This window comes from Plectrocnemia conspersa, unplaced genomic scaffold (assembly GCF_051122295.1).
Source record: "Plectrocnemia conspersa isolate PC_06_02 unplaced genomic scaffold, ASM5112229v1 ptg000010l, whole genome shotgun sequence".
NCBI classification, from domain to species: domain Eukaryota; kingdom Metazoa; phylum Arthropoda; class Insecta; order Trichoptera; family Polycentropodidae; genus Plectrocnemia; species Plectrocnemia conspersa.
The window spans coordinates 11,888,904-12,177,261 of NW_028277174.1; the positions used below are offsets into that span (position 1 = coordinate 11,888,904).

General features: G+C 31.3%; 6 protein-coding genes, 1 long non-coding RNA gene and 1 other non-coding gene across 66 annotated transcripts; 5 read left to right on the top strand and 3 right to left on the bottom strand.

The window, feature by feature from the left end:
- The first annotated feature begins 2,301 nt into the window (after positions 1–2,301).
- On the top strand, positions 2,302–47,522 carry Abcd1 (ATP binding cassette subfamily D). Of its 5 annotated transcripts, XM_088194281.1 has the most exons (16): positions 2,303–2,538; positions 42,249–42,396; positions 42,473–42,626; positions 43,296–43,391; positions 44,145–44,892; positions 44,971–45,069; positions 45,140–45,279; positions 45,440–45,612; positions 45,673–45,847; positions 45,909–46,018; positions 46,079–46,259; positions 46,322–46,475; positions 46,542–46,709; positions 46,859–47,098; positions 47,159–47,284; positions 47,341–47,522. In XM_088194281.1, exons 5-16 carry the CDS (start codon positions 44,219–44,221, stop codon positions 47,450–47,452), a joined length of 2,352 nt encoding a protein of 783 aa, XP_088050407.1. In that variant the 5' UTR covers positions 2,303–2,538; positions 42,249–42,396; positions 42,473–42,626; positions 43,296–43,391; positions 44,145–44,218; the 3' UTR covers positions 47,453–47,522. The 5 variants fall into 5 exon arrangements, with proteins under 5 accessions (XP_088050406.1, XP_088050407.1, XP_088050408.1 ...); XM_088194282.1 differs by lacking the exon at positions 42,473–42,626; XM_088194280.1 differs by lacking the exons at positions 42,473–42,626; positions 43,296–43,391 and having other exon boundaries at positions 2,302–2,538.
- Positions 47,523–50,539: 3,017 nt separating this feature from the next.
- Positions 50,540–148,615, bottom strand: bt (projectin protein bent). 50 transcript variants are annotated; one of them, XM_088194215.1, is made up of 100 exons: positions 148,519–148,615; positions 120,868–121,135; positions 120,656–120,795; positions 116,521–116,542; positions 116,288–116,450; positions 116,009–116,150; positions 114,758–114,893; positions 112,963–113,166; positions 112,590–112,891; positions 111,772–112,398; positions 111,530–111,702; positions 111,285–111,458; positions 110,843–111,097; positions 110,692–110,772; positions 110,323–110,616; positions 110,046–110,150; positions 109,707–109,817; positions 109,433–109,573; positions 109,082–109,189; positions 108,786–108,893; positions 108,619–108,708; positions 108,469–108,561; positions 108,327–108,395; positions 108,128–108,235; positions 107,843–107,941; positions 107,686–107,730; positions 107,088–107,132; positions 106,954–107,016; positions 106,570–106,668; positions 106,187–106,321; positions 105,242–105,325; positions 102,099–102,149; positions 101,462–101,641; positions 98,752–98,946; positions 95,525–95,566; positions 93,940–93,972; positions 86,719–86,866; positions 86,425–86,661; positions 86,206–86,342; positions 85,680–85,808; positions 83,374–83,457; positions 79,741–79,866; positions 79,524–79,668; positions 79,176–79,460; positions 79,008–79,113; positions 78,780–78,940; positions 78,578–78,716; positions 78,292–78,506; positions 78,020–78,226; positions 76,913–77,221; positions 76,257–76,844; positions 75,882–76,187; positions 75,513–75,815; positions 75,335–75,443; positions 75,065–75,261; positions 74,713–75,003; positions 74,341–74,643; positions 74,128–74,267; positions 73,606–74,059; positions 73,369–73,532; positions 73,172–73,307; positions 72,821–73,102; positions 72,236–72,693; positions 72,013–72,163; positions 71,059–71,943; positions 70,406–70,987; positions 69,940–70,242; positions 69,279–69,860; positions 68,915–69,220; positions 68,682–68,834; positions 68,486–68,614; positions 68,113–68,418; positions 67,846–68,041; positions 67,540–67,779; positions 67,088–67,413; positions 66,012–67,022; positions 60,793–65,939; positions 60,556–60,723; positions 60,328–60,480; positions 60,099–60,248; positions 59,256–60,016; positions 59,044–59,180; positions 58,763–58,972; positions 57,925–58,131; positions 57,098–57,850; positions 56,665–56,952; positions 56,106–56,591; positions 55,536–55,743; positions 55,279–55,465; positions 55,048–55,202; positions 54,091–54,243; positions 53,794–54,020; positions 53,428–53,718; positions 52,280–52,909; positions 52,061–52,209; positions 51,841–51,997; positions 51,633–51,750; positions 51,420–51,556; positions 51,174–51,343; positions 50,540–51,108 (listed from the first exon to the last, which is right to left on the bottom strand). In XM_088194215.1, the coding sequence occupies exons 2-100, from the start codon at positions 121,038–121,040 to the stop codon at positions 50,902–50,904; spliced, it is 27,468 nt and encodes a 9,155-aa protein (XP_088050341.1). In that variant the 5' UTR covers positions 121,041–121,135; positions 148,519–148,615; the 3' UTR covers positions 50,540–50,901. The 50 variants fall into 50 exon arrangements, with proteins under 50 accessions (XP_088050341.1, XP_088050342.1, XP_088050344.1 ...); XM_088194216.1 differs by lacking the exon at positions 148,519–148,615 and adding an exon at positions 131,618–131,734; XM_088194218.1 differs by lacking the exon at positions 108,327–108,395.
- Positions 148,616–195,394: 46,779 nt separating this feature from the next.
- On the bottom strand, positions 195,395–206,040 carry p120ctn (adherens junction protein p120). 4 transcript variants are annotated; one of them, XM_088194895.1, is made up of 15 exons: positions 205,906–206,040; positions 205,385–205,517; positions 203,116–203,293; positions 202,922–203,044; positions 202,724–202,852; positions 202,510–202,658; positions 199,470–199,716; positions 199,098–199,392; positions 198,848–199,029; positions 198,609–198,762; positions 198,244–198,537; positions 197,866–198,186; positions 197,458–197,796; positions 197,049–197,311; positions 195,395–196,876 (listed from the first exon to the last, which is right to left on the bottom strand). In XM_088194895.1, exons 2-15 carry the CDS (start codon positions 205,423–205,425, stop codon positions 196,763–196,765), a joined length of 2,829 nt encoding a protein of 942 aa, XP_088051021.1. In that variant the 5' UTR covers positions 205,426–205,517; positions 205,906–206,040; the 3' UTR covers positions 195,395–196,762. The 4 variants fall into 4 exon arrangements, with proteins under 4 accessions (XP_088051021.1, XP_088051020.1, XP_088051018.1 ...); XM_088194894.1 differs by having other exon boundaries at positions 195,842–196,879; XM_088194892.1 differs by having other exon boundaries at positions 195,843–196,879; positions 198,609–198,768.
- Positions 206,041–207,837: 1,797 nt separating this feature from the next.
- Positions 207,838–213,547, top strand: LOC148230633 (mitochondrial import receptor subunit TOM40 homolog 1-like). The gene is made up of 7 exons (XM_088194070.1): positions 207,838–208,070; positions 210,145–210,212; positions 210,280–210,474; positions 210,546–210,789; positions 210,863–210,939; positions 212,683–212,779; positions 212,845–213,547. Exons 1-7 carry the CDS (start codon positions 207,911–207,913, stop codon positions 212,982–212,984), a joined length of 981 nt encoding a protein of 326 aa, XP_088050196.1. The 5' UTR covers positions 207,838–207,910; the 3' UTR covers positions 212,985–213,547.
- Positions 213,548–219,105: 5,558 nt separating this feature from the next.
- On the top strand, positions 219,106–219,177 carry TRNAT-CGU (transfer RNA threonine (anticodon CGU)). Its single transcript has one exon. It is a non-coding gene; the product is annotated as a tRNA-Thr (tRNA).
- A 3,266-nt stretch (positions 219,178–222,443) lies between these two features.
- LOC148230635 (uncharacterized) lies at positions 222,444–285,883 on the top strand. Of its 3 annotated transcripts, none has more exons than XR_015810934.1 (6): positions 222,444–222,562; positions 260,644–260,722; positions 284,245–284,438; positions 284,500–285,025; positions 285,108–285,324; positions 285,383–285,883. XR_015810934.1 is itself a non-coding variant. In XM_088194289.1 (4 exons), the coding sequence occupies exons 1-3, from the start codon at positions 259,468–259,470 to the stop codon at positions 284,388–284,390; spliced, it is 342 nt and encodes a 113-aa protein (XP_088050415.1). In that variant the 5' UTR covers positions 259,332–259,467; the 3' UTR covers positions 284,391–284,438; positions 284,500–285,883. The 3 variants fall into 3 exon arrangements, 1 of the variants encoding a protein (XP_088050415.1); XR_015810933.1 differs by lacking the exon at positions 222,444–222,562 and adding an exon at positions 259,332–259,584; XM_088194289.1 differs by lacking the exon at positions 222,444–222,562 and adding an exon at positions 259,332–259,584 and having other exon boundaries at positions 284,500–285,883.
- On the bottom strand, positions 251,829–256,047 carry LOC148230636 (uncharacterized). Its single transcript, XR_015810936.1, has 2 exons — positions 254,690–256,047; positions 251,829–253,502 (listed from the first exon to the last, which is right to left on the bottom strand). It is a non-coding gene; the product is annotated as an uncharacterized LOC148230636 (long non-coding RNA).
- On the top strand, positions 269,219–273,428 carry LOC148230637 (uncharacterized). The gene is made up of 3 exons (XM_088194288.1): positions 269,219–269,638; positions 269,712–269,858; positions 269,928–273,428. The coding sequence occupies exons 1-3, from the start codon at positions 269,438–269,440 to the stop codon at positions 270,231–270,233; spliced, it is 654 nt and encodes a 217-aa protein (XP_088050414.1). The 5' UTR covers positions 269,219–269,437; the 3' UTR covers positions 270,234–273,428.
- Positions 285,884–288,358: the final 2,475 nt, after the last annotated feature.

A 288,358-nucleotide genomic window follows, 5' to 3' on the forward strand; every position in this document is an offset into this window, starting at 1 on the left:
ATTATCAAAACAATTTGTAACCATTGAATTGAATATTTATATTTGTATATCAGATTTATTTACAATTTGATTTGTAATTATCGAAAGGGATACATTCTAGCGGGATGTGTTTTCTATGACGAAATAATAAGCAATAATATTGATATGTCGTTTTTCATTTCAAACCTGTTCCTTATCGTATAAATTCGGCGCCAGTCGACCACACGCTGGAGTTCGCCGTTAACAGTGTGGGAGAGCTTGAAAACCCCCAGGCTCTTAAGAGGAAGTAAACTTTGTGAACACCCAACCGAGGTAGCGTCCTTTGGACTACCAATGACGAGCGAAGCACTGCATTTCAAACCAGCAGGCTAATAAGGGCCCGGCCCATAGGGACCGGGAGTCGAAACTAGAATCACGAAAGTGATGTTCAAGGATGAAGCATAGAAATGCAGGAGCATGCAAAGCTAATGCTATGCAACAGTTTGCAGGTGATCAGGAGAGCGTTTCCTAATAACACTCGGGAGAAACACTACTGAGACTAACAAATAACGTACTACGGGGGGTGGTTCCCGCTCATCTGGCCCTAAAAAGCTGGATGCCACCCATTGGGTTGGACTCGTAGGGCCCTATTACCGGTAACGGCTGTGGTTTAAGTAATGGATCATCTAGTAACACTCTTATCATATAAATTATAATCCTAAATCATATGTATCTTTTTATCTATTGATATCTACAAAAATTCCTATCTTATCCTATTTTATGATTAGATATTAAATTATGATTAATTCGAATTAAACATTTTATCAAGATAATGTGATTTTTATATTAGTAATAAAATATATTTTAATATCTGCTTATTGTCAACTTTAACATAAAAGTATAAAATGGACAAAAAAATATTTCGAGAACTATGATTACTACACATTTCCTTCTTTTATAGAACATTTTTCTTTACGAAATGTGTTAGCAGCAGTTACGATTTTTTGTTAATAGCCGTCATTTTTAAACAAGATAGTGAATCAAGCTAAACTACAGAGCTGAAGAAACTGCAAGAAACACTAGAATACGGCGATAATTGTGTTTCTCAGAACCACTTTAAAGAGAAATTGTAATAAGAGTTAGCTAATAATATAGGAATCGTCTCGTCACATGTTTCAGAGTGCTTCCTCTTCTTTCGTCAGGCATCAGGGATAGTAACAGTTGTGAGCCATGCTGAACAGTTGATCTTGAATAGTCAACGGAAACGCATTTCATTTTTCTTGGCCTAACTCTAAGGTTTTTTTACACCCTTAGCTTGTCGGGCTATCATCGCAGACCTCATAGCAAAGATCTCAACTTTTAAGGCCCCAAACGGCGCCTTTCACCAAGATGGTTGCTATGTAAAAGCTACCGGTATATAGTCAATTGTATTTAGTGATAGTAAATGGTACATTAAGAAATAAGTTTTTTCTGGGTAGTCATTAAAAGTAAATAGATATTTTTAATGACTACCGTATTCATTACAGCGTTACTTTAATGTTGAAATCATACATTGAATATAATTTTTTTTTTTTTTTTTTATATCTTTCTATAAAATACAGATTATGAGACACAGTACTAATAAAATACTTGATTTTTGCCAACCTATGTAAAATGTAAGTATAAATAATGTGTAGATGTTATAAACTATGTTTTAGTTTTGAATATATTTTACAGCTATGAAGCAATCCATTCATTTTCGATACAATACTTTTAGTCGCTTGTAAATTTGATTGATTTATATGACAGTGTACGAACATTTTCGAGAATAATATTCAATATAATGGATTTTGAGAGTCTCTATCTAAAATATTAGGCTTTTTATATTCGAATATGAAAAAACAGACCTTTATATCTTGTAAAGAAAATAAAAATCTCATTTTTTCTATTGGGTCATTATTTATATTTGACTATTTAAAATTCCAATAAGAATTTTTAAAAAGTGTTTTACCTAGTTCTAAACATCTTTACAGATACATACAAATACAATATGCTTATTGTTATCTTTTACTTTGTAATATAAGTGATAGGCAGTATAATATAAAATGTAGTAAAATAATTACATTATCAAAAACCATACAAATCTTAATCTTCAACTATATTTACTAACTTCATGCGGCAAATTTGAGCTACAATAGTTTTACCTCATTCTAATCGAATTATAAGAATATTAAAACGTCTTTCATTTCTTAAAAAATAGAAAAGTATATAATTTCAAATGTATTATGTAAAAGGACATGGACGATTTATCACGTTTTATGATATTAAAAAAACAATACTGCGCTGACAGCAAAGGATCGCTGTCAGTCGTATCGGTGCCGCCGATTCGCATGGTCGTTTTTATACCGCGTCGTAATTGTGCAAATAAACATATATAAACAAACGCATTTATGCGGATTGTTTGTTTATTACAAAAGTTGAAGTAGCAGTTTCGATAAATATATCGAGACGTGTGAACAGACGTGTCGCGTGTGTGTTCTCTTACGTCTTTTTTCACGTTCGATCGCCAAGGACATGTTATTTTCGCCTCGTTCTAAATAGGTAAGGCATTGTCTCACACTGAATCTATTGTTTGCCCTACGACTCTTATCCTTGTGATTGACAATTTGTCTAGTAAGCATACATTTTGGTTTCGTCTGATATGGTAGTGTCATTTGTGCGTTAAATAATGATGAATGCAATGATTAACTGTGTCGTTTCTATAATAAAATACGTACACACAATCACAAGGTTATGGTTGTTACGATTTACATGATTTAATTGAACGGAATTGTGCAGTATATGCTGTGTATAAAATTTATTTATTATTTGTTGCTCTTATTTATTATGAACGTACAATTACAATTACACGTATATTTTTATAATACAAATATAACCATTTTATGGGAAATGATAAAATATATATTAAAGTTGTATGGATATTCATTTTATGATAATTGATTATAAATTAATGTATATTCTAAGAAATTTGTTGTATTCAATACATCCAATTACAATTGCTGAAAACGATAAATTATGTAAATTAGTATCACTGTTTATTTATTATAATAATGTGTCATTTTTTATTAACAAATCAAGATTAAAAATCACGTTTAAAATTTTCAACATGATTTTTATTTTAATTTTTCAGTTAGACAAACGAAGACATTATTATATATTGTATAATTATTTCAAACATAAATAAAGTAGGATTTTTATAAATTAAATTCTTGTTTTTGTACATTTTATTTAGTTTCGCAATAACTTTCAATAAAATAATGTTACCATATTTAGTTTATTTATTGATGTTAAAATTTCTAAACATTTATTTACTTATTTGAGAATAATTCTGTAAAATGGAGATATTTAAACAATTTATCAATGATAACACATTATAACACATATGAGATTTTAACCCAGGTATTTCAGGTTATATCACTAATGTACTATTATGGGTTTTCCCTAGTTCTTTTCTAGTTTCATAATTCTGCTTATTGTATCTACTTTGTCTCAATATGTATTCATTATATATATTGCTCAGTTATAATGTACAATATATTTATGTACTTATACAATTTTTATATTTATTATATATTCCAACAACAACCTCGGGCTACTTTTAAATGCACCATGAATAAATTACACATATTCGCACGACTTTGGCATAATAATTCAATGCAAATATGCACCGAAATATTTGAACAATTTTTTTTACATCCAATCACGAGGTCAAGCGATGAGGTCGCGTTTCATGATTCCGCAAAAGTCTCACGTTAACATTAGATAATAGAGGTCTAAATAATACGATTATGTTCTCGGACATCATCGTGCTTAAGCATATATTATTCGACTTGGATTTGTTTGTATATATGTATCATAATAATGATAATCTTCTCAATCAATCTAATCAAATAATGTCGGCTTGTCAAAAGTCTAAGAATAGAGGAACGATGATGTATAATATAATACTCCTATATTATATTAGTTAGTCACGAACGTCTCCACTCACAATTACCGAGCTATCGTTAGGGACGTCATTTGCCTCCCCAGAAAAATGTAATTTAATGAAATATTGCGAATCTTAATGAAATCGAAATATTAAAAAAAAAAACGACCACTGACTGATCAACTTTTGCAGTCCCCCCCACTAGAAAACTCGGATTCAAAACCAGAAATTCTTGAGTTATCCCTCATCCCTCAATTTTACCCTGATTTTTTTTTTAATATGTCATATCAGTGAAATTATATCGGAATACATTTTCACCGGTAGATATTTATTTTTACCAGTGAAAATATAATTTATCTGGCAGGTGCTAATAAAATTATATGATTTCAACTTTTTTATATGTAGTAATATATACATTTACAAATTTGTCATTATTTATTTACATGCGATTTATAAATGTTACTGTGAGTGTGTATTTGTCAGTGCAGTTATATTTTATCTTGTGAAGTCCAAATAAATTTTCACCAGTAGATATATATTTCTACTAGCGAAAATATAATTTAACTGATAGATGGTAGTGAAATTATATTTTGAAACTCATTTTAGCAGTTGTGAAACGTTTTCTGAAGTTCTAAAATTATAATTAGTCTTAGAACTTTCATGTGTCCAGTCCAAAATACAAACTAAGCCTACTCATATTTCTAGGGACAATAAGCGGAAGAAGAAATACAAACAGACAATAGCTATCATTACCGATATATAAAAGTGTTGGTCCAAGTATATTCAAACCGAATTTTGGTCAATAGGAGTGCGCAAAAACAATTTTCATTTCTCAGAAGTCAAAAATTCACGTCAAAGGCAATAAAATCGTGTCGGCGCCGTCGTAGTGGGAACGTTCGGCAACGAGCGTTCCCACTGCGACGTCGCCGACCAATTTTATTACTTTTGATGTGGATTTTTGACTGCTGAGAAATGATAATTGTTTTTGCGCACTCCTATTGGTCAAAATTCGGTTTATATATGCTTCATTCGATTTTCACTTATTATAAGTTGTAATATTGTTATTAAAAGTCCCAATATGCACACTACATATAGTTTTATAATTAAACTCTTACTTCATTTAATGTTTATATTATAATATTTATTTTAGTGTGATTTTAATTAAGCCTCGAGCGCATTAAAAATTGTTGGCATGAGTTTGCATCGCTATAGTCAAGTATCCGTGTTATTGTTTCGTTTCTCACAACACTTCCTCTCTCTTCCTCTTTTCGAAATGCCACAATGGTTGATGCAGAGTTCATCAAACTTTCGCATTGTCACTTATAAAACGTAATACACGTTCCGTTCATAAACAGAAAAAATATTATAGTCAAGGTGTTCGCCACTTGATGAGAGAAAGCTGTTGCATTTGCCTTTTCATCTGTCGTTACATATTAAATGCTTTGTGGTAATATAATAACATAATAATATATGCAATCACGAATGAGAGACGTCGTTAGAAATGAAATTTAATCGACTGAAATAAACCCTTTCTACTCTTATTTTAAGGTTGCCAGATTTATGTTGTGACAATGGAAGACCAGGGGCTTGGAAGGTACTCTATTATTAGTTGTATCCTAATAACAAAATACTTTTCAACCTAGTTCTTTCACATTCAGATTCGTTGAATCAAAGAAACTTTATTTTTAATCGACTCAATGATCCTGTTTATCTCTGAAAAGCATTTTACATATTTTTATAGAATATTTTTTTTTAAATTATAATTTATTTTAAATTCACAAGAGTTGATATTTGCTGTATACTTTGCGCAATTTTATCTAAAGTAGACCCCAAATAGCACGGTAAATTTTAAGCGTGCTATTTGGGTGCGTGTAGTTTGGGGATTGGAAAATACTCATACATTTTCTGCAATACGTACGTATAAATCAGTATACGCATGGTGAGATATCCTCTCTTTGGCTCATTCACAAATATAGCGGGCCCCAATTTACCGTGTTATTTGGGGGGGGGGGTTTACTGTATATTAACGTTGTTTCTTTCTCTGTAGTTTGTGTCACAAAGTCTCCAAATTATATATATTCTAGTTGAATTCTTGTGATTCCAGTGGCCGCTTAACTGGAAGTGGCTGCTTTCTCGGTCATTTTTGTCGATACTCAGCCTGGCTTCCTTTTTATTTGGCATCGACTAAGAGCTTTTAAACCGTATATAACGCCGACGAAAATAAACTTCAGTATTATAGTCCATGTGAAAAATTTCTCGCAACTGTCATGAGTAGACTCGGCGTAATCTGCAAGATACTGGAATGATAATTCTAAGCAGTGAATTTTAAATAATTGTAAATTATAATATCAAACAGTTAAAAAATATATTTAAAATAGAATTAGAACAACCTGAACGTAATCCTAACCTAAAAGTTTTGCTTGATTATAAAGTTGAAAGGCGCGTTCTTATGAATTAAGTTTTATTGCTCGACTATTCTTGATCAATAAAAGTTGAATGAAATCTAGTAAAAACCTTTGTATTTGGATCAAGAAAAGTTTGACCCAGTCAAACTTTATTGTTCAAGTGATGAGTCATCCGTCATTTGCTTTCAAGTTGAAACCTACCTTGAAATGCGTGAACTTCAGTTGATTGTCACGTCACTCAAAAAATGAGCCCCAAGTGGTCTGAAAGTGTGATGCTAAAATTCTTAGAACTGTATCATAAACACGATTATCTTTGAAATCACAGACTGAATAAACATGCAAGAGAAAATGCTTTTGGTTATATTGTCAAAGAAATAGAAATTGCTGGTCTAAAGAACAAATTTAAAATGATTAGAACCATGTATAAAAAATAACATTTATTTAAACTGAAACTGTTGATCAGTTTCTATTTAAATGTGTGAAGAAAAACTGATTCAAATTATATGCAACTTTTGTTGATCAACTACAATCGGTCAATTAAACTTGATTCGTGAGAATGCGCCTTTACTGATCCAAGATATATGCAAGCATATGCTTACCAGATGTCTTAAAGTAATATATAACATACTCACATACAATTTGTGATTTTCGGTTGAGTGAGTTTGGTAGTGTGTCAGTGATTATTGTGTCTGGATTATCAATTGCACTACTCCTCTATTCACGACTTAATTCTTAAACTTATACTGTTAAATCATAAAAAGACTAGTTTGACTTGTGATAAAGTATTTTAACTGTTTGAGAAAAAATGTATTTTTTCGTTTAAATTAAACACCGTAGGAACATAAACGCCATAAACTAGAAATGATTAAATATCCGCCTTGATAAGAGATAACCCCTGCATTCGGGATTATCCGCAAAACGACCGTTTCCGACCTGCCTTAGCCACCAATGGCAATTAGTTAAAAAAAAAAACGTACCACTGTATGAAAAGTTGTCTTACCATAAAATCTGACATGGATATTCATACTAGAACGCGAGAAACCAGGATTAACTTCCACTCAGACATTTCATCTGAGGATTACCTCTCAAAGATTTTATCTAACACTACTTCGGAATTCAAGGCATTTAAATTTAAATGCCCTTCAACTAACAAGACTAAAACCGAGAGCATACTGACTCAGTTTCATATCAGTAAAGTTCGCAGAAGCTGCCGCTTCTCCCTTTGCATCTACTGGTCCTGTTCGACGTCCGGAATCCAGAGCAAACTCACTTCGGAGACGCTTGCAACATACGGACACATTCACGGACAACACTTCTCAACCGCTACGCAACAAATTAAATAAGTAATATCTTTGTCTTAACAAAAATAAATCCCCAGACACAAGATCAGGAAATTTGTTTCAATAATATGTACCGTGGTCGTCGAATAATTGCCAGTGGTCCTTTGAATAAGTTTGGACGAATATAAGACTATAAGGCCGTCCGATAATTACAAAGCTTATTTAAAGCGAGACCATTGGTATTTTTTCTTATACGAGTTTAAGCAGTTTTTGTAGTAATTTATCGCTATTGATGACTTTCAAAAGTCTGTGCAATTCTGGTTGCTCTGTAGATGTTTAATGTCGGTTAGAATTAGTGCTGTGATATTTATAAAGATTGGTTTAGAAAATTTGTTTCTTATATAAACGTTTTATATTTGTAGAGCATGTAAGAATCGCATGTGTTATTCGAGTTAATATAAGCAAAATAAATAATAGTAAAATGTATTAAAAATGTAATTAATTTGATTTTTCTTGTACTTACATAACAATATTTTTGTGGTATTATAAAGTAACTATCAATATGCTAATTTGTGCAAAAAATATAATAAAAAACACATTTTTGTGTATAAAAGCGACACTGGATCATTTTCACACGATTTTTTTAGCGATAAAACCAACCTTGTTTCCCTACAGACACATATAATCGTAATTTACGACCGGATATATGTCACGGCGATCGTTTTCATTTTGCGACAGTACACTAAAAAAAAAAACGCCGCGTGTGTTATCAAAGCAAACATCGGTTACTCAATAGATCTTTGTGTGCTCTCGGTGACAGTGAAAGTCATTGCGCATTGCCTTTTCATCTCTCGAATGGGTATATTATATCTCTTTCAATACCTCGTCGTTTTCTTTCTGCTCGTTTCGCAATACGTCTGCTCATTTATTTTCTTCTTTTTCACCTCGTAACGTACAACCAACCGCACAGCTTCTCGAAACTGCGGCATTTTCCTTCCGCGTTTCGGCGCGAAAAGTTATCGATCCGCGGTTTACATTTTTTTGCTTTATATCACGCGTCCGTGTTTTTAGTCAAATGCTGAAAGTTATGTATAATATTTATAGCATTTTGGGAATACGTAACCAATCACCCATGCAATACAATTTAGCGGTAATGATTAAAAAGTCATAGACACAAATATATGAGTTTCATTTTTATTTTTGATAGTGAAAAACCGCTGATTTATATAAAAAATCTTTTTAGTATTATTTAATAATAATTAACTACCATTATATTTGAGGAATAATTGTAAAGTAAAGATACTCACCAATAGAACAATAGGGAGAGCAGGAAGGGTCAAAGTGGACTCTGGTCTTAGTGTGCGTGCGTAAGCTATATACAATACATATACGAACACGTGTAGCCATTCGCGTGAATCATCGCTGCGTGCGCATTGATACATATATAACCATTGGATTATGTTATTTGAATAATGTATTTTCAATATTTTATATGTATTTTCACTACTAGATATTATGATGTTAAGGAATCTATATTCTATATTCATTAGGAAAATATGAATAAAAACGAGACATTCTGCATCATTCGTCTCTACTTGCCGTCCGCTAAAGGCGTGTATCCCTGAACTCTGAGTTTACTGCGATACGACAGGAATTACTAGTAAAATAGTAGCTACAATGGAAAATTGTTTAATTAAATGGATTGAAGATTGCAACGGAAAGAGCTTACCGTTGAATAGTCAATGCATAAAACAAAAAGCCATAAAAATATTTGCTCATTTAAAATCAATAAAATGATTTGACGAAAGCTATGATATTCTGTCATTGTAATTAAAGGACGACATCCACGTTTCGCATGAAATATTAGCTGGAATGTACATACAGGCGGCCCTCGACTTTCGCACAATTCGCTATTTCGCACATTTAAAAAAAAACATTTTTTTTTAATTTTTTTTTTAAAAAACGTTTTGATAGTGGTGAATCTTTTGCTTCAATTGGACGTTCGTATGATACAAACAGATCTACGATATGTTCAATTTTGCAAAATAAAAATATAATTAAGGAATACGTTCAAAATTGTGGGAAATAAAGATATATTTCCACAATCTTTGTTGATATATTTCCAAAAAAACACAGCAAAAAAAAACATGGATGAAATGGAAAATCTTTGTCATCGTAGATCGATGACCAACATCAAAAAGATATCCCTCTGAGTATTTCAATTATTCAAGCAAAAGTTCTTAGTTTGCACAAAGATTGGAAGGATAGATTAAAAAAATATTTTAACACGGTTTTTCAACCAAATAACGGTTGGTTTTACAATTTTAAAATGAGATATTCTTTTCATAATATTAAATTTACTGGAGAATCGGCTGATGCGGATAAAGATGCTGCAAAAGAATTTATTTCCTAATTATTCAAAATTATTGCAGATGTAGAATATTCCTGTAGCCAAATATTTAATGTAGATGAGACAGATTTATTTTGGAAAACTCTTTAACAATGAAAAATATGAATGAAGCCTTCACGCATCTTGACAAATTTTTAAATATTATGGAAGATTGTGATCCCAATGGAGAACGCATATCTCAAGTGCGTGGGGCGATCAATAAAAACATAGCATGTTATTAAATACTATATGAAGAAAAAAAAGAATAGTGGAAAACAGTTAACTCTTGATAACTTTTCAAAGGAAACACCCGCAAACCCCACTTAAACGTGTCTCTTAAACGCCTATTAAACATATTATATTTACTTGATAAATAAATATTTTAAAATACACGCAATTTCAATTTTTTTTACTTCCCTCGACTTTCGTACATTCAACATTCGCACACATTTTCAGGAACCAATTATGTACGAAAGTCGAGGGCCGCCTGTATACATATTTCTTTCGATAGTAAAAATGCAACCGTGTCAATGTAATAGTTTGGTAAGCTGGATTCCTAGTGGTTTCTGTGCTCAACGCTGCAATAGTGTCTTTGAATTTTAACGGATCGCAGAACGGTTTTATTATTGTACAATGCGTGAATTGCATCCTCAATTTTTAATTCGGGGTCTAGTACCTGCTTCGAGGAATTGTTGCTTTATATGTTAACTCAAATTCGTACATTATATCTAAGCCGTTCCTTAAAAGCTTTCCAAAACAGTTTGTTTCCGTTATCTCATATTCTTATTCCATCTTTAGGTGGTGAATTGGTTCATACAGGTGCCAGTCTTTAAGTTCTGCATTAAATACAAATAAGCGTATCATGTATGTAGGTGTATACTATTTTTTTTGTATTGTAACTCCGTTATTCTAATGCTTTATGATTTATGTTGTCTGGTTATTGTATCGTCTTTTTAGATGAAATGTTTTTATTGTGTGCACGATGATTATATATTACATCATTTTATTTATTTGATGGTTTCATATGAAGTGGCCGATTTTTTTAATGAGATATAAGCGAAAAGAAATGTCGTTTTTAAGTCAGTTTATTTACTGGTAGAATCAAATCCGCGCATAACCATCAAGTAATTATCAGAAGAGATTGTCTCTGATTGACGGTAAAATAACATTTTAAAAGGCTCAGTAAAAAACACAGGCAAGGAGTTTAGGTTCTATCGTCGTCAGCTTTGGATCAGCGTGTGGCAATTTGTTCTTCTAAGCAGGTATGAAACCGACCCATATCTGAGACAATTTGTTACTGGACACGAAAAATGGACATTTGATAGCAATTCATATAAAAAAATGGTTTTCTCAGTTTTAATACTTCGACCATCTATGACCTTAAAACATGTTTTTTGTGTCTGATGGAATATTTTGGGTGTTATTCATTATCTTTAAATTATCACAGCCGTCAGGGACGTCATTTAGAGGAGAGGGAGAGGCAGGTGGGGGCATTTGCCCCTCTTTGAATTTGATCACAAAAATGTATGCCATATTATGAAATACTATGAATCTTTATGTAATTTACCATTGACTGGCCAACTTTAGCCCCTCCCCTTGGATTTACCCTGATTTTTTTTTGTTTTATCCCTCAAATAAAATATTTTTTTAAATATATCATTTCATTAAAATTATATCGAAATACATTTTCACCGGTAGATGTATATTTTTACTAGTGAATATCACTGTAACATTTGTATATGCATGTAAATATCTAAACGTATGGAATGTAACAATGATATATAAATGTTACAGTGAATGTGTACTTCTTGGTGAAGCTATATTTTCGCTACTGAAATCCAAATACATTTTCACAAGTAGATATATATATTTATTTAAACTAAAATATAATTTAACTGATAGGCGCTAGTGAAATTATATGCTGCTCTAAAATGTTTATGAAACTCAATTTAACAGTTGCGAAACGCACATTTAGTGTTCAAACCCAAAGCTAATCTACACGAATTAACCAAACCCAACTTTCATTAAGTCAAGTCAAAATACAAACTAAGCCAACTTAACTCTCAGGGGAAAATATGCAAAAGCAGAAGTTTAGACAAACGTCGCATCTTGCACATTGCTCCATATCTGCACTGGATATTAACTAATTTGTTTTAAAAATATGATAGCTATTCATATCAATATTACTACGGAATTCTGATATAAGAGTTTTGATCAAAGTATATTCAAACCGAATTTTGGTCAATAGGAGGGCGCAAAAACAATTATCTCTTCTTAGAAGTCAAAAATTTACGTCAAAAGCGTTCCCACTGCGACGGCGACGGCACGATTTTATTGCTTTGGGTAAATTTCTAAACAAGATGATGCAACAAAAAACCCCTTTTAAATAATTTTATAAAACATTTTCGGTTTTACGTATTTCGGTACACCGTATCATTTCTTTTGACCTTAGCCATGAAGCGAGAAATTATATGATATTTTTTCAATGGCTTTATTCAAGAAATGACGTAATACTCAAGGTTTTCTCACTTCTCAGAAGTAAAAAATTCACGCCAAAAGCAATAAAATCGTGTCAAAATTCGGTTTAAATGTGCTTCATTCGATTTTTACTTATTATTACTCGTAATATTGTTACAAAAGTTTTAATATGAACGCTAAATAACCGAGCGTTATAACTGTGACGGCACGATTTTATTTCAAAGATCTGAAAAGATCTGAATGACATCCCTGTCATAACCGAACTTTATTGTACTCAATTGGGCAGATTAAAGGCGGAATTATTAAAAAATGACAAGTCCTAGTCAGTAGTGTAGCTAGACGGTAAGGGGGAGGGGGACCGCCCCGGGCGGCACTTGCCTAGGGTCGGCATTTTTGCGATGAAAAGACCGTTCGTGTAATGTAGTTTTTAAACTGAATGCGCTCAAAAATATATATCCAGAGCTACTTTAAATATATGAAAACAATAAATAAGTTTCACAAATACTGGAATTATGACCCGGCCGGATGTTCCACATTGCTTGTTTGAGTCGAACACGTGCTAAAATAATGAATTGCCAGATAATCATTAACATATTTTATCAAACTTGAATTTTTTTTTGCATTGAAAATTTCAATTCAAAAGATGATGCCCGAAAACATCTAGATTCCTTTTTTAAATCAAGTCATTAAGAATTTTACAAAAGATATCGAAAAAATATTAAAATTGTGGCAAAATATCATAAATAACAGTACAATTATTTTTCGGAATAAATACTGTTTATTAATTAAAATATGTTATATCTACAAAAAAAGTCTTTCTCTAACGATTTAAAAATAAATGAATCCCTTGTTTATAAGAATACTAAATTTTACAGGTTGCGTCCTTTGCCTTCAAAGACTTTTATAATTTCACTTTGATCAAAGAAATAAGTCTAAATGTTAAAAAATGTAATTACCTGTAGGGGAATATGGGGGATGTGACAGAATTTCCAACCCTAATTTGTTTAATTTTACAACCGTAATTAGTGAAGTTTGCGGTCCTGTATTATTTTGGATCAATATCGCTCCAATTCTGTTCGTCCAATATCAGATGTTTTATGATTTCAATTGCCTTATAATATAATCTGCTATATTAGGCTCGCCTGGTTTGAGAAACGACGGATGAATAATTCCCACAGAATACCATCATACTGTCACAAACTTTGCTTCGGAGCTTCTTTGATGTTTCTTGTCTATCTTGATTCATTTATCACCGCAAGTAATGACTCTTCAATTAATGATCCCATATAGTTTCTGTAAACGAACAAAGAACAGACTTTGCTCTTTTTGTCTTTCGGTCAGTTCGTGCGGTACCCAATTGTATATATTTTTTCACCTTTTATATGGCATTTTGATGTCGTGAAACGGTTGCAAGAAAAATTCTAAATCTGCTGCTAGTGTCTAAATCTAAATAGTTGTTTGTGGATTAGCTTCAACAGTGCTTCTCAATCTTTTTTCATCAACAGCAGATGGATGTCTTCCACATGATTCGTTTAATATCACCATTAAAAACAGTTCTCTAACTAACAGTACCTTCGCCAAATTTTAAATTAATATTTCTTATGTTTCAAGTATATTATATTCAATATATAATATTAAAATTTATCAAATTATCAATTTATATTAGGAAGAAGAACTTGATTTAGAGGAAATGATATTAATGTGCATCTTTGCCTTGTAACTATTTAAATTTTGACATTTTATTTTGTATTATATTAAAAATTATTTGCATAATAAATTAAATTCAGGATCGTTAAGTAGTATTTTTTAGAAAATATGTGATCGAGGAAATATTTAAAAAATCTTTTTTCGTTGAGGTATAAATTTTCATTAATTAATTTTTTTGTTCGCTAAATTTAGAGATCTTTTTTTTATATTATTATCTAAATGTTCACACTGTTATGCAAGATTGCAAATATTTTGTCACCTCTCACTTTGAAGATGAGCAAATCCGAACTGTTTACCTAACAAACAAGTTTTTTTAACAAACACTGGAAAGTTAATAGTTTGCATATTTTTTTTATTTTTCCAATTCTCCTTGTAGAATGCGAATCCTTATGCAAAAAGTGAACGCTACTTGTTTATATTTCGCGTATCATTTGCATACGGTGGCATTGGCATTAACAATGAAGTATAAAGTATTGCGATAACGGCTCGCAACTTGACTGAATGCCAGATCAATATGTAGCTGTAGTATTAGATAACGCGACGAAAGCTGGCCGTAAGTTATGTGATCGATATTAGACGTATGTCTAAAAAGCTATTGTACTATAACAATAAAACACGTTTGATTTGATAGCGAGGTAAAAGAAGGTGTTGTATTAGATGTGACTAATCGCGAATGACGCGAATACGGTTTTGTGATGCTTGAAAGAAAGTTGTATAGAAATTTCAGCGGAAGTTGGATCAAAGTTACTGTATGGAACGCGATCAATATAAGAAGAATTTAACGCTACTTTAAGGCTGTATTTTATTTTTATATAACTTTCTGCACAGTTTTTATTATCTTTCGATTGCAAGGCAGTATTTGAAAGGTAGCGTAAATATAATATAATAATAATATCTATATTTTCTTAGAGGGTTATGTATGTGTACGGTCAGAGTCAAAGCTTTCAAACTGTGTATATAATATTTTAACTAAAATAAAATATATTTTTTAACTGAAAGTAGCAACGTCGTGATACGATAAGGATATATTAATAAAAAAAAAGTGGTAAAAAGGCTTTCTTATTTAAATGTACCTCTTTTGGCAATCGGCCAAGATCAATGCCTCCAAGGTCACTGCTTAAGCGCCACTGATGTATACAATAGCACACCTGAAACATATATATCCTATACGATGTTTATTATTTAAGCGTTATTATCGTGCATTTTTACGAAGTAATTTAACTGATAAGATAATGTAATTTTTATAATTTTAATTAGCACCGAAAATTTCATGTTTTCACTCTCACTATTAGGTTCATAGTTTTATTAAAGTGTCACGATTTCCAACATTTAACAACGGTGAAAATTCATCATAATAACACGAGTGTTCCGTCACGTAGTTTACGTACTTAGAGTCGTGATTAACCATGATTATGATTATTCCTTTGAGACAATTTCATTGTTTTTAAAAAACCGAGCCTCCATCATTTAAAACTTTCCATTTTTATTTTTTTATTGCGAATGCTAGAAAGTTTAAGGTCCAGGCGCTTTTTAGGCGCGATGAGGTTTCTGGGGTCAAACTTTAGAGTTTACGAGTTGACCATAAGAGGATTGTTATATAAAACGTTTGAACTAAAAGTGATTATGTAAACGTGTGCAATACCAACGTTGCTTTATCTTCTTCCTGTGGAACGTGATGTTCATACTGCGTGACAGCAAAAACATCAACATTAAATATTATATTATTACTGTATTTCATGGCCCGAAATCAGAATCTTCCTTTCATCCTTAAATTATTTATCATCTTTAATGTTTCAGTATTCGGAGAATTTTTTTTCATCGCTCTTTTGTATGTCTCGTTGATTTACGCAGCGGAACCGATTTTTATAATAAAAATTATGTTATCATTAAAAGCTATAGTTGTCACAATACCTATTTGTAGGTGTTGGTTGTTATCTCGCTGTGACGCATTGATTTGTAATCCATATATAAATAATGATCCATGTCTCCATAAAAAATAAACAATAAAACGAGATTGAATTTTCTGGGTGCCGGTTTATTCTACACTTTTATTTAGTTTACAATTACATTATTATATATTACAGTGTATACGTTAAATTTTGTTAGATATTTTACAATTAACTGCTATTAAATAAAACTAGGTTCACTTATCCGCGTAGCTTGAAATTTTTGAATAATATAGTAGGCACTAAATTTGTACTTGGTATTGCGAATATTTTATACTGGTCATTCGAGGAAGCTTTGTATGAACGGTGTACACGTAAACAAAGAAAATTTATTTAATTATTAATAATAAATAATAATAAAAATAAAAATTGAATTTGCTTCGTTGCTTTCCGAGCCACCGATAATGCGTTCTGTTGTTTCGACCAATGAAAAATAAGCATTCAAATATAAAACAAGATGGCGGACAGTACCGTGACAACCGTTTTAAATAATTATTATTTAATAATAAATTTTGCTACGCGACAATAATTTTCATTAATTCGTCATTTTACTGAGTATAAATAATCGGATTGCAAATTAACTAGGTGTGTTATAACTATGAAAATTAAATATACACATAATGTGTTGAGGATTAGAAGAATACATTGATTAAATTAGATAAACAATATTCGGTAATGAAATCTTCAAATTTTTAATTCCCGTCGCCGGGCTCCGAGGCCGAAAAGTGAGTTTTTCCTTTTATATTACATAAACATTATCATTGCTTCCGATTTAATGCACATATACGTTAGATTTTAAGAATTGCAAATAAACCAGGTACATTTTAAACGTGTACGTGTAATATATCCTTAGTATGTATGAGGATTGAAAGATAATGTCGATCAAATCGGCGCTGTCGCAGTGGGAACGCTATATATATCAGCCAACGGACAGCTTATACATGTGTAGCTTCTTGGATGTTATCTAATAAACGACATTTTACAATGATTATAAATATGTGATTGCATACCTGAAATAATCAATAGCCAAAATATCTAAGAGTAGGTTATTTTTAATTCCGATGTGGCAAAATATGTATACGTCATGGTTTTTATTCAATTTTTGTTCTGTGCCATCATTCCTCCTTCGGAATAGCCAAATTCAAGATATTCAGTTAGCTTAAACTTATGTAGTATGTTCTTTATAAAAAGATAATACTTGCTGACAGTGACTTATACATGAGAAGATTCACTCTTTGTTTATATGTAACAATTCTACGTTGTAGCCATATAGGTCATCAAATTGTTCCATCATTGCTTTTGAAAAATAATTAAAAACAATATGACATTATCTCTAATTATTAATATATCTTCCAATGTATTTTCATTTCAATTATTTCGGTTGTTTCGCAAAATAAACTTTAAGATAGAAACAACCTTTTCAACACTAACTTGTGTTGCTGGACCTCATAAAACCACCATTGGAATTTTGTATAAATGAGGATATGTATTTTTATTTTCTTCCCAAAATTCTAAAATATATTTTTTTCTGTCTAATTTTTTGTACATGGTAAGAGGTATTCAATATGAGTTTAATGTCCACATCTGTAGAAATATGAAATTTATGTGTCTCTATTGGCAATTCTTTACTTCTTAAAAAATCCTCCTAATCGTCTACCTTTTCATCGGTTGTTTCACTAGATGATTTAGCTTCTTCATTTGCGATTGAAATTGATTTCTTAGGAATTATAATTTGTTCTAAATATTTTTCAAATTTCATAGCTTGCATTTTTGTGACTCGTTTTGTCAAGGCGATTTCTGAGAAATTTATTAATTTAATAATGAAGGCAAGGCGAATTGTGATTTTTGGAATACAACGAACATGTTTCACTGCATAGTTTCGGTAGATAATCTTCCACAGCAGCATAATATGACTGCCGATCTTGAGAGATAGTTGTGTAATGCTGTGATAGTCCACTTAGATTCAGAGAATATGACTCATCTGTAAATCATGTCGAATTTTCTTTGTCCATTACCTTGTAAATTGAATAAAATGAACGAGCTGTATCTGTTATCATCTCTTAAGTAGACAAATTGATTTCTAGTGAATATTATTCGCAGCAGATCCTTTTGTATAAAGTTATATCATTAGAACCACAAACTTTGATAATAATAGTGTAAAAATTGTGCCTATTCAATGTGTCTTCCTCACTTCTATAAAAATGTATACAATTTTATTTTTGTTGCTAGGTTTTCAATTCAATTCAATCAGTATATCATTAATATTTTTTTCGCTTTTTGCTAATTCATTTTGCATGACTTGTATAGTTGAATAACCGCTCATAACTTGCTCAATCATTTTTAATTGCATATCCTACATTTATGTGTATATTTATGATATATAACATTTCTAACCGTGCAAATCGTTCGATTTCCTTCATTGCACGCCTCATATGAACGTTATAAACTATTATCTATTCATCAACGCAAAAAAAACATTCGTGTTCACTTTCCGTTTCGGGCTAACGACTGTATATCTGGGCCTCAAATGATTTAACTTTGTTGTGCCAGATTTTCGTGATGTAACGCCAAAATTGCATACGGCTACACGCTCAGATGATCGTTCCGCTTTTTTTGCGTTCTCTGCCGCCATTCAATAGTTGTGTTTTTCGTCTTCCTCTCAGCCGAATCACCATAATGACGCTATTGTGGTTTTTTCCACTATCTTGCGGTTATCGAAACAACGAAGAGCTGGAAGCCGCTGTCAATAGATTTTTGAGTGTTGAGAGAGGTGAACGGCACATGTTTCGCGCAGGTAGATTGAATAGAAGTCCACTTAACCGATTCGAATACAGAAAGGTCATTGGTTTCATTATTGGGTACTTGCTTTTATTATTAAGGCTTGATTGATCACTTACACTATGACGGGCATAGACAAGTTTACGACTTTCATATTGAAAAAAAACTTCGATAAAACTCGCTTCTCGAAAGGCAAGAGTTTTAAATCTATCATAATGGGATGCGCGTATCATTACGCGCCCGATCAATCGGTGCTACTCATGCGCCATAGAAATGAATGCTTTAATATGTTGCTCATATGCCTTTATAAAATTGTAGAGACTTAAATTATTATATTGTATAATAAAAATTAAGGCAATGAAATTTCTAAAAAATAATTATATTATAATAGTATAATACTAGTAATATTACATGAAATATTTATTGAAATTACGAACAATGCAAGAAAATTTAGAATAAATGTATTTTAACTTTCTTGAAAATCTAGTTCAGAAACAAGTAACTAAATGTCCTTTTACAGGATCTGTAATTTCTTTATATAATATTTTACTCTCTAGGTCAAAGAACTTGTACATATGGTTGCTAGACGTTCAGATTAATCTGGACCTTTCACATTTTGTTTATTTTTTTATGGCATCTCCTAATTTGTGTTCCTCTTATGATATGTAGTAATTATTTTCTCTCGATTTTTATTACTATAGTTCAGTAGTTTTTAACTTTCACTACTTCTCTTATGATTCTTATTTTTTGTTTTTTGCATATTTGTTGTGCAATATATGCACATTATATTAGGTTATGAATAAAAACCTAAGTTGCATGGAAACATCAAATGATTAAAGCTATATTTTTAATAAAAATAGCGCATGCTGCATTACAATGAACTGACGTACGAATTAATTGCCGATCGCAGAATCAGCTGTAGCTTCTTCCTTTTTGTGATAGATTTCTTTAGGTAGACGTTGAAGTGGCAGCCTCTCATAAGCTGTAGAAGATACATTAGCATCGATCCCAAAGTCAGGATCGTCCGTGGTCGTCGACCTATCAGTACGTCCTCAGCTTAAATATCACTTATTGAGCGGCGAATGTCAGCTGTTCAAATGAGCAGAGTCGTGGTCTATTTAGTAGAAATCGGATCAGCTGACTGAAGCTGGTCGACAAGAAAATAATTCTCTTGTCAACCGCCTGGTGGTGGATTTATATTTAAGTATATGTGAAATGTTTTCGAGCTCCGAATTTAGTGTAGCTCATATTTCGTAAGCCGCAGAATGAGTTACAATACAAATACAAATATTGCGTAATATCTTTCTATTTTTGTCCCTAAGTAGGTGTTGGATTACAAATTTTATAGTGTTTTTGACTAACGACTTTGACTCCCCTGTGCGTGAAAGATTTTACAGTCGAAATTTTATAGTAAAATAAACTACTATTTCATTTCCATTTTTAGCGTGAGAATTTCGGTTTAATTTGTTTTTTTTAATTTTACTCGGGAATATATTATTTTTTAGTTGCACTCTAGTCAAACATGATTTAGCAGATGCGCGCGTAGACGAAGTGTCAATTTGATATGGAAGTATGTTTTTACGCTTGTTTCAAGAATTATAATGATATTTATAAATAATGGTTGTACTGAAATAGTATATGAATCATAACAAAGTTTTTTAGTTAATAATAATTATAGACACTGAAGATTTATTAAATATCTTAAAATGTGTACTTAATGTATTAAATTAAAATAACAATTTTAATATATCTTAAACTATATTTAAGACCACCACTGACAAGATTGTAAACCGCTGTATTTGATTAATACGTGATATGGTTTGAGTAGCCCGCCGTATAAATTAATTATTCAAAGTAGCTCCTACGCTAGTTTGGAGACTATTGTGTTAGACTAGCTGTCAATTTATATTATTTAGACAAACATAGATAAGTTAGCTATATGTTTATTTTTCAACGGAAACTTTGCTAGTGAAAAAATACATATTTGTCATGTTAGTATAATCGAGTCATATTTAATTTTTGTTAACTTTGGAAAAAATTGGGGATGAATTCAAAACCTTTTTAAAATAAAAATATGTTGTTCGAATTTGCTTTAGGTGGTGAAGTAAATTCTTGCTTTAAATATTAAATATTTACAATAAATTGTTGGCGTAGATAAACGAAATTGCAGTACAAAAAAGGTACGTCCTCGTCTCCCGCTTTTAACCGATGAGCGTCGCGAATAGAATATTTTTGTCCTCCGCGTACGAAGTTTTTATGATAATTATTTATTATTTTTATCTATATTGAATTCGATGTCTCATTTGAAATATTTTATAGATTTATAGTTTTAGTTGATCAAATTAATAAAATACGAATATGTATTTATATTTTATTGCTTATTGCTATTTAAAAGTAGTTCAGTGTTATTTATTATAGGTGCCTATAATCTATCATCAATAAACTTCTAGAGCTTTAATTATGCGACACTTAAACGGTTAACGCCTGTCGCGAGTCGATGGAAAATTCTGCTGTGCAGAGAAAAATATATGACAACATAACAGTTTCAACGTCGTCGACGATGACAAACTGTCATGAAGAGTGTGCGTAAGCATCTCTAAAATGAAAATCAATTGTATGCTTATTTTTTTGTCAAATATTTACAGATTAAGCTTTTTCTTTAACAACACACTTACTGAGTCATCGTTTGAATTGTTTTTTGTACCTATTGAAAAGTGTTACACAACATACATATATAGCTATGTATGTAGTATTTCCAAATAGAAAAATGCATTAAAATTGCATTGCACTTAATAATTATAGATGAACAATAAATTTACATTTATATCAATGTTTTGCATTATATTTTTTATATAAAATTAAAATTACGAAACTTGTCATTCATGCTTTGAAATGTTTTTTTTTCTCAAATAATTACATACACGCATTGTAACGTCATAATGACGTTACACGCCAAGGTCTTTTGTTTGTCTTCCTTTACGTATGATACCGCATTTTTTTCTCCGTATATTATGTATGTATGCAATAGTTATAAATATGTTCATTATATAATCGAAAACGAGCAATTAAATATTATTTTAGGGCTATCTATTAAATATTGCTATTCAGACCTTTGTGTCATTTTTCCTACCCTCAACTTTCTACTCGTTAACCTTTTCGATTCGTTCTGTCTATTTACTTAAATTTCGACCTACTTTTCTTCGGTTGTTGAAATTGTCCAAAAAAACATAGTTGGGTAATATTTAAACTTCCCTTTTAATCATGTTCAATATGAATGACTTTATTAATTTATATATCTTTTTAATTTAAATTTATAATAATATGATTGATGTGTTTTAGTCTGACAACCTGTCTAATTGTCATTCATGAAAAACGAGCTTTCATATTTCCTTCAGACGCATGGAATAGGCTCACGTATTATAATATAATTAGAAATTTAATGACTTTAAAGTTGCAACTAGAGAGCAGTTTTAGCTGCTCTCTAGTGCAAGGTAATTATGTATAAAATTTATTGGAATATATTTACATTATATATCTGTTATATCAAAATAACCAATGCTAGACGCTTATTAAGTATAATCGAATATAATAGTGTCACAGAAATCCAAAATATCATTCTTCACTATTACCTTTTAAATATTCACCTCATAATATTCATCCCAGACATTATAAAAATTTCACGTGAAACTTGAACCAACGATCTTTAATTCATAAGAAATGACTCTCACCAGTATTTATTCTTGCTGGTATTAATAGTAATAATCGATGGTTCATGTTATCGATTCATGTGGCACATTTTCGCTTGAATGCATTGAGTCTTGTTACTTTATTCGCAGTATTCTGCGAAAATATCGTTAACGATACTGTTCTGGTTTAGTAGATTTCTATAGAAATACATCCTACACTTTCCAAGAATATGATCGCAAAACTATTCTTTGTTAGTATATTATATTATATATGGAACATAAATATTTTTGTCTTCATAATATCTATTAGTTATTATAAGGTATTGATTTAACTTTTGATGAATGTCTCAAATAAGCTCGTTAGCTATTATTTTAAATGGTGGCTTTTCTAAACAATTAAAAATTCAAAATTGAAAACATTATAGTGAAATTTACTTCATTTTTAAGTTCAGTTTTAATGTTTTGAAAAATCATAAAAATGGTTTTATAAACATATTTGGACGATTATGTTCCGTGAATACGAATATCTCATTGAGGTTAATTTGTACGTTAAAAATAGATCCCCTCGAAGTCGCATGAGAGTGTGGAAGGCTACTCGGACCTCGGCCGACTTCGTCTCGGGCAACTTCGAGAGAGTGCAGAGGAGGCATTACATTATGCGGTAACCAATTGAGTACAACTGATGCTTAAATCGCTGAATTATTATATCAGTGTTCAACTTCAAAACAAATTGACCATTCATTTACGTTCGCTTCTGCATAATCATTAATGATCCAAGAAATATAAAAATGCCGAATTAATAGAGTTTCATAAAAACAGGAACATATTCTCGAGTAAAATAAATTGAGCCGAGATTCAAATTTACAGCAATACTAAAAAAATTGTACTGTAAAAATGCACAGAACTGCAAAAGCGCTTAATAATAACTAACGAACTATGATGCTCACTTTTTTTGACTCACGATGTGTGATGTTAAATTACATCCAATGTTAAATTCATAAAAAATAAAAAAAAATTAGTCGATCGGTAAATGTTTAATTCCCTCGTTGACCGACCCCAAAAGTCAGCTGATATCCAGTTTTGAACTGCGACAGCACGTTACACATCTACAGCTAATATTCATTTCTCGAAAAATATTCCAAATCGAGAATTCAGAATTTTCAGAAATTTATTGATTTCTTAGTCATTTTTTTGATAAAAATTAAATTTGTATGAATATGTTTTTAGCAGATTGTCAAATGAGAAACGATTTGTACTATAATACAAAGCGGTTAGATGTGTTGAGATTGTGCCCTTAGGATCGTTAATTAGACGTGACACAAGTTTGTGAAACTGTCTAAGTAAGTTTGGGGCTAGTTTAGAGTTTCGTTTGTTAAACTTGAATTGTTAACCAGACCTAGAAATATTATTGTAGTTTAAAAAAAACAAACAATGATAAGCGTCCTCTATTTGTCATGAACCTTAGATTAAAATGCTGACCCACAACAGACCAAAATTCTCTATCTCCGCCACATTTCAAACTGACACTAACTTGGTTCCGAGGGCGTTTTGCAGCAAACTAAGGAAGTTAACTCTCAACAGTCGTTACGTTGTTGCTGCGGTCGAGTAACGGTCGTTTTTTTTACTCAGCAATTACTTCTCGTCCGTAGTTACTAATGCGATCGTCGTTGGCGTTTTTCTTCCTTTACCAATTCTATTTCCGCCGGCTATTGGAAAAAAGGTTCTATTTTTCCACTTGATCTATTTTCAGCCGCTAACTATCGAAAGTCGAGGCGAAGAGGTTGATATACTGTTGCAAGATGCAGTATTTGCAGAATGCAACTGGTTTTATCTGTGTCAGAGAACGTTTTGCGAGCGGAGAAATCCGCAGTGTTTTGATGCTGTTTTTTTTTGCTGCAGATTTTGATTATTATATAATATAATATCGGATGTGTAACGTTTTTTGCAAGAAGCAAATAAAAAATATGGTATTTATAATAATTGCCATGTAGCGGTTTATGTGTTAAATTTGTTATGTCACTGCCAAGTATTTTTTTATCTAATATAAATCATACCTGCCAAGTTATATAGTAATATTTTTGCACTGTATAATGTCTTTTAATTAACGCACATCAAACCTGTTAATCGAGACACTAAATATTTTTTAAACCAGTTTGGAAGATTGTTTTAATTTATTTATATAGTCCGTTGCAGTTAAAGATGTGTATAGTTAAAAATAAGATAACATTACTATTTTATACAGTGGATAAAAAGCGCTATGGTACAATACTAGAGTGCTAGATTCTTAGGACAATTTATATTATTCTTAGCAATATTCTTGACCGAGATCCATTATGTGGCTTTCAGAGCTATCCTCAATTATCCATGGTTATGTCTGAGACTCGCAACTCAGTAATTTTATCAGTTTGTGTGTGGATTCGCCTTAATTTCGCACAGATATAATATAAAGACGGAATAGCGTAGTCCGTAACGTCTCAGACTAGTAACTCTGAGTTTGTGGGTTCGAGCTTCGGCAGAGGCACTCGAATTTTTATTTATAAAAAATGCGCTATTATTTAAAAAAACTGGCCCCAGTTGCAGTGACATCTATTGATATAAGTGTATAATAAAGCACATAATAATTTATAATTAATAATATAGATGTCACCGATTCCCAGACTTTCAGTATGGTGATTAATACTCACTTGTGGGTGATATTATTTATGTCTGATTTACTTACTCAGTTGGTACAGATTTACCCCATTGTAACGCATTGGGCTTACGCCTGTCAGATTACAGCGGAAGATTCAATAATAAAAAAATGTATTTGTTCTTGTCTTGTCGAGAAAAATGAGAGATGAGTAGGTTTTGTTCGTATTTTTGACTTGACCTGATGGAAATTCTAAAACTAATTATAGTTTTAGAGCTTTCATTAGGTTATGTTTGGGTTTTACTAGTGAAAATATAACTTTACAAAAAAATACACATTTAATGTAACATATGATTTATATAAACAATAAGTATGTAAATATATATTACTACATAAAGAAAAGTTAAAATCATATAATTTTATAATACTAGCACCTGCCAGATAATTTATATTTTCACCGGTAAAAATATATCTACTGATGAAAATATATTCTGATATGATTTTACTGAAATGACGTATTTTAAAAGGTATTTTCGGGATAGATTCGAGACTGTTTTTTCTAGATTTTCTTTTAGAAATAACCATATAAAACTGAACGTATTATTTATTTGTTTTGCTGCATTAAATCCAGTTGCCAAATTATCAATAATACAATCTATAAAAACATTAAATTTATATAATTAAGCTGGTCCTGTTGTTGATTTGTCGTTATTTCTTTGCTTCTTCCTTCAGAAAATTCATATCGAATACCTATATTTACTGCTACTAATTTATATTCGTTGAATATTTCCTCTCATGTCTGATATTTTTTAGATGTTCAAAAAACAATGAGGTCAACAATAATTTGCAAACAAATTTTAACACAAACTGAGCCGCGTCCAAAAACTACAATCTGTTCTTTTGAATAATAATGTTTATTGTGAAAGTGAGTGCTTTTGAAGGCAATGTTCCGCTCCTTTCATTTTGTATAAAAAGGGATGAAGGAAACTATACATTAAATACATCAGTACATACATCTCAAACAACTGTAGTTTAGTTTAGATTCATTATTTGAGGTCGGTTTTTATTTTTTTATAAATATATTCTTGCTATGATTTTTTCTAGAGTCGGGTCCCTCAAGAAGAACGGGTCCCAGGAATTTTCCCCATCCTCCCCCTCTTTTCGGGAGGCCTGATTGTACGTCGTAATTTTATATAAATTAAAATAAATGTCACCGATTTACAGACTTTGATTTCAGTCTGGTTTTACACTACTTAGTAGCTTTGGGTTATGTTTACCCCGTTGTAACACATTGGTCTAACGATTAAAGTGATTTTCAATATCTAACGTGTCTGAAAAATTATATTTGAATATTACGATTGTAAAGTCGAACTAGCTTTTGCATTTAAACTATATAATATGATCTAATTTAGCTTACAAAGAATATCAAATGCGTATAAAATATACAACAAAATTCAAGTATCTTATAAATATTTTAATTATGTATTATGAATAATATATATTTTACATGTGTATTAAATACTAAATAATTTATACACTCTCCAATGATTTTACAATATGTACGAGATTTGTTTATACATATTGAGTAATTTTAGTGGTCTAATTAAAAAGTTAATTCTACGAAACTAATTACTGAAATAGTAGATTACATGCGGATTTCCTTCAAAATTTGATGAAACCATCATGCATTAATAACTTTGAAAAATATTGAATACCCCTGTATATTTTTGCTGTACACTTATTTATGTAGATAGTCTTTATCTAATATTTATAAACAAAAAATAAATATTATTTATAATAACGTGACCTCAAAAATATGGCACAAAACAATATTATCCATTCATTTTATGACTTGCGGATTAAGAAAGTTCAATTAGTGCATATGTTGCTGTTTTTTCTAGGATTTTTCACAAGAACATTATTACTTAATTATCTTGCAAGTAAAATTGCTGCGCAACTCGGACGATGTCCATATCACAATTTTAGATTTGGGCTCCTACGTTTCGCCGTAAAATAAATCGTACAGCTTCTAAAAATAAATTGAAGCCAATTTTCTAAATATAACGATTCGGTGCCATATAAGCATTACGTAAAATTGAGTACATATTTTTCCATTGTAAACAATGCGAAAGTGAACATGCGTAGAATTGCGAAAGAAAACATTACGCACGCAATATTGTTCCTAATAGAATTTTGTTGCTATTGGAAATTTTTACCTGTTGATATATGTATAAAATGAAAAAAATACTATTGACTTCATATCAGAGCCATGGCCACTTAAACAATTTTACAACATCTCCGTTATTAGGCTTCATTGTCTCAATCATGCAAAAGTAGCGTCTGACGCGACTATTGTCCAGCGTAGTTGGACTCTTTCGGGCGATCTGTTAAAAATCGGTTTCTATTTCAATTATCCTGTCTGGGAATATTCATGAATTACAAGTTTATTCATTGTTTTGTTCTACCCACTTATACCACTACAGAATTGCTTAAAAACTAGAACCAGACCTACAGATGAAGATCTCGATAATTATTTAGATACATTTGAATTGTCACAAATTAATACCAATATATATTTTTTTGTATTTTTTAATTATTTTTTATGAATGAAAAACCTTGAGTATTACGTCATTTCTTGAACAAAGCTATTAGCCATTGGAAAAAATCATATAATTTCTCGCTTCGCGGCTAAGGTCAAAAGAAATGATACGGTGTACCGAAATATGGAAAACCGAAAATGTTGAAAAGGATTTTTTGCTGCATCATCTTGTTTTGAAATTTGCCCAAAGCAATAAAATCGTGCCGTCGCCGTCGCAGTGGGAACGCTTTTGACGTTAATTTTTGAGTTCTGAGAAGGGATAATTGTTTTTGCTCCCTCATTGACCAAAATCCAGTTTGAATTTACTTTGACCAATACTATTAATATCGATAGGGATAGCTATCATATTTTTAAAACATAGTGTAATTTTTAAGTACAGTCAAACTATGGAGCAATATGCGAGATGCGACGTCTGTTTGTACTTATTCTTCTTTCGTCCGTTATCCCCTAAGAGATGCGTAGGTTTATTCGTATATTGGATTAAATTCTAAAACTACAATTAGTTTTTAAACTTTTATTATGTTAGGTTTGGGTTTGAACAGCAAATGGACGTTTCACAACTGTCAAATTGTGTTTCATAGACATTTTAGAGCAGCATATTAGCGCCTATCATTTTCGCTAGTAGAAATATATATCTACTGGTGAAAATACTATAATTTTTGGTTTAGAATCTGGGACGTCATTTCACCTTTTTTAAATATTTCTATTTCATTAAGATTCATAGTAATTAATTAAATGACATGCATTATTCTGAGCAAAGTCAAATGGGGGGTAAATGCCCTCACCTGCCCCTCTCACTTGACCGAGCGTTCACACTGATGGCACGGTTTTAACGACATCTTCGAAGTAAAAAATTGACAAAACACATTAAAAGCAAATGTCCTCTAAAGAAAAAACATAAAATGCAATTAAATCGTGCCGTCACTGCCGTAGTGTGAACGATCGGTTAGTCTAGTCTAGATCTTTTCATATTATAATATAATAAAACCATTGCAAATATTTTAACGGTTAGTCTATTTTCATAAATACATTTATTAACAAGTGATAAAATTTGTCCAGTATATAAATATGGAGAATATAGAGTGCACATTACGCAGCATTACATATATAATTTTCGTTACATATTATACGATATCCGTCTATATCAGTCATGTCAAACACGATATGTACATGACAAATTTTACACGTAAACAGAAAGTTTCATCAGAAAAATGGCTTATACTAACGTAATTTATAGAACTTATATATTCGTTTACTTTTTTGATTATTTTTTTAACATGTGCTGGTTTCTCTACCGCAACGTATATTTAAATCCTTTTACCTTTTGTGTATTATTTGTGTATTATTACCCATAATGATGTAACACGTTTATCTGATTAATTTAAACGTTACTTATCAAGTTGTCATGTTTCATAAGATCAGATATAATCCCATTGCTAAAATTTCCATGAGGGCGAATCTCAGTCTCTATGTCGCAAAATTCAAAGGTTTTTTACATAACGACTGATGAGCTGTAGAGATACATCAACGTTTCGCCATGCTGCTTTTTCGCAATGATTTTATATTACAATAAATCAACAGAATATGATATATGCAATGTGTGCTTCGTGAGAATTCTTAACTGGGGCCAATCTGTCATCCGTCATTGTGCACGGTTAAAATTGGATTGCGCAACCGTTTCAGTCGGTTAATTAGTGATTTACTGTCTTGTCTAGCGATTTGTAAAGTTATTGCAGATTGGAGTAGAAGTGGCACAAAATAATTGCACATACCATATTGATTGACGTGCCTTTGAAAAGGGCAGATTTTTTCATTAGCGATTTGAAATTGAAGATTTTCTTTTGTACGGTTAATTTTCTAGATTTAAGATAGATATTACGAGAGATATTCGAAAGTTTTTTTAATATATTCGTATACAAATATTTTTTCAAATTTTTGATATGTTCATCAATAAAAATCTATTAAAAAAAATAAGGTGGCAATGAATTTAGCGGAATTTTTTTATCACACAGGACAATTTATACAGCTATTTTAAACATGTTGTTTTGACTGAAACATGTATGAAAAACTCTAGAACGATAGTGTTACCAAATAAAAAAATCCGAATATGTCTCCTATATTTGATATGTTATATTTCACATATTATGAAAAAAAGATGCTTAATATGTATTAATCACAATATTTACACATACATATATCATACATTTAAAAGTAATAAACAATTATATATTTGAGTGTTAAGGGTGACATCATCACGTCAATATATTTTTTATTTAAATTTAAAAAATGTTTTCAATCCGATATCTTTTACACACAGACAATTTTAGTAATACAATGATTTGTAAACGCGATTGTCGCTATAGTAATACGATTCGAGTGCCACGAATTCGTTCTAATTATGATTTAAACTTTACTAATACTTATTTCTACAGATGATGGAGAGATATGGTTATTAAAATTGTGATCTCAAAAATAAACCGGTGTCTTAACCTTTTAGAAAATGATAATTATATTTATGAATGATTAAAAAATAAGTAAGCTTGTAGCTCTTAAATATCATTATGTAAATAACAGCCAATAATATATTTTTTGCGCACATTAATGAAAAAAATATGGTACCACAATAATTATAGGAAAAAAATCACTCAATGATAACCGTCATAAAATGTTCAAGGTCGAACGAATAATTGAGCTGTACAGCGTGTTTAAAAAGTTATTTTTGACAACTGTCAATTAAAACAGTAAACCGATCTAAACCCAATTACCCACAACCGTAATGAATATTTTAAAACACAAATGCCTTAATCCTTATTCCATGAAATATGATCGGTTTTGTTATTCAAAAGTACCTTTCAACTTTCAATTAAACTTTCTCAGGTGTACAAAATTATATTTATTTTCTCTTAAAACGTGTTTTTTTATTAATTGAAGCGGTCGTTTCAAAAACTACATAAGGCATAAAATATTCAGAAATCAATTAAAACTTCATTTCTTTATCTTCAATATCGAAGTTTTTGGTACTTTCTTTAATAAATGTTGGGCCTGTTGACTTTTATTCTGTATACTAGTTACGGTTCTTCTAATCAACAAATAAAACAGAAATATATAAAATATTTAAGCTATGTTATTTTTGTAGCTAATGGTTAATAAATATAACGTTTAAACAAAAATACATATTTAGCATCACTAAATATGTATGGTCTTGACTGATAAGCAAGAGGCCGCTGGTTCGAGCCACGGCAACAGACTTTATTTATTATTTATAATAAATATAAATATATTTATTATTTATAATAAATATAAATATATTTATTATTTATAATAAATAAAGTCTGTTGCCGTGGCTCAAACACTATTATTAAAAACCGCCCCCAGCTGGAAATTTATAATTTATGTATAGATGTTACCGATTCCCAGACTGAAAAATTATTATTATTATTGTTATATATATATATATATATATATATATATATATATATATATATATATATATATATATATATATATATATATATATATATATATATATATATATATATATATATATATATATATATATATATATATATATATATATATATATTTCTTCACATTTAATAAAGTTGTATCGTTTACAAGGCATATTATCCAGGAGCGCAGACCTTCGGCGACGCGCCACCTGCGGGTTTGGGTTATCGAGACGCACTCTTTTGTCGTCATTCTCAATAGGAAGTGACTCAGATTTCTGGCTAATCCTTTGAATAGGAAGTTGCGGTCAGTGGTCGTTCTTTTTAAATATTTCGATTTCATTATATTAATAGTATTTCATTAAATGACATGCATTTTTCTTGCCAAATTCAAAGGGGAAGGGCAAATGCCTCCCCCAAATGATGTCCCTGTGCGGAAGAAGGAATATAACGAAAACTAAAGAGAGTGGAACTTATTTTTTTTAATTATATCAAAATCACATTAGGGAGTAGGTCATCTTTTTTGGGGAAATATAGTAGTACTTAATTTTTCTTGAATAAAAGTCTTATATTTTTGTCAAATACATTTATTTGAATTTTGCGACCCCAAAAAACTTCCTAAAGAGTCGCGATTGCATCCCTAATTATTGAAGATTGCGCCCAGAACGTTAGCGCTCGAGCTTTTCAATAAGCTTGCCAATCAGCGATAGTTACGAGGAATTGGAACAATTTAGATGGAATAGTGATGTATAATTAAAATATATGTGTGTGTTTGAGCTGACGTATAGGTTAATAATGTGTATGAAATATTTTTTTTAAAGCCAAAAAATCTGGTCCAGACCAGATAGTCATATTTGTAGTAAATTAATAAATTATCGACGCAGATTTTGAAATACCTCTGGATAATTACTTGTTTATTCAATTTTTATTTTTGTCGTTTGATATGGTTTAAGGATCGTGGTGACGGAAAGCGCTTTAACTCTTTGAACGCGGAAATCGACTAAAGTAGCCCAATTAATTTTTTAATCTCTTTACGCAAACATCAGTAAAAAAGTGCTTTTCAAGAAAAAACTTTTTTTTGTGAATGAACATAAAATATCATTTTAAATAAATTAAAATTAAAAAACAGAACATTTAAACACAGTATTAAGGTAAAATTTGCATTTAAAAAAAACAATTGAATATTATTTTTGATTAACGCGTCCAAAGGGTTAAAGAAAAGTTCTGAAATGTGTCGATTTGAATTAAGTTTAAAGTCCAAGTGTAGACCAAGGCATTTAACTCTCGATATCCATTTCATACTACTACCTTGTTCACATTGCCACCGTTTCTCAAGACCTGACAAAGACTTTTTAACACTAATCTTAACCCTTTGGCTACCGAAATCCGATATATCGGCTTTGGCTACACTAGCGAGAACTGCCGGATCCGACGGCTCCGAAATCGAAGTATCCAATACATTTTCAACCGTCTGTAGGGTAATTGCTTCAGGGGTATATAACATTTTTTCAAATATATGTTATAAATATATTATAATCATTATTTTTTTTTAATTTCATTATTATTTTTATTTATATATATATATATATATATATATATATATATATATATATATTTATGTATATTTATGTATATATATATATATATATATTTATGTATATATATATATATATATATTTATGTATATATATATATATATATATATATATATATATATATATATATATATATATATATATATATATATATATATATATATTAATATATATATATATATATATATATATATATATATATAAATATATATATATGTATATATATATATAAATATGTATATATATATATATATATATATATATATATATATATATATATATATATATATATATATATATATATATACATATTTATATATATATATATATATGTTTATGCTATATATATATATATATATATATATATATATATATATATATATATATATATATATATGTATATATATATATATATATATATATATATATGTATATATATATATATATAGATGTATATGTATATGTATATGTATATATATATATATATATATATATATATATATATATATATATTTATGTATATATATATATTTATGTGTATATATATATATATATATATATATATATATATATATAGATGTATATATATATATTTATATTTATATATAAATATATATATTTATATATAAATATATATAGATGTATATATATATATATATATATATATATATATAAATATATATATATATATATATATATATATATATATATTTATATATATATATATATATATATATATAAATATATATATATATATATATATATATATATATATATATATATATATATATATATATATATATATATATATATATATATATATATATATATATATATATATATAATTTAACCGGCTGTAGGGTATTTTTACTTGAACCATTATTTAAAAATAACATATTTTATTAATTTACGAAAAGTTTTATTTACATTTTAAAAATAAATAACATATTATATACCATTGTTATCGATTCCTGTCGGAGCGCCGCCGCTCACATCTCGTAATTTTTAATACGTCATGCGATAATGACTCTTATTACAGCGTAAATACGAACTAAAATAACACACAATCGCATATTCATCATTAATTAGGTCAAGTTCGTTGCAGACAGCGTCGCACGTGCGACCGTATGTTTACAAACTAAAATACACATTTTGACTTTTTAATTATTTAATAAAAAGTCCCGGCAGTTCTGGAACATTTTTCCAAAAATGCCCGGCATCCAAAGGGTTAATTCTACCTCTAAATATATGTATGCTTCTTTTCAAAAATATATTTAATATTTCAATATTTTAGATTGCTTGCGTGTAAACTGGACCTCTAAGTTGAGGACTCAATTAAAAAATCAATTGGCCAATCGAAGAATTGCTTTACGACTGCGAAACACGTAACGTCGCATTTCAAAACGCATTTAGAGCAACGTCGATAATTGTTATTATTTTTCTTTTCATTTCATTTCTTTTGTACAAAACACATTTGAAAGGCCTGATTTAACTTTCATAAGCACGCAATGCAAAACGGTCGTGAAGAAAGAGCCATACAAGTACAAGAGTGGCACTGAGAGAGCGCTTTTGAAATATGCACGTACATACCCATACTGTTGTGCAAATAACTGCTTTTCTCGATCGTTAACGACGATATTCCTTCTTTAGTTTATTATTAACTTCAACAAGTTAAATAAGTACTATTCATCAACGCGTTGAAATCGAGCATTGTAAGCCATGATATTATAGTTAAAAGTCATTGTTGCTAACTGCCATTGATTGAATTGTTGCGACACTGTCACGGCCGTGGTTAAGCACTGACTATTTTTTATTTATAATATATATTATATTTTAACTGTTTAATGTTGTAACATATTGATGAAAATATGAACTAAATAATAAATAATCGTTTAGTGGTTTTAAGTGTTAAATTAAATATTATTAGACAGGTTCAATAAAAATGTAATTGATAGTTACAAACGTACAAATAGACTTGTATATATTAAAATATTTATTAATAATCAAAATTACAATAATAAAAATATATGTACATATTACATGTATATTTTTATAAATTCGTAATATAATTGTTTGGAATTGCTATGTAGAAAATCAATGAGGATATGTAAAATTGCCTTTAATAGAAGCGGTAAATCCATTCACATTCTACAAAGGAAATATAATTATGCTCTTTAAGTACAGTATATATATGTATAAACCATATTTTAGAAAATAATTTATGTGAAAATATGTGTTTGCAGACATAAAAACAAAGTAATTTATTATGTACATGTATTTCTGTATATACGTATATTGTATTGTCGTTTGAAATTGCCATGTGAAAAAGTAATGAGCAGTGTCTTTATTATATTTATGAAAGGTTAATTTATTTATTGCAAATCTTCCGATGCAAAAAAAAAACAGGCGTTAGCCCAATGCGTTTCTGCGAGGTAAATACAATCCACAATTACGAAATAAGTAGTGAAATACCAGATTAAAATCATGAGATTAGGAAAATCTAAGAAAACCCAAACTTTAATGATCGATCAGAATTATAAATATACAATAATCTCTCAAACACGAAAAATAGAAATTGAAAAATACAATCGACTATATTTATGCTGTTTTTTATTTATAAAACCGTGCAAAAATAATAATTTATTTTTGTATTGTATATTAATTGCAAATTAAATATGTAATATTTTGGTGATAAACAATATTCATGATAAACCAATTATTTATTGTAACATATGTATATTCATTTTATTTAACATATTGTAATAGCTTAGAGAGTTGCGGACCGCATGCCCTTATCTCTCACTCACTCTAGTCACTTAACGCGCGAGCGAGCGAAAGGGAAAGTATCTCACCGCACGCACCTGCTTCCATATAGGATTCTTAACCAGATTTTTTCAGGTATTAGTCACCGACATTTACCACTAGTCTATCGTGTTGATAGTAGTCCGTAATAATGTTATTCGCTAATATAATATTAAAAATCTATCAGGATATTCATTGTTACATTTAAAAGTAATGTAGGAAATATAAGAATGCTCTTTAAGAACAATTCTTACCATAATCTATTTCTATAAATTATTACACACCTTACATTTTATAAGTAATTTACATTCACAAAGTATTTGAAGACACGCTGTCAGAACGTGAGCACACAAATAAATTATAATTAAAGATACAGAAGGTGATCATGTATATTTTTGTAAATCCATAGTAATTTATCATGTGGAAAATCAATTTAAGGTTGCTTTTAATATAATTAGTAAACCCATTCATGTGCTTTGTAGGAAATACATTTAAGCTCGTTGATATTTCCTATAAATAACAACCTTCCATTTATTTGCTAGTCTGTACCATATTTAAACTCTATTAGGTTTTTTAAATACCTAACCGTCCTTCTGACCTTCTCTCTAGCCTACCGTGACCACTGGAGAAGTCAAGGTTGGAAAACTTTGCTTATTGCATTCTGAATTTCCGATCTGCGGAAGACACGATAAAAATCGAAAGTGGAATTACAGGACTGGCTTTTTAAAAGTGATTGTAGTATCTTAACTGCCGGTTACAGTGAAAACATCTGCAGTAAGTACCCTTTGGATTGCGGAACAATATTCATCCAACATCATCATTTCTTATGTATAATATGTTGCAATTTAAGTTTTTCACATTTCGCATCCTAGCGAATAAGCCAGTTTCGATTTGGCCTTTAGAGATGTGAAGGTCGCGTTATTTATAGCAAAATTTTACAGACTTGAGTGATGCGTCGAGTGAAATGCTTATTCAACATTAATAAATAATTTAATATTGCTGTGAGAAAATATGATCTGAATGAACTTGGGATTCTCTAATGGCACTTACGGCGTCAGGTGTTGTTACTTTTTTCTAAAGTCGCGTGTTCATGAAAAATTCACATCTACTTCATATAGTATATAGGCGGATATCATGTAATATGTAACGAAAAATTATATATGTATGTATGCTGCGTAATATGCACTCTATATTCTCTATATTTATATTTCCTGGACAAGTTTTATCATTGGTTAACAACTGTATTTATAAAAATAGACTTAGCGCCTAAAATATTATATTAAAAATAGTTTTCTATTAAAAAAAATATTCGACTACTTCTTAATATGTATTTTATATACTGCGTTGAATACAATAATGGGTCTATTTACGGATGTTCTTCCGATCTTTTATATCCTTTTGTTTACGTGGTCAAATTACTTCATTTTACGGTGTCTATGAAATATTCAGCATTCGACATTTTAAAAATCCTTGATAAAAGTAAGGCCGCCAAGAAGAAAGGGGGGGGGGGGTTCAAGAGATATGGCCCAAATAAAGCCCGCGTTCGAAGTCCATTTAATATATATTTTAATTCCGTAATTTTTCGTTAATATTTTTTTCCATTCAGATTTTAAGTGCAAGTAAACGGTTCTTCTTAATCTACACCCTTTTTTGTATATTCATGATCACAGTGCTTGTATTTTTTTCTTACATACTCAGCTCGAGCTTACTTATAATTATTTTATTACCTTAAATTATTTGTTAAAGAACGCTTCCACACAATACAAATGAAACTTTCGGAATGATCGGCCATTTACCATTGCTTATCCCTTATATTAAATCAAATATAAAGATGAGAGGCACGAAAAGGTGGTAAATTTATACATATGCCGATTTTTTAAGGGAAGGAGCACGAGCCCGTCATGGTCGGCCCTGTTCATATGTGCATATAACAATACCAACCACATAAAACATTGCAACTATCAGAGGTAGAACAACAATAATATGTGTATACACAATTAGCCTATAGATTATTTATTATTACACAATTTAAATTGAAATGAGCATTAAAATATATTTTAATTATCTTAAATATTTTTTCAGGTAGTTTATTATATATTTTAACATGTTTATACAAAATTACTCTTTTAGTGCCTATTTTTATAAATAGCTTATTATTATTTCTGGTTGTATTTGTGTGAAATTAAATAGTTTTTTTTTATATATTCTCATGATAATTACTTAATATATTTTAATGAGAAAATTGAGATATCTTTCATTACAGTAAACAATTTTAATTCTTCTAGCATTTATATGGATTTATTTAAAATATTTTTCATATTTTTTGGTATTAATATTTGTAGTTTTCTGTATCATTTTTTTTGTTAAAAAACAGACTTCAAAATGTTTATTACTAGTGGAGTTATATTTTCACTAGTGTTATAGTGAAACCATATCCGAATACATTTTCACCGGTAGATATATATTTTTACTAACGAAAATATAATTTAGCTAATAGGCGCTAGTGAAATATGCTGAAAGATGCATATGTCCCCGGGTGCCATACTGGGGGGAGGGGGGGGGGAAATGGGATGTGATTTTTGAGGCATAAGTTAAATTTAAATACAAATAATTCAACAATTTCCGAGATGGATTTTTATCAAAAGTTTCTGAAGTGATTTTTTAGTTCTCTCAGGAATTTGTCCTCCTCAAACAAAAATTACCAACTGGCTTTTTTTAGAGCTTGAATATTCTCAGACCGGCCCTGATACTGCTCTAGTGAAATATAAAATCATATGCTACTTTAAACTGTCGTTGAAACATCTGACAGCTGAGAACCTTCCATTTGCCCTAATGAAAGTTTTAAAACTAAGTATAGTTCTGAACTTTCATTAGGATAATTCTCTTTGGTTTAATTAATTTTAAATATTGCAGTAATTTGTCGGAACAATATGACGCCCCAATTCTGATCTAAATATGAAAATCATGTGAATATACGTGTACCGTATAATTCGTTTGTAAACAAATACAGTTTTACTGATACTGAGCAGTGAAATTGTAAAATAATTGTTTGATATATTTCAACTGGCCTAGTTAGTAAAATTAATACCACTCTATTTATTATTTATAACAACTTTTTACACCTGCTTTAATAATAACACACTTTTGACCGTGGGTACAATTTATAAAAAAAAACATACTACGCGCAATCACTTAACCTTTAGAAGTCCAAAGGCATGTATGTCATACTCAAAATGGTTTTACTATTGCAGTCAATATCAATTCAGCTTACTTACTTAATTTGTTATATTACAACCAACCATTATAATTCAGGACTTTAACTACTTTTTTATATTCTCACCTAAAAAAAGAAATAATATCATCTGCAAATATCATAAATTTGACATTTTTTATTTCATCCATATAATAATGGACCAAATTTAGATCTATGAGGTACTCCATGTTACTTAAATTTCACTGTAAGTATTTTGATAAAAAAATAACGACAATTTTAATTTTTATTTATTAGTTTATATTTATACTAGTTTTTCAATTTTAAATACATCTATGAAATGCTCTACTTGATGTCTTTATTTATTTCATCTCTTCTGTTGTCGTGTAAAACGTTGTTTTTCAATGTTTTTTCAATTATCAGAAGGAGCAGAAAAACTTGGTAGGCATAAGGCGGTGGCTGCGGCATCATGACAGTGTCGTTTTTGTATAAAAAAGTCGGTGTGCTATCGTGGTGCACATTCAAAGAGTTTTTCACCACAATTCTAGTCGTTTTTTTCGGATAGTATCACGAAAACGATTCAAAACTACAAGATAATACTTCTTATTGGCTATATGACTGAGTAAAATATACCGTTATAATAAAATAAATCAGAAGAATCTTGTCATTCGATCAAACTTGACATGCTTTTTTGGTTATTAACAATTTATTTATTTATTGGAACGATTTCGTCATTTGTTTATAATGCGTTGGAGCAATTCTGAGTTGTTAACGAATGCATTCAAAAATTACTCAGTAATTTATTCATTATGCTATATTCATTTATTAACAGTTTTGGGGAGGGAAATGGCTGCTACTTCTTCTATCATGCCCATAATCTGTCAAAATTGCGTTGAATGAGAAAAAAAACTATGCTTCCAATGTGGCTGACAATTGATATACGCTCTTAAATTTCTGCCCTGTGATTGGTCAGTAGCGCTGAGGGGCTGTGCCGGTTTAAAAAAGTATTGGTTTGTTATTCTCTAGGCAGAGTTGTGGAGATTATTATATTATTACCCTTTAACTATTATTGTAGTTTTAAATGTATAATTCATTATTATAATCATAGCCTTGCTCTACATTTTTTAATTCATATTTTTATTTTTTTATTCAGACCTTTTCACATCTATTCGGCGTGTATTAATTTTGTGCTCTGACTTTTGAGAAAAAATACGCATCTTATATTGGATTCTCACTAATATTAAATTATCTGATTTATATTGCTAATAAAATCAAAATCATATATTTATTATGCACTCATAATAATTTATATTATTTATAATTGGAACTTCTAAAAAAGTATTGAAAGCTTTCTCATTGAGTGCTTTAATTATTTTTTAATTGAACATTTATAAATATATCACTGAGGGGAAAATTATTTTTATTGTTTTTTTATGAAAGCGTGGGTTGGATAATTTTAGAATCTTTGTTTTAGTTCGCAGTAAAAAAACGTATAACAGCAATTTCGTTTACATTTTTATTTAATTATGGTACTCAAGTATTATCATAATTATATTAATGGTAGATATAATAAATTAATATATTGCTTATACTTCATTCGCGATCATTAGTGTATGGTCTTGAAAGAGTCCTATATCAAATATTAAACGAATATACAAATAATAGTTATTTTGTTATCATATTAGCATCAATATACGTATATTTGCACTTATGATTATATAAGTTATAGTTAGATGTTTTTATTCATAGCATAATAGAGTCGACATTAACACTAATCAGTGTTTCAGCACATTGATCAACAGTCAGAAAAATTATCTGTGTTGTGATTATGAAAAATCTTATCAATTGTGTTATTTTATACGATCAGCAACTGGCCTTTGTACGACCATGCGTTGGCATGTGAACTCTAAACGTTATCTGCTTTGTTTGACCGTTCTTTGTGTTGTTGTTTGACAATTATATCGCTTTATTTTGTATATGAGCTAATAATTAATATATGGTTAATACCTTCACTAACGAAAAAGTCCTGTAGATGAAATATTTACGACTCACGAGCCGGGGGGGATCGATACGTCTGTAAAGGTTAAGAACCTCGGGCTCATCCGAACATATGGAAGTGTCCTGTTGAAGGTAAAACGGTCGTTACACTCCAACAACTGACTCGAAACTTGTCTTTTGAACTTGAATGATGCTCCTGCATCTCCTGAAGGTCACATCGATCACAATGTTATCTTTCGAATTTATCATAAGTGGATATCCTTGCAAAAATAATTTATCCTTACAAAAATAAACATCGACTATAATCACGTTGCAAAAGTGCACTTCCACTACACAAAGCGGCGATGACAATAAGGATTCGTTAAAAGTTAACGTCATATTCGACAAAAAAAAAAGTTTGACTTGAGACAAACTGTTATTGTATTATATTTTGCACTTAGATTTGTTGGAAACAATGCAACCATTAGTTGATAATTATTTGGCTTTAATGATCGAAGCTCAATAATTAATTGGTTTAAATTATCATAGATCAATTAATCAGTTCGTTTCATCTTTGACTCATTAAAGCCATGATCTTAGTAATCTTTGCTTTGTCTACATAAACACGTTATTACTGTCGCTAATTTGAAGCATAAAAAGAGCAACAATTGTTTTTGTTATGAACTTGTTTTATGCACTATCGGGAAAACTGTCATCCTTGACATACGATGTGCATTGTGCAAAAAACAATTAATAACACGAAGGTGGAAAATGTGACTCGCTGAACAATTTATTTTTATTATTTTAATATCCATGAAATAAAAATACTTGTCGTTAAAATACAAGTAAAATTTAAATATGCAATACATTGACAAAAATGACTTAATATGAATATTTTTATATTTCATTATTATTTTTTTCATCAGACAAATTTCTACTAATTTTATTGTATTACTATTTCACGCTCGTTGATTTTCTCGTACAAGGATACATAGTTTTCTATTACTATTGATAAATTAAGAATTGAATAAGACCATATCACAACAGTTTCACAATCAAAATATGTGTTACCTATTTATCATGTGTTTTTATATCAATAAAAAATAGTAAAATTTTAACTCAGATTAATGAGAAGTATCATACAAGACCTTCAAAAATACAATAATACATTTTAAATATATTAACCTTATCTGCAGTTGAACAGATTTGTTGCGGCTCTAGATAATATCACATTTGTTCCAAAAGATTTGATTACATTCCTAATCTTAGCATTTACTACATTCTTGAATTAAAAAAATAAATATTTTATGCTGCGAAACCGGATTCTTTAAAAGGAAAACTTTGTTTTTTAATCCATTATTTTTTCATCTATCTAAAATTTTTTGTTTGTTTTTTTAGAATGTTCGATCGATGTTTCAAAATCGCAAAAAATCAAGACCTTGGATGCTGATGACTCCGTTGCCAAAATGTAGATGAAGCTAACAAGTTTAAAATGCTACAATTATTCTATAGCTTATCTGCATAATATAGACGATTTTCTGATGAGGTGAGTTTTCTGTCCCTCGTTATTGATGATGCGCCAAAAAATAAGCATGGTGCACTATTTTATATTTTATTCTTAGAAACAATGAATGGTTTTTGAGTATGACGTTATTTACATATTATAACGGCTTTGTCTTAAAACAATACGCTGATTGTGATTTCGATATTGTGATTATGAGCCATGCTGTCGATTAGTGCTTCACAGGCTATCGGCTGGTTACAACGTATCGCTAGGTGAGAAGAAGTTTTATTATCATATAATAATTAATAATTTATAAGGCAATTAAATAAAAAACTTTTTTTGTCAATTTGTAAATTAAATACGTATCTATTAAATAATAATCACGAATATGATATTTATTAATTTTATTAAATAACCATCATCGTGATCATGGCAGGTTCATCACTGCCGAAACGTTGAACAGTACGGGACTACACAGGGACTATGGTTCTCAATTAATCTTAGTTTTCAAGTATTCGAATATTAAATAATAATAAAAAAATCTTGGTTTTTACCAATATTATTTTTTTTAACCAATTAATGCAAAAATCAATTAATTCCATGTGAAATATTATTTAATTAAAACAGTTATTTCTATTAATCATTAATTACTTTCATAACCATAACTTTTTGAATTCTATAAAATATGCATTACACAATGCTGTGCGAATTACTGATCAGTGAGGGGGTCAAAAGGTGATCAGATTTTTCCATGGTGGAGAATAGCTTAGACAGCTTGTAAATTTATATATAATATTATAACCCCTCTTCAAGTTGAAAATGTGTTTTTATTGCTTATTTTTTATATTCTCAGCGAATTTTTTTTATATTAAAATCAAATATGTTTCAATTGAACGTTAAATTTTTGCAGATAATTTTACAATTCGTTTTTTTATTTTTAGCGATCGAATTATTAAACTGTTTGGAATAAAAACTTTTATGACGTCTTAGAGCAACAAATAATTAAATGTAGAACAAAAGTTAAACGATAATAAAAGGTGAACGAATTCTGTGAATTTTGGTCATAGTAGATACTGCTGACATACATACATACACAAATGTTTTTCGAAGGCATAAAAGCATTTTTTTGTTGAGAAGGAGCATTGTTTCGCATTTCGGGTTATGTTGTTTAAGTATACAAATTGTTTTTCGATTTTAATTAATAATTTATATATATAATAATTTATATATATATATAATAAAAATTAGAAAATTATTCGCTGGGTCATTTTACAGTCTCTTTTCAAAATTTTACGAATTTTTGTTATAGAATCTGCATCTGGCAGAAATATATTGTAGTTTATTGTGCAAAAACTTACAGCCGTTCGATTTTTGCTTAAATACGATTATGGCAGCTTTACTTTTGATCTAATTTCACATAGCGTCAAAATGCCAAATTGTATACAAAAATATAATGAAACTATTGGTAAATTTCTACATATTGCTAAACCATTAAAAAAATGTGCAACATTAACTACAACACTAATATATTTCATCGCTTATAATTTTGTAATGATTTGTATTAAATTTTTCAATTCATATATGTACATATATTTTTTTAATATATCATTAAAATTATTACTATCAAATTACTCACATTGGCCATGAAGTATATTCCCATACAAAATTGAATTATATGATCCATTAGAACATTCTCTTTGTAACATATTATTATTTAATAAAACTATTTTGTGTATGCGATTTCATAAAAAATAATATAATACTTATTAATTCTTTTTATCTCTTTCCAGATTGTTCGAATTAGAAGATGATATGCTTGAACTGTAGAATTTGAGAACTGATAAGTGTTTGAATCATAATCAAAATGCCGGCTGTATTATCGAAGGTCCGCGAGGACATTGCAGCAACATGCGCCAAGATACCTGTTCCAGCAGCTTACGGATGCGCATTTGGCGCTGTGGCCGTTGCGGGTTTCATGAGCTACAAATTTCTCTCTCATAAGTCTCAGAAGGCTCCGAAGATCACGCTGACCAACGGAAACCGCCACATCAACAACAACTATGAGAAAGTCTTGCTTGAAAAGTGTAAGACGCCCACGACGTGCAGTGCCAAAGTCGAAAATGAAAAGTGCATTTTATGCAAAAGCCTCTCAGACTGCGAGAACAACCAGAATCCTAGCGATTCAGAAGACGATGACTCTGTGGCGAAGAACAAAATCCTGAGAACGCTGCAAGCTCGCGTTCCCGGACTGAACAGACAGTTCATCAAGGAGATTCTAGTTTTGTTAAGGATAATGGTGCCCAAGTTGTATTGCAGGGAGACCGCTTTGCTTAGTGTTCACACGTTGTGCCTGTTCACAAGGACCTTCCTGTCGATATACGTGGCGGGGCTGGAAGGATCCATAGTTAAATACATTGTGAAGAGAGACGTCCATAAGTTTGTGATGATGTTACTTAAATGGTTCGGCATAGCGATACCCGCCACTTTTATCAATTCCATGATCAGATATTTAGAAAATAAATTAGCTGTAGCATTCAGGTATTATAATAGACAATATATGTATAATACTTGATAGTTATTTATTTAATAATATTAATCATCTATATTAATTTACAGATCCAGATTAGTGGATCATGCATACAGAATGTACTTTAAAAACCAAACCTATTATAGAATATCAAATTTAGACAATAGAATAGAAAATGCCGATCATAGGTGACGTATTTTTTTATATCATATGCATTGTATAGTTTAAGAAGATGTTTAACCAATGATTTATTTATAGATTGACGGAAGACGTTAGTGTTTTTGCATCTTCTTGTGCACATCTTTACAGTCATCTCACAAAGCCATGTTTTGATCTGTTTCTTATAGCTCTTACAATGGCTAGCTTTACGCATAAAATGAAAGCAAATATTGTTGCGGGTTAGTAAAAAATTTTAAAATAGTTGATACTATAATTAAAGGCAATTTGGGATAGAAAATTATATTCTAATGCTTATAATCTTCTCAGAATGTCCGTAGTTGAGTCATGTCAACTTTGAGATCTGCCTTACTTATCTTTGTATTTGTATGTGAATTGTAGGTCCAGCTCTGGCTGTAGCTGTAGTAGCCGTCACTGGCAATATCATGAGAGTACTGAGTCCTAAATTCGGTGTATTGGCAAGCGAGGAAGCTCAAAGGCATGGCTATCTTAGACACATTCATTCTAGAATAATTGCTCATGCCGAAGAGATTGCTTTCTATGGAGGTCATAAGGTATGTTTATTATAAAATTGACTTTTAAAATGCAGTAACTAATACATATTCAAATCAAAGGTGGAACTACAGCAACTATTCAACGCTTACGATGGTTTAGTGTTACAAATGGACACTATATTCGGTCAAAAGTTATGGTTTGTGATGTTGGAACAGTTCTTCATGAAGTACGTGTGGAGTGGAACCGGTATGGTCATGGTTTCCTTACCTATACTCACAGGACGTACGAAATCAGGTATACTAATATAAAATATCCACGGCTATATGATATGATTTCAAAATATTTATTATATCAGGTCAAAACCAAGATGCGGCTATTAGTGAAAGGTCGCAATACTTAACGACATCAAGAAATTTGTTATCGTCGGCTGCCGATGCAGTCGAAAGACTCATGTCCAGTTATAAGGTAAATTTATAATCATAATTCTAATGCTTATCGTATTGATTATTATATATTATTTTATAGGAAATCGTGACCCTTGCTGGATACACTCATCGCGTCGCTAACATGTTTCAAGTTTTTGAAGAAACTGCTAGAGGAAAATATATCAAAACTTCTGTTGAACAATCTCCTAAGTTAAACACAATCAGCAATAAAGATGATGGATTACGACTCGATTTTATCAATGGTCAACCGATCGCTAAAGGTAGATTTAATAAATTATTTGTAAATAACCATTACTTTTTTATTTATTAAACATTTTTTTAGGTATCATTACTTACACAGAAGACTTATCAATTGATCTCATAGACGTCCCGATAGTGACACCAAATTTGGATGTTATGGTTACTCATATGAATATACATATTGAACCTGGAGAACATCTTATTATAACCGGTCCTAATGGATGTGGTAAATCTAGGTAAGTGATTTTAGAATGACTATAAATAATTTTATTGCCAATAATCATATTTTATTTACGTTCTAGTCTGTTCCGAATCGTTTCTGGTTTGTGGCCAGTTTACGCTGGCGAACTTAAAATACCGAAATACTGCGAATGTGATTGGTGCACTAGCGAAAGTAGTGGTACATCTAAAAATGCTGCACTGCGAGTCAAGTGTCAGAAGAGGCCGACTTTGTTTTACATACCGCAAAGGTTTGTATCATAACGCTATTTGCTTTCAGAACCATTTTTTATATCTACTTTATAAACACATCTCCATACTATTTTTGATGAATTTATTTTAGCTACATAATATTGCAGTAAAGATAAATTTTAAAGCAATAATACATATTTATTTTTAGGCCTTATATGTCTATTGGAACTTTATTGGATCAAGTGATTTACCCAGAAACTCCCGAAGAGTTTGTCGCTCAGCTCGGTGGACCTCAAGAAGGTGAAGTACGCGTCCGTAATATACTTCAACTAGTATCATTAGGACATGTGGTTGCTCGTGAAGGCTTACACGCTGTTCGCGATTGGCGTAATACGTTAAGCGGTGGAGAGAAGCAACGTATGGCTATGGCTCGACTGTTTTATCACAGGTAAATATAAATAAAATAATATGCAACAATTGGATTACTAATGATATTTTTATTTTATAGACCCGTGTATGCCTTATTGGACGAATGCACTAGTGCCGTATCGATGGATACTGAGATAGCTTTATACGAATCTGCTATTAAAGAGGGAATCACTTTATTATCAATCACTCATAGGCCTAGTTTAAGGTATTTATTTTTAAATTATCATAATCGTAAAAAATATAATTTGTACGTATTTGTAGGAAATATCACAAGCATATTTTGGAATTTGATGGAGTAGGAAATTGGTCTTATAAACCATTGGTTCAAGCGGAAATAACTGCACCTCTACCAGAAGAAAAAGAAACTTCATAGTGAAATTATAAATTTATTATTATATCTTATACCTGGACCATTTATTAATTATAAATGTATACAAAATAAATTTTATGAATTTATTAATTGTAAAAATTGGTTGCATGTACATTATATGAATGTATCAAATTATTAATTGAATCATTATGTAGATATTTTACTATTAAATATAATATATAAATATATTTCTATATCATAAATGTGTTTATCTTTAAATATACCGAACACCAAAGCTAAGGCCAGTTTCACACGTGCCGGATGGATTTGCCCGGCACCGGGACGGCGCCGGCCCGACGCTGCCTATACAACACCACCCCTACTACACGCCGCCAGCCCGGTGTCAGGCAAATCCATCCGGCATGTGTGAAAGCAGCCTATGGGTGTCAGTAAATAAAACACTAGTTCTTTTGTAGACTGTTTTTATATATAAAAATAAGATTTTTAAAGTTGTGATTAATATGGCTATAATCAAGGATAAAGAGCGAATATCGAACGACACATAAACGCCATGGACTTGTTATTATATGAAGATTAAGAATTACCCTGTAAAAAATATTCTATATATATATATAATATTATACAATTAAGCTAAGATATTTTTTCAAAGACAAGGAATCTGGTGTGGCGGCGTTCTGACAGTTCCCAGTGCTGCCACACCACCGCTCAACTTGAGAAGCGGTTGTTTTTAACAATTTGCAATATATACTCTCTCTTTCGCCATGGACAAGAATAAGAACGCAGCGTCCGCGCCAGCTCTCCGAAAGGTCGTTTAATTAAATTGCTATCAGAACATACATGCGCTACACTGGAAACACTGAAAAAGTATGATTATCATTTTTAAGTTTTATGAATAGGTATGTTCTGGGAAAGATGTATAAAAGAACGTTTACAGCACATGAGAATACATTTTTTTCTGCATTTAAAGCAGCAAAAGGTCGGTTTACTGTGATGCTTTGAGCAAATGCTATCGATATTTACAAGTTTAAGCCAATTCTCATATATTGATTCGAAAATTTTAGATCTGAAGAATAAGACCTTTGATAAGATAGACGGCACGATTTTGTTGCTTTTAACGTGGATTTTCAGGGACTGAACTTAAACTTGATCAGAAACATACACATCATTTAATGAAAAATACTATGATGAATCTTCATGAAATCGAAATATTCACAGGTAAAGAAAAAATAATCCCAGGTTTCACATTAATTGAAATCTTTATTTAATAAATTAACTATATTATCCTTACATTCTATTGAACTTCAATAACTTTAGCCCAGTAGAAAGTTACAATTTAATAAATGTGTTTTGCCAAACAAGAACATAAAAGAATTCGTCGTTTTAGAATTACCAAGAATTTGAAGAGGGACTAAGCTCACAATAGGCATACAAACATAGCGTTAATTACTGTAACAAACACTGTTTTACCGCACTAACTACCTTTATTTATTTGTGATATTCAGCACATGACTAGAAAACATATATTGTTTTACATATATTGTCATCATCGAAAACGACCACAATGGTCGCTTTCAAATGGCCACCCGGAAAACAACGCTTGCGTCATTAGCATAAAATGTATTTAACACTTACTCACACACAACACTCGGAGAGCACCAACTAACTCCGACTTGCATTACAAGAAACCAGAGACCAGAGAATTTTTTAAATTGACGAACCAGTAAAACTTAATCATAGACGGCACAAATGCTTTTGCTTGCTGTGGTTGGCTATTTTTTTTGTGAAATTCATACAGCATACAAGTGCGTAAAAACAACTCGGAACGAAATCTTCCATTAAAATTTGAGGTGTTTTATTGTTGTTGTTATGTTCGTAACGCACTCTCCAGATGTTAATCTAAACACTACCAAAAGAAAGACATGCGACCCGTACAACAAATAAGATAAAAACGTCTTTTTTTTGGTACCCCTAATATTTTAAGCAATAATGTTAAAGCAAAAAAGGTTGATAATGCCTGAATTTAAGTATACCAACACCACGAAAATATTATTAAACTAATTAAAACGACGGAAAATTGATTGCTTTAGTTACATAAAACATGATCTTTGACTTTGTAATGGAAAGAAAAACAGAACAGAAATGGTTGACGTGTTTAAGAATTCGCCTTAATCATAATAATAATATCAAATATATAATATATCCATTTATTTAATTCATATAATTATAATAATATTTACATAATATTAAGTTATTCGTTTAAACATATACAAAAATATTATTACATATAAATAGCAGTTATCATTGATGATATCATAGAAATGTTAAATTCTCCATCGCTACATTCCCACAAAACAATTCAAAATCACAACTCCCAGAGTGTAATCCTTATGGGTGGCTGATGGTAAAATAAAAACTATACTTTGAAAATTGTGATACGAGCGTCAGATGATGACATTGAGGATTTTATTTGACGTTCGCTCAACGAACTGAATTCTGCTAACGTCGCGATCGATAGTAAAACATTTCTAATTAAATGACTTTTATCTTAAATGTGTTTTAATGTAAATAAATACTTAATTACGTATGTATGAATTTTTAATAAATCATCATATATATATTATGAAAAATAATCTCCTCGACATGACATTGTTTAAGACTTACGTTCGCTTTCATACACTTACACTCTTGCATACTTAAAATTTATTATACAACAACGGATTTTTTTATTGCTTTTTTTAAATTAAAATGTCATGTTATGGAAAATTATTAAATCAACGACCATTGAACCTTTCACAGTGAACCATTCATTAATGAGCTTAGTTATGTTAAAAGTATAAAAGTGAATCTGCTCTATAAATGTTGGTCAGTCATATCATCAATGATACGGCCATTAAATAAATAAATAAATAAATAATGCTGGTGAATATCAGGTTTTGTCAGAATGAAGCTGAAGCTCTGTTAAATCATCAAAATTATATAACGTATTAAACAAATTATGAGTCAAAAAATAAATAATTACTCTAGCTCTTTTTTTGTTGAAAAAAGCATATTCTTTGCTAGTCGAAATAAAAATCGAAACAAAAGTAAAATAATAAAGCAGTATCTTATGGGTTTTATTTTTATGTTATAATACCACAAAGAGATTTTGAAATAAATAAAATTTCAAAGTGGCCCAAAAGATGATTGTAAAAAAATAACAGTTACAAACAACGTATGACTAGAATTTAATAGAACTAAATAATTTAATTCGTTTTGGTGGTTTTTTTCAATATAAATTTAATTATTCGATTTTTTATTATATTAAATTTTCGTTTTAAGTTTTATTGATAGTAAACAATTCATTCTTATAATATCCCCACCTATTGATAGTAATAAAGTTTAGTGTATTTGTGTTATGATGTGTGTTAAATGTTAATTGTACGGTTTGATACGGGAACGTTTGATATGTAAAATAGCAAAATTTAACAACCGGTTATTATGTGTGTATGTTTTCAAACATCACAGACGTTAAGGGAGAAGGCAGCTAAGTTATCGCCCTTTTTGCCTACGGCTCGTGCCTGGTATTGTCCGGCGTCGTGCAAGTCGCAAGCGACGATCTCTAGTCGGTATTTGGATTCACCTTCCATTGTGAACTTATATCTTACAGACGTCTCGTCGATGGGCTTGCCGTCTTTGAGCCATTGGAGTTGAATCGGGGGCTAAAACGCAATATATTACAATGTAATTTATCAATAATAATAATAATTTGGGTTATAGAAAATACCTTATCGGTCTCTGCTGTGAATACAGCGCCTTCTCCGGGAGCAACTGTAGCTGAGCATGGATACAAAGTGAAGAATGGACTGCGGGCTTCTTCTCCTGGCACTACAACGTTCAAAGTACCGGACGAGAACGATTCACCGCTATCGTTGAAAGCTTCACATGTATAAACACCTATAATACAAGCAAACAATGTCATAATAACCAATCTATTAACATAAAAATGTATATCAAATACTTCAATACTAACCGGCATCTTCAGGGAATATTTCAGCTATTTGCAGCTTATGAATATTTGCTTCGCTCGAGTACATGAAATCCTTAGATGGTTTGATTTCTTTGTTATTGTGTAACCAAATTACGTCAAATCGATCAGCTCCAACGATTCTATGTAACATATCAAAATGTTAAATATAAAATGTTCATTTTATTGATGTGTTTTGATTATAATTTATTTATTTACCTGCATGACAATGTAATAGATTCACCATCTTTTACTGCTTGTGATACTACATGTGAAACTATTCTCGGTGGACGATCCATCATCATTCCTCCTTTGCCTAATGTTCCGTTATCCATCGCTAAAAACACAAGTTTAACAAAGAAAATTAATATTTACAAAACACTAAGATATTATGACAGCACTCCGTTCCAGTCCGCAGGCGACTTACGTTTAATTGTAACTTTGCATACTGAGTCAGATACGCCGACACTGTTCTTTGCTCGACAAATATATTCTCCTTCGTCTTCGGGGAAGACTTCGTTAATCGCTAAGCTTGCCACGCCGTTTTTGTATTTAAGATCCATAATTTCAGAAGACGTCAAAACCTATCAAAAGAATATAAGCATTAATCGAACACTTTTAATGAATAATTTGATGTTTCAATTTACCTTTCCGCCTTTGAGCCATGATACTTGAGGTTCGGGGTCTCCTCTTACCGAGCAACTGAGTAATAATGGAGTTCCGTCCCTCACGCCCATCGCTGGTGGAAGAGATCTTGCGAATTCGGGTTTACACATTGAAGAATCGGAGGGTGGCACTGAAACGATATTATTATTATAAGCAATCATACTTTAAACAAATTGAATGATAATAGTGAGGATAATTACATATCAGTTCTTTTGTGGTACTTCTCGACCGTGAACTGATCGAATCAGCGTCTAGTTTTCCGCCATATTTCTTTGTCTTGTCCTGCGATATTTGCGGGGACAGCTTCGGCCTTGGCTTAGGGCCTGGTGGGTCAATCGTGACCTTCGTCTTTGTGACGATCGGCGGTGGAGTGGGCTTCAACGGTGATTCAATGTATTTACGGTCGCCAGAGTATAAGAAATTGTGTGCTAGTTGTGCTTGTTCTTGAGATACGACCTCTCCTTCTACAATCACAACGCAGCTCGTCTCATCAGTTCCATGCCTGTTAGTCGCTACGCAGCTGTACTTTCCGCTTTCTTCAGGTTTGCAATCAATGATCTCCAAAGTGACGACGCCGTCCGAATGAGTGATGGAGTATTCGTACTTAGACAGCTCTCGCCTATCTTTGAACCATTTGACTGTGGGTGCTGGTTTGCCGGAGACGCAGCAAAGCAATTTGCAGGTGTCTCGTGCTTGCATGACACGCGGCCGAAGCAGGAATGTAAAGCTTGGAGCTGCCTCGCTCTCCTCTTGCCAGAACGTATAAGGCAATGCTTCTCTACGGCGTACTTCTGTTTCTAATCTAGGAATGGTAGGCATCTTGGGCAGTGCTGGAAATATATATGAACATTGTATGAGATACCATCATATAAAATATATAATATATCATGTCTGAGAGATTGGAATCTATACAACAATTCTCAAAGCTAGTCACTAAAAACTCGTGATGGAAAACTAGCGATATGATTTTTTAAGGAACGTTTTACTGCAAGTACGTTTTACTTGCAATGTCGTAGATAGATTGATTTAGTAACTTTTAAAAAGTTTATTTTCAATCGAAGTAAAAATTTGATGAATTTAATTTCTGAATTCAATATTTAAATGACAAGATAATAGACAAAGAAGAAGCTACCATCAGTTGAGGTCTTAAATTCCCCAAGCCAAGTGGATTACCACAGCACAAACAAACCCTCATGTTGTAGCCCTATTATATTGCTAAAAAAATTGGATCAATAGAATGTGTCCAATGTGACAAGAATTGACTTGAGAATGAAGAATTGATTCTCTCATCGGCAATTTTGTGTTGCAAAGTCACAAGTGAAGCATCCAAAAAAGCCATAATACATACGTTGAACGTTAATGAAGACAACTTCTTCTCTGAAGCCGTAGTGATTCTCAGCACGGATTATATATTCTCCTCTGTCTTCCAATTTAGCTCTGTTGATAATGAAGTAATAGTCATCACCGACGTATCTCTTCATGAACTTGACGCTCTGTCTCAACTCTTGGTTGTTACGAGACCAGATCACAGTAGGTGTAGCGATGGCTATGATACGGCAATAAATCTTAACGGACTGTCCTTCGTAACAGAAGGCTGATTGTGGTTTGATCACAAATCTTGGCGCTGCTTGTCTACGATCTACAAACAACATCAATCAATACATAACATTACACATAAGATAAAAATATACCTAGTAATAAACACAAAACATACCGAACGATCCGTCATAGATCTTCCATTTATCAACCAATAACTTCCTGAGGGATGAATATTCGCTCAATCTACCGATTGGCAGAGCATACTCTGACCATCTTTCATATTTAGCCCTGAATCTGTCGCGCATAGCTTCATAGCGGCTCGAGTCCATCAATTTGGTGCGGCTAGATGGATCGCCGGTCAACCAAGCGTGCATCAGGCACTCGTGGGCAGTCATACGTTTCCTGAAATTATATACCATTAATATTATATCATTCTAAGCAGTTAAAAATGAAAATATGACTGAATACTCACTCCTTGTTCTTCACCAAGAGACGTTTGATGAAATCTCTGCCGTCTTCAGACACGCTCGAGAAAGCTTCTTCATCGAATTCCCAATCGCAAGCCTTGACGTTCTTGAGAGTTTCGATATCATTGTTACCGGCGAACGGTGAAAGACCAGATAATCTGAAGAAAATAGTTTTTTTCTTATAATGTATTTAACTTTCTACTTCTTACTGAATAATTTTCGGAAAAAAACTTAAAAATTTAGTTTTTCTCTAGACATGTCATTTTTACTTACTTTTGAGTATTATGCATAAAAGCATTGTTCATTATTGGATATTAAATGTATATATTTTTAATTACATTATATAATAAAATAAGATTGAAACAATAGGAAATAACAAAGGAATAAAAACAAAAATACTTTTTCGTTTGAATTGAAAGAAAATACTGTGTTTCTTCCACAATATGGTGCTCTCATTTAAGGTAAGGATATTTGCAAAATTTGACCAAGAAAGGGAGGTCTTATATTTCCCTTAGCGTCCTAAAGTTCAACTACTTTCATAATAGGGAGATAGGGTAAAAAGTCTGGAGGAGGGGGGAAGGGTCTGCTGAACTGACTATGTATTATCACAGTGTAACTGTCAAAAAATATATCAGTTAAAAAGGTAAATAAATATATCAGTTAAGAAGGTGCCTATCTGTGGTGTAGTAAGGTGCTACATTTTTTTATGGCAGGACTAAGAACAAATTTTTACCACATTTAGAAGTACGCCGAAACACTAGGTTTGATATTATTTTCTTGTCTTCATTCAATAATTTGAACCTTTCTATAAATGTTTTTTAATGTAATTTGTATTTGTATTTTAAAGACTATTCGTAAATATGTAGATTTTCACTACATATCTGTATACATAAATGTCTGATCTGATTAATTTACTCTTACTATTGCTAAAAATTATATATTTTTGAATAATGTATACTTACAAAACGTATGCTAATACACCAACGGCCCACATATCAGTGTAGAAACCGACTGGTTCTCTTTCGACAATCTCCGGTGCTGCAAACTCTGCCGTACCAGTAGATATCTTGACGATTTCATTAGGATCAAGTTTAGTGGCCAAACCGAAGTCGATCAACTATAAATGATAAACAGATTAGTGTTATGTTTCCCTTTACTCAATACTTTATACACATATGTATTCAAATACATACTTTAACATTGCTGCTAGTTCTAGTCTGGCACATAATATTCTCAGGCTTGATATCGAGATGTATAATATTTTGTTCGTGCATATGCTTAACGCCTTCGCATATTTGCCTCATGTAGTTGATAACTTCAGCCTCGGACATTTGATAGCCCGGAGCTGTGATCCTCTCGAAGAGTTCTCCGCCAGATAAGCTGTTAATTTAATAAATATGTATTATTAAATATATTAGAATTGAAATAATCATATGGAGCGGAAGCTTACAATTCGAAGATGAGCACCATTTCGTCATCGTCTTCGAACGCGTCGTGTAAGTTGATCAATTTACGGTGGTGCAAGTGGTTCATGATGTCGATTTCTTTACGGATCAGTTCTTTCTCCATGGCGTGGCCGACGGGTATGAATTTAGCAGCGAATATGTTGCCAGTCTTGCGTTCTCGGCAACGGTGAACGACGCCGAAAGCTCCGGTTCCTGCATTTGGTACGTGGACCACATTTCTCGCTGAGTTACATTACACAACAACTTTTGCCACACTTTTATTGTATTAATATATTATATTTGAAAAACTCATATATTACTTTCGATAACAATAGATGAAATAATATACATTTTCACAACAAATCTTTCATATATTTAGAGTTTTTCAAACTCTCGGGTATATTAGTGGTATTTAAATGGTTAAATCGGTATATGACATAAAATAATTTAACAAATTAATTACAAAAGGGTGATACGTACATTAACAATTGCTTTAAAATGATCCAAATCAACTTAATGTTTATATTTCATCATATTCAACAAGCAATTTTGATAAAAAAAAGAGGCACACTTACCGATTTCTTCCAAGATGTCATATCTATCATAGACAGAATCCAGTGAAATATCAACTGGCTGTGGAACATATTTGGAGTAGATATCAAAGACGTAGCTATCGTAGTCCTTAATTGGTCCATGATCGGCGTTCGTTCTTATCCTCTTGCCTTGAGCGTCAACCGGATATTCTTTCTTCTTCAATTCCTTCTTGATGACCTTCTTTGTTTCGATCAATCCGGTCGTTGCTGAAGAATCAGATCTTCCATAAATGTTTTCAGCGTATACTCTGAATTCATATTGATGACCCGGAGCTAATCCAGTAACGGCCATTGTCATAAATCTGGTGTTTCCTACACGTATCCAGCTGGACATTGGATGTTCTCTCTTTTCTACTAAATAATTGGTAATGTTTGAACCGCCGTCCCATACAGGAGGTTTCCATGTGAGAGCCAAGGAATCGATAGCAATACTGTCAACAGACGGGAATCGTGGAGGATCAGGACGATCTATAAAATAAATAAATTTAAATTATATATTGATATTCGTAAGATATATTATAATAAAGAAAAATATACTGACCGCTGATTTCAATGCTGATAGTAGCTGAATCTTGTCCCAGTTCATTTTCAGCTGTGATTCTGTACGGTCCTGAATCAATCTTGCTGGCATCACGAATCGTCAAGATGGCATGACGTTCTTTCCTTTCAATGTGATAGTGACTTCCGCTCTCAATGTTTTCACCTTCGCGGACCCATGTGATCTTGGGCTTGGGGTGACCAGTGAAAGGAATCTTGATGATGACATTTTCACCCTTGTCGAAGAATGCTGTGTCACGGAATCTTGGTGGAACGCATATCTTCGGTGCGGCTGTAAAGAAAGTTTTTACAATATATGAGCATGTAAAAGTGTAGATTATACTATAGCAGTACTCCATTTCAAGCAACAAATGAGTGACCACACAAATATATTATAACTAATTTGTACGTCTAATTATCAAATAGAAGGTACATACTCATGATAAGCAATTCAGCTCTGGTGCTCTTGATGCCTCCTTTGTTGATGGCTCTGCACACATATTCATCAGCATCTTCACCATAGACGTCGAATACTGTTAAATTATGTACATCTCCATCGCTCCAAATGCGATATCTTGGTCCACTTGTAATTTCTCGTGCACCCTTGTACCAGGTAATGACCGGTTTAGGTTGTCCGGAGATTGTGCATGTGAATTGAGCATTATGATTCTGAATGCAACTAGCGTTCTTCAGCGGCTTAACAATTTCTGGTGGTGTGGCGGCTCTAGGGTCGACGACCTTGATCTGAGTGCTGTTGGAGCTTGCTTCAGATAGACCGGCCTCATTTTGAGCAAAGATTCTGAATTCATATTGACGTCCTTCGATCAAGTTCGAGCACGTGATTTGTGTCGCCACGCAGAGAGCAGCGTTGATTCTCTGCCAGCTGGTAGATCCAACTTCCCGTTTGTCGACCCAGTAGCCTTGGATTCTGGCACCACCGTCACTCTCGGGTTTGTCCCATTGAATGTGAACAAAGTCTCCGCCGATTTCGGTGATGTTCGGAGTTCCAGGCTTGGATGGTGGATCGTATGGTGCTCTGGCTTTAATCGGATTGGCTCCCTCGAGAGCAGGACCCGTACCGTTTTCATTGCAAGCGTGAACACGGAACAGATATTCTTGTCCTTGAGTCAAACCTTGCACGGTGTATTGAGTATCTTTGCAAGTTGATGATACTGTGATCCAAGTGTTGACTATAAAATAAACACAGAAATAGTAATTAATATTTTAAAATCTATTATATAGCATTGTTTTAAAGAATATTCACTTGAAATATCACTCCTTTCAATGACGTAATGAGTGATTGGCATTCCTCCGTTGTGCTTGGGTGGTTTCCAGGCCAACGAGCAAGAGTGCTTGGAAATCTGTGGAATCTCCAAAGGTCCTTCTGGTGGTCCAGGCAATCCAGTGATGTATACTTGGAAGCTATCGGATATTTCGCCAGATTTGTTCTTGATCGTCAATTTGTACGTTCCTTTAAAATAACAAATAAATTTATGTTAAAAAAGCACCCAGATCCATGTGTGATGCATGAAGTTAGTCGCGAGTTAAAAAATAAATAGTTTATTTTACAATTATTCTAATATTTTCAATGTTCATATAATAAAAGTAATAATACACTGTTTAATTATATAATATACAACATAATTTTGATTGATTAAGCCAGGAGTGGCCAACCCGTGGCCAACAGTTTTGAACATTTTTTCAGCCCGCGAGATTCATCACAATTTTACAATTTAATTTTTAGTGTTACATATTTCTTTACAATGTACGTTTAGTATAATTATTATTATATTAAATATATATGTTTACATGTAAGAATAATAGTAAACAAAATAATAATAACTCATTATGTTTCAATTTTTCACTCCAAAAAATTGTCTATAGTGTATCTAAATCTAATATGGGGATATATAATTTTATATGTGGCCCGCAGAGCTATGATGTATTTCCAAAGTGGCCCACAAGAGCATTTGGGTTGGCTACCCCTGGATTAAGCGGATTATAAATTCTGCTTTAAAACACACATATTTGTGTAAATATACTATTAGATTAAATCTTTCAGTTAATAAAGTGGTTTGGACTATATCATAACAATATCTTACCAGCATCTTCCTTCTCAATATCCTTGATAAATATCATAATGTATTCATCGAAGATTGTATATTTGATATGCGGAGATTCAGTAATCTTCTTTCCATCCTTCAATAGAGTAACATCCATAGGTTGATCTCCTGTGTAATAGATCTTGATCTTTGTGTTGTCGTGCTCCGGTAAGTTCAAATTGCCTGGCATGCGAGTGATTCTCGGTGGTGCTGGTGAATAATTAATATGTTAATATAAAAATATATAATGCGAATCATATGTTTACAAATAAAGCACTAACTTCCAATCTTGACATGTCCAGTGCTGTAAACGAAGCCCATGGTGTTAACGGCTTCACAAGTATAATCTCCTTCGTCTTGTTCACGCGCTTCCGTGATGTTCAATCGGAGAATGCCATTCTTTGATTCAGCAATAAATCTATAAGATAATTATATTTATTTAATACAAATTCATATATGTATAAAATAGTTTATTATTTAGTTAGAAAAGTACCTGTTGCCCATGACAATTTCTCTTCCGTTCTTCAACCAGCGACCGGTCGGAACTGGGTTTCCTGACGCTTCACATTCAATAGAGTGCGATTTACCAAGAGCAATAGTCAAGTTAGACATGGGCCTGATCCATTCTGGTTTAGATCCTCCCAACACTTCGCAGATCTTGATCGGCATTGTGCAAGATGATGGATCAGATTTACCGGCGGCGTTAACAGCAATAATTCTGAACTCATAATCAGCCTTTTCAATCAAGCTAATAACGGAGTATTCCGTATCCATAACGTTGTAGTCATTGCATTTGACCCAGAGAGCTCCTCCAACGTCTCTCTTCTCAATAATGTATCCAGTGATACGAGAGCCTCCGTCAGACGCCGGCGGTTCCCATTTGAGATCAATATAATTGCGACCGACTTTGAGTACTTTAGGCGTTCCGGGTGGTGAAGGTACGTTGAATTTGGATTTAACATGGAATTTGGATGAGTTGAGGGAGTATTTGGAGAATCCAGCAGCGTTCTTAGCCCGCACTCTGAACTCGTACTCGTGACCAGCCTCCAAACCGTACGCTTGGTATGTGGTGTCTTTGACCAGGTAATCGCTAGAGCGCCACGCTCCATCTTGAACATCTCTGAACTCCACACGGTAACCTTGGATTCTCGAACCACCGTCGTGACGAGGACGATCCCATACAACAGTTGCGTTTCCACTCTCCCAGTCGGAGACACGTGGTGTACCAGGTGCATCCGGAACGGTGAATGGGAACTGAAATAATATATAAAATATTTAGATTCTTCAATAAACTGCAAAAACGATAAAGTACAGTGTTATTATAGAAAATAAGAACCTTAGCGACTATAGGATCATCCAAAGTCAATGGTTCAGACGCTCCGTATTGATTTTCTGCCCGTACTCTGAATTGATATTTCTTATTTGGCTCCAATCCCATTACATTGTAATGGCAATTGCGTACGAATGATGAGATCTTGATCCAAATCTAAATTAAAAAAATAATTAGTTATATTAACAACATATTTTATATATATATATAACTAAATATTCAAAATAAAACGTACTCCGTTGTTATCCATCTTCTCAATCACATAGTTAGTGATTGGTGAACCACCATCATCCATAGGCGGTTTCCAGCTCAATGTGCATGTATCTGGAGTGATGTCAGATACATCCAATGGACCTACAGGCGGTGCTGGTTTATCAACGACAAGGACCTAAATAATAAGATCACATGATATAATAATTTTATTAAATACAAAATAAATATTCATTGAAGAAACCATACTAACTTTGCAACTAGCACTATCAGATCCCTCAGTGTTAACCAACTGAATAGTGTAAAGACCAGTATCAGATCGTTTCACACATTTGTTTATGTATACAGTATCAATATCAGTTGTAGTAAACTTGATCCTGTCTCCAGAGTAGACATCTTCATTATTTACATTCCATCCAACCTAAATAAATTAAAAATATTAATACTTCTCTATTGTAATATATATTATTTGAGTTAAATAATAAAATACCTTTGGTCTCGGGTTTGCAGAGAACGGCACGATGATCCTCAGTTCTTCACCAGCAATGACAGTGATATCTCTAATGCTTAGATCGCTTGTTATCTTTGGCGCATTGGCTGGTGCTCTGCATACGATTGTATCGGAACTCTGAGAGTATGGTCCTTGTCCGGCAGCGTTAACTGCAGCAACTCTGAATTCATACTCGTGGTTCTCAATCAGTCCCATTATTTTGTATGTGGTGTCAGGAATATGCGCGTGAGATGCTTTAGTCCATTTGTCTTCGCTGATCAATCTCTTTTCAATGACATAACCGGTGATAGGTGAACCACCATCACTTCTCGGCTTCGTCCAGGTGATGGTAATGGAAGACTCTGAAGTCTCCACAGAGCGAGGTTCTCCAGGCGCGCCAGGAGGATCGAATGGATGTCTAGCTCTGATCGGATTAGATGTTTGTACAGGATCGGATTGACCGTATTGATTTTCAGCCATGACCCTGAAATCGTATTCTTTGCCTACCGACAAGTTCTTGACGCGGAGGAATGGAGTGGTAACGTATCCAGAAACCTTGGTCCAGTTGGGTGTTCTCACCTCCTTCTTTTCAACGACATAATTTGTAATATCACCGCCTCCGTTGTCCTTTGGTGGATTCCAATATAAAGTAAGTGCTTCGCCTTCGAATTCTTCACCTCTAAGATTCTCCGGTTTGGCTGGTCTATCTAATACGCGTACGTTGATTGTTGCAGTATCGTATCCAGATGGATTACGCAGTTGCAACCTGTATTGTCCAGCATCTGTCCTCTTCGAGTTTTGAACGACCAGAGAAGCAGATTCTTGAGTGATTTTCTGGAATATGCGTTTATCAGCATCGACATCAAGGGTCTTATCCTCTGCAAACCAAGTTGCTGTGGGTTGAGGGAACCCTGTGTATGGAACATGAATCGAGAAGTCTTCGCCAGCTCTGACTGTAATATCGCGCACTCCTCCAAGATCCATGCAAGGTTTGTTCGGTTGTTCTTCAATAATGATTCCAGCTGTTGGTTTGCTAGGTTCTGATTTACCAATATCATTAACGGCAATAACCCTGAATTGATATTCTTCGCCCTCTTTCAAGTTCGGCACAGTGTAAATAAGGCTACCGACTGGAGTATCGTTGCAATCTGACCAATCCTTGTCGTTCTTGTGCTTCTTTTGAACGATGTATCCCTTGATTTTAGCTCCACCGTCACTGCGCGGAGGACGCCAAGATAGTGTGACAGAATCTTTAGTGACCCTATCTGGCTTAGGTGCTTCGGGAGCATCTGGACGGAGTCTTTGAGTTTGAGCAACGATTGGTTCGGAAGGCTTGCTAGGTTTGCCTGGTCCAGCTTCGTTAACAGCCAATACTCTGAATTCATATCGCGATCCTTCGTGGAGATCTTGAGCAGTGTAGCAAGTATTTGGCGTCGGGTAATTGTTCATTCTTATCCATTCTCCACCACGCTCTCGTTTCTCTACATAGTAACCAGTAATAGGTTTGCCACCACAATTCGTAGGTGGTTTCCATTCCATGTTACAAGCTGTCGAGCTGTATGATGTAATTTCAGGCTGGCTAGGTGCATCTGGTGGATCGAATGGCGATTTAACAATCACCGGCTTACCGTCCAAAGGCTCTGATAGTCCATAAATATTTTCAGCGCGTACTCTGAAGTTATATTTCTTTCCTTCGATAAGATTTTTGACTGTAAACGCACACTTAGGACAAAATCCGCCGACTGCGTGCCAATTATCAGAACCATAATCACACATTTCAATAACGTATCCAGTAACTTCACTGCCACCATCATCAAGTGGCGGTGACCACGCGAGACTAACAGTATCTTGAGTGATTGAGCTGTACGTGAGCGGTCCCTTGGGAATGCCAGGTTTGTCAACAACGATGACTTCAATATCAGCAGAATCTTTTCCATGATCGTTAACTGCTGTAATGGTATACTTTCCAGAATCGTCTCTGACCGATTTTTCAATGGATAATTTAGTTTGATCACTGTGTGTTTCAGAGCTGCATCTGTGCGACTGTAGCAAAGGAATAGAGCCCTTGGTCCAAGATATCTTCGGCGTGGGTGCTCCTGTAATCGGAATCACAACATTGATTGGTTCTCCAGCGCGTACCTTGACCTTCTTGCCGATAAGTCCATCGAGATATAATTTTGGTTTTTCTTTCATCGGTTTAGCTGTAATCATGTTAGATGGATCAGATGGTCTACCAGGACCAGCAGCGTTAACTGCCGAAACTCTGTATTCATATTGGTGGCCTTCTTGGACACGCTCATCGGTATATTCGTTGTTTCTTATCGGATCCTTATTAACCTTGATCCATCTACCAGTTGCCTTATCTCTCCTTTCAATATCGTAACCAGTAATGTTAGATCCACCGTTGGAAATCGGAGGAGACCATTTGATTTTAATATGGTCTTTATCTGAGGACAGAAGTTCTGGCTTTCCTGGTTTGCCAGGTACGTCATATTGGTTCTTAGCAACCACTGGCTTATCGGTGCTCAATGGATCTGACCTGCCTTGCAAGTTTTCAGCCATAACTCTGAATTCATACTTCGTTCCTTCGAGTAATCTTGGAACTGTGGCGTGATTGTATTTGGGATTGATGTAAGCAACAGCTGGTACCCATCCACCACCATGAGTGAGATCACGCTTCTCAATAACGTATCCAGTAATTTCACTACCTCCATTGTCTTTCGGTGGTTTCCACGATACAGTAACAGATTGAGAAGTGATTTCTTCATATTCAAGAGGTCCTTCTGGAGGACAAGGTTTATCCAATACAATCACATCAAAGCTACCTTCGTCAATTCCTGAGCTATTTCTTAACAATAAATGATATAATCCACCATCACTCCTCTTACAGTTAACAGTATGTACGATTGTATGATGGCCGATTGATGTAATTGTGGTCCTTTCATCTGTAACAAGCGTTTTGCCAGTGTTCGTCCAGATCACTTCAGGAGTTGGTTCTCCAATAAAATCAATATCCACATGGAAGATAAGTCCAGCCTTAATTCTGATTTCTCGCAATGGAGACTTAATCTTAGGAGCGAGATATCTTTCCTTGCATGTGACGGTGTCTGATGGTTCACTGGGTTCGCTCTGTCCTGCTGTGTTTACAGCAATGACACGGAATTCATAATCTTGTCCCTCTGTCAGATCTGGAACGGTGGCATTGGTCATCTTTGGTGGTACGTGTACGGCATTAACCCAATAAGGATTTCCCTTCTCTTTCTTTTGGATAATGTAACCGGTGATTGGTGAACCACCATCAGATTTGGGTGCGGCCCATTGTAAATCAACGTGGTCTTTACCCCAGTCCATAATATCAGGTTTACCAGGTGTAGTCGGTTCATCAAATTCATTCTTAGCACAGATGCTCTTATCTAATTCTAACGGTTCAGATTGGCCAATAGAATTAACTGCGCTTACTCTGAAGAGGTAATCCTTCATATGAATCAATCTGGTCACTTGGTGATTTAGTGAGTTGCTCATACCGGCATCAGACCAAATTCCTCTCGTAAGGTCCATCTTTTCAATTACATAATGGAGGATCGGAGAGCCGCCATCGTCCAATGGAAGACGCCATGTGAGTACGCAACTTTCTTTGGTAATTTCAGAAACGATCAATGGTTTTTCTGGCTTAGATGGTTTGTCTAATACTGTGACAACGGCAGTGGCACTGAAGCTTCCTATGTCGTTCTTTAATGTAAGTTTGTAGGTACCTCCATCAGCTCTAATAGAGAATGGAATGTCGAATGTAACTCTGTTCATGAACACTTGCATATCGACTCTGTCAGAATGTTGAACAACCTTTCCGTCGATTTGCCATTCTGCAATTGGTTTTGGCGAAGCTTCAATTGGAATTTCATAAGCAATGCGTTGTCCCGCTCTGACAGTCAGATCTTTAAGAAGCATCTTATCAAAGTGAGGAGCGCAGAATCTTGCCTTGGCAATTTGTGGAGTGGAACCATCGCTCGGTTCTCCAGGTCCGGCTTTATTAACAGCAATTACTCTGAATTCGTATTCTTCTCCTTCAGTCAATCCAGGTACTGTTGCGGAACAATGAGGGCCTACAGTAGCTGCTTTTTCCCATGATCCATATTTAGTCTTAGCCTCAATAATGTAGCCACTAATCGGCGATCCTCCGTCTTTCTTTGGTGGTACCCATTCAAGATCCATATGATCTTTGTCCCAGTCTTTGACAACTGGAGTTCCAGGCTTATCGGGTGTGCTATAAGGATCTTTAGCAGTGACTGGTTCATGGCCAACAAGAGGCAGAGATTCTCCTTGTTTGTTAACAGCCTTTACTCTGAAGTTGTAATCGTGGCCTTCAATCAAATGATCAGCCCTGATGGTACAACCTTGAACTTCCCCAACAGGTACCCACCTCATATTCTCAGTATCCATTTTTTCGACAACGTATCCGCTAATGTCGCTTCCGCCGTCGTCTCTCGGTGGTCTCCAATAAAGATTGCATCCGGATCTGGTAATATTGTCAGCTTTAAGAGGACCTTCAGGCGGTAGTGGAATATCTAAGATGACTACAGTCAAAGTAGCTGTATCTGTACCGTTAATATTCTTAGCCTTAAGTTTGTATACACCAGAATCGGTTCTCTTTGAGTCGACGAGTTTAAATCTGGTCGAGTATTGCTCGTTTGTAATTTTGATTCTATCAGTGTTGATAATGATGTTTTCATTTACGGTCCATTCTTTGGATGGTGTTGGTTCTCCAGCGACTGGAATATCAAAGTCAAAGTTTTGGCCTGCGCGAATCTTAACATCAAACATAAAGTTCCTGTCAATCTTTGGCGGTTGGTTCTTAGCTCTAGCCAAATGGCTCTTTGATGCATCACTAGGTTCGCCTTTTCCAGCTTTGTTCACTGCGCGAACTCTGAATTCGTAATTGGTTCCTTCTATCAAATCGTTCACCTTTCCTGTGGTGACATCGCCTTCAACTTGAGCACACTCCTCCCAATCTGGAGAGAATTTGTCTTTCTTCTCAATGACGTATCCAGTGATTGGAGCGCCACCGTCAGATTCTGGTCTGGTCCATTTCAATTCAACAAAGTCTTTGTCAAAGTCTGATACAACAGGAGTACCTGGTTTACCAGCAGCATCTATAAAACAATACCACAGTTATATAATGAGTTTTAATACATTAAAAAGCGAATCTATAATAATTTGCTTACCGAATGGATTTTTAGCTTCGATTGCTTGTTGGGTAGTGAGTGGTTCAGATTTGCCTTGGCGATTAACAGCGCGCACTCTGAATTTGTACTTATGACCTGGTTGAAGGCCATCCACAGCCAAGCTGGTAACGGGTCCATCGGTCTCACCGGCTGGCACCCATCTTCCAGTTGCTTCGTCCATTTTTTCAACAACGTATTTCTCAACCGGCTGACCACCATCGTCACCAGGTGGATTCCAGGAAAGCTTAGCTCCGTTAGCATGAACGTCGCTAACTTTGAGAGGACCTCCCGGTGGACTTGGTACGCTGAGTACAATAACTTCAACTTCAGCGATATCTTTACCGTTTGTATTTTCAGCCGTGATTGTGTATCTGCCACTGTCGGCTCTGGACGCCACTTTGCAGTTCAGCTTCGTATTGTAATCGCTGTGCTGTACTTTGATTTCACCACCAGACTTGACTTCTTTCTTTCCGAGGAACCATTTCGTTTCAGGGATCGGTTCACCGGACACCTTAACGTCGAATCCGAACTTCTGACCGGCTCTAATCTTGATTGGATCAAGAGTCGTGCGATCGATCTTGGGTGCTTGGTTCCTTGGTTTGCAAGTGACTGGATGAGTGCATTCGCTTGGATCACCAGGTCCAGCCTTATTAACAGCGCGAACTCTGAATTCATATGTTTGACCTTCAGTCAGATCAGGAACAGTACATGCCAATTTATCTCCAGGAACTTCCAATGCCTTCTCCCATTGTCCAAATTTATCTTTCTTCTCGACAATGTATCCAGTGATTGGGGAGCCGCCGTCGCTAGTTGGCGGAGTCCATTTAAGGTCAACATGATCCTTATCCCAATCGGTAACAGATGGTAATCCAGGTGCACCAGGTTCATCGAATGGATTCTTGGCAACGATAGGCTCTACTGTTACTAACGGTTCTGATTCACCTTCAGCGTTCACTGCCGATACTCTGAACATGTACTCCTTGCCCGGCGTGAGTCCAGTCAGATCGCATTCTATAGATAAAAATTTGTTTCAAACTCATTTTTCTTATATTTTAATTCATTATTGCAACACTTACTTGGTTCAGCAGCTCTGGCACACGGTACCCAACATCCGGTTTCAGTATCCAACTTATCAACTTGGTAGTATTCAATGGGAGTGCCACCATCATCGATAGGACGCTTCCATTTCAATGTGCAACCATCCTTATGAACATCAGACACAGCCAATGGTCCTTCTGGTTTCATCGGTTTATCAGTAACAGTGACCAACACGGTGACTTGATCGCGTCCACTCGAATTGGTAGCCGTAACTTGATACTCTCCAGAATCACCACGCTGCGCTGGTCGAATCGTCAATTTTGTATTGTAATCTACATTATCAATTTGAATAGCCTTTGAAGACCTAAAACAATATTCAAACATCAATAATCATAATTCTGCAACAATTTGCTTAGTTTTTAAACGATTTGTTAAACATATAAATCGAGATCTATTTTTTGTGACTAAAAATATATGAGATGATACGAACCTCAAAGGCATATTCTGGTATCTCCATTCTACAGATGGTGGAGGTTCACCGATAATGGCAACGTCGTATTTGAGTGTCGAACCAGCTGAAATTGTCACATCACGAAGATTGCGTCTATCAATCTTGGGTGCCAAGAAGCGTGGCTTGGCCACAAAGTTTTTGCTGGGCTCGGAAGGTTTGCTGTGTCCAGCTTTGTTCACGGCGATTACGCGGAATTGGTATTCGTTGCCTTCGATCAGTCTAAAATACATATTAAAAAATATAATCTCGCTCATTAAACAATAATATTATTACATATATAATTACCCATTAACAGTGGCAGTAGGCTTATCGGATTGAGTTTCACAAGCCTTCTCCCACATTGGACTGTATTTATCCTTCTTCTCGATGATGTATCCGGTGATTGGCGATCCACCGTCAGATAGTGGTGGCTCCCATTTCAAGTCAATGTGATTAGCAGACCAGTCTTCAGGTGCAGGCTGTCCAGGCGTATCAGGGTTGGCTGTTGATTTAATCACACGTTTACAATACACCATCCTTAGATAAACACATTTTAATAAATCAACAACATACTGAATGGATCCTTAGCGATGATCGATCCCAGAGTTTCCAATGGTTCAGATTCTCCTTCTTTGTTGATAGCTTTAACTCTGAATTTGTATTCGTGTCCAGGAATCAAACCATCGACCTTCATTTCAGGAGTGTTTCCAATAGTTTTGCCAACTGGAATCCACGAGCCAGTGTCTGGATCGAACTTCTCGACGGAGTAAGCTTCGATGGGTTCACCGCCGTCATCTTTAGGCTTGTTCCATTTGAGCGTGCATCCTTCTTTATGAATGTCAGATACTTCCAATGGTCCTTCTGGTTTATCAGGTTTAGCTAAAATATATATTTTTATTAATATATTGCTTTCATTTAGATATTGCATGACAAAGCAAAGACTTACATATAATGATAATTTCTACTTCAGCAGTATCTTGACCATACTTGTTCGAAGCTGTAATCTTATACATTCCTGATTCCTTCCTCTTGGGATTGTCATTGTGATACTTAGTCATGTGTGGTATATTAATGACTGAAATTGCAATTAGTCATTAGTTACATCTACATGATATCATTTTTGCACTTTTTATCATACTTACTATTAAGGCTCGATGAAGTCGAAACGCTCTTATTGTTTAACATCCAAGTGCAATCAGGTTCCGGTTCACCACTAACTTTAACATCAAGCATGATTGGTTCTCCTTCTTTAACTTTGATGGTGTACAAGCAACGCCTATCGATCTTAGGAGCCACTATAATTTTATAAAAAAAATAAGGATCAAATATCAATCAATAATGTCATATCAAAGTAAAAGTAAAAACAAATATATACTTCTTCTTGATTTGGTGACAACTCCTTTAGATGCTTCACTTGGTTCACCAGGTCCAGCTGCATTGACAGCTTTAACTCTGAACTCATATTCAATACCCTCGTCCAAATTTGGAACGGTAGCTTTGTCATTATCGTCTGGACCGACTTCAGCAGCCTTGATCCATTTTCCTGTACCCTTCTCTCTCTTTTCAATAACGTATCCAGTAATAGGAGATCCGCCATCCTTGAGTGGCTTAGCCCATTTGAGATCAACGCGATCCTTGTCCCAGTCCAATATATCAGGAACTCCAGGCGCACCAGGTTCATCTGAAAAATTATTATTAGAAATATTCCAATTTTATTGATATATATTTCATTTAATTACCGAATGGATTTTTAGCAATGATGGAATGATCAGCGTCCAACGGCTCCGATACGCCTTCATTGTTGACGGCAGATACCCTGAATTTATATTCTTGTCCAGGTACAAGATTTGCAATTTCGGCTTTGGGATCTTTGACTTTAGCAGCTGGCAACCAGCGGCCGGTCTCAGTGTCCATCTTTTCAACCAAATAGTGATCCAATGGAGCACCGCCATCGTCTAGTGGCGGGTTCCATTTCAATGTGCAACCTTCCTTATGCACGTCGCTTATCTTAAGAGGACCTTCAGGTTTTCCAGGTACATCGAGCACGTTGATATCAAGCTGTGCTTCGTCTCTACCAGAGTTGTTCTCAGCCTTAAGTACGAATGTACCTGAATGCTTGCGTGAGCAAACCGACACAGACAACTTGATGCGATAGTCTTCTATATCGATGTTGAAGTCATCGCCAGATTCGAGGCGAGCTTTGTTTTGGAACCAGGTCTTGCTTGGTGGAGGTTCACCGCTAACTTTGATGTCCAATCGGATGAGATTTCCAGCTTTGATAGTGATATCACGCATATTTGTGCGATCGATCTTAGGTGCGGCTAAAATAATCACAAGTAAGTTTAATAAAATATTATATCACCATACTTAGTTCTGTTAAGTATCATATAATACAATTACCATATCTATCTTTAGCAAGATGGGGTTCAGTAGGAGCTGACGGCTTAGATTGACCAGCCTTATTGACAGCCTTGACTCTGAATTGGTAAGTTTTTCCTTCCACTAAATCAGGTACTTTTCCTTCACATTTGGGACCGGTTACTTCAGCAGCCTTGATCCATTTGCCGGAGTCTCTATCCTTCTTTTCAATAATGTAACCAGTGATTGGTGCTCCGCCATCATTAGCAGGCTTCTCCCATTTAAGATCAACATGATTCTTAGACCAATCTTTAAGATCTGGCTTACCAGGTGCTTCTGGTTCATCTGTAAAATTAATAGAAACATATAATAATAATTACTTTGGCCATAACAGTTAGGCATCAACAATTACAAATCTCAAACTGATCTGATGAATATTTAAACTTAGATCTTAGATTTTATTCATTTATTTAAATATCTAGTTTCAATATATGTAAGATATATTTACCGAATGGATTCTTGGCTGTTGTGGCGGACTCAGTCACTAATGGATCTGATTCTCCTTCAGCATTCACAGCCTTGACTCTAAACATGTAGTCTTTTCCTTCATTGAGACCAGTGACATCGCATTCAGGTTCTTTGGTAGTGCAAACTGGTACCCAGCGACCAGTTTCAGTGTCCATGCGTTCTACGACGTAGTTTTCAACTGGTTCACCACCGTCATCTTCAGGTTTCTCCCACTTAAGTTTGCAACCATCAGCATTAACGTCTGATACTTTGAGCGGTCCTTTAGGTTTGGACGGTTTGCTCACAACGACAATTTCCACCTCGACGGTATCAGTTCCCGAGTCGTTCTTAGCTGTAACAATGTAAGTACCAGAGTCTGCCCTTTTCATCTTTTGGTAGGAGAACTCTGTTTTGTAGTTTTCATTAAGGATCTTCAATCTTTCGTTGTTCTTCAGCACTTCGCCCTTGAGTGTCCATGTGATTGTCGGTTCAGGCTCACCCTTTACATCGGCCTCAATCTTCAAATTTTGACCAGAACGTACTGTCTTCTTCTGCAAATTCTTGCGGTCAATCTTGGGAGCAACTGTAAAGAATTTCATAAATGTATTAAACATTCGTTAATTAGTGTAAATATATATAAATAGTAATACTCACGGAATCTTGGTTTGCAAATGACGGATTTAGAATGATCGCTAGGCTCACTAGGACCAGCCTTGTTCAAAGCAATGACACGGAATTCATACTCATGGCCTTCTTCAACATCTGTAACTTTACCGACGGGTCTATCGCCCGCAGTCTTAGCGCAATCTTGCCAAGATCTTCCGCCCTTCTCTCGTTTCTGGATGATATATCCCGTAATTGGAGCTCCACCGTCGCTCTTGGGTGGTGACCATTCCAAATCCACGAAATCTTTGTCCCAGTTTCTGGGCTCTGGACGGCCAGGCTTATCGGGCTCATCAAACGGATTTTTGGCTGTGATCGGCTTTTCGGTTTCCAATTCTTCAGATTCTCCTTCCTTGTTAACAGCCTTGACTCTGAACTTGTATTGTTTGCCTTCTTGCAATCCACCAATTTGTGCTTTTGGTTCCTTGCTAGTTCCGCAAGGTACCCATTGTCCGGTGGCTGGGTCCATTTTTTCAATTTCATAATACTCAATAGGGCTGCCTCCATCGTCTTCCGGTTTCTTCCACGACAATGTGCAGCCGTTCTTTGTGACATCTGCTACGTCCAACGGTCCCTTTGGCTTCGAAGGTTTGCCAATGATAACAATCTCAACTTCGGCTTCATCTTCACCGACTTCATTCTTAGCCTTGATGGTGTATTTTCCGGTATAGGCACGCTTGCTCCTCATGATCAAGAATTTAGTATTGTAATCGACATTATCAATACGAATTTGTTCATCAGTTTGCAGTTCTGCGCCATTAAAGAACCATGTGACCTTTGGTGGAGGTTCACCGATAATTTTGATATCCAACGACACTGGCAATCCAGCCTTAACTGTCATCTGTACCAAATTGGTGCGATCGATACGTGGTTTCACTATAAAATAAATTAAAATATTAAAACATATTTTATAAGGATATAATAAAAATAAAATAATATGCGTACAGTATCTGGCCTTAGCTGTATGCCAGTTGGTTTGTTCTGAAGGTTCAGATGGGCCAGCTTTGTTTACGGCACGCACTCTGAATTGATATTGATTGCCTTCTTCCAATTTCGGTACAGTTCCTTGGCAAATATTGCCTTGAACTTCAGCAGCCTAATTTAAAAAAAAAACGTGAATTAGTATTATGATTATATTATAGAATATTTTTAAAACTAAAATACGCACTTTGACGAATTCGCCTCTGAATTTGTCCATTACTTCAATGATGTATCCAGTGATAGGAGCACCATTATCTCTAATTGGAGGCTCCCACTTCAATTTTGCCATAGTTTCATCCCAATCCACAATATCTGGCAATCCAGGCGCTGTTGGAACATCGTATGGATTCTTGGCAATAACAGCGTTATCAGTATCGAGGGGTTCAGATTCTCCTTCTTCGTTCACAGCCTTCACGCGGAATTGATAAGTGTGCATCGGTTCTAAACCAGTAATGTTAGCTTCCAATTTTTCTGGATCTACTGAGCCAGCTGGTTGCCACTTTCCAGTAGCTGTGTCCATCTTTTCGATGGCGTACATGCTGAGCGGCAGACCTCCCGTATGTTTTGGTTTGTTCCATTTGAGCTTGCATCCTTCTTTGTGTACATCGAATGGTTCGAGTGGACCCTCAGGTTTGCCAGGTTTATCTGTAATTTTAATTGAATATATACATTAGCTGTGATATGACTATAAATACTAGAAGCTGTTTTATTTCATAAAAAATATTTGGTTAAAATTTATTGAATGTTTAAATATATAGAAGCAATCACATACCCAAGACGATAATCTCAATAGTGGCTTCATCAACGCCAGATGTATTCTCAGCTTTGAGAGTATAGATTCCGGTATTTTTCCATGCCGTATCAGTGATTTGAAGCTTAGTGTTGTAATCTTCATTCTCGATCCTCAAGGTTAATGTATTTTCAAGAACCTTGTTAGCAAAGCTCCATACCTTAGTTGGTGGAGGTTCACCCTTGATATCAACATCCAATTTAATTGGCGTTCCAGCGCGTACTCTGAGTTGCTGCATCTTATCGCGATTGATGTGAGGTTTGACTATAGATAAACATTTAAATTATTATAAAATACAACACTGACTATCAAGTTACAAAAGTATAAACTCACGGAATCTTGCTTTAGCCACATGTGGATTTGTAGCATCTCCAGGTTCTCCTGGACCAGCTTTGTTAACAGCACGTACTCTAAATTGATACGTGTTACCTTCTTTCAGATCTGGCACACGAGCTTTTAACTCAGGAGTCTAAAAATATTTGTAATATATAATAATAATAATTTAATGCTAAGCTAATTTAATTTCATACCGTTGTGGTTAGAGCCTCCTGCCATGTGCCAAATTTGTCTTTCTTCTCAATAACATAGCCAGTAATTGGAGCTCCACCGGTGCTCTTTGGAGCTTCCCATACAAGATCCACTCGGTCCACGTCCCAATCTTCGATTGTTGGCACAGATGGTTTACCAGGAATATCTATAACACAATACAAGTTAATTGATTAAAATATGTTCTATCAAAATCATAGTTAGTATTATATTAAATTTACCAAATGGATTCTTGGCGATGATGGATCCGTCTGTCTTCAAAGGTTCAGATTCTCCTTCTTCGTTAATAGCCTTAACTCTGAATTCGTATTCCTCTCCTTCTTGCAAACCTTTCACTTCCATTTCTGGATCGGTCGTCTTACCAACCGGTACCCATCTTCCAGTGGCTTTGTTTAGTTTTTCAACTACATAGCCAGTGACTGGCTTGCCTCCATCGTCTTCAGGTTTCTTCCAAGCCAATTTGCATCCAGATTTAGTAACATCGCTAACTTTAAGAGGACCTTGAGGCCTGCCAGGTGCAGAAAGTACTGTGACTTCAACATCGGCCTCGTCCTTTCCGTGCTCGTTCGTAGCTACGATGCGATAAATGCCAGTATTCGCACGGATGGACACCTTGATGTCTAGCTTTGTGTTGTAATCAACGTTGATAACTTCAACGTTATCCTTAGTAGTGATCTAAACAAAAATATATATTATTGATTCATCCAATACATTATTCAAATGAAGTGATTAAATTAAATAACCTCTTTCTCTTCAGTTTTCCATTTCTGGAACCATTGCACTTTAGGCGCAGGTTCTCCCTTGATGTTGATATCGAAGAATACTTGTTTTCCAGCTCTTACTGTGATGTTCTTCAAGTTAGTTCTATCGATACGCGGTTTGACTAAAATAAATAATACATTATTATTAATAAAATATATATTCAACTCATAAGATATTTTTATAAAAATATTTACGAGATTTATGTCTAATCATTGTCATCTTTGTTGGATCAGACGGAGAGCTTGGGCCGGCTTTGTTCACAGCAATAACGCGGAATTGGAATTCACTTCCTTCCGGTAAATCCGTTACTTTACCAGAAGTAAGTCCACCGGGCACTTCTGCAGCATTTTCCCAATTGGGACTGTCTTTAGCCTTCTTTTGAATGATGTACTTCTCGATAGGTGCTCCTCCGTCGGATGATGGAGGATCCCATTTGATTTCTGCGCTGCAGTTATCATGATCGGCAACAACCACATTTCCAGGCTTTTCAGAGATGTCTAAAAATATTTATATATTATAGTTAAATATGATTTCATTTGTGACAGTATAATAAATAACTAACTAACCATAAGGATTCTTCGCAATAATTCCTTTGTCAGTCTCAAGAGGTTCAGAGTCTCCTTCGTCGTTGATGGCAACGACTCTGAATTTATATTCAGAACCAGGATTGAGTCCGGGTACTTCGAGTTCAAGTCGTGGTCTATCTCCGGGAATCTTGCCAACTCTGACCCATTTACCAGTAGCAACATCCATTTTTTCAACTTCGTATTCTTTAATCGGAGTACCGCCATCGTCGTCTGGTTTCTCCCAGGCAACCTTGCAAGACTTTGCTGTTACGTCCAATACCTTCAAAGGACCTGAAGTAAAAAATATAATTTAATATCAAATTCATTTATTAAAGTATTTAATATAAAATACCTTTAGGTACTGATGGTTTGCTAAGTACTGTCAGCTCTACAGTTTCTGTATCCTTTCCGTTGCAATTTTCGGCCGTTAAAGTGTATTGCCCAGTGTCTCTGCGAACGGCATTGACGATTGTGAATTCAGTGTGATATTCAATGTTTTTAATCTGGATTCTTTCAGTGTTGACCAATTTGATGTTCTCGCGCCATGACCTAAATTGATTATTTAATATTTATCATATAATAACATTCAATATAGATTTCATCTGCTATTTTAAAATCTTACCAGGTCATCTCTGGTGGAGGTTCACCCATCACATCCACAGACCACTTATGTGTCCTACCAGCCTTAATGATGATAGACTTGAATGTGCTTCTATCGATCCTTGGTTTAACTATGATCAAACAATTTGTATCAATATACAATTAAATAATAGTCAAACATTATATAGCTTGATACTTACGATTCCTGTGCTTGCAAAGATGGTTATCGGTTGGCACTGAAGCTTCACCAACACCAGCTTTGTTAACACCTCTCACTCTGAATTGATAGATCATCTTCTCTTTCAAGCCTTCAACCTTATATTCAGTCTTGGTGTCGTTCGTCTTAACGACTTCGGTCCAATCAGCAGCGAATTTGTCCTTCATTTCGACCACATATCCAATCAATGGTCTTCCACCGTTGTTTGACGGTGCTTCCCATGTTAGCGATACGCTCATGTTGTCATAATCGACGATGACAGGTTTGCTTGGTGGACCAGGTGGATCTAAAATTACAATAGTATTATTTAAGATCATATTTTTTAGTTAAACATGAATATGCTTTAATATACCATAAGGATTCTTAGCGCAGATAGCATCAGTAGTCTCCAAAGGATCTGATTCACCCTCCTTATTGACAGCACGCACTCTAAACTTGTATTTCTTGTTAGGCGTGAGACCTTTGATGGTGAAGTCTGTCTTATCAGGCGTAACTTCACCGGCAGACACCCAATTTCCAGTGTCCATGTCCATCTTTTCCAAAGTATATCCTGTGATACCAGAGCCTTCCCAATCGTCTGGTTTCTTCCATTTGACGGTAGCTCTTTCAGCGCGGATTTCTTCAACTTCCATTGGACCATTAGGTCTGTTCGGTTTGTCTGAAATATATAAAACAATGTTAGATTATGCTCACTAAGCATATGTATTTAATTAATAAATATAAATACCTAATACGACAACATCAGCGACGCTCTCGCAGATTCCTGAAGAATTCTTCAGGAGCAATTTGTATTTTCCACTATCAGGACGGAGTGTTCTTCTTACTGTCAATACAGTGTTACCTGCATATTTATCAATGGTGATCCTATCGTTGTCATCCACGAAAACAGTCTCTCCTCGTTGCCATATGACTTCAGGTTCAGGTTCACCAGCATATTTAATATCATAAACGATCACTTGACCCTTTTTGATAATCATAGGCATGAGACCATCGCCAACAATGTACGGTTTGACAAATCTGGCTTTAGCAATGATTGGTTTAGTGACATCACTTGGTTCACCAGGACCAGCTCTGTTGATGGCGCGAATCCTGAACTCGTAGGTATTGCCTTCTTTGAGGCCCTCTTGGGTTGCAGACAATGCTTCCGGTCCGACTTCGATGCCCTTCATCCAATCTTTACCGAACTTCTCCTTGTATTCAATAACATATCCAGTGATGGGCGCACCTCCATCAGTATCAGGCTTGTTCCATTTGAGATCTGCATGATCTTTATCCCAATCAACAACCTCAACATCCTTCGGTTTAGATGGTTCGTCTATAAAATTATTAATTGTAATATATATCTTAAAGTATTAATTATTATAAATTATAAAAATATCTTACCCCAAGGATCTTTAGCCAACACTGGCTTTCCAAATATACCAGGATCACTAGAACCTAATTTATTGGTAGCCCTAATTCTGAACTTGTACGTCTTCTTGGCAATCAAATCTTCTACTTTGTAAATCGGCGGTTGATCAGGTAAAACCTCGCCAATATTATCCCAACCAGATTTAAGTGACAAATCTTGTCTTTCAATGATGTATTTGACGATCGGAGAACCACCATCGTCAGCAGAGTACTTGAATGTTACAGTGCAAGAGTTCTGTCTGACTTCTAGGACATCCAAGTTCTGTGGTGGTGACGGTACGCCTAAAGACGATCATGTATTAATATTTACAAATCTTATATTGTATGATTTATATGTAAAATAGCAAACGATACTGTTGATTTCAGTAGTATTGTATGATAATTTTAAATTATGATTCATGTTATTATTTCAAAACAGTATTTTTGGTACTAGAGACATTTATATAACCTGACAGGCATAAGCCCAATGCGTTACAACGGGGTAAATCTGTACCAACTGAGTAAATCAATCAGATATAATGAATACCTACAAGTAAGTATTAACCACCAGATTGAAAGTCTGGGAATCGATGACATCTATATTAATAATTATAAATTATTATGTATAATATAATTTAAAACCAACAGATGTCACTGCAGCGGGGGCTGGCACATATTTTATGAATAAAATTTCGAGTGCTGGTGCCGGGGCTCGAGCTTGTAACCTCAGAGTTACTAGTCTGGAACGTTACGGACTACGCTATTCTGTCCTTAAATTTTTATATTAGAAAAAGCTATTTTTTTGTATAAAATCAACAAAAAATTTTTTTTTTTTTTGCAAAATTATTAAATAATTCTAATTTTACATGAATCTATCATACGATTTATTTAATTTTATTCAGTATCATTCAGATCGGAATGAATGCTTATATTTAATTATAATTCCCATTGACAACTTTAGATTAGTTATTCATAGATTATCTTAATTATAAGTGATAAAAGTAGCGCATTGAATATGTATGCGAAAAATAATTATCTTGTTATCATGTCTTTAAGGCAAAATCTTTTTGGGCAGCCTAATTGATACAACAAATAGCATACTTTGCATGTTAAGCTTAGCGTTCTTCGTATCTTCTCCTTGACCGTTACTGATCTTGATTTGGTAATGTCCACTTTGATCGCGGCTCGGTTTCTTCAGTTTGAAGATAATCTTTTCTGGTTCGACGACGACTTCAACTTCCTTGATAGGCAATTGTTTACCGTCCTTCAACAATTTAGCTTGAATAGGCGTCTGTCGTGTACCAGTAACTAAAATATACAAGATTAACATAATAAGTTTTATTCAGTATTTGGTTTAAGTCTTTATGTCTTACCAATATAAGGTACTTCCATGACAAACGGACGATCACATGGTGATGCATAGTCTTCGGGGCAATTCAACTTCGGCTTAGATTCGCCTTCCTTGACAGTCAACTTGCAAGAGCTGCTCAAGTTACCAGATTCGCACAAAATTTCGCCTTCGTCTTCCATTTCCAATTTATTGAACACCAGTTGATGTTTACCGCCGCCAAGATTCTTAATCTCAATTCTATATGTTACATAATATGTTTAGATACACATTTTGATGTTAATAAAAATTTTAGTGAAGCAAACTTTTACCTTTCAGAAGGAACGATGGGTTCACCGTTGAACTTCCAAATAGCTTCAGCGGTTTGATCTTGAAGTTCAATATCAAAGACAACCTTCTCACGCTCAACGGCTTCAGTGTCCTTGAGTTTCTTATTGAATCTATTGCGATCTATAATATAATGTAAGACAAATTATACACATGAATAAAACTCTAAAATAAATTAAAACTTACAGTTAACAACAAGTTCGCATTCAGTTTTGTCAGCGTTGCTGACGCAAGAGTATTGGCCAGCATCAGTGACTTTGCAGTCTTTGATGATCATCTTCCTTTTCCTCCCTTCTTTAACGATTGTGATGCGTTTATCTGGTTTGATTTCTTCAGTTCCTCTGAACCTATAAATATATATTAAATGAAATACTGTTTTAACTATCATAATTTTACTTATGATATGATACTAACCATTTAACATCACCGGTTTCGTCATTGAGCTCGCAATGCATTGTAATGGTATCTTTTTCTACCAACGCTTGCGATTTAAGAACTTTGGTGAACTTGTATGGGAATTCTAGAAATACGCATATTATTATTAGCATATGGATACAATTAAATAGTTAATTAATGGTATACCTATGATGGTGAGTTTTGTGTCTGTCTTATCTGGTTGCTTTTCAATTCTGCAAGAGAACATGCCACTATCTTCTAGCTTGGAATTTTTAATGGTACATTTGCAAATGCCTTGCAGATCTTTAGATATTGCGTAGATTTCGTTATCCTCAATCTTTCTGTCATCTTTGAACCAAGATATGACGGCTATGCTGCTGCTGACTGTACACTCCAAAGTAGTTTCGTGCAGAGTGAAACCTTCTGACTTCTTAGACAGAGGTTTGATGAATGTATATACAGGATCAGGTTCTAAAAAGACATTTATTAAGATTTTAATATAAAATAATATTTAATAAAATGAAAAAAGCATACCTTCAACATTCAAGAAGGCCGTGCAAGTAACACCACCGATTTCAATTGTATATTTGCCGGTGTCTTCCACTTTAGGCTGCAGGATAATGAGCTGGTATGAATCTTCTTCATTTTTGAACTTGTATTTAGATCCAGCGAATAATTCCTGAATGTTTGAAAATACTGTAAGTATTCTAGATTTTATTTAATATGTTTTATATGTGAATGGTAATCTTACGTCTTTACGGCAGAACCATTTCGGTTTAGAGTTCGGTTTGCTGAAGTTACAGTCAAACACCACCTTCTTATCTTTACCTTCCTTTGCAAATTGATCCACCAGTGGTTTAAGGAAGCTTTCCACCTTCTATAGCCGCGGAAAACAAAATACAAATGACAGTTTTGTGGATTTATACCTTACCAAAGTGAATTCATAATGTAGATGTAATCTTTATTAAATAATAAGTATTGATATAAAAATGTGCTTTAAGATTTATTCATCTACATTATGGCATATATATTATTAGATTCTAATATATGTTTAATTAGAATCTAATACTATATTACATATATACATTTGTTTTACTCGAGTGGCAGTGAATTGAATATGTTAATGATGAACTAAAAAATCTTAAAATGAGATTTTAATGAATAAAATAATTTTGAATAAAAACTGCCACAAGAATATACTTACTATTTCAATTAAATCTTATTTTCTCTTATAGCTAATTATACTTAATATCATGCCTAGGTTACTAAATGTATTAACATCAAATCATCATAACAATTAGTAAAATTACAAATAATCACATAATGCTGATTGTCGAGCAAAAACCTTGATCAGCCATATAAAACCTAATAAAAATAGAAAATATGTATGTATAAAAAGAAGAAATGTATTGCACTGCGAAGATTTCCTCGAGAATGCCCTTGAAAACAAACATTTTCATAATATAAATAAAAAACGAATTAGTATCCACAAAATACGTAAATATCTCACAAAATGCCATGTGCTGAGATTTTCAAAACAGAAACATGTGTGTGCACAAGCAAAACTTTCCTTGATGATTTTATAGTAAGATAAATGTTGATGACTGGTGACTCATACAATGCCGTATATTATGATGAAGAAAATGGTTTTAATATGCGTATAAGACATTATATAAAAATTATCTACAATAATAAAAAAACTGCATCTTAGATATCTACAGACTGTTTGTTGACATAGTGCTTACAATTCAAGTTTGCAACATAGTTCCAACGTCTTCAATATACATAGTAAAATTAAAGAAAAGCGTGGTGATTCAGCAGAAATTGCATGAACATGCGAAACTTATGTATAAATTCATTTATACTTCAGAATTGATACAACGGGTGCATAGTGATTTGAAATTGTGATACATAACATATTATATGTGTATATGGATCCAGCAACAATATTGATTAATAAATGTATTAAAATACTATTCTTATATGATCAATATTTTTGAAGGATCTTGTCTGAGTATGAATTGCATATTCATCTGCTTTAATGACTAATGAATAGTTATACTAGATAAATATATTTAACTGTATGAATATGCCATTCATATAAATAATATGTATAATACAATATAACTTTCATATCAGAAAGAATAGAAGATAAAACATTCCATTTTGCTTTAAAATCAGTTTCTGATTTGTGTCATTCTAATATTTGTTTATATAACATAAAACACATACCATTTGTCAAATAAATTCTTAATCGCCGTTTCTTATTACATAATCGTGTTTGTTATAAATGGAGGATAATTCGAATGAATGACACACAGATAATTGTAGTTCAGGAACTGATTACATAGATGTACAATTGTTTCATACATACAACAGTGACGTACTTACTTACATCGGAAGACGGTGCAATAATAGATATTTGTGTGACAGAGTGAACATACATGCCTATCAATCAGATTTTAAACATCTAGAAATTGTTACTTTTTGTGTGCCAGTCAATCAGGACAACTTGGGATAAATCTAAAAAGGGAACGTATTTTTGTAATATTTTTAGTGTATATGGCTCATAAATATGATGCTACTCAATTCACTGGTAAAAATAAGATCACAGAGAAAAATCTGTAGAATCGCTATGTTCATATTTTGTCTAATTTTAATATTAAATCTTACAGTAATTATAATTGTGTAATACTTATATTTGAAATCTAGTTTAAATACCATCCCAAATTGTCCTAATTTACGGTATATATATAAGAACGATAGTTCTCGAGAAGATTCGTGAGAAGATTTATCAGAAAACAGAGGTAGAACTCGGAAGATTTTGCGAACGATAGTAGTGCAACTGTGCGCGTTACACTAGTGAAACATCCAAGATGCCATTTTGGTGCAATAATAGTTTCGGCATCCATTTTTATACAATTTTGGATGGAAATCAGACCTCGTCTCGACGGAACGAATGTAGTGTCGGCCAGTCTGGGATTAATTCCGCTAGCGAAGGCCTCCGTGTAACAGACGTTTTCTAAAAAATCGTTCAAGTAATAATGTTAATGAGATTGAAGAGCAAATTGAGATGCTCCATAGCAATACAATATAATAAATCAGCCCCTGAAAACCCGTTTTTTTTTAAATATATACTAAACATTTTGTTCATCTCTCGTTATATACTTATGGTTAAATATCATTAATTTGATAAGTATGCATGTACATAACAGTTGCAGAATGAAATGTTGATTGTATTACACTGTAAATATATCCAAAAATTGGATCTTATGTGTGTTGTTGAATTGTTCTTATCTTATGTCAATATAAACTCAAGGTTCAACCAAAGCCGTAACTGCTGTAAAACCATCATACACTGACGACGTATACACTGAAATGTGAAAACATTATTTTTTCAAAACACTGTAATTTCTGCCAATTGTACCATTCTGCCATACCATATCCAAATGTTTATTAGAATAGCATGTTTACATGTTATATATGAAGTTAGCGTGATAATGAAAGATATGATTCATATTTTTATAAATATATAAATAAAAGAAGTAAAGCTTAATGACAATCACAAAAAAGCGTACTCACACATATCAATAAAACCGATGCACTTCTTTTTCTAGCTTGTAAAAATTTCATTCGATCGTAATACCATAATAAATCCCATTCGATTCAATTTCCTATTGAAAACATAAACAATTTGGCAATGTAATTTCCCCTGTGATATTTAATAAATACGAGAGATAAATAAAAAATATATTATAATAAATACTGTAAATCAGAGGATCGGTTGAAATTGTGTTAATGAAATTTTTGACATGTGTAATAGAGTGTGTTATAGTCTGAAAAATAAAAAGTAAAATAATAAAAAAAAAAAAAAACATTTAAAATCAGCGTAGTTTTAATTGATCAAGTTATTATTTTAATAATAATTCAGAAGCATATTTATTCAATCGTTTTATTCGACCATGTGTCATATACTTGGCCTTTTTTTTGTATCATAGTTAGTTCAATTTTAAAAATTTTAGCAATATGATTTTCAAAGTTTATTAATTTTAATAAAAATAGATTACATATAAAAAAATATAAAAATATCGCTTGAAAATCATAAAGATAAACCAATTTTAGTTTTAGCAGTGTTTTAATTTTTATCAGTTTATTTATTTTTTAACCAAATTCCTTATTTAAATCTCTCCAGAAGTCGACTGTCAATATTATAATCATGATATAAAATATAAGTAATATGAAATAATAAATTATGCACTTAAAAATTGGTGTGTTAAAAGTATTTTATACATATTTTTCTGCAATATATAATATGTTTTTGACACACATAATGACAGAAGATTCTATTGAGACGTTGTAAAGCTTCTTTATTTATAAGTCGAACCTTTATTTTAACAGTCTCGATCAATTTTGGCCAATCCGGGAGCATTTCTCTCAGCGACTTACGTCGTCTGATGTCAAAAATTCCCTAAAACCATTTAACCACTTTGAAAACCCCACATAGATTATTTTATTTAACATATTAAAGCTTTTACATAGCGCTAGTCGTATAACTGTTCATTACACAACAAGCACCATTTTTTATAATAATAATTTTAAAACACATTTTAAAAGCATCCGCCCATTCAAACAACAATAAATATATAATTAACCGTATAACATTTTTCACCAAAATTGGGTAACGAGATCATAAATTATTACCATAAACAATTATTTAACTGTTAATGTTGATGTTTTGTTAATCATGATGATTTTATAACGATAAAACTTTTACGTAAAAGCATGAAATGGAATTCTATGTATGTACGTACATAAAAAAATTCTGTAAATAATCTTTGCATTTTAGTAATTATTATAAAAAAAAATATAAAACTTATTTTTTTATTATTTATAATGTTCTTAACAACACGACTACTACAAAAATTATTTTGTTATCGTTAAAAACAAATACAAAATTAAGTAACCCAAGTATTATTTTCAAAGTTAACTCATTATTGTACAAAGCCAAACAACACAAATAATCTTACCTTTATATATTATATATATATATTCTTCGTAGAATAAAATTATTGTATTATATTAATAATTATTAAAAAAATATCATAAAATATTAAACGAAAATAACACTGAATATAAATATTGTAGATAACTGGCAGAATATTTTTAGTGTTTCTTTGAAAAAATATCACAATAATTATAACAGATTTTTTAAACAGTGCCCAACGTGATATAAAGACATTTCTAAATATTTTAAAAGCTCGCAAAGATTCATTCTGCAAATGACAATTATAACTTTTTATTATAATATTCCGTACAAAATATTTTTATGCATAAAAATGAACAGTGCAGTATGATACTAATATACTAAATAATTGATGAACATCAGTTTTATGCATAGAACAATATTAAATTAATATGATAATATTAGAGCATGTTTAAAATATGAGTCGAATTTTTATAATGAAAATGTTTTATTAATTCATCATCATTAAAATGCATTGTTAATTTCAATGTAGTTTTATTTAAGTGAAAGTGATTGAGGAATAGATTAGTGAACGTGTGAAATTAGTAAGACTAGTAAAATATTATATTAATAATGGTTTAATTAAAAAAATAATTGTATACAATATTCTATTCTGTTTGAATAAGCGGATTTTATGAATATTTTAAAATTCGTTTTAAAAGTGTATTTTATCAACATATATCATTGATCAAATTTATTATTTATTACTAAAATATGTAATGATGAAAACTATTAAAATATAATCTTAAGCTATATTTGTTCAAAGATATATGCTTAAAAAACAATTTAGACAATGCTATATATAATATTATATAAATACAAAATTAAATTCTACTTCTGATATCTTTATGTATTATAGATAAAATTATAACATTGTCCATTCGTTTTAAAGTAACAAAACTACGTTTAAAATATATATTTTTATAAAATTTATGTAACTTTATTTATTAAAAAAAAAATTTAAAGGGAATAGGGGATTCTGTAAACTACATTTATAAGAGCTAACGTAATGTTAAGATCTTTCAATAGGAAATTTAAGTTCAATAATCTACATATACGATACAGTTAAGAGTTATTAAAATAAAATAAAAAATGTACTAATTAATGCTATGTTAAATAATTTTCTTAATATTAAAAAAAAGTAAATTTGGAGGTGAAGAAAAAATAGAAAGCGTTCGAGTGAGGGATTTAAAAGGTGTAGGACTAAAGCAAAAGAACGTGAGTATGATGAATTGTAAAAACATCTAATTGCACATATTTTTATAATATGTATATTTAACAAATTAGATAACAAATGGATTTTAGTGTTATTTAATCGTAATTTTTGTTTTAATCCCTGTTTATGGTCATAGATCATAACGTATTCATAGTGCACGTTTAAATATCAACTTAAACTTGGATTAAGACAAACGTATTTAGTTCAAAGATTTTTTAATATTATTATATATTATATAACGTTTAATTTGAGAGATGACAAATATATATATTTGAAGATAAAGTCTATAGTATATTATTATACATAATACATAGGATCAAACAGTCCATTTCTTATCTGTTCTATTGGCAACTCTTGATGAATTGCATAATATATCTTTAACTTTGTACGATGATATGAAAGATGAAGGGACGATGTGGGAGTGGGTTACGTATCGTTTAATGTATCGGACCTTAATCCATCTCCAATGTTCCTCGAAACGGTCATCTGGCGGTAATTTGCACAGCACAAACCCATCACATAAGACATTAATAGAACCGTTTTCGGGATCTCTGAACCATCCATAATCGTCATCTTCCACCTAGTCGGCAAAAGCTACTTAGTTTAAAACATTTTAGACAAGATATATCCACCTCCATGAACGACATACACATTTATAACAATATAATAAACATTTACATGCATATATAATATATATACATATATTATATAAAAAAATATAATATATAGGACTACCATATTTTATTGAAATTAATTAAACCATATAGTTGTCCTATATTATATAAATACAAAATACATTACATAATGATTTTCCTCCAATAATCTGAAACGATTGACAATAAAAACAACAAACCCATAATATTCTAAAATCAACTATGTGATACTATTATATATTATGTTATTTCCAACACTCAATACTAATAAAAGGAAAAAACGAAAAAAAAACAACTTAATCTAAATGGAACATTAACACATACCTTTTCCACTTTCTTGAGAGCTGGTATTGGTTTTTCAGTCTCCTTCAGATTGCCCCAATCTGGATCGTCCTTGTTCTCATCCCATTGCTTGTACCTCCTCTTTTTCAACATGGCACGGAAGTCCATACCACTCGAATCTGATCGTAAAATAGCATTTTAACATATCGATATTTTTATATGAACATATCAATATTAATATGAAACTCAATTTTAACTAACCAGAGACGTAGAGGGACATTTCAGCTGAGTCTTCTCCATGACAGTTGCTAACCACGACTTTGTATTTTCCTTCATCGTTGGCCTTGGTCTTTCGCATACACAGAGTGATGGTGCCACTGTTGCCGTCAGTCAAGAACTTGAACCTACCACCTTCAATGATCTCTGACACACCCTTGTAGAATTTGAAGGTCGGAGCAGGATTACCCTCGACTTGCACAGTGAGGTAAGCAATAGCATCTGCAAGAGTTCTTCGATATAATATTTATTTTTAAATATAATTTTAATGATATTGACCTTCAACAGCAGAATATGATTCCTGCACGTCGACAATGACAGGAGGTCCTCCGTCGCCCACCGGTTTGAGATCGACACAAGGCATATTGATTCTATCCTCAATTTCTGCGACAGACGGTCTTCGCACATCTGCGCTAGGCCTTCGCCTCTGTTAATATTACAATTCGAGTTTAGAATAGAAAATTTAACGAATAATAAAATATAAAAGCACAGTAAAAATATGTTGAACACGGTAAAAAATGAAAAAATTGCCATGAGAACATTTAATGATACTCACCTCATCGCCTTTGGCTTCTGGCTTTGCTTTTTTCATTTTTTTTATTTATTTTTTTAACATTTGCGAAATGCAACAAGTATCAGGTAAACACTTTTAATATAACACCGATACCAAACCGATACCACAATTACATTTTAAGAAACTGCTATATTCATATTTAATCTTAAACATACATATCTAAACAAACAATGAATATTATAAATTATGGTACAAGACTATCACAACACTTACGAATGCAAACAACACTGAATAAAATTATTTATAGTATGCTATTCGGAAAATATCGACCGTTCAATAATTTTATAATAAATAATAATATTTTATTTCGAGGTTTATATAAAATATTTTAGTATATTGTATTAATGTCGATCAATTCAAAGCTTTTAAGAATGAAATAAATATTATTAGTTTAAATTAAATAATAATTTATTCTATAAGATATTAACCATAAAACACCATAACTATTAATCATAAATTTTATCTATTATTTTATTATAGCACAATTCATATTTTTTATAATGGTCATTATTTTCCGAACAACGTATTATTAAAAATATTTATTTTTATATTAATACTCGCGCACGATACTATTAATTTATTATAAACTTAACACCAACAAACACTGATCGAATAACTAAATAAAAATGAGTTGATAGTTGTGCTCTCGCGAGCACTCGCGATTAATTTATGACAATATGGCCGTCGTGCATATGTGATTGTCCCGTGCCATATTGGCTATGTGTGATGGCGGCAAGGTAGTTATTTTTGCACCGGCCACAAATCAACCAGCTATTTCAATTAATTAGAGAGATTAAGGTGTGCCATTTATGTCACAGTCGCCAGTCGCCAGTCCGTCAGTATAAAAATAGTACGCGGGAATTCAAAAACGATCTATATTCGGACACGCTTTTTAACCGGCGCTCATTAATCCAACAAACCAACCGTGAAAATATTTAACTGTCAAAATCGAGGAAAATGGAAGCACCAGATAAATCTCTGAGTGTCACAATACAACATAAATATACTGACGTAAAACAAATTCTTCGCACATATAATAATAATATACACACACCGTGGTTGACAAAGGTTCTTCGTTTCTCAAGGATGGTGGTTAATGAGGATTATGTGTTTTAATTTAATTCAGGATCAGGATTGAGTGTATTAAATAATTATTAAATAAAAGAGCCGATAGCTTCAAAGTAAAGCGAAAAAACGGATCGTGTTTGAGGAGCGTGTGGCGTTAATAGTGTAATAAAATAGGTTCGAAAACCATTCGATTAAGAAAAAAAGAACGATTAGAAGAAAACGCATTAAAACTTTTGTTAAATAAACACATATGCAAAATTTGCCTCAATAAAACCATAGCAATAAAATAAAAACCAAAAATTTATTTACATAATAAATTTTCATTTTCAAGTAGTCGATTTACAAAAATGTTTATATAAAATACCAATAAATATTGAATCTTCTAATCCTTCAGATTTAGTTCTGGCTCAAATGCATGATTTGATACTCATGAATTATTAGTAAAATAAATATAAAATATGTTTTGTCTGGGTAAGGAGTGGGACATTTAAATAATCAATTAATCCGAACATACAGAGTGTGGTAAAAGAACATGTCGATTTTAAAAAGCATTCAAAATAATAATGAAATAATTTGTCAAGAAAAATTTGATTGTGCTTTAAAAATATATGCATTAAAAAATTGCGTTTTTTGTATTTTATTATAATATAATTTTAGTACCAAAAATAATAAAAATATATTATATAATATATATATAGAAAATTTTATGTAATTAAAACTTTCAGTGCAATGTATATTTTTTAATTTATAGTGTGTTGTAAATATATTTTTAACATATAAAACATTTATTGTTATATAATTTAAAATGCTTTATATATTTAGATTATATATTTTATTTTAACTGATTTATATAAAATATATAAATTTAATAAATTTGCATTTTTGATAAAATACTTTAAGGGCCAAGTATACTGAAAAATATACACATTTTAAGCAAATGTTTCTGAATATTATTTTATTCCATAGCTAAGAAAAAATGCTATATTTTATTTTAATTGATTTAAATATAATATACAATTTTAGGTTACAAATATCCTATAAAAATATACATGTATTTTAATATTATGTAATTTCATAGCTAAGATAAAATGCCTAATATATTTTGATTTAATATTTAATTTTAATTGGTTTATATAGAACATACATATTAAATAAATTGGCATTTTATGATAATATATTTTAGGTTGCAAATATTTTTTTAATTTACGTGTCTATTGAAAAATATACACATTTTAATCAAATGATCTGAATATTATATATTTTCGTAGCTAAGACAAAATGCTTCATATATTTAGGTTATATATTTTATTTTAATCGATTTATATGGAATATAAAAAATTAATACATTTTCATTTTATGATAATATGCTTTAGGTTGTTAAAAATATACACACTTTAATCAAATGTATCTAAATATCATATAATTGCATAGCTATGATGAAATTTTGCATATATATATTTTAATTTATTTATATAGATTTTAGTTTAATAAATTTGAAGATGTAAATTTAATTAATTTGGATCTTACTGAAAAAATACACACACTTATTTCAGTCTATGGGTTAGATGAAATGTTGCTTATAAATATATTATATATTTAATTTTAATTTATTTATATAAAATACACAAATTTGTGTTTTATTTGTTGCAAATATGCTTTAAAAATAATTGTGTATTCTGAAAAATACACACACTCACAATAGCTAATATGAAATTTTATATATAGATACATTGTATGTTTTATTTTGATTTAACTAATTGGAATAAATTACATATTTAGGTTTAATTATTCCATATATGCATATATATATGATAGTGTGTTTTAATTAAATTTATCATAAAACTGTTCTATATAATCGAATTTTATGGTTAATTATGATTATCATATTTATGATATCATATGACTTATGATATTTAAATTATTATAAATGTAATATGATTTATTACTACTGCTTCAAATGCTTTTTAAATTCTAGTGTTCCATTATGAATACACGCTTCAATAAAATATATCTACAACTATTCAATGCTAAGCTGTAACGATTCATATCTTAATTAGGTATGTATGTATCCTTTCAGTTTATCTTTGATTCCGTTTGTAGATAATCTTCATCAAAGTGTTATGCACACGCCCATCGGTCATTCTGCATTTCAGTATGTGGATATAATTATTTGAAGGGTAAAGGGACATGCCAGAGCCACAGTAAACATTGTCGGCCAGGTGGAATGTTAATCGCCGGTGACACATTTATGTCACATCACACTGGCTAGGTGACCACCATTGGCATTTGTCACCTGTCAATAAAGCTTCGGTCGCTTGCCACTTGTAATCGCTAAACTGTAGCCAAATGATACCCACGACCATTCGTGTTTCTCTAGCTAAAATTCTCAGTACCGTTTATAATTTGTTTATTTTTTTAAAATAGAATAATCTAATTAATGTTACCGTTTTGACATTCGACGAGCTTTCTCAAAGCTCGCGCCGACTGCTGCCAAAGCTCTCGTACCTGTCATAATTCAAAATCGGATGACAGCGTTATGACAAATGATCGTTTTCGACGCAGTACATCATGTTGTGTAACTGCTAAAATGTGACGCAGAACGGCGCCACTTTTTCGATTTATTCATATTATTCAGTTCTCGAGCACGCCAAATGAGCTACATTTAACCCTTTATGTGCCATGGATAAAACTATAAACAATTGTGTTAATAAAAGTTTTGAATGAGATTGTATTTATTCATAATTGCATCAAAAGCTGTGCATTTAAGAACATGTGCTATATTAATAGAAAGTTTTTAATTTTAAGCTCCCAATTTTATTTTTAATATTATGATATTTTATTTGGACTCACATAAGTGACTTTAAAAATAGCTTAAAATTGAACATATATTTTTGTATATAATCTGTTGCTAAATTAATTTTTATAAAAAAAAATTATTATATAATTGACTAATTACGTGACTTTTTTATTAAAATGAATTTAACACTAAATTATTTTATTGAGCGTGGGATAAATCCGTATTTTACACTTAAGAGCCGTACACAGTGATTCGGATTAATTCGCACCTAGCACTTAAATGGTTAAAAGGATTGATTTGCGCTTTGTGTTTTTTTAACAATAATATCAGAATTTAAAATATTATTATTTTACTAAAAAAATTTTTTTTTCAGTAAAGAAAGTTTAAATAAAATATTTTATCTGGAATTTAGAATATTTGTGTCAAGCTCAATAAGTTTATATAATATTATTATATAATATTACTTTAACCTCAAGGAGTTACAACGTAAAAAAAAATATTTTTGACACTTTACTGCAGATTATTGACAAAAAATTTAAGTATGTCACAAAATTACTACACTAATAACCAGTTGTTAATTATTATACTAAAATGGTTACCTGGACTTATTATTTAAATTTATAAAAATGTTATGCCTCATATTATATATTCCTACTATTTTATTTTGTTAATTGAGCTATTAAGATTTTTTTAATTATAAGCCCATTTTTTTTCTTTTAAATATTATACTATTCCAACATTTTACTGTGTTTTAGAGATAAAATAATAAATAATCTAAATAAAATTTCTTATATCTTTAACATGATCTAAATTTTAAAATAATTTATTTGAGACACTAAATTTAACATAAGCTAACCTTATCTATCCTAGCATGATAGTCTTTAAATAATACTTATACTTTTTAATATAAAATGGAGATGTATGAAGTTACTATAAATATATATCTTACATTTTCTAATATTATATATAATATATATTCTCTTTTCTAATATATAAATTTTAAATCTAATTTAATCTATCATATTCAGAAAATTAATGAAGCTGTAGAATTATTTTTTAATTTAACTAAATCTAACATGATACATTTTTTAATGAGACCAATACTTTCTAATATAAAATGTAAGATGTAAATAAGTTTATATCGTAGTCAAATATATCATAAAGTTGTTTTTATATATTTCTAATATATTTATCATAACTTTGCCCTTACTATATCAGTATATTAATCCATATACATATTCTAAAGTAGCAATTTATTTTAAAGTACGCGATTTGTATTATTATCATAAAATTGGATTAACACATGGCACATAAAGGGTTATATTAAAGTAACTCATTTTCCACTAATTTACCAATCTCTTCATCGACACCTTTAGTCACTTGGCATGTGAATGATTTGGTTTGGCTTTTGGCCCCCGAATCGAAACTATCGAGTTCCAAATGAGTTATGTCCAATTCTTTGCAGATTTATTGCAGTCTTCGGCCGTCTAGCTCGTGACACACATGCATCAAGCCAATGACACGAATAAATCCAATCGGAATGATGATTCACTGACGGAAAAATGTACTGGTCTATTTGCGGTACGGATATTTATATACAACTATATTATTCTATTTTTTATTACAATAAATTTATTTTTGATGACGCGAACGCGCGACTTGATTTACAAAGTTGATGACGCAAAACGGACTATGCGATTCATCTCTAGAGCGCTTGAAAAATTAATAACTGTGAAATTCAGTATTTTTATGTCAACGCGTGTATATAGCACATTATAAACACAGCAAAATTCCAATCTAACATCACTCATTTTTATTTTATTTAAAGTGTTTATTGAAAATAGCGATTTACAGTCGCGAATTAATATGGCGCACGTTTTAGTTAGGTATTGAAAACATAAATACATTAATAGTGAATGCGCCATATTAATTTTAAAAAATTAACACTAATATTATTTTAGCAGCTTTAAAAGAAAATGTATGTTTTAATATAAAAATTAAGCTTGGAAATACCTGATACTTGTTTCACTAAAATAACAACAAAAAATTGCGCTTATTAAATGTTAATTATGTAATATAGACAATTAAATCGAACTACACATATATAGGGCATGCAACTTTGTACGACTACTCAAAACGACATAAATGTGTAAAATGTGCAGTAGTGTGAAATGAACAAACAAAACAGTATCTGAAAAACGTTCGTGAATTATAATTAAAATTGATAAAAACAATTTGAAGCTCAATCGATTAGCTCATTCCTCATGGTAATCCTTGCAATAAAAATATGAATATTAAATATATTTTAAATAGAATATAAGAGAGGCGCTGAAAAATAAGTTAATATTATTTAAACTAACTTACATTAATATCTGTATATATTATGGATTAAAAAAAGCTTTTTTTAAATAAAAATTTAAGGCTTTCTACAGGTTTGCTTTAATTCTTTTTTTTATGTGATTAATTTGTGTTATTATCAAATAATGTGGAAACACCCCTTCTTTGGAAGCTCCAGAGTTCACAAAGAAATTTGGCTTAGAGAGGATCGTAGCTACAATCTATAATAGGATTACTAAAAATGGCAGCAGGTCACTAACGCAACTAATTTGTATGTAGCTAAATAGCCAATGATTTTTATTTTTAGAAACGCATTAGCATAGAATATGTATTTTTTCTTCATATGAATATTTGACGCTTCATGTATTAATTTTGATTTAATGAATCAAAATATATTCAATTAAACTTTCATTGGATACATTTTGAAGTCATCAATATTTATATGCCAATAATGTGTATTTGTATGTGTATTAAAGCGATATTTTTTTAGAAGATCTACTTCTAATGAAATTTTTTGTTATTTACAAAAAAATAATTCTTAAGCTAGAGCATGTGAAAACGATATTATTTACGATGATAAACATTTGTGTATAAAATTGACTAAACCTATGCTCTACACGATAAAAACAATAAAAATACATACAATTTTAGACACAAGTGTGAGAACTATGAAAGAAATTTTCAACAAGTAGTTTTTCATTTTTGCCATCAAAATTTGTCTAACCTGATCATCCAACTCTCCAGGGCGGACTCGTTTCTTTGTGAAAAATATAATAAAACGTTTCAGTTGTGGGACATAACAATATTAATATAATATAATAATTACAATTAATTATTTTGTTATATAATGTGCTAAACGGATGCTGGAATGTATGAAGAACAGAATATATTAAAAAAAACTAAGCAATGCATATAAATTTGCATTAAACTTCTCTGTATATAGTAGATTTAAATCAAAGACTATTATTATCTGTATATCCAGATCATTAAAATATAGATTTAGCATCCGTATAACACTTGATATAAATATGTATATTATCATACATACATATTTAAAATTGGTTATAATTTAATGTAAAGCTTTCATATGCTATGTACTTATTAAAAAAAAAATTATAAATATATCTAGATTATTTATATAGCATGTGAAAACTTAGGTATTTTTAAATTCGAAGGAAAATATCTTCAGACGCAATCGAAATATATTTTTCTTCGAACGTGACAGTTCATAAAATTAAAATTCATAATTAAAGTATATATAAATAAATAAATATATAAAAGCAGCTTTAGCAACAAATGACAGAAATGCGTGTGAGACGACCGCATTCTGTAAAATAAAAAGAGTAAATAGTATATGAAACAGAAAGAAGAAGTAGTCGTCGAACGACAGCAGTCAGAAAAGCAAGCTGAAATAAGAGAGAGTTATTAATGAGTGTGTTTTTCTGTTTGAGTATTTGTGTAATAATATACTTCATTTACTCTGTGACTACATTAGACCATTTGAGAATGACTTTTGAACATTTTAAGATTAACTATTAAAAATTATTCATTGGTATCTTTAAAATGCTCAAGTGTCAAAATTTCATCGGCTTAATAACAATGAATTAATTGCAATAGATATTGGAAAAAATTGAAAATATTAGTGATAGATTGTAATGGTACATAATATATACAATATTTGATTGTGTAAATATTACATTACGTATAGATATTGTGTTAAACACAAAAATACGACTTCACATAACATTTACTTAGTGAACAATTAACGTTGTTGATATAAATATTTTTAGTTGATCTCAAATGTGCTTTTGATGCATGTTTATGTGTGATTAAGTACATATAATAAAAAAACGAAAACGAAAACGACAAAAATGTGTAAACAATTATATACGTATAATCAATATATAGATTATAAATTAAAAAACATCGATAACATGATTGATTATATTCAGTGAGATTGATATAAATATAAAGTGATGTATAACACGTGATCAAATAGATAGAAAGATAAATAGAAATTAAGAGAAAATTGTGATGAACAACTGTATAGGTTTTTGTCATGAAAACCTTGAGAAAAACGCATACGACCGATCCCTTATTGGTCGTTTCAGGATTTTAACATTGAAGCAAACTTTGGGAGTGATTTGTAAGAAATAAAAATTCAAATGTTGTGCATCACTGGACAAAGAATAATAATATATTAAATATACAAAATGTAAAAGCTTTTGGATGAACATAGAGCGGCACTCTTTGATTCCCTTATCGCCCCCATAAAAGCTTATAACTCCCCCGGGAATTGATCCCCTCACCTTTTTGTCGTCCATCATTTCTCCTGGACGCAACTTGTTCATCTGTGCGTGGATAAAACAAAAAAGAAATAATAAAACAGTGAAAAGAACGTTCGACAATCGCTGGACATATACGACAAGTTCATGCCGCGGATGAGTTATGATGACAAATACGTATATGTAACATGAGTTGGTACTCGGAAACTTAGAGAACATTTATTTTAATTTTTATAAACGCTTAATGGTAAATATGTATTTTTATTTAGCAGATATTTCTCTAAGAGTCAGAGCCCAATAAACGTGACATTGAAGAAATGTTATTTCATCTTGCAAAATCATTCGTTAAATAAACTTATGAGCACAAAAAAAAACAATTTATTAAAAGATCTTCCAAGACAAGAAAATATTAAAATCTAATATTTTTAAGGTATTTTAATTTTCAATAATGATTTAATTGACATGTCAAAATAAGATAAATAAATTTTAAATATAAAATTAAATTCTAAAATATATTTTTTTCAGTTAAAAAAACTTAAATGAAGAATTTGAATAAACTGATTAAGTAGATTTTAATTTTTTTTATTTTAATATTGTAACACATTTTCACTGTAATATTATCAAAAAAATTTTCCATTGAAATAGCAAGATTTTTTCTAATAAAAAAACTATCCTTATTGAAAATAATAAATTATTGCTTAAAAAATCTTATATTAATATAATAATTATTTCAATCAACTAAGTATTTTATTAAAAAATTGTCTAATGATACCTGAGTATGTATTTTTATATTATCGATGTTGGGGCACTTCTAATCTTCACTAAAAATATTGGGCCCTTAAAAAATTTACGATAGCAGATTTTTATAATTTATACAAAATTGCATGTTATATGATTTTTTTTTAAATTCACAATTACAGCCACTAAAGACATTTGTGAATTCATTAGATATCCGCAAATGTCAAACATGGTTTAAAAAGTTTCGAACGATAGCAAAGATAAACGATGATGTCCTGGCTGCAGAAATGGAAGCAAATCCTACTCAAAATATTCATCAGCTGGCTGAGAAACTAAACGAGTTCGATTCAACAGTGCATAGACACATAAAAATAATTGAAAAGGCTTTGAGATAAGGTGTATGTGTATTACACGAATCATGAGCTATTATTTGATAATCAAATATGATAAAAAATATGTGAAGACAGAAGTTAAAAGTGATTTTTTTATTTGCTTTTTTTTTCTAATCGAATACATTAGGATAGTTTAAATTTTTCCTGATCAGTCAATAAAATGAAAGATATGATATGGTAAAATAATATATTCTTGTCTTGGGTTATACTTTTTTTTAATTATACTTTTGTGTTCATTCAAAATCATCTTTTATTGTTAAATAGTCGTGCCATGACACTGGTGAGCTGCATTCTTCCAATTCGGACAAGACGAGACCAATTAAAAAATAAATAAATAAGAAAAACATTTCTGCCATTATCATTCCAAAAAAAGCTTCCTTTCTCAGGCACTGGCTGCAGAGCTGCGGCATCTCAACATTCCCCATCGCAATCGCTTCTCAATCTGTACAATAAATCCACGCTTCGGAAAATGACCACGTTAAAAAAATTAAAATCTCAAGACTATTGCATCTAGGTCATTCCTCCGAAATGCGGATTTCTTTCATATAATAAGATAAAATATAAAGAGATAGATAAGTATGACAAAAATGGTTGCATTGCATTCCGTTTTTGGTGCACAATTCCGCTGTAAAAAATCGTATCAATATTATTAAATTAATATTATTAATGTCATTCCAACAGCCAAACAGGCTTTTTCGTGCTCATGGTGGAATTCGAACCCTCGTCCTCTGCGTTGTGCATATTACCTTTTTCTCTTCGATCACCTCGCCCGGCCTTATTTTCCTATTAGCCTGCGGGGGAAGGGATTGATTTGGTCTTGTGAGAAAAAAACATGTCATTGAGTCGATGCTGACGTGTGCATCGACAAAATTATGTTCAGTGTCAAAATGTAACAAAATATACCTTATAAATAATATAAAATACTAATAATACGACGTCACATACTACTCAATAAAGCGTAATACTAAGATAATCTAAGGGTGGAATGTTTTTACCAATACTACTTCTATAACGGATTTTATGTACATTTTCACTAAAAACGACGGTATACATGGGAAACTCTTCTACCTAAAAAAATATATAATAATCTAGGAAAATCAACACTTTATACATTATGATCAAAAGAGATTTACTCACCGATTTATTATAATTAAAAATATAAATGTCTTACGTATGCTTTTAATTTTATTTTTATATTTAATAGAGATACTAGTGGAATGTAAAAAATGCACACATATAAACAACACAATTGAAGATGACAGCAAATATCATTTTATCGCAATTTCTTACTTTTAATATGAATAAAAAATATGTTAAAACTATATTTTTTATAGTGAAAGATAACAAGTTTTAATATATGTTTTACAATTGAAAATGTGTTAAAATGATTTAAGTCATCAGTGTCATATGCATAATAAAAAAAATTAAAATACTATTATCAGAGTGCGCACCTTAAAAATATATATTATTTTAGGTAAATTATGGTTTTTAATTCATTTATCAAACTCACTTTTAAATTTTTGTAATGTTAACTATTTTTTGAGATATTGTCTTGAATATACAGTAAGACTTTTTTTATGTATGTACATACATACATAAAAAATCATTATTTAATTATTTAATATGTAGAATGCAACACATATTTTGAAGTAAATTATAAATAAAATTTCGATCCAAGTTTAGACATATTTTCTCTTCCATATAACAATTACATTTGGATGAGAAAATACATTTAAAAATCCATAAGCATTTGATAACATTTTAAAATTTATAAATACGTCACTTTTAATTAGTTAAAGATAATAATAAGTCAGTAATAAATATATATTTAAGTTGACTATTTTTTGCAGCACTTACTTATCAACATTTTATTAAGGCAATATCACCAAAATTTTCAACAAAACCAATTAACGATACATTAAAAAAAATAAATGATTTAAAGTTAATTAAATATAGATTATTTGTGATTTGCTTATAAAAATATATTATCACTTTGATGAGCATTTTTTTCATTTCAACCACCAATATCTCATAATCACACAATACTAAAACTATGTATCTAAATTTTATAGCATACGTTGAGTCAATACATTGGTCTATGCTAAATAGTCTGATCCTCACCTCGTCGCTTATAATAAGCGATGGCCTTCGGCCACCTTCTTCCGGAGGAATAAGAGAACCTCTCCTCGAAAGAGGTGGTCCAGGCGCCAAAGAAGTCTTACGAGGCTCAGCAGGAGTCGGAGTCTTCTCTCTGATGACTTCAATCTTGGGCATAGCTGGAGCTTTGATCTCAGGAACCTTTGGCTTCTCAACCTCCTAATTTCAAATCATAAAACATGAGCATTTTCCAAAATGACAACATCTTCCAAAATGATTTTCTACTCAAATCGTCCATCACCAATCATTAAAATATTATTCAAATTTGTTATTGACAAATGTAAGAGCGTAACGTAGTTATTTAATCAGATTAAGACATTGTTAGATTTTTTTTTTCTAAATCTAAGATAGTTTGAGTTAGTTACAAGTGAAAAGGCTAAACTATTGTATCATATGTGTATTTTGTCCCAATGTTTGATACCTCTTCGTAATAATCTCTCCTCCACAACGACGGCAATTTCTTGAATACCTGATCGTCGTCTCCGTCTTGACCCCACACATCGAAATCAGCATCATCCTGTCGCGTTTTTCCCATTAAAAAAAAGAAAAACAGGAACATTGAATTTTTTATCGTTTTTTTAGATCAGCTAAAAAGCCTTTTTCAGCCAAAAGACGCTTCGATGATTCTCTCTTGTGCCACGTGCGAGTGAGTAAGCCTCGTTCAGCATGATTTCTATCGTTGTGAATAAAACTACGCTGCCGCTTTGCTGCTCTAAAAATATTTTAATGAACCAAAATGCTCCATGCTAAACATCAAGACTATATGGACATACAATGGGCTGGGGGTTAATGCGAGGCAAAATTTTATCTTAAATATTTGGGATGAATCTATTGTGGATAAACTGACAACGACAATAATAGTGATTTTGCGTAAATCGGCGTGAATTCAGATCATGACAATTATATCAAATTTTGATGTGCTGGGGTTAATTTCACAGTACAAAATCGTGCAAATACTAAGATCAATAAAAAATGGGGTTTTCAAATTATAATGCATTTTAACAATATTGCTTTAAATGATCTGCTATCTAAAATACTGATGTATAATATAAATAAAATAACACAAATTTGATTCTTAATACAACTATCAATTAATATATAAAAACAGATCATTTTCAACAAATTTCTCATAAAAATGGTAACATTCTAACAACATCATTCCTAACATAGATCTTTTACTTTTAAGTCTAATGAACAACAATTTCATTCAAGGTTCGATCCAAAATGCATTTACAATATCGAAACAACCAATTTTTCTTTCAGAAACAATTCAAAAGATAGCATTCTTCTGCAAAAATGTACCTCTTCCTCTATAGTTTCTGCCGGCGTTATGATCGAAGGGAGCGTGGTTTCGAATTTGGGGGTTTCGAACACAATTTTTGGTATTTCGTCCTATATCATAAAAACAATACATTAAAAACTAGATCGAATCGAAAGAAGTTCAATTTGTCCTTGTGAAATTTTTTTTTTTATACAATATAATTTAATACCTTAACATGGGGTTTTAGATTTGAACCGTTTTCCACTATTTGCGGTATGATGGGTTTATCGGGTATTGGTTTTAAGCTTGGCGTTTCAAGGGTAGCTTTTTCGGGCGGAGGGAGGATTTTTCCTTTTAAGGGTTCTGGCTCAGGAGTCAGTTCTATAGTCGGTTTCGGCGCAGGTTCCAGCTGCTAGATTAAATATTATTTTATATACATATTCACAATTCTCTTTAACGCGATTTCTTTTCAAACTATACCTTCTTGGGAGGCTTTGGTTGTTCAACAACAGGTTCTATATTCAGTTTAGCGTTAGATACCTTTTCAGGACTCTTTTCAACAACTTCAACCTGCTCAGGCTCTTCGACCTCGAACTCCTTGTTGTGTAAGTGAGATAATCAGTGATAAAGATAACATAGAAATGTAAGCACATATAACTAAAACATATATTCTATACACATAAATCATGCATTTTCGGATATAAAAGGGTAAATATATAATTTTAACATAAATACACACAGAAGAAGTTTAATTATTAACACATTGGAATATAGAATGTTATGTAAATTAAAACATATATAAAACATATATCGATCAAACATCCTTCATTCTAATATACAATTCAACGCTGAAATAAATAAAATATAGTATATGCAAAAAATGGAGATTCGAATGCAAGAGATATATAAATAAAAAAGGGTCAATCAGTTCGCAAATTCAGAACAAAATGACAGGTTCTTCTATACCTTTAATTTAATGTCTTTCTCATGTGTTTTAAAAGTCGAAATTGAAACGGATTGACTTGCAGTCTGAGATTCAGTTTTTTTTAGTTTTTCTTTGACTTCAACTCTGACTTTTTCTGGTATTTTTTTCAAAGTTGGCATTTCGAATTCTTCCTGATCTTTCGGCGCTAATCTTTTACCTTTATAATCTTTAATTTCAGGCTCAGGAGATTTTTCTGATTTTGGCTTAGATTTTTTAACCTGTCATCATTGTAAGTATTAATAATTTCTCAAGAAAATCATGGGGTTTTTTTTATAGGGATTCGAGCAATGATACCTTTCTAGTTTTCTGAATTTCCACGCTTGCAACTTCAGCTACGGCCTCTACGCTTTCAACTTCATACTGTGATAATCACTTATTTAACATCCGAAAAGATTGAATTCAATATGACATGGAAATGAAAATCTTACCTTCGGCTCTGGCTTCTCCTTTTTGGCTTTGGTGAGAGGCGAGGGCGACACCTTCTCGTACTTCTCGAGAACCGGCCTTTCATAATCGTCGACAAACTCAGGCTCTGCCTTCAGCTTCAGTTCAGCCTTAGCCTTCTTTTCTTTTTCAGCCGCGACTTCTTTCGGGTCTCTTTCCACTTTCTACATCACGGCATAAAAAAATCATTGAATATTTTGCCATATATAATAAAATAAATATATCATTCAGTTGCTCGTCAACTCAACACGATTTTGAAGATAGTACACATTTAACAGAAAATGAATATATTAAAGAAAATTAAAATAAATAAATAAGCGCGTGTTATAAATGTTAGTTAAGCGTCAATTATTTTTCGATATTCGATACATTACCCTCATTTTTTATAAATAGTATAAATATATTTAATATAAAAGATAGATAAGATAACAGTAGAGTTTACATTCGTATACGTTTTTTTTTTCACTTTAAAACATTTTAGATACAATAGTGTGATAGATGTGAAGACCTGTGAAATGTATATACACAACGATCACATTATAAACAATAGATAGAGACGATAGATTGATAGAAACGGTATTCCAATACCCGCGGGAAGATATTTTTGTGTTTCTTTCTCACCTTCAGTTGAACCTTTGTGAAATCCTGGGCCAATTCTACCTTTGGGGGTGGCTGAAAATCAAACATTTGACCGTTATACTTTATCATCCTTTCTCTTTAAAGAGATTGTTAGCCAAGCGTCGATTTCGACGTCCACAAACGCATTCAGGAAGAAGAGGATACACCGAAGAAGATTCACAGAAGTATATACAGCAGTGGTTCTTAACCGGTGCACCGCGGTGCACCAGTGCACCGCGAGCTTATTGCAAGTGCACCGCGAGAAAATTGGTAAAAACAAAAATTCCGCAAAATAGTAAAATTTTAATGTTTCAATCAATTTATATTTTTTATAGTCGTGATACCCCACAATGGATAAATTTATTACCAAACGAAATTGTGAATCAGAACAAAATATTAATGACACTGGGAGTACAAGTGGAAGAAGTAGTGAAGATGTTACTAGACATCATACGTCTCATACAAAAGAAAATATATCCAGTAAAATAAAAATAAAATAATGGACAGTATTCTGAAGAATATTTACGTTTCAGTTTTACTAGCATCAATGAGGAAGGATATCACATTCCACTGTGTTGTATGTAGAGAAAAACTGTCCAATATCGCGATGTATACTGACAAGTTAAATCGCCACTTCTCTACGAAGCACGCCGATCTTGCATCAAAAAGTAAAGATAACTTCAAAAGATTGTTAAGCATGCAAAATAAACAAGCGAAATATTTTGAAAAAACTGTTAAAATTTCCGATAAGGCACAACTGGCGTCATACAAGATTGCTGAATTGATTGCTGTACAATTAAAACCACATACTATAGCAGAGTCTCTAATTTTATCTGCATATTGTGAAATAGGAAAAATTATGTTTAGTGATGAAGCAAAAAGGAAATTATGAAAATTCCACTTTCAAACGATACAATAAAAAAAATAATTAAATATGTCGGATGATACTGAGAAAACAGTTAACGATAAACTTTCCAAGCGATATTTTGTTTTACAAGTCGACGAATCTACTGACATTAGCGGTAAGGCACAAATACTAGGATTCGTTCGTTTCATAAATGAAAACAAAATAGTGAATCAATATCAATGCTGCAAAAAACTTACCGAGCATACGACAGGACAAGATGTTTTTGATCTTATTTATTCATATTTAGAACAATTTAAAATATCATGGGAGTTATGTGTAGGAATTTGTATGGATGGTGCTCCTTCAATGGTAGGCTCATTTAAAGGATTTGTAACCCTTGCAAAGACAAGAAAACCTAATATTATATTTACGCACTGTTTTTTACATAGAGAATCTTTAGTTTCGAAAACATTACCAGCAACACTAAAACCTGTACTAAATCAAGTTGTAAATATAGTGAATTTCATAAAATCAAGACCTTTAAAAACACGCATGTTTAAAAAACTTTGCATTTTTATGGAAGCTATGTACGAGTGTTTGCTTTTTCACACTGAAGTCAGGTGGTTATCTAAGGGTAAAGTTTTATGCCGATTCATAGAAATTAAGAATGAATTGTTAATCTTTTTTCGAAATGAAGGTATGGATGATTTTGTAAAATGTCTTCAGAATAATGATTGGTATGCTAAAGTGGCATATTTAGCAGATATTTTTAATTACTTAAATAACGTTAGCACAAGCATTCAAGGAAAAAATGAAAAATTCATGACATCCATTGACAAATTGACAGGATTTCGGAAAAAAATAACTCTTTCGAAAAATCGAATAATAGAAAAAAAAGTAGATATGTTTCCTTCACTTAACGAAAACATTCCCAAGGGAGTTATTTCCGCAATAATAGACCATTTAACTTTATTGGAAGAAAAATTGCACATTATTTTCCTTTCTTAAATATAGAAATTTATGACCGGATACGAAATCATCAAATTAGTCTAATTGTCGACTGATCGTACTCTAAAAATTAAATTTTCCGAAATAACTATGAAGAATTTTTGAATTACTGTCCAAGAGGAATATTCAGTTCTTTACATGAAGGCACTGAAAATTTTGTTACAGTTTTCAACATCATATTTGTGTGAGCTTGGTTTCTCAACAACAACTAATATGAAAACTAAAAAACGAGAAAGAGAGAAAAAAATTTAAACGAAGAATTCAGGGTAACTACATAAAATATTCGACGTAATATTTCTGATATCTGCAAAAGCCAACAAGCTCAGGTATCACATTAATTAATTTTTGATTGATCATATACATTTTATTATGTTAAGCAGGAATGTCATTTTGGGTAAACAAAGGGAGGAAAATGCACCACTTAGATTTGCCACCCAAAGAGCACCTTTAAATAATAATACAAATATTTTTAATAAAACACGTAATTAAAAATTGGTTCTAGGGCAAAATTAACTACCTAAATTTATTTTCAATACTAAACTTTTTTATATAATATTTTAAAAAAAAATATGTATGTAATTTTGTATGTAACTATTATTTTTTTTAAATATGTAATAAAAATTATGTCCACATAATATTTTTGACCTCTTAATTCTGGTGCACCGCCACTTTTTCCCATGATCAAAAGTGCACCGTGACTTTGAAAAGGTTAAGAACCACTGATATACAGCATCCCATGTTGCTATTAGTCACTCGAAGATTGGATGATAATACGTATACGTATACAATAAATACATAGAAAGAAATTTTAGAGTAGAAGAAATACAGATAACAGTCAAGTTTTTCATTTTTTATATTGGTAAGATATATTTTTTAACTTGCATTTATATACTAGGGTATTTATTTATTATTAACGGAATGGTTCACATTCTTATTATTTACTTATGGTAACATTTACAAACTTCTAAATAATTTATTTGACTAGCTTTTAAGAATATCTGAGGGTAATTTTTATTTCATTATCGGAATGGTTTACATTCTTATTATTTACTTCATGGTGACATATAAATGTTATTAACATATTAATTACTGTTTTCTTATTTGATATATACGGTTATTTACGAACATTTAATTTATTATAAATATATTGAATTTTGAACAATTTTATACTAAATCATTCAATCGTCTTTCAATTTCACAGACATCACAGTTTTTCATATAATTAGCCAATTGTTGTTAGAATCAATTTATGAAACAGTCCATCAGTTTTTTGCGACATAACCATAATTACCTTTGTAGGTTTAAGTGAAATTTTCTCCATTTCTTGCGTCTCTTCGACGAGCAAGCCTTTTTTAGCTACGCCCTTTCTTTCGATCTGTTAAAATATTAATAAAAAGCGATAAGATTACCGTTTTAATCTAATGTATGAATATCTCCATTTTGTCTGTGCTGTATTGATTGATTGCCTTATTTTTATTATTTCCCGATTAACACTTGACTGTCGTATAAAAAGAAGAAATAGTAAAGAGTTGAAAAGTAGGTAAGATATTGAAAGTTGTTTGAGATTTGTAGAATAGAAATGTATGATATTACATACGTTGTAAATATATACGTATACATATATAATATATAGATGAACGATACTTAACATATACAATAAAATGACGTATTACATAAAAATAGAATCCACACATTAAATAAGAGAAGAAAATAGTACAAATAAGAAAAATAACGTGAAATAAAAGTACATCACTATTATAAAAGTACACGTGTAGTAAGTAATAAGAACAGAGTACATTAATAATTAAATATAAATAGAACACAAAATAATGTATTTACATTTAATTAGATTAAACATATAACATAACCAATAGAAAATATTCTTTAAACAATAGATAGATAACATACATTGTTTGTTAGAGAAAATATAGAAACGAATCAGTTTTGAACATTAAAAAAATGACCAAAGATAAATTCGAGAATAAAGTTAAAAACATTCTGAAAAAAGTAGGTATATAAAAATCAATAAATATGAAATATTTACAAACATTAAGATATTTTAAAATATCTATAAAAAGAATCATGCAATATATTCTAATTAACAGTATTTTTGCAATATATTCTAATTAACAATACTGTTAATTAGAATATATAACATAGATAAACTTTGAAGTACAGAAAAAAACTTCATAGACGTAGAATATACATAAACATTGATGTTTTTCGTTATGTGTACCTTTTTCGGTTTTTCTGCCAACTTTCTTTTCCAAGCTGGAATATTTTCATCGACCAAAGATTTCTTCCTTTCGTCGAGTTTACCATTTTGTGTTCCGTTCTCAACTTCTCCGTTAGTGGTATCTTCCTGAAGAATCTTTACATTTTAGCTACGTTTTTCACAATTACACATAACAATATTTCACATAATATAAAATTTATAATAAACGATTTTTCTCTCTTTACAAAAAAATAATAATTTTGTGGACTCTTATTGTAAACCAATGTTAATAAGTATCTAAACTACTATCAAGCTTATAAAAACCAATTTTTGCCAATAAAATTATATATCATATTAATCTTGTTTAGTAGTAGTAATGTAATGTCTGTATGAATTAGGTGTACCTTTAATGTTTTTGGTTCTGGTTTTGTTTCTTCCTGCTTCTTCAACGAAGGCGTAGAGGGTTTTCCATTTTCTTTGATCTCTGGTTTTTTCGCTTCCGGCTTTGTGTGTATGTATTTGTTGTGTGTTTAGACGCCATTTTTTATATTGAAAAAATCCAAATCATCACATGAAAATGTGTAGTGTTATTTTTAAATGCATTATGTGTTCGTATTATATTTCTGAAGCTAAGCAAGTGGGTTTCTAATATTTATAATCTAATAAAAATCTAACGACATGTTAAAAAATAAGGAAATTCTAATTTAATATTTAACGGCAAATAGCTAACTAAAATTTTCTATGTAATGCTATAATAATGTGTATTTATAAATTGAATAAATATTCACCTGAACAGCTGATTTTTGCGAGATAGACGATTGCTTAATATCAATCTTTGAAGATTCTTGAACCTGGTTTAAATATTTTTTTTTATTTTACCCATATTTTATACATGTATAAAATCAAATATTAATATGTGTACCTTAGTTTCATTATTTGTAGTAATAGATGATCTACGACTTTCAGTCTGAAAATTGTTTAAAACATATTAATAATATTCTTAAAAATGTGTATTACCTAAAACGGATAAAGCATATTTACATAATAGTTATTTAAATCGTTTAGATTATATACATGTTGATATTAAGGGGGTATAAGCATTTTAACACAATATATTTTATCATATTCTGAATACGGTGTAAGATAATTATATTTATTTATATTTGTTAATAATAACTCATTTATGTACATTATAAATAATCTTTCAATAATGATTATTTATTTTTTGTAAAAAACATTCATCCCTCTATCACGCTATATACAATTTAATTAAACCCATTTTTTTTAGTTTAAATGTTGATATTTAATAAATCACTAATGCTTTAAATATAGTTTTAATCTAAAAAATAAAATAACATTAATGTTTTTTTAAATATCGTAAATATATTAAAAAAAAATTGTACTCTTATATTTTTCACAATTATTTTTATTTTAATAAAGCTATTGGATGTTGAATTATATATATATTAGAAAAAAACGAAGATCAAAACCCCAAAACTTCTCTTTTTTTTATAATATACCTTTACTTCTAAACGTTCTGCCGTCATTTTTGATGTCATTTTCATCTAATTTACAAAATAAAATTATATGTGATTTTTATCATTGTACTATTATACATTTTTCTTATTATATAATAAAAAAAATGTTTAAATTAAATAATAAAATATATATTCTCACCTTTTCTTCCTTTGTCTTGACAATTGCAGTTGGAGAAATCTTTTCATATTTTTCCAAAACAGGACGTTCATAATCGTCGATGAATTCTGGTTCAGGTTCCTGTAATTTTTTAAAGTCATTTACATAAAAACGAATAATAAATCATGGTTTTAAACATGCTCTTCTGCTGTGTTTCTTTATATATAATGCATACAATAATTATTATTTACACATGCTTTAAATATAATATTAAAACTTATAATAAAGAATTTTAATTCCTAAAATAAATTTTGATGTACCAATTACCTTAGAGTGAGCAACAACAACAGTTTGTTTTGGCTCATTCTCAACGCCATTTCCAATCTCTTTAACTTCGCTTATCTTTGGAATTTCAACGGATTTTTGTTTTTCAGGCTGATATCAGGTTATACATAAAAAAATGTTAGAAATATTTACACACTGCATATGTTAATCACATTTTTGTGTTTATGTGTATAATATGTACCTCGTATGTATGTGTATGTGTTTGTGTGTAATGTGATTCGTATTCATCAATAATGATTATAGGTTCATCCTAAATATAACAATGTTATTGTATACTATTCGTGTTTATGTATATATGTATGTGATAAATATGAATACCGAACCTTCTTAGTTACAACATTAGCTTTCTTATCGACAACTGCTGGTTTCTCCTCCTGTTTTGTTGGTTTTTCTTCCAATGGTTTCGGAGTCTCCTCCTTTTGAGATAAATATTTTTAAAACCTGTTTTTCTAAAATGTGTTAAGCGATTATACCTTGCCGTTTTTGAGAACTCCCTTTTTCAAAATAGAAGTCGGTTTCTTATCTCCGTTTTTCAAATTGTCTTCTTGTTTAGGTGTATCGTCCTTGTGTGAATAAATATGCTTATGTGATTCATATGCTCGAGAGTAATGTGTGATAAATAAACAGTTTCATATAATACCTTCTTGTCTAAATCGTCTGTTTGCTTTGTAATGGGTGTCGGTGATACTTTATCGTATGTTTCCAGATTTGGTCTTTCGTAGTCATCAACGATTTCGACCTCCTCTTCCTTCGGGGAATTAAAACAATGTAAGCAATAAAAGCACATGGAATTAGCACATATAAACATAAGGGACACACAAATAAGCACAATAAAATGTATGTTTATTAATCACACTTTTGTTGAATGTGTTTTGCATTATTGACTCATTTGGATTTTTTTATTTCATAGAAGATAGAATATACGCTAGTATATACCTTTGTCGTGGATTTAACACCTGCCTTCTTGGTCAAAGGCGTCGGTGAGATTTTCTCGTATTTTTCAAGCTTAGGCCTTTCATAATCATCGACAAACTCTGCCTCCTCCTTTTGTAATAGATTTTATGTTTAATGCACATTGTGTATGTTATAATGTGTGTATTTATTATAAAAACACTATACAACAAAAATTTTACCACCAATAAAACTTAATTTAATATAAACTATTAATTTTCCTCATATATCATAATGAAAAATATAAATGATTTCTAATATATTTTTTTTAACTAAAATTAGTGGAAAAATATTGCAAAATTGTTGTACAGTGTAATCAAGATAACACTAAACTACCTTCTTTGCAACTTTTTTAAGGCCAATTTTCTTTTCGGCTGGCTTATCAGCCTCTGGTTTTGATGTTGGTTTGAGTGTAACTGGTTTTTGTTTCTCTTCCTCGGGTGCAATGAGACCCTTTTTGGCAATGGATAATGCTGGCTGTTGTAGTAATGTTGAAGATAAAAGATAGAAAGAACAAGAATGAAGAAATATAAAAGAATTCAGAAAGATAAAGAATTAAATAAAGTAAGTACAGAAAATGTTTTTTTTTTGTAATTATGTATAAGTGTACCTTTTCAACATTGTTCTCTTTGGCTTTTTTCTCCAAAGGTGTTGGTGTGACCTTCTCGTATTTCTCTAAAACTGGTCTCTCGTAATCGTCGACGAACTCTTCCACCTCGGGCTAGATTTGTTTAAAAGTATAAAAAATGTGTTATGAAGCTCTCTTAGAGTTACAAAATAAAATCATAAAGCAATAATAGGCAATTTTCAAAATAATTTGAAATACATTGCTACGAGCAATATTCCTATTGTTCCAAATAGGTGTAAAGCGATCGGGGAAGCAAAAAAAGCGTTTTTCAAATGAAAATTCAAAAATCGCCTTTGGTATTGTCTCAAAATCGTATTCTACCTTGGCCGGTCCAGATTCTTTGGCCTTCTTAGCCATTGGTGTTGGCGTAACCTTCTCGTATTTCTCGAGAACTGGTCTCTCATAGTCGTCGACGAATTCCACCTCCTGATGGCGATCATTTATCAAATGTGTTAAAATGAACAAGAGACAATGTGTATGTTTTTGGAACATTAAAGTTAGCACATATATATGTACATATAAACACGTTGAACTAAACTATCACAAGATAGAGAAGATATGACAAGAAGGATATAAAAAGACAAGAACAACATCTTACCTCTTCCTTCTTTCCGACGACCTTCTTCTTGACTACCTTCTTTTCAACCTTTTCTTCAGTCTTTTTAAGCGCAACTTCTTTCTTTTCTTCCACCTTAGTTGGCTTCAATTTAGGCAATTCTTCAGCCTTATTATTATTGATCTCAATCTTCTCTTCGACCTTCTTCTCTTCCTTTTTAAGCACCTTTTTAATTTCCTCCTCTTTCTTGATCTCAATCTTTTTCTCTTCAACCTTCACCTCGACCTTCTTTTTCTCTTCAACTTTCACTTCGACCTTCTTCTTCTCTTCAACCTTCTAAAATATTTAGAAATATTATATATATATACATATATATAAAAACCATTAATGTATTCAAACCAATAAACAAACCTTCTCCTCTTCCTTCTTCTTCTCCTCCTTCTTTTTCTCTTCCACCTTTTCTTCTTCTTCCTCCTTTTCTTCTTCCTTCTTCTGCAATAGTTTCACATAATTAATAAAATAAATCATAACATAACGTATACACACATAAACTTTAACGAACCTCCTCTTCGGTTACTAAAAGTTCGCCACTAGACTCATCTTCACCGAATTCGTTTTTAATAACCACCCTGTAGTTAGCCGAATAAGATGTGGTGCAACTAGAAATGGTAAGGCGAGCATTTGTGCCATCGAAGCTCATGCTCGTCTCTGATGTATCTCTGATTACAGTCGAGTTCTTGAACCATGTGACTTTGCAAGTCTTATCAGAAGTTTTGAGCACTGCCAAGAATTCAGCAGCTTCCTTTACTTTCTTTGACTATAAACATACCAAAATATAACTTAAAAACATATAATTAAAAATAATTTCATATAAATCAGAGATCTTCAACCTATTTTGTAAATAAAATACTGTAATTGTCTGCATATTTTTGTAGTAAAATAAAATGCATAAAAAACATCGGTTCCTAGATTGAACACCACTGATAAATATTATTGAAACATACGATATTTCTGAGTCCTCTGATGATCGACGGCTTCTCTCCTTGATCTTCAGGAATATCAGTAATCTCAACAACTTGAGATGTAGCTTCGCCCTTTTCGTTCTTGGCCATCAATTTATATGAGCCCTTATCCGTCTTGGTGATGTTTGAGATTTCTAACTTAACTGTGAACTCTCCCTGTTTAAGAAATGTCAAATATGAATTATCATGTCATTGTTTTAATATTTTTATAATATATAATAGTTTACCTCTCTCAACGGCTCGATAAGAACGGTATGTCTAGAGCCCTCCCTGATCGCAGTAGATTCTTTCATCCATGTGCAATCAGGAGCAAACTTAGACATGACGTGACATTCAATAATGACCGTCTTTTTCTTGACTATCTTGATAACTCTCGGCTTCTCCTTAATGACTGGAATGACTATAAAAAACAACATTTATTAAATACAATGTAATAAGTGCTTTATGTCGATTTAAAAAAAACACGTACTTTCGATATTAAGTGTCAAGTTAGCGTTCAACTCTCCGAGCTCATTCTTGATGTTGCATTTGTAAAGTCCGGAATCTTCCATTCCCGGATCGATCAGTTCCAAAACGATCGTGTAAATATCGTCCTTAACTTCGATTCTCATCTTCAATTTAGACGACTCTTTGACCAATTGCCCGTCGCGATACCAAACAATAGTCGGTTTCGGACTTGCTTTGACTTTGCAACTCATGATGACCAATTTACCCTTGTCTTTGGATGAAATCTGAGGCTTCTCCACGAAGGTTGGACCTTCGCCTTCCGGTTCGGGCTCAGCTTCGATGTTCAAGTTCAAATTGGCGTTGCTCTCACCGAATTCGTTCTTGACATGACATCTGTACGCTCCACCGTCGGCGCCAGTTGGGTTGGACAATAAAAGAACCAATTCGTATACATCTTCTTCGATCGTCTTAGATTTGATGGAGATCTTAGACGACTCTTTAATGAGTGTTGTCCCCCTGTACCACACTACTTCAGGTGCTGGTTTCGCTTTGCACACGCATCTCATCGTGATGAGACTTCCGTCTTCGTTGGGGATGATGCGAGGCTTCTCCGTGAACGATGGAGCAAAACCATCAGCATCGTCTCCACCTATTTAAAAAATAAATAACTCAATGCCAAATAACTAAATCAAAGATTCATAATCATGTTATTCGTTGTGTTGTTAAAAAATAAGCATTAAATGATAACGCATTTTAATCCATATGCAACTGTTTGCGTACCAATCATCTTTTCGTACCTACCCCTGATACTTATTACGTATAATCTTATGTATGAAATACCTTGGAAGTTGAGTGCGATGTTAGCGTTACTTTCTCCGAAGACGTTGACCGCGTTGCACCTGTAATTTCCGCCGTCTTGCCTCGAAGGATTCGTAATCTCCAAAGTCAGCAAGTAAGTGTCCTTAGCTGTGACTTTTCTGGACATTTTGATCCTACTAGAATCAGCGATTTCGCGTTCGCTCTGATACCAAGTGATTTCTGGCGCCGGTTGAGCTTCCAGCAAGCACTCCATAATCAACAATTCTCCCTCTTGTCTGATGGTTGGCTTTTTCGGGAATCGCGGCGCTTTTCCGTCAGGAATTCTTCAAAATAATTAATAATATCAAACATAAATCTTAATTAAAACGATAAGGTTATAATGTGATTTATTTACTTCGGTTTACCGCTCCCTTCGAAGTTTAGATTGATCTTGGCAACACCTTCACCTAATTTGTTCTTAGCTACGGCCCTATACTCTCCCTTGTCTGTATCTTCTACGCCCGTGATTTCTAACTTTGCCATGTGGTATAGCGTTTGATCTTCGTCTAGCGATATTTTATAACGGCCACCCTCTTTGATTAACTTCTTTTCGTGATACCTTCAAGTTTGAAAGTTTTTTTTATGATGTGAATCGATTTTTACTTTATTATATTAGATCGCTGCATAAATCGTAACACTTTTTAAGCTCTAGTCTATATTTTTCAATTATTATAATTCAATATTTTTTGGATTAGATCAGCAACATATACTAACATATTGTCAAGCTTTAGTAATAATGTTTTATAGATCATATGACTGAATAATTTTAGCAATAAGTCTTCAGATGAAGCACAAAATAATTGTAAATAATTATTACATAGTAAAGAGCGACACAATAGGTGACTTTGCTTAGAAAGTTTTTAACAGCCTTTATATAATCTACCTTTTTAATATCAAAAAGCATCTCAATAAATTATTAATTTTCTGAATTTTCGACATTTGGCATTTATTATCTATATAATAATTTTCTTATAAAATAAAAAAGTAAGTAAAAATCAACATATTTATACAGAATATGTCGATAAAATAAACATAATTAAATGTATCTATGGTCAGAAAAATCTTAAAACAAGCTTCTTCTTATATTTTTACATTTTTTTTCTTACAAAGATTTGTATGTTAATTTTGATTATTTTGCTGTTTTCCTACTTTTATATTTCACCGAATCACTTAAAAATCATTATTTATGTATGATAATAAATACAAAGTACATATTTTTTTTTAAAAAAAAGTAATTTGTATTACATCAGGCGCGTACGGTGAGATACATTCCCTTTACGTGACGAGAGTGAGTAAGAGGTAAGGGCGTGCGTTACATGCGTTCCGCACGCTCACTTATTTTCACTCACTCTCGTTACTTAACACGCGAGCGAGCGAAAGGGAATGTAGCTCACCATACGCGCATGTATTACATACTGCTTTAATTAGTTTATGCTACTCTGTATATTTTTATATATTTTTCTTTAATATTTTTAGATACGTTTTTTTCACATTAGGATTAATATTTGTAGTTCTATACTATTTTTTTTCAATTTAAAAAGTTATAGTACTAATTACAGATTTCAAATCAATGCATGATAAATAATATTATTTAATATTTGTGGAGAAAAATATAATCTAATTTAATCTAATCTAATCCAAATAATCTGTATTTATAGAGTCACACATTTGCGTGAAAAATATGATAAAAACGATTTTAAATGTAAACGACATTTTTAGGACAATAGAAAAAATAAGTATTAAATTTATTATTTATTATAAAAAATTATATTTGTAATGTAGAGCCAAATATCTGATACAAATGTACCACGTCGGCTTCTTAAGGTAGCGAAATTAAAGTCAAGAGTGTTGTTTAAACATTTTTAACACGGTCGGAAAAATATTGTGCCGATTCCGACCGCGCGCTTGTTGCCCGTTATTCTCATTCTGGGCCTTGTTGTTAGCAGCTCACTTTGTGGCTGATCTTTTGTTACTATATATTAATCTAACACTATCATTAAATGGAATAAAATTATAGTATTATAGGAATCATATCAATAATACATTTTTTTTCAAGGCAAAACTAAAAAGCCCTATCTTATTTAAGGTATTATCTATGAGTACATAGCGAGACGATTTATGCAGCAAGTTTTATTTTATTTATTCTTTACCAGGTGATGCCAGGTTTCGGTTTTCCAACACATCTACACTCAAACGATATGTTAGAACCGTCGTCTGTCTGCCTGATGACCGGTCTCTCCGTGAAGGTGGGCTTGATGCCATCTTCGGGAACCGGAGCCTCGTCGCCTATGAGGACATGACATGACCGAATCGAATCACAGAACCCACTGACATTCGTCTACTGACACTCCAAAAAAGTTCACACAATCGTACATGGCGACGCATCAAATAACATCTTAATTTAAAAAATACACTACGATAGATAAAAATGTAAAATAATCCCAAGTACGCAATACAGTTGCAATAATCAACGAATCATACACCATTGTATGATTTTCCATGTTATTAATAAAAAGCATTAAAACCTATTAAATATAAAAAATAAAGCAAAAATGGCAAAGTAGGTGCCATTAGCCACATTTTTGTAGAATAAATTTCGATTTTTTTCATAAATAAATATATAAAAATAAGCAATTTAAAATTAAAATAAAAAGCATTATTAGCGATAAAGCAAAAGCATTGGTATATATAGGGATTTACATTTTTATAAGCTAACGCATGATAATGATTATTAATGATAATAATGAAATAATGACATGATATTAAAAAAATAATTTAATTTATATTCATGAGTTGCCATGTACGTATAACATCAGAGGGCCCCAAGATTGATTCAATAAAATAAATTAAAATAATGTAAAATAAATTAAACCTGTTGACGGTGTTTGATAATATGATAAAATAATAATAAAATGATATAAATTGAATATTGATTGATGCTGATGATGATCTGATTTGATGACATGATAAAATGTATAATAAATAATACAGTGTATTGTTATAGCATCGATTGGTAGGTTAATACATTGCACTTAGCTAACTATCTACGACGTATAATTATTATTATAGTGATTAACAATAACATATATGAAATATATTGTCAAAAGTATTTTAAAGATTGAAAGGTGTATAAGCAATGCGCTTGTGTATTGTTTATATATAAAATAAAAATGTAAAATCACTCGTCAACAGGTTAAAAAATGTTACATGCACAAAGTGAAAGACAAAAAATAACAAAGTGTGTAAAACATAATGATTTATACAGTCGAACATAGACGAAAATTTATGGGGGTGGGATAGAATTAGTTAGATTTTATTTATTTTTTTGTACAATCTATTTTTGTTATTAGATTTTGTGTTTTTTTTTGTGTGTTCTTTATGCACAAAAAGATATGACTTACTGTCGAAATTAAGGCTGATCGTAGCGTTGCTCTCTCCGAGTTCATTCTTCGCAGTAACCCTGTACTTTCCGGCATCTTCGACGGTGACGTTGCTAATTTCCAAAGCTGCATAATACGAATGCCCGTCCTTGCTAACAGATAACTGAAATAAACGCATAATAAAAGTTAAGAGCTTGCCTTAAACAATATTAAGAACTTTCGTTACAAAGTTTTTCTGTAAATATTTTATTTTTATATCTCACATAGAAATAAAAATTTCAGTTTCAATACATAAATTACCTTATGCCTGGAGTCAGGATTCACCTGAGCAGCGTTATGCCACCAGTTGACAGTGGGAGTAGGATCAGCTTCAATTCGACATTCGAAAATCAGTCTTTTTCCATCATCTTCCTGCCTAATCGCTGGTTTCTTTTTGAATGTCGGTGCAATGCCATCGATTTGCCTTAAAACATAAATAAAACATTGTATTTTTGTAATGTTAAGTAAATAAAATATATTTTATTAATAATCACCTTTGTTTTTCAGCATCAGCCGCTAAAAATAAAAAATGTTTATAACAAATTAATAGTAAAAATAATATAATTAACCTAATGTGAGGTTAGGTTAATCTTATCTGTTTTTTTCGATATAGATATATTTAAAAAACAATAAAACAATAGATGAATAATTTGCGTTGGGTTATTAATTCAAAATTAATGTCTTACACTTGCTTATGACCAAAAAAATGGTACTCACATAAAGAAATTCTTATGACATTCACTTTGAAAATATCTAACTAACCGAAACCAAAAATTATAATAAAAAATAGACTTGAATAACATTAAAGTATATTTTTATATAAAATTTATTAATAAGAGACGCAACGATGAATTCCTTAAAATTTACAATTTTTACTATGTGAATAAGGTTGATACTTGAAAATCTTTAGTTAATATAAGGAATCTGTAGTTATTCGTAATAAATATAAATAAATATATTAATATAGTTTTAATTTTGACTAATTTTTATTTTATTTTTTGTTTAGAAATGCTCTCAAAATGAATTAATCATAAATTCCTACTTTTTATAATACAAAAATATTATTCAACTAACAATGCGAGTCGAAAATATTCTCTAAAAGCCTTTTTTTATTTTTCGTAGTAATTATAACATTTTGAGTTCACGTAAAAGTCAGGTGCGTACGGTGAGATACTTTTCTTTTCGCTCGCTCGCGTGTTAAGTGACGAGAGTGAGTGAGAGATAAGGGCGTGCCCTTATCTCTTACTCACTCTCGTCACTTAACACGCGAGCGAGCGAAAGGGAAAATATATCACCGTACGCGCCTGCGTTAAACCTTCTAATTTGATACTCCGTTCAAGGATTCTAAATTATTTTGATACAAAATTTCTTTCTTTATATAAAATAATATTCTCTAAAAGCTTATTTATTAAATGTTGATGAATTACATTTTTTTAGTAAGATGACTTTTTCAGGATTTTTAGAACCAAGTATGATTTTCTATAAACTCCGTTCTAGGATTCTAAATAATTCTAAAACTTAATTGTTTTCTATAGAAAACCAGATAAAATTCTCTAAATGCATATTTTCTTAAATTTTAATAAATTTTATTTCTCTTAGTAATTAAACAGCTAAAAATAATTTCATAGCATTTTGAGACAAAATTAAATCCACCATAGGATTCTAAGCTATTTCAAAACGAAATTGCATTCTATATAAAACCAGATAATGCTCTTTAAAAGCTTTATTTTACTTTGTATTTAAACATCTAGATATGATTTACAACATTTTGAAACCACGTGAAATATTCTATAAGCTCCCTTTTAGGATTCTCAATATTTTCAAAACAAAATATTTTTCTTTAGAAAATCAGAAAATAATATTATAATAGATCTTAAAATAACTATAAATAAAAATAAAAATCTCTTATTTAAATGGATAAGAGTACTTAAATAACAACCAAAAAAAAAGCGAAGTAGCAGAATAACTAAATGCTCATTTTTCAAAGCAATTACCTAATGATTAACGTAATATAAATATCGATGAATTACTAAATAGAGATATACAAAGCAAAAAGAAAGAATTTGTGGATATACATCAGAGTAAAAATTGTTTCAGAGCTTTAAAATATCGAGCAACAGAATGGTTTTATATCAAATCATATAATTTACACTACTGTTTATTTGTTGGGCAGGAAAATTATTATACTCCAATCTAAAAAATAATAATTAAGAATAGTTTCATGTTTCAGAAAAGTAAACGAGAAAATAAATGACAAAGATCAAGATAAAGAAGAGCAGCAGACATATGAAAAAACCGGTCGAAGCAATGATTCAGAATTATAAATAAATTTGTTAGAATATAATTAAAAATACATGTAGAGTAACAATCAATTCATGTATACATCAGGCCCGTACCGTGAGATACTTTCCCTTTCGCGTTTTAAGTGAGAGATAAGAGCGTGCGTTACCTGCGTTCCGCACGCCCTTATCTCTCACACACTCTCGTCACTGACCACGCAAGCGAGCGAACAGGAAAGTATCTCACCATACGCGCCTCGTATATGTATACATATATTACATTAAATCAAATTTTAATATATCAGATTTTTTTTTTGTTTAATTCTTAAAAAGGTTGAAAGAAATAATATTTTATGTGTCATCTAAATTGACTCATAGAAGATGTTCCAATATGAAAACAACCCAAATATAACTTAAATGTGACATCATTGCAGCGATGTGTGTACAATAATAGCTCGCGAAAATAACAATCCCATTCACTTTCCTTCTCGGAAAATTGTTGCAACTATCCGGCCATTGTGCCAAATTATATAATTTTGGCCGACGAACAACGGAGACATCTGTTGTCGATTTATTATCCTGTTTGTATTTCTAAAACGCTACATATGTTATATAGGATCAATAAATAATTCAGCAGCGCTTACTAAACAACCTATTCGTCAATGCAACAAAGATGCACTGAAAAGCATCCGATTTATTAGACGTCGAGAATGAAAAACTGAATTAGATTCACTATGCTTGAATTGTCTTGTTAATTGAATTAATTGTTTGATCCAAGAGCCGAGCTATCAGTCGCTGACAGCCTAATTAATTTAATTTAAACTATAAAAAATAAGAACTGCATTTCTTAAAGCGTAAAATTTAGAGTGATGATGGTTCAACACTTTCCTATATCACTTAAATGTTTTCACTTGTCACTATTACATTCTTTCGTGTCATATATTTTTTCACAGATGCGAATTTCTAGAATATTTTTTTGGTAATAAAACTTATGAATTGCTGCAATTACTTTTTATTCATTCACCTAATATATGTTTATTTTGCGTATAATGCTTTAATTTAGATTTAATATATACTTTAAATGTTATAGAAAGTCTCTTATCTTGTAGTTATATTTATAAGATCTAAATATCGCACGTGGGTGAATAATGGGACAATAGCCAAAAGATATTTTTAAATATTTAATTTTAGTTACAAAGATACTAATCTTTACTCAATGCTTGATACAAAATTCATTATATTTAATAAAGATAAAATGTTATTAATATATAAAAATTAGTAATGTTATATTACGTCATCTTGTAGTAGTTTATAATGTTTGTATAAAAATGTCAGGACTTGTACAACATTCTTACTAATAACAAATTATTAATTTTTAATTAACAATAACATTATGAAGATATTTTACTAAAATAAACTAACAACAAACACAATATCAAATAGTATTTTTTAACAGAAGGTTAAAAGATACTAATTTTAGTCTTGCTAAAAATTTTCATGATTTTCATCGTATGAAAAAAATGCATTACGTTTACTTTATATATAATTATGTTATACATGAAGCTAAAGAATAATATGCTATTTTAGATATGCTTTATAGAAATATAACTTGAACTTTTCATTTAAAAAGATTATAGATGAATATTTTTTTCCTCATCAAATGATTAACTACACAAATATTTTAAATGTCGTTTCTTTAAATATAGAAGTAAAAACCCACAATTTATATCATAAATAAAAAAATATATATTTCCCCATCATATTTTTTAAATGCAAATATTTTCCTTTATAGCCAAAGTAAATTCTACGGATAGTTTTTTGTAATCTATTATGTTGATAGAAAAATAGTTGTCAATTTTTTAATATTAGATAATCCCGAAATAAATGTCGTTTATTTTAATTTAATTTTTAACAGTCAGTCTTGCTTTAGCAATTGATACTTTAGTAAAAATTATTATATATCTGTGTTGATGCACTTTTAAAATCCACATTCCAAAATGTAAGATGGCAGAATTTTTACCAAGTAAGAATTGATACAAAACTACGTTTAACGCAAGGCTCATATTTTAAGAATAAATTCCCGGAACGGTTTTAAATCAAAAGCAACACATTTTCACCGCATATCAAACGTTTCTTTATAGTCGCTGTAGTTGCACTACTTCCTTTTATTAATTCATATAACATGTACTAAATTAATTTAATTTTTAACCATTGATTAAATACAATTTGCCGTTGTTACACGACCAAAGACAATCCCTTTTGGGATTACAAAAAACAATAACTTTCGCATCAACCCTATACGATGTTAAAATAATTATTAAATAATAATAAGTAAACAAATTAAACTCACGACTGAAGTTAAGATTGATGGAGGCGGCCACCTCGCCCATCTTGTTCTTAGCTTTAACTTTATACAATCCGGCATCAGTTTCGATCACATCGTCGAGCTCAAGCACCACCAAAAACTTGTTGCTCGCGACGGTTTGTATCCTGAAAATGATTGACAGTATCAAAATATAGTTCAATCATGGAGCATATTATTGATCATGGTTTTCAGCTCACCTAAATTGGGTCCTATTGTCTTCGTGCAGCTGCTCGTCACTGCGATACCAGCAGATGTCAGGTTGCGGCGAGCCCAGCAGCTGGCACTCGAACACCAGCTTGTTGCCGTCATCCTCCTGCCGAAGCTGGGGCTTTTGCGTGAAGCTTGGGGCGAAATCCTCAGTCACACCCATCTTCAACGAACGGTGCCCTTCGGCGATCCGCCCAGACCTATGCTAGGCTAAGAAGTGCGCAGGCGCGCGCCTACCCCTATCATGCAATCGTTTATCTGCAAAAAATAATTAAAATAATCATATTAATTAGGGAAATTCATAATACAATATATGTGTGTATAATTTGTAATGATTTTCAACGACCGTTTCGACGACACAGTATTCAAACACACATCCAGATCCGTGTGTAACGCATGAACATAATCGCATGTGTAATAATAACTTTTAAGTTGCCTGAATTTATTTTTATTTGTTTAGCTTATACTCCACAGGATGCATTTGACGCATAGCTTTTAATAGTATTTGTTATTTTTTTGTCAGTAAATAATATGAGCGATTGAGTTTTTGTCAGTAAATAATATGATCGTTTGTATAAAGACTATAAAACTATTTTGACCTTAACTGGTACAATGTAATTTCAATACAAAGTTTTTTATTGTAAGCTTTATGAGATATATTCTAGAATAAATTTTCCACCTTATTATTATTCGAAATTTAATAAATAATATTATGTTACAATTAAAAATTAATTAAGTAAATATTTAGTAACAATTGTTTCTCAATTTATAATGAATTATAAATTAGTCGAATTCGGTTATAATTATGACATTTAGAATCAGATATTTTATTTTTTATAAGTCAGGAGTTTTAAAAAAGGTCGATTACACACTTTAAAGGGTCGATTGGAGGTCAATGTAAAAGTTGCTACACAGTTATATTAAAATAAAATAATATAAACTGAAATTTTTTCATGTCCATATTTTAAGGTCTAAATATAGGCAACTTAGATTTTTATAATGTTTGTCTTATTTCCTTAAATATTTTTAGTGTAAATAAATATATATTTTGTAAGAACTATTATTTTCTAGGTTTTTAGTATTTTATTACATTTGTGGTAAAATAAATTATTTCTACCCTTTATTTATACAGTTATATGTTTTTTTCACCTGAACAATAAATAAATCATATTTTTTTTAAATTCAGTTCTTTGGCAAATTTACGATACCACCGGTTGTTATATATGTTATTTTTTTAAATAAGACCAGTAAAGTAAGACTCATTATCAGACATCTTTCGTTGTAACCTAATAGCTGTAAACACAATGCGTTACAACGGGGTATCTATACCAACTGGGTAAGTCAATCAGACATAATGAATACCTATAAGTAAGTATTAACCACCAGATTGAAAGTCTGGGAATCGGTGACATCTATATAATTAATTATAAATTATTATTTGTAATATAATTTATAATTAATAAAAGCTGATTTTTAATATTAGCGCATTTTTATAAACAAAAAATCGAGTCTGCTGCTGTGGCTCGAACCTACAGCCTCTGGGTTACCAGTTTGAGACTTTACGGATTACACTCTTAACATCAAATATACATATATGTAAATATGACTAAATTAAAAGTATTTAGAAGTACTATTTTAGTGTAGTGATATATTGTTTCTAGACTTTATAATCAACTTTAAATGTTTGAATATAGTTATTAATTATTTCCTTATTCTATCACAAAAATATCGTTGACAACCCTCAATAATATTTTAAAAGTTACATAAATATTTACCAGCACGATAGACCAGTGGTATAAATCGTCGATTAATACCTTAAAGACCTGGGCTCGTATCCCATATGAACCCTAATGTTTTTAAATTTATATTATTTCTGAAAGATCGAATCGAGATTATTATATAATTATAATTTCAGTCGATTATCACAGATTAGGATTTTTTAGATCAAGATTTTCTTAATCTTACGGATGAATATCGTGATGAATAAGGTAATGCAAAGACTGATTCGCAGCAGATTCCAGTCTAGTATATTACTACTTATTTAATATTTATATTGTTGTAATACAGTTAATGCCTGTCATGCTGCAATGGAAGATGTGCAATAAATAAATATTAAATTCTGCCTTAATATCCCAAAAATATAGTTAATTTGCTTTAAAAGTTTTCATTGATGCGAGATTTAAATATATATAGCACTGCTGGAAAATTTATCAAAATTATTGAATACAAGCAATAGTTTGCCTGCAATTTCTGATTATTTATATTGGAAGCAAACTGTGCTCCGATGCCCTCCAAAATAATCACCAGAAGGAATGCGTTAAAATTATTCTCCAAAATATTCACACATCAAAGTATCTGAATGTTTGAATATAAGATCAAAAGAGCAAAAATCAACAGCGCATCAAAAACAACATTACACTTCAATTACGTACAGTGTTATTTTCAACGCTTAAATGTTATGTTTTGTATTTATTTAATAAGTTATTATACATCTATTTAGCACATGCAGAAATTACTTTGACGTTTAAATGCAATTTACACCTAAGCGCAAATATTTACACTTCAAGTGCTATGTTATGCTCTAAATTCTGAAGCACAACAATTTATAAATAATCCAAATCCAAATATATATATACTTGTACCATCCAAAAATATTTAAATTAAAAAATTACACAATTTTTTAGTCATGATTCACTGATCATATTTTCGACTCTCAATTTGATGTTAATGGTAGTACTTTAAGATTTATGTTGTTCGCTCTTAGCATATTTAATGTTATGTCTTAAACATATCGAAGCCAATTACATGATATATTATATGTATATTACGATAAGTAATGGTTTAATGTATGTGTGGAAAGTGACACTTGCCAAAATGATTTAATGCGCTTTGATTTAAATGCAAATATTATATGCAGCTAATGCAAGGAAACGAAAGTGAGTCATTTTTATTTGGTAGTGAATCATATATATTATACATATATTTAAATGTAAGATATGCTACAAAAAAAATAGTTTAATTGAGGAAAATATGTTGAATTTTCTTTAAAAAAAATTTATATAAGCAAAATAAAATTCCTGATATATTAGTTTCTTAGTATTTTGATGTGAATTTTTTTTTCGTGCTAAAAGTTAATGAGATATTCAACAGATAATTATCCCTCAAATATCCTTAATTTTATTGCTAGAAAATTATATATATTTCTGGTTTTTAAACGCCTCGTCGAGGTCAAAGGAAATTTCAATATATTATTTCAACATGATTGAGTCATTGCCAGAGCTTCTCTGTAAGCTTTTTGGCGAACAATTAATTTCGAGAAATTTCTTTTCGTATTCACGTACGCCAGATTTAATCCTACCTGACTTATCATTGTGATTCACTTACAAGAGCTATTTATATAAGCCAAAAAATAATGTAAGATCTTAAAGATAAATTGTGAAATATTTTATATCATTTCTTTTATGACTCATTTACGATCATTATTAAAATATTATGCTTTAATATATATATATATATTTTTATTTATATTTACAATAAAAAGGTTAATATAATAATTAAATTTATATGTACCATAAATTATGATAAATAATCAATCATACATGATTACGGATGCATTTGTTATTAAACGCACGATCTGGAAAATGTCTAAGCATCGTTGACGTAGCTAATTGATTCGGAAAAATTGAAATTTTGACATACATATAAAATATTATTAGAGTTACAACGCATACTGTTTATATAAAGCTGTTGTGCTCAGTTAATCATAAAATAATTACGTAAATTAAAAGTTGTATATATCTGACAGTTAACGTCACTATTTATTCTCTGCTGCCAGAATGCATGTAATTTTTGGTTTAAAATTAAAAATTTACCTTGATTTGATGGATTTGCGTATAATAGGATCAAAGACGTGGGCGTGTATTTAAAAATATTTTTTACTTTTGATAGATTGTTTGAAAAAACTGTTACAGACAAATTGTCAGCAAAAAAATAGATAAAGCGGCAAATAAATTTTAATATGGCTTTCACTATTATATATTATTAAAATAACGTTGAAATGTTTACAATAAATTTTAACCGTTTATATAACAAGAACATTCCTACATTTAATTATTGTTCCTAAACCAATTATTTATAAAAAAATTTACTGTACAGATTATTTAGATGGCTTTAAACAAATTATACATAAGCTTATTATGTAATAACTTTTTTGTCGTTCTTACTGTTTTACTTATTTTTAGAATGACATCACTTGTCATGAGATGATTAATGATATTCTTTCTAATAACAGCAGTTACAAGATTAGCTTAATTTTTCAGTTTTTGCGCTATTTTAGTAACTTTATATATTATATTATATGTCTAAATAATAAATCAGATCCTGAAATCCAGTTTTCATGAATCATTCGATGCTAAATAAAAAGTATCAAAAGTCCAACAACCGAATCAATTTATCACAAAAGCTAACCTTGGCCACTCGCCCATCAATTTCCTCAACGCCGAATATTTTATATAATCGCCCCTGGATCAAATTAACGACCCCAAAAGCGACGTGTCTTTATATATAATGATTTTTTCTTTTTGTATTTTAATATATAGGTCTATGTAACGCCTCTTCGCGCACTGGTTGGCCGTCGCTGGCAGCGCCCATAAAACGCTGATCAACGCTTTATAAAAATAATCACGAGCCAAGGCTGAGAGCGAAAACGGACACCTGATATGCCTGATATTTGGTAAGGTTCTAATAAAACATACTAGTCTATGACTTTTATACGCGAATAAAATCACTCAATCTGGTTTTCTGCGAAAGAAAATGTATATAAGATACGTAGCTGTATCGAAATTGTAAATATTCTCGGAATTTGATTAAATAGTCTAAATACTTTGTGGAAACTAACATGCTACATAAACAAAGTGACTATCTAACTAATATACTACCAAAAAGTAGAACACGACATTTTTCTACCTCAAATTATTCGTTTTATTCTATATAATTTGGCATTAAATATAAATTTGAGATTTATATATTATACTGTTACTATATTTCGTATTAAGCCATTTATTGCATTTCAATATTTTTAATGACAAATTTATATTTTGTAAATTTGACGTTAGTTATATTATATGATATTTATTCATGTATAATTATAATAGCATTTCAAACATTAAATAAATATCAGTGGCTTCCAAAATCTTTATTAAATCACTGCAACTATGTGTTTTTCTTCAAAAGATTCACGATCTTATATTTTTTATTTATATTGAAATTTAAAATATAGTAAATAAGCTAACAACGTATTTTATATTATTTCGATAAAAAGTCACACGTGATTTAAGTAAATATTATTTACAATCAAATCATTCATAATTTTTTTATGTAACACAATAAACTAGCCGTCTGTCTCTCACTGTCATGAGCTACCGCAGCTAGCGAGTGGGTGTAAATAGCGGACGCTCAAATATTTTTGGTTTTTAAATTATTATTTGTGATTTTTTCGAATATATTTTTAGTATTTTGTTATAAAATTATAAATTTATTCGTTATATATTCAAACTATGGCGTGGGTTGTATATGGTAAGAAAGGGTATTTGTAATCTGTATATTTTATTGTTATTTACCGCTTGGGTTAAGTTATAAATTAGTCATTTTTGTAACAAAAATAATATATTTCCTATATTTTATTTTAATATTTGTAATATGATTTTATATTTTTATTAAATAAAATAAAATCTTTTTCTAGGAAATGTATAAATGTAATTGCCGTTGACAAAAGCCAGGCGTTTTATTATAGACGACTCTTATCAATCAACACAAGTTAGTGGCTAATACCTGTAATACCTGGGTTCGTATCCCGTATGGATCATAAAGTTTTTTTAAATTTTTTTCCTGTCTAGAAGATCAGAATTAGTGGTTATTATATAATATAATTCCGATCGATCATCACAGATTAGGTTTTCCTAGATTTTCCTAACCTCATAGATAAATAATTTTAATAAAATCTATTTACATTTATTGATTGTAAGCTGTAGTAATAATTCATTTAATTTCATTAATATATAATTGTTTCGGATTTGAGTGAAACTTTCAGTTGATGTTTTAAAACTTTTTCAACTTCATGTCTTTTTTTTTATGCGTTTATATAAATAAAATGAGCCATTAACCTCGTGTCGTTTGGAATTATTATTTAATTTTGTATAGTCTAAATATCCTAAGCCACATTAAAAAAAATAGTAACAGCAAAGAGAAAAGAATCAGCAAAGAACGAGTTAAGTTGAGCTAACTATGTTTATGATGAACCATCGTCTTTTTCTTTTATTTGATGATTTTGAACCAATTTGAAAATTCTAATGAAAAAATATATTAAGAATTGTCACTTTTTTTAAATTAAATGTAACATAGTTTCAGAAGTTTTATATAATTTTTAGGCGTTTTTATTTTTTTAATCTGATTTTATGTATATTTTAACTAATCGCTGCTTTGAAAAATTATACGCGGTAATCTGAGAGGCATTTACCGCATAAAAAAATACTTCGGTAAAATACTTTTGCTTTAAAACAGTTCAATTACTAATAATAACCTGTTATTTTAATACATATCCATAAGCTCTTGCATTATTAACGGAAAAATAAAGAGTTTTTTATTTATCCCTCATTTGATCACAAATATTATACATACGAAACTTTTAATTTTTGTGGCAAACTACGCCTTAATCGCTTATCATAAACTCAACGGCCACCCAGGTTGAGCGCATGTAAACCTATGTAGCAACAGACACAACCAGTCTAAAATCTTTTCAATTATTAAGCTAATATATTAAAAGCGTTAATCTCCACCATATCAAAAAGTTTCAATTATGTATTATATTTTACCGAAAAGCTGATTTCAGAATTCTAAAATAAAATATATATTCCCAAAAAAGATTCTAGAAACATTGTTAGGTTTCAAAAGCTTATATATTTATTCATTTACCTTAACTTTGATCATCGTATTTCGATAGTTACTCTATACAGAATATTTTACTTAAAATTAAATCATATTAATAAGATAAAAGACTTAATTGATGGAACATACAAGTCATGATAAAATAAGCGGCTTCAAGAATGGAAATATATAATATTAACAATACAGCAATATATCATAGTAGCAAAGTCATGCGAGTGGAAAACTATTGTGAAGAAAATCAAATAGAAAGTTTTAGTGCCAAATAAAAAAAAAAGCAGATTGATTTCTCACTTCCAAATTAAACAGTATGCAAAACTACCTACTAAAGAGTTACTCAAACCTAGAAAATTCAGACCATAAATTAGGTTCGGATTCAATTCTATATATATATATATGTATGTAAGGCATATGAGATCATCCTCAAGGACGCCCCCGAAGGACACACGGACGTCCTTGAACCCTTCCTTCAAGGTCATTGCCTCGGTCGTTCGAGTGTCAAAGTCGTGAAACGGGAGACCTGGTTTTATCGTCAGGTGCCTTCTACAAGGAGTGCCGGGTGAGTCATTCCATATTTTCAAGGTTCCACGTCACTCCTCGCTCCGGCGTTCCACTCCAGAAATAACCTAAGAATCCCCCTCCCTCCCCTCCCTCGCGTTCCCGGCTTTAGCCGGCTGACATTCCGAAAATAAAGCGTTCAATGGTCACAATCGCGGAACACGCCGAGTGCAACGCTTTCGTCACGCTAAAATTACACCATCATCCACCAGCACGGCGTAGCGGTTAGGTTATCCGTCTTTCCTGGGCGTACGGTTTACGTTGTGCAGATGAACAGATAACGTAAACAGAGCGCACTGACGTGCGTGCCGGAAAATTGAGATTATTTTCTTACGGTTCAGTCGGAATTGGCTGCCAAATATGTTTGATTTTATGGCGGTTTAATATTTCGACGTGTTGAGGTGTATTTCTTGAAAATTGTTGAGTATAAAATGATTTCATAGAAATTTGATTTGAAGTAAAAATAGTTTTAATAAAAATAACTTACTTCTTATATTTATTTATTAGAGTAAAAAAACATTTAATACAATCTAAAAAAACGGATAAAATGGACATGACAAACTTGCTCTTATTTTTATCAAAATATATTTGGGATCTTGTTAAAATATATAACAAATTAGTCAGTATGAAAAAGTAGTTTCTCAATCATACAAAGACGTGGAAGCAATAATTATCTCCACACAATATTTGGTCAATTACAGTGGCGGTTCATTGAAAGATCAACATATCATTTAAAATTTGCGTACTTATCAAATGTACATTTTTATCGACTACTGCAATGAAAATTTACATAGATATTTTTATATAAATATTTGCATAGCACTTTCTAAGTAGCTTATTAATAAAATTTAAAACTGACGGTGCTATTTTATTTTATTATTGTTTCATATATCTTATTTAGTATGTAAAAATAGCATAATCATTCAATATTGCTCAAAATTCAAACTAACCAGGCGCGTATGGTAAGATAGCATGTCTTTTGCTCGCTCGCGTGTTAAGTGACGAGAGTGAGTGAGAGATAAGGGCGTGCGGAACGCGTGTAACGCACGCCCTTATCTCTCACTCACTCTCGTCACTTAACACGCGAGCGAACGAAAGAGAAAGTATCTCACGGTACGCGCCTGATACTAACATAGTATTTAATTTTATCATATAATATATATATATATATATATACACGCGTCATAATGGAATGGAAAAATGAGAATGAGGTCTCTTTTAATGAAATTCATTAATAGTAGTATTTTATAACTATTTGCATTATTACAAGTTTTTTTTATAATATATAATGGTTTATTAATTTAAACTGATTTCTATTTTAAAAAAATATTTTTTTCATAATAACTTTGTGATATATTTCAATAAAAAAGCAGACATTTCGCATCATATTTTTTAACAAGATTTTTTAAAATAATTTAATTTTAATAATGTAATATATTTTACAAATTAAACTTTTTTTATAAACTATTTAACTTTTCTAGACAGTCGAAATTTTTATCAAATTTCCACAATACATCAATCAAAGGCTTCTATTTGCTAGTAAAATTATTATACTGTGTATGTATCTAATGCTTTTTAAATCCTGATATTTCTTATTATTTTTACCATCATGACGCGTTAGGGTAAAATATTAAGTCACAATGCTCCTAATTTAATTGAAATAAATAAAAATCTGAGCCATTGATCAAAATTAATAAAAAACATCATTAAGATAAAGATTTAGTTTTTCAGAAAATGTATGAATATAAATATGTATATATTTTTAATTTATCTCACAACCAAATATTCAGAACAAGTCTAAATTATCGAACTTGTTATTTAAAAAAGTTACACGAACTTCATAAATTAAATAAATGGTTTGTAAATCTAAGAAATTGCGTTTGAAAATCACTTTTTTATCAATAATTATAGTTACCGAAGAAAAACTTCGTTATGATCTACATATGTATATCACTATTTTAAAAAAAAAATTATATTAATTTATTGAAGTACTTTTAAAATAATCCCTAGATGCAGGTAAAAATGAATTCTTTTTACGATATGCCACAAAAAATACTATTTTACCTTTAAGGTAAAAATGTATTTTTTTGCGATATATCTGCAAACTATATTATTTTTTTTAAACATTTTTTGAAGCTTTCTGTTAATTCACAGGCGTGACGTTTTAAAAACATATGTAACATTAAAGTGAGAATAAAATTAAAAAATTGAGTATTATTTTATTAACCAAAACTAATATAGTCGCAACATCTTAATAGCAATCACTTTAATTTTAAATTAACTAACTCTACTTTAGTGTTAAAATTTCTTAATATAGCCTAATAATTCCCTTACAAAAAATCCTTTTAAAGATTCATAAATAATCTCATAATGTAAAGATTTACAATAATTTGTAAGATATAATTGAACTATCGTGAAAGGCGATAAAATGGAAATTTTTGAAACAGGTAAAGTGTATGTATGCAAAATTTATCTAGCACAAAAAATTATAAGTCTAAAATTAATGTTAATCCTGTAAATTAAAATCAATTAAAACCTGACGCTTCATTCATATATAATGATACCAAAGAGTCAATGTCCCTTTAATATCATTTATTTTAACACGAGCACTGTGCGTATATTTGTATATTTTTAAATTATACATCATTTGTATAAAACTATTAAAAAATCAAATAAAATCTAAACATAAACAATAGCTCGTTAATAATAGAACAAAGTCGTAACATAACTCATCTCGTAACATTAAGTTAACTATATATAGAACACTCGAGAAGTCGAGAGATTAAAGCGATAATGAATCACGAGAGAAATTATTCACTTTACGTAAATAATTTTCCTTATATTTTTAATTATTTTAAATAACAATTAACAGCAATTTAATAAATATTGATTTTAAAAATCGTCAATCAACAATGTGGGTCAAGGCCACTAAGATCCATGCGTAAATTTTCAATTGATAAAAAACTCTAAAGCTTTGTTTTATATAAAAATAAAGTTTTAGTTCGAGCTTAATGTGACTATTTAATAAAAATATAAATAAAAGCTTTCAGTCGCTACGTATGATCAGCTGACTCAGTGGAAAACGTTCCGGAAATGCTTTAGATTAAGTCTCTTCGGGGCAGTCAATGGGTTATTGATATTTTTATAAATAGGCGAATGCTCATCTGATCTAATCTGATGAGCTTTCATCGGAACTTTCAGTCACTGTTTGTGTATAGTCAGCTGTCGCGGTGGAAAACGTACCGGAAATGCTCGATCGACTCTCTTTGGGGCAGTCAACGGGTTAATCTTTCGGCAGAGGATCTCCGGCACAGGGAGACGAATAGATTGGTCGTTCGAGTTCGAATTCGCGGTCGTACTAATTCGCCAGTGAAAAAGTTCGGCCACAAGACTTACGACAAAGTGGGCGTCGCTGGCGTTGCGCCTGACGAATCCTACACAATCTCACAATCCTACACGATGACGACTTAGTACAATATTTGATTCTGCTGGCGTCAGAGGGTAGTCAAACTATACTTCGATTTTTTATATATATATTATTTTTTTAATATAAAAAATATTTTTGCCAAAATATTTGATATTGCCGATTTACGGTATAATAAAATAATGATTCGAGTTTACTATTCAACTAATTTTATTGTTATATTTGTAAAATAAGTATGTTTTAGTTAACATACAAAATAAAATTTTGCGCTTTTTTAACAAATTATCTAATATATTATATAGTTGAAATAATCATTAATAATCACATTGACACTATTTAAATTAAAATATAATAGATGCGTATAGCATTCATTAAATATAAAATTTAATATCTTTACGTTTTAAATTACAAATTAATTTAATTTTACATTTTAATACATGGTCATAGAAACATAAATAATTTTATACTATACACATTTATAATTTTTGAAAAAATAAACATAACGCACAATACTAATTGTCTAGTTTTTTTATCTATCTCTAACGTAAACAATTAACGAGCCAGATTTATTTTAACGAGAGAAAAAATCCTTGCCACTTAAAAAAATAATATATATAGAATATTAATTTACCTTCTAAAATTCATATACTAGTAATATTTTCTAGTACAAAGAATAATCACACATAAATTATACTATAATGACTAATTACACAGTAGTTTCAACCTCCTTAGACTCAGTGCACATTGAAATGTAATTTTTGATTCATTTTCACCGGCACTTTTTGTACATCTCAGTATACACCATATTATTTAAAAATATTTTCATAACAAAATTTTTTTTTAAGAAAAAAAATTATGCCCCTTTAATTTACTTATTAAAATATTTTTTTTACGAAAAATAAAAATTCAGGTTTGAGGAAGTTGTACTTCAAATTATTATTTTTCTATATCCGCAGTATTTAAAATATATTAATTAAAAAAACCTAGGAAGCTCAATAACAGTTCAACAAATATATTGCTTTATATTTTACTTAGTATTTGCTTTTAAGTTTGTGTTGCATTAAATTAAATATTCAAAACAAACAAACTAACGCCAGCATAATTTCCCAGATACATTATTTTATTTACAAGGTGAACTAAATATAAATATTTCAATGCTAATCTATAATAAATCGTTTATGGAATAGAAAAATAAAAACAGAGAATTAAAAATGAAGAAATTAAATATGTTATTTTATATAACATACTTTAAATATTTTTTTAATATCATAATTAAACTTATTTTGAGAATAAATAGCGATTGAAAGATCAATGAAAACATTCACATCGACATGAACTATAAGATTCAGTGGATAAGTATAATCTGGAAATACTCCAAAGATTTCAATCTTAATTTTAACACCTTCAAAAATAACCAGTGGTATATCCCAAACGGGATGACTCATCATAAATACTGTGTACGCAAATAATTAAATATAGATAAATTAATAAAAAAAATCTCAGGTTGACCGTTAATGGCAATCGTCACATTTGGCTGTTAACCTGACCGCATTGTTGGCAGGGCATTGTCAAACATATATATTTATAGACTTCTCACTAAGACGAACTGTCAATAACGCATTCCATCTCGATTATTATCGTTCACATTTGCACGTGTGATTCATTCTGTTTTTTCCGATTCTATTTCTGAACACACACACGTTCGATTCTTAACCGAAACGATCTCTCCGTGAGTCGTTAAAGTCACCTTTGTTAAAAAGTTTTCAACAGGAAGACGTCACTGAAACCGTTGACTCTTTAACGGGAATGTAAACACATCACTGTATTCCAGTATTTTTAAATTGCAGATGAAAAACGTAAATCCACCGAGGAGCTTTATATAGCTTTATGGCGAAGCTCGTGTAAAAACGATGAGCGATTTTACGAGTTTACGATTAAACGGCAATGCATGCATTTATCTTCCAAATTAGCTTTGGGCGATATTTTGTCATGCCAGAATCAAAACAAAGTGAAACGACGTTAAATTGTATGCTTATATTAGACAAATTTCATATTTTGTCGTATTTATCATACTAAAAACATGTTTATATAATATTTCAACAAAATTACTTTCATTAGTATTTTTTTATTTACTTTGTAATTTAAATGTCAGTAAAACATTGTTTACAAATAATATATCATTCTGAAACTAGAATTATATTTAGGAACGATTTTATGAACTAGATTATTAAAGATATTATTTTTTTATTATCTGAACTTGGAATACATTAAGTAGCAATAAAATACATATTTATAGATTCAATTATTTTTATATATTGCAATTTATAGCATATATAAACCAAAGCTTTTAAATCATTTTTTTAATCAAATAATAAATTTAATTTATACAGTTTAAATATTTATTTTAAAATGTATATAAAAAAATATTGTAAACGGTTGTTAAAATTATAGTAATAAAATCAAAATTTACTTTTGACTTGATTTTGTATTTTTAATCACATTTTGTATTAAAGAACTTAGTATCATTAGTTTATAACTTAATTTTGGGCTTCATGTTAAATTTATACATTTTCAAAGTAAATAAATTAAAATTGCTTTTGTAGAAATAAAGGGATAAATACTTTTCTCCATAAAAATTCGATTTTATATTACAATTTTAATATCCTTTAAGTTGAAACATGATATTTACGTAAAAATATCTATATACTTATTTTTTTATAATTAAAAACTAAAAACATTATAGCTTTTATACATATTTTAAGGTACTTTTTAAATCATAACAGAAAAAACGAAAATTTTTGCCTAAATCATATAAAACACAATGAAAGCATATTGCAACAAAACTGAATTATTCCTTTCTAAATCACTTAAAAATTATATACAAACACACAATTTACAGCTAAAAAACAATAATACTTGTTAGGTTTAAATATTAATATAACGGATTAAATTAAAATGAATAATATAATATTCTTATTAATTTATGTAATCGGAATATAATTGGCACTAAAACTTTTTAGTGCATCTTATATTTACTTTAGTCAACTTAAAAATTCATTATAAATCATTAATTAACTTGAACTTTTTTTATTTTGTAATAAATCATTACAAGATTCGATTCATAGTCTGACTAAAATAGTTGAGCCCAAATTATTAGTTTTTAAAGTGTGTTAACGATTTAAAGTCAATACCAAAACCTAAATTGTATATTATGAATTACTCTTTAGATTTGATAAGATTATTTAGTTTCTCTAATTAATTGAAATATACCTTTCTTAGATGTTTAAAAACTATTCACACAGATATTTTTGGCTGTAAGGTATAAATATACAAATTAAACTAAATTAATAATATACTATTCCTAATCATCTATTAAATCTGAATAAAACTGCCACTGAAACTTCATGGTACATATTATATTTACTTCACTTTATTAAATAATCCAATCACACTAAACTTAAAACTAGTGTCTTTATTCTAAGATAATTTAACACAAATTATTATTTTTTAAAGTGTGTTAACGATTTAAATTAAATTCCAAAATCTGCTTATCAATTCCTCAATTGTATATTATGAATTACTCCTAAATTTAAATTAGATTATTGAGTTTTCTTAATTAATTAAAATATTTTTTCCTAAATTAAAAAAAAAATATTCACACATTTTAAATACATAATCAATATTTTTGGCTATTTGGCTAAAATATTACTACAATCAATTAAATCAAAATTAATAATATAATATTTTTATTAATCTACTAAATCTAAATAAAATTGACCCTTAAACTTTTCGATACATTTTATATTTACTTTACTTAACTTTAATCCTCAAACGATTTTTATGTATTAAGTGTCTTCAATTTTTTTATATGGTATTTAATCTTTGCAATGTTTCTTAATCTGACTAAAAAGTATTTACATAATTTTTTTTAAGTGTGTTTATACTTTAAATTCAATACTGAAATTTGCTTATTTTTTCCTCAGTTTTAAATTATAAATTACTCCTTAGTTTCGATTAGTTTATTGAGTTTCTGTGATTAATTAAAACATAATTTCCTAAATTTAAAAAAATGCTCAAAAAATATTCACACATTTTAAATTTATAATCGATATTTTTTAGTCTTAGGTTACTACAATATTACTACAATATATTAAATTGAAATGAAAAATATAATACTCTAATAAATCTATTTAATCAGAATAAAATTGGTTGTAAAACTCTCTGGTACATTTTACATTTAATTCATATCACATTAAATGAATATGTTAATGTTATAGTAAAAGCGCATGTTATGATACCAGAGGGCTTTGATACGATTCTAAGATTATTTACTCTATTAAAAATATAGTCATTCCCAATTTAATAGCCAAAATAATCAATACTTGAATGAAATATATTAGCAATTATTAAAAATCATAGATAATAAAAGTATATGAATATCTTTAATAATAATAAAACAATAATTGTTATCCAAAAGACCTAAGTTCTCCGGAACTACACTGTACACGTCCCGACTCAATGGAGCCAGAGCTTTTTTAGACAGACATCATAAAATTCTTTTTACCAATATTTTCTTAAACTTATTTATTTACTAATTTCATAATACGAATTTAGAATCACTCCGTACATTTCGTCATTGTCAAACGACGCGCTGTTGACAAATGTCCCGTCAGGTCGGCGATGACCCGACACGATTTTGGTTTTCGCAGAAATTTCGCGATCGTTGTGTTCTCGTTGCGCCGCATAATTGGCAATATTTCAGAAAACTATTTAACGTATGACATATTGGTAGAAAGCGAAAGTGTGAGAGCTTTTTTCAGAGAGCGGACAGCCGTCCTTGCGAATCTTCATTTCAACATGTCCGCCGGGGAACGGAAATATTTTTAGTGATATATGCGACCAGCTAGATTGACCCACTGATCTAAATTTTACAAAATATTACGACTGTCAGACGGGTGAGATTTTGTATTAATAATTTAAAGCGTCGAGATAAGTGACGCCAGCGCTAAGTATTGCCACTGAGAAGATGACAACGTAACATAATCGTATCGCATATTTTATTCGTCTTAGCATTAAATCGCATTTTATGATAAATTGAAATAAACTTATAACTGTATGCAAATAAAAATAAATAATCTATAATAATTATATGTATAGATTAATGAATATAATATATAAGTCTACTAATAGTGCCATTTGCTCCTCAGTATAGTGCCTTAAACTTCAAAGTTAACGGTGTAAATATATTACTGCGAAATCTTATGGATATTTTAATATTTTATTTTATCAGATACAAACATATCATTTAAGTGGAATAAACGTGATTTATGCACTTAGTATATCATATATGTTATAATGTGCATTATCAATGATATTATATTTTCACTGGCGTTTCAGTGAAATCATATCCAAATACATTTTCACCGGTAGATGTGAATTTCTACTAGATAAAATAAAATTTAACTGAAAAATTCTATTCTGGTCTAACAATTACAAAACGTCTATTTTTTGTTAATAATAGTTTTTAAATTAGTACTGTAATATTTTGTCGGTCGAAGTGACAACACAATTCTGTGAATCTTTGTGAACAAATACAGTTTTACTGATAATGAGCAGTAAAATTGTAAATCAATTGTTTAATGCATTTTAACCGGCTGAGTTAGTGAAATTATATTTGTATTAACTTCAGTGGTAATACATATACACTGTCACATACAGTGACTTTCGTGAATATATAAATACATTTTTTAAGCATTTACAATATTTATCGATATTTATTTTTGAAAGCTCTTATACTCTAAAATAATATAGTATATTTAAATATTCATTATACACATATATGTATCTGAGTATTTATACAAAATATAAAAAATCTATTCATAAAGAGAAAGAAAATGTATTGTCACAGATGTAGACATAAGATAGTATTATTTGAAACATATTTTTTTAAATATAGTTTGAGAAACTCAAGAACTGTTAAAGCTACAAAAAAATAAAAACACTAGTACTTAAGATAAACATGCAAATAAAAAACATCTGTATATTTTTCAATATCTCGTAAACTATTAATGCTAACATAAAAAATACTACACACGAAAGCTCATTTTTACTAATGTAAAATGATGTATAATTAACATAACTATAAATATACAAAAAATGTTTTTAATAAGCAATGAATAAAGGGAAAATATATTTTTTTTAAATCAATTCTTGATTTTTGACTAACCAATAGAAAAAAACTAATATAATATTTATAAAACCACTTTAATGTTGTTGTTTTTTTAAAAAAGCACACATGTTACTATCGAGTTTTACTGTTTTTTTTTATAGTTTTAAAACAAGTATAAAACTAAATAAAACAGGTAAAAACATGGTTATTACATGTCTTAAGTATTTATTCCTCGAGATTTTTATACTGCGAGTTTTTAAAAAAAATATATGCAAGTACAAAATGTACAAAAATAAGTTTGTGAACTTATTTTTTTAGTAATAATGGGGTGGGTGGTCAAGAACAGGGCCACCAAGAGCCAAGAGTAAATTTAGTCGTCAGTGGTCGTTTTTTTAATATTCTCATTTCATTAAAATTCATAGTATTTTATTAAATAATATGCATTTTTTAACAAATTCAAGGTGATCCCTGTTTAGTCCAGGTAAGCAATTAATCAAGGAGTAATACTTTTTATAACAATATTACGAATAAGAATCGAATGAAGCACATATAAACCGAATTTTGACCAATAGGAGAGTGCAAAAAACAATTATCCCTTCTCAGAAGTCAAAAATTCACGTCAAAAGCAATAAAATCATGCCGTCGCCGTCGCAGTGGGAACGCTCGTTACCGAGCGCTCCCACTTCGACGGCGCCGACACGATTTTATTGCTTTTGACGTGAATTTTTGCCTTCCGAGAAGTGATAATTGTTTTTGCGCTCTCCTATTGACCAAAATTTGGTTTTAATATACTTCAATCAGGCCTCTTATAATAAAAGTCTATAGTGATATCGGTAAGGATAGCAGTCGTATTTTTAAAACATAATGTAATATCGAAATGCAGACAAACTATAAAGCAATATGTGAGATGCAATGTCTGTCTGTACTTATTCTTCCGCTTATTTCTCCCTGAGAGATGTGTTGACTTAGTTTGTATTTTGAACTTGGGTTATGTTAGGTTAGGGTATGAACAGAAAATAAACGTTTCGCAACTGTCAGATTGAGTTTCATAGACATTTTAAAGCAGCATATTAGCGCTTATCAAATAAATTATATTTTTGCTAATTTAAATATAAGTGAAAATGTATTAGGACTTTAGTAGTGAAAATATAAGTTTACCAAAAAATACACATTCACTGTAACATTTATACACTGCATGTAAATAAATAAAGCCGCGTCAAAAAACTACAATCTGTTCCTTTGAATAATAATGTTTATTTCGGAAGTACTACTTAGAAAGTGGGTGCTTTTGAAGGCAATGTTCCGCTCATTTTAATAATTGTATGTATAAAAAAGTGCTATATGAACTTATACCTGAGATAAAATAGTATGTGTTTCGTTATTTGAGGTCAGTTTTTATTTTTTTTTAATATGTTTTTGCTATAATTTTTTTTTAATTTGTCTCTTCTCCTGCCCTGCTCTCGGCAGGCCTGATCAACAAAAAAGGCATCGTTATCACAAATTGTAATCATCCCCACCCTTCTCTTTCTGTCCAGAGTACGACTATCGCAATATTTTGTGCGTCGTTTTTTTCTCTTTCACATAACGCTAATGTATCGTCGCGGTGATAAATCATGGTCGACGATGGTGATGCCAAAGTTTGAGCAAGTGTGCGCGCGTGGCGGCCATCTTGCATAATGGCGTCCCAAATCCGCTCTCACCTGTCGCCGGCGCGGTTGCCAGCGCGCACCCACTAATTGCCGTGGAATTCTTAACTGCCACTTTGGCAATGAAACCTCTCTACCGAGCAATTTATTATTATTTCGGCTTTTCAAAGAACAAACAATCGAATGGCGGGCCGCGGATTGATGGCGGCGGCGACGCCACATTTGTTTCATGCGACCGAGGGAAATTGACCGACTAACCGGCATGAATGAAAAACACGACGGGGGAGGATGAACGTCGCTCTTGATAATTTTGCAATGAAAACTATTCAATAAAACTAATATATTTATAGTTATAAAAATACCAAGGAAGACCTTTCGACTAATGTATTATTTCAAGGTCAAAACATGAACACAACAGATATTTAAAAATACAACTATAAGCCTCTTAAAAAACTGATAAGAAAAAGCATTTTTCGTGTAAGAGTTTTATTTTGGATCATCGTTTAATAATCAAGACCTAACTCATGTACAAAATACGCCTAAGTGGTAAATCTACGATTCACTACTTTTAACACCAAAGACAAGGAACAGTAAGAACAATTTTTACGAAGCGTATGTTCAACAAGCTCAAAAAAATGGCAAGGAAAATCGTAAAAAGACAATTGTATTAATTAGCCAGAAAGTAAATCGAATCATTCATTATCTCAGTGATTACCGGTTTTGCAATTAGATAAACACCGCAGATTATGGGTTACTGAGAACTCAATAGATGGTAGTTAACCAATCTGATTACTTTCCAAAGAAATGTGGGATCATTTTCTTTTGTAGACCAACAAGGAAATGCTGTAACTATTGAGCTTTAAAACTTTCTAAGCAGCTCTTCAAAAGTTTCAATAAGATTTCCGAGCCATTATTGCCACATTCAAGAAAAAAAGTCTTATTTAAAAAAATCAACACAATTATAACTGACCTTCCAGTTGGCTGACTTTAACAGCCTTGATTGTTTACTTTTGGGACATCTAAAGAAGAAGGTGTATGTCTTAATCTAATAAAATCAATACAACAATTATTATTATCAGCTTTTTTGATTAACGGCATAGTAAATTCGCTGAAACATATTTTTGAGACTAGAAATGTAATAGTTTTATACGAATTAGATTTTTTGTTATGTCAACAATTGACGAGATAACTCTAAAATCTTTTTAGCATTTACATTCATTTTAAAATCATACATCTAAAAAATATCATTATTTTTATGTTTCTATTGTAATAAAAAATCATGAAATATTAGTAGTTATGTTCATTTTATATTCACAATAAATGCAGATTAGCTCAATGGTTTATATTCCATAATGAATTTATGTATTGTATTTTTTCTTTGATTAATATATAATGGATCGATAATTGTTCTACAATGCGTAATATTGAGATTAATATGAATCATGTTATCCTAAAACTGCTACTTCAAACAAGAAAAAAACATAAATAAATGCGAAAAATACGTATGTCTAATCATTACATATTGAATAGTAAAAAAATAAAAATTATTTTAAAGTACCAGAAAAAAACATATTTCAACAATTCATCGCCTAACTTAAAATATCAATAGATATAGCAGAAAAAATAACCATATAATAAAAAATATATTCACAATATAAAAGATTTTAAATAAGCTTAACATGTTCTTTACAGTAGGTCCAATTTTAAAAGCATAAATGTAACCTTATTACACGTGTTTTTATTAAAATTTATATATGAATAGTGCTACTCATTTAGAAGATAAATTAAATGAGCAATATATAAATGAATTGTTCGTGCATTACTATTGGACAGATTAGGTGAGAGCGAGCGAGCATTGGATTAAGAAGATTTACCTTAAATAAATGCTCAAACAATACGTTTTATGGAACAAAGTAATTATTTAAATGCATATATTTTTTTAAATAAATTCTTGTTAAATCGCAGCAATTTATTTGTTACTAAATAAATAATGTTAATATATTATATTATTATTTCCAAATATTTTTGTTATTTTATTTATGAAGGTGATGAATTATCTCGGTGGTGAATGTTACTAGACATAATTAAAATATATCATAGATCAACAAAAAATTGTTAAAATGTATGAAAATAACTATAATTACGATAAAAAAAAACAATTAATTTTAACTAAATAATTTTTGTATGGAATTAAGACTGAACTAAATTAAAATTAAAAAACAATGTTTTATTGGATTTAAAATTAATGTTTTTTCTTGAGCTTTTTTTAAAAAATGCCATATCGTGAAATTTGCTGATTTTTAAAGAATTTTCATATTATTTTTGTCAAAAATTAAATTTATATGAATATTTTTAAATAATTTACAACCGCTATATTTTTATATACCGCTGTATAAGAAAGGATAAGTCCTTACCAGATGTTTGAAAATATATATAATTTATTGGAAGCTTTTAATAGAGGGCGAAATTATTTAAATGCCAGAAAATTGTAACGATTTTCTCATATTGGCTTTACTTTGATAATATAAAAACTACATTGATATTCAGATAAGAAGAAACCGCACCGCGTGAGAATCAACAGATTGCAAAAATGTATAGAGGGCTTACCGCGGAGATTTGCCATAAAATATGCTTATTTAGTTTTTCATCAATCCAAATCTTATATATTGCAACAGGAGCTATTAGCATTTTTTTACGATTCGGGTATAAATAAGAAAGTCCAAAATTCCATCGCAACTCGACGCTCAGTAATCAATCAAATTAGATTGATCCGTTCTGGTACTTTGATTAATTGCGTCTATTATAACAAATTATCATCCCATTGAAGTTTGTTATTTTTAACGATAACGATCGATCATAAGATATATTACATACAAGTATATATCTACTGTATTATTATAATCGCATACTATATTTGTTACATATATTTTTATATTTATCTCGAGAAGTCTAGAGAAAATTAAGAAATGAAAATGGCTAATTATGTTCAATTTGCTGATATTATATTAATTTAAAAGTTTTAAACGATCTCAACTTTTATTTTCGTGGGCTCTTGATATTATCAATAAAATTAATATTAATTGGTTATTTTTTTAAATAAAAATATGTAATAAATATAAATAAATTAATACTTATTTACAAGACTTAACTCAATATTATTTAACTAAAGATGGCTATGAAAATGTGTAGCTATTATTGTAATAATACCTAAGCTAAAATCTAATATAAAGGCATATCACTTTTATATATGTCATAAAATAATATAAATGTAGAAAAATCCTACAACTTTACTGTTTGAATAAATGAGCATTATTAAATAAAATAAAACTTTGTTATAAAAAATATGGTAATATATTTAGTGTATATGCTAATTTTACCCTTATATTTATTTATTTTGGGATTTTTTCGGCGTGATTTTTTGTCAAAATAATTGTCATTAGATTAACTAAGTAATTAGATTATAAACTATTCTAAAATCCAGGAAAGTTGTTCAAATTATAATTTTACTTAAACCTGAAAAACAACAGTCGATACTGCCTCCTACAGTTATGTCATAAATATTTTTAAAAAAATACAATTAAAAAGGATCAAATCTGTAATAATGGACCTTAATCTTTTTTTAATTTTTTAATTTGGATTGAGAAATAACCATTCTACAATAGAAAAAGCTCATCGGTTAACAAAATATATCAATAAAACCTTAGCTCAGCCATATTATTATATATGTATATAACACAGGCTTTTAACAAAGTGTAGCACTTTAGACTACAAAATTAAGAGACTGCTTCCACACAACATATTCTTAATAATTCAATCCTACTAAAAAGATAGAGACTTCGAAATTAAAATATCATCGGGTGTGTTGAGACACACCCGAATGTTTTTCGATCGATGCTATATTTATTATACATGATAGATTTGCCTAAGAGACTACAAGATCATCTTTAAAAAATCTAAAATGAAACTAAATCAATCTATGTTACATTTACGCTAAACAAAGATACTTGTCCTCCGGTATCCCTTAACGGGTATAGATATCAGGAAATTCATCTCGACAGAGAACTGACATAAAAAACTCATATTTGGATCAAAAGAAAACGCAGACTGTACTGGCTCATAGGACCAAATTCAGGCTCATCATTAAAAAACAAAATGATAAAAATGGCGTGGTCTAATGGAACATAGGTTTGGGGTGTGGCCTCCATATAAAATATCAATATTATTGAGAGATTCTAGAATAAATTACTCAGGTTGCTGATTGATGCTCCTTGGTATGTACCTAACAATTATATTATAAGTGACTCCAATCTTGTCAGTGTAAAATAAATAAGAAAAACGAATTAAAAACACACCCCAGTATGATGGCAAGTAATCTGCTAAAAGACAGTATTATAACCAAAGATAGACTTAAGCGCGAATATATGTTACAACTCACAAATAAATTTAACTAATATAAGCAATATCGTGATCACAAATAAAAGTACTAATATTATTTAACTCAATTAACATAGCATAATTTAGTGCTAATTATTTAAAGGAAGCCTCCAATGGGAGCCTTCCTGCATGCTATTTTTCTTTTTCTTTCCTCAAGTGCCTAGTTGCTGGGAGAAAGGAGAAATGAGGAAATAAATGCATACATATATTTTAAAAATTACTTATTGTCAAAGTACAGATTTTTTAGAAAAAAATACTCTTTTAATTGCTACGAAAATATGTATTCAGTTACAAAGGGTAGAAATGTAAAATAAATTTAATGAAAAAATAAATGCTTGAATAAATGCTTGTTACAGATAAAATCAAGTTTTTGATTAATAAATCATGTGTTTCTATAAACTTAATAACCCAAGTAAAGTATTGTTGTTAATAAAGTAATTTTTAGTACAGCTAATTATTTTATGCATATTATAAAACAAAAATAATAGTTTAGTGTATATGCCTTTTATTCCTTATGTAGGTTTTTTGTTGTTTAGGAAATTATTCATATTCGCACTGTGTCACGTCGTTCTATCTATCTATTTTCGTTATGGATAAACACTTTAATTGTTTGCCAGCAGTGCGTCATTCATTGAATTACCCAAGAGATCTCAGGCCAAAGACTTCCATTTCATTTCTATGTTTTCACCGTACCATTTATGCATCATACGCGTGGCATGCAACGTTGTGCAACGCGTTCGGGCTCAACAAAATGTTGGCACTCGCACTTATCATATTATTTCCATACTCCCATTCACACTTGCAAAACCATCAACGCAATAGAAAATACACTAGCGAATCTGACGCATGACTCATAGTAAAAAGAAAAAACAACAAATCCATAAAATTGATTCGAATTTATTCGCAATGCCTCAACCCATTTTTAACAATCAATGCATGTAAAAAGCAATTAACATCCAATCTACACTACCTTTTAGAAAAGAGATTCCAATAGATTATCATAGATTAGGTTTTCCTAGATTTTCCTAATCCAACGTATGAATATTGAGATGATTAATTCAAATTGAGCTAGATTATACATATAATGTATTAAAAATGTTATTATTATGAGCGATATCAGCTCATAATAAGTATGTATGTACATAATAAAATATTTTGAATCGCTTTTTTCGTCGAAAAACAAGCAACGAATAACGTTGTATAATGAATTCATAAAAACAAAATTTAAGATAAGACCATAAAATCAACATATGATAGCTAAATATAAAAATACATAACCTAATAAATCTAACGTAAGCATAATTAATAGATCTTTGAGGTTCTCCAAAATGTATAAGAAATCATCAGACAAAATAGCCTAAGATATGCTACTTTAGAATAATCTTCAAAACAAGTTCATTATTTGATATGCGGATATATTCGGTATTCGGATATTTATATATTCGCCATATAAGCCATATAATACAATGAATTTCCAGTAGGAAGACTTTCTGTTTCATATAGAAACTTAATATTTTGGCGAAGCAGAATTCATTGTTTTAACAAACTGCTACCAGCAATAGTTGTGCTTTTCAAGGAATTTAATACAAATTAACCAAAACTTGAAAATATTAATTAGCAGTAAGATTTTGCCTTTCTTTAGGACATCACAAACAACTTTGCCAACTAAATATTCAGCTTCAATGATCTCTAATGTAAAATTATTCAGACAATAATTTGAGCTTAAAAGAAGGCATAATATTCCATACTTGAATGAGAAACTGGAAAAGTAAATAAATTGTAAAACCTTCAATAATATAAATTGTGTTTAATTATTCGCAGTTTTATAAGCTGCTTTCGCAGATTGTGTTAGATCCTTTTATAATAAAAATAATATCCCAATATCGGAATTAAAGTCGATATTTATGCTCAAAATTAAGTCTGAATAATTTTAAATTCAATCGTTATACATAATTTAAGCATGTTATAATACTAGTCAATGTGTGAAATGAAAAAATAATGAATAGCTTATAATAGTTTATAATAACAAAATCTTACAAAACACCTTCCAAGTTTATTAAGTTGGGGATGAAGTTGCATTTTATATTTTTTTTTGTATATATTACATCATATACTATCTCAAAAGGTTGCAAAAACAACGATATATGACACATTTAAGAATATTTAATTCAGAAAACTTTGGTACTTTAATGCTATCAAGGACTTTTTTTAAAATTGTTTTTATTTAAAAAATGTTCAAAATTATTAAACTTGCTCGAAACAAAAATGATTATTGCAAAACATTCTCAAAAAACCTAAATCATAATTCATATTAAAAAGTGCCCCCCCCCCTCCCAAAACAGAACAGTACCTAAAATGTATATATATAATAATCATATCGAAGTACTACAAATAAGTATAATACCATTAAATGGCAATGATAAAATATATATTTTTTAAATAATTAAATGCTATCTCTTGTATTTGTGTTCATCCCTAAATTTACTTAAATGATCTGTTCGTCGTTGTTCGTACTACGTTTTTAATAATTATTATTTTTAAATATTTTTTCAAAAGCAAATATTTCAACAAATACAAAATTATAAAAACAATACGCGATCTACCTGATTCTTGCAACTAGTGCCTATTAAAATTTCTTATGTAGATTTTAATATAGATACAAAAGCATGACGCAATTTCTAAAAATAATAACAATGCAGTTTTATCTGTATAACCACACATATGAGATAACATATATCAGAATCAAATAATTTAAGTAAAGAACAGATTAGCATTCAATAATATTGGCTAAATTCATTAGCCAACCTGATCCGCTCTCATCTTTCAAAATTTCGGTAATTCAAAAAAAAATTGTAGCTTCGTTAATAAAAATATAAGAGAAAAAATTTTTAAATGTTCCATAATACTTTTTTAACCAAAAAATCCTAAATTTTTGACCTGTTTCATGGGAAATTATTATTAAATACTATTACAGTATACGTTTTTTAGCCTTCTTAATTAAATGCCTTAAATACCATAAAGTTAAATTAACTTTAGCATCAGATATATAAAATATTATCCATTTATTTGCCTCATTATAGTAGAAATCCAAAAATGTACTTTGAATAGTTTGTTTCCTTTTGTGACTGGTAGCATTACGCAAACGTATTAACGAGTTATCAATTTTTAGAGTACTCTTTTAATAACAAATATTTAATTTTATAATACTACTTAAGTAAAAACGTAAGGAAAGCGCCCAAAATTAAATTCAAAAAATCTTCAGGCGCTTTTATTTTTCTGATATACTAAAATATGGAGGTTGTAAAAATATGTTAAAAACAATTTAAGATATCACATATACGTTACATTATATTAAATATAAATAATTTTAAAAATCTTACCAACACATTTTGTGAGAAGGGGAACGATAATTATAACGTTTTATTAGTAAAATTGCGTGTCGAATGCAATGCAACAGTTCTAAAAATCTATATTATTGGCAATAAAGCAATGTTAATAATCGCTCAATTTATTATTATTTTTAAATTCATCGCTAAATTGATTGTTATGGCCGTTTTATACTTTTTTTAATTCGTCGTTAAATTTGACGTTATGGCCAAAGCGGACTCTGATATGCGGTGCAAATGTCAAAATATTTGTCCAAAAATAGCCCATCTCAAAACGCGCTCCGGCTGAAAAGATCATGCTCATTGTTTTCATTTTGAAGGTCGTTCGTCAGGTGCGGTCGGACGGCCGCCATTTTTCGTTTCGGATCGTGGGATCCGGCGCCTCGCGAAAAGCGTGCGCACGGCGCCGCCGCGCCCGAACAAATGTTGCCAGTGCTAAAAATACCCCAGCGCGAACGCAAGCGGCGCTGGCTCGGCCGGTTTACTTATCGTATTTCTCTTCTTTTTAAGTGTGTGCACGGCGAACTTATTATCGTCGAAGAATTCGTGCCACTCGCCCACGTCAAATTTTCACAGCTTTCTTATTATACTAGCGCGGCGCTTTTAATCCGCGCGCGAGAAATACGAGTCCAAGGTGATTGCGTAAATACCGTTACATAATTCCGACATGGCAACACACTGATTAAAATCACTTCACTGTTTTGTATTTTTATTTTATTTTACAACTGTTGCACGGCATTCGATCGCGTCAATATAGAAAAAGCGTATAATCACCACAAATAAATAGCGTTGTTAGATATGTATTTCACGGGGGCAATTTTCAATCCAACGTTGCACACTGCTCACATTTTAATTTGTTATTAGAAGCTTCTCAAAAACACAGCACTCACCGCTATTCTCATTTAGTATATAAATAAATTAAAAAAGCACAATGATTTAATTAGATGCGTGTGTGTATTTTATTTTTTAGACGGGGGTCGTGAAACTTTACGCGCGCTGGCACACTGTGTCGTCGAAACGGAGCGAGATTCGAACGTCCGACGGTTGTGGTGGTTGTTTCGGTTTCTGTGTTCAGAGAAACTTACGAAGGGTTTCGGAGAATTTTAGTTATTCGGTTAAACAGTCGGCGTTGTTGTTAAGCTAGTGCGCGCGACCTGCCGCGGGCCCGCGCCGCCACTGACTGCCGCGACGACGCCGAGAGCCACCCTATGGCCGCGAGAGGAGAGCTTTCGGCCAAACGGGAAAAGCACGGATTTGCGTAAAGGAACGTCGACAAATTAGCGCGTAGCGCAAAGCCATTCATGAAACGTCTCCCCTTTGTGCGTAACGAGCGTCAACAGCGAGGTATTTGCTTAGTGCACTTTTCAGATTCCTTCGTTAAAGAAAACATCGTTTTTCTTACTCTCGTTTGATCTCGGAATCTGCATTATTTCAACGAAATAATACACCCGAGAGAACGACTTGACTTTGTAGTCTTTATAAAACAAAAGTTTCGATTCGCCGTTTCATCGGCAACTGCTTAAATTTTCAAACTCAAGTCGACTTCGTATACAATGACTATCAAAAAGCATTTGACACAGTTCATTACTAATTGAAGACTTGTCGTCAAGGACTTAAATAAGCATAGTTTGTGATAAAATGTTGAAACTGCTTGGTTTCGATATACGAAGCGCTTGTCGCTTTAATTAATCGATTACTCGCGTTCCGTACTATACGTTAGTTCGTTGTATCCTTTAATACAGTTTAATTTATAGATTCCTAACAAATGGAAGTACTCTTTATTACTAAAGGATTTAGGGGAAATTTTTCAAATATTTCTATAGGGGTACGGGTAACGATGGAATACAATTCGTGGTATTCTAAGCGTATATTCGATTAAGCACTTTTTCAAGTATCTGAGGTGTAATATCAATAATATAATTTTAAATCCTGTATTCTTGCCTGCCATAAGATCAAGCAGATAATATCAATACTACGCCCAAGACTCAAACGTTGGAAGTCGAAATCTCATCAAGAGAGGTGATAGAGAAAAAAGGTGCGATACGCAAGCTCTTCCATCTCCCAAGGCTAATTACCGCGATTATTTTTTTCAAAAATAAATATATACATATATGAATGTATTAATATTATATATAAAAGCTATCATAACTAGGGTTTTTAATACCGGTAATACCGGAATTGTGGCAAAAATCAATCTTCGATACTACTGGTATTACAAAACAAAATACCAGGTGGTTTAAAAAAAATGTCCATATATTTTGTTTCTTAAAAACGATATCTCCATAACCATTTTTGGACAAATATTTTGACATTTGCACCGCATATTAGAGTCCGCTTTGGCCATAACGTCAAATTTAACGACGAATTAAAAAAATAATAAAACGGCCATAACAATCAATTTAGCCATGAATTTAAAAATAATAATAAATTGAGCGATTATTAACATTGCTTTATTGCCAATAATATAGATTTTTAGAACTGTTGCATTGCAAACAACAAAAACGACGATGCCCATATTGCTTGAAAGCAGAAGCGAAGAATAAAATTATGCTTATTTTGGAGTATTAAGCTAACTACTACTATTTAAAATAATATTATGCAGTATTTACGTAATTTTTATTCTACAATATTTACCTAAACATTTATAACATAACTTTAACGTTTAACATGATTTGTTTAAAAGTTCATAATATATCTTAAAAAAAAATTCACAAAAGTTAGTACATCTAGTACGTATATTATCTATTTGCTATTAATTTGCACTGTTATTAATGTTTTTTTCTAAATCATTGACGGGAAGTAGGTCAACGTGTATATATATATAAACATACATAGAAGAAAATTGTTTTTGTTGTAGCATTCCAACCACCGCGCGGTTAAAACAGGTGTAACCGCTGCTACACAAGCGGTTTAGCCATTATTCTGAGAATATAAAGATATTTTCACTTTTCCTCGAGCATTTTTCTTTTAAGACACGCGGTTACTATTCCGAAACAACGAGAAATATCAAAATTTATCATCGAGTCAGGATAGAAATGTCGCCAAGAGACATTGCCGTTGCCTGTTTGATATATAAGCCCCGACGAAAGGCGTTGATATATTTCATTTGATAATGTGGCATCTTTTTTTTATTGAATCTGCCAGGTGCAATAAGAAATAACGCGTGACGGTCGCAAGAAAAATTGCGTGGGACAACCAGGGCGATTGTCCTGGTGGTCGTTTAGGGTTAAATCGATTCAGTTATAGAAAATAATGCTAGAATACGTGTGAAAACACAGACGTACCAATTGACCCGAAAGTCCTTGGTCACCTGACGCGTCCTCTGATGATTTACAAGATAAAAGCTAAGCGAGTGATTGTCGAGATGAAATAAAGCTAGCTATGTATAGACAAGAAAATGTGTGGGTACAGATGCACTGTTAAATGTGCATTTTTAGAATGTTATATAAATACGAGTGCTACCCATTGTTGATGCATAATTACACGAACATTTTCTTAGTCTCAACAATGTGCAAGAATGTATTTTAGTAAATTATTTTTTAATTACATAAACAATGTTCGCATTGATAGAATTGTACAGTCAGATATGCATGGTAGTGTATGTATTAAATTAGTTCAGAAAGATAATTATGTCATGCTTATTCTCCTTTTATACATTAAATTAGCTTAAAAAGTTAGATATGTTGATCTAATCAATGTTTTGTACAAATAATTTAAGAAATAATAATTATTTTCCGATTGGTCGAACAGTTGAGAACTAAAACGTCTGAAGTTACATTCGTTACATTTATGTAATAATAGCCTTCATTTGTTTCGTTTGTATGCAAATAGATACTATTATTCTACAACGGATAGAGAATACGACGCTGGAAGCGTCTTAGAACAATTATATAAATACAAATTAATTTTCAGCTTCACGTACCTTATCACTCAGTATGCGCTCCTGCTACCGCGTGACTACACCGATTCTTAATATTTTTACATAAAATGGTAGTTTGAAGTGGTGCTTTTTTAGTATGGGCTTTAACGCGACTCTTGTGATTCGTATCTAAGCAAAAAATACAGGAATTAGGAAAAATAAACTTTCTTAATAATAAAAATAATAAATTAGTTTCCAGCTTCACGAACTCATAAATGTGAGATCCGCTAAGGAATGTGTTGCCTTATGCCGCCGTCACGTTAGTGTTACCAGAGTGCTGTTTAGTTTTTGCCATAATGAATAAATAAGCCCCCACAATATAATATTTTATTTATCATAAAATCAATTTATCCTAAAATATACATACATATATGTAGGGCTTTTTTTACCTATTTAACAGTATTTTCAATGTTTAAAAACATTGATAATCTGCGTAACATTTCATTTCTTTATTTTTATGTAAATATGACGCAATTGTTTCTATTTTCATGATTTTTAAGTGTAAAAGTTTAACCCTAAGCTTAAAAATAAAAGAAAATCCGGGTACTTCATGGCCGCTGGTCCCACTAAAAAGAGACCAAAACAATAACAGAAACGATGACAGAAAATATGGCAATATTGGTATGATAAAAAGCTATGGATGCAAAATATGGAGAGATATGAAGCTACAATTCAAATTACGATTTTTTTTTACAATATATCAATTTTCACAGATAAACCGAATTTTGACCAATATAAGGGCGCAAAAACAATTATCATATATAATTATCGCCGACGCAGTGGAAACGCTCGTCACCGAGCGTTCTCACTGTGACGGCGCCGACACGATTTTATTGCTTTTGACGTGAATTTTTGACTTCTGAGAAATGATAATTGTTTTTGCGCCCTTATATTGATCAAAATTCGATTTGAATACACTTTGACTAATACTCTCATAGCAATAAATTTTGAAATAAATAAATCTCTCATATAAATTTTGTTTAATTTGTTATGCGCTTCATTGCATAGAAAATTTTTATTTAAATTATAATTAATATAATTTTCTTTAGTAAAATGCTTGATAAGAAATGAGTTCCAGCACCTTTTATGTTAAAGAAAGCTCTGCATATATGCATACCGGGGGGGGGTAGGTGAAAATTAACTCTTCGACACTATTTAATTTAACACTACACCACTGTTTGACAGGACAAGATATAAGTCATATTTAGAACAGTTTAAAATATCATAGGAGTTAGGTATAGGAATTTGTACGGACGGTGCCCCGTCAATGGTAGGCTTATTTAAAGGATTTGTGACCCTTGCCAAGAAAAAAATTTTAATATTATATCTATTCATTGTTTTTGCAAAGATAACCTCTAGTGTCAAAATTATTACGAGCAGTATTAAAAGGGAGTGATTTTACAGAGAATTATTTTAAGAGATATGTACATTTAAATAAATACTTTGTTCCATAAAACAAATTGTTTGTGCATGTATGTAAGATAAATCTTCGGATATTTTCTTCGGAAAATAATTCGTTGCAGAGATTCATTTATAAGGTGTTTACTGTTCTGATCTATGCTACAACAGTAATGCACAAACAATTTGTTTTATGGAGCAATTATTTTATATAATGTTCATTTAAATTGTCCTCGTATTAAACATATAACTACATAAGAACACGCGTTTTTAAAAACTTTGCAGATATATGGAAGCAATGTACGTTTAGAATTTAGATGATTTTGTAAAATGTCTTCAATATTATATTTGGTATGCTAAAATATCATATATAGCTGATATTTTTGATTACTTAAATAGCGTTACCAGTATTCAAAGAGGGAAAATGTATTGATATCCACTGATAAATTGATAGCCTTTCGAAAAAAGTAACTCTGGAAAAATCGCATCTAATAAAAAAAAATAGTAAGTAAGCAAAATAAAAACTAAGAAACGCAAAAGACCTAATATTGTTCAAATCTGCATGATTTGACAAACTCATGTATTACATTACATGATTTTCGCCTCAAATAAATATCATTAGAGTATTTTTACTAATAGTTTTTACAAATACGTACATTATAAAATTATACATGTACTACATATATCATTTTTTAATTAATGTATTTTTAACTGTTATGTAATTTGTTTAATTTGTAATATAAGTTATTTCTGTATGTTTATTTTTTAATACAGTATTATTGTGTTGCAGAAGAGTATCCTTACCTCTTTTTAGCATCTCTACAGGAAGGTTGCCTTATTAAATTTAAGACACATAAATTTTGATTACTTCCTTCAAAGAGAATTCGTCACCACTTGAAATATTTGCTTGTGTATCTTCGGAGTAGTAATTTTCTTGTTCTGATTCCTCTCTCCGTCGTTTAATAGGTCATTGAAGTGCTCCACTTATCTATCTAAGATCTTTGGTTTCTCAGTTATGATGTTTCCTTATATATCCTTACACATGGTTTATACTCTCACCGAAGCTGGTTAATTTTACGGTAAAATAATCAACTGGTATTGCTTACTCTCTGAGCTGTTCAATCTCTTTCAGTGTGAATTTTCTTTATTCCTTCTTGCACAGTAAATTGTTGTTTTAACCGATACTCTTGTATGATTTCATTGCTGCGTTATTTTATATGCCAGGTTTTTATTTCTGTTTTCTTCTTGGCATTCTGTATCGAACCATTCCTTATTTAAAATTGATGGTATTCCGCTGACGAAACAATTTTACAATTGTTTCTGTAGTTATGGAAACACTCTTTTATTTTTTATTTATTTTGTGTAACCACCTCTTCATTTGTTTAATAGTTCGTTATTATATTTTGTACTAAACGTTGGTTTCTCCTTTTTTAGAATCGCATATGCGAGAACGCAGTTTTGCAATGACTTGCGACGATCGAAAATAAAATTTGTTAAAATAATCAAACTTAGATTGAAGGGTAAGCGAAAATTATAATTGTATCTAATCATTTATTTATTTATCTGTGTTTCACTTGTATTTCATTTTAAAATACTAGTTAAAAAAACATTTTATAATTCATTTACAATTGATTCGTATTTTATTATTATGCAAGTGATTTTGTTAAATTTTATAAAGAAATTATTAAATCTATCATCAATATTATAATAAATTAATTGATTATTTCTGCATTTATTTTGCCAATAAAAAAATTTAATTAGCAAATAACAAAAAAAAAATTATATGAATTGTACTATTGAAAATATAAGTTGTGATAAATAAATATCATTTATCTTTTTAATATACAGCAATAAACCTCATTATTCTTAAATAATATAAATTAGAATGTGTTGATTGCTCTGATATAATCTGATATTGTCAGCTCTAAAAATTGGTTTAAAATCTCAAATAACAATAGTGGCATTTATGATCCTGCAACAAGCCAAAAATTAAATAGTTCATAAATTAATTTATAAATGGTTGAAAAATGTTATTTTATTTAATTATACACATTCTTTATATTCCTATCCTATACATTAGTAACATTAATAATCCATTTGAATGTTGCAAATCAAACATTTGCTAACGCGAATGCTAACGTGCGAAGTCTTAATAAAAAGCCAATAAATCCAATCGAATATCAAAAGCCGCTCTTCGCGTCTAGATTTTTTTTCATATAAAATGTGATTAAACCTAGATATATCACTAGATGTTCTAGAGCGAAAATACTTCATCTCGCACGTTCCAAAATATAAAAAAGCTCACGAATTCTAAAGAATATCCAACAATCGTTACATAACAACGTTTTTAATCGACGTTTAATTCTCTCCCTCGGATAATGCAATAATATTTTATGTTTAAAAAAAATATAAACCATTATTATAAAACATGTATATTTGTTAAGAATCGCAAGTTGTAAACACATGTCGTTGCTAATATTTCATTGCTCATCTGAGCTAAAAATTCTTCGCGCTATTTATAAAACAACCTGGACTAGAACAGAAATACTTCGGCTACGTAAAAAATATATAATAAAAAACGCGCACACACATAGTTAAATAAAATGGATTTAGCAACATTTATGACACTAAGTATCGTTTTCGCGCGTGATTATATTATGTTATAAAAACAGAATCTATTACATATGTATCGATCTGTGAATCTGGTTCGACACATTTGATCTGAGAAATGAGACAGATAAAATTATACATTCGACAGATACGATTATGCTTCAGCATTCGTTTAATTTTGAAATGTATTTAATGTGAAATTGTAGTTGGTGAGGATCGGCGATTAATTATTAAATTAAAAGTGGCAATTGGGTCGCACTGTCAAAAGCGTTTTTATCTGTCTCGTTCACGCTGTTCTTTCTTTTAAAATTCGGACAGGAAAGTGACACTATTTAAGTGCTTTCAGAACATATCAAAACCTTTTTAGAACATTGCTCTGAATTACTTACGGATATATTATTTGAGGAATGCTACTCAAATAATTTTAAATCGAAGATCTTTGCGAAGTGCATGTAATAATTTAAATAGCTTACCAAATTAACTTTAGTTTAGCCATGTGCATGAACAGTTACTTGTCTATAATGGTAAGAGAGCTAATTGAGTATGTCTGAAGAGTCTTTTATTATCAGCCAGCAAGACTCCACTTACATATTATATATTCTTTACAATATTTTAAATTATTGTTAATGATATTTGTAGCATATTACAACATCACAAAATATACTATTACTCTAAACAATTATTTAAATTTCTCTATTATTGCAATTTCGTATTTACCGATCGCCATTTATATTTCATGAATGAACTAAGCATGTTTATGACGAAATAGCGTAGTCCGTAACGTCTCAGACTAGTAAATCTGAGGTTACGGGTTCGAGCCCCGATAGCGTCGCTCGATTATTAATTTATAAAAATGCACATAAAAAAAGGCCCCAGCTGCAGTGACATATATTGATTATAAATGGTATGGAACATAATAGTATATAATTAATAATATAGATGTCACCAATTCCCAGACTTTCAATCTGGTGTTTAGTACATACAGTTAATACAGATTTGCCCGTTATAACGCATTGGGCTTACGTCTATCAGGTTACAACGGAAGATTTATAAATATATATAAAATAAATAAATAACCACTAAAATCTTTATATTGTATCTACGTCATCTTAGTGTATTATTTATTTTCACATATCTAATCATTTTTTTAATACCCTTACTCAATAAGAAAAAATATATTACTTTTTGTTAAATTACTGCGTTTTTCATGGCTTAAAATAACAACTATGCATAACCAATATATATAGTAGATAAATAGAACAGATTACACAATAAGTTTTTAGCTACTATATAAAAAGCAGATCTAAATTTTTAGAACTTTTAATATTTTTATATAAAATTATTTTAAGCAAATGGCAGTTTTGTCATGTTTTGTGACTTATAAGTGTAGCTTTGTCTATATATATATATATGCGTCAGAGCTGGGTGGCGATGTCGAATGCGAGTCCAGAGTCCAGATGAATCAATGTGTAGCAAGGTTAGTAGATCGATTGTTTAAACGATGCTTTTTAACGTATAATTATGTAGAATCCTCTAATTTTTATAAAAATAAGTTTATTACTAATCCCCTCCTACTTTTTAATTTATTATCATTTACCCTTATTTTTTTAAGCTAGTGCTGTATCCATTTTCATACATATGTATATCCATGGAAGTCGAGAGCGAACCCGTGCCTTGGGAAAACATAGATTCCAGACCTCATGACAAAAATGTCAATTTATCTATTTTTAACACCATAATATAATTTTTGAATTAATAATAATAGGTACCAGTTAACCCTTTCTATGCTATAAATAAATATTAAAATTAGCCACGGTTGCCACATATTTCCTAAAATCATATTTTATGCGAAATGTTTTAATCAGGCATTAAAAATTATTTAAAATATCTACTCATAATATTCACCTGATGATTAGTCGTATTTTTTATTCTGCTTAGTGTTGCCATATAGTGAATTTATTTACTTTTAATAATAAAGTTTTTTTCATTTGTGTTTGTATCCAATTTTATCTGGAATTGCATATGATAGGTAAATAATATATTTATTAATATTTCCCATAATATTTACGTAAAAATTATTTGTGTTTTTTTTGTTGCTCAGTGCTGCCATATAGTGAACTTTCAGTCCAGGTCAAAAGTAATAAAATTGTGCTATCGCGGTAAAACGCTCGATTTTTAAACGTTTATATTAAGACTTTTTATAACAATGTTACGAATAAGAATCGAATATCTACATCTAACCCGAATTTCGCCCAATAGGAGAGAGCAAAAAACAGTTATCCGTTCTCAGAAGTGAAAAATTCACGTCAAAAGCAATAAAATCGTGCCGTCGCCATCGCAGTGAGAACCCCACTGCGATGGCGACGGCACGATTTTATTGCTTTTGACGTGAATTTTTCACTTCTGAGAAGGGATAACTGTTTCTTGCGCTCTCCTATTGTTCTATATTAAAATATTAATAAAAAAAATATTTAAATGTAATTTAAATAGTATTAGTCTTAATTAATATCATTTAAACACTCACTGATAAATATATTTGTATTATAATTAATATTTTTAATGGTCACTTCTTGTTATTTATTTTATATATATTTTTAACCAATTCACAAATTTGTACTAAATATATTAAATATATATAAGTACTTGTGATCAATATTTTGCTATTGCTATATTTTGCAACGCCATTTATTATTAGATTTAGCTTTATAACTAACTCAATGGTAAATTAAATTTTTCATAAAACAGATCTTCAGTATTGTATTGATGCAACTGAAGCTTTGAAGACGTGAAAGTTAAAAACTTTAATCCGTAGTTATATGATAGTTTAACCTTTTAAACTAATTAAAAAAATAGCGATGGTTTGAATATATTGATTGTCATTAAACCTTTGTGTTTATTTTTTTGATTTAGTATCCCAATGGTGAACCCAATTCAACATAAATAATTTGGTCGACTATTTCTGGTTATTCGCCTTCACGCAGCACAAAGAACATTTTAGATTAGTCTAATATTTTTTTTTCAAATTCAAGGGAATTTTTGATCTATCTAGTGCTATTTTTAAAATTTACGATTTCTTCAAATGTCCGTCATTTATATTAAGTTTTACAACTTTTTTTCAATTGCTTATTCGCTAGCTTAGTGAATTTTTTTTCAAATCAGTTTTACAAAAATTGAATTAGGTAATTTAAGTGGCTTTTGGCGAATAGCTTTCTTATTCAATTTACAGTTTTAATATGTCGTATATTTTAACACTTGTCCATAAACGATGTTTTTATTTAGATATAGTAAATATAATATTTGTTTGCACATGTGTTTTGTATGCTTTTCTTGTGACGATGCAACATAAAATTAACCGTAAAAAATCATATTACACTGAGGAGCTGCCACTCTGATTATTTATTGAATTGGGAATTGAATCGAAAAAACACCTTCTCATCTTAAAATATGTCAGTTGGGGATGTCTTTTCAATGTATACGTATGTATCATATATGATATATTCAATGCCGTTCAATCAACAACGTTCATTGTATATTTTTCGCACCTTGTGGTAATTTTTTATTTTTATTAATGTACTTTAACAAAATAATAAAAATTACTTATTGTAATATTATTTTATAAACATGTTTCTTTGATACATAAATTGCATATCACTTTTTAGTGAGACAAACTTTGCGAATTATAGATATGTGTAGTATAAAAATAATATTCGGTTTTTATTTTTAAACCAAAGACAATTTACAATAAAATGATTGATGCTTTTTATTTTGTAAAAGCACAAGGTTAATCTTGTTGAATAACTGATTGATTTTTTTCTGTTCGTTTGCCAAAAAAATGAACGGTATTTCAGAAACACATTCTAACGATATAAATGCTACATTTAGCTATAATTCACAAGGTATTTTTATATTAAAATATTTTTTACGCAAAAAATATATATAAATGTATATATGATTAATTATAACAAACTCAAAAACATGAAAAATGTACCAAATTCTTCATTATAAAACACGCGTAAAATTCTCTTTTCTTAGAGAGAAAAAAACATGAAAAATTTCACGTTACGCGCTGACTAGCCATCCTTTACGCGCATACTCAAAAATATACGTCATTCAAAGGCGGACTCCATTTGAATGACAAATCATAAACAAGACCTTGCGATTGTTTTGGGATAACCTCAGCATCGGGCGACAGACGATGAGTGATCGTTTCTTATCTGATTACATTTTGGCGATATGTCTAACGAGTTATCGCCGCTGGAAAGAGGATCAGTGACCGATCGGACTATTTTTACAATCATTTTGGCATCGCTGCAAAATGCAACTTTCGGGCAATCCAAATCGAATTTATGTGACTATTAAGTATCGTATTTTTTTATTGTATTTGATAATTTTTGTTTTGGTTTTGCGGTGCGGATCATTGTGCTATCGACGCCAATTTTGCGGTTAGAATTTAGACATCTTGATTTATTTGACACGTAGGAACTCAAAGATCGCGCTGGCCTTTGTTCAGCTTAATCGCTTCTTAATGTCACTATATATAGATGCAAATAATTAAGAGAAATTGTAATATATTTGTTTATAAAGAAAGTGACTATATAGTTTTATCAATATATTTTATTTTAAATAAAGTGGATATTGAATCAAAAGATCAGAAAGAAAAACACTAAATAGAATGAGCTATAAAACAGGTCATTACCATGTACGGCGATTCCATAATGCTTCATTATTTTGATTAATTAAAAAACTCCAATCAATTGTGTAATTTGTATGAGCAATTAGTGCGTAGTATTCTCGTAAATAAATCTCTAATATAGCTTTCAAATAATGTTTAAAAAGATGTTCAGTACAGTCGGGCTCTCAATGAAGCAATGGTATTGATAAAGTGTGTGAGATAAATTGCTCTACATAAAGAAGAAAAATACGTTCTTCTAACAACAAAATCCAGATGAATGTGAAAAATTAATTTATATAAAATCTATCAATAAAAGCAAAGCAATTCCATTGCATTCAAGAGGTTATGAAAAAAAGTGAGATAATTAAAAATCAAGTGATCTCAAGGTGTCACTGTTTTTAGACGAGAGCTTGTACAGATCAACTATAGGGTTCTTAAAAGATGTGGATCTTTATTTGTGTAACTGATGAGCAATAGAACTGAAAGTTTATTTGATTTATCTAGCTCACTTGTCGACCTATATTGGAAATTTAACGACTCGGAAAATCGTTTGCAAGGTATATATGTCATTCAACCTCGAACAATATTTCTAGGTTTTAAAAAGAAACTTGCCTTTTTTAATCTTCATTCATGATTTAAGCATTCGATTTGTATCCGTTAATTTTACTGCACAATAAAACATATGTTTATTTACGTTATTGTGTTTTAGTTGGACAATTCATGGGATGACTAATTCATTCCACAAGTTTTGTGGTCCTTTCGAGACTCATATATAAAATAAAAACAGATTTTTTAAATATCTCTAGTACTGTCTGACATCCAATATGTCGCCATAAATTACACAAAAAAAATTACGAGCCGTTGCATTTATTTTTATAAAATTCATACAATTAACAGCTCAATAGATATTGTTCAACAGATTTATCCTATTATTCCCAGAGCAAGTAAATGAGTGTTTTTTTGTCTTAAACAAAGATCAACAAAGCCACAACACAAAAACTCAACAGTCCGAAGTATTATTTTATATTTTTAAAAACTGTATGTTGGGTTAATGACAGCTTACAATTAGGCAATGAAATGTGTTGAACTTTACTAATCATGAGCCCAGTGTAAATGGTCTAGTTAAAACATTGTTTATTTAGTCCTCATTGTACTTTTCTTTAGTCTTCTAATGTCTTAATAGAACATACTGATTATCTTATATTAATTTGTAGATACCTAAACCTTAAACATAAGCTAAATACATGCCCGCATAAAATCTTCTTAATTTGTAAAGTTTCCTTACTTTCGCTATCCTAAACTTGTCTGTCTTTGAGCATTTATTTTTTAATTTTACCTGCGTATGATACTTTACTTATAAGCATTAGCTACATTTCTTGACTATCTTGATATCATCAGCATATTAGTGTTATTTATTTTTGTAGGTTATTGATTTTAAATATGATAATAATGTTCTCCGTCCTTCTACTTGAGCTACTATTTTTATCATGATTTTTAAAATATGTTCGGGTATTGAGGTCTAAGGAGTGTGCCTTTACAAACAAAATATACTCCGGAAAAACTGGTAATAAGCTCGAGCTGTGACTCCTTGGCGTATCTCAGTGTCACATTTTTTATATTGCAATGTTCGAAACAGCTCTGTTGAATCGCAGATGGGGATATTGCATGACCAATTGCATCGTTTCTTAGACACGCCTACAAAATATGTTTACGCTTTAAAAGTGAAACTTCTAGATGGCCGTTCCGGCGATCGTTAACAAAAGCTTTTTGCGCAAGGTAGAACGCATTGTTAATCGCGCATCCTTTCCAAACAAAGAGTAATTTTTCCGGTACTTATTGTTGCTTACGAGTGATTAACGTCTCGGGATGATATTCAATATTCTGTCGTAATAATGGAATCGTCATCAGTACTCTCTTCATTAATTATTTCAGTATTCGATTCTCTTTTTTATTATTTTCAGTGTTATTTAATTGAGTTTTTTCTTATGGAGAAAATAGAAGAACATTTTCTTATTTTTATTTCAGCGTTAGAATATATAGCAAATGAAGTTGTTGATACAATTTTTGACGATCTTGTTTTTAGGCGCGTTTTTCGTTCTCTTTATGAATGATTGGTAATCTCTTATTCTTTTTCTTAAATTAAATAGTTGCGCCAGTTTAACCGACTGCAGATGTCACTCGCAACAGTCTAGGTAGGTCGGTCTTAGTCTCAAACCACACAGTAGCAAGCACTTAAGCAAAGTCCAACTAAGTCAGGGTAACACCTGAACCTTATGCAACTACTGAAAACGAGATGGCTGCCCAAGTCCTTATGAACGATGTGAACTAAAGAAAAAGTCGTTCTAATAATTTTTCCCTTTTTTTGAAAATAGTTTTCATTTGAAACATAGTCGGGCTTTTTGTAAAAAAAATGTATTGAGCCAATGAGCTGCTTATTTACTTTTTCCTGATTTGTTTTCAAGGCTGCAGACATTTTTAGTGATTTAGTGAAAAATTATAGTTTCGTATTAATTTTTTTTTCAATTTTGGAACATAAGACGATAATTTCCGTGTTGTTTCGACACAAAATCAAGCATTTACACACCTTCAAAATGTGGATCAATGGGTGCTTCGAATCAGTTCTTATCATCCAAGACAAGATATTGACTGAAAAACTACGGCAGTGGTTTGGAAAGAGCACTAATGTAGTCAAAATGATTGGCATCGTTATGTAACAGATAATCCACTAAAAGAATATTGATCAATGTTCACTATGAATTATATATTTCGTAGTTAAGTACCGACAATTTTAAGAACGCCTAATGTATTAATATATCAGTCTTTACATACATTTCTTATAAATTTTGAGAATGCGAAACACTCAAGCGCTTAACGTTAATGACGATCGAGAGGGGTATTTCGTTTTTAGAACAACTTTTTGATGTTCGAAATTGAACGCGGGCCGAACCAGAGAACGGCCAGAGAAATAATTGAACGTGACAAGATTATAAGGATGCGACAATAACGAATGTCTCTTGATGTGTTCGCTGACCTTGCCACACCGGTATGTTATTTTTTCTAAAATTAACAACATTACGAACGTATACATAGTGTTGTGTATTTTTTTAGTTCGAATAAAAAAAATAGAAAACAGTGAAGAGAGCTTAATAACGATCGGTGAACTTGGGAATATGTTGAATCGAAAGTCGAGTTAAGTGCACAGATTTAATCTCGGAAGATTGGATCGGTGGACCGCAAATAGCACGAGTCTGTGACTGAAATAGCACAAATGGCTGTCTGAAAACACGCACACCCGCACCAGAGTATCATATTCATAACAATTGGGTGGCATTAGTGACCTAGTGCGTGGTTTTGCTTATTCTGAAAAGACATACATATGATACATTCAGTATGAAGTAATATGAACTAAATAATTTGTTATGTAGAACAGATTATACTTTTAATTTAAGTATTATTTTTTTTTATAAATGAGATTCAATGCAAATTAAAAGTAATTATAAAAATATTTTATCTGATATATTCAATAGCTTCAAAAATCAATAAACTTTGATGAAATAAGATCGATCAGCTGCAATGATATTTTTCCAACGAGGAACACTATACAATCCTTGAATTCTTAAATGACTTACACCCAGTTTTAGAATATAATCCAAAATATTTCAGTGATAAATTTGGTCAATTAAAATAATCTGACTAAACCTTATAATTTATAATAGATGTGTGTTGTCAAGCTTATATCATGTATCATTTATTGCTTCATATCAGCTGGTATTTATTATATAGTACGGTTCGTATCCGTATTTATATTCTAGTGTATTTATGGGATACAATTCATTACATTCTCGGCATGCTGAATCATTTTTTGAAGTGGCTAATAGTGGTGTCGACTTTAGTTTCGAGCTTTATAGTGCCCTAGAGAGTCACGATCGCATCCCTTATTATTGTCTATCGCGGCCAGGACGTCAGTACATACTTTAAAAGCTCCTTTTGCATGGACTCCAGCTCCTTAGCCTCCCAAACACAATGATGTTTTCGGCGATAGTTATGAGAAGCTGAAAAAATGATCGCATTTTGAACAAACAAATTTACAATAAAGTTTTTTTAGATAGTTAAATCCCGCTGTCTTCTTGGCATTCATATATTTTTATATTGTGTATTTTACGTGTATGGAAAAAATATCATCAATTAAATAACGTACATTTTGAAGAAAGTATAGTTAATTTGCATAGCTCATGAATGTTTTATTGACATGTAAAACTAGTATCAGTTTAAACTATCCAGTTAGAAAATAATAACTGCATAAAAAAAGTAAATGGAAACCACTACTTAACAGTTTCACAGTTTAAAAAATTAGCTTGTGCAAAAATTACACGTGTGCTTAAGCCTCGCCGCATGAAATTCGCATTCGCACGGTTAATAAAGCTAAATCGGTTAAATGCGAGTGAAAAATGCGCGCCGGGCCAAAATGGCGCTACTAAATCGCGTCCGTGGCATGGATACGAGCCGAAGCCGATGTTATTGCAATGCCGTTTACATAACTGAAGAATCCACAACGGTACATCTATATGTATAAAGAAAAACACTTGTTTACTTAAACATAGTTCTTCGCTTTTCACCTCAGCAATGGCGCGGAATCGACGCGCCTCGGAGATTTTCCGACCGACGCCAACGCGGACAGGGCCGCTTTGGGACCCTCAAGAAAATCTAATCACTTCATTATAATGATTATTTATTATATACATATATAAAATCCAAATAGTTGGATAAAGTATAAGTACTCTTAGGTAACACCGAAAAAATACTAATGGATTTTGCTGAAAAAATCAATAGTAAATAGACGCACCGAAAATAAACTCATGGCGATCAAGAGAGACAGATCATTAGTGAGCGAAGATTGTTAGGGTATCACAATAAAATTTGTGATGAGTGTTAGACGGCAAGAGTCGACTCTAAATCATTTTAAAAGTAACTCTTTAGTTACACTGTTACACACAGGCTCAGAAAGTAGAAACAGCACACGTCGTCAAACCAGCGCTTGAAGAATCTATGTTGATTATAATTAGGGCCAACAAAACATATGGATCTAATCACTATTTTTTAATATCGTAGGTTTTAATAGTTTAAATAATTTCAAGTTAATTTAATATTTTTACCTGGTCTTTATAAAATAAAAATAAATTAAAAGAAATGGCTTTCATTTTTTTGGGATACCAAGAAAATATTGATGGTGCATTACCTTCCTAAGGGTAAAATCATAGTAATACAATATTACTCTTACTTATTACATCAACTTCAGAAAGCAACCTGAAATGCTAACATAACTTTCCATTAGGTGTAATAAAATTTATAACCAATAGATGTAAGCAGCCGAGGGCAGTTTTTTAATAATAGCGCATTTTTTTTAAATAAAAATTCGAGTGCCGCTGTCGAGGCTCGAACCCGCAACCTCAAAGTTAATAGTCTGAGACGTTACGGACTACGCTATTCCTTTTTTATGTCATACTTGTAACAACAGTTGATAGTCGGTGCCGCCGAAACCGAACCCTAGGAAAACCTCGTTACCGAGCGTTTCCACAGCGACGGTTTTGTTGCTTTTGACGTGAATTTTTGACTTCTGAGAAGTGATTTTGCGCTCTCCTATTGACCAAAATTCGGTTTAAATACACTTTGATCAACCCACTTATATTATAAATCCACAGTAATATCGGTAAGGATAGCTATCATATTGTTAAAACATAGTGTAATATCGAAATGCAGACAAACTATGGAGCAATATCTAACTGTACTTATTCTTACACTTATGACTGAGAAATGCGTTGGCTAAGTTTGTATTTTGGACTTGACTTAATGAAAATTTTAAAAATATAATTAATTTTAGTACTTTCATTATGTTAGGTTTTGGTTTGAACAGCAAGCGAACGTTTCGCAATTGTCAAATTGCGTTTCATAGATATTTTAGATCAACATATCAGTTGAATTATATTTTCGCTAGTAAAAATATAAATCTAGTGGTGAAAATGTATTTGGACTTTACTAGTAAAATTATAATTTTACCAAAAAATACAAATTCACTAACATTGATACATAAGTATGTAAATATATATAATACTACATATATAAAAGTTGAAATCATATAATTTTACTAGCACCTGTCAGATAATTAATATATATCTATAGATAAAAATATATATCTACTAGTGAAAATGTATTCCGATTTAATTTTACTGAAATGACATATTTTAAAAAATATTTTCGGGATGGATTCTAGATTTTCTTTTATGAATAATTATATGAAACTAAATTTATTTATTTTGTCTTGAATCTAAATCTGAATTTTCAGATTGAATGCCTAAATTTATTGAAAGAAAGTGAATGCTTTTGAATGCACTGTTCCGTTCCTTTTTTTCATGTATATAAAAAGGGCTGAAGAAATTTATGGCTGAGGTACATCAGTGCATACATCTCAACCAACTGTAATAAATATATTCTTGCTACGATTTTTTCCAGAGTCGAGCCTCTAAAGGAGAATTTGTCCCATCTTCCTCCTCCCCTCTCGGCATACCTGTATCTAATATATATCTAAACCTCAAAGGGCGACAATTTTTGTTCAAAAAAGAAGTTGTAGCAGCAGCAGAGTATTTTTCAGACCAATACAGAGCATTTTATCATAATGAAATTGTGTCACTACAGGGTTAATAATAACCTTATTCTATGTTAGGGCGCGAATTTATAACAAATTTTTTACTTGACTCATTAACTGAGACATCTATAGTTTTGACATGAGCTGCTTATCGAGGGTACAGAAGAGTTTACAATGAAACATATTAATTTAATATCAGCGATACTGTCCATCAAAAAAATAACACCTTGTAAAAAATCGAAGGCTGATGATAAACCAATAAGTTCTAATCCATTTCATATACGCTAACAGTACTATTACAAAATAAGTCATCTAGCACCTGACGATAGATGAGGGTATCATAAGGAGAAGAATCACAAATGATTAAGGTGAAAGTTTGATATGATCCGTGCCAATGAAACCCGACGAGCTGGCCAATAGAAATTAATAAAAACCATCTTTATCGCCGGCGGTTACGCAACCCGCGACTCACATAGATAATTTATCTGGGATTATTTATTCGAGCGGCTATATCTAAAATTATCTAATTTCACTTTAGACGCGTTCCAACATACGCTAATCACCCTCACCTATGAAAAAAATAAGTCTTACAAAACAATGTGTCCAAACAGTGGGCGGTTGTACAAAGAGTAAAAATAAATTATGATTAAATCACATATAGTATGTATTTAAAAAAGTCAGATCATATTCAGGTCATAGTCTAATATTATCATACTTTAGGAGTGTAATGAATTTTCACCGAACGTCTCGCAGGCGCCTGATTCTTTTTTGTGTATTAAAAAAATAATAACTGTGTTTTTTTGGGGTTGCAATACTAAGTCTTTTATTGTAGCGCATAACTCAATTTATCAAATTTTTTATGAACTCAAAAGTTGTGCCCGTCAACGATTTGTACGTAACCATTGGCGTCATATACGCGGACAGGTGTTATAAATTATTATTTTTTATTTATTATTTATTTTCAATATATATTACTATAATAAAAATACATTTTATTTAACCTGACCTTATTTAGACAACTGTGACATCTAGAATCAATATTAAAAGTCACGCTTTTAATATAAAATACAAAATTATTATTGTACATTAATGGTAAATAAATATAATTTGCTTTCATTACTATTTTTAATAAATTACTTACAATAAATAGATTAAACATATATGTGTAAATCTAAAATACGATATTTTCTCATGTAAGCTAACAAAATATGTGCAGCTACTCTAATGCTGCAAACAATAAGTGATTAAAATGTCGGTGACATTTGAATGACACTGTTTTTTTAATACGTTTATTTTAATAATATATATGTTACTGGTTTATAACCATCCTCGTGTTCACAATTTGGTATTAGCTACAATTTGATAAAAAATATAAAATCTTTTATAATAAAGGCGAAAAAAAATATAAGAAAATAATAATTTAAGTACATTTCACTGAAGATCTGGAACCATTGATATGTTGTCATTAGCCTCTGAAGCAATTAGTGCTTTAGAATTTTATGTTTGTATTTTAAATTCAAGGTTGTTTTTATCGTAGTCAGCAATATACGAGATTAGTAGGTTAGTGTGTTTTCGCGAAATATTTTTATAATATATTCTGGTATGAAAATATATGTTCTTTAATTTTTGGCATTTGAAGGCAAATTTAATTGTTAGTATTAAAAATTAAAAACGTTACATTTTTTTATACTAAATAATTTTTCATTTTCTGGTAGATATTTTTCCAACTCTAGCTTTTTTTATATTTCGAAGAAGCTAATTGAAATCTCATAATCACTTATATAACTTTATTCAATCTAAATCTCAAATCAGACTTACAACATTTATAGATTAAAATTGTATTTTTTAGATTATAATAAGTACGCTCTTTATATTAAATATTAATATAATAATATAAATATAAGGACGGAATAGCGAAGTCCGTAACATCATAGACTAGTAACTCTGAAGTTGCTGGTTCGAGCCCCGGCAGCGGCATTCAAATTTTATTTATAAAAAATGCGCTAAAAAACAGGCCCCAACTGCAGTGACATCTAATGCTTATAAATTATATTACACATAATGATTTATAAGTATTATTATAGATGTCACCGATTCCCAGACTTTCAGTCTGATGGTTAATACTTACTTTGTAAGTATTCATTAAATCTGATTGACTTACTCAGTTGGTACAGATTTACCTAGTTGTAACGCATTGGGCTTACGATCGTCAGGTTACAACGGAAGATTTAATAAAAATACAAATTCAAGTCCAACCCTAAATCCAGGTATTTAATGGTTGTTTTTACCCTGTTCATTTTGGAGAGGTAATGGCAGAGTTTGTCTAAGATTTGTGAAAATAACTGGTTTTATTTTAATTCGGTTGCTTTTTATTTTTCACCTCTCAAAAACTAATCGATTAATTTGTATTCTTTGAACTTTTTCTTTTCTTTCTAAGTTAGACAATAACAAATAGTCTATTTCCGCCCCGAATCGTCAGATTGGTCAGAGGATTGGAAAGTACATTGGACTTCCCTAATTGCAAAGGATATATTAGTCTATCATTGCGCTTCTGTAGTAAATAACATTATTTCTTAAAAAAAATTGTGTCAAACAAAATTAAAATAATACTTATTTAGCTTTTTTTATAATTAAGCTTATCTAACGATAAATAATATATATTCAAAATACTTACTAGACTCCCTCACAAATAATATTGTAAATAAAACATATTTTACAATAATTTAAACTTACTGTATTTAAAAGTACATAAAAAATGAAAATGCTTGTATTGATAATGTAGTATTGGCATCGCTACTACAAAAACACATAAAAATGATTAACGCCCAATACATATTTACTAATTAAACACCGCTGGCGCTGTCCATAGTTTTTGCTTGCTTTTTTAAAAACACATATCTGAAGGTCTTCAAAACAATTTCTGACACTAGTAATTGTCCATAACAGAATTACAGCCAGCGTTTTCGACACGCGATTTTTATTATGTATTTTTTTCGCAACTCCCGCGAATGATTTGTGCGCCTAGCTGCGAAACTTCCAAATATAAATTATTTTTTACAGGACCAACGCTCTCCGGTTGATTCGGTGGACCTTGTGACGAAAAAGCGAACCCCAAAAAATACGTGCCATACTTTACACGCGATTAACACGCGTCCACAATGAAATTAATGGCGATTTTGTTGGCCGGTGAAAGGTTTATACGGCCGGGCCGAAAATCGTCGCCGGATTAAAATATGCATTAAATTTTAACTATATTTAACTCTTGAGTATGATAAATATTTGCTGAAATTTTTTCACAGAATAAATTTCCTTAAAGTGTCCATTATGATGTTTGTTTTATGCTCTAAGTGGAAAGAGAAGATTAATTGAAAATAATGAGAGAAGCGCTCAGTCATGTAAATTATAATATGACAGACTATTTGCATTTTACGCTTCAAAATATATTTTTAACACTTTAATAAGAGTAGCTTTAGATAATATTATTGATTAAAAAAAATATAACAAATATATATTAACTATAGATATGTGACTATTAATTAGTTATTCTTAAGAAACTTATGAAACTAAGAAATCTATACTACTCTCAATTCATTTAGATGATATAGAAGTGTGAGTGGATGTGAGTTGAGGAGAGGAAGAATAAGGAGCGCTAATTTAAAATAAAATAATTGCTAATAGATATATTTATTTTCAATTAAAATACAGTAAAACACTGATAAATAAAATAAAATGATTGCCAAGGTTTCTAAGATGGTTTTCAATTACCAATAACATATGAACATTTGCATTTATTACTTCCGTAGATTAAGAAAATAACTGTTTCTGAATCTTCGAGTACCGAAAGCTTGAAAATGAGATAGAGGGCCGGATTGGGTTATCAAGTATTAATAAAGTAAAAGTTAATATAATAATATTTTTAATTAAAATGCACATCCTTATATATTACAAAAAATAAATTGTTAAAAAAATAACAATTTTATTGGGAAGATTAATTGAGTTGTTACTGATGATAATAAATGGATTATGTGCATAAATTTTAACTATCGAAGATAATACATTTATTATCACCATGGTCACAAATTTTCTTATCGATATTACTACGAACTTTCGTAGTGCATTCCAACTAAATTTTGCTCAATAGGAGGGCGTAAAAACAATTATCCCTTTTCAGAAGTTAAAAATTCACGTCAAAAGCAATAAAATCGTGTCGGCGCCGTTGCAGTGGGAACGCTCAGTAACGAGCGTTCGTGGATTCTAAACAGGGACCCTCTTGAATTTAGCCAGAAAAATGCATGTCATTTAATAAAATACTATGAAATGGAAATATTAAAAAAACGACCATACTTCCTTTTAAATAAATCCATGGCGGTAAAAAATCATTCTTTTTTTTAAGGCCTGGGTTCGCTTTCGGCGGCCCTGACTATCAACTGTTTCAAGTATGACGGAGTAGCGTAGTCTATAACGTCTCAGACTAATAACTCTGAGGTTGCAGGTTCGAGCCTCAGCAGCGTCACTCATTTTTTTTTTTAATTTTTAGTAGGTATAGTTTTTGTAGGTATTTATTATATCTGATTGACTTATTCAGTTAGTACAGATTTACCTTGTTGTTACGCATTGGGCTGACACCTGTCAGGTTACAATAAAATAAATAAATAAATAAATAAGCAGATCTCTTCAATAGATATCTTTGACCATATATGGATGGAAGGAAAAAGGCTTAGGTTTGAGGAAAAGGTTAGCCAATTATTTTTACTATAAATATATAATACATGTAATTAAAAACGCTGAAAAACTTTTATGAATGTTAAAGAAATTATGTACAAATATTGTGTCCTTTAGTTTAAGGAATTAAAAGAAAAAATAATATGTTTCTGTTTGACTTACTCATCCATATTTAGATAAATGATGTGTTCTCAAACATTTTTAAATGGCTTTTGTGTTGTATTGGAAAGCATTGCGTACGATGGTTAGATATAATATCTAAATCGATACGATTTGACGTAACATATGAGTACATTTAAAATTTGGCACGTTCAATTCTGAAAATGTGGCATTATCCAATTCCTAAAAAAATGCCAACATTAAATATATTATAGTGGTGACCGTATAGTTTGCAGCACCTACGTGTGTAAAAGCATCCAACTATTATTTTATGAGTGTCTCGAACACAATTCTGTACATTCCCAACTTATTAGTGTTACTTCACCTCGACCTGGTAACTAGTTATATAAACCAATATTTAAAATTAATTAAAATTACCAGAATGACTTATAATTAACATGACACCGTGTTGTAATCATTGCGCAACAGGTATTGTTTTTTAGTTAAATTCCTTTAGGACGTAAGAATAAAAACCTGTCACGTTTTCAAAGAAAATCCTGTCATCCACCGTGACAAGCCACTAAATATTACAAGATGAAAATCAGTTTTTCTCTATAGCATCAACACGTTCTACTAATCATTTAAATGTTCAACGGGTCGTTAATGTGCAATTATCGCAATTCGTCAACGTTTCAAAGTTACGTAACCGTCGAGAAATATATTATTTATATAATTTTCATTATTAATCATAAAAAAATAAATTAATATCTCGACATTTATCTTTTAACGACGTTTATAATAGGTATTTTCACCTGGACGAAATCCAAGATTTAATTTTTTTATGACGGTTATTATGATGGGACTTTGAGCCCTGGGCATTTTATGTTTCGGGATGTATATCAACTTTTTTCGATCAAGGTTCCACGGCAATTTTTAAAACGTCAAAATCGCATAGATAATAAATCTCGAAATATTCTTCAAAAGCAACTTTGACATTAAAATACAACAGATGACTTTGTTGTTTCATTGTACTAGCCCACATGTTATGACGATTCGATCTTTGGATGTTTATCAATTCATATTTTATGTAATCCATTTCATAAATATAAAAATATATTTTTCTAGCAACGTAAATATTTTGCTTGAAAAAATAAACAAAATTAAGCAAAACAATCAGAAAATGCGATACTTTTGATGGAAATAAAATCTAAATATAACCTTAACTTCCTGGCATAACTTTTATCCCTATTTTCAAAGTATTTTATAAATAAACAGTTTAAAAATACAGAAGCACGTTTTATATATTTAAACATAGAATATTATTATGTTTGTAAATAAAAGCAATTTGTTCACTTTAACAATAGTTTAAATATATAATATTAATTATCTTTTGTTTAATCTGCTTACTAGTAAATCTTTTTCTAATGCAATAGTCTCAAAACTGTTTTGTGCACGCATATAAATAAGGTACAATATTAGAATTAACTATAAATATTTTTAGTTATATATATATATTGTTCAAATATTTTTTTTTATTAACTGACATTAGACCACGCGAATTTTTTCTTATTTTGTTTCTGCCAGAGGAAATGTCATATTTTTTACATAGGCACAGCAAAAAAATGATTTTTCTCAAGAGCTACTTATTTATGAAAACAAATACTAGACATTTTTCAGAGGTACTCCTTCTCTTATGATTTATTAAGTCATGCAACAAAAACTTTTTTCATATAGTTTTTCTCTGACATATAACATTATATATACATACTACAGATAACTATCGAAAACATGTGATATTATTCAATTTTTCACATGCAATGACTATATTTTCGTGTATTCTGCAAATGGGATCTCCAGTTTCCCATCTGCATTCCGATCTCCATTACTTTCACATACAAAATACTATAAATTTAATAATGTTTACTTTTAAAAACATCGCCTAAATAAATACAATAATACATATTGTATTATCTTATTTATTTTAATAATAATAATTCTCTTTCATGTTAAGAATGGCAATCAATTTCAATTATCAATAGCAACTTCTCTGCATAGTTAATTTGTGTTGCAGTGAAGCCACTCATGCACGTTTTTCTTAAACCATCTCACAAGAAAATTATGCTGAGATTTTATATTATGGTGTGACTCTATTAACCAGAGTGAGATTAATATATGTATATCTATATACATTGGTACCTCGTTTTTGTTGACATCGGTTTTCGTCGATTTTTTCCGTGAAAAATCTGTCTCGGTTTTCATTGTGTGCGAGACAAAAATTTAAACCAATTAGACCATATGGTGAAACTTCGTATTCCTTCCGGGTGACCCTCTATAAACGTAATCATAGTGGTGGCTTTACTGTCACAACAAATATATTACGAATTAAAAACTATTTGTTTTATTGTTTCAATGAGTACAATAAATAGTTTTTGGGTAACGAACAGTTATAGAAGTTTTGCCCAAAGTGATTATTCGTAATCATATTATCAGTTATCAAAAGACAATGATAGGCTTTGTTTATATCTGACTCTTGTGTGTTCTAATATGACAATATGCGTCACATTAGAATGCCTTACAATTCTTTATATATCTTTCACGTTTTCATTGCTATCTTCTTTTCTACTAAAGACTAGAGTAAACGTTAAACTTCAACTATATAAAGAATATTTGTAATAGCATGCGATCTGCATTCTTAATTTAGTATTTAATATTTTAAGGAGCTATTCTGTATCATCTCGATTCTAATTTTATTTTCATAAAAATGATACACTGATCAATAATCCAACAATACAGATAATGTATATTATTTATTTATTTTTTGCTATTAAAAGTAAATTTAGTTTATATTAATTTTGCTCTGTATTAACTATTTTATATATAAACATTTATTACAAAATTAGGAATATATAAAAATTAACTAGTTTATTAGCGTTTTTCTGGTTTACAAGATAAAAATAAAATAATGCTAATAGTAGTGATAAGATAATATTAATTAGGTAAAAATACAAAAAATAAATAAATAATAGTAAATTCCTTTATTTGTGTCTTTTCCTACTGAAGAGAAAATATACAACCTTGTCGTACTCCACAATATATTTTTATGTTTGTTTTCAAGTTGTCATCCAACTTTACTGTTGCCAATATAAATTTCAGATTATTATTAAATCTCTTATGTCTAATTTAGTGCTGAGATATATTTTTAGGGACTAGATAAATTACTTAAATGTTTAATGATTAAAAAAGTGCTTCGTTTTTAATAATTGATAATGAAGCAAATAGAATTGAAAATAATACATAAATCAAAGTCTATATAATATATTAATAATAAAAGACTAACATTTATCGGTTAAGTTACAATTTTTTAAATATTATAAATATACTTTCTATTGAAAAAAAATCACAAATAATTTTGACCTCTATTTTTAGTTCTTCTTCTTAAATATAAATTTTAAGATCTATTTTTAGTTGTTCTGCTGATTTTATTGATTAATAATGTTTCAGTTGGTTGTCCTCAATTTCATCAAATTATTTAATAAAAAAATTGTGTGCTACTAAATTATTAAAAACAAACGTGAAAATAATGCTAAAATTTATTTTAGAATTTCATGTTCATCATTGATACCAATGATAAAAAAAAATTGACCCACATAAAAAGTATAAATAAGTGATAATATCTGGAAGACGTGGATTCAAATTCCATACAAACCTTGGTGTTTGTTGATCTCGATCATTTCTGGTAGATCAGAATTATTGATTATTATAAAATTATAATTCCGATCGATCTTCACAGATAATTTCGAAGATTTTTCTAATTTACGTATAAATATCGTGATGATTATGTATGAATAATATCTGATTTTTTAAGATCGAAACAATTCCTATACTTCAGCAACACATATAGTCGTTTTTTCTCATAATAAACCCGAGTGACTAGTGCCGCTCCAAAATCCAGTCCTTTATGCGCGTTTATTTTGTTTCGAAATGTGAGATGAAACAAAATAAACGCTTCTTCTCAATAAAAAAAAATGCTTTTACGCCTTTGAAAAACATGTCTGTTTAACGGCGGTATCCACTATGACCGAAATTCACAGAATTAGTTCGTTGCACGAAACGAAATTTTTAGAAGGCCAACCCTTTAAAAACAGCTGTGCGTCGCAAATTTTTGCCAAGTTCATGTTAAGTTTTTATTTCGAGTTTTTTTATTTCGAGTTTTATACAGCAGTTAAATGAAACTATTTAATTAAAAAATCGTTGTTACCTCTAAATATTTAATTATATTTAAGCATATAATTTTTATTACAAATTATTAGAACTTTGAGCAAAATATTTGCCACTTTGAAGACTATTATTTATTATTAGAACACACTATTAAAAATATATTTTAATACAATATTAGGATATGTTTTACCGTGAACTCGATAGGGCCCACAAATTATCACTTCCAACCTACTCAATTTTAACCTTGTGTATAAAGAGCGAGGTTAAAATTTAAAGACAACTTTGATATATAATAATATTATATTTATCGTTTCATATTAATATATATTTCTTGATTTTCAGATTTTTTTTTATTTATTTTTTTATTAACTTTAGATTGCATTTACTTATCAGCAATGTAAACAACTTACTTTGTAACAATAAAAGTTGTTTTGTTACATTGTAAGTATACTGATAATGTACATTAGATACATCTTGCGTTACCTCACTAATTTCAAGAGCAGAAACACAGCCTTATTTCATCTAAATCATTTCTTTCCATTTTAAATGCACGAAGATATTGCTATATATTAAATATTTTTTTTACTTATCATCATTCTAAACCGTATGGTAACTTATTGCACATTTTTTAATTACATAAAGCTTCGAGAGAGTGTTTCGCGAGCGCGCGTGGGCGCTAAATTTCAACACCACCCAGATTCAGAGATCTTTGGCATCGGTCAGGTATTTAAACTTGACTCCCAGTTTAATTATTTGCCTTTTTTTATTTTCGCTCTTTTTTTCTTTTCAAGCCAAACGACCGTGATAAGATTGTGGAAAAGCGCCGATAGTTTATTCGGATGGCTGAACATACGAAAGCTGCCGTCGGTTGCTCAATGCGCATTCCTCGAGCCGATTGTCTAGCTTCTTTCTAACTTGGTAGACGGCAGACACACTTCCTTGTTTTGGAATCAGATATCCGATCAATGACCGGCGCCGTTTCCTGGTAAAAATAAAATAACCCGCTCATGCGGCCAAAGTACACAACGAGCGAAACGATCTTATTGCTTGTTTTAGTGTAGTTTAAGAATTACATACAAGTAAAACGAGATGTTTGCGGTAAGAATTCGCTAACTTGATTAACATAAAATAATTATTTTTCTGTTATGAAAAAACACTAAAAATATTGTTTGATTGCAGCTTTTATTAGTTAATATGCTAATTATAATATATGGTAAATTGTGGGTGTTTCAACCACCTGCACAATTTAATATAATTTAGAAATCACGCTAATGAGAATTTGAACAAAACAAACGAAAACAGAGAACAACCCATCTCGAAAAAAATGGAAGAGAAATCTCGTGACCAAAAAATTGCGTTATGAATTGACGCGCATTAGACAATGAATTCTACCCTGCGCACATTTCTTCGGCTCATTGGTTACTGATCGCCGGAGTGACTATCTGGACCGTTTCTCTAAGGCGTGTGTTTGAAAAGTGATGCAATTGGTTCCCAAACATCCACATCTGCGATTCACCAAAGCCGTTTTGAACCAACATTATAAAAGATGTAGCGCTTGGTCACAAATGGGAGAGACGCCACGGATTATCGAATCGTTCAGAGAGTATCACGAGAACGCGACAGATCCGAACTGCTCTAATGAAATCATAGCCGACAATTATATATCTCGACACGCCAGCTTTCTGACTTTCAAGACCTTCTATTTTAACTCCATCGCCTGATAGCGGTATCTATATTTCATTATATGTGTGGTTATTGTGGAGTCTTTCGGTCTCAAAACTCGCTACAAATATCATCTTAGTAATAAGATGTATCACAATAATTGTATAAGTTACAAAGGTATCATAAACTAGTTTATTAGTAAAAAAAATCAATTCCTTTTTTCACTATATCTCATAAGCTTAACTTATTATTTATTAACTGGATGTTTTTAAGAGATCTTTTTTCACAGATTAATATTGAGGTGATGATTTAAAATTAAATAATTTTAGAAGCGTTAAATATAATCTTAACGAAATAATGTTATTACTAAATCAGAAATGTTTTATAAATAGCCCTAAAATATGGAAATTAGATTTGGATGAAAATCGTGTATCAATGTCAAGATTGATGCATTTAATGGCTCTATGAACATGAAATATAGGCGACCTATAAAAAATAAATTCACAAATTTACTCTTCTGCGTGTCCAGTGATTTCCAATGCTTTTAGATTTGTAACATTATATGTTTTAAGACTCGTTTCTTAAAAAAAAATCTAATTTATTTCCACTTAAAAATCTTCTTAAATAGTTTTTGCAAAATTAAATTGTAAAATAATGTTGTCAATCGTTTTAGTAAAACATAGTTACAGTATCATTCCTGTAGTATTCAATATGTTCATTCTATATATAATAATTTATATTTCTATATAACATATTATATACATATACGCGAGCGTTGTGTCGTTCGCACAAATAGCCGAATCTCTCAAGTGACCGACATTCGGCAGAGATTATTTTTACGCCCAGGGCGCCCACGCCCCACCAACTTCTCTGACCACTGTCTTCGTGCCAGAATCGAACTCTTCACTTCTTCATCCGACACACTTATGATCGTCGATATATTAATCGATATCGCCAAAGTGACTCCCATACGTCTGCGTACGTCCGCAATCCAAGAACGACCGATAAGTCTAACAAAAACACTCGGATCTCTACAAAAATATTTTTTTTATATAATTCCTATTTATTAAAACACTCTCACGATCCAATATTGAATTTAGATACCACTTATATAATCTAAAAATTCCGAAAGTTAAGAAAAATGGCCACCGACATGGAAACATAGTAAAAACACAGCAGATTAATCATCGCAAATATTAGCGATAATTCCATGCACGCAATACATATTTTTGTGTATGGCGCACAGTGTCCGCAGTATCGAATTACGGCGGAAAAATATTATTATTTAACGAAATGGAAAACGTGCAGAGCGCAGAAGCGCGGCGACCCTTTATAATGACAGACATATTATTTCTGCGCGATAATAATAGTCGTTGAAATGCGCTAAATATACTGAATCAGATTTAGATACGCGAATATATAAGACGTTGATATATGCTTTGTTAGATTTTCATTGGTATTTTCGTACAGGATTAGCGAAATATATTGAATATAAAATCATATTAAAAAAGTTATAAAATATTAAAATATGCTTAAACTTAAAATTGTATAATAGTTCATTTATTAATGAGCTACTCTTTTACTTATAATATAATTATTTAAACACAAATGATTCTTTCGCAAATTATAAATTTTATTATATATAGTACATACAAAGGTATTACAATAAAACAAAAAGAAGAGTCGTAAAATCTGAAGTAAAAAGTGAAGATGAATACGTTTTTTTATACTGAAGAACTAACGTATGTATACTGATTTTTATTGTAGAAATATATAAAAGAATATGTTCGCAGCAACAGAAATTCACTGTAAGATTCACATATGTGCTCTTACCAGTAAGAATATTTTAGCTCCTACAATAATCGCAAATTTGGAGCTCCAACTGAAGTTGGATGTTGAAAGGAAATTGTTAAACTTCTGCTCTTAAAGTGTGCGACCAAGAGCGAAGCCGTCTTATCAGGAATCGAAAGACCAGTGAAACGCTTAAATTGTTTTGAATATTTTATATTTCGTATTTTTATTTCTTTTACAGAAAATGGGCTTACTCCTGCATCCGTATATCACGGCAGTTTTTTATTTGTGTTGCTCCGAGCATCTTGGCCACAACAATATTTTTAATGGGCGTGTCCTATATAAATTAGAACAAAGATGTTGTGAATCGTTTGTTTGAAAGATGAAATCAAGTTATTCCTGGAAGTGCAAGAAAAACATCACATTCTGGCTTACTCGGTCGAAAAGATTTGCTTACCTAGCAGATGTTTTAAAACAGAAAAATAGCCTTAACCAGAAACTTGCAGAAAAATACGAATATTATCGTATATCAGATTAAGATGATCTCAATGTATTTTTATCTAAGCTGTATAATGAATCTCGAAATCCTACAAAATGAACTCGAGAGTTACAGAATAAGAAACTGTATTTTCACTTCACTATTTTTTCTCAAAAGTCAGTGCACTGTATTGTAATATTACACAATTTAAAAAAATACGCGTTAAGCAAAGCAAGGATAACAATAAATAAAACATGTAAGATAATATTATTGATAATAGTTCAAGAACAAATAAAGAACACTGCCCGGTGTACTTACATTTACTGGTACTGCCCTTCTAGGTGACCGACCAAACACAGGGCCGAAATTTACGAGCACGCGTTAAACAATGTATTTTTGCACTGACTGTTAAAAATTAAAAAATTAAAATCTGTCATGATTTGTTTTGGCTATGCAACCGAAAGGTTGAAAGAAATACACATCAACTAAATGAGCTCGGTGACTACATACAGGTAGATAGAGACATATGATTTGTGCCTTTAAACTTAAAAGTTAAAACCTTTATAAAATAAGCCTTTCTTTTAGGAGCGTTTGGATACGATTCGCTGAGTTCTCGCAGAAAGTTATATATCGCTAAGCATTTCTTCAAACTACTGAAGGGTGCTGTCGATAATCCAGATATTCTCGAGGAATTCCAGTTTCGAGTTCCAGAACGTCTTCGAGAATCACGATCGCGTCCTCTTATGATGACCGTTGGGGATAGGATGTCCACACTTACCGACTCGCTTATGGCTGTCGCCATCCGGCTCCTTAATACACTGGCACTGCACATTGACTTGTTTAATGTCAGCTACAAGGGGCTGATCTGGTTCGTATAATTTAATTTTAATATTTCATGATTTTTTTCTATATATATTATTTTAATTTTATATATATATTATTTAATATTTTTATATTATTTAATATTTTTTCTATGTATTATTTAATAATACAATCATTGTTTCTAATCATCGTGTCGCATTGGGATAATCTGTTACGATGGTATTAATTTAATTTAAATAAATAAATAAATAAATGATTTCTTGTTAAGAGACTAATCTAAAAAAACTGCATCACAACATTTTATTAAAATAAAATGACCAGTAAATAACAAATCTTAGAATTTTTCCCTGCGCAGCTAAAATAAATGACAATTTTTAAGATAAAATTTCATGATGCACGTTTAAATTATTACCATTGATCATTGTATTTAGTAACTATGAACATGTGCGTTTTCCGTAAAATGATTCATAAAAATGACGATCGTATTGTGCCACTCAACGGTTCTTTTGCCGCTAGTGAATTAATTTTTATGCATTTTGTAAACGTAGCAATATTTTTAAAATATTGTTTACAATTTCAGCTATAATTATTTAAAATTATCAAAAAAATAGTTTTTGCAATAAGATAATACATTAACCCCCAGATATACATTAGTTAAGTTTTAACTTAGAATTCAAGAAAAAAGAATTAAAATCAGAGTGAAAATGCTGTGATGTGTAATGAATAATATGCGCTCAAGATCTTTAAGATCTCATCTTCAAAAAATAAACTATTTCTATTATACTTGAGGATGGAACGTTTATATTATCTTAAACTTGTTATATTAAGCTTTCATAACCACATTATTATTTGCGCCTTTTTGTGTTATATAGTTCATAATATATCACTTTTAGAGAAAAAATCAGTTAAACTTTATATTTTGCAAGTTAGCATTCTCAACCTTAAAAAAGTGTATGCAGCTCACCAGATAGTTTAAATTTATAATGTAGCTTTAATTTAAAAACCACTGTCTTTTTCCTTTCTTGACAGTTTATATTAATATTTCGAGTTTGAAACTCAAATGTTTCATTATAAATTAAGGTTATGCAACAATCAACAATATATATATGCAGCTGAATTCGTTGTTGATTCAGAGGAAATTCCCAAAAATCTGTAAATAGCATGCTATATTTAACGGGATGCATTGACGGGTTTATTGTCCCAGAATACTTTCACTGGTTTCGATTAACCATCCGATAAACACAGTTGGAAAAATCGAATTCTGGAAAGTTTCCAGACTGAGAAGAGTCGGTCAATTTAAACAAAACGTTGACTCACGCCTCGTGGTTAATGTATAAATATTAATTTAAATAGTTAACAAAGTAGATTAATTACTATAATATATACACGATAAAATAAAGTCGACAAAACTATTTCATCGCATTGACAGCAAAACAACAATATCAAAGGAAGTCTTAAAAATGGTCTTTCGATTTAGGACGACTTGTGAAACGAGGACGCCTGATGAGTCAAAAACGAATAACAAACAAACTAGTATAATTGTGCCAAACACGTACAGATTTTTTTTATAGTTGGATACTTAATTAAAAATATTTTAGGAAAAAATTTTAATGAATAATTTGATAAGTTAATCAATTATATATTTTTATGTAATTTCCAATAGGCGATTTAAATTTTACTTGTATAAATCTGAAGTATAAGTCTCATTTAACGAATAAAAAAAGTTCTATCTTGTACTGCAGCTATCTAACTGGTTCAAAATCAAAGATTGGTTAGAATGTAGCCATGAAAATGTACAGCACGCCTTGGCCGTTAGATGTCATTTAGAATATTCGAAAGAAGCACATCAAACGTTTAATTTTAAACATTGCCATTACTTTTGACTTTACGATTGCTATTAATATCTGCAAGCTACCGGCGATTACTCTAATTGGGCCGAGAATGATTTATTGCTCAAGCCGCGACGATCATCTGCCAAATTAATACCAATCTATAATTAATGCACCGAATGCATTGGCGCATTGTGAGCCACTTTTCCATTTTAGATTAGATCATTAGATCGCACTGTATGCATTCAAATGGTCCATAGATATTTTAGTTGACTGAACGCCAATGTTGTAAACCTGAAACTGCTACTATCCTTGGCAAAATTATACGGACATTACGCTTGATACTATGTAAGTACTTAAATACAAATATTTTTTCTCATATATAAAGCAGTACATTCTTCGAATATTCTGGGTTTTTTATTGTGTATTGGTTGTGGTTTACTCAATTTGTGTATATGGTACTTTGTCATTTACTCATCTATATATCTTCGTAAATAAAAATGCTACCTCAGCTGATTGATTTTTTACATCTAAGAGATATTTTCTCTGAACCTTCGATATAATATTGTTTGGCCCCAGTACTAATTTTTATTACCATAATATTAAAAACCTGCGGTTCTGTTTTTTTTAGATATTCTTCTTTGACCACTACTTTTTTATAGCAAAAATTCCATCTGATAAAGCTCTCGTACGTAATACAACTCAAATTTTAGGTTCTTTATTCCTAAAAGGCAATGACTTTTTTATTTACTTTTGCAATCAATAAGGGATGAAATGATTAGATTTTATAGTTAGTCGCAATGAAATTAACGCAGTTTATATATTTAATAAATCAGATTTAACAGTAACGGAAATTTAAAAATAAATGTTTCATCAGCATTTATTCGGTAGTACCTAAGAGTACTTTTATAACATATAAACAAGCCAAAAACGAAAAAATGTATGTGTCTATTTTATCTCGTCTCATTTATTATAATTTTAATATTTCATAGCAACTTTCATAAAGATTCGTAACTGCTGAAAAGTGAAGTCACTCGCATATTTATTTTCAAATAGTCGTTCTTTAAAAATTCAGACGTTTTAACTGCCTCTTAAAAATAAACTGCATCCTCATGCCAACAAAGCCTATTTTTGATCGCATTGGAAAAAATATACACAGTTGCAGTATACATTAGTTTCACAATCTCGCTCTCATGAATGGCCCACGTTCACCTGGCTAAATCAAGTAGCACACACAGGTAATAATAGTTCGGGAAACCTCTGCCGAGAGAATCACGAGTGTCTGAGGTCACCACGGTTGGTTATTTAAAGCTCTCACCTGGCCAACACAAACGTTCGAACGTTCTGACACTGAAACTCCTACCTACCGTTGCATTTTTTGCACTGACCCACATTTTGCAGAAATTCTTCCCTACACACCATAAGTTTAAAAGTATTCCATCCTATACGTATAATCAAAAAAATTAGCATTCTTTATAAATATTTACAAAAAAAACATGCTCGTGTCACTGTATAAGTTTGTATAAAAAGCAGGCTTTTTTCTTATAGTAATCGTCTAAAAGCATGTGGTAAATAAAGGCATATACCGTTAAATATTTTTGCAAATACAATAGCTTACTTGGAAAAAAGCAGTTGTGTTATTTTCAAATTATCAAATCTTGTGTATCCATATTAGAAATTTTCTCAGCATTTCTCGTTATCATTAAAAGCTCGTGTCAGTGATATCTTTCTATTTTGGATATTTTTCTCATAGCTTTCATCTGAAAGAAACATTTTGTAATATAAAAGTGGTTCTCAAATAATGGTAAGCTGGACTTTAATCCCAATGGAATTAACATGAAACCATATTGTTACATTTCAAGCTTAATTTTCTAAAGTTTTCCTATAGAAAATAATTTCAAAATTAGATTATGAAAATGAAAAGTGGATCACAGATTCACTGTGTTTAAAAATACCAGAAACTTAGCACTATTTTGAAAGTAACACAATTTTTAACGTTTGGATTCAAGCAGGGATATTAAATTTGTATCCAGTTTTCACTATCAATTTGCGTGGAAATGTATTTTTTATTAGAGATTATCTTACATTTATAATATTATTTTACAATTGCTGTTTTGTATATTTAATTAAAATTGCATTTTTTGTGATTGTTATAAATAATATAATAAAAATTATGCGTCTAATATTTTTAATAAATGTAGCTTTTTTAGACACATATGTACATACAAATGATTACCAAAATATTTTTTTGCTATGATTTTAGCGATAAGCAAACTAAAGTCTCGACTCTGTAGGATTCCCAGGACTCACAAATCTATCGTGCCGACTATCGAAAGAATGTGCACTCTAAACCACTAAGCGCCGACTCAAAAATATCGTTTTAAAAAAAATTTAATTAGAGCAAAAAATATTTTTTATTTTAATGTATCAAAAGATATTTTATTCTAAAAATATTTCTTTCCATTATCATAAAATGATGGTTAAAATAAAAGGCTTTGATGAAAACTATTCCAATATTTCACATCGTCTGCATTTTGATTTTTTTTTTGGAAGTGCTGCATCAATCGAAATAAATGTTAGTCAGAAGGAGCAAGGTCTGGAGAATTAAGTGGATGAGATAAAATCTTCCTTGAATTTATTGTCTCCACACGGGACGCGCAGTCGGCCCTCGACTTTCATACCTAGTGTTTTTCTTTATAAGTTTAATTATTTAACTATTTGGTTGAGATGAGTGCATTTAGATCACATTTTTCTAAAAATTTCTCAAAATGCATTAAATCCTAAAAAAAAACCTAACAATGAGTTTATTTTCAAGATATTTAATTTAATATTTTTATTTTTTGTCATAAATCAATTAATAAGTCTTATCCTAAAGGTTCTTAGTAAATTTCCATAAACGTATTTTCATTGTTTAGATCAAAGTTTAATTTATTCATTATTTTAACTACAATAATTAAGTTGCTATATATAATTTCGAGAATTTCTTCGAAATATACAAAATCTTTTGCAGACATTTTTTTAGCAATTTTCAATTTTCCCTAAAATACTTTATTGTAGGTTATTTTTTTTGGTAATTGATTCGATTTCTAACTCCTTATTTTTACTATATAATAGAACATACAGTTTCAGTTTTTGTGATATCGATAAAAATATTAATTTTAAAATATCTATTAAATACCAAATTGTACGAGAATAGACTGCCTGTATAACATGGTTGTATATAGACATTTTGCCTGAGGGTAATTTTGGAGATTGCATTATTTTTTTCTCAATTGCAACATGATACCTTATTAGGTAGTAATTGCATCAATATCTAGGAACACAATTTATGTTTTAAATAAGTTATATAAAGCCAAATATAAATAATATTTTGAAAAAATATTTTTCTAATTAATTAATACGAATTAATGTCATACCTTTTGTATTAAATTTCTTGTTAAACAAATGAAAAACTTTTGATATTGATTAGTTATGTTTAATTTCTGCATTTTTAACACTTCATTTATAAATATTTTTGTGTGGTATTTGTATTTGTAATATTATTATTGATTATTTAAAAAAGTGACTATATAATGTCGCAGAAAATATTTTTGATACATGGTGGTGGTATCATTTTTTTTTAATTACGATGACGTGCGTTAGTTAAAATGTTGAGAGCCGCTGATTTACGTGATAGTAAAAATCTCAATGTCTTGATTGTTATTGTAAAATAAATAATCGTTATTAAATTCGAATGTTTTTACTTTCAAACGTGAAAAATTCATGTTTAAAAATCGCATTTTTAATTTAACATATTTTTGCACATTTTTAAATATAATTCAAGCCGACATAAATAAATCATTCAAACATTTTGGCCATAACGTGTATTTTTACATGTCGGCCATTATTTCAAATTTATGCGAATGATTCGCATCAGTCTCGCGCGGTCCATGGCCGAGCTCCGTTTGATTTGAATTTCGACTCCTGGCATCAGCCGCGACAAAAATACGGGGCGAAATTATCGAAAAGAGCGAGACGTACGCGCGCCGCTGTCATTGGTGGGAGCGACGAGAAAATTCGCCGAACGAGAAAGAGACGAACGGAGCGGAAAAGCGCAAGTGCGAGAGGAACGGAGAGGCGGTGGGCTGGGTTACAGTAACTTTATCCGCGTCTCGCGTGGCCATATAAGTAACTGACTCTACGGCGCACGCGCACTGGAGGCGGAAAGAGATGGCAGCGAAGAAGAAGAAAAGCGAATGCTTTCCGAAGGAAATTTCTCAACACAGCAACGCCCAATCGAGATTTGGGCGTGTTTTTTCTTTTTGAATTATAGGTTTTTGTTTATGCATCATACTTAAGTGAAACTTCCGCGTTAATTTTTTAATGTATTAAATTTACTCATTTATTTTTTATGTGTTTCTCAAACTTTTGAAATAATTTATGAGAAAAAAATCCTTCAGTTGCTCAAACAAAAAGTTGATAATTCGGAAGGGATTAAGTAACATTAATATACAAACACATATTAATTAATAAAAATATACAATATAAATATTTATTAGCCAGCTTGGTATTGCTTCTTTTGGGCCGAATGGGTGTGACTTTGCAGCCAGATAGACTCCGTAAAAGCTGGTAATAGATTTTATAAACATACATATATTACTATTTATATATGTATGTATATAGAAATGTATGTAGATGCCACTATCGTGTTGTGGAGTTGAAATAGCAGTTGGAGAGTTTTTGCTGAAGTGTCGACTTGTATTATTATCGGCTGTGAGTTTGATGAAGAAGCTGAGATTTTTCGTGATGTGTCCCTGGACGATTTGCTGATGTCTCTCGTGTATCTTGACTCGTCTCTGCTGCTGTGACTCCGTGGCGTCTCTGTATCGTCTCTCTTTTCTGTGACTAAGTGTCACATATTTTATAAAGCTGGTCTGAGACAGCTCTAGCGAATCGTAGATGAGGATGTTTGCGAGCCAATTGCATCGCTCCTGGACACACCCCCGAAATATGTTCACTCCTTATAATAGCTGGTTCAGATGGCCACTCTGGCGATCGATAACCAGAGAACAATAGTAATATGCGCCAGAAATAATATATAGCACGCATCCAACAAATGGTAGTTTTTCGATGGAACTTATGGATGATTACTGTTAACTCGGGACAGATGTTCTATTATGTGGTCTGTGTAATATTTCCAATTGTTCACGAGATCTCTCTTCCATTGTTGTACAAATATATCATTTACACAACAATGGAAGTAAATAAAAATAGTATTAGCTATTAAAAAAAAATAAGTAATTAAATTACCTGGAAAAAAATACTACAGCGGACACTTTCAAGAGATCATAAAACGCATTATATTTTATGCAAACGATAATTACTTTATTATAAATATAAAATGCCTATAACATTTTTGGGTAACGTTATTTTTTGACCAAAAAACTTTTTGTCCACTTCTCCATCGCTCTTCGTGACTATCACCCACCAAGTCGCCCACAAGTGTGCGATATTGCTCACTTTTCGAACTATGCAATAGACAATGCGTCTGCCTGCGTAAAAACCGCTATTGTAATCTACCCCTTGAATTAACGAGCTTTGAAATGTGTTCACTTTGCATTTTCACCTACACAAGGCGTGAGCATATTTCATTGGTCAAATATGCAAGTGATGCAAGCAAGAATAACCAATAAATACATCTTTGATTTGCCAGAGATGTCTCGAATCAATCCACGAAAAATCCATGTTAAAATCAATAAAATCGTGTTGACGCCGTTGCAGTGGGAACACTCGGTAACGAGCGTTCCCACTGCGACGGCGACAACATAATTTTATTACTTTTGACGTGGATTTTTGACTTCTGAGAAAAGATGATTGTTTTTTGCGTTCTTCTATTGGTCAAAATTCGGTTTAAATATGTTTCGTTGGATTCTTACTTATTTTAAATAGTAATATTTTTATAAAATGTCCTAATATGAATGCTAGATAATTGAGCGTTTCCACTGCGACAGCACGATTTTATTGCTTTTGGCGTGAATTTAGGGGGGCAGCTGGGGACATTTGCCTTCCCCTTAAATTTGGCCAGAAAAATGCATGTTATTTAATGAAATACTATGAATCTTAATGGAATCATAATATTTAAAAAAAGCCCCCTTTTACTCCCCCCCCCTCCTGGAATAAGCTGAAATGACATCCCTGTATTCATTCGAGTTACCCAAACACATGAACAAACAACTAGATTTAAATTATTACAGTTGACCTCTGAGACCCAGAAGGTATTACGTTGAATTATATTTTTATAATTATTTAAAGATAGGTTTACAAAATCATAAAATCAAACGTTTGGTAACCCTAACAGAAGTTCAAAGCTCTCCAAAAATACCTAATTTAAATATACTGATGTTACTTTTATGATACTTATCAAGCATACATAATAATGATACTTATCAAGAGTACATTAAAATGACATTCGAAGTATTCGAAATCCGTATCAATTTTGTAATGGGCGTTGCGTTAAAAAATACATCGTTCAACGTCCAATTAGGCTGGATATTTGACAGGCGTCAAAATAAATTAATCGCATCTATTTTCCGGCATCGGATTGTACGCGACAGGTCGCGGTGCGGTTTACGACCGTTTAGGACGGAGCTGAGTCGGTCATAAATCGAAAAGATGGCGGGGGTGGGGGAAGCGATGACGTCATCATGTTTATATATTGACATTCCGTTTGACATTCGTTTCGGCGTATGGCCGTATTTATGTTTCGGCGATGAAACGGGATCGCTCCATTTAATAGGCGCGTATGGCCGAAAAATAAAGTGTTAATGTCGTTAATAGAATAAGCAAAAATCTGTCAAAATTGCAAGAGTGAAATACGAATACGAATTCATCCATTTTTTCTTCAATATTCGTATAGTTTAAAACTACGAATAATTAAGAACCCTAACTGGAATGGAGGTACGTAAATTTTTCCTTTTGAGTGGAATTCGAGCTTTTTCTTTTCTGGCGTGTGACTTTGGCCCTTGCAGGAAGGCCGTCTTATCGGATTGAAGGAGCAGCGAAACGATTGTTTATAATCATTAACATTTCATATTTCTATGATACATGAACAATGTGTAGGCTAACCCCGTCTCTAAGTGGAAACTCCTGCTAGATTTGGTCTATGCATTTCTTACCGTAACAATCGTTTTACTGGGCATGTCCTAAATAAATCAGTAAAGGAGGTGTCACAATTGGTGCTGAATGTTTATTTATACATAGCAAACGAAATGGCTAAGATATTTTAACTCATAAAAAATATCCATCACTTGGCCTGAAAATCAACATATTACATTACTATTATAAATGGCTCTAAAATATTTGCAAAATAAAAGTAATGCAATTGTGAAGGTTTAACATTAGTGGAATCGGCATTTGATAACACCCAAGAATTGCACAATAACCACGCAGACTTCAGAAGACCAATAATTATCACTAATTTCCTTACATAATTTCATAATCTTCGAGACACTCGTTTCGGGTTGAACTCTAGATTTTGGACTTCGTAACTGAACCAAGGTTGACGTGTAGGAGAAAATTAAAGGCTCGTATTTTTCGGGTCAGAATTTATATTAAAATGTTAGAATAAGTATAAGCGACCAGAATAAATATTACACGGTCAGACTTCATATTAAATGGTAAAAAATATTTTTAGCAAATGTTCAGAATATTTTTTTCAGTTGGTAGTAGCGTTAATGTATAGTGTTATCGGGAAGATTGGTACATATCGGTAGTTCGGATGCACCAACGCGAAATCAACAACTCCTGTCAACAACACAAGCCATGCGTGTTCTCCGTCGCCGATCTATTATTATTCCAGCTTCGTTCATCGCTCTGAATTCCTTCGGGTCCTACAACCAATTAAATAAATTCTTTGAGTTTTTCATTGGGTGTTCACTGTTCTGACCAATGATCACTCACTACCACTCGCGCGTACCTACCTTGTCCAACAGTTTAGATGCGAGCGATATATTTTATAAAATATTTCTCAAATAAATAGTTTATTGCTCATTTATATTTAAAATGTTGTAATATTTTTTAATTCACACGATCATCCTATATTATAATTCTGATCGTTCTATATTTTTATTCTAACCCTGAATAATATAATTAGACCAGACAGTTGATAAAATTCTGAATTTTTTATTCTGACTTAAAAGTTTATTTAAATTCTGACTATTTTATTTTTTTAGCAAAGCTAGTCATCTTGGGCGTACTTTCGTAACTTTACTTGGTGCGAGTAATAATTTAAGCGAGTGATAATTTAATTAATTACGCTTTTAACAAGTATTTGCGACAAGTCTTTTCTCGAGGTCGAATGGGTGATCCAGACAAAACTGTATCAAACAGCTTTTCCTGCATCTAACTGTCTACATAAATCAAACCACTGTGCATCAAATTTGCTACAGTTAATTACGATAGATATACAATTGGTAATTGTTTCTGAGAATGTGATAAATTTATTATTAAAATTCAAGGAACGAATTCTTAAGCAATGTTTTTCTTTAATTTACGATTTAACCCAACCTATTTTCATTTATTATCTTCTGGAAAACCCCTTGACACACTTTCGCAATGTTGAGTGTTGAAGGTAATCGAAATAATATTACTAGAATGCGTTGAAATGAAAAACATCACGCTCGCCAGACTCTAAATATGGAACCAAATAATTAAAATAATATTTCATTCGTAATATTTTTATTATAATATAAATGATAACATAAGTACATGTATATTCTTTATAGATGTATGATACACATTCATTACAAAAATGAGTGATAAAAATGTTCTAGCTAGAACTAAAATGAGTGATACATAACGATCTAGCTAGAACTAAAACAGTGCATACATGTTGAGCCAGTATATCGTACCTTTCAATACAAATACTCCTAATTTCTTACAAATGTATATTTTATATGTATGTGTAAACACGCCTTTGAACGTTTACATGTGTTTTTGATGTAATAGTCAGTAAATATATAAAAATTATAAATCAATTGTTGAATTTTTTAGAGTACGCGTCGAACTTATACTCATTTAATTGATAGTATATAAATGGTCCATTATTGCTTACATAGAAAATTATCGAAACGATTATATCAAAGTATCAGAAACAAGGACAACATCAAACATTCACATAATACAATCTAAATGTATGATACAATAATATAAATGAAACATGTTATATTGATTTATATTGACAATTTCATTCAATAAGTGAGTATAAAATTTAATAAAACTTCTACTTACATACATCAGTATATTCTGTTTGTTTTTTATTTTATTTTTTAATAATTTGTATATATTAAATATATTATTAATAATAATCATGTAAATGGATAACGTTTAACATTGAGGATGTGGCCATTTTCTAGTCGTATATAATTTATAATAAATGTACGATTAAATGAATGTTTATAAAACATCAAGTCAATTATATAGTTCGTATAGTGAATATGCATTATATTGTATGTATACATATTATAATGTGGCAATAAAAAAAATTGAGCGTCGTTTTTATACTTATAATTAATAATGTATTATACTTATATTTCATATAAATAATACATATTCTATGTGTTGGATAATTTTAGTTTAATTAATTATAGGCCGTGTATTTTTATATATTTTCATGTATCATTTATGCGCTTAATTTTTCCATGTTATTATTAATTCAACACAATTCTAACAATGGTGATAAAATAGTTTTGCAATTCCAGCTAAAATCCTAAATTAAATTAAAATCGAAATAAATTTTAAAATAATATGCTAAGTATAATATATATTTACATGATCTATTTACAGCACAAAATTATCCAGACAGCACAATTAAAGTCATTAAACTTAATTAAAACCACATAAGCACAATCTCAACTACCCAACATCGAAAATTACACTTTGCTCATTTTTTTCTTTAGCCTTAAAATTATAATACTTGTGTGTTCATTTTGCTGTTAATAATTGTGTTATTCTATTTAATAGTTTATTAATAATATACATGTTTAACCAATACCACTACTATATATCCAAATGATAACTATGAATAAAACCTCCAAAACAGACAAAACCGTAATAATGTGCAATAATCTAAGAACAGCCTTAAAATCTTAAATATCAAATAATAATATCGATAATCTATTATATTAAAAATTTAAATAATTACTATTAGTTTTAATAATTATTAAAAAATAATATTTTTGTTCAACTTACGACTATGCAAACTTCTATTACAGTATACGAATCATGATTTAGGGATGTGAAAAAATAGTGATAATTTAGGATTATAAAAAATATTAAATAAGGTTGCCACTTTTGATATAGTTTCTACAATGATTAGATTAAGTTTAGCCACAGCTTAAAAAACATACTTCACTATTAATATTTGTCAACTTCTAGGTATAAACAATATCTATGGTAGTATTTACGAAATCTAAAGCGGCAAAACCATCGGTGACCTAGAAATTGTACAGAAAATCATAATAAAAATATACCTCACTACAATACAACAATAGATGTTTCCTTTTCCATCGTGTTCTACAATCAATGTATTTGTGTTTTTGCTCGACTAACATTGTTTGTAAAACACGATGGACAAAATATTTTATTATATTGTAGTCGAGTATATTATTTTTTTTAATTTTCCGTTAAAACTCGAATGTCACTTATGGCTCTATATATTAAATTCCCCAAATATAATACATTAAATTAACAATCAAAAAAATAATTGTGGATAGCTAAATGTATTATTTATAATACATGAATATCTGCAACTTGCTTGTAATAAAATATTCATTACAGAGTCATTTATATTTCAATTTTAATAAAATAAAGTGATTGGGCTTTTTAATTAGACTAAACTTAACATAATCAGAGAGAAAATTAATTTACTTGCCTTTGACTAGCTGTCAGAATAGAATCATTCTATTAAATGTCCAAATGTATATATAATATCTTCAGAATATAAAGATCTTTGCTCTTGTCATTGATCACTTATTTAATTGCAATTTATCTGTTACAATATACTGTCAGTATAATCTTTTATTTTGAATCTTCATGGAATGCAAATAGTATAAGCTTTGGATAATTTACTACACATAAGTCACAAATTTTTATGATGGAGTTTGAGAGATGCAATTATGCATTAGATTCTTAAAACAACCAGTGAACAGTATTAAGAAATTTAATTATTTTATTACATATCCTTTGAGATCTTTGATTTTGTTATTAATTACTTAATAATTGTTCAGTATTTATTTTTACAGTTCACTACTAACTTACTAATATGACAGTCTATTGTACTGCAGATCATGATTTTTTAAAAGCATTGAATTCTTCAGAACTTAAAAATATGTAATAAATAAATCTACGTTTTCTGATCACAATATGAATCAAATTAGTGAGTTTGTTCTATAAATTATTATATATCTTTCAAGTGGCAACCCTACTGTGAAACTCACGCTTTTTTCCTTAGCATTGTTTTCAAACAATTACACGCAATTCTAATTGAAAAAAAAACCTAATCCTTCATCTTTTTATATTCATATAAATATTTGTAACCTTTAATCTAATCATACTCATTCATCAAACCAAACTATATAACATTAATTTGGATTTAAACAAACTTAGCCGAATCGTTCAACTCTTGATATACTCAAATTTTACGCAAAAAAGCCTCCGATTCAGCATATCCATTTCAATAATTGTCAATAGCCATTTTTTAACAACACCTGCACCTTATTTTTATAAGGCGTTATAATTTTCATAGACGCAAATCTAAATACCCTTTTAGCCTATATTTTACATGGTAAATCTCAACTGTGCTCGGTTAAATGTTAACAATGAATGATGCGATTGACTAATTACACTCGATAACGATTTTCTGCTACAAAGATACGATAAAAATGTATCGACGGATTTCAAATATTATTAGTTTTTTTCTAGCACATTTCATACCTAGAACTCAATCTGCATCCACACTACATAATAAAACATTATAACAAATGTGTTAAATAACAATGTTACACAACTTGTTTCTATAGCTTGTTAATGAATAACAATATAGCTTTACTCATGGCAGACTCATTTAACACAATCTGATCTCATTGTAGTTAAAAAAATCAGCTTTATTCTAAATAATTTCCATTTATGAAATGTTATATAAATTTTTTGTTATATAGTGGGTCCCAGCTTTTGATGGACGTGAATCTTTTATTCAATAATTCTTAAGGCAAAACATTTTCCAACTGTCACCATTCATATACATGGTTCAATAAGTATTTGATACTATTAATCCATATAGACAAAGGTTCACCAAAGATAATCTATTGCTGATTATTTTGTGCTAAAAAACTAATAACTTTGAAATCATCATTTTTGTAGCAAAAGATTTGTTATTTATACAGCACTCACACTGTATACATAAAATCATAATTCAAAAATTGACTTTCAACGTTCATTGTTCATCGACTCAATATTAATTATGTTCACAGCGCGAAAATGAGCTGAAAAATTACTTAAACCGCTAATTCTGTTAAAAAACTACAGTTCAAATTGGAAAAATAAAGCAAACAGATCCTACAATATTTACATTAGATCCTATATAATAATTTGTATATTATTTAGGCAGTGATTTATAATTGAGGCCGGTTCAAAAATGAAAAATAATAAAATTAAAATAAAAAACCAAAGTAAAATAAAAAAATCTTTTTTATAATATATAGAAATAATAATATAATACAATCTCTTCAATATATGAAAATTATATAAAAAAATATTTAACAACAATGTAAATTTAAATCAAATCATATTACAAAATTTGATTCAACCCTCTAAAAACATATACAATTATTTTTTTAAATACATATGTTTAGAAAAAGAAAGCCGTCAATATAAAAAAATAAAATAATACAAAAATAGCAACGCGAGGGTCAAACTTTTGAAAGACTTATAAGACAATCGATACGGCAAGTACAATCTCATAAAGCGCACTATTGCGATAAAATTCAGTCTTGAAAGAAGCTTGTTTAGGCGACTATTTCATTACCAATTTAAATGCAAAAAACCAAAAATAAAATGCATAAAATATCATGGCATATAACAATTAACCATCCCACAAGTTTAATTGAAATTATCGATATAAATAATAAATATGTATAGTATACTCTCCTCTATTACACAACGAAAACATTAAAATATAATATTACATAAGCAATAAATTCAATAACAATATATTAGACGTAAATAGCATGCACAACAGTGTGAAGAAAAATACTATGTGTGGAATAATCAGATCACAAGTATACGTTTGATGATAATGATATACGTAAATGCTTACGCTCATATTATATAAAGATTTTTTATAAATAATTTCTGACTATAATATATATCATATAATCAAACTGTGCTTCTTATAACTGTCTTCTACGAAACCGCATCCTGCTCGCTCAAAACACAATTTGAGTCTTTATATTCATTTAAGTGAATCTCGGTCCACCTTTTAACACTTATTTATATTTAAAAAAAATCCAATTAATGTATTGTATATATATCAAAATACGTCAATTGTCAAAATAAATACAATCGTGTATACATTTTATAAATATCACTAAACCACAGTTCGAAAAATTAAACTAAAACTCCATACAAAAATTATACATAAATATATAAAAATGTAATCCTGTATTTATTTCAAACATATATGCCTTCAACATATACATTCATATCATCTATATATATACTACCATAACCGAAAACTTCAAGAGATTTTACAATGATCGTACACCAAAAATATTCACATTAAACAAACTTCTATTATATGTATATATAAAGATCATGGTGTTTATAGACTTAGATTACGTTAAATTACCATTAATAATTGATTATTCCATTGAAATATAAAATGAATTCCACGTCTACCACGTCCGTTTAGAATACCACGACAATTGTGACAGTTAAATGAAACTCTCGATACATAAATATGGAAGAAACAATATATCACCGCTCAAGAGACATCAGTCAAAAATCAATAGGGGAAACTCATGGGTATTACGGGACTGTTATAATCATCATGTATATAACACTAAGTCAAAAATAAAAAATACAACATATACATATGGTTTTTGAGAGCTAACCCATCGTAATATATACACAATCAATTCCTATATAATTAAAGTAGATATAGATGCTTTTATCATTTTTATAAATACCTCAATAAATAAACGGTCATTTATAAAATGCGCTTAAGTTAATATAAAATTAATATTAAACATATGTATAGTAAAAAAATTAAAATAATACAAATTGTATAGCTTGAAAGCCGACGATGAAAGATTAATCTTGATTTTTAAATAAATATATTAGTAGTATTCAGCAGCCTACGACAATGTACAGATATCCTCAAACTGTCGGACGTGTGTGTGAACGCTGGACATTAAATTAAACGTCGATTAAGTCTTAACGTCCTGGAGGGGGCTGTTGAGGTTGCGGCATGCCTGGAGGCACTGCCCTGCCATTTGGATTTCCTACGTTATCACCATATGTCATGTCTACCATTGGAATCTCGTCACCCTGCTAATAAAAAAATATTGTTAAATAATATTTGATACGTTCCAAAGACAGTACTGAATGTTAACACGCTAATGTTGTAAGTAAAATAAATAAAAATAAAAAGCAAGAGCTGGATCTATTAAAGCTCGCTTATAGTGAGGGTTTATTGTAATTAATAATTTTACTATATTACCTGATGGCGTTGTCCACCAGTGCCTCTCTTAATTGTACGGTCTTCATATCGAGTGCCACCCTGTGAAGCCATCGGTCGACTCAGGGTGCTGTTAGCTCCGGGCACTCCACCTCCAGGAGAGCCGGGGGCTCCGCGGGCGGTCGAAGAACCGCTTCCACCGGTCGGTCCGCCCCCACGACTCACAAAGTCTGATTCTTTCCATCCGTGTTTACGATACACATCTCTCAACTCTTGATGTTGCCACATTGTAAACAACACTTGACCTATAATAAATATTTGAACCAACGTTAATAAATTAACAGATCTACAATTAATCATCTACGGATGTAACGGTTTATACTTTATTATTTTTCATTAGATCCACAAGGAATGGTATATACAGTAGCTTCATACGGACAAAAAATCTTACCTGCAAACTTTAAGACTCGCGGCGTATACTTTGTGCGATTGTGTGTGATGGCGACAAGCCTATCGACACCACTGGCTTCGAGCAGCGCCCTAGAGAACTCGGCATTACGTTTGATGACTTCGTTCAGCGTGGCTAAGACAGCGGCTATCGTATCGTCCGAAGTACCCTGGTCGTGCTGAAGATTTCCTCCGGGCAACTTCTGCACGAGATCTCTCATGGCATATTTGCCAATCAATTCTTTATTGCGCTGATCGATTGCCAGATTGCGGAGAGCCGTAGCCACCGCACAAACGACCCTATCGACCTCCATGCGGAGCAATTCAACGAGGATCGGAAGTCCTATAAAAAGCCCATTATAATAAACCCAATATTTGATAACCGTCATGCGCAACTAAATAAAACAATTACCTTTTTCTTTTCTAACAGCCGCTCGAATATCGATACTAGGCTGCCAATAGCAAGCTGCTAAATTCTGCAACGCTCCGGCTGCCGCTTCCAGTGTTTCCGGATTCGAGCAGCTCTGAAGCAAGGCCATGTACAACGGCACGACTTCAGGACTCCAAAGCATCTCAGTTCCCTTAGGTAAATTATGCATTGCTGGGGGTTCATCGGAAGTTCCTTCAGACGCGTCGCTAGCTGCACGTCCGTGTGGACTGGTGGAAGCAGACGAAGCCCCCGATTGACCTTCCTTCTTTTTTTTGCTTCCGCCAAAGCATCCAAGATTATCACCTAAATCAAAAATCAAATGTAACACTCCAAATCGCTAATAAAACTAGCACAACTTACCTTTGGAAGAATTGGCAGATGCTCTAGTGTTGGACGTATTGGTCACAGACTCGGTAGACGGATCCGGACGGCGGTCATAATTGGGGTCTTCAACCTCTTGGCAGCGATACGAGAGGTTACGCAAGGTGCACACACAATTCTCTACTATTTTGCTACCGGTCGACGTGTGTGTGAGTGCAGCGCGGACGGCGTGCAGCAACGCAGAAGCCAATCCCGGCAAGGCTCGTAGTCGTCGTCGAGCTACCGCTCCGGCAGAGCTGACGTTGCGTAGAACGCCGGAAGCATTTCGAAAAACTGTAAAGAAACGATCAATAAGAACATATTAAAGAATCACAATGAATGCAAATTAAGGACATAGAATATACCTGTAGACCAGTAAGTGTCGACTGGACTGGTGGCGTGCCAACCAGAATGAGGTATGATAACTTGCGAGACAATTACGTGAGCTCCTTCTTCGATGATGCACTGCTTCAAATCTTCACACGAAGACATATTCCATATGACACCGGTAACCAACTCCTTTACCTTTCAAAAATGACATAAACAACTTAGAATTGAAATTTAAAAATAACGTAAAAAAATATTATTGTATAAAATAAATCACCTCCAATTCGTGCGTCCTACAAAGTAAAGAAGTAAGCGCTGGAATTCCACCAGCCTGTCTAATGGCTCTTTTATTTTCATCGTTCTGCCGTCCGTACGACAAATTCCTCAACGCTCCACAAGCGTTGCGGCAAACTTCGGGGCTCTCGTGAGATAACAATCTGACGAGAGGAGGTATACCGCCTATGGACAAACTCACGTATTATAAGTGCACAATTCGTGAATTAACACAAAACTGGTAAGATAAAAACCTAAGCTTCGCGTCTTCTGCTTGTTGGGATCGTCCATGTAACACAAATGCTGTAAATAAGCGGCCGCGTTGGCCTTCACCACGGGACTGGGACTGTCCAAAAATCCGATGACTTCGGGAAGATTGGGATCCCTCCATTGCAGACGTGGAGCTTCGCCACTCCCGACACTCCCAACGCCTCCGGGCACGCCCAGCATACCCATGGTCATCTCTGCCATTTGTTTCTGTAGTTCTAGCTCGTCGCCATACATAGATTGGCCTCCAGCGCTTCCCATACCCAATCCGTTTTGTGAGTCCTAATATAAAAGAGCAAAATTAATTGAAACAAGAATGCACAAATATATTAATATTGGTATATATATTGAATACTTACTTTGTAAGGGACTGGCATCTGAAGTGAATAGCCTTGAGGCAGCGTCTGTCCACCAACATAGCCGTACAGATGTAACTGTTGCTGTTGATTGTTTGGATCATCGGAAGATTGATTTTGAGGTCCGTTTCCAGGTAGAGATCCTGCAGGTCCACTAACATATTGATCTCCGAGAGAAGGTCTTGGCGATGGAGCGCCGCAATAATGATCTCCTTGCACTAGCCTCACCATTGGGTCCACATCATCATATCTAAATTAAATGAAAATTAATTTATAAGATGAACTCTTTACACTAATAACTAAATTTTCACACCCAGTACTCTAGTTATAATAAATTATCTGACTTACAAAAAAATATTAAATTTTCTTAGGATATTTGCTGCAAATTCCTATGTAAATAACATTTTTTAAAGAATAATAATTTAAATTACAAAAATAATGCTTCTCTTGTGGCAAAGTTTATGTCACAATATTACAATCAGTTATTCAATTTTTAACTTCATGAGCCGTTCACGCAATAAGGCGTCACATAGGAAATCTCCCATCCAAATTTTTTTAAACCATATCTGGCGCTTACGAAGATCTAATCTATCCTCCAACACACTACAAATGTTTTTTGTTGCAGTATTTCGGGATATTTAACAAAAAAAACTCAAATAGCATGCAATTTCGAAAGAAATCTTTAGTCAGTATAAATTCTGCCATCACGAATCGGTGGTTTCTATTTTTATTTTTTTGTTAAAATGGATGCCCCGAATGTTGATAAACCGAAAAATAACAAGACATGTGTTGACACAACGACATGCAGAGCACAATTAACCACCCAAACGGACCAATACAAAAAAACGAGATTAATCTCCGAATAACCTTATATGATATATAAAATATTATATAACCTTTAATTTTTACTACTTTCCAATAGATTATGCGATCTTATTACATAAATATTCATTACGAAAAATATTTATCTTCTTATGGTTGAACAATTTTTAATACTTGTCAAATATGAGATGAATTCGAACATAAGAGATCTCAATTGGTCCAAAATTTATCAACTCAGAAATAATGAGCCATTTGAAATTATTGCAGGAGTAAAATCGTACCTGTAGATGTGGAAAGCATACCAGAGGTAACAAGTATATTTGTTAGAGATGATTTTTTTCGAATAATCGCTACGGAAACAAACCAATATCACACACAAAACTGTCATCTATATAAAATTGTTAAAAGTGCAAAACAATGGGTTGATTTGAGTATATCAGAATTACGAAAATGGTTTGGATTATTTATTCTAATGAGCATTGTGAGAAAAGGACGAATTGTCAATTAACCGTTTATATACCATGGACGCCTTATTACGGACGCTCTATTGAATCGTGATCGTATTGCGTAAAAATTGCCAAATCTACTAATTAAAAAAATTCGAATGTGTGGAACTTTGAGAGCAAATAGTGGCATACCTGATTCACTAAAAGAAAAAAGGAAAAAACAAATATATTTCGACCAAAATTTCTGAGAAAAGTTGAAATACTCTGTCAGATTTGGAGAACAGTGAAAAGGCGAATTGTTCAGATAATTTCCATAATTGAAAATGTAAAATAATCAGCACCGGAAAAATTAGTAGAAAAACTGACTACCTATATGTATACCTAAATGCATTTTCAAATATAATAAATTTATGAAAGGTGTACATCGCGCAGACAAATATCTTGCATATTATCTGGTTTAAGGGAAAACAAAATAATGGACAACAAAAGCTGCATCGTATTTATTCAATTGCTAGATAATAAAATAAGATTTAATGGATTCATGGTGAATGTTGCAACAGCTTGGATAACTAATGCAGATATATTGATAGAAATAGAAGGAGAACCAAATAATGATTTTAATCAAAACAAAACTTTCTGGTAATTTATGACAGCGCCAGTTAGTAAAAATTTCAACGGTCGGTGAACGATTGAGACTACTTTTTTTACTTTAACTTTAAACTTTATTTAAATTTATTTTTACTGAGGTTATATCAACGTATTATTTCTGTTTAGTATTACTTTATAATTGGTATTATAAAATAACATTTACACGCCGAAATAAAAATCTACACGTTTTAATGAAGATATAAAATGTTACAATTCGTATTTAGATTTATTTATTTTCATATAAATAAGAACAATTATTTATGTTTAAATATATTTACTTGAGAGCCAATGGAAGTTTTTTTCATTCTAATATCAAATTTGAACATATAAATAAAATAAACTGCTTTTTTATTACCTAACATTTTTTTATGAAACCCTGTTATTCATTATCAGTTGTAAATAATAAGCGGTTTATTTATTTTAGTGTTCATTGTCAATTCACAAAATTTTTAATTTAAATTTTATAGGTTATGATCCAAGATGTTTAAAACTTGGAATATTTTACTAGCGATTTTACTTTATTTATTTTTCAAAATTTATGGATTTGTATATTTATTCTATAATTATTCCTGGTTATATATTTTATCAAATGTGAAGAAAAACTCAAAAAAATAAGATTTAAATCGATAGTTTGAGAACCACAGGTTGAGTGTCGCAAAATAAACAACATGTGTCGAAGCCCTTAAATATATTGAACGTAGCTTAAAAAATCATGTATTTAAACGCATTTATTAAAAAGTTATGCCAATTCTACCAAAGATCATGATATTTTGCAAATTTCGGGAACACTACACAGCACTCAGCGCAGGTTTATGTTAAAAGCACGCAGCTCAAAAAGTGTTGAGTTGAAAAGCTATTTATAAACAGTCCTATATATTACTGACCATTTAACCATAAATTTAAAAATGCAATAAAAAGCATTCAATCCTTTTATCATAGTTTCCAAACTTGTTTTAACATAGTTTTCCTAGGATTTCGATTACATAATATAATGTTTCCTATCGCTTTAAAATGAGTCGTTACTTTTCACACATCACTTAAACTAACAAATGATAAAAAAAAAACAGTTCAAATAATATTATCATGGCAGATAAGTGCTTCTCAATGTTTATATAGCGATCGTATACCTTGTCTGAGGAATGCATTGTAACTGATGATGTGCAGCCGCTGGATTTGGCGACGGAGGTAACATACGAGGAGCGGCGATCAATCCCGGCGGCGGAGACGTGCTCCTAGAACTGGGCGATGGCGGAGATCTTCCTCTCTCGACGTATTCCTAAAATTAAAATATTAGCAATATTCAACAGTAATAGACTTATGTTTACTTTAAAAAATAATTACCTGTCCCATGTATTGAGCGATTTGAGGCGACGCTTCCGATAAATACTGAGGAGCTGATCCATAAGGATTGCCTCCGTAATGTGAATAAGTTTGATAATGAGGCTGATAACCGCCCGCGTCACCCATCATCTAAAATAAATTAAATATGTGAGATACAGCAATGAATATAGACCATATTAAAAAATAATAATGTAATACGTGTGGATATTTCTGCGATGGCGCTACGGCAATATGTCCCATGTGGTTGTATTGAGTTCCAGGCGGTAAGTATAAGCCGCCGTATTCCGGTTCGGCTAGTCCAGATAAGTGATAATCTCCGGCCTGCAATAATAATGGCAATGTTAGGATTTGCGGAGGTGCGCATGCGAAGGTGGGTGGATATTTATATTTACTTCGATGATTGGATGGTGTTGTGCGGGAGCCGCTCGCAATCGTGCCAGTTCATCATCAGCTCCGGGGGCCACCGTAGGACCTCCGCTCGGAACAGAGTTCGGTTCGGGGCTCCGGCGTCCTCCGCCAGCATGTCCGTTGCTACGTTCGTAAGTCGAAATCGGCTGCTCCACCCTTCCGCTGATTGAAAAATTATAGATTTAAATTTCTAGTACGTTGACATAATTAATTAAATATTTATTTCAATACGATGCGAGATCAACGAACGAATGATAATATAAAAATAAGTCTGATACTTTGTGTAAAGGAATGTGTTGACATCATTAAGACACTATTTAAGCATGATTAACTGAGCGTCGAGAACTTTTAATCTGTAGCAGTGATCTATGAACAACTAAATAACGTGGATCCCTAATATATCAACGGAAAATAGCCCATCTGCAAAAAAATCGTACATAAAAATTCCAGACACGATCAATACATAATGAGGTACATGTAATACAATCATGCGAGTGAATCGCCCCACATATGGACGGTATAGAAGCTATCAGAGAACTCATCCTGTATGTGAACATTACATTCGACCTTTTACATTGCAAGTCTTGTGAAGTTTATGTGCGTTTTAGATACTTTAAACTCAGAGTTTGATTCTACTGAAACTATTATGTGTCAGTAGTGTGTCAGACCCTGTAGGACACAGGACAGGTTGGAGTGGAAAAATCTTCCGGAGGCAACCAAAGCACAAGCTGATAAATCTGCGCTAAAAGAGTTAAGCATATTCACGAAACTAACTCGACATCAAATTAGATTCTTTATAAAAAAATAATATTGATATCTAGTAAGATAAATTTTCACAGTCCGATGCTGTAACGATGGTCACTATAATATAATTTTTTATATTTTCGAATTGTGATTCTATATATTCTTTGCACAAACAACATATTACGTGTTTCTGTATAGATTTATTTTTTACTTCTAAAAGAGATTAAATAGATAAAATGTCTTTCGATGAATCGAAATTGACTAGGCAAAGCAGATAAGCATAATTTCTGGTTAGTGGTTGGGAATTCCCAATGATATTTAAAAAAAAATTATTGAAAAAAATGCAATCGATTGTAAATGAAATTTTTGTTACATTTCAATACCATAAATATAATATAAATTCATTATAGTTAGTTGTTTTTCCCAAAATATGAGAGAATTTCCGTTTCTTTGAAACAGGAAGAGATTTGAATCAGACTTGTCAACCAATTTTTAAACTCTTATCATTGTATTATCAAAACCTCGAAAATGGGATCGGGAACTGGAACGGAGTATTTTATTTTAGAAGACGAAATATCAGGTTGTTCCATAAGGTGCGGGTTAAATGAGTTAAAAATTAAAATGTGTAATACTTTTACCAAATAATATATTCTCCATCTTTTTCTCCAATTATTAAATCAATAAATTCTTTAATGTCGTTTTTGTAAATTATGTTATTCCACCTAAAAACTGTTGCAGGGATCTAAATAGATGATAAGTCATTTGGAGCAATGATTGAAGAATACGGTGGTTGAGAAAGAGTTCCCAAGAAAATACATTACTTTTTTCTGTCAACTTGTTGGATACATGAGGGCGAGAGCTGTATTGTAAAATTATCCTTCTATAATTGATAAGGGAAGGTCTGAGTCACTTTTTAACGAATTATCTGAGCATACTATGTCTGCCTATAATCCAATAACTTATAATGAATGCATAAGATTATCATATTGGGGTGTAATCCTGTCCTCGGGTTTGAAATTGGGGGTAGGTTGACATCCAAACACCGCATTTTACTCTGCATGTTAAAGTAAAAGATCCACTTCTCATCTTCAGTAACAATTGGATTCAAAAATAAATATTGAGATTGGCTGCGTGAGGTTTATCTCAGACTATTTTTGATATTTTTAAATGTTTGTGAATTGACATAGGCGACACATTTGAGCTTTTGTGCTAGCTTCTGTATCGTTAATCTTGGACCTGCTTTGATAGCAGCCCTAATATCCTCTAACACTAACTACTTGTAAGGAAATATTAATTTTTTTAGAACCACATTTGACACTATCTAAATTGAATGGCATCCCTGTTCATCGCATTACAGATGTTTTTAACTGCTATCGTCGAGTTGAAACTGAGATTATTTTACCTCCACTGTCATTTCTGATTTAGTTACTAAATAACATCATTGACACTACTACTAACAAAAAGGGGAAAAGTGGAATAGAAATTTAATAATTGACACTAAATATTCACCCGTATAGCGAGTTGGGGTGCAACTTCTTTGCGCTCTCCATCTTGCGTTGATCGTCGATTGACTATTCACATTCCATAATGTCGCTCCTCGGCAATTCCAAAACGCTCCCTGTCGACGCGCGTTATTTACAATCTGAACGGAAAGAGAACAACGTCATTAGCTACACTAAGTACAGTCATCGCGATGACGGCGGTTCGAAGAACGCATGCGGTAATTGATCGGTTTGACGTTTGGGGCGAACGGTGCAACGGTAGAAGTGCGAGCAGACGTCGAGGAGACGTCCGACGTCGGCGACGCGACGCCTTTCCGAAGAAGGTCGCGCGCGGTCCCCGGATCGGACGAAACGGCGCGAGTTGCGGCGGGGCCCCGGGGAGCGTAGCGAACGCGGTCAGACGGCGACGGCTCACGGCTCGCGCCCCGCCCCTCCCCGCCGTGTTTTGGCGCTTCGCGAGGGGCGAAACGCGGCCGCGGGGCGCAGGCGGGATCGCGCGAGACGCCGCGGAACAAAACGGGAGCGCACCTGAGGGCCGGCGACGGGGGCGGACGCATGGCGCTGAGCTCCTCTCGCTCCGGCCGCGGCCCAAAGCCTCCAGTCGTCCGCGCTTAGGCGGTCCGAACCCGACGCTCTCCGGCCATCTACCGTTAACGCTACAACAGAGCTAAAATCTATCACCCGTTCGCCACGATCTAATAATACCTATGTATTTTCTAATGCCATTACAATAATAATATATATTTTCCGTAAAAAAATTCATTTAATAATGGTTTTGTTCAAAGCTTCAGTTTAGCTAGCCCACTCACGTGTATATACGTTGTTTGTAGTTTGCCGTTTTTGATGAATTCATTTCGGTAAATTTTTGCAGTTCAAACAATGGAAATATTTCATACTTCATTGCATTTTTGAACATGACTTTGTGCACTAAAAAATGTATCAGTAGTTCGGTGGTGTTCTAATATTCAGTTTCCACGATTACAATTTCCATATATTTTAATTAGTTGAATGAAATTAGTGAATAATTTCAACTTCGGCAATGTTATTAATTACGACACTTTCACCACGGCAGATACTTTTACGCGCCATTTACAAATTTATTAATATGTGGGGGGCATCTATTCATGCCATGTTTTTTTAATATTATGCTTGGATAAATTCAAGTAATTTACAACCTAAAATGATACTAAATAACCATGTTATTAGGCTCAAATGCTTATGGCACCCAATGAGTGCTGGTAATTTTCTTGATGACGGGAAGCGAGAAAAATAAAACCTTACGTGTGTTTTTTCATTACAAATAAATTATTAAATTAATACCGCAAATAAATTTAATGTTTTATTGTAAATTCGTGTTTTCCACTTTTGTTGTTAAAAAAACATACTTTTCTACAACTTAATTTTAAAACAAGAAACTCAGCATGACGATTTTACTCAACGTGGTTTAATAAAAAAAATACCATAGCGTCAATGTGATAGAAAATACTGTATTAGAAAGTACAGTTTATATTTATATTTCTAGGCGAATTTAAAAACACGAATGCAGCAAGATGCATAAACATTGTGCTGCATAATTTATAATATATACCAAAGTATTTTATCTATATTACTATTTTATCTATATTTATAAAAACATATTTAATTAGTTAGTAAAAATAAACAGACATTATGTAAAAAGATATGATGAGGCAATGCAATCAAATAAATATTTACAAAATATAACCGCTGAACAAGCATTCGACATTTTTAAAAGAATTTTAATGAAATGCGAAAATTTAAAAAAATATATTTACTTACACGCAATTAACAAAATAAGAACTAAAGCGTGTGATCTCATGATAATTGAACCATAAAACAGATTTGTAAATACTGTTTTACAGTGTCATAAGTCGGTGAATAAGATCTAAAATACCTGGGTTAAAAACCAAAGTCACTTATAGATTAGGTTTTCCTAGATGTTTTTATTTGCACGGATAAATATCATTATAAATAATTAAAAAAATCAAACCAGTAAAATCAAGCGAGTTGTAATAATAATTAATCATTACTGACTGATTAGTTGTTGATTGTGCTTACGGCTTACCCCATTGTAATGCATTAATAAAATTATTCTTTGAAAAATAAAATAATGTGAAAGAAATTTTAAAATTGGTAGAAATGGTTGTCGTAACTTCTTCCCTCACAGAGAAGTTGGCGCACGATGCTGGTAATAGATCCTTGTTCTTTTGCTCCTTGACCGTCTTAACATAACATGAAACAATCAGGATAATTGTAATTGATTATAAATAAATATTAGATATTTTAAAATTTGCACATCTCTGTTAAGCCAAAATATTTTGAAAATGTAATTAATTTTGCAAGTATATGAAATAGGAATAGAAAGGAGCAATAAGCTTGATTAAAAACGTAAAAGAATCGGTCAATAGTCTAAGGGCGTTGCAGACTGGCAACACCGGGGCTGTCCTTTGAGGTTGGCCGTGCCGGAGTCGGCAGCGCGAGCTAACCTCGTCGAAGTGTTGTCCGAAAATAAGCAATGGGTGGCGTGTTGTCATCCCGACGGGCGCACGCGGCCGCGGCCCTCGCCCCTCCCGCGTCGCCTGCGCCCCCGGCACCTCTCGATGATGTCCTCGCGCTGGCCAGCGTCGCGCTCGACAATCCCGGCACTCTGGACGAAATCCACAAGAAGTGCAAAGGTTAACAATGACCCGATATACATAAGAAACTATTTTCAATTTGTTTATGTAATACGTTTGCTATATATTTTTCTTACTTGAATATTTAAACTACTACGAATTTTGAAAATTAGTTTGACATCTAAATACACACTGGTAGTTTACATTTTACACTTCATTCGTGTACAATTTGTGCAGTTATAAATATAGATACGTTTTGCTTGCGTTGCATAGATCTGGTTGAACTCAAATTCGATAAACTTGGCAATGATGTAATTTCTATGGACCTAATCAGCTCAAATATGCGATCGACTCGTATCATTCTTCGAAAATCGCAATTGGTTTTATAGGCTTTTCGTCCACGAAAATTCATTTAAAAATCCCACCTAACTGCACTGCTATATGTACAATGACGGATCCAGAATTTTTTTAAAGGGGGCGATATTTTAAAACAACAAATTATATTTATTTGCACTACATAAAATATACTTACATACTAATCAAACCGAAGATAATACATACATCAATATTTCTATACATATTTATTAATTTATTAATAACCTGATAGTCTCAAATAAGTCTTCAGCCTTTTTAAACTTTCTCTCCGCGGAAGCTAAAATGGATGAATAGTAAAGTACAAATAGTTGGATAAATATCCTCGTCAAGATTGCTAAATATTTCTTCCCAAGTTTTGGATAGTTGACAAGATTGGTGTTGAATGGACTTCCAACAAAATTTTCAAAATTTCACAATTAAGTTGATAACTTAAATTTATATAATATTTTTTCATGACGCAAAATTAGTAGAAATTTCATCAATTTTCTCATCAGTATTTATTAAATTGCATAGAATTAAAATATTTCTTTATAAAAAATTTGTTAATTGATCAGAAAAATGGTCCATTATATCCATAATAATAATATCTAGCTTAGAAATATACATATGTTCTTCTTATAAAGATTCTCTGGGCCAGAATTAACTATATTATGTATATTTAATAGCAGCGATTTTGCTTGCCTTGGAACTTCAATTGCTATACTAAGTGATTCAGCTATTCATGAAACCTTTTTCAAAATTGTAGTCTTATGTATTTTAAAGTTTCAAGCAGATTATTGTTCAAATTTCTATGGAAGTCTTGAAAAATACTCCTTAAATGTAGGAAATAAATGAAGCATAGAAACTTGATAATGCAATGAAATTAAAAATTGTAAAAAGTGGCAGGATTTGAATGCTTCAAGTAAAGCAAAAATGTTGATGAATAGCCTTACCAAATTTGAATTTTTAATTTCATTGCATTGAATTATTTGAAACAATTATTGTTAATCTAGATTCTAGAACAGGGGTAGCCAACCCAAATGATCTTGCGGGCCACTTTGGAAATGCATCATAACTCCGCAGGCCACATATAAAATTATATATCCCCATATTAGATTTAGATACACTAGACATTTTTTTTGAGTGAAAAATTGAAACATAATGAGTTATTATTATTGTGTTTACTATTATTCTTACATGTAAACATAGATAATATAATAATAATTATACTAAACGTACATTGTAAAGAAATATATAACACAAAAAGTGTGATGAATCTCGCGGGCTGGAAAAATATTCCATAACTTTAGACACCGCCGTTAGCTCAGAAATAGTATTAACTCCTTGATTAGGAAGTCTTTTGTCAGCATACATTGTGGGACTGAGTTAATTTTTATTTATTTTTTTTAGGTTTGTTTTGTTTTTATTTATTGATGAAGCAAATTCAGTGGTTCCTAACATTTTATTATGAGCATTTTTTTATTTATATCTCACATTTATCAACTTATGATTATTTTATTTACTTATATGTTAGTGTAAATTTTGCTTTATTGATAAAGAAATTCAGAAGTTCTCAATATTTTATTGTAAGTTTTTTTATGTAATAACAAATAAAAGGTATTTAGATTATGTGCATAAAATAAAATATACGCAATTTTTACATTTAAAAACATATCTTTTAAAAATTGATTTATTACCACATTATGAAACGGTCAAATCACTGACGTATTGTTTTCCCCTCTATACTCCAAAATCACTTACTTATCTTCTTCCATTGCAGAGGTTATGCCTATGAACTTTGAAGGATGCAAATTCATGGTGAACCGGGGCATCAGTAATCATTTCCAAGTATGATAAAAACCCATCTTTTTATACATATTTTATCAATAAATTATTAAATACCTATATTTTACAGATATCTCAAACCATAACGATGAGTTCGATGACTCCTAGCGGATACAAAATCGGCGCTACGTATGTAGGAACAAAGCAAATCAGTCCGAGCGAAGCGTATCCAGTCGTGCTCGGAGATTTGGATCCGGAGGGTAATCTGAACTTGAATTTCATTCATCAATTGACTCCCACCTGGAGATGCAGGGCTGTCGGACAAGTAAAATCAGCTCAATAGTCATACGAACATATTCAAATATAGTTTTTTTTATTGTATCAAAATACTTTTAGTTTCAAACCATGACTCTGTCCGCCGCTCAAGTGACAGCCGAACACCAAGGACCCATTCACACGGCCACATTCACGGCCAGCAGTCAAGAATGGCGAGAAGGTGCCGGCGTGTTGGTGGCTCAGTATCTCCAGAGTGTGACCAAACCTTTAGCGCTCGGTACGGAGTTGGTGTATCAGCGTAGTAATAAAATTCCTGGTGGAGAAATTGCCGTGTTGTCGGCTGCTGGTCGATATGCAACAGACGGTATTTAATTGATTTTTTTAAAAGTATTAAATATTATATTAATTTTTAAATATATCTTGAATTTGCATTGCAGACACCGAGATAGCTGGAAAAGTAGGTTTAGCTGGTCTACAAGTGTCCTACTATAAACAAGCTAGTGAGCAATTACAGGTATGTTTTATGAAATATAATTGTTTTTACTAAATTATGGGTCGTCACATGTCAGTATTGCTACAATGGAGAAAGTCACATAAAAATCTGAAGATATGTTATTATAATTATAAAATTAACTTAATTTATTCATATAATAGCAGACCATATCCAGAGTTACTTGAGATATAACCTTATTCATCGTCAATACAAACGGAATAAAAACAAAAACATTTCTTTCTTTGAATTTTTCTCCTTGATTAGTCTTAGTTTTTCATATGCCCAAATGAGTATTGATGTATACATGCAAAATTTTGAGGGATGGCTTCTTCGTTGTCCTAGAGTGCGACTGAGCAAAATTTTTAATCAATAGCATTAAATATAATTTATATTGGAGTGACTATATTTTATTGAGGGTCCTAAAATGAAACTAAGCAAAATTAAAACATAGACATATGTGCATTAAATTGTATATAATATATACCAGGGCTGCCAAACCTTTTAGTTGGGACAATCTTACTTATCATTATAAAAAAAATCATCGCAATCTACCAATATGCAAGGGGTAAATATTTTTTTTATAGGTTCACAAATAAAGAATGATTATTAAACATTTCAGTTGATAAAAATATTATTTATCAAGATTCGGCGATATTTTTAAAGTCAGGATTGTACGGTGCAAGAAATAATCGTAAACATTGGTCAATATGTTCATCACTCAAATATTTTCGTATATCTGATTTTATAATGTCAGAATATGCGGATTCAGCCAAATATGTAGAGCTAAAACAAGACATTAATTTTTGTACCGCCTTTGTAATGATGATCTATTTCCAATTACGATCTTTGAATTTTAATATAAATCATTCTGAAATTTAATTATTTCCACTTCTAGTTCATTCTGATTTACTATAGGTATTGTAAAGACTTGATGTTGATGTCTTTCTGAAAGAAATTTAAAAAAATAGTGTGATATTTTTATTCTTTTCAAAATCATCAAATCTTGCTTTAAATTTATTTACTGTCTCGTACAGAATTGACTATTTTAAGGTTCAATTTCTTTGAACACTTCTTGAATAATGCAGTGGTATCATAAAAAGTTAGGCATAAAGAAATAAAACTATTATTGCGACCGGTCATACATGTAGCACCGTCTGTCGTATTCGAAAACAATTTATAAATGAGAAAATTTATTTTTATTATAAAGTTATTAAAAACTGTTTATATATTCTTCTCTTGTTTTTCCGTGCATATGTATTACTTTAAGGAGTTCCATTTTTACTGAAAAATCTTTAATTACCATCCAAATAAATATCATTAATTGTGCAGTATCCATCGCATCATATTTTTCGAAAGTTGTATATCTTAAATTTGATCAATAATATATTTTTATTTTTAAAATCTAATAACAGTGAACCTGCAGCTGCCAAAAACGATTTTTAATTAAACTTCTATCAACAAATGTTTTTTATTTTTGATTAATATTTAACACACTCAAAGATACAATGGTTTCTCCAAGTGATTTATTAACTGCTTTTGCTGCAACGATAAATTAACTTTAAAATCTGTTGTGAAATTAAAAAAATTGTGACTAATTACAAAATACTTGTAATCAGTTTGTATAGCTACAACATTTATCTTATCTGAAAGTGTGAAAAATCTCTGGACAAACAGATTTTTATTGCTAAGCTGCTATTTTTACTTGAAATAAGGAGCTTAATTTATTTTTTTAATAACCTAAAATTTTACATATTTATTTATTAGGTTGGTGCTGAAATTGAAACATCGTTTAGAGGTCAAGAATCTGTCGGTACGATCGGCTATCAAATTCAAATACCCAAAGCTGAACTAGTATTTAAGGGTAAGATACATCATCGAAATATATATATATTTTATCTAATAACTCATAATATCTTATCTTTCCAGGAATGGTAGATTCAAATTGGAACGTAGGTGCAGTCTTGGAAAAACGGTTTTCGCCACTGCCATTCAGCTTTGCCCTGTCTGGGATGGCCAACCACAGCAAACAACAGTTCCGTTTCGGCTGCGGCTTCATAGTTGGCTAATGCCTCTGTGCAATTGTTAACTCTTCAGCACTTATTATGCATTTACATTCACCGAGAATCGTTTTTAGAATTGCAACGCAACATTTCTTTCTATTAAGCTAGGTTAAAAGAACACAAAATGCCATTCCGATTTCCTGGAGACGAGCATCGATATGTAAGATTAGGCAACTTTTGTTACACCGTCGTTTACAAGAACATACATCTCTGAACTTTAATCGTTGTTAAGTAGTGGTTATAGTGAAATTTTTTACGATATATTTTCACTGTGTTTCTATTGGCGGAACATTTACATTTTCAACTTAATGCATAATTTGATTCTCGCTGATAGCTTGCTGACTACATACGACGTGCTAAATAACTGTTGTGGCTCAACTTGTAAGTGTGTAGATATTTAGCAAAGATGACAAATTATGTGTGTATATTTTTCAAAAAAATGTTAAGTTTATATTGTTTGTTTTTTCTTACTATCTGGAAATGTATTATTTCATCAAAGTATGTATTAGTTCAATATAATAAAAATATACATATTATGTAAATAGTGAAAAATATATTTGCGAAATATATCCCATGTTTTATTGAACTACCCAATTATGGTTCGAAATGCAAATCTTTTTATAGATGAAGTTTATAAGTAAGGATCTGAACTTGAATTATTTTTCTCTGAATGCAGATGATTTTTAGTATTGAGAAACTAATATAGGTTCATCCAGGATTCGACCCTTAGTTTTAAGCAGTGGCAGCTCGTAATTAAAATGGTAAGGGAAAGGGTGTTGTGGCAAATTAAAAATCATATGTGTCGCTCAAGCGAATATACGTTCGATATACATATCATTACTTCGAAAGACCGCTATGATATAAACACTATTGACGAGTGGTTTGTGTCGTATGTATGCATATATACGCGAATTTAACATTTCTCACCTAAATGTGTGCATCTTTTAATTCAATGTAAATATTTCAATGATTTTTCTGGACGTGTTAATATAATATATCAATGCATTATAAAATACACATTTTTTGCAGTGCAAAAAATCCATGCAGTATGAGTATGGGGTTAAAAAATAGCTTATGAATATTTATTAATTTCTTATTTATTTAAAAATATTTTTTTTTTTGTTTTTTTTCAAATATTCTTATGAGTGAGTTTATCAAACATTTAGACATTGTCGGGTTGCTAGAATAACATTTTTTTTTAAATTACCGGATTAATGAGATTATATTGTAGTTTTTTATGTCTCGTAATGTGAAACTTGTGAAACTACATTTCTTGTGAGTGATATTATCTTCCATTAGATAATGGCGGATTAATGGATTTTCCAAATTTCTCGTTTGTCAAATTAAAGTGGTGTTTTTTTTACAATGTGGGAATTTGTGGCATGGTGCACATAACGAGTGAAAAGAAAATCGCCTTAGTATGAAGATATTTACAATTGTGAGTAAACATTCAATTTTAAAATAATTATGAGCAAATTCTTAGTGATAAAAACGATATTTGTGGATTTTAAGGATAATACATACTAATATCACGAAAAGGAGAGCTATTTTTTTGTAATTTGTTTTAATTTACCGACTTTTAAAAGTTTTAAGAACCACTTACCATTTCAATATTTTTCAAGTATAGATAATTAATTTTAAAATCCAAAAATTAATAAGCGAATTACTTAATTGATATTTTTAACGAACCACTTCGTTAAAAATATCAATATCTTTAAACCATTCAATATTAGAATCCACTTTAATGGATTCCAGTTGGAAAATAAAGTTATCTCGGGGACCATTTAACTACAATAAAACCGCGCCCTTGCCTTATTATAAAATGGACCATGAATCTTTGACCCACGACAGTTGGTCCATTCGACATAATTTTTCCGAAAAAAAAATACAAAATTTTGGTTCCGGTTTTAAATTTTCTATGCCCACGGTAAAGGTTAATTCATATGTGTAATTTTTACAAATATTCAGTGCATTCAGAAAATAAATTAAAACTAAATAAACGCAAGCTTAAGATCCACGGTAATTATAAGGATGAACGTGATAAAAGACAAATTGAACGGACCACCACAATAGCTCTCGTTATGTCCAAGGGTAACAAATAAATAACATTCTCCGATGCAGAAAAATTATATTTCTTTATTTCATAACGGTTGCGGTAGCAATAAACCATCGGACGATAAAAAAGTATCGTTAACATTTATCCCGTTGCACAATTCGACCTTCGAAAGATGTAATTACATCTTTCGAATTACGTGTTTACTTGTTCCTTTTTTTCCCCAGGAGTAACAAGGGCTATTGTGGTGGTCCGTTCAATTACAGTCGTTTGTCACGTTCATCCTTATAATTACCGTGGTTACGGTTATTAAGTGCGCGAGTTTAAAGAATAATTCCCACAATAAGTATATTATAAAATATCTTGCTCGCAACAAAACTGTGTCAGAACGTGAACACCCCATGAATAACTCTAAACTAATCTATTTAATACCTTGTTATTGACCATGTATTATTATGCTGACTTTCTGTCAACATAAAACTGACCTTGAGGTTAAAATATAGATTATAATATAAGAACTGGCTATTCTTTAGAAATACTGATCAATAAACTGTAATAAATACTGACTGAAAAAAAATAATTCTGACTATTTGTCAAAATAATTCTTACCATTTAATATTAATTCTGACCATCTAATATTTATTCTGGCCGCTTCTATTATAACATCTTAATAAGAATTCTGACCACAACCGAATTAAAATTCTGACCCGAAAAATAAGAGCCAGCTGGCCACACAATTCATATAGCGATATCTTATTCTCCTAAAAAGCACGACGAAATTTAAATTTTTCGAATTCTGTAATCGGTTTTGCCGGCTCAGACTTTGTTTAATTTTGTAAAAATTGTATACATAAACTCCAACAACAATTTTTCTGGGTCCTTGTAACCCTTTGTGTAAAATAAACAAGGGCCAGCACAACTTGAATAAGTCGTTTCTATTAATCATTCCTTAACGCTCGTCTTCGTCACAATAAATCAAGAAAATACACAAAAAACTATGGTTCATTATGTCGCACATGTTAAATCTTGGATAGATTCCATATTTCTGAAATAATAGGTGTTCCAAATTTCAACATACGTTAATTGTGATTTGAAAACTTTTTATATTGAGCTCATTTTTAAAGTTAGCAATATTTTTACCGAGGAAAAAAATTATTAAGATTAAATAATGCGAAGATTCCTTAATTGCTATACAATATAAAGTTCTTAAATGTATTGCTTTTATATTGAAAATTACAAATGATTTTTTTACAGTTTGTGTAGTCTAATTACTTTGCATGATTTATATGCAAATAATTTACTTGAGATTTTGAATAATGGAAATGTCGAACTGCTAATATTGAAATTTTTTGTAATTTTATTTGGAATAAAGATACTATAATACTGTATTTTATATATTAACTCCCAAGGCAGAATATAAATTTGCCCCCACCCCCCTCCCCAAGCTATTTTAAACTCATTGCACGTGAAAGACAAACTATAATACAGTGCAATGATCAAATGTTATATCGCTAGTAATTATTTTTCACTATTAGTAGTCGTTTTAAGATTTATGGTAATTTAAATTTTAACGCACTCTTTTTATTTTAATTTTAAAATCAATTTGTTTGAATAACAAATAAATATATTGCAATTTTAACATTTTACAAATTACTTTAATGAAGATTTAAGGAATGTTGTTTTTTAATATATAATGTGAGCTCTAAAAAGGCCCAATTATATTTATTGCGATATCATTGTGAACCACATGTGCCACGTCAAACCACTGCCAAAAGAAGGAGGATAAGGGGTGACTCATCGACGGAAATCTCGTTGAGTCATACAATGAAGCTTAAATCATATGGCAATTATTATATTAGTGTATACTATTATACAGATGTAAAACAGGTGCCAGTGTCGGGTGAGAGTCCAGTTTAATAAAAAATAAGGTTGCAGGCGTTAGAATCCGAAGTAGAGTAGTCTTTGATAGGGCAGAGTACACTAGAAGTAAGTAGAAGTCTTTCAAAATCGAATGTTGGTGCAAATTTTAATGTATCGAAATCAGTCTCTTTGTCTACGTGAGCAAGTGCCAATCATCTTTATACGTTCTCTAATAAAAGTTTAGACAAAAAATAAAATGCTATTAGGCCGTTTCGACGAGAATTAATTGCGAGTTAGATATGCACCTGTCTTTGTTTTTTACAAAAAATAACGAATTGACCACTGATCATTAAATACACGACACTCGGCGTCTAGTTTCCTTTTCTTCGACATCATTATATTGGGGCACTATAATTTAATGAATTTCAATCGAAATTTAAAAAATAAATTCCAAATTATGTTTTATAAAAATTGTGGGAGTTACTATCATAACATACTTCAAATAGGGAAATCACTATTGTTATTCCCTTCATGCTATCACAATAATTAAGCGATGTGTACACTGCAAACTTTGAAATGCAGCTAAATATTTTCGATTCGGCCTCTGTTTTGCCTGAACTATCCTTTTTTATCTTGCATGCACTACGTTCTTAGAATTTCAATAAATGTATTTCGAGTAAACGAACATCTGGTCGCTTTCAACACCGACTTCTCCGAAAACATCGAAAACTCTGGTTATCTCAAATACGCAACTTTTTTTACTTTGGGTTCACTACCTACTACCTACTCAAATTTCGATTGATGAATTGAAATATAGCTGCTGTGAATTCACAACCAAATAACAAAATTCTATAAAATTAATATATCCTATATTAATTATTTATACGCAGAAATCTGGAATTTTTGGAGGGCCGGATCCGGCCCGCGGGCCGTATGCTACTGACCACTGCCTTAAACTACACTAAGCTACTATGATTTTAAAATTAGTCGTTTGAAAATAAATCTGGAAAAATATAAAGGAACAAACAATATAATATGTATCTGGAACCGAAAATCAGGAACATTTTTATTGTTCAATGAATTATGTCTATAAGCTCTTTTTAGTATCAGGGACGGCATTTCATTTTTTTTCTACTTTAGAATCAGAGAGGTCATTACAGCTTTTATCCAAGGGGGGAGGGCAAAAGTTGGCCAGTCAGTAGTTGTTTTTTTTTTTAATATTTTGAATTCATTAATATTCATAGTATTTTTTACATTAAATCAAATTTAAAGGAGGGGGGCAAATACTCCGACTTGCCCCCCTCAAATGACATCCCTGTCTAATATCCTCAAAAGAGTTCTACACTCGAAACAAAATTATAAAATAGCTTTCTTGTAATATACAAGTTTATTTTAGCTTACGTATGCTATTATTGTTTTCTTTTTGTATATTTAGTTTATAATATTTACTTTTTAGTCTCCCAGTTGCCAAAGGACAGTTTTAAATCATTATTATAAACAAGAAAGAGCACACTTGAGCTTTACGACTCAATAAAAACGTTCTTCGCCGACAGTGCGTCTTTCAAAATGTATTTTAAAAAGCTGCTTTGAAATTCGTCTTCAAGCAGTCGTACCCCTTTTTAGCACTCTTGTTTTTATTACAAACCATTTCGCATTCATGGACCCCATAAAATTACTTCCGCCTCGTCTTGTCGTCAAAGAAAGAATATAAACTAGAAAACGATAAAAGAGAGGAATCTTCATTGTTACTTATTATACATACACGACGACCTTGATATTGAAGGGTGATCTGGGGCTAAGTTTTTTTTCCTTTTTGACAACCCTCACACACATCCTGTGTTGTAATTTAACAGCTGTTCTACAATACCGACAGCTGTTCTTTTGTTGTGTAAATATGTAGTAAACAGAGTTATATGTATATACATATATATTTGCATTAAAAAAAACACATTGGATGCATCAGGACACAGTTGGACTTTGTTAGTTTTATACCCGTAGAATTGCATATTTTAAATCGATGCAACCATTATATCATGAATGAAATTATCTTCCCCTCTATGTTTTATTATTATAAATACAATACGACCAACGCCCATTTTTAAATAAAGCTATTAAATTAAAGTTTTTATATATTCTTTATAATCTTTCTGTAGTTTGACGATGAATGAAAATGTATCGCACTCATATTTTAAAATTCTCGGGCCGCCGACACATGCCTCTTTAGCTCAGTGGTAGAGCACTGGTCTCGTAAACCAGGGGTCGTGAGTTCAATCCTCACAGGAGGCAGAAAGGTTTTAGGCCGTCTTTTTTATTTTTTTGTTATATTTATTTAGCACGATGCTAATAAAAATGATTTTATCAACAGTATAAATATTTTACAATAATATAAATTTAGAAGTTAGGTAAATTTGTTATACAAACAAAGGTTCGTGAATAACATAAATGGTTGAGGTTGCTTCATAGATGTCGCTAGTGACGTGTTTGCCAGCACGAAAATTAAATAAATATTTTTACATACATAATGTAATATTCACGTAATATTTATAAGTTAAGCCTATAAATATTTTACTTGAAAAATATACAAGAATAATACATAAAGTAGTAAGGTGACCAGATTTTGAAAATATCAAAGGAGGAGACAAAAATAAAAAGTCCATATTAGATTTTTGTTCGAGGAGGATAAATTGTAACAAGAGCTAAAAAAAAATCAGCAAAGAAATTTTTGTTCTAATTCCATCTCCGAAATTTTTTGAGGAGATGAAATTGCTACGGGGGTCAAAAAAACGGTCATTTCAAAAACGGAAATAATTGTTCAAGAAGGACAAAGAAGGACAAAAGGAGAACAAAGGAGCAATCCTCCTCAAAGATCACCTTAAGTTCCATTACATTTTTCATTTTTTTGCCTTTAAAATTTGGATTAATTAGTAAAACATACAGAAAAATTCTCTCTGCGCGACTAATTAAAAGTTTTTTAATAAATTTATAACAAAAAAATACAAAATATTTAAGCAAATTATACAACACAAGAAATACTTAAATCTTCGTGACCGATTCACATATTACTTTCGAGTTACATCCAGAATTTTCTCGCTGCTTAGGTGGAATTTTCAATCGATATCATCGACTATCTTGCATCAACATCATAACCACTTGGAAAGCTAATTGAAGGAAATAACAGGATAAAAACTACTATTACATATGGGTTACGTAAAGAAAAAATACCTATATGGGAGCAGAAGCAACATACATGCTATTTGTTTATTAATTTAGAGAGGGGGTGCTGATGCTTAAAGTCTTGAAATCCTACACAAAGGTCTTAAAAAGGCTTTTACTTCAAATTGTATTGATACAAACAAAAAAAAACAATTTGCGGTATTATATACAAATTTTAGGCCTCTTCATTGATGTATCAAACTTCAAACCCAATCAAAAGAGGGGAAAATTTCAAGCAGTTATTGACAATGATCACATCGAATAATAGTATTTTTAGAACTATTCATTCACTTTTACTTTATTAAATGAGTATGTAGAGCTCCTTTTTTACTAAATTAAAGAATTTGAAAAGATAGAGGAAGGTGACGCATGACTGTTAGTAAAATTATATAAACATAAGTGTTATCTTTAAAATTTCCACAATGTTATATAAATTAACGTAGATACTATATTATCTAGTATTTATTACGGATAATATACATATTTTTATCCTAGCGCCTTTTTGTTAAGAACTTTAGCATACAATTTATTGTACTCTCAGAAGTTTCGGCTCATTAACAATTAGGTAGGCATTTGATTGATTTCATTGAGGCTAAATGCGACTTCCTACCTGGGCCTTCGCGAGTGACATCTGCGGTCGGGTAAACCAGCGCCAAACTATTAATGGTCTCTAGCATTACTATAATGTTTAGTTCAGAAGTATTCTCATGAATATAACACAAGGGCGCTACTGAAAACTAAATCATCATGAACTCCATTTACCAGAAATATTATCGCTGTAAAATAAACAAAAAACGCGTATTCATATTCTTTCTTTAATTAGTCGCAAATCATTTGTCAACTCATTCTGAAAAAACTAAAAGAAAGAAGCTATTTCCTAAGAGGATGGTGTCGACAATCCGTCTGTAATTTTGTAACAATGTAACAGCTCTCTTTAGTATGTACTTATTTTCATATATGTACCAGTAGTAAACTTAAAGCCCTGCAAAAATAGCAAACACTATGCAATAAGTTGTCTACATTATTTGTGTTTAGCTTCTCTCGATGAGTCTTTATCCATGTGGGATGGCAGTCTTATTGTAGCTCAAATGAACAATAAAACACTTGTTGTATTTTACTTCTACGTAACGTTATACATATTGCTTCTAAATTTAATTGAGAAAACAATTTTAACAGGTTGTTCGAAAGGCGAAAATAGCGACCGACGTGCATTTTAACTTTAAAAGATTGCAATTTCCAATACGACTTCTATTCGCAATGACCATGAATAAATCCCAATGACAATCTTTTAATGCTGCTGGGATAAATTTAAAATCACCTAACTTTTCATAAGGTGTACGTGGCTTTGTCTAATAATTATTAATTATAACCGCAAGTAACATAAAAAACGTTGTTTACGATAAAGCATTACAAAAGTAATCTATGGAATGTATTAATTAATTAACTTTCTACGTCTCAGTTTCCAATTACAAAGAGCAATGTCGGATATTTACCGTATATTAAACAATATATACTTTTTAATCAATTTTATTTTTTTCTTAAATGTTTACCAGTTGATATCAAACGTGTTTTTTTGGCTCGTATTTTTCGGGTAAGAATTTATATTAAAAGGTCAGAATAAATATTAGATGATAAGAAATTACATTAATTTGTCAGAATTTACATTAAATGGTAATAATTATTTTGATAGATGGTCAGAGTAATTTTTTCAGTCAGTATTTATAAAGAATAGCCAGTATTTATATTATATGATCTGTATTTTAACCTCAAGGTTAGTTTTATGTTGTTATGTTAGCATAATTATACATGGTTATTATCAAGGTGTTTGTTTGGGCTCGCAACATTGTCAAATGTCTTTATTCCCGCTTCGTTTATCGCTCTGAATACCTTCGCGTCCTTCATACGATTAAGAGTTATTCATTGGGTATTCACTATTCAGACTAACAGTTTAGGTGCGAGTGTGATATTTTATAAGATATTTCTGAAATAAATAATTTATTGCACATTTATATTTATATATGTTATTATATTTCTTTTAATTCACATGATCGTCCTTTATTTGTATTCTAACTATTTGATATTTATTCTGATCCTGTATAATATAATTTGACCCAGTCTGTTAATAAAATTCCAACCGAGTTATAATTTTTATTCTGACCCAAAGCTGATTTAAATTCTGACCATTTAATTTGTTGCCGTTTTTTAACATTGAATGTCAGCTAAAGTTGTATTTACGTAGTTTTTATTAAATTAAAATAAGCTCATCAACATTCTAGCAATTCAGATAAAGTTTTTATTGTTGTTTATATTAGTTTTTCGTCTTGTTTTCGTTGCGCAATAACAAGTCGTCTCGTCGACGTAGTACAAACACATAACGGTGGCTAAATGTTTCGTGTGTGTGAATGCAGTCGGAGTGCGTAGTGCGCATGCGCGCGCGACTGCAGCGCCGAGCGAGACGGTGAGACGGGCGCGAAGCCGCAACGGAGTATTGATTGCGCGTCGGGTGACGTCACGTCGTGAGCGTGCCCATCTGGCGTGACTTACTACAGACTGGTTTGGCGTGACTGGCCGCTAAGGCCGCGACGGTCAGGGCTGACACCGTGCGGCACGATCGCAATCGAAACCGCACAATAATATTGACGTTCGCAAAATCGAACGCGTTCGCGAACTTCCACCTGTCAATTTTAATGTATTGTAATTGGTACCAATATAAGAGAAGTAGATTAATTAGTCGAGAACGATAAAGTTGTCCAAAATCTATTAATTAAAAGTACACAATATAGTAATTACAAATTCAAGTTATACTGATATTTAAATCGATGGCGACTAAGAGAGCTCTTTAACTCCCTGTATGAAATGTGAAAGATATCTATATCTACATTCACTAATCTCGCTAAAGGGAAATTTAACTCGGCTTGATTCAAGTTCGGAACAGAGATTTAGCCAGAAAAATGCATGTTATTTAAAGAAATACCGCGAAATTTAATCCATGTAATACTTAAGAAGCTCTGATGGATGTTTAGTGACAGCGTTCTGGGAACGATTGGGGAACGGGGAGGAGATCAAGTCTCTATTATACCTGTTATATGATAAATACCTTATCAAACCATTCTAAATAGTTGTATCTAGCGAATATTATAATATAAGTCCAAAAAAAATGGAATTTGTTTTTATTTATAATTATCAATTTTTTAAAAGTGCACATTCTTTCGCATTGTTAATTTCTTTCGGTAAGGAGATGCATAACTGATATTTTATTGCTCATATGTTCTTTGTAAATGCATGGGGTACAAATCTATTAGTTTCTATGGCTATATTAACGGGTCGTGTAAAATTAATTGCAACGCGACGATTATGGGCGATCCAGACATTTAATACAAAAAACAATCCTTCAAATACAATTAGGGATTTTCTTTTATGTTTTACTAGCTGATTACCTTTGCGTTGCCCGGATTTTATTTATCCCAATCTTCTATTAGACAGGTAAAGGTAAAAGGAATTAAAAAGTTAAATTTAAATGTCATCTGGACTATTGATTCGACACTAATCTCGGTAATTTTTAACAGTTCATTTTTCTCCCCTTCTCACCCCCATGCCGATGGAGGTTTTATTTGGACTGAGACGGCTTCCGAAGTGTCACTATTCATTTCAGCGACCCCGAAACTATGGATTCGACACCAATATTGCTCGTTTTTGACAGTTTTTTCTCTCTTTCTCATCCCCCGCTAAAAAAAATATAATACATATTTCAATTTTTTTATATAAATACACAAATGACACCACGGAAAGCGGGATCATTTGTTATTATATTCGTATATTCTATCTCCGATAGTGCACCGACCTGGAGATGGTTTCTGTTCAACTTCTCGTTTTTTTTATTTTTGACCTTGAACCTCGCGTAAAAGCCATCTTATCGGGATCGAAGGACCAGCGAAAAAACTTAAGATTGATATTACTACCTTTATTGTTATCTTTTTATGCACTTGATGATACGTAGACTATAGCGGTATAAGACCGGAAAGGAGAATCTCGCTCGGCTTGATCCAAGCATCAATTGCAACAACAATTTTTTTATTAGACATGTTTCTAATAATTCAAAACACTTATATAATACATTCCATATTTTAGAGATCTCGTCCTCTTCATTATTAAGTATAGTTCTAGAGTGCTCCTTGAATGTTTCCATGAAAACATAAATTTTGTTTTCGATTCAAGGGTCTGTTATATTTGATAAAAAGTCAACGACTCTTCTCACCTTCCAGGTTAAAGTTGACGAGAAGATTTTAAAGAGTGTTTCAAGTTTATTGATTAATGTGGCATGGCATAAAATAATTATTTTTATGAGTTGTGACTCGGATGATAATGTTATGAGAGTCCTTGCTGAATATCTGATAATGTTCATGTGACATAGTATGCTCCTCTGTATATAACTTTGAGTCTTTGATATGACATAATTATGAACACACAACTATGCGTTAAGAACGTTATTCTGCGTCTTCCCTGTACAAGTTTAAATTTATTGATAACATTGTTCCTGCGCTAGATATTTTAGTAAACAACGGTGCGTGGGACTATATTTGTTTATTATTAACTTGATGAAGGAATTACTATTAATAAAAACACTTGAAACCAATATATAGATGATGGGGTGCACTATGTGTTTCCTTCGAAGGAATTTCCTACGAAGTACCACATTTGGGGAGCACTCACACATCAAATATGATCATAATACTGTACATCAAAAAAAATAATTGAGCTAGAACTAAGGCGGAAGCCATCGAATGTAGTAATTTGAATCATATGCTCATGAACTTGAAAAAGGGAATTTAATCAAGCTCAATTCATCACCTTGCTCTCAGAATCTTTAAATCATAAAGATACAAATTATATCAGATGTTGGTTTGCTACTTTAACCAGAATGACATTGAAACGAAAGTTTTAAATTTAGATTCAATTGAAAGTGAAACATATGTTGACAATAGCAATGCCAACACTGATTTTCATGGTATTAATCGAAAGGCGGATAAAATGTAATTAATCGTGAATTTAATGGAATTGTATACGATGCTCGTATCATTTCAAAAATTATTAGCATTGTATCGATCTTGCTCCTCATTGATATAAGACGAGATGAACCAAATTTATATAGGTTTTGAAAGATTCACGAGAGAGTTGCGTTATTGATTTTTTGTGAAGACTCAGTTGAATATAAAAATAGGTATATTTCTTAAGAAATGTATCTAAAATAACTGATCGAGAAATTCGGAGAAATGTCCTTTGATTGTGTTAACCTTTCTATTTGTAAAAAAGAAAAAAAAACTGGTTGAAAATAATTGTATGTCGCAATCCCTGCGGCTGAACAAAAGCGGCGTTCGCTGCAAGTCTTCGATGGAAAAATAGGTATTTTGAGACTGGTATAACAGGTTTGAAGCAGAACAACACAAGACGAGCGTGTTTGTGTATTTTGTAATTAAGGTCTATAAACAAACACAATAGTGACCGGTGTGACTGAGTATGTACATAGGGCCACACCCAGGTCATGTTTGCGGTGTTTCCACTTTCGGCGGAAAAGCAAAGAGCAATTGAACTAATTGGGGTATAGAAAAATATTCCACAAAGCGAAAAAACGTTTTAGTTTTTAAACGCACCTTATTAAATAGATATGTTTTGTAAAATATTGATATATATGGTATTACATAAAATTCAGTCCATATTTTACCTCAAAACTCGTGATCGGTGTTTGAACAGATCTTAACGCAGTTTTCCTGTATATGTTGTATAGTTTTCTGTAAAAGTTATGAGCCACAATCATTGTCGACATCAGAATTCTGAGGAATAAAAATTGCCATTGCTTGAATACATTATATTTGGTGGGTCAAAAGTATCTTTACCATTTAAAAATTCAATAACATTTTTATTTATATTATTTATCTCATACGTGATATTCTACAATATATAGCACGGAGAATTACTTGCATAAACAATATTAATTTGTAAGTTTCTCTCATTCACATCTTCACAAATGCGACCACATATTTACATGTAATGTGTACGGCTATTATTCTTCAGCTTTTAAAATCGAGGCTTATTTACAAACACTCGTTTTTATAAATATCCCCACAAAAAAATCTGGCGCTGTAAGATCAGGGAAACATATTGACCAATGAAAACTACTTTGGCTCTCGACCACACGAAGAACATAATGTGGATGTCCTTTGTTCTTCATTGAGGCTATGCTTTATATGTTGAAAAATACACTTTGTGTGAAATCTTCAATGGAATTTGGTTCATAGAAACGCAGAAACGCACTCGTTACCAAGCGTTCCCATTGCAACGGCGCCAAAACGATATTATTGCTTTTGACGTGAATTTTTGAATTCTGAGAAGTGATAATTATTTTTGCGCCCTCCTATTGATCAAAATTCAGTTTGAATATGCTTTGACCAATACTCCGTAGTAATATCAGTAAGGAGCTATCATATTTTTAAAACATATGTAGTATTAACAGACAAACTATGACTGTATTTCTTCTTCCGCTTATTTCTCCCTGAGAAATGAATTGGCTTAGTTTATATTTTGGACTTGACCTAATGAAAGTTCTAAAAATATAATTAGTTTTAGAGCTTTCATTAAGTTATGCTTGGGTTTCAACAGCAAATGGACGTTTCTCAGTCAAATTATATTTTCAGTATCAGTCAAATTATATTTTCGCTAATAGAAATACATATAAATGTATTTGTACTTCACTAGTAAAAATATAACTTTACTGAAATATACATTCTCTGTAATATTTATATGTATATAAATGTATATATTACTACGTATGGAAAATTTGAATACATATAATTTCACTAGCACCTGTCAGATAAATTATATTTTTATTGAGAAAAATATATATCTACCAGTGAAAATGTATTCTGATGTGATTTCACTGAAATCACATATTTAAAAAAATATTTTCGCAATAGATTCGGGACAGTATTTTTTAGATTTTCTTTAAGGGATAATCTGAGAATATTTGGTTTAGAATCAGAGACTTTATTTCAGCTTTTTTCAGCAAGAATGGGGGGGGGGGGCAAAGGTTGGCTAGGCAATGGTCAATGGATCGATTTTACTAAGATTCATATTATTTCAATAGATGACATTAATTTTTTTCCCAAATTCAAGGGGGGGGGGGAGCAAATGCCCTTCCCACCCCAAATGACGTCACCATGTAGTGCTAGTTTAATCAGCAACATTATTTCAAACTTCGAGATGAAAATACTACTTAATGTCGAATTTAGCATTGGCTCCGACAATCTTGTCTATCAAATAAGCAACATGAACGAAATTTAATAAAATTGCTTTATACAGAACTAGGCGGTACACTTTATTTTTAAAGATTTTATATAAATTATTTTAAAATCAATACAGTTTAAATTGTGGCCGTACTTCTTGTCACTAAGTTGTATTGAAGACCGGGTTGAATTCTTGGGATTTTAGGTTTATATAAACTGAATTTAATTTGGTTTAAAACTGATAAGCAACTATTTTTAATTACTTTCGTTTTTTTATTTTATTCATTCCTAAATTTGGAATTGCATTTCGAAGGGAAAATTAAGACATAAAACGCGATCAAAAATTTTGATGAAAAACCATCACATAAATTTAAACTTAAAATTAAGAATCTTTAAGAATTAACTTTACAAATCTGAGTCTTATATGACGAAACAGAAGAGGTACGATGAGCAAATTCCTTGCAAATCTAACTTTAAAATACTTTGTTTGCCAACGTTGTTATGTCATACCATTATTATTATTTGATGAGAGCACGTTCGATTTTGAGAATCGCCGCATTAAAATATTCATTCATAGTTATAAATCGTTGGACAGGCGCCAGGATATCTGGCGACATCATATATCACGAGAAAGTGACAACGAATGAGTAATAGGCTCGCATTTTCCGAATTTTCCGAGACGCCACCAGGACGAAAAGCGATAATGGCGTGAAGAGGCAACGTTACATAACAACGAGCGCCAATTTAAGATATTTTATGCGTTAGCCGTTTCAAATAATTATTGCAAAATGTCTATTTTATAATAAGTGGCACTCAAGTGGTTAATTTATTAGTTTATATTCTGAGGAAAGTAAGCGTGAATCGGTACGCGTGGGTTAAGTGTGTGTTTTTTACAAGTTTGTTGAATGGAATGTTATAGAGAACCTTGGCATAGATAATTTTGCAACGTTTTTCACACCTGCTGAAGGTGAAGAAGTATTAAAATCGCCATTTTTTCATGGTGAACGACCGTGAGTTACGGGCAAATGTCAAATAGTGTGTTGTTAATACGATTTATAGCCATGATCTTGAGATATATTCTTGAGGTAAGCTTCTTTGCAAGTATCTATAATAATAATATATTTTACCATATTTTATTGACATAGATAGTTAGAACGATGCATATTTTCATAAATTTTATGAAAAATGTTGGACAATACTTATACAGATATGTTTTATTATTCATAGTTAAAAATTAAAATTGAAGGTATTTCCATATGCTATGCCACCCTAAGGGTTATAAGATTCACTTGAATTAAGTGTATGCATTTCCATATCTTATAACATTATATTATATACAAAAGCTTCCATCCTTATGTTTATATCAAAAGATACAATGAGCCGTAACACATGGAAAATGTTCTTAGAATTTTCATATTAAAATTGCCAGCTTTACAAAAAGTTATAACGTTAATTTTTATTAGTGTTATTATTTACGTTTTTGATAAAATTAGTCACGTGTTTGTTGAGGTACATAAATAACCCTTTAAATATAACATATAACAATAACTTTAACGTGTTTTGTTACGCGTGCTTTCTGTGCTAACTTTGATTTAAATACAAATTAAAACTTTCTTAGAAATAATTTTTAATAATATATACAGCGTTCAATAAAACTTTGAAGAAGCACTTTGAATGCTGAAGTTTTGCATTCATAAGCGTGATTGTAAAAGTTTTGTGCGATTTTGTACAGTTTCTTTTGCTTGTTCAGGATTTGCTATATTGTTAGAATATTTAATTAAAGTGTTTTAAAAGTATAGCATACTTAGCATTAAAATTATGTATTTACTAGTATCATACATAATGGAATTATAAGCTAATCGAAAGTATTTTTATATTTATTGTTTGTTATTTATTATTTAGCTACAAAATATAAATATGTACATATTGTACGATACCAATCCCTGGTATACAGTTGATATTCCGACCGTTTTGTGAAATAAATTAATATTTAGGTTGAAATTAAGTCTCGTTTCGAAGCTCGAGTTGATTTAAAGTGGCTGGACCAAATCTGACTCTCCTAGGACTTGATAGTGTCGGCCTGAAGGTCTGTGGCAATTTGGCGTTAGCTCCATTGGTAGCGAGCTCCAGGCTGAACTGAATAAAGTAGCTAGTGATTTTATTACGGCGGTGTTCTGTCTTATACATAGTCGAAGAAGACATTGTGGGTGTTTTTACAGTATGAATAGTATTTCATTGCAAATTTATTTATCACAAAAATAAAATACTGTCAAAAGCATATCCTCATATAATGTGTATTTTTTTGGAGTGCAATTCGCCATTGTGATGTACGCTGCATTCACCTATAAATTCCTGGCTGTCTTCTCCGACCCGAAAGTCATTATTCAAAAGTGGGTTTTCTTCGATTTTTCACCCAAGTCACGTTTTTCCGTCGTCCACTCGCCAGGGGTGGTGGCGGAGACACGTACGTGTCCTATCTCTGGTGGGTGGTTCCTTCCAAAAGGCACACGACGTTGTCAGAGGCACGTTTCCCACACAAGGACCACTTATACAACAAACATTTTATATTTTTACGAGTGTGCCTTTTGTATTACATCACGTATTGCGATTGGACGTGCGCAATAATTAACAGTTTGCACGTTTAAGATTATTTTTTATGTTACCTTTGTTCCAGAATCAGTAGACGTGCTAATCTTAACTTGCCATTTGAGAAGATGAATTTTTTTACAAAAGTAGATCGAATATCAAAAATAAAACTTTATCGTTTGCCATTCAGTAATTGTGAGAAGAATTTAATCGGTGGTGACGATTTTTGTCTTCACGCTTTAAGCAATTCGCTATCGACATTGTGCCATAACTCAATCGGCATTAGTACTGAGCAATATTTAATCTAATAAATATTAATGAGCTAATCTTTAATCGAAAGAAGGACTCGGGTTGACGTATTCTTATCTTCTCTAATAATTATATCATGCTGCTTTCCAAAATATATATTTACTTTATATATATTTTTATTTTGTATGGTGCCAATTTATTTGGCCACAAAACTAATCGACACTTTGGTAACACTGGCGTGGCGGTGAGGGTCACATTCACTATTAGTGGACCACGACGGTGCATCGTTCGCACGCCATTATATCATTTGATTCAACAATATGTAATTATTTCAACAATATTCTACTGTAGCGGTTCAATCTGTGTATACTTGCCACCCATCACTACCCGTCAGCCAAAATTTAAAAATCAGCTAATGCACCCTAAACAGAAAAAAAACATATCAAAAAAATATTTACAAAACAATACCATAATGGCTAGACCGCAATGCATCTACTAACTGCGAATATCTGAATGAGAGAAAATCAAAATCGGGAACGCAGGTATTCAAGTTGCAGAATTTTTGGATAATGTATTATATATTTCTTACCAATATGTGCTTTCCCAAGTATACTCGTCGTCGCGACTCGATAAAATCATATCCCAGTATACTTTGTAGGAATTTTGGGGAAAATAAAAATGGATAATATTTATTTTCCTTAATGTACAAGTATTTTTCATTAAAAGTGATTCGGTTGCATTATTTGGCTAATTACGTAATTTTACAAGGGACACAGTTTCATTGAGCTCCTCAGTTGTTGCGCGTATCGCAATAGAAATAGCATATCTGTTTTCTATATTTTGATGAAATCTTTAGTTCTCTTGAAATATGACACCTGAATCAGTTACCACTTCTGTGTCATGAAGCATATTATTATTAATTTCATTATCAAATTTAAGTGGCGTTTTGCTTTAGAATAGATTATGGAATGACATTTTTTGATGTGATTTTCAACATGAATTTACTATTTTAAGGAATACTTTATGTCATCATTTGCAATTACGATTAAGTTTCTTAATATTACAATAACGAGCCGAGATTAGAATCTTGTGGCGATGTATTTACCATATTGAACATATTGGCAATGATTTAAAAATTATAATTCAAAAATTTTATTTTGCATTTTATGGGAAAATTCAAACCTATCCATTTTTTTAAGAATTAAGGCATGACAAACTTTATCAAAAGCCTTTTCAAAATCAGCATAGATTATTGATTATAGAGTTGCATAGTTTGTGTATGAACAAACTATTTCGCTTATCCATTATTTCTTTAGTGTATAATAGAACTAATCAAATTGGTACGTGTATGGTCAAAATAGTATGTTCATGAACAATGAAAATATTTCTTTTGCTATTTTGAATATTTTTTATTTAATTTGTATACCGATAGTTTCCGCTTGATTTATGTTTGATCATAAACATATTTCCGAATATTCATTAAAATACTGTACTATTATTGAAGACCTTCCAAAGCTTCCAAGAATTTTATTAACTGTAAAAATACGCCGAAACTGTGATTCAACACTGTTGCTTGTATACAAAATTTTGAGCATAGCTTTGGCATGAGCCATTGTTGGGGAAGCGGGATTTCCTCGGCATCTCCGATTCCGCTTCTGGCATCGTAAACATTTAACAACACTGGGAGGAAACGCGTGAATCACGCACCACGGGCACCTTCCAAACGAATCGGAAATAGCGCCGTTGTAAAAGCGTTTTGTTGATGATGATGCCGTTTGGCAGCGTGCCAGCGCCCGCCGTTGGTTGCATCCAGATAGGCGGGTTCCAAAATGGAACCGGGTCGATGCCATTCATCGGAGTGGCTGCAGGAAGTCGCCAGGACTGGCGGGATGGAAATAACTCAAGCTGAGCCCAACGTGAAAGCACTGGAAGAGGACCGTTACGCGCCGAAAGCTTTTAACTTTTCCTGGGCTTCTTGGCTTCGTGGAACGCTTTGGACGGAGCCATTCTGCCGATCTGGGTGCATGCTATTCAAGAATTGTATACACGCTGGCATATGCTCGTACGTTGCTTTTGCTAGGTGGTTCAAAGAGCGTTTGGCAACGGAGCAATCGTAAATTGTTATTTTTTATTTATATTTAGATGAAATGGCATGGTGTCAGATTTCAAGGGTTTTCCCAAGCTTTGAGTGGGTAAGAGCGACAGAGATGTGGCTCATCGGAATGTTTGATTTTGTTTAATTTGAAAAAGTTAGACTATATAAGACACGTTGCGAAACTGTCAAATTGAAACTTCTAAAACTAACTATAGTTATTAATTTTTTATTAGGTTAGGTTTAATTTATTTTAAATATTGTAGGATTGTATAGGACGTCACAATCCTGTGAATCTTTGATCATGTAGAAATACGTGTACCAGATCATCCGTTTGTGAACAAATACAGTTTTACTGATACTGAGCAGTGAAATTGACACATTTTAACTGGCTCAGTTAGTGAAAATATAACTGTCAATTCACATCCACTGTAACATATATTACACAATACCATCTTGGCTATTATAGTTTTCATTATATAAAATTTAGTGATTTGCTAAATGAAATAAAAAAATGGCACTATTTTAAATTCGTTAATAATATTCTATATTTAGTATGTATCTAAATATAATTATAAAAAAATAAAATTGTTAATTTTATCTTAATCACCCAATAGCGATGACCTTTGAAGCTCATCAGTCTCATTCGCCGACATCAAAGATACGTCACTTGAATTAGCTGTGCAACAGATGCACTTTATTTATAACAGTCCAACGACGTCACAGTTTTACGACTTTAAAAACTGATAATGAATACGAGTTTTTTATATACTGGTAATGTTTCAATGAAGTGACGTCAATTCAACGCAGCACTGTGAGATGATTCAAATGAAATTGCATAAGTTAAATTTCTCGTTTTTCACACCTGTGTATTCGCGCAATGAAATTGTGTCTTAGAATATTTTTATTAGCAAAAAATTTAAATTATTTTATAATTTAAATACAAGGAAGCTGAAGCGAGATAAACGTGCTTCGAACGTGATCTTTGCGGCTGTAATTGCTTTTAATCCTTGAGCTAATCCATCTTCAAACATAAAATAATCCGGGGTGATTGAGGAGGATTCCATTTCAATTATAAATTTCAGTTTAAATACAGGAGGTATTAAAATTTCAATTTTTATAAATATAACAAATACCAATATATCAGTTAAAATTATAAAAATATATTTTTTGCGACAGTATAATTATATTTTTGAAATATTTATATCTATCATATTTCATATAAAAAAAACTTACGTTAAAACTTAAATTAAATTATACTTTACCTACTTTTTTAAAAATTACTCAAAAATATCTGACACAGACCCACCCTTTCTTATGCGAGTAGCCCTAAGAAAACACATTTTAATCCAATTTGGGCTTTAATTGTATTTTTAAGCTAACTAAAAAATCTATATTGATCGACAGCATGCATATTTTTGCTCTAAGTATTTTCTCTAAGTGGACGTGTTTTAAAAACTATTCGTATATATTAATATTATATACATATACAATTACTATCAAATTTGTCATTTAATTCACGCTCACTCAAATCTTGCGAATAGAACACCTTTTTTATAGAACGTCCTGTTGCGAATTTTGAAGTGAAAGCAACTTAAGGAATCAGTAACGAACAAAATACGCAATTTTATTTTATCTTCAATAGCTTAAAAAATAAATTAGATAAATATGTTTGATCCACTTGACCGTGATAAATCAAATCGTTATTAGTACTTGCACCGAACGCGTGTACGTGTAATGCTGACGCGCGTGACGAACGGAGATTCGGATGAATTTACTATTTACTATAAGTCACAAGGATGATCGCTATGTGAACTAAATTTTATGTTGAAATATTTCAAACAAAATACACCGTCTCTAGAAGACATTGAGGTCTAAATTCTACAAAAGTTGTTTACAGAAATTGTTAATTCAGGGCAATATTCCATTAGTGAATTCTTTAATGTTACAAATATAATATCTTACAAAGTTGCATTACTACTATGCCTGTTTTATTAAACAGGCTAAGGTTTTGTTTTTACTTACCATATATTTATATAGTTATTTGTACATTTAACTAATTAACTACATCATTAAAAATGTACTTCACCGTAATGGCATTTTAACGTTTAATAATAGGATTGAATGATAGCTAGTCTAATCGATAAACAATGTAATTGATTGTATAGCTAAATGTTTATTAGTCAGGCATAAAATAAAGTTACTTTAACCACTCAAATACATAACACTAAATTATAATTGAATATATTGTCGGAAAGCTCTATAAATTCAACAACGGATAATAGATGCTTTCACAGATATAAAATGTAATGTAGCAACACAATCGACACGAAGTTCATCTTTTGTTGGAAGCACTTAATAAATCAAGAACTTCCTTAGAGCGATAAACCCGTTCGAACATAAAACATTTTGCGTAGCTAATTCAATATTGCCGGCGAAATGGCTCTTCTTGGAAAGTTCAGCGTCATGAAACTTTTCCATCGCTAAGATACATAATATTTGATAAAATATTGTAATATATTAAATTTCGTTCATGTAAAAATTAATGATAACAATAGGATATGTTTATGCTAGTGGGCTACTTACTATCTATTATATTTTATTTTTTCTATAATGCTGTTAACACAAATTAATTAATAGATCCGTAAATACATATATACAAATTGGTGTGTTAATAAATATTTGTACTTAATATATTTCAGGGAAAATACTGTAGTACATAGTATTTAGCTTAGACATAAAAGTGAAATCAATCAGATAGTTTTGAACAAATTAGTATTGAGAAACTATATATTTTATTATATAATTTAATTTGTGGGCTTACTTTTGTGTTTAATTAAATATACTATTTTTCTGACAATACTTAATTATTTACATACAGCAGAAAATATTGCATATATCATATATTTAAAAAAAAAAAAATAAAACATAATGCACAAATTTCATTGAAAAAAATTCTGGACATCAAAAAATATCATATGTCCATAATTTTATTAAAATTTAGTGATTATTTGATACTGAAGTACTATTATATTTGTATATTATTCATTATCAACGTAAACCATATTGGGTATACACATACATATTATCAGTATTGTTTGTCGTTTTTTTATTTATAAAAGTTATTGTGCGATAAATGTAAAATAATAAAAAGTGATAAACTCAAAAGATGATTAAATAATTTTGTTATGATTTATTTGTAAACTTAATAATATTACTAATTTATATACATAAAGTATTTTAGTTAACCATTATACAAAATTATAATAGTGAATTTTATATCAATAAATTGCTATTTTAAATATCTTCTGAATACGAATTTTAACGAATTACACTGCAGTATTCAATTATGGTTTCTAAATATTTAGACCTTTCTTATTTTTTTACATTTATGACTAGAAAATTGTAGCTAATTTATAAATTACAGCTAAATTATTAATTAACGGTAAGAAATCTGTTACGAGTCAAACGATAATTGTATAATATAAAGACACATATTTTTTGGTAAAATATGATTGTTGTAAAAATATAGTAAATTAAAGTCTGTTGAATCTGGATCGCCTTTAAATTTATCTGTAATAAAATAAATTAGCTGTGTTGTGATAATCCACTTTAATATATAGAATTTAAGAACTCAACAAAATAAGCAGTAGCTTCTTCATAATTAATTTGTTTGACAATTGAGTAAATTATTTTTTATCGATATTCAATTTACATTATAAAATGATAGTGTTAATTAAAAATATATGTGTTAAAAATTCCCATCACTAGATACATACTCCTAACCCAAATTGACCTCCCTGATTCTAAACTAAAAATTTTCGGGTTATCCCTCAAGAAAATAGTATTGAATCTACCACAAAAATATTTTTAAAAACATGTCATTTCAGTAAAGTTATATAGGAATACATTTTCACCGGTAGATCTATTTTTAACAGTGAAAATATAATTTATTTAGCAAATGTTAATAAAATAACATTTACATATTTGTCATTATTTATTTAGATGCTATGTATAAATGTTACAGTGAAATTATATTTTCACTAGTGAAGAACAAATACATTTTCAGCAGTAGATATTTCTACTAGCAAAAATATAATTTATTAATTATATGGCTTTGAAACTCAATATGACAGTTGCGAAACGTCATTTGCATTACACTTACAAGCTTAACTTACACGAATTAACCAAACCCAACCTGATCTAATGAAAGTTCTAAGACTAATTATAGTTTAAAACTTTCATTAGATCAAATCCAAAATACAAACTAAGCCAACTCAACTCTCATGGAAAAATAAACGGAAAAAGAAGGCGTTGCATCTCACATATTGCTCTATGGTTGGTCTGTGCTTCGATATGTGTTTTAAAAATATGATAGCTATCCTTACCGATATTACCACGGATTTCTGATATGAGATTATTGGTCAAAGTATATTTAAACCGAATTTTGGTCAATAAGAGGGAGCAAAAACTATTATCGCTTTTCAGAAGTCAAAAATTCACGCCAAAAGCAATAAAATCGTGTTGACGAGCGTTCCCACTGCGACGGCGGCAACACGATTTTATAGCTTTTGACGTGAATTTTTGACTTCTGAGAAGTGATAATTGTTTTTTGCGCTCTCCTATTGGTCAAAATTCGGTTTAGATGTGCTTCGTATGATTCTCACTCATTAAAAATCGTAATATTGTTATATATTAAATAAAGTCCTTATATAAATGCCGAGCGTTTTTATGGCACGACTTAATTAATTTTAACGTGGATTAGAAATCGGGGGGGAGGTGAGGTAGGGTTTGCCCTTTCTTGAATTTGGCCAGAAAAATGTGTCATTTAATGAAATACCATTAAAAGATCACTGATATCCCCCCCCCCCCCTGGAAAAACATGAAATGATGTTTTTTGCTTGAGGATGTTCGCGAGCCAATTGCATCGCTTCTTGAACACACCCACGAAATGAGTTCACGCCTTAAAAGAGAAACTATCTAAATGACGATTCCGGCGATCGGTAACCGAAGGGTAGAAGAACAATAGTATTATACGCAGAGTAGAACGTATTGTCCAGCGCGCATCCTTTTTCAGTAGTACTTATATACATTGTTATGAAACTTGTGTATGAGCCCTACTTTCGAGACCTTTGCTCTCTCTTTTCGTTTGTTTAAATGATCGTTAGAATGCCGTCTAAAGTATAACTAATTGTATAGGTTTTTGAAACCCACCACATTGTTTTTTTACGTGTTTTTAATTTTAAAGTTATTTTTTTACTTAAAAATCAACCTCATTCTTCTCACAACCTTCTCAAAAAAAAAACTATTTTGATTCTAGTGAATTTCTCGCTATCTCAACCTAAAGTTCTATTTCTGATGGGAAGTACAGATCTTTGTGTAGACTCTAATACCCGCACTTCACTCTCCGAAAGTTGTCCTAGTGGAAGTTCGACCGAAGTCGGTCAAGGTCGCAGTTTTTCGAATAGCGTTCGCACAGCCGGGAATTTCATACGCGTGCACGCTTCTCAACCTCGCGTATTATAACTACGTGCGTGTTTTAAACACAAAAAAAATTAAAGCCAAATGGAGAAAAAGGAGATGGTGGATGATTGCAATGCACCGGAATAGATCAATGTTAGTAAATAAGACATTTTATGTTGAATCGAGGCTTCACTGTCACTAATAAATAATAAACAGGAAACGTTCAAGTGTGCAACTAATGAATAATTTCTATTATTTTTTAAGGAAAAGTATGGAAAGTCAATTTACTGAATTGAGATTTTATATACAATATATAGCTTAGGTCTTTCTCTTTATGATACATGCAAAATTGACTGCGGATTTTTGCGGTTTTTAACACATTGCATACCTTAAAAATGTATTATTCTTAAAAATGGGACGGGGCTTAGTCGCGAAAGTTACGACCTAAAAATTTGTTCAGAATCACCAAATATACACATATTTAAAAAAAAACGATACCGGGTATGATAAAATGCTAGTCAAATACTTTTTCTTAATATAAAACAGCAAATTTGTGACATATACAATTTTTTTTTTTACGCTACGCGGCTAAATTTTTTTATTACGCTACGCACGGCCGTTAAACACGGAATTCCTCTTCCTCGGGCCTACAATTAAAGAAATGTTAACGTCAAATTTAAAATACAGTTTTGTAATGATTGTAATTTTTTAATAATATGGTTACCGTGGTAAAATCAGTAAACGTCAAATTGTGGATCGCGTACTAATGAAATAAAATAAAAATTTGTTTGGAATGACTAAATATATATATATTTAAAAAAACGATACCGAGTATGATAAAATGCTAGTCAAATACTTTTTCTTAATAAAAAACAGCAAATTTGTGACATATACAATTTTTTTTTTTACGCTACGCGGCGAAATTCGCACGACCGTTCAACACGGAATTCCTATTCCTCGGGCCTACAATTAAAGAAATACTTTAAATAATTGTATTTTTTAGCACTTATAATATTATATATTTGACTAAGAGCACTTATGGAATCAACTAAAGTGGTGAAATAATTTTGGCCGTCCAGATCGGGCAAAAATACCAAACAGTGGCGCGATCGTGAAGACGCCCATATTAAAATTGAACCGTTCTATCTCAGTTTGCGATAAACCATCTCTATCTCTCTCTCTCGTCACGCGAGAGAGCGAAAGGGGAAGTATCTCGCCGCTCGCGCTCGAAGCGTCTTCGGGTATTACTTTCGGAAAGCGAGGGAATTTTTGGAGGCGACGAAGTCGGCCGCCTCGACCAAAATTACCCCCAGTTTACCTCCCGTTCGCGGTGACCTCGGAGAACTTGTGAGAGATTTTAGCGCGGGGACAACCGAGCTCGACCGAAGTAAGCCCGAATTTTCACATTATATTTCCCGTCCTTGGCCAACTGTCGCCTACTTTCGGAGAGTGAAGTGGAAGCTTTAGACCAGAAGATATTTTAACTCATTTTCGACAAAAATGTCACTTAACAAGGGTCTACACCGTTTTATTAGTGACTTTGAGTTTATTAAAATTATTTATCTTACTAGTTTATAACGATGCTTTATTTTTAGAAATGACAAGACGCTAGATATTAAATTTTTTTATATGTTTATCAATATTTCCTTGGTTTTTCCAACTTTTTATCATAAAAGTATATACTATATTGCTGTAAAATATCACGTTTGCTGATTTCCATTGAATTTTCAAATATAATTAAATTATATCCACTAATAAAATAAACTATTTATTTCATTCTTAGTATCAATATAATGATTAGATTAAAAATATAAACAAACTTTTTATAAATATTGAACACACTATTTTAGCGACTTATTTTATATTGAAGCTTAATCTTTCCTGTTAATTTTAAAGACAAAAATTTTCAATTCCAGAAATGAATCATACTTTTGTATGAAGCTATCCGATTTACACTTAATGCCGATATAGTTAATACATATTGTGTTGTGGTGCCACTCCGGCTGAGTCCTTGCACAAAATTCTACAAATTAATCATCAGTAACACTTTTGTTTGCACCGTACAAACGAGATATCGGAACTAGGAAATGTTGAACTGCGATAGCATAATAATTGTTTACAAGAGAATGGCTCATGTAGGCGATAACAGCGGCGCAGCCAGTTTATCTTATCAAAGGTCGTTGTTTACATCCGTGGCCAACTTGCGCTGATAACTGATTCTACGTAGCAAAAAAATAATAAAAAAATACACACTCAAACAACGTGAGTGATAAGGCTTATCAGTGCGTCGGCTAATAATATAGCGCATACACAATGTAAAGCATTCGCGGTGCACAATGTATTTACACAAATGCGATACGAAAGGAGCTAATGTATATTTTATAGTTTGAAACGTAATTATTATGATTAACGAGTCTCTGTAAAATATGTATCGCATAGGAATAGGTTAAAATAGTTAGAATTACTAGTAATAATGACACCAATATGTAAATATGGACTCTTATGATAAACACGATTCTTGATATATTGATCATATCTTTTCACACAGTTTTCGGGTAAAATTGTAATTTTTAATACCTTTAACTGGTTTAAGTTTGTAGTATTTTTTCCACCTTATTTCTAATCAAGACAGGTTCCGTGGTCTAGATCCTATGTACTTATTATCAAGGAAAAAAATCCTTTGCTAGATCAATTTAATAATTTAAAAAAATTATGGTTTTAGTTAAGATAAGTAAAGTATTTGATTTATTCACATAAATTTAATTAATGGATTGTTGCCAATTAAATAAACAGTTAGAATCACTACTATGACGCAAACTTGCTCGATGAAATATCGAAGCAGAATATTGCACTTGGTAATGAATTTAGTATCATTAATTACGTAAAAGAGAGAATAAATATTTTATCAGGTGTCCTACAGTACTTTTATAATTCCAACAACGATGATGACTGTGACACATATGACATATTAAATCAACATAATAAATATGAAATTACAAAACAAATTGTCAAACTGATAAGGATTGAGAGAGAAAAAAATGTTAAATTAGTTCAGAGAAATCGCAAGAAGCTAATAATAACATCATGAATGATTTGGTAGTAAGAAAAGAAATGTTTAATGTATATATTATACATACATTAAAATAAGCATTAAATTATTTTGATCTCAACTAAAATTAGATCCATCCTAAATTAAATTCTGAATTATGATTACTTTTCGCCCCTTCGGGGGCTCCTTAATGATCCTACCTGGACCCTCTGCTCTTCACGTTATTAATGCCATAAATAAGGCAGTTACAAATTAAATGATTAAGTATGACTTATTCTCATTACAGAATGATTTAGATTCTCTATAAAGATGGGCTTTCATCAACCCTTTTGTTTCAGAAAGTGGCATACTGTGTTATATTCTTGACCCCGTTCGCCATTATATCTTGGCTAGAGAAACTTATACTAAAAATCTCAGATTTACTTTTAAGAGCAAGTGGAGGTTTTCTTTATACATATTATATATGACTTCTGCGATAAATCTTCTCAGATGCTCGGCTTTGTTATGAGGAACGCGTTTTATTTTATTGATCCATCGGTCATTCGTGTCCTTATGACACTTTAGTTGGCAGCATTCTTGATTCTGGATTTATAATTTGGAATCTCCGAATAAATAATAAAGATTTTATTAGGCGTTTGAAAAAGTTTTTTTTTTTATGATTAATTCTAGATTTTTTAAATGTGTATATGTCGTTTCGCAATATTGTCCGCGCGATTTTGTCCGCATGGTTTTGTTTTGCGTGCTATCGATTTTTTTTAATTAAGATAAAAAGGTCAAGTTTACAAAAAAATTTTTACATCACGATCAATTGAACTAAAACTATTTTCATTATATAAAATGGTAATGTGATCAAAATATTTTAAATATTAAATTATTTTATTTAAAGAAAACTTAAAACTGTATAATTTTTTTTAAAGAAAACTGACATTTTATTTGAAGAAAATTATACAATTTGTTGGTCCTGTTTTACGCTCAATTAACCCTTAATATTTTCCTTCAAGAAAATAAGAAAAAAAAACAGTAAGGAAATTGTTTTTTTTATAAATATAATATCTTACAGATTTACACTTGTGTGAGTAATTTAATTGCATTTTCTTCAAGAAAAACAGCAGTTTTAAATAAAGTGCTGGAAATAGACCGCGTTTTCCCTTTCCTCGCTTATATATGATAATTTATTTTAAAAATTAATTGTTAACTAAAGTTTTTTTAATTTGTTTTTAACGCAAAAAATCATAAAAATAAAATAGCAAAAAAAATTATTGGGTAGCCAAATGCACCTCTACATTTTCTTTAATAAAACATAATTTAAAAAAAAATTAGACTGATCAATCATTATTAGTAAAACATAAAATTTTCTTGCTCCGTGTATTTTCATTGGTTTTTTTTGCAATTGGCAGTTCAAATAAATATTATCAAATTATCATTTTCAGCCTGGAAACATACCGACTTTCTTAATTTTATTATTATTTTTTTAAATATTGAATTAATGTTGGCAAAAGTTTACTACCCCTCAACAATTTAATAGATAACAGGTACCCTTTATTGTTCATGAATTTCAATAGAAAAATAAAGCCCTTACGGTACGTAGAATTTTATGGAAAAAATTAGGTATTCATTTCAGTAACATTTTTCCTATATCGCTTTCGATTAACTTACATTATAGACATTCGATTTCATTCGTTTAATGCGTGTTAATGTATTCAGAACGCAACTTGAAAACAAATCGAGAGTTATTTGATATTCAAACTGTGCAAATTCGCAATAAGAAGAACAATAAGCACGATTGTGTTGACACTTAAGGAAACAGACCACGGTTGAGCCGTGCCATCATTTCCACAACAAATAAATCGAACTTATTTGTATTTTAGTGTGACCATTTCAATACCTCTCGCCTACGGCTATTGTTTAGCGTTTTTCAAAGTTGGTGTGTAAAATCATAAATATTAAATCCTACGCTTAAAATTTAAAGTGCTACACAGGCGAGATGCTATTTTTAGTACTAACTATTGAAAAATATTAGTTTGACACTGAGAATATTTATATGATTAATTTTTTTAAATGCATGATTAAGCTTCTTTATTTTGCTTAAAAACCAAAGTAGTTTTATTGATTATTAGACATACGTCTCGATTTAAAACCGGTCGTAACGTATGCAGGTGACGTGGACATTGACAGAGGGAAAAAATAGGCCCTAGAGACATTTGAACAAAGGGTAGTGCTAAAAATATACTGCCCGACGAAAACGACGACTCGTGACGCATTTAGATGAATTGGAGAAATTCATTGTGGCTGTGTCACAGTAAGCTTTATTTCGTAAAATCAAATAGTTTCTTATTATTATTACATAGCAAAATAAGTCACAAATGTCAAAATAAAAATATAGTCAAATAAAATTCTAAAAAATTAGACCTGATTGGGTCAAACTATTATCTTATCAATGTAGTAAAAACACTGTCAATAAAAAAGTAAATATAATATTTTATTGCGATATTTATAATCTTGAATATGATGGGTATATTTATAATTAAATTAGATAAAAATAGTTCGTGTCATTGTATAAATATTCCCTATTTCAGACAAAACCTTTGTCTACACGAATACATTATATTGAGTATAACTGCTAGCGTATATAATATAATAATACACTTATTCCAGGTCTTACTTTCTCCAGTATTTGACACAACTATTTGTGTAATCGCAATTATAACTAAGGCAATCAGTTATCCTTATTTAATAGATAGACACCTACATACATAATAATTATTTATTGTTTTCCTTTTGAGACTATTTTGATTCTAATAGCGTCCCAACTTGGTTCAAAGTTCCTTTTCTTGAACGTGTCAAGACACGGTTTAATATAATATTTTAAAATAGTACTGTAAATTCAGTTAATGCTCATAATTATTAAGTATAATACGCATGTGTCATTGTCGCATCACACTATTTCATCATCATCGAAGTTTAGACCTCGAAAAAATAAAGTAGCTCCGTTGCTCACGAGGGTTAAGAATCCATTGAAATTCTAGGTGAGCGTTCGTCTTTATTGTCCTTTAGGAGAACGAGTCACCTACAAACGGCACGACGCCAGAAGACCAAATTGGCGATGGAATTAAAATTCCAGTCTGGTGCGAGTGCCAAAATACCACCTTGACTGTCTTCAGAATGTCTTGCATTGTAATTTTTCCAGCGGCCTCTCAGACGGTGTCGTAACGGACGAGTCTGGACTGGGGCGGGTCTTTCCGGATAGGTTTTTTTTATACATTCAGCACAATACGTATCGGCCGTTTTCAATTGACCGCACGTTCTGGAAACGAGGGTCCATTGTTTGGGATCCGCAATAGGGAGAGCGTTTCGCAAATTGCTATCGCTTCTCCCGTGTGCGTGCCACAATGCTACAAACACGGAAAAGTGAAATGAACAATGGCAGTTTTCAGAGTCGATTTTAGCTATCAATTTTCGAAAATAAACCTCACATACTTTTACCAGGCCTGTCGAGAGGGAGGGGGATAGAGGACAAATTCGCGGGGCCCAACTCTGGAAAAAATCATAGAAAAATATATTTATAAAAAAGTAAAAATCGACCGCAAATAATAAATCTGAACTTAACTACAGCTGTTTGAGACGTATGTACTAATGTATTTAATGTACAAGTTCCTTCGGAACATTGCCTTCAAAAGCACTCACTCTATATGTAGTACTTTCACAATAAACATTATTATTCAAAGGGACAGATTGTAGTTTTTTGACGCGTTCGTGTTAATTTGTTTGCAAATTATTGTTGGCTATATTGCTTTTTGAAATTCCAAACACATTTTCACCAGTAGTGAAAATATAATTAAACTGATAAGCGCTAATACGCTGCTCTATGAAACTCAATTTGACAGTTGCGAAACGTCCATTTACTGTTCAAACCCAAACCTAACCAAATGTTCTAAAACTAATAATAGTTTTAGAACTTTTATTAGGTCAAGTCCAAAATACAAAATAAATCAACTCATCTCTCAGGAGTAAATAAGCGAAAGAATAAGTACAGACAGACATTACATCTCTCATATTGCTTCATAGTTCGTCTGCATTTCGATATTAAACTATGTTTTAAAAATATGATAGCTATCCTTACCGATATTACTATGGACTTATAATATAAGAGGGCTGATCAAAGTATATTAAAACCGAATTTTGCGCAAAAAACAATTATCACTTCTCAGAAGTCAAAAAATCACGCCAAAAGCAATAAAATTGTGTCGGCGCCGTCGCAGTGGGAACGCTTGGTACCTATAATTATTTATCCAAGAAATTATATAACGATGTTAAAAAATAAATAAAAGTGCTATTTTTGTCATGAAGCCCGGAATCATTGTTTTTACAGGGCCAGGGTTCGCTCTCGACAGCCCTGACTGTTACATTAGCATAGTTTATAGCAGTTTTCATCATAAATTTCATTGTACGACTCTTGGGAACAGTTATAATAACATCACTAATCAGATTATAAACTGGTATCATTTGAATGTTTGCTTTCTCGATTTATCTTCTGTGAGGTTTCCTTTTATAGAGTGGCGCATGTTGAAGCTTAAGTAGTTTTGTTTCAATAATTTATGTTCCATAAATGGGAGCATATTAGAGCGCTATAACTAATACAGAAAGTTCCAAGAAGTTAATATTAAATTATAAAGCTTTAGAAAACAGATACAATATAGATGTGTAAATATCACTTATACTAGTTTATTACTTTACTATACAGCATTTTCCGGCAGGAAAATGTCGAGAAACAATTACTCACACAGCGTGAAAGAAAATAACGATGTTTAATTGACTGTGTACCGCAAAAATTTAGGTTGTTTTTCCGTACAGTCTTTTCTCTTAGAAGTAAATAACAAGGGCTATTTGGTCGCAAATATTTTAGATATTTTTATAAAAGAGATTTGCCATTTTATTTAAATACAAATTTGACGGTATATTATTAGATTTATAGCAACTCTATTATTAAAAAAATAATAGTATCCATAAATCTAATATTTCAAGTTAGTTAAGCAGGGCCGTCGTTAGGCAACGGCATTGGGCTTCGTGCGATTTTTTTTATTTTTATCAATACCAATAAAAGAGCGCAAAAAACAATTATCACTTATCAGAAATCCACATCAAAAGCAATAAAATCGTGTGATAAAACCGTCGCAGTGAGAACGCCGACACGATTGTATTGCTTTTGACGTGAATTTTTGACTTCTGAGAAGTGATAATTGTTTTTGCACTCTTTTATTGACCCAAATTTGGTTTGAATATACTTCGATTAATACTTGAAATAAAAATATTAAATTTCGCCATCAGCATCTAGTATGAATGATCGGTAAAGATATCTATTTTATTTTTAAATCACAGTAAAACACCAAAAAGTGGACAAACCGTGAAGCATTAAAATAAATTCTAATAAAATATATCGTTTGACTAAATATAAAAAATAATGCATGCATTCGGTTGTTTAATATGTGTTACATTTAGTCGTAAACTATGTTATATACACTTATGCCTCGATTTACGCGGCGCTCGTTTTACATAGCTTAACTTTTACACGGTTAAAAAAAACATTTTTTTTTAAATATTCCAAATCATACATATTAGGTTTCACACATGTAGCGTAAAAATGTACAAACGCAATAGCTTACCCCCACTTTTTGCACTTGACCTACAACTGGAACCTCTTCCACTGCTCATCCAATGTATTCTGAGTTGCTTTTTGGAGTGCACGCGTGTCGCTGAAGATTTTGCTCGTTTATTAAATAGTCACCGATACCACAATTTTAAACAGCACACTGTCCAACCCAATTATAACTATCACGCAGCAAGCAAAATAACCAGGTTAATCATCTCTGGGATCACACAAACTAAAATCTCATTGCTCACCCAAAAAGTACTTACGAGTCTACTGCATTATCGTTTATCAGACGTTAGCATTGATTCTGGCTACATTTATACTGTTTATTGCTTTCGGGAGCTCTCATAATCATTGCGTCAAATTATGCAATAGCTGTTAAAAGGAATATGTAATTGCACTTTAGTTTAAATAGTATGCACTTGGTACAACCTTAAACTTAATTCGAACACTTGTCACTATAAATGTAATACTTGGTATATTCTTTTTTAGATTTTTAGTTAACTCGTATAGGTTAGGTTTTGGTTTGAACAGCAAATGGAGTGTTGTCTTTAGCATTGACATATTTGTTTACAGTCATCGTTCGATTCAGAATGAATTAAGGGCAAAAACAAAATGAATGAGAGATGTACAACAACAACAACAGAGTGCTCATCGTTATCAACAATAGGAAACGACATCAGCCGCAAGGACAATGTACTGTCGCTGACCATTGTCGCTTGTCATTTGCGTGACCATTGTCGGTTTTGTGTGACGTCACATCCGGTGTCACGTGGTAACTGCATCCGCTGTCGCGTGATAACGACCAAATTATGCGTCACCGGAACCACAGCAACGTACACGCATTACATTACAATACCGGCTGCACCGGTAAAATGGAGTCGCTTATCGCATGCTGTATTGCAAATTTTCACACACACATATATTGTGTTTTGATCGATTCGTTCATGTTGATGCGCATCCTTCCGGAAGACCACAAGTGCAAATGCTGTTTATGAAGGGTTAGGAAGTATAGGGTTAAATTACGCATACAATATGTTTTATTAGCATTATTTTGCTTCTCCTGAAACACGTGCTAGAGTTGCTTAGTAATGCAAAAAAGTACACCTGCCACACTAGTTATCATTAAGATTAGTTCAAATATATCATATCCACATTAAGCGTATGTGATCAGTCCTTGTCCCTTTGTCCTACATTACCAAAAGCTATGATGTGTACTGACTGGTTAGTTTTGTTACTCTATTTTCCTTATAAATCTAATAATCTTTGTTTCTGAGAAACCCCTTCCCTCCGCCAGAAGCCAGATAACGGATTTGGGCCACGGTCGATAGTCACAGATGCTCTGCTCTAAGCTGAGATGGTCTGACAGCGAATCTAACTATTAGATCCTAAAACATTTTAAGATTTTTCTCTCCCTCCGGAGATCAGGTTCCTAAAACTATAGAATGCTTCCTGGCTAAGATTAAAATACAGTACCGATCTACCACGCGAAAAAGTCTGAGTAAAACTGTTCCATTTAGATATGTATTTACGAAATTTTTCGCTGCGCTGCAAATATTATTGCAGCTGGAATTTTCTAATAAAAAAATAAAGTAGTAAAACAATAAAGTGTTGCATATTTAGAGCAAATACCGCAATGAAACAAAAGCGTTTAAGAAGACTGCTCTGCTGCCTCTGGGCCAGGCTTTTCGAGGTCCGCACGAAATTGAGGTTTGCTACTCTTGAGCAACATACACAATTTGGCTCAACTGTCTCTTAATGCTTTTATAATGAGATTTTTTATACAGTAACTAAAATATAGTATATCTAAGGCACCCTATATATAATATAGTAAAATATCACCTTGTCTTCTGGCTTCCTTCCGCTCCTCAAACTTGACCGGTGTTTTCTAATTAAGCACCACCTGTCTTTTGTAAAAAAAACCTAATCATATTATTATTATTTCTCAATCGTTGAACACTAAAAATGTATATTTGTTAGTGACATTCTTTCTATCTGTATTGAATGAATGACCTGATAGGTTATCCAAATAGAGATAATTTTAGAAATAAATACGAATAATGGTTGTTACGCAATAAAAACATTCGCTTAGGCTTCACGAGTTGGTACTAACAAATGTACGTTCACTCGCGTGGTTATTAGTGGGTGAAGGGCAGTCGACGAACCTGATAATGTACCATAACGACACGATCTGGTTTCATCTAGACGAAAGAGAACGCTAGGGATATTATTGTACAACTGTAGACTGGATGTAAACAACGTTATCTGAATGCGAAGTAGAATTTACCAGATTTTATTGTGACCCAAAATAAACTGCATTGAGTATTTAGGGCTCTTAGAAATAATATGTATTTCATTATGCTTTATCTAATATGTGAATATGGTTGATATGAGTAAGTTCTAAACTCGAATAACTTGTTCAAATATAAGGTAGGGTGCATTATGTAAAGATATATCCATAAAGAAAGTTTAATTACGTTAGAATTGATATGCAGCTCTGTGACATCATAAATTTAATATCTAACGACGTTATGGTAGATTTTTACGTATTCTCATAAAATGTTGATATATTTTTTTATAAGAAATAGGAAGTAAACAGTAAACTATATTTTGTACCACTCTGAGTTAGTATATTTTTCGAATCAGATATAATTGAGTGTTGAAATTTCATTGCTATGTATTTGTTGTGTAAGCATGTATGTATGTAAAAGGTACACAATTATTAATGTACGTATGTATGTTGTTTTGAAATTTAGGCAATACGATTCTGTAAGTTCAATTTTACTATGTTAGGTTTTTTATTTTCGTTAGCATATCATTCTCCGTAATTTAATTTGATGAAAACTTTTCAGCTTTTCAAGCAGCGTTTTTTCCGGGTTTTTTTTAAATATAGCTAAATTAAATTGTTTAATCATAATTACCAGACTTGACTGTCAAATTATTAATTCAGGTCTATATGTATGTATGACTATTAGTTCCGCTTTCGATTAGGTTTCGATTGTATACTTTCTGATTTATATATAATACAATCATGGCTCAAACCATGACAAAAACAATTGGTTTTAGAACGTGAAAGTAATAATAGTTTTCTAGGTGACATGCAAATATAAAAATAATAACTTAACTTTTACTTTCATGCAATTTTCTTCACCGTCTCAACACGTATTTAATGTACGTACATATATATATTTTCATTATCTTCTCAGGATACTTAGATCTAATCGAAATTCAGCAGTCAACCCTTGACTGAATTTTATGCCGCCAGCGTACATCGGCAAAACTTTATTCATGAGCGTGATTCGTGAAACTGTTGGCAGACTGAAAAGGATGCCTTTCAGCGGACCACGATCGACTCACAGACTTTTAAGACTAGTCACGCAATCTCACGTGACTGTAATACCGAAATTCGGAACCCAAAATGACTACAGAATACGGCCGCTGACAAAAGACACCTTTATGTGTGTCGGGCTTAATACAATCGATTGAGCAATTGCGCCAAATGTGTGTATATGGAAAAGACAGGAAATGTTAGAAGCGTCCGATTTCCGATAGTGAGGGTGGCATCCAATTTCTTAGCTTGAATATCTCCTAAAGTGATGAAGTACATTTTTACGACATGAATTTATTCTTTCTTTCACTTAAATTTTTAAATTAAAAACCATGTTTTTTATCTGTAGTAAGTCAGTAAGTAAATGTCCTTATGTGTGTTACATATTTTTTTTAATAGTATTTTTTTAAATATTAATTGCAAACACTTGACATAAAAATGTTAAGTGATATTTTTATCGAAAATGAGTTAAAATATCTTAGAAACACAATTTTAGGTTGAGATAGCCTGGAATTCGCAAGAATCAATATGTTTTTTGTGCTAACTGTCTTTCTAATATGTATGAAGTAAAAGCGTATACGTTCACAGAGAACACGATCAAATGTCAAGAATTGTTCTCTTACCCTTTGGTTACCGATCGCCAAAGTGGCGTGAACCTACTTCGCGTGTGTGTCCAAGAAGTGGTGCAATTAGCTCGCGGACATCCTCAAACGAGGAACGTCATTTTAGCTTTTTCCGTTGGGAGGGGGGGGGGCAAAAATTAGCCCATCGCAGTGGAAACTTTCGTTACCGAGCGTTCTCACTGCAATGGCGCCGATACGATTTTATTGCTTTTGACGTGAATTTTTGACTTCTGAGAAGTGATAATTATTTTTTCCCTGTCCTATTGACCAAAATTCGGTTTGAATACACTTTAATCAGCCGTTTCACATCAAAAGTCAATATTAATCAACGCAATTGAAGTTAGATTTGATAACATAATATATCACGGATCCTTTTTTGAATTTTTGAATACTATCAATGGTTTAATAAGTGTTGGTTAGAAAATTGGTAAGGATAGCTATCATATTTTTAAAACATAATGTTATATCGAAGTGCAGGCTAACCATAGAGCAATATGCGAGGCGTCCGTCTATACTTCTTCTTCCTCTTATTTTTCCATGAGAGTTCAGTTGGCTTAGTTTGTATTTTAGACTTAACCTTATGAAAGTTCTAAAACTGTAATTAGTCCTAGAACTTTCATTTAATCAAATGACGTTTCGCAACTGTCATATTATATTTTATAGACATATAATTTCACTAGCGTCTTTCAGTTAAATTATATTTCCGCAAGTAGAAATATATATCTACTGGTAAATATGTATTTGGATTTCACTAATGAAAATATAACTTTACCGAAAAATACACATTCACTGGAACATGTATATATTATTACGTATGGAAAAGTTTATATCACATAATTTTAATAGCACCTGACAGATAAATTATAGTTACATTAGTAAAAAATATATATTTACCAGTGAAAATGTTTTTTCATATAATTTCACTATAATGACATATTTAAAAAATATTTTCGGGATATATTCGAGACTGTTTTTTTTTAAATTTTCTTTGAGAGGTAAGCCAGAGAATTTCTGGTTTAGAATCAGGGTCGACATTAAAGCTTTTACTAGGGGGGGGGAGGGGGCAAAAATTGGTCATTGACAGTCAATGGTCATTTTTTTAAATATTATACTAAATTTCAAAGTATTTGATCAGATGACATGCATTTTTATCGCCAAATTCAGGGGGAGCAAATATCCTCACCTTCCCCCCCCCCCCCACCCAAATGACGTCACTGTGTCTCTCCGAAATATTATATTGTATCTTATGGCAATTTTATCATTAGTATATTGTTAAATACAAAATGATTAATTTTAAGTGAATGAGTATTTATTCTGATTCGAGGTTTTCCAAGAAATGTCGATTAAGAAATATTGCGACAGAATCCTTGGAATCTAGAGTTTAGATCCTAATATTTCAATGTGATTGAAGTGGTCAAAGTATGACGCAAATAAGACGTTTTAATCCAATTAGCCACATGATATAATGTCGCTAATGCTTATAAACACGAACGACAATGACAAGGCGCAACGGTCATCTTGAAAATTATCTGGCCATCTATGTCGATCACGCAACCCCCGATCCAATTACGCTGATTAATCCAGAATTATATATCTATCTAACCAGACACGTGTATGACGTTTATTGAAATGTAGATAAAAATAACCATAACTCACTACATATATTACTCATCTGTCACCTTCGAACTGTATACAATTATGTCCATACTTAATTAAACATAGCAACAGCAATGAGTCATGGATGCACATAATGCGCTAAAAGCATTTTAATTGCGCTTCGTAAATATTTACAACCGGCCAAAGTCACTTTCCGTTTTGAATGCAATTTACAAAGTCAATTACGAGACGAAACAACACGTGACATAATTACGTTTGTGTGACGCAAGTGACACGTGTGACGGCTGAATGTCATAATTTATGCGATTGATATGATAAACGTTTATTTATATCGGATTATGCGATCTATGCATAAATAGCGTACGTGTGTGTGTTTCTAATCACGTAACAAGCTATAACCGTAACGTAAACGTTATTTAAAGATCAAGTATACGAATCTATATAAATTCAATATTATATTTATTTTAGCTTGTCTTATGGATCATATAGATTCGATATTTCATGGATATGCAGTTTTTATAAGAATACAAATATATATAATTTCTTGCAAAATAAATCATTAAATTATTGTATGAGTTGAGCAAACTTATTAGATCGGGAAAACAATAACAAAAAAAATATAAAACGAGGCATTTTCTCAAAATACTTCGGTTAAACAAGCTTTAGTTCTAAACCATTGAACTAAACTAATCAACTGTTCCAAAAGCAGCGAAATGTTTAAAACGTAATATAATAATAATAAAAAAATTGATATGTTTCAAAAAAAAAAACTGTATAATATATGTATGTATGTATGTATGTATATTGCCAACAAAATAAATGGGTGAAATTGAAATGAAAAGTAAATATTATTCAGGTTCAGAACAAATATCAAATGGTTAGAATAAAAATAGCATACGGTCAAAATAAAAATATAGGACGATCATGTGAATTAAAAAAAATATTACTACATTTATAAATATATATGGGAAATAAATTATTTATTTCAGAAATATATGAAATATATCGCTCGCACTAAAACTGTTGAATAGGTTTGGTACGAGCGAGCGACCCTGGGTCAGAACTTTGAACACCCCATGAATAACCCCGCGAATATGCATCGAAGCTATTTAATTGTATGTAGGACGTGACGGTATTCAGAGCAACGAACGAAGCGAGAATAACGACAGAGCGGCGCGGAGAGCACGCTTTACTTATTGTGTTGACATTTGACAATGTTGCGAGCTCAACCAAACAAGTTGGCCCTAAAACACCTCAATCATGCTGACCATCTGTCAACATAAAACTGACATTGAGGAAATACAGAGCATAAATTAAATGATTCTGATAATTTGTCAATATAATTATTACCGTTTAATATATATTCTGACCAGTACAATTTGAATTATAAACATTTAAAATAAATTCCGACCAAATAATATCCATCATTAGTCTTACCATCTAATATTTATTCTGGTCGATTATATTCTAACCCAGGGGTCGGCAAAGTGCGGCTCCGGAGCCGCATGCGGCTCTTTGGCTCCTTGAGTGCGGCTCTGGCACAAATATCCACGGGCCCGGGCGCTAATTCTGGTCGAGTGTCCTTATGTCCTGATCTTCTGCTTCATATCATTCTGCTATTGCCAGAAATTGAAGCATTTCTCCTTGAGAAGGGTGTTCACTATCCAGAACTTACAGACAATCAGGATCCAAAACTTTCATTTCATGGTAGACGTTACGTCTCATCTAAATCAGCTTAACCGTGAACTACAGGGGAAAGGAAACACAATTTTTTGGATGCTAAAAGAAGTAATTTTATTCGAAAACAAATTATCCCTTTTTGCTCAAGATTTTGAAAGGGAAACATTGTTTCACTTTCCGAGCCTGCTGAAGCATCGCCAAGAAAATAATTCCTCTATTTACAAACACCATTTCAAAACAACAATTTTAAATACGAGGGAAGCATTTCTCAGCAAGTTTCAGATGTTTAAAAACAGCAAAGCGACCTTAGCATTCGTCAAAAATCCTCTTAATGTTACAATAACTGAGTTGAAATTTTCTCCTTTTGGCATTGACATTGGTAACTTTGAAATATAATCGCAGGATTTAAAAAGCAAGGAAATATGGAGCTCTAAATTTCAACGTCTTTGTATTGATTTGGAAATATTGGAGAAGAACGAATGTGATCTTAGTTCACAACACAAGTGGTCTGCTTTGAAAGACCTGGAGAATGAAAACATGATCATTTTCAACGTCTGGAATAGTATTCCTGACTCTTACGATCTGCTGAAAAAACTTGCGTTTGCTGTTCTTTCCCTTTTTGGTTCTACATATTCATGCGAACAATCCTTTTCAAGCATGAACTTCATCAAGAGTAAACTGAGAAGTCTTCTTATTGACGAAAACCTGGAATCATGCCTAAAATTAAAAACAACAACATATAAACCTGACATACTGAAACTTTCCAAGGAGATCCAAGGACCTTGTTCGCATTAAGTGTTTGTCAGTCATTGTCATGATTTAAATTTATGGATACCTTACTTTCATATTATTGTTTATCAACTAAAATTATAATAAAGGTTTACTAAATTAAAAAACAGATTTGGCTCTCATAACTTTTTTAAATCATTGTAATGTACATATTTGGCTCTTCGGCCAATAAGTTTGCCGACCACTGTTCTAACCGATGTATTCTGACGTTTCAATATAAATTCTGACCATAACCGTGTAAAAATTCAGACCCGAAAAATATTAGCAATATACATATGTATATTTCTCCATATTTTTTTGAATCTTAAAAATATAATGCGTGTGTTTAATTAAAATTTATAGTACCGGATATAACTATATTTTTTTCATAATTTATGGATTTTTTATTTGTCTTACGAAATGTATATTCTATTTTTAAATTTAAAATTATCGTAATAGAGACAATAAAAAATAGCTGTGTTAGTGTTTCTTTTTGAGAATTTCTCGAGAAAAATCTCAAATCGTGAATTCTCATTTCTCGTTACAGAGCGACACGATTTTATTGCTTTTGACGTGAATTTTTGACTTCTGAGAAGTGATAATTGTTTTTTACGCTCTCTAATTGGGCAAAATTCGGATGTGCTTCATTCGATTCTCGCTCGTAATATTGATATAAAAAACTTAATTGAGCGTTTTCACCGCGATGACGTGATTTTATTGTTTTTGACCTGGACTGAAAGTTCACTATATGGCAACACTGAGCAGCAAAGAAAATTCGACTAATTATCAGATAAATATTTTTAATAATTTTCAATGCCTAATTGAAATATTTCGCAAATACGGTTGCTATTTTTTATATTTATTTGTAGCATATAAAGGGTTAACTCATACCTATTATTAATTATTCAAAAAATTATATTACGATGTTAAAAATATATAAAAATATATTTTTGTCACGAGGCCCGGAATCATTGTTTTCCCAGGGCCCGGGTTCGCATTATTTTTTAAGAGCTTCCAAGACAGTTGTAACGTTGTGTTTGCAATGTGCTTAAAATATCCGTGTCAATTCCTAATCCTACCGAGTCCGTTTCTTATGTATAAATGGAATTACCGTTATTAACAGGTGAAATAGTGTCATGAATATAATGGCCATCCGTTGTCACTGAAGAACTTTATGAACAATTACAATAGCTATTCAAAACTGTTTCTTGTGAAACAATTAACAAAAGATTAAGCTATCAGAAATTGTGAAATTTCGAAAAAAATAAAACAAATGTTAGATTTATATGACGTTGGATTTAAAAAGCTCATCCAGGCTCACCAAATAAATAATGGGGCGCTCTAAAGGTATTATAAGTCATTCCCAAATTAAACTATTTTCTGGGTTTCGTATCTTTTCTTTCCGAAACACTTCTAAATAAAATTTGTTTTTTTGTTCTATAAAATGATGTTATATCAGTATTGCTGATTTGTTCTAATTTTAAGATAACTTGTAATGAAAAATAGCACTCTGTTAATAACTAGCTAAAACAAGTAAAAAATTATGTTATTTTTAAACACGATATGAATCACTTAACTACTTAATGTTATTCAAAGGAAGAACCATGTTGATGCAAGGTGTTCTGTTTGAAAATTACACCCTTTTACCATTTCGCGTGTTTTGTATTATGTATCTAAAATGCAACACCTGTCGTATAAAAAATGCTTAGAATACGAAAATAGGTCAATGGGCGTTTACTTGAAACATTAAAAAGTCAGTGACTCGTAGATTATTTATTACAGTAGATGTTAAAAAAATCTGAATCTGCACATATATGCATTGCCCAGATGAATATGGTTATACATAGTTGCGCAATAAGTGATGCAACACCTGGCTTACGAAGGTTAACGAGTTAAGAGTAATTAGTCGCCAGCTCATGTCAATTAGGCCGTCAGTGTACGTCAAGAAAAATTGTACGGTTCGGTTGTTATTACCACTTTATAATCCGTTCGCAATATACGGACGTATATGGGTCATACGAGGTAATATCGCACATTACATAATAAGTATTAAATTATAAATGGGAATAAACGTGTGCTTCAGGCGTTGAAAAATACCATTTATAATTGAAATTCAACGCAATATGCATATGCGATAATAATTCTTAGAAATACGGCGTTTTCAATAATAACCCATAAACAGCTTTATGGTAATGTGTATGATTCATGTAGCTCACCTGTAATATAAGATTTTCACCACATATATAAATTAACTTAATTTATTTAAATGTATTATGTTTTTAGAGTGTTGACATTAAATTGTATATCAACGCTCCTAAAAAATGTACAATATACAAATATGGATACGATCCGTTCCTTACCTATCAAATATATTTGAAACGTTTTTGAATCCTCTCCAACATAAAGGAGTACTTTGCTTTGCAATCTTTTTCGCATACATATTCGTGAACGCTACGAGCTAACGTATAGTACAGAACGCGTTTATCCATATAATTGAGATAGGTGAGCTGCCTTTACGCTTTTAACTCTCGATGTGACAATTTGGGGGGTGGAAACAGACTGCGTCTCGATCACGGTAGAAACATTTTTTGAACAGCTGTAGATTCAGTAACGCCGTCATGTAACATATTCCACCTACCTGTTAATACATTTATTTGTATTTATAAAGACGGAATAGCGTAGTCCGTAACATCTCAGACTATTAACTCTGAGGTTGCAGGTTCAAACCCCAGCAGCTGCACTCAAATTTTTACTTAAAAATGCGCTATTAGGTATTAAAAAAACAGTCCCAGCTGCAGTAACATCTTTTGGCTATATATTATATTACACATAATAATTTATAATTATTATTAGTTTGATGGTTAATACTTACTTGTAAGTATCCAATCAACTATTTCGTAAGTGTAATCTTTTTCGATAAAAAACTGTATATTTAATGTTCTGGTGTTTTCATAATCCGAATTCCACACAATCCTATTAATCTGAATAACCACGTAATGCCAAATTTTATAATTTATTATATCACGTCAGCAAGAGTATCATTTTATGAGCACATCATTATACTATAATATTTTACAGGCCGATGGCCATCTTCAAATGTTTTTTAACCAGACACGCTACAACTCCTCAGATGCAAATCTGAGTAGTAATTTATTTAAAAACGACTGCCAAGGCAGTCGAGTTAATTTCGCTTAATTATGCTGGTTTGTAAAGAAGAGCGAAAGCGACTCGATACATTGTTGCTATATGATATAATAAAATAAAACACTGAGAAATTGCTAGAATGCCGATGGGGTATCATTAAGTTTAATAATTTAAATTAATAATAAATAAATGAGCATGCGTGGAAACCGTCTCACGGTAAGTGGATAATTCCATGGAATTATACGTGGAAGAGTGATTAATTGAAATTAGTTCCACCAGTAGGCGATTATGTGGTCACCGCGAAATCAGTGGACCTTCCAGGGCCTTGGAATCGTTGGCCGGAGATGCAGGCGGTGCGTGGAGAAGGACCTCTTCGAAATTATGCATGCGGAGATAAACATCTTTTTTGTTGTAATAAAGGCCCATTAGTGCGTCTTGAATCTATTTATAAGAAAAAATGGAAGTGCCGTGAAGTCATTAATATTAAAATGCTTCTTGTATGCCTGTGTAATTTGAGCTTTGTAAGTTATCACGTGAGAATGGGAAAATGTGATAAAAACGTTGGATAGAATTTAAAATAAATGGCTTTACAGTTAAATCTTCTGTCTAAGTTCATCCCCAAATATTTTGCACCATCCAATTGTGGAATTATTGCGTTATTTAATCGGACAGGAGGACATGTTTTCTTACGTAACATAAACGTAACATGGACAGACTCATTTGCCTTTATTCTCCAAATACGCAGCCATTCTTGTATTTTGTTGAGATTTTCTTGGAGATAAGTAGACAGTGTCGTCAGAAAAGGTTGCTCAATTAGTCGGCAAGACTGCTGTATGTATTAAGTACAGTACTGGCCCTAGTACAGTGTCTGAGCTACTCCAGATTTTATTGAACAGACGAGGAATTTTTCATCTTGATATTTTACTTGATAATTTTATATACAGGTGTTTTATATGCTACACTTTGTCGAAAGCTTGACTTATATCCAGGAAAGCAGCTGAACTTGTAGATTTTTATTAATCTCGTTTACCACTCGAGTGTATTTATTCAATTGTGCCATGCCCTTGCAGAAAACTGAATTGGTTGCTTGGAATTATCTCTCGTTTCTGTAGTTTTAGATTTTTTCTTGGTAGCAGTATTTTCTCAATCATTTTTGATAAAATAGACAAAATAATCATAGGCCTGTAAGATTTCACGTCTCTTGAATTCTTTCCTGGTTTTGAAATAAGGATAACCTGCGCCATCTTCCATTCTGTTGTCTTATAACATTTTGACATTTTTGATACTACATGATACTTTTCCTTATGTGCATACTCAGCTTTCTAAATGAAAAAATAATTTGATTTTATAACTTGTGAAAAGATTGAGAATAGTTAGGTTTAAGAGGCGAGCAATTTTAATTAACCGAGAGGCGCGCAAAAGTCGTAAATGTTCATAAACGTTAATTGATATATAACCGTGACATTAATTAATTTATGTACCATCCGTGCCTGGGGTGTACAAGACGCCAGACTTATAAGAGAAGAAGATAAATCGTCCAAGAAAAAGCTTTTCGAAATTTGGGAGTGACACATCATTGCAGAATAGAATCTTCATCCGGAGCGATTTCCTCGAAATTAAGAAAAGGGACGTGTCATGGTTCACATGGAAGACAATTTCCTCGCGTCGGTCGAGGGGAGACACAAGAAGTACAACAAAGGAGCCTTTGTTTTGGGCCTGTAGCCATGCGTGCAACTGAATCGAGTATGTTTGATACAAGATAGGCGTCTTTCCTGAGCGTTGTTACTTCTCGTCGCTTTTCGGTTCGCTCCGGTTCCCATGGCCGCCCAAACGTGGCACCATGCTTTGGTGGATGCCCGTTCTTCGGTTCGGTTCCCACCAGACGGTTGCAGCCGATGTCTTTGTTTCGAAACTACGAATGTCTTTGTGCGAGAGGGTCGCCCGTGAACGCACCAAGGTTTGAAGACAATAATTTATTGTGGAATAAGAGAAAAAGAGAAACTAATTAAAAATAACAAAGCGAAGTTCACTGTCAATAATTCAGGCATTTAAGTGTGTTTTATTTAATTAAGTATTAATTTGTGCTTTTATACTTAAAACAGATATTATGTAATGCGTGTATTGATAGGTAATACTTATAGATCGTGAGTTCATATGATTATTATGGATTTTCCGTGACAAGATAACTATCTATCGTAATTTTATTGCCTCTCGTCTTGCATATGTTATTATAAGAAAGCAATAACTTCAGGGTAAATAAAAAATCATACAAGAAAACTTATTTGATTTTACTATGTATGTAATACCGAGTTGAAACTCAGCACAATGAATCTTTAAAACAAGAAAAAGTACTACCTTATAATATGTTTACACTCAGTCCCCTTATATTGTCTTAAAAAAAGCTCTAGAGCTAAAATATGCAAGGATTTAATCAATACTATCTTATACATATACTATTGAAAATATTACTATACGAATATATATAAAAATATTCTTAATAAACTAATAGTTTTTTTAGTAATTAAATGTATCACGCTACGTGGATAATAAAATTCGTTTAAATTTAGAAAGTTCACAGCTAAAATAAATAAAGCAAAAGTGCGATAAAGCAGCTTAAATAGTCGTAAATATAAGAGTTATGTTTTAGAATACTGAACTTTATAGAAGCGATGATTATCTAATTTAAAAAATAAGTCATAAAACATAATAAATAATAACAGAGATAACTTTGTAGAGATAAAAGATAAAACGAGTGCATAAGTACGTGAGAACTAAAAATTAAGTGCCACGATTTTTGGACAACGTATCAAAAAAAATCTATAATCAATTAAAATCTGACAACTGGTCAGCTAACAATTAGTGCTTTATCATTTTTTGTAGCCATATATTATTTATGTAAGTAAGCCCACTAGTTCACAAAATAAATGATTACAATGACAGCTTTCTACCAAAATTCAATAAATTTTATGCAAAAAAATAACGTATATAAAAAAATTCACAAAAGTTTTTTTTTTAGATTTTGACTACTTTGCTCCTCCATTGCCCATCGCCCACTTTGAGAACATCTGGCTTAGCGTATGATTTTCAAGGAAAAGGTAAACATTTATATTTATTTTTTATTATACATTAAAACATATACGACCAATAATATATTTTTTCTATATTTAATAACTCAAATAACGTGTTTATCCATTGCCATGAAAATATTTTAGTTCTACACTAATAATTAAAAAGTTTCAGTACTGATTACTGGAATAGTGCAATTTCCTTAGTTCTGTAATACATTAATTTTTTCTAACGTTTTCTTGGATACATGAGGGTGAGCGCTGTCTTGGTGTAAAATTACCCTTATTTAATTTATAAGGAAATGTTTTTTTATTGTTTGAATCGCTTTTAAATGAATTAGCTGAGCACACTGTCGTAATTGTTTGCTTATAATTCAATAACTCTTTCATATCGCAGCAAATGCATAACATTATCTAATTGGGATGTAATCCTATTCTTTGTGTTGGAATTGGGGGTTGATTGACATCAAACCACTGCTTTATATGTCGCGTGTTGTAAAGGAACCACCTCTCATCTTCAGTAACTATTCCACTCAAAAATAAATCTTTTCATTATAGAATCATTAATTATTGGCATATTGAGATTCACTGCACAAGGTTTTCCTCATACAATTTATGAAATACTATTCTGCAAAGTAACACCTTTCCTGACTTTTTAAATGTCTGTGAACAGATGTAGGTGACACGTTAAGATTTTGTGCTAGCTTCTGCATCGTTATTCTCGGAACTAATTTGATGGCAGCCCTAATATCCTTACTAACAACCCCTAAGGAGATATTCAATTTTTAGAACATCTTATAAATTTAATGGCATTCCTGCCCATTGCATTACAGATGTTTTTAACTGCTATTGTCGCATTAAGACAGAGTTGAGTACTTTTTTAAATTGTAAATTGGCATATATTGCATCAGAAATAGATTGGACGAAAGGCTTGTAAATGAGTAAACGTTGTATTGGCTCTGACTTTAGTGTCTGTCACTTTATTTCCTTCCTTTATATATATTTAACATGTGACGCATTTCCTTTGTGACGATCTTTAATGGATTTCACGGGGCAACAGTACCTTATTGTCCTGGTATCAAGTATCAAGATTACATCGTTCACACGGATGATACAAACACTTCACTATAAATAAATGTTCACATAAATCGATTCCTACGATTAACAAATTAGTAAATCACAGCGTCAATAATTGCGTCTCAATCATATTAAATAATATAACACTGCAATCATGCGTCACCTTTCTACATTATCGCCGGTATAGATGACAAAACGCTATAATGCTACCGATTTACCATAGATTGATCAGAAAAAGAAATTCAGCCACACAATCAATGGGATATCTTTAGAGAAGAATTGCTCATCATTAATATAAATGATGTATATAGTGCCATCGGTCAACTTAGCTAAAGAATAGTTTATTTCTACCTTGGGCATAAATCCTGTCCACCATATGATAATGGTCTTCAATGTAACATAAAAAAACTATCCTATTAGTGATAAATGCATTTTCTTTGTTTATAACACCACTACCACAATTTGATTATATTGCATGCAGGAGTATACCGTTCACGAATGCGGCACCAAGTTTTGAACGCAACACGCATGACACAGTTCCACTTCATGCTCTGGTGCCGCAGCGAACCGACACTTCCCAAATACTTGCTCTGCGAACCGTGCACAATTATTTTTTCAGTGGCCTGCGACTAAAGTCATATGATCAAAAGTATTCTAATGTAAGACGACCAGACGTCCTCCTCAAAAATGTTGTTCTCCTTGAACAAAAAATTCCATAAAACCCTTTGTTTAGCTCCTGCAGAATTTTTTTCTCCTCAAACAAAAATTTCTGTGACGACGCTTTTTTATGTCCTATAGTAATTTGTAGTACTTTGTCTTCCTTGAATAAAAATTTCCGAGATAGCTTTTTTATTTGTAGTGTCCTTTGATATTTTCAAAATTTGGTCACTTTACATTATTGCTATGTTATTCATCAAAGCTTTGAATTATTTATTTGAAGCTAAGATTTATAATTCGACCTATTGAAATATTGATTATGTTTGAAAATATACTATTATGCTTTCCATGACCATATTTAGAAACGTTTATAAAATAGAGAAAAACATAATATACATATCCTATACAAATAAAGTACACACGCTTTGTGTAGTGAATAGTGACCGACTGCGGGAATTAGAATTGACTGAGAAAGTGGATTCTGAAACTTAAGCTGAAAAAGGGATTTCCGAGTGGAACTTCTGACCAAATCAACCGGAATTATTAAAGGAATTTGACGTTTACGCTTTGTTTAATTGTTAAACGTACTCGGTTTATGACAATTCAGTGCATCTCCGCTCTGGAGAGCTGTTCCTTGAGTGAGGAGTACCTATATGTATAAGCAATTTTTACAACGGATCAAACCAGTCACTACACTTTGAGGATAGAATCACCACAGTGTAGAGAAATTTTTAATATATTTCAAGACGCTATATTTAAATAATTTGTGTTCGCTCTTGATCTTATTTCGCGTATACGTAGAAGCTCCTTCGACCTCGTACGGCACACTTGCTCACCGCGGAAAATTGTGCTCACGCAGCGTGATTTTTCCCGTCTGCTAGCGATTCACCTTCTAGAAAGGAAAAGTTAAAACTTTAACTCGTTCCTGCGACGGCCGAGGACTCTTATTATCCCACGGTTATCTGAGAGCGCCTTGAAAACCAGACTGCACTCGTAAAAAATCGCGCGAATAAACAAACAAGACGTGTTTCGAATGCGAGTCGATTTAATTGCACGTTTGCCAGAGTGAAAAGGAATCCATTCGGATTTAATGGTCGTTGTTGTATTCAACGGCACACAATCGCCGACAAAAGGGCTCAGCCACACATGTCGGAATTTGTTTGAGATCAATTGCATTACGAGTAATGCTTATATAAATATTTGTTATTTAAACGCGTCGGGTGTTGATTTTGATCCATATAAACATAAAATTTTAATGTGGGACTGGAGATGCAATATTCAGTGGAACCTCGACTTGTCTTACGAATATTTTAAGACACAAACAATTTTTTAATTTGACTTGACATATTGCTTAACTTAAAAAAAATTATCGTTAACTTATATTTCAATTTTTGATTTATTATTTGCCCATAAAAGTATGTTTTTTTTTTCTTTATTAGATAATAACTGATAAAGGCAAGAAAGAACAGGGGCCAATAAGATAAGCCTATAACTGTTGAAAAAAAAACTTTTAAGTGGACCCGGCAGTGGTTAGCTATTGCAAAATTTGAGTATAATGTATATTAATTTAATAAATGCAGTTGAAATCGATATCTATTAATTTATTCAATTAAAATTACATGAATTAAATTGTGTGGAATATTTTTTTTTCAATGAAATGAAATGCAATAAATCAGTATATGATACATTTTGTCTTAATCATCTAATTCTTACTCGATTTGCTTCATTTCGTGCTTCGTGTTATTGTGATGATTCAGTAGCACGTGACCGTGAATTATGTAATCTATTTCGTTCTTTTCGTTGTGCTGTTTCTGCTTCTGTTTCATTTCTTCTTTCTTGGCTCAATTTGCGTGACGATCAATATGTTATCGTTTTGGTGGCATTGCTATGCAACAATAATAATAAAACAATTATCATAATAAATATTTAACAATTGAATATCAAAAAATCTATTATTTAATGAAATATATTTTTGAAATCAGAGCTTAGCTTCGCCCGACTGGCTAAATTGTTTTGTGTTTTATTCAATTTATTACACTGAATTCATACATATTTTATATGGGTTTATCCTATCTGACGACGAAAGTGTATGATGTTATTATACCAGGAATTTGAAATACATTTAAATAATAAATAGAACGGCAGCGATATCTAAAACTTTTTTTACGAGTTTGACCTAATTAAATAACAAAAAAAAATGTGGCATATATATTATAGCAATATGACGTCAAAATTATCGCGAGCGCGTTTGAGCCCGACATCAATACAAAATCAATAGCGCTACCTATCGGATTTCAGTCAAGCTACTCTCTAAACACTTCTGGTACTAATAAGAACAAACTGTGAAATTTTCAGTGAAATCGGTTTAGTAGTTTTCGAGTCTATTGAGCACATACATACGAACATTGCCTTTTATATTAAATCAATTTCAGTTTTAATTTGGTCTCTAAGGCATATATTATTAAACCACGACCCGCAAGCCAGGATAGGATAGATAGAAAACGCGATAAAATTCAGGATTAAATTTATCGCCGAAGGTTTCGTTGAGGTTTTGAGGTCTTCCAATTAAATTCTAGATAACTCCAGCTTCTAGATTTATTGATTTACACGACATTAAATAATTTCTATCGCTACTAGATAGCTGCTACTCAGGTGAAGGTCGATATTATCAGCGTCCTGACGGACCATATAGTACGGAACATACATATAGTACGTACATATAGTATGATAATGCACCATAGAACAAAAGAGCTATTGATAACGTTATATTAATAAGAAATGTGAAGAAACGAGAAAACACTGCAGGGTTCAACGTCCGTAAAAATGTATAAATCCATATTCTACTTATATAACAATATCCCCAATGCGTCTGACAATATTTCTCCGTCTCTCCCAATACTTCGCCAAACAAAAAACATGTTACTGACTTAATATTTTTTTTTTGCAATCCTCAGTTCCTACAACTTTTAATCCTTTTCAAATATAATGACGTGTTCCAAATACACTCTATAACTGGTTACAGAAGGAACTCACAACACGCTTTAGAAAAAGCAAACATTCGTACTACATACTTACAATAAACGTACGGAACAGGTGCTGGAAATGAAAATAAATAAAGAAGAGGAGAAGTAGTAGCAAAAAACAGCTGACGTTTAATGAATAAGCCGAGTTCCTATTTACGTTCACTAACATAATTACACACGTTGGCCGCGATTCTAAAAACCAGTTACTTTCATTAAGGTAAGCGAGCGAACGAAACGGTAACTGTTAAATGCATTCTTTTACTCATCCCGTGGCGAACAACTGGTTTCCGTATCTCACAATCGCACATAATGCGGAACGGTCGTTACCTCGTCATTAATCGGAGCAAATTATCCGACCGTGAAGGACACCGTTTCATGACGAAAGACTTTACCCAACCTTTGTGGTAAACTTGAATTTCGTTAAACGATCGTACTATAAATTCGAAACGCAAATAAAAATCCATCGAATTTTCAGTTCTTAAATTACTACATATTTATACAAATGCGTGCATATTTTTGAAAAAATTGAGGATTGGTCCTGGAATCTGGATAAGAAGGCTATAGGGAATTCAACAGATGACGTTTCGATTGGCTCTAAAACTCGTAACGAATTTTGCTCATGTTCTTTAGATGATCTTTCAATCAGTTTTTATTGCCTCTTTAGTAGCTACTGGTAACGTGGTAAGATGATTATAGTCATCGAATATATTGCATACTTAAGCTTGTTCAATTTCTTTCAGAACTTATATTATTTCTGTCATTATCTCATGTTATTCGTAATAAGTCACAGAAGAAATATTTTCACTTCAAATATAAATCACTTAAGAATTTATTTTGTAAAGATTTATAAAGGTTATGCAGTCTAATTTTATTATTTTCCGTGCTATTTTATTAATATAATTTTTAGTTGGTAATATTTTAAATATTGCCTACATTTACTATATATCTGATATAGCTAATAGAGAAAATAGCATCAAACGTTTTAAATTTGTACAGAGGTCAACTCAATCGTTCTTAAAAATCAACCCTTATCTATACAATTATCTGGTTTCGAGGTCGAAGGGATGTGTCTAAGCAGTCAAAATAGACGCCAGAAAAGCCGATAACAGTTTATTTTATAAACATAATTAAATTACCACATGTATGTGGAAACGTAAATGCCGCTATCAGGTGGTGAAGTTGAAATGTCAGGACTTGAAAGTCGAAGAGTCTTTGCTGCAGTGTCACAATCTGTTTATATGATAATCCTGAATGGTTCGGTCCGCTGATGTTTTTCATGCTGTGACTCCAAAGCTTTTCTCCTAGTGCATCCGCCCTCATGTAACCAAGTGTCACATGTTTTATACTGCTCTGGCGAATATAGATGAGGATGCTTGCGGGTCAATTGCATCTCTTCTCACCCACAAACTGTGTTTATGTTTTAAAAGTAAAACGGCCCAGATTGTCACTACAGCGATCGTTAACTAGGCAATAGAATAACAATAATATTTTGAGCATGACAGAACGCATTCTTTCCATACAAAGAGTAGTATTTTCTGGTACGTATGGGTGCTTACGAGTGATTAACTTCTTGAGACGGATGTGCTAATAGACTTAACAATATAAATATTCGACTATAGGTTTTCAACTATATAAATATTCGAATAATTTATCGATATTTGTAAAATATTCGTTTATACTATTTCGCATGAAATTTGAAAAAATCTTAGAATGAAATAATCTGTATACTTGAGCCACACGTCGTTTTTTCTCACAATATACCCGAGTGACTAGGATCGCTCCAAAATCTACGGTCCTGTATGCGTCCTTATTTTGATTCGATATACAGACAATGACACTCTTTTTCTCAACAACAAGAAATGCTTTTACGCATTCGAAAATCATTTGTAAATAGATTTACGCAATCGAAAATCATTTGTGAATTATCAGCGGTATCTACTATGACCGAAATTGAACGAATCAAAATGTTGGAAAGGCCCGCCCTTTATATCTCGAAAACCGCAATTAACGCTAAATTTAAATAATTATTATTAATCGATAATTTTTTTTAATTAAATAATATCTTACAGCTAATAATTGATTTTTTGCTATTATATTTTTTAATTAAATAATATTTTACAGGTAATTGAACTAATTAGTTAAATAAATTAATATTGGTAAAAGCAAAAAAAAAATTACAAATATATTCGAATACTTTATCCATTTTTTTTTTCAATACTTAAGAATCCTAGTACATAGATACTTATATAGGTACATACAATATTACGCTAAAATTATATTTCATATCATCTTTCGCCACGTAGATTATGTAATTGATATTTGTAGTTATGCTAATTTCAATATGTTATTACTGTTCACATGAACAACGATTTTATTAAACGGCAAAGTGTATAGTATTGGACACTAGTAGTATACATGATAAAAATCGACTTATAAAAAATTTGTAACAATTCTATTGAAATCTGACTAAAAATATACACGATAAAAAAACAAGCAATCGATGCATAATTTTATATGAAATTCATACAGATTCAAGTTTCAGCAGCATCTTTGTATAGTGGTTCTAATTCTAAGCGCTCTCGTTCTCGTTTTATCTAGGCATGTACTCCTGAAATGACCTGAAAATCCTGGCGACGATAAGACCTGAATCCATTAAAGCGAATCGCATATCGAATGCGAAACGATCGTCACGTCACACGCTAATTTCGACCTTCCTTTGGTGCGTGACGCTCTGAAAGTCGTTTCAGTTTTATTGCCCACCAGAATTGGTTCTTTGTGTACACTAGTACGCGTAGGCATTTCACCAATATTTTCCTGAGAGCAGATCGAAATGATCCAGATGATATTTTTTTTGTATTTGCAAAATAATACAATTTTTATTGAGTCAGTGTATGTAGATCTGCAATTATTGCTGCTCATTAGCGGCTTATGAATTTGATTAGATAAGAACTTTTTTCCTTATATTCTAATTATTTTATTTCATTTCTACTCTTATCTGAAGTAAATTGCATTGATAAAATGAATTAAAAAGTATTACTGACTATGACATAAAAACTAAAAACCATTAGTTATTGGTCTTCTCTGTCCGTCGATGAAGTGAATACATTCCATTCCGGAATATAAGTCGCACCCCCATAACATTAGGCTCTCTGAATTTCTCACAGTTGACTGAAAACATTCTTCGCTGTATTTCGTCACAATTTACGTTCCTGTATTTTTCTTTAATTTTGATCAATAGGAGAGCGTAAAAAAATAATTTTCCCTTTTCAGAAGTCAAAAATACACGTCAAAAGCAATAAAATCGTGCCGTCGCTGTCGCAGTAGAAACGCTCGGTTATCTTTTCGCTAGTAAAAGTTCATTAGTATTTTGCGTAGTAAAAATATAACTTTACCAAAAAATACACAATAACATGACACATGTAAATAAATAATATAAATGTATATATATACATACATATGTACATATGGAAAAGTTGAAATTATATAATTTTACTAGCACCTGTCAGATAAATTATATTTTCAATGGTAAAAATATAATCTACAAGTGAAAATGTATTTCGATATGGTTTTACAGAAATGACGTATTTTAAAAAATATTTTCAGGATAGTATTTCGGAAATGTTTCGAAGATACTCGCTAATAATTTATTGTTAACACGCATGTTACGATAAATACAAATAAGCACATATTGACAACCCCTGATCCAGTGCGCATATATGTATATCCCATGTTATCTAATTTCTAATGCACCCACTTCACATTACGTCAGTGGTTCGGGCTATCGCCGCTAGTGTCGCCACAAGCCACTATCGCTATGACTTCAACTGTCCGTTACTTTTGCGTTCTGCGCACTCTTATTGCGCAAGAGGCGTATACGAAACTCTCGAGAGTAGTGTTGGTGTTTCACACTTTGGAGAGCGCTTGATGCGAGCGTCGTGTGTTTTGGGTTTATCTTATTATCTCTCTCAACATAATCTCAAGAATCAAAATGTCAGAAAAAAAGTGGACAAAAGAAGAAACTATAGATTTAATTGCAATTTTTGAAAAACAACCGATAATGTGGGATAAAAAATACAGCAAAAGAACTACAGTTCGGAAGCAAAGGCAGGACGCATTTGAAAAACTGTCGGTCAAATTTTGCTGCAAAGTCTCGGAGATAAAGAGGAAATTGCACAATTTAAGAAATCAGGTTTGATTTGTGACGATTACATAAAATAAACTAAACTCTGTCATGCATGCAAAGAATGTGATTCTATTTTTAGGTGGCACAAGAAGTAACTAAAATTAAAATGAGAAGCAACGATGGAACATTCGATAATACGAGTTCATGGACTTACTTCGATTCATTGCAATTTTTAATACCTGTCATCTATCCGGATTATGCAGAGATGATTACATTGAATCCTGTAGTAAGTGAATATTAACTAAATATATAAAGTATATGTAAACCTGAAAATAAATTAAGACATTTTTATCAGGTGAAAGAAGAACCAACTGAATATGAAGACGATCAACTCGATATTAAAATTATTAATACACATTCGCTAGAAACACCGAAAGAGAACTTAAAACGAAAACTCGACGATGATAACAATGCGTCTAATGACGACGAAGATTCCATAAAAGTATCAAAATCAAACCTTGAAGATTATGATATTTTTGGTAGATACGTTGCTCTGGAGTTGCGATCTTTAAAATCGGACAAAAATAGGAGAAAATTGAAGAGTGAAATACGTAAAGCGATCGTTCGAATCGCAGATTATGATAATGATTTTTCTGATTAATATACTTGTATTATAGTAAGTTAATTTTAGGAATACATATATTATTTTTTAAAAATCCTGTTTTTATTATCAACTGGCAAAAATCTCCGTAATGAAATAATACAATGTATTTTATTGAAAAATAAATTCTCAGGTTATTCCTAAAATAAAATCTAAAGAAACAATCTCAAATCTATCCTGAAAATATTTATTAAAATATGACATTTCTGTAAAATCATATCGGAATACATTTTCACTAGTAGATATATATTTTTATTAGTGAAAATATAGTTTATCTGACCGGTGCTAGTAAAATTATATGATTTCAATATGTAGTAATATATTCAATTATATTATATATTTACATGCGATATATAAATGTTAATGTGTATTTTTTGATAAAGTTATATTTTCACTGGTATAGTTCTACTAGCTAAAATATAATTTATCTGATAGGCGCTAATATGCTGCTCTAAAATGTTTACGAAACTCAATTTGACAGTTGCGAAGCATCCATTTGCTATTCTAACCCAGATCTAACCTGATGATAGTTCTAAAACTAATTATAGTTTTCGAACTTTCATTAGGCCAAGTCCAAAATACAAACAAAGCGATCTCAACTCTCAGGGGAAAATAATAAATGCAGACAGACGTCGCATCTCGCATATTGCTCTATAGTTTGTCTGCATTTGGATATTACACTATGTTTTAAAAATATGATGGCTATCTTTACCGATATTACTACGGACTTACGGTATGAGAGTATCGATTAACGTGTATTCAAATCGAATTTTGGTCAATAGGAGGGCGCAAAAACAATTAACACTTCTCAGAAGTCAAAAATTCACGTCAAAAGCAATAAAACCGTGTCGGCTCCGTTACAGAAATAATTTGGAATTCCATACAACCTTGTCAAAAAAGTGGAATGCCAGGTATTGAGTTATAATTTTCTTGATTCAAAGTTTCCGACTTACATAGCAATAATATTTGTTACCACTCTTAATGTCTATACTTCAAATACTTTTAAATTTATACTTAAACTTAGGTACTTGAAAGAGATCGCTCCAATGTGACCCGTTCAGAATTTTCAATCGCAAATTCAGAATTGAATTTACATGTTTGTGGCACGATTTCCGTCATTTATATGCAGCCAGCGATCGTCCAAGTAGTTCTCGGAGAACGCTTGACCCAAAAAATTTGCCATCTTCGTCACGGAGTTTCGCAAATAATAATAAATTGCGTCTACGTCATCACCATTATGTGCTTTGACGACGACGCACGTCACAATCTAATGCTTTTTGTGAAAAACTGCTCTTTTGCAAAAAACAACGATCGTTGAATGTTAAGACCAGGAAAGATGGTTCATAAAACCATCCGATTTTTCAGGATAAAAAAGTCATTCATTGTATTTCCCTTTTTTATCTTATTTATTTAAACGTGATTGACGAAAATGTCAATCAATGTAAATGTAATAATCCATCATATACTCTGTCAAAAAATCTTTATTTGACTTTAAAATTGCTTTTAATTAGTCTCGAATAAGCTTTGTAGAAGTAAGACATTTAAAATGCGATACCACAATAATTGTTATTTTGCTATACGAGTGACAGTAATCGATATTATCAGCGTCTTGACGGACCGTATAGTACGTAATCCTATATAAAAATGCCCCCCCCACATAACAACCTATATATGATATCATTACATATTATAATAAATATGCAGCAATAAATAAATGATTTACAGTCAAATGCTAAAAAAGCATTTTTAAAATACTGTGAAACACGCCAGATGTTATTAAATTGCATTTTAACAACATGACACTATCACAGTGGTGCGTTTAACCTCGACATATGTACACGTATAAATTTGCATATAAATTGAGTTAATTTAGGATTGTAACAAAAAAGTGCAAAATTGTTGCAGTGTTAAATACCACGTCAACAACTTAACCCATATACGTCGTATGATAATGAAAATGTTTCATGATTAAATAACGTCGTTGCGCTCGTGCGCTTGCATCGCGCCTTTCTCAATTCGTTATTCCGGCCGCCATGATGGAAGTAGTAGAAAGTCCGTGACGTCATGGCCGCCATGACCGTTTTTGAGGTCAAACCCGCCGTTTATTGTTGTGGCAATTATTGCATGTGATGCAACGGTTTAGCTGACGTCACGCGCACGAATTTGTTGTCGGTGTTGCCAGCCGGTGAAAAGCAAAAGAGGGGAAAAAACCGGTTCACTAAACTTTTGAGGAAATCGGTCGTTCGCTTTCGAACAAAATATAAACAACGATCGAGTTTCGATTCGATTGTGTCATGGTTGCGTTACGTCATTGTCGTTGGGCTTTGATTGGTGTGGGAAACGCAAAATGGTAGAAAATAACATTTAATTTTGTTTCACATTTAGAGTATTTTTCAAATTTCTTAAGGAATCAGAGATGAAAATGTACAATTTTGCAAATTAATCGTACCCTTACTATTAAGATTTTGAATAAGTTTTCAGTTAACGTATTTCATTTGTTTTTCTGTAGCATGAGATATATCAAAAAACTTCTTTGTAGTGTATTTTTTTAAGTTGCTGCTGCTGATTATAATTGTATAACAGCTGGCTCTAAAATAATATTGCAAAAGCGTGTTCTCCAAGTCAAACCTCTGTTAATTCGAATTCCTAGATATTTTTCACTTGTTGATGTTGGGATCGCTTTACCATTAAGGAAGAGGAAGTTACCTTCGCGCTAAACTGTTTAGCGCGAAGGTAACTTAAAGAATTTCTTTTCGTTGACTATGATCCTCCATTTCCAGAGTCATGCCATGCATCTTGGATAAATGGTTTTCTAATCTCTTTACTGCTACTTTCAGCTCTACTTCTGATGCCATGATTGGTGGATTCTATACAGGGACCCTTTTGAATTTGGCCTAAAAAATGCATGTCATTAATGAAATACCATGAATCTAAATGAAATGCAAATAATTAATGAACAGCCTTTTTTGACCTTCTTTTGACGTGAATTTTTGATTTCTAATAAGGGATGATTCATTTTTGCGCTCTTCGGCTTAAATATACTCTATTCGATTCTCACATTGTAGCTGAGCGTTACCACTACGACGACGACGGCACGATTTTATTGCTTTTGACGTGGATTCTAAACAGAGACATTATTTTTGGGATAGGGGTAGATGGAGGCATCCCCCCTCTGAATTTGAAAAAATAATAAAATACTATAAATCTTTTAAAAAAACGACCACTGACTAGCCCTTTTTTTGCCTCCCCCTCCTCCGGAAAAATATCAAATGTCGTTTCTGACACGTACACATATTTTTTGCTTTATTTTATTTTCAATTACAAATATAAACACCATGAAAGATTCTCCCAATGCGTAATGATGGCCATTATACATTTAAAATAATAATAATAAATATAATAAACAGTTATGGTGCACACATAAAGCAGGCCTACTACCTCACATAAATTGTTCCAGCTCTTCATAGCTATCCCCAAAAACATCATTGTGCTTGGCAAGCTCGTTAAGAAGCTGGTTGGTTCGTGAAAGAGGAGCGTTCTCAAGCGCTGTCGTCCTGGCCGCGACGGTCAAGAATAAGGGACGCGATCACGACTTTCTAGGGCACGTAATAGATATTTATATACTACGTGATTTTTATACAATACATCAATACTTTTTTAAAATAAATCATTTATTGTCAATTAAATTTTAAGGTTTGATAACCCTAAAGGGTGTGACTTCACAGCCAGTAAAACGCAAGTGAAAGCTAGTGAGATTCTTAACAGATTATATTACATATTGCGACAGACTATGAACGGTGGTGGAGATGCTGGCGGAGGGATGATGTCGGTGGACGATCCTCTGAAGTCTTGTAGGTGGCGTGGCAGCAACAGTATAGCGGAGAATTATTCCTCTCTGATACGATGCTCGTACGGTGGAGTCCTTCTCAGGATGTGAGCGTTCATGACAATATGTTATCCGCGGGCGGACGGGCGTCTGCTAGACGGGGTGAATATGCTAGTCTCTTCGATTGTCTGTCGGAGCTTGCTTTTGACTGCCCTCTCCTCATCGGAGTTCAGGCTCGAGTATCCAGGGCTGCAAAGCTTATTCACCAATCACAATCATGCAGTGATCATCCAGCCAATCGCTGTTTTCCTTTCTTCGAACACGAAATAAGTATATGCCTTTAGAAAGTGACGTTTGCTTGATGGATATCTCCGAGGTCGAAGAATTGTATATGTTTAACGGGAAATTGTCTTCCGGTGATATATTGTTTTCTGTAACCGTTTCATAACAAATAAATATTCATTCAATGCACCGGAGAATCCTTGCGTGTTATTTATGAGGGAATCCTTTAGTTCAGGTCGTAACGAGAGCCATTGTGTAATCGCACTATTTTTAAATAATCACTTTTGGTCACAGTAATTACGCGAGTTTTAAGAAAGGTCCTTTACAAACGCGTGCTCTGTGTGGTCCACATCAAAATTAATTTTCGAATAGTATATATAATAGAAAATATACAGTTAATTTATACTGCTTTTATTTACTCTCTGTTGATTTTTGGAAAAGTAATATACTGGTTATTATATAATCTCATTACATTAATATGATGCCACATGTATGTCATAATTCGTGTCTTGTGACATTTATAGTAACATAAATTTGAGAGAGATTTAGTAATTTTTGTGACATTTTCTAAAGCGCAACCTGGGTTTCTGTCTTTCACGCGTTCAGCTCCATCACGTCCGTTGACATGCAACAAAAATTATGACTGCTCATTAATCAATTACACACACCGTGTGTATTTTTATATTGATTTAGCTTTCGGTTTCTTCTCGCTACAACAGCAACGTCAACGTTTGATTAGCATGCCACGAGTCTGGACTGTGACTGCGTTACGTCACGAATCAGCATCAACAAAACGTTAACTTTGGAACGCATTTCGATTGACTTTAATTACCCGTCCGCTATCTATACACTTATAAATAAACACAACAGATATGCTGTCATTAACAGTCTGAAAAACATGTCTGCAGAGCACGAGGCCAGCGACTGGCAACCGTATACGGTGACGTTGCCCGTTGATAACAACTCTTATCGGCGACCTGCTCTTTGTTTACATACATTACATGGATATGAATAACAAACGTGGGGTATACATATCTACGTACAGTAAATACACATACATATGTATGTACACAAGCGTATTTTTCAACATACATATCTAAAATAATTAAGATAAACTACATAAATATTTTTTTGCTGATAACATTCATGTATTATTTTTTTATAAGATTATCCATATTTTTAATATGTTCACAATTAAATCTGGACCTCTAAGAAACTTACTCTCTAACACATTATTTCAATTAAGTGAACTTAAAATAAATATAAAAAAATAATCTAATATTTTTAATAAGTCAACTTCATAAATATTTTTTTACAATTACTAGTTCATTTAACGATAAAGTATAATAATATGTAGTATTTGTTTATTACAATATCAAAATATTATGAAATATATAAAACATTTAAACAACAAAATTACTATTTAATCCCACCTAAATTTACAAATCACTACGCGTCTTACGTAACCGTAAAAAGTTACACATTCCAACACATAGATGACACAATATATCAAGCGTAGAATTTTTAATGATATTGAAATATTATAATAGAATTTATTTTAGTCAATAAAATTATTGTACAGTACACAATATAATTTTTGCCACAAAGATAAGATTTCTCATTGTCTTTATATAGTTTTTTTTAAATGTAAAAAAATGCTGGAAAACATTTTTTAGATGCAAATAATCTGTGAAAAAAATACTTATATTTAAATGGTGAGTGTTATATTAACAAAATTCTCAATATTGTTTTAGTAAAACGGTCAGTATAATAGTAAATAATTGATTCAAATTTTGGCCAGGAATGTCTAGAAATATATTAGATTATTTTTAACTTGCGTAATAACCAATTTTATACATTTATAATGATGCTATTATTAACTAATTTCTATAAATTATTTATGAAGTAAAGTGCATTAGATGCCAACTTGGTTAATCAATATCAATATACCGATTAACTGATTATATTGTCATAATCATTAAAAAATATTTTTGAGTATTTTGTCAAAACGATATGATCTAAAATTTTATCTATTATTTAGTATATAATAAGGAAAAAAAGATTAAAAAAATATAAAAAAAAAACAAGTGAAGTCTGCATTTATTTTTACATATCATATTTATCTTTCTGGAAAATGAGTGTAAAATTATTGTATATAACAGTTAAAGTATAACATTAAATTAAAGCACATGTTTTTTTTTAAAAATATAAGGCATACTTTTTGGCAGGTGATATAGTAATTTATTCATATACTGTCAAGATGTTTCTATGCAGTACAATAAAAATAGTCTATAAAAAGATTCATTTAATAATAATAATTTAATTTAATAATTAACTATTACAAATTAATTTGAAACAAATATTATAGATAAGTGTTTCCAAGATGTAAGTAGATCACAAGTATTTATTTAATATATCGTTTGAATGTTTTTCTCCTTTATGAAGGTCAAACATGTGATATATATTATAGATATTAATTATTATTAATTTTATTTACAAACTCTTTTCCAAATATTATAGATTGGCGTTACATAAACATTACAGATAGCAATTTCTCTTTTTAGTATATCTATTTGGGGTGACCTCTCCCCCATACCGATAAACGGTTATCTATGTATAATGTTATTCCACCCGTATTTTAGTATCCGTTAATAGCATATTTAACCGGAATTTTATTTTAACTATTATTATTAAAATATAAAATGGCAGAACCTTGTTGATTAATTTATATTCCATTGGTTTAAATGCTTCAAATTCCTATGACTCTTATTTTTATTATCAAATTATAAATAATGATATTTCCTCATTTATATTATTAAACCACAGAATGTATGTTATATAAATAATGATTGAAAATAAAATTATTATTTATATACACATATATTTGTTTAATTTTCTATAATTATTTATTCCTGTTTTAGAAGGCAAAACTTTGTGTGATGTTTACCTTTGATCCGCTTAAACAATTACACCAGTTATACATTCCTTGTAATGTGAGGCTTTTGATTATCGTTTTATTTTTATTATTGATGTACGAAAATTTCCAAAACATTTTTTTTTAAACAAACCGATCACGTGCGTTATTACGTGAAGTACTTTTACGGGATTCGTATGCCAAACACGAGAACGGCTTTTTCCACACGTTCCACGCTAATTGTATTTGTTTAGTCGAAATATTATATTTGCAGATGAAATGCTTCCAAAATTGAAAGTGTACACATAGGATTTGAAGAAGGCTTCAAAAGTTGTGGCCTTGATAATTGTGTAAAAAATAATTATTTATTCAAGTATATTTTAAATAAAAATGTAGAAATATTAATATTAGTCATGTTATTACTAAGTTTGCACATTTTTTAATGTTTACTATTTGTCATCAAGTCGTATTAATCGCAATTAAGCAAATATTTAAACTCAAGCCAACTGATAAAACATTGTAAAAATAGAGATCTTTCATAAGCACTTAATATCACTTTTTTATTTGAATTAAAATTGCATCATTTTTACAATCGCATATCTTGTTCGATTCATGTTATTCAGTTTGATTTCATGAATATTTATATTACCTTATCATATTCTATTGATACTTACAATCTGTAATTTTAATCAGCTAATATAATAAATATTACAGCTAAAAAATATATGCAAAGCATATCGACTGATGTCATCAATAGTATGTTTTTTTATATTTTTTCTGCCTGTAATTTGTAGCTGTATAACAACAAATTGTACATGCCTGAATACATTAGCGCTATTAACCATTTCGCACGTGAGTCATTATTCGACTATTTATTTAGCAGGTTTTTAATTGATTGGGATTTTTTTGTTACACAATTAAGTTTCACCAACTACATAATTTTTTTTATAAATGGCTCCAAACAGAATTTTTCTTTTGACTCTAATAAATATATCAAAATAATAAGTTCCTATGCAACTATTTTTATTTACACATAAAAAACGTCCACGCAAATTTTCAATGCAAAGGTTACAAATCTCAAATGGCGATATTAACGTGACCTTTCGCGATTTTTTGTAACCAATGTAAATGTTATAAATATTGAGAAAATAATGTAGCTACATAAAATACATATATTTAAACTACTTATAATTTGAATATAAACTGATTATATATTTTGAAGATTTTTCATAGAACTGCAATTTGGTTCACCTAAAATAAAAGTATACAAAATCTTGATGTACATATATGTTTCAGTGAATTCATTACTTTACATCTACTTATAAAATAATACATAATAGATAGAGTATTTTATATTAATATAAATGGATATGAATGGCATACGCTTGTATACGATCTTAAATATATCCTTCCACCACTACCCCCCATGTGTATTTATAAATATCCTTATAAAATCTTAAATTCTCCTTTTAACCATAAAATACACATATTTATGATATGACTCCATCTTGATTACGTTACTGATCCAAGAATCGTTCTACTTACGCAATACCAACCACAAACTATCGTTTTTCATTCGAGACGACCGCAGGTCGACGCGTCACATCCATAATGATTTTTCATTTCTGCGAACACATTGTGCTTATGCACTTTATGGTGGTGCAATAAATATACACACTACAATACTATACCCATACCTAGGTAAAAAAAATGCGACTCAAGCACGCCTTGCGTGCCATCTTTTAACCAAAGACCATTTGTGCGTAACTAACTATACACGCGTACCTATGCCATATAAATTGATGACCGTTTTATAGTTATATACTAGAACCATAAATTTAAACCTTACCGCAATGGATATTCACGCGATCTTTCCTATTCATCGGATGAAAAAATCATGATGCGATCACGCGAACTATGCTTTTACGTAAACATAGTAAAATACAATGCATGAATTATAATGCATAGTATTATCTTCATTCATGAACTTGGTTAAATTACCGGATGGAACCTCCAAGAATCATAGGGGTTGGAATGTTTGGGAAGCGTATTTGAATCAAATTTGGAAACAAGCGATATATTGCCTAAATTGATTGACCGCAAACATGAAGGGTATAGCTAATTTTGACACTAATTTTTTTTAACTGAAAATGCATATAATACATAATATAAATATAAAATAAATAAAATACAATGCCACCACCGCTCTGAGAATAACATATAACAAATAGTCTGTCATAATATGTAATAAAATTTAATAAAATTCTCACTAGTTTCCACCTGCGTCTTACTGGCTGCGAAGTCACACCCCTCAGGGTTTGAAAACCGAAACTTTTTTTTTTAAATAATTATTAAACCATCTTAAAACTATTTCACTTATACCGATATTCTCTAATTGCTTCAACATTATTCAGCTACGTATTGTTTCGAAACCTTTCTCGGTCGCTACAGATGCGTTCCTAAAAAAGTCCTATTTTATCAATAAAAATACAATAAACGTGTTTTATATGATTTCACAGTACAATATTTTAAAATATTTTTACTAAAACTCCTATTTTATTTTATTTAAACCTAAGGGAAAAGAATTTTTCATACCATATATGTATGTATGCACGACCCAGCTCGACTTTTTTGTGTGATTAAGAAAAGCTGGAAAATTCAATACATTTTTAAATATTATTGTCATTAATTTTCATGATTGAGTGCTATTTATTTTAATTAATAACCATTGAGATCTCCCTCAATATATATTTAATAAGGAAAAAAAAACATCTTAATAATTTTATAGTATTCTATACTTATTTTTTATGAGCTCCTTCAAGATTTCTCTTCGTCTACTAACATTATTAATAAAAAATACTTTTATTAAAAAAATCTTTCGTGTACACCCTTTGTATATACATGTGCATCGCTGCACGCAATCTATAACAACATAGCGAATTGTTGCACTATTCGTGTTGTCAAAAGCGGGAGGGTCGCTTGCACGCGAAACTTTGGTGCCCCTCGGGCGCGGGTGCCTGGCTGACATGCAACTTGTCGTGACCTCGTGCTCTTAATGCTCTTTCGTACAGCTACCACCTGGGAAAATACTACTATGTCACGAGACACGCATTAAAGCTATGACTTTCCCTGACATTCTATTCTGGCACGCATTCTGTGCTTCCTGTTGGCAAACGTCACGATATCGGTTTAACATTATTAATTTTTCTATAGTGATTCATAAATAAAATTAAACTTTTGCTCTGTTACTAGTTTAACCCTTTGCAGTCCAATATTTTTTATTATTTAATCCACTGTGGTCCATTATTTATTTAATTACAACAATTAATTTATTTTATCATGCCCAAAATAACAAGTGAAAACAAACTTGAAACGGAGTATCTCAGGTAGAATTTGATAATAAAATTTCTAAAAACCAAGGCAAGGAGAAAATCAGTACTTTAAAAGACATCTAAAACTAACCTATTAAAACGTTTCGTCGCTATTTTAATATGGCTTAACCATAATATATAATTTTACTAATTAGCTTGCGCCTAACCTAACCTAATCTAGATTATATAAAGGTTAATTTAAATTTACGAGATTTTTTAATATGTGGTGGGCACCGATTTATGCCATATTTTTTAAATATTATAGTTCAATGCATTCAAGTGATTTAGAGCTTTAAATTATATCAAATAATCATATTATTAAATTAAAATATTTATGGCACTCTCAGATGCAAAATGAGTACTGGCGATTTTTTTGACGACTCCTATAGAAGCCATCCGCGGTGAAAGGGTTAAAGTTTCTAATGCCATCTATTACGCCTCACTGCAAATTAGCTCTGAGAATGAAGTATTTTTTATCAAATACGGTGTTATCAATTCAATCTGTAAATATTATTACAAATAATGGTTTCCTCGAAAAATTCAACATATTACACGTATTTTATCGAATAAGTGCTTATACTTAAAATGACACATTTGACATATGGTTTTGGAAAACCCCAAAACCGTATTGCGTATACACATAATTCACATGAATTGTATTTGTATTATATAATATTATTGCTGCAGGTAAAGGGTTACATTTAAAAGCTTATCTTAAATGGTTTATATAACATAAAAATTGTACATCAAATGGGGAAAAAACATGATAAATTCAGTTCTGTTGAATCTTTAGATATCTAACATATATATTAATTCAAAGAAAGACCTTTTAGATATATTTTTTTTCGGAAATAATACTTACGCTAGACTATGTATTAAATTATCTGATCAACTAAATTGTTAAGACTGTAGCAATAATCTAATTAATACTACACTTAATTATCACTACTATAAGTAGCTACTACATTATCTCGATCATCACGCCCTTTCCAGTGAGTGTTGTATGCAAATCGCGTGGCATTCCTTCAGCGTGCACTTCTGTGTAAACTGTTTTCAAATTTGCATAAATGCGTGCATGGAATACGATCGAAGGGGAGTCTTATCTATTCAAGGTATTCCGAGCTTCTCTTTCGAATAAATTACCGCAATTACAGGTGGAAAATTTGTTAAGTCGCATTAGCATGGGAGGTGGAAATATTTATGTTTTCAACGCTTACGCCATAAGCAATTTTTCGTTTCATTTTCTAATAATAGATATTAAAACAAAACAGCACATGTAAGGAATAAAAACTGTTTTGTATTGTTTTTAGCAATATAATATGCAGTAATATTTTATAAATTGAATCGACTTTCGCATCATTTAAGGTATCTATTTTTTAATAGGTTATTGTTGGGCTGTTTTTAATTTTTATTCTGCACTCAAATGTGCATATGATTTGATGATCGATCAGTTTTGTTTTCAATGATTTTAATAAATTGTGATACCCTCGAATTTCCATTTGAAGACACTGAAATTCAACTTCATTCCTGTGAAATATTACAACCTTGTAACTTTATTAGATTTTTTAGATCTTTAAAAGATTTTTAAACAATTTTTGTATCAATAATTATTTTTATTTATTACAGATTTTTTTAGTAATGAAATTGATGTAGTTTCTTTGTAAATAATATAATCATTTGGCTTAGTTAATTCACTTATTTTATTTGATTCCCATACTTGATTCACTTCACTCATATTATTTGATTCATCAGTGCACTCTCAATTATCGTTTTCTTTTATTGATGATGTTTTATTTATTTTAATGAAAACATATTTTATCGTATTCTGTTTAAGTTTTTCCCCATCCTTATTTGAAAAAAATGCAAATTGTAAATTGAATAAAAAGGATGTAAGTACAGAATAGAAAATATTTAAGCAATATTAGAATGAAATCTGAAACGGAATTCATTAAACACTTAATCGACCGGTCATTTTTTGTCGCGTGATTATCGCGCAACAAAGAGTTACATTAATAAAATTATTGTATCAGTGGCTTGCTTCTTTGATGAAGTGTAGTGGCAACTGTTAGAATGTGAGCTTGTTAGCATTTTTATGCTATACTTTTTTTCCATTCATGTAATATCCGCCCACGAAATATTTTTTTAATGTACGTGAAAAGTAAAGTCCATTGCAATTAAAGTGCCAGGGTGGCGTCTTTGTTCAAAAAGAAAACCTCACTACACTAATGGTTACAATATTGTATAAGGATCGCACGCCATGTAAAGAGTGATCTAAGATAAACGATTATATTATACTACGGCTCCACTCACTGGGCTACTATGAATACATATAAGCTGAAATAGTTCATAATTAAAAAAATGAAAATCAAAGCTACCAAGGCGTGGTGTCCAGGGACTTGACTTCATATTTTTCCAAAGGGGCGGCAAAAGTTGGCCACCCCCACCTTCGTAAATGATGTCTTTGGATTTTTTACATTTTAATAGCTTATTCTACCTTAGATGCTCAGTTTCAAGTTTGTTCTGATTTGTTATGGTTCCTGAAAAATGATTTTACAAATATATTTCATTCATTTTTTTCACTTAAGGTAAATAATATGTTTACTTTTGTTTCTTTCAGGAGTGGCACTTTTTTGATTTAGTCTTAATGCTCTTTTTATTTTTATTTAAATTATATTAGTCGTATTTTTGTTGTAAATTTTCTTTGCGTATTTCATTCATCTTATTTTTTGGCTTTATTATTTTTTTTATAAGAAGATACATATTATTGTATTTTAATTGATTAATGTTTTTTTAATTTTCTACGATTGTTCTTTTGCTCTAGTATTTCTCCGTCATTCATCATTGTTTTTTGTCTAAGTTTCAAGGAGCTTCTTTGTCGTTTTCATATTTTCCTACTATTAATAAAATAGGAACAACTAAAAATAATTTACTTAAATATTGATATGTTACATTTAGTTTAGTTCTATTTTTATGAAATTTGTATGTATTAGTTTAAAAAATTAATTATTGCAAAATCTTTTGCTTTTGATACAGATTTTTAACTTCAAATTAAGCCTTTTAAAAAAAATGTTATTTTGGATAAAATGTTTTTTTTAATTACATAAGATGTTATCAGTGCGAAGACCTGGTAGCAGATTATTGCAGAAATTAGCAGAAATCGCGAAAAAGTATGGTTATTTTTTGACAATGCAAGCATTCACCAGGAAGTCTTACAAAAATTAAATTTTCTGCTAGGAATGGCGGCGAATCCGTCAAATTGATTAAATTTAGTGGACGTTATGTATAAATGAGCATGGTGTCACCATCTGCTACCGGGTCTTCGCACTGACAGCATCTTAAAAATACACCGTTTAATTCAGAGTGTAAACATTTCATCCAAAATCCAATTGTTTAATTTAACTTTTAAAAGGTTTAATTTGAAATGAAAAAGAAATTTGATTTAAAATAAAAACCTGTATAATTTGTATAGTGCTTAAATAAACAGGAAATGGACTTAATACAATAAAAATAAACATATTCACCCTTTCGACCCGTTTCTACCCCTTACTGTATAACAACCTTTCCTTATATTCGGCTATTGTCGGTTAAATTCGGTAATTTTCGTTTATTTTCTTTCAGTAGAGGGATGGCGCTTGCCCATCCATCACGTGCCGTTATTCTCGACGAAGAAACGTTCACGCGGAACCTTATCAAAGCTATTCGAAATCGACCAATACTTTGGAAACAGCGAGACGAAACCCTGGTATGCACTCCGAAAGACTTAAATTATGAAAACAAATGGAAAGAAGTCAGATATATGACAAGAAAATCAAGTTAGTTACTATTTTTTTAAATTATGTTAGTTATGCAATATGAATACATATATATTTTTAGTCCAAATGTGCAAGGCCAAATGGATATACTTGAGATGTACATATCTTGAACATCTACTGGATGGAACTCCTACCTCCTGGTCGTTTTTTAAAGATTTGTCATTCTTAAACAACGATTACATATACACAGACAACCCAAAATCGAGTAAACGCAAATTCAAAGAAGAATGCGATCTTGATACTTGTAATAACAGCATTGATGAAGATTTGGATGGGACCTTTGAAGAAGATGTTTTCGAATCTGCGACATATGGTTCAGACGTGGATCTCGATTGTAACGACGTTGACTTAGAAGATTTTGAAGTAATAAACAAAAATATTGAAAGAGTAGAAATCATTCCGGCAATAAGAGACACTGTGTATAGAAAATCAAATATTCATACGGTAAATGCGGATATAAGAAAAGCCAATTGCGGATTCTTAATGAGTTTGCTGCCTTATTACAAAAAGTTGAACAGAAAAGGCAAATTGAACGTCCGTAATAAGTTTAAATCAATATTACTAGAAGAGCAAGATGCTTAATATGAGTAAAATTACATAATAAATATGTTTTCACTATAATAATTTATTTTATAACTTGAACTCACCAAAAATATTCTCGTAACATAGAATCCTCGATGAACATCCCTTGTCGGTAACAATCGACTTCAGTCCGAAGCGATGTTTCGCCCGGGTGAGACGTGCATTGTTGAATCCCATCCCCAAACATGCACGTGTAAATTAATACTTGCAGTCTATAACAATCCATCAATTTGGAAAACAACTAAAAATACAGAAATCACAAGAATGGCATGGAATTCTATAAGCGAAAAACTCAAAGTACCTGGTAAGTAAACTTTTCTATGTAGTTATATTTATTAACGCATTATGTATGTATTTTTCAGTACTAGAATGTCAAATAAAATGGACCAAACTTCAAAAAGTATTTGAGAAAAAAATTAAAAATGAAGATGATACATGGCAATATTTTGAATTTATGATGTTCGTAAAAGACTTTATAAACACACACGAAGAAAATGAAGACGTGATATATGTTAACGATAGCTTCAATTGGAGCGATCAAGAAGAAGAAGATGATGATTATGTTGAAGCAGATGAAGAGCTTATCAAAACTGTATCAAGTAATATTGTGAACAAAGCTGGCGGTTCTGCTCCTACTGATCCTCAAATGCAATTGTGCCTATTGAAGTTACCGAATACAAAAAAAACTAAGGCTAAAATACATATTATTAAAGATATCACTTTAGAAGACCCAGATAAATTATTTTTAATCGGACTGTTGCCTTTGCTCGATAATCTTAGCGATGAGAGGAATTTAATCGTCAGGTCTAAATTTATGAATGTAATGTACGATGAACTTCAGAAAAATAAATAATTAATAAAAATATCTGTTTTTATTTTTAAAAACATTATAATCCTATAAAAAAACATTTTTTATACTCTTAGAAAGTACATGATTAAACTGTTTCTAATTGAAAAATATATAAATAATATCACTTACCTAAGTCGCAGTTATCTCGTATAAAAATGTTATATAATGGCGGATCTCGTTGAAGCTCAACGATGCCACCAATTTCATGTTATTTTACGTGTCGTTGATGAATCCTGTTGTGTAGGTTTCGAGGAAGGTCTGAATTCTTCAATGAAACTTAGCGACTCTTCTCAGTTTCAAGTTACAAAGTATATCGCAGAGAGTTGAAAGAAGCGTTTTTCTATGTTTATTGATGAAGTTCATAGACACGAAAAAAATGTTGCATCTACGATCTAGCTGGGTCTCGAGTGAAGACTAACCGTTTGGTAGGAAACTTTTCGAATAAATGAGATTCCCTATTTATATTGTTATACTAATTAAAATGCGTTTTAGTTTGTTGCTGAGACTTCATATATTCTTCAAACTTTCTTTAACTTGAACAGCGAAGCTGAGAAGAGTCGCCTAGTTTTAAATCGTTGACAAACCTTCCTCGAAACCGAAACAGTTTCAACAATACGAGGGTAAGTCAATAAGTCCTTAGAAAATCTAAAATATGGCGCAAGTAGTAATGAAACAAGCTTGTTGCTAAAAAGTACCATCTGTCATTAGACTGCTCTCAAAGTGTCAGCCCTATGTTATTTTGAAATAATGTTACGATTTTCATGTACAAGTTAAAAACTTTTATTTTAAAAGTAAAACACCGAAAGCAGTCAAAGCGGAGTTGGATGAAGTTCGTGGTCGTACATCCACAAGTGATGAACATCGTTCGGAACGTCCACTTGAGGTGACTACGCTAGAAATGATCGACGAAATCCTCGATATGCTCTTGAGTGATCGACAAGTTAAAGTGCACGAACTTGTTAAGGCCACAGGTATATGATGGGTCAGTGGATTCAATTTTGCATGAAAAATTGGGTATGAAAAAGATTTTGGCGAGATGGATGTGGCGTTTCAATCATGTAGTCGATTCAACGGCTAGTTTGGCGCATTTCTGTCGCAATCATACGAGTTTCTGTGTCGATACATAACCGTTGATGAAACATGGAACCACTACTACACTCCAGAGACAAAGAAACAGTCGAAACAGTGGGTTTCTGCAAACGATCCGGTTCCAAAAAAGGCAAAGACGGTGAAATCAGCCGGCTGCATAATGTGCATGTTTTTATGCGATACACACGGAATCATTCACATTGAGTACTTGGAAAAAGAACAAGCCAAAATGGAGAGTATTTTGTGTTTTTATTGAACCGGTTGAGTGAAAAAATCAAGAAAATACGCCTACATTTGCCCAAGAAGAAAGTGCCCTTCCACCAAGACAATATACGGGTAATATACTTGTACATTTTCGAAGGCGAAAATGGATGAATTGTTGTCGCATACACCGTATTCATCAGATTTGGCCTCCAGCGACTTTTTCCTGTTTCCAAACATAAAGAAATGACTCGCTGGAAAAGGATTCACGTCAAACGAGGAGGTCATCGCCGAAACAGAAGCCCATTTGAAACCCTTCCGGAATTTTCCTTTTTGGATAGCTTGAAAAAGTTGTAAAAATGCTGGGCGAAGTTTATCAATTTAAAAAAAGAATATGTTGATAAATAAAAATGAATCAACACAAAATAATGTGTTTTTCTATTGTTTTGTAAGGACTTATTGACCTACCCTCGTATCTTCAATGTAATTAATTTTACGTTATCTCATTATTTATTTAATACCCAATATGTCTCGACTACATAATAATACCTTGACTGCTGATTATTAGAGCAATAAATAATATTCTAAAACACAGTTAATTTTCTCGAAACAATCTTGAGTACCCCCCTAATATTCTCAAAGCCTTATATAACTCAATTCTTACACAAGTTATTTAAGAAATGCTCATATTTACATATTTTTACAATGATAAACTAGTTATGAGCAGTTTTGAAGGATAAAATGGCGCTAGATAATAATTGGACAGTTTATAGATCGTAATTGGACGTGATTGTTATTTGTTGTCAAATAAGAAAATCACGTTTTTAGTTCATGATTAGCGATGTCACCTAACAGGAGCAGGGCGACCATTATAGACAAATATTGAACATGCTATCCCTATTTATAGTATCTTCAAAAAATCACCCGTATAATTCGCGTGTCTCCAAACCTTCATGTCACTTGTTATTTTCGATCCGAAAATTAATGAGGGACCTTCAAAACGCAGTGTAGCAATAATACTCGTGTGATGGTCTGGAAGCACGAAACATGTCGTGATCGACGACACAACCTGATTAATACCCTCCCGGTTGAATGTTCTCGATTATTATTACCAAAATGACAAGAAATTTTACGATAATGGTCTACGATCACGACAAGAATGGCATGATTCACGTAAAAGGCAGACCTTGATACTAAA

What these genes read in the sequence shown, in the direction of transcription:
- bt (XM_088194215.1), bottom strand. Translation starts at nt 121,040, where the DNA reads ATGGGTGTGACTGAGGATTTCGCCCCAAGCTTCACGCAAAAGCCCCAG. An exon ending in CTGCGCTAAGAATCCTTATG is followed by an intron (nt 75,816 to 75,881) that starts GTATATTAAAGC and finishes TTGTAATTTTAG; the next exon opens with ATCCACCTGGTCCACCAAGC. An exon ending in CAAACCATCAGTACCTAAAG is followed by an intron (nt 75,004 to 75,064) that starts GTATTTTATATT and finishes TTTTTACTTCAG; the next exon opens with GTCCTTTGAAGGTATTGGAC.
- LOC148230635 (XM_088194289.1), top strand. Translation starts at nt 259,468, where the DNA reads ATGCTTTGGTGGATGCCCGTTCTTCGGTTCGGTTCCCACCAGACGGTT. An exon ending in TCGCCCGTGAACGCACCAAG is followed by an intron (nt 259,585 to 260,643) that starts GTTTGAAGACAA and finishes TTTTTTTTTTAG; the next exon opens with ATTTTGACTACTTTGCTCCT. An exon ending in GTATGATTTTCAAGGAAAAG is followed by an intron (nt 260,723 to 284,244) that starts GTAAACATTTAT and finishes ATTTTCTTTCAG; the next exon opens with TAGAGGGATGGCGCTTGCCC.
- LOC148230633 (XM_088194070.1), top strand. Translation starts at nt 207,911, where the DNA reads ATGGGTGGCGTGTTGTCATCCCGACGGGCGCACGCGGCCGCGGCCCTC. An exon ending in GCATCAGTAATCATTTCCAA is followed by an intron (nt 210,213 to 210,279) that starts GTATGATAAAAA and finishes TATATTTTACAG; the next exon opens with ATATCTCAAACCATAACGAT. An exon ending in GATGCAGGGCTGTCGGACAA is followed by an intron (nt 210,475 to 210,545) that starts GTAAAATCAGCT and finishes AAATACTTTTAG; the next exon opens with TTTCAAACCATGACTCTGTC.
- Abcd1 (XM_088194280.1), top strand. Translation starts at nt 44,219, where the DNA reads ATGCCGGCTGTATTATCGAAGGTCCGCGAGGACATTGCAGCAACATGC. An exon ending in AAATTAGCTGTAGCATTCAG is followed by an intron (nt 44,893 to 44,970) that starts GTATTATAATAG and finishes ATTAATTTACAG; the next exon opens with ATCCAGATTAGTGGATCATG. An exon ending in TTGTTTTACATACCGCAAAG is followed by an intron (nt 46,710 to 46,858) that starts GTTTGTATCATA and finishes ATTTATTTTTAG; the next exon opens with GCCTTATATGTCTATTGGAA.
- p120ctn (XM_088194892.1), bottom strand. Translation starts at nt 205,425, where the DNA reads ATGGAGAGCGCAAAGAAGTTGCACCCCAACTCGCTATACGG. An exon ending in GTAGGACGCACGAATTGGAG is followed by an intron (nt 198,769 to 198,847) that starts GTGATTTATTTT and finishes CATTTTTGAAAG; the next exon opens with GTAAAGGAGTTGGTTACCGG. An exon ending in GCGAGTCTTAAAGTTTGCAG is followed by an intron (nt 197,312 to 197,457) that starts GTAAGATTTTTT and finishes TATTTATTATAG; the next exon opens with GTCAAGTGTTGTTTACAATG.
- LOC148230637 (XM_088194288.1), top strand. Translation starts at nt 269,438, where the DNA reads ATGTCAGAAAAAAAGTGGACAAAAGAAGAAACTATAGATTTAATTGCA. An exon ending in TGCACAATTTAAGAAATCAG is followed by an intron (nt 269,639 to 269,711) that starts GTTTGATTTGTG and finishes TTCTATTTTTAG; the next exon opens with GTGGCACAAGAAGTAACTAA. An exon ending in TGATTACATTGAATCCTGTA is followed by an intron (nt 269,859 to 269,927) that starts GTAAGTGAATAT and finishes CATTTTTATCAG; the next exon opens with GTGAAAGAAGAACCAACTGA.